Source organism: Mobula hypostoma, chromosome 2 (genome assembly GCF_963921235.1).
Source record: "Mobula hypostoma chromosome 2, sMobHyp1.1, whole genome shotgun sequence".
Lineage (NCBI taxonomy): Eukaryota > Metazoa > Chordata > Chondrichthyes > Myliobatiformes > Myliobatidae > Mobula > Mobula hypostoma.
The window spans coordinates 49,606,939-49,895,296 of NC_086098.1; the positions used below are offsets into that span (position 1 = coordinate 49,606,939).

The 288,358-nt window shown below is 41.8% G+C and overlaps 1 long non-coding RNA gene across 1 annotated transcript; it reads right to left on the reverse strand.

Annotated features, from left to right (window-relative positions):
• Positions 1-12,813: 12,813 nt before the first annotated feature.
• Positions 12,814-143,816, reverse strand: LOC134358673 (uncharacterized). Its single transcript, XR_010020919.1, has 3 exons — positions 143,742-143,816; positions 142,316-142,370; positions 12,814-12,833 (listed from the first exon to the last, which is right to left on the reverse strand). It is a non-coding gene; the product is annotated as an uncharacterized LOC134358673 (long non-coding RNA).
• Positions 143,817-288,358: the final 144,542 nt, after the last annotated feature.

Sequence of the window (288,358 nt, forward strand, 5' to 3'; positions counted from 1 at the left end):
CCCCCCCGAACAGAATCGCCAAAAACGATTTGAAGAAAAATATCGTACACGCATGCACAAGTTACGCATGCGCACTGGTGCCCGCGCAAGGCTTCATGGTCATTGTAGTCTTTCTCGGGGAAACCCAGCATATTTGACTGCTACTCTTGTCCGTTGACAACCCATACCACCCCCCCACCGCCCCCAGACGGCCGGTCCGCAAGAATATTGACAATATGAAACCGGTCCGCAGTGCGTAAAAGGTTGGGGACCCCTGCTCTAAATTAACCTTCTGGGAGTCTTACACAAGGACTGCTAAGTCACCTTACACCTCTGATGTTTGAACCTTCTCTTCTGCAGCTGTAGTCCACCCACTTCAGGATTCCACATGTTGTGTGTTCACAGATGCACTCCTGCACACCATGGTTGTAATACATGGTTATTTGAGTTAGTGTCAGCTTGAACAAGTTGGCCATTCTCCTGTAATAGTCCACAGTATTGTTCCTTTTACCAAAATGCATTATCATACATTTCCCAACACTGTAGTCCATCAGTCACTTTTTTGCTCATTCTTCAAATTTGTCTTGGTCCTCAGCACTACCTATCCCTCCAGCTATCTTCATATCATTTGCAAACTTTGCCACAAGCCATCAATTGGATCATCTAAATCATTGACAAACAATGTTAAAAACAGTTGTCCCAATACTGACCCCTGAAGAACACCACTAGTCACTGGCAGCCAACCAGAAGAGGCCCCCTTTATTCCCACTCGCCGCCTCCTGCCTGTCAGCCATTCCACTATCCATGCCAGTATCTTTCCTGTAATGCCATAGTATTTTATCTTGTTAAGCAGCCTCATGTATGGCACCTTATCAAAAGCCTTCTGAAGATCCAAGTAAATGACATCCACTACCTCTCTTTTGTCCACCCTGCTTGTTACTTCCTCAAAGAACTCTAACAGATTTTTCAGGCAAGATTTCCGTTTACAGAAATCATGCTGACTTTGACTCATTTTATCATTAGTCTCCAAATACCTTGAAACCTCATCCTTAAAAATAGACTCCACCACTTTCCCAACCTCTGAGCTTAAGCTAACTAGCCTATAATTTCCTTTCTTTTGCCTTCCTCCTTTCTTAAAGACTGGAATGACATTTGCAATCTTCCAGTCCTCCAGGACCTGGCCAGAATCAAGTGATTCTTGAAAGATCATGACCAATGGAATGGTTATCTCTTCATCAACCTCTCTCAGGACTCTGGGATGTAGTCCATCTGGTATGGGTGACATGTCCACCTCAAGACCTTTTAGCTTGCCTAGCGCTTTTTCCTTTGTAATAGCAATGGCTCTCACTCCTGTTCCCTGACACTCGGGAACCTCTGGCACACTGCTAGTGTCTTCCACATTGAAGACAGTTGCAACGTACCCATTAAGTTCATCTGCCATTTCTTTGTCCCCCATTACTACCTCACTTCACCATTTTCCAGTGCTCCAATATTAACTCTCACCTCCCTTTTACTCTTTATATAACTGAAAAAACTTTTGGTATCCTGCTTTATATTATTGGCTAGTCTGCCTCACATTTCATTTTTTCCCTTCTTATAGCTTTTTTAGTTGCCTTTTGTTTGAATTTAAAGACTTCTCAGTCATCCAACTTCCCACTCACTTTTGCTACCTTACATGCCCTTTCCTTTGAGTCCTAAACTTCTTTGTCAGCCACGGTTGCCTACACCTGCCACTTGAGAACCTCTTACTCTGTGGTACATATCTATCCTGCGCCTTGTGAACTATTCCCAGAAACTTCAGCCATCTCTGCTCTGCTGTCATCCCTACCAGTATCCTCCTCCGAACCACTGGGCAAGATTAATCTTTCATCTGAGGCTAAAGATAACTCTTGCATCACCAAGAGTTGAAGGCAGGAGCGCTCCGGACTGATAGATAAATCTGAGGAAGTCAGTGCTTCCTTGAAAAATTCTATCATCCTGCTGCAGCTGTCCTGCACCCAGCAGCCTGCTATATGGCAGACTGTATTACGGGTTCAAATATGAGAAGACCTGCAAATACATCCATGTACATCTTATTGGAGGACTTGTGTTAAGGTTGCCAGTTACCAGTGGAGTTCCACAGGGGTCGGTGTTGGGACCATTGATTTTTACAATGAATATCAATGATTTGGACTACAGTATTAATGGATTTGTGGCTAAATTTGCTGATGATACAAAGGAGGAGCGGGTAATGTTGAGGAATCAGAGAGCCTGCAGAGAGACTTAGATAGTTTAGGGGAATGGGCAAAGAAGTGGCAAGTGAAATACAACGTTGGAAAGTGTATGGTCATGCACTTTGATGGAAGAAATAAACGGGCAGACTATTATTTAGATGGGGAGAGAAATCAAAATGCAGAGATGCAAAGGGACTTGGGAGTCCATGTGCAGGATACCTTAAAGCTGAACCGCCAGGTGAGTCGGTTGTGAAGAAGGCGAATACAATGTTGGCATTCACTTCTAGAGGTATAGAATATAACAGCAGGGATATGATGTTGAAGCTCTATAAGGTACTCATGAGACCACACTTGGACAATTGTGTGCAGTTTTGGGCCCCTCATTTTAGAAAGGATATACTGACATTGGAGAGGGTTCAGAGAAGATTCACGAGAATGATTCCAGGAATGAAAGAGTTACCGTATGAAGAATGTTTGGCAGCTCTTGGGCTGTATTCCCTGGAGTTCAGGAGAATGAAAGGGGATCCCATAGAAACATTCCGAATGTTAAAAGGCCTTAACAGATTAGATATGGCAAAGTTATTTCCCATAGTAGGAGATTCTAGGACAAGTGGGCATGACTTCAGGATTGAAGGACATCCATTTAGAACAGAGGTGGGGAGAAATTACTTCAGTCAGAGGGTGGTAAACCTGTGGAATTTGTTGCCATGAGCTGCTGTGGAGACCAAGTCATTGAATGCATTTAAGGCAGAGATAGATAGGATCTTGATTAGCCAGGGAATCAAAGGATATGGGGAGAAGGCAGGGGAGTTGGGATGACTGGAAGAATTGGTTCAGCCATGATTGAATGGTGGAGCAGACTCAATGGGCCAAATGGCCTACTTCTGCTCCTATAACTTATGGTCTTATGGCCTTAAGGTGTGAGTTATAAATGAGGCTTTAGAAAACAATAAGAAATTCAATCAATAGTTCAATCAGAACTTCTGCTTTGAAACATTCCTCCATTCCATTTCCATAGGGATTCTTCAACTCTCCTACTTTGTTTTGGTGATAATCTTGGGGAAATAGAGCAAATCATTCTGATATGTCTATCCACGGCTTCCTCTACTGTAAAGATGAAGCCACACTCAGGTTGGAGGAACAACACCTTATATTCTGTCTGGGAAGCCTCCAACCTGATGGCATGAAAACTGACTTCTCAAACTTTCGCGAGTGCCCCACCTACCCCTCGTACCCGATCCATTATTTATTTATATACACACATTATTTTTCTCTCTCTCCTTTTTCTCCCTCTGTCCCTCTGACTATACCCCTTGCCCATCCTCTGGGTCCCCCCCCCTTTTCTTTCTCCCTGGGCCTCCTGTCCCATGATCCTCTCATATCCCTTTTGCCTATCACCTGTCCAGCTCTTGGCTCCATCCCTCCCCCTCCTGTCTTCTCCTATCATTTTGGATCTCCCCCTCCCCTTCCCACTTTCAAATCTCTTACTAGCTCTTCTTTCAGTTAGTCCTGATGAAGGGTCTCGGCCCGAAACGTCGACTGTACCTCTTCCTAGAGATGCTGCCTGGCCTGCTGCGATCATTTATATCAAATGTAAATCAGGAAATCAGAGAATTTGTTACAAAAGTATTTTCAGTACCCAAATCTTGAAATAACCTTGAAGTTATTCATTCAACATAATAATCCAAGGTGAATGTCTGAACTTGGAGAGCACACAGACAATTTGCTTGCAAAATTTGTTCCTAATCTGAAGTATTTCCCGTTGGAGACATCCTGAGGCTTTTGTACAAAATACAGTATATTATGCACAGTATAATATATTATGATGTAAAATTGATTCATATCTAAGTACGTCAATATCTATATTATTGTTATACTTGATGATATAACTGGAAGGTAAGACTTTCTGATCATCAGTTAAGAGAACGATGAATTAGTGGTAAAATGCTTTCTCTGCTTAAAAGATAGCAGTTGTATTTAGTGCCTATTCATGTCATTTTTCAGCAGATGGCTGCTCCAAGGGGAGTCCATTAACCATATGTATGAGATTCTGTTGCAAGAAATGCACAGCTTTCTACTTGCTTCAAAGCAAATCAGGATTTCTGGCCAATTTAGATTGAGTTCCTCATAACAGATGCTACAGTAGCATCTACGAAATCTTTTGTGATTTTTAAAGCAAAACCAAAACTGCAGTGTAGGAAATTTACAATGAAAACAGAATATTATAGAAATAATCAACAAACCAGGTAGCATTTATAAAGAGAGAAAAGTTATTGTATCTGCTTGATCACTTTCAGCAGGGTGGCTTGGCAGTCTGCCATAGGTTGGGCATTAGGTTTCAAGATGCCTTGCGATCCATACAGTCAATAGAATGAAGAGCAACACGATAACAACCCTTGAAACCATTACTAATATTGATGGGTAGCATTCGAATAGATACTAAGAAATAAACTGAGACTGTTAACCTTGTTTGAAACAGCAAGACTAATAAAGCTTGGATGATCACAGTGTCATCGTGGTTACAACATGGCAATCCTCAAGGAAATTACTCTCTGAACAGTGCTAGCTGAGCCAAGCCTATAACTCCACAACATCATCATCCTTCATTTCCTGTATTATAGTGTTTGGTTACTTGGCTTGCAAACACTTGCCAAGGCCTCTGAGTTTGCATTGGTCATAATAATACAGTTGTATGGGCTTGAGTTTTGATGTGGTTACATGGTGTTTAGTTTACTGAGGTAGTATCCAGTAGCCTGAAATATTCATGGAGAGGTGCGTGTTTTGAATCCTACTCCAGCAGCTGTGGTGTTTAATTGTCAGTAACTGAATTTTGAATGAAGAGTTGAGTGTCAGTGATAACATACTGTAACTGTAAAAACCCATCTGGTTAAATGTCCTTCAGGACAGAAATCCACTATTTTTACTATTCTAGCCTACATGCAATTCCGGTCCCAAAAAATGGGATTGATCCTTAAATGGAAACATCCTAATTCAGGGTTAGGACCCAAACCACACACAATTCCTCTCCCCTACAGATGCTGCTCGACCAATATGCAATATGCAGTCTTAGAAGTGGATCTCCGAGGAGTCCACCTTGTCTTCAGACTTCAATTGGCATTAAAGCTTTGGTTGTCTTTGGACTTATACATAATAACCAGCCCTATCATGCATAATTTTGGGGCAGATATTGCAGAAAATTTGGGTACTCACTGACGCATTTCTCAAAACCACTAAACTCTGTCAGCCTGTCAGTTTCCTTTGGTGGTGATGGATTTAATGCAGGGGTCCCCAACCTTTTTTGCACCATGGACCGGTCTAATATTGACAATATTCTTGCGGACCGGCTGACCAGTGGGGGTGGGGGATGTCCAAGCAGGGTTCAGCTCACCTCAACATATCTTTTAAAGTTAGGGTTGCCAACTTTCTCACTCTCAAATAAGGGACAAAAATATCAGTCAAATCCCAGGACAATTTACCCTGGGAAAGACTACCATGACCGTGAAGCCTTGCGTGGGCACCCGTGTGCGCACGCGTGACGTGCGCATGTGATGTGCGCATGCACGGACGTGCCAATTTTTTCCCCCACAAATCCGTTTTGCCTTCATCTTCCCGACTATACTGTACATACATTATTTCTACTTTATATAGGCTGTGTATTTATCATATCATTCCTGCTTTTACTATATGTTAGTGTTATTTATTTTCGGTTTTATGTGTTATTTGGTATGATTTGTTATTTGGGTCTGGGAACGCTCAAAAATTTTTCCCATATAAATTAATGGTAATTGCTTCTTCGCTTCACGCCATTTCAGCATGAAAGGTTTCATAAGAACGCTCTACCTTAGCAGGGGAAATACGGGAGAAGGGCGGTCCCGTATGGGACAAACCAGTTTAGTCCAGTATACGGGAAGTCTCGGCAAATACGGGACAGTTGGCAACCCTGTGTTCAAGTTCAACAGTGGGCGTGACAGGGAATGAGGAAAGGTGCAGCTGACTCATATCGTTTCCTCGCAGCCCGGTAGCACATGCTTTGCGGCCTGGTGGTTGGGGACCGCTGATTTAATGTATTGTACATTACATTTTCAAGACGTGGGATCTGTGAACTGTGGAAGGACTGATTCTTGCAAAGTTTTCTGGTGCTGCCTGGTTGGCCTGTGGCAGAAGCACTGAGCTCAGTTATCATACACAGCAATATTAGCAGGCTGATATAAGTCCTTGTTTTCAAAGATTGCACAATTTCATGCTGAATTGTACACATTCTTCCACAGGATGAAGTGGTTCTGTCATCTGTAGTAGACAGGCCACCTGCATTGTGTTGTATCCTGGTGATACTGCTGATATGGAGTCACATTTCTCTGGAATCTCATTTTTTTTTACTGCGCACTCTTTCTCCTCTTCATAATTGCATGCTGATTGCTCGTTGGTTGAATGTGAGCTGTTCCTATTTTGCTAAGTGGGAGGTATCTGTTGCTACTTCTGCTTTGAACCATTGAGAGTATTTACAGCCTCATTTAAACCGGTTAAAGTGACAGAAAAAGGACTAATGCCTGTTCAAAAGTACTCCTTCAAAAATAATTTTTATTACAGTATGATTGTTAAGTAGGTTTGTATAGAATTGAAAAGGGAGACATGATGTATATGCAGAACAGCACAGAAGCGATCTATGAGGAAAACGGCTTTCATATTTTTCTCTCTGCCCTGTAAAAGATGTTGCCCAAAATAGCTTGTATATCAAGTCATGGAGGACTACAGCACAGAAATGCTAGTCCGTGCCAAACTATTATTCTGCCGAGTCCTATCAACCTGCACCTTGACCATAACTCTACAAACTCCTCCCATCCATGTACTTATCCAGACTTCTCCTAAATTTTAACCTGTTTCCAGCTGGGGAAGGGAATTGCTCTCTGAATTGGCACTGACTTGAAGGGCTGAATGGCCTCCTGCTATGTCATAAGTAAAAATGGAATTATGGAAGTTTCCAAGTAGTACAGCTTGGAATCAGGCCCTTGACCCATTGAGTCCACATGGACCATGTTTGTTGCATTGAATTCTGTGCCCTCTTCCTGTTTTGTTCTTGTCTTGTTTTTATCTACCGCTTTATTTAATTGCCTGAGAGGAAGCCAAACAGAGTTTCATTGTACCTATGTACAATGACAATAAAGATCATTCAATTCAATTCAATTCAATTATGCAGGCAAAACAGGTTATATGTTTGAATACAGAGACAGAAATTGAGCATTGTGTTCTGATTGACAGATGTGATGTGTGGTGTTCTTCAGGATTCTGTACTGAAACCTCAGCATTTCATTGGGTACTCTAAAGTGGCGATGTTGTTGTTGTTCTTCTTCTTTTCCACACTTTGTGGCAGATCAGGCCGCAACTTTGCCATTTCTCTAGCATTTTTATGAAGCCGATTTGCTAGCTTGACGCTGAACCCAGCGTGCAGCTGGCTGGATCTGATCCCGGGACACTCACCTCTGTGTCCAGTGTGGATGCCACTACACCACTGGGTGGCTAAAGTAGTGATGGTGGAGTATATTGTCCTAAAGCGTGAGCTCATCTATCTTGAACCTAAGAAAGAAAAATCAGAAATAATTTCTTCCTGACAAAAGGCCAGAAGCAGCAATCACTAAAATCTCTTGCACATAATGGAATATAATTAAAAAGGCAAGTAGAATTTTGGCTCTGTCCCCAAGGACACTCGCCGGACCAGTCATCAGAGCCTTATGTACATCATGTGAACAGTCCATCATTCAGATCTGGACACTGCGGCTCAGGAAACGTAGTATGACATTGGAGACATAGAATACCGATTCACCAGAATGATACCAGGGCCACAAAAAAAGACCTTATTTTGCACACTATGTCCAATAACCTGTGTTTGCCTTCAGAAGCCACTCTTCTTAGTCTTCTCAATAGCAAACAGAGTACATTCATCTGGGATGCTAGCGTTCCTACCAAGTGCATGGATGTCCAGTTAAATTCCACACTGAGTACTGTCTCCAGAACACTGAAATCTATAATGCAATAGTTACCACTCTTAGCCAGCTTTGCTTCTCCAAGCAAGTGCCTTGACAGAGCTAGTCACAGAGAGCACTTTGATGAGTGGCACTGAAAACTCACCATGCTTGAAGATTTAAAGAACACTCCAGCTCACTGCCTGGTCTCTTGGGAGACATGGCCTTGGAGATAGTGACTGTAAAGAGGCTTTGAGGAAACCATAGGATTAATTCACCATACAGAATGAGTATCCCATTCCCAAATTAACTATAAAGCTCTTGACCTCCCACTAAAGTCTTAAAGGCTTACATTCAGATCCAAGTCATGACAGCATGGACAGTCAGAAGGACAGAAGGAAGTCTGTTACACACGATTATGGCAAATGCTGGTCAAACAGTGGATCAGTTATAAAAATTCTGCCCTCTTTACAAATTTGCTGGTCTCTATGCAACAACATGTTTCTTTTCCTCAAGAGAATTAGTCTAGTTAATTACCTATAGGTAGGACTCACTTTCATTCCTATAAGTAAGGCATTCTGCACACTCTTCATATGAAAATATACCCTTTACCATAGTTTTTATTCAATGGTTGAAACTGTAGACCTAAAATTTCCATTACTTGAAGAGATGTCCTGTTTTACTAAAAATGTAGTCACTCACCCTGACTCCACCAGATCAGAGGTGCTCACCATGTCTTGTTTAGAGAGGAAACTAGAGGAAAAGTCTGCAAACGATGAAACACTGGTCTATAGGAAACTAGATGGGGATGGAAAACAAGGGACATCACATATTAAATTGCTGCAGAAGAGTCAGATGTAAACTTCTATGATCCAAGTATGAAAACTTTTGGGCTATTAGATAGAAGCCAGGAACTTATAGGTGTACACTGCCTTGAAGCTTTTGCTAGTGGATCAGAAAATAAAGATGTCCAGTCCAGCTTGGATTAGATTTTGTACTGAACAGGGACTCCAGTCTCTATCAGTGAGCAAGAGGTCAGTTTAAGAGCATTGTAGTAGAGCACGTTATAATGGAAACATCTCATGTACATTATTGCTATAGAAACTCAGACTGGCATACACCTACAGCATTTTGTCCTTATGTCTGCTGAGGAGATGTACCATGAGGATAGTCCTAGCTCCATGGGAGAGACAACTACAGTCCCCATAACTGCCAGATAACCAACTGAGTTTGACTGCTTACAGAATTATTGTGGTCTGGAGCTAAATACAAAGAAAGAACATCCTGCATAGAAGTCAGTATAAATCTGAAACTCCCCTCCCCCAAAAGACGATGGTTAAATTTTCTAAACACAGTTTATTGTAGGATGAATTTATCAAAAGTGAGTAAATGTAATGAGGTACTGGTCAGTAAGAGATAAACAAATAACAAAACAGAATTGTGTTGGAGATGTAACAATTACAGATAAACAAACTCCATATTACTTTTGATTACTGATGCAGATTTGAGAGTCCTTCAATGAATTTCAGATCCGATTTTCCCCCAAAGTTGACTTTATTCATAATAATAAGAAAAAATTACAAAGAAATAAAATGTCATAGTTGATACATTTAGTAGTGTAAACATTTTTAAAGGAAAATACAAACATAACACCACGCCATTTATGTGGCCCTCTCTTCTCCCCCAAAATGATTTGCCCCTTTTCATTGTTCAAAGGGCTTCCACATCGAATTCCGGCCCTCCTCGTGTATTAGATTGCTCCTTACAGTGTTGTTGATAAGCCTGTTTCTGAAAGCTCATTCACAGTTTGCCTTAACTGTTGTAAATTGATGTCTTCAACCTTGCAAATATTGCAGTTTTAAATTCATCCACATAAACAAGTGACACTGTGCATGGGGCACTGAGCGTATTTAATTTTATGAAATCCGTTCCAAAAAGAAACAAGAGGACCCTGGCACCCATTCACAGTGTATCATAAATAATGATGTCATATTCCGGAAACGCTACATTACGTCTCCGTCTGAACGTGCAGTGTGCAAGTTATAGCAATTTGTAATAAATAGTCTGTACAGTAAGATATACAACAGGACAGTCAATATAGCTTAGAAATACAGTTGTTTTAGAATTAATCAGTCTGTTGGCCTGGTGGAAGAAGCTGTCCTGGAGCCTATTGGTCCTGGCTTTTATACTTTGGTACCATTTCCCAGATGGTAGCAGCTGGAACAGTTTGACGTTAGGGTGACTCGGGTCCCTAATGATTCCTTGGGAACTGTCTTTACACAACTGTCTTTGTAAATGTCCCGAATAGTTGGAAGTTCATATCCACAGATGTGCTCGGCTGTCCACACCACTCTCTGCAGAGACCTGCGATTGAGGGAAATACAGTTTCCATACCAGGCAGTGATACAGCCAGTCAGGATGCTCTCAATTGTGCCCCTGTAGAAAGTCCTTAGGATTTGGGGACTCATGCTAAACTTCTTCAAACATCTGAGGTTAAAGAGGTACTGTTGTGCTTTTTTCACCACACAGCTGGTATGTACAGACCAAGTGAGATCTTCATTGATGTGTATACCAAGGAACTTAAAGCTGTTCACCCTCTCAACCGCAGCTCCATTGATGTCAATAGGGATGAACCTGTCTCCGTTCTTCCTGTAGTTCACAACTACCTCCTTTGTTTCTGCAGTGTTGAGGGAGAGGTTGTTTTCTTGACACCACTATGTCAGGGTGATGACTTCTTCTCTGTAGGCTGCCTCGTTATTGTTTGAGATAAGGCCAATCAAATTTAATTAGCAGATTGGAGCTGTGTGTGGCAACACAGTCACGGGTATACAGAGAGTAAAAGAGGGGCTTAGTACACAGACCTGGGGGAGGGGGCTCCTGTATTGAGGGTCAGAGGGGCAGAGGTGAGGGAGCCCACTCTTACCACCTGCTGACGATCTGACAGGAAGTCCAGGATCCAGCTGCACAAGGTAGGCTGAAGGCTGAGGTCGCTGACTTTCTTGTCAAGCCTGGAGGGAATTATGGTGTTGAATGTTGAACTGTATTCCAAGAACAGCATTTTTACATAAGCATCCCTCTTCTCCAGATGTCTAAGGACGGTATGTAGAGCTGTGGCTATTGCATTATCTGTTGATCGGTTGTGTCAGTAGGCGAATTGTAGAGGTCCAGTGTGAGTGGTAGCAAGCTGCAGGTGTAGTCCTTGACCAGCCTCTCAAAGCATTTGCTTATTATTGAGGTGAGAGCGACAGGACATCAGTCATTCAGACATGTTACCTTGGTCTTTTTAGGAACAGGGACAATGGTAGATGTTTTGAAGCAGGAGGGCACTCTATACTGGGAGAGGGAGAGATTAAAAATGTCTGAAAACACATTAGTATTGAGACTAGTAATGAATATACCTCAAGGTTAGTAAAGGGACTGGTTTTTAGACAGAATTTTCATCATTTGCATTATTTTTTATAAGTTTTTATTTCCAACTAAATTTAGAAATCATTGTCGGCAATATAAACAATTCTACAATTGCTGCATTAATGATATTCCTCAATGGGAATTTAAAATCATGGTATAAAATATGATTCTTTCCTGCTTACATCCCGGTCGATGCAAATTACAACCACAAATCGAAATCTCTATTTGTCTTTGATGAGGTATTTAATTTCTGAATTCTCAACTTAACTAGTTTGCACAGGCTTGATCTTATCAAACTATGAAGAAGGCATGTCAAACTCAAGAGAGAACTTCATGGTGCAAAATTATTTAACAAATCTGCTCATTAGCCCAACACTTTTAATCCTGTTCAGTACACCTCACATCCCTTAAAAATGTAGCATTTATCAAACTGGAAATCAAAGCATGAGATCATCAGTATTCCAACTATTAAAGCATAAAACGAACTGTCCTGTATAATCATCCAATTATCAAGTATTTTTGCCATAGTGTTTTTATTATTCATTTTTCTTGGACGTGTATGTCATTGCCAAAATTAATTGACCGTTCCGGAGAAAGAAATTAAACTATTCCTACAATTTATCATTGTGAACTTGTACCACTTTTCTTTAGAATAAAATTATGTAGTCCAGTAGGTTTAATTTTTTTGTCGTTTTAGCCAAAACAGGGGGAAATATGAACAGTGAACACAGCACAGTGGAATGAGTTCTTCCCAAGATTTTCTTGTGGAAGTATATCAGTCACTCATTTAATTTTAACACGTAATGATATGCTACAGAGAAATACAAGAATAACACATACCAGATTCTGATTGAACTTGGCAGGTCGGGCAGGTCATGGAGAGGAATAAGCAGTCAACGTTCCAGGATGGGTTCCTTCATCAGGACTGAAAAGGAAAGGGGAAGAAGCCAGAATACAAAGGTGGAGGAAGGGAAGGAATACAAGCTGGCAAGTGTAGATTAAGCCAATTCAGAGGGAAGGTAGGTAGGTGGTGGATGGGAGTTGGGGTGAATGAACTGGAAAAGCTGGGAGGTGAGAGGTGGAAAAGGTAAAGGGCTGAAGAAGGAATCTCATAGGAGAGAAGAGTAGACTATGGGAGAAAGGGAATGGAGAGGGTGGTAAAGGGAAGAAATAGGCAGGGTAGGAGAAGAGAAGGGGTTAGAGGGGGGCCAGAAAGGGTAATGGAAAAATAGAGCAGGTGGGAAGAAATTACCAGGAATTTGAGAAATCGGTGTTCCTGCCAGAAGATACAAGATTGTTTTAAATTCCTTTTGTATTTGTGGTATTCTTGGAGATATAGCAAGAAATTTCCCATGTCTGTGCCCACTTACCACCATAAATGGTAAACAGAAGTATTAATAAACCATAGAAATATAAGATCAACACATGTGGAAAGCATTAGCATATTTCCACAAAAAGAGTCAAAATGACTTCCAAGAAAGCTTTACTAGTTCTAAGGACATACAGTTCCCTTTTTCAGAATTGGATTAACCTTGTGGTTATAATATATCTTCAGCTGCTTGAATGAAGCCTCATAACTCAGAAATACTATAGATCATCAGCTGTCGGTTTATTTTGCTGAAAGAAAACAGTTAATAAAAGTAGATCATTTATAACATTCGGACACCTGTGTTGATTGATGTAGTATTACATATCCTGTGATAGTATATATTCTATAAACCTAGACCCCTTACAACTGTACTGCAGCAAAATATAATTTCAAATTGGTTATTGGTTATCAATTTTTGAAATGGAAATTACCCAATACATAGTACTCTTTCGTCCATCATCGCTCTGTTCATTTTAGCCATCTATGCTGAGAATATCCAAAAGTATCCAAAAATCTGAGATGTAAAGGGACTTGGGACTCCTTGTGCAGAACACCCTAAAGTTTAACTTGCAGGCTGAGTCGGTGATGAGGAAGGCAAATGCAATGTTAGCATTTATTTCAAGAGGTCTAGAATACAAAAGCAGGGTACTGATTATGAGGCTTTATAAGGCACTGCTGAGGCCTCACCTTGAGTATTGTGAACAGTTTTGGGCTCCTCATCTAGTAAAAGATGTGCTGGCCTTGGAGAGGGTTCAGAGGAGGTTCACAAGGATAATTCCAGAAATGAAAGGGTTATCATACAAAGAATGTTTGATGGCTCTGGGTCTGTACGCACTGGAACTTAGAGGGATGAGGGGGGATTTCATTGAAACCTTTTGAATGTTGAAAGGCATAGATAGAGTAGATGTGGAAAGGATATTTCCCATGGTGTGGAAGTCTAGGACAAGAGGGCACAACCTCAGGATAGAGGGACGACCATTTAAAACAGAGATACAGAGATATTTCTTTAGCTAGATGGAGGTGAATTTGTGGAATTTACTACCACAAGCAGCTGTTGACTCCAGGTCATCTGATGTATTTAGGGCAGAAATTAATAGGTTCTTGGTTGGACATGGCTATGGGGAGAAGGCCGGGGAATGGGGCTGAGGAGGGAAAAAAAAGGATTAAACATGATTGAATGGTGGAACAGACTCAACGGGCAAAATGGCCTAATTCAGCCATTTCAGTCTAATTCAGTCTTAGGTCTTAGCCTAAACCCTCCTAACATATGGGGAAAGGTGTAGTTGGGAAAATAAGGTTGCAAACATTAAGCAGAGCATATTTGATTCTAACCAACTTCCATCTATGCCCTTAATAGTTTGTAGATTACCGCTTTTGTAAACACAATTGTAATCTATTAAAATGTAGTGAAGTCAGGAAGTAGTGCAAACAATTCATCTGGTGTTATGAACAAAGAATAGGATTATTTAGATATTTTGAATGGCACCCACAGTTTTCGTTTGCAGCATTGATGTTTTGTTAAAAAGATTTCACTTCTGTCACTATAATAACGTATAAATAAATGGAGAGATGGTTATCTGTCATCACTGTCAGGGCATGAAGGGAATGGGGGGGGGAGGGCAGGTGATTGACACTGAGAGGAAAATTGCATCAGCCATGATAAAATGGCCTAGCAGACTCAATGGGCCAAATGGCCTAATTCTGCTCCTATACTCTATGGTCTTATATCATTTTCATTAATTGACTTTAAATGTTCTTTCTTTTCAAAATGTTGTGGCATTGTTCTCTAAAATATAGTATATTAATATTTATTTAATATTCATTTATACAGAGAGTGCAGAGTCTGTTCCAGAGCTTGATGGGTTGGAAAGATCTTGTGTTCCGTAAATGTGAGTTTTTTCCCCCTTGTGATTACTCCAGTATTTAAGCTCACATGCATATAAAAATGTTATATTTTTAATACACAGTATGTTCTAAATATGCTGTTAAATTTATGGCAGTCAATGCCTCCATCTCAAATTGTTATAATGTTGTTAATTACTAGTTTAGGTGAATTCAAAAACAGTGAAAGAACTATTTGATATTCTTGCCAAAATAACAATACTGCTAAATCCCTGGACAGAAATAAGACTGCCATTATAGATGGAAGATATTTATCTGACCTATTGTATGCTAGATTTAAAAAGCCAGCCTGCTGATCTTTGATCACATATGCTTGTTTCCCAGATAATGTCTGCCTTTCCTGGCCATGATGTTTAAAATCCCCTTGGATTCCAGCAGAAGCATTATGGAACAATATCAATTCATCTCAAACCAACTTCATTTCAGCTGTAAGGTGTGAACAGCAAACTAATTCCTGAATCAATCTGAAACTGCTGACAAAATTTCATGCACCAAAACTAATAATAAAAAAGTGGATTCAAGTAGTTTATTATTTATTTACATTTCCTACATATTTAATATCATTTACACCCAGTGCTTTGCATCAAACATTATGCCTGTTCCTTTTATAAGAATTTAATTGAAGTGTCTTGCCTAAGCAATAGTTTTAAACTTATCAGGAGACTTACAGGAGAATGTCTGGTTTCAGAGGAACTAATTTGTTTGCCAATTTTTTGAAAGAGACAATAGTTTAGTTGTTTTAAGCCAACTACCTGACTTTCAGATTTCTGGCTGTGCTTTGCCAATGCCAATGGATAAATAGAAAAAAAGAATATAATGCTTTTACTTTTGCTGTATATTTCTGAATATAATTTATTTGCATTTTTAGAAGTTTTAATTATTGATGCAGTTATTTTAATTATTATTTTAATTAATAGTATATTCATTATGTGCTTATTTACCATATTCATTCAATGCAGAAAAGGCAAATTTTCCATAATTAATGAGGTTATTGCTCAACTAACTATGCAGCTGTTGCAACAACTATCCAAAAATGATGCCACATAAAAATTTAACCCTTGTCCTTGTTTTGGAGAAGTGCTTTATTTCTTAAACTCATCTTCTAATAGGTTCATGTGTTACATTGCTTTAGTCTGATAAACAAATAAGGCTATGAACACAGAGGTGCTAATGGTATACTAATAAGAGAAGCAATCTACGGAAGAAGCATATTCAGCTTTGAAGAATCTCTTGGATATCATCTGGATCTTCTGTCTCCAGAGTAAAGAATGTTTGTACTACCAGCTGGAAATGCTGCATATAACAAAGCTCATCATGAACAATGAAGAAAAGTTTGTTTTGAGTGAATTAAACTTTAACAGAAAAAAACCCTGGCCTAATTAAACAAAGCCAACAAAAGTAGGAAAAAACAAGCTTCATTTAAAATAAAAGAACTCTCTCTAAGAGAACAATGAGTTAAGAGCTTCAAAGTTTGCACAGCAGTGCATCACATTGATTGGGTTCTCACAGCATATACCAAACGCAAAGACACAATTTGGCAGGATAGCCTATTTGCATAGCCCAGCGGTCCCCAACCACCGGGCCGCAGACTGGTACCGGGCTGCAGAGCATGTGCTACCGGGCCGCGAGGAAACGATATGAGTCAGCTGCACCTTTCTTCATTCCCTGTCACGCACTGTTGAACTTGAACATAGGGTTGCCAACTGTCCCGTATTTGCTGGGACATCCCATATATTGGGCTAATTTGGTTTGTGCCGTATTTCCCTCGCTAAGATAAAGCATTCCTGTGAAACCTTTCGTGCCGAAATGGCGTGAAGCAAAGAAGCAATTACCATTAATTTATATGGGAAAAATTTTTGAGCGTTCCCAGACCCAAAAAATAACATAACAAATTATATCAAATAACACATAAAACCAAAAATAAATAACACTAACATATAGTAAAAGCAGGAATAATATGATAAATACACAGACAAAACCAATTTGTGGGGAAAAAAATCAGCATGTACGTGCATGCGCACATCGCCTGACATCTAATGAAACAATGATGTATTTAAGAAGAGAAGCCATATGATCCAAACTGGATAAAGCAAGGATGTACTGTTGAGGCCTTATTTAAGCACCAGTGAGGCCTCACTTGAAATATCGTGAGTAGTTTTGGACCCCACTTCTAAGAACAAATGTGCTGGCATTGGAGAGAGTTCAAAGGGGGTTCACAAAAGTGATTCTGGGATTGTTTGATGGCTCTGGGCCTGTTGTCACTGGAATTCAGAAGAACGAGGGGGGATCTCATTGAAACCTATCAAATGTTGAAAGGCCTCGATAGAGTGGTTGTGGAAAGGATGTATCCCATGGTGGGGGAGTAAAAGACCAGAAGGAATAGCCTTAGAATAAAGGGACATCCATTTAGAATCGTGATGAGGAGGAATTTCTTTAGCCAGAGGGTGGTGGATCTATGGAATTCATTGCTATAGGCGGCTGTAGAGGCCAAGTCATTAGGCAGAGCTTGATAGATTCTTGATTACTTAGGGCATAAAGGGTTATGGAGAGAAGGTAGGGTATTGGGTCTGAGAAGGAAACGGATCAGCCATGATGAAATTTCAGAACATACTTGATGGGCCAAATTACCTAATTCTGCTCCTATATCTTATGGTCTTATAGTCTTATGGATATTCTAGGGCTACTTCAATCATTGAAGCTGGTTCTGCTCTGTAAGTGAATTTCTGCCAGGATATTGGGGTGGAATCAGATAAATTCCAAGATAATTTTCTTTCTATCTTCAATTGCAATGACCCAATGATGCTCAGTGTCATTTCATAACTTGTACACTTTTCAGGCTCACAAAATTACCAGTATCTATCTCACACACATCTAATCACTCTGTCCCATCCCTCAGGAACCTTCAGAAGTAGTGTTCTACTTGCAAGTAGACTGGGAAAATCAGGTTGGTACTGGACCCCAAGAAAGGGAGTTTGTGGAGTGCCTCTGAGATAGATTCTTAGAGCAGCTTGTACTGGACCCTACCAGGAAGAAGGAAATTCTGGATCTAGTGTTGTGTAATGAACCAGATTTGATAAGGGAACTCAAGGTAAAGGAGCCATTTAGAGGTAATGACCATAATATGATAAGTTTTAATCTACAATTTGAGAGGGAGTAGGGAAAAACGGAAGTGTCAGTATTACAGTTGAGCAAAGGGGACTATGGAGCCATGAGGGAGGAGTTGGCCAAAGTTGACTGGAAAGATACCCTAGCAGGGATGACAGTGGAACAACAATGGCAGGTATTTCTGGGAATAATACAGAAGGTGCAGGATCAGTTCATTCCAAAGAGGAAGAAAGATTCTAAGGGGAGTAAGGGGCGACTGTGGCTGACAAGGGAAGTCAAGGACAGTATAAAAATAAAAGAGAAGTATAACATAGCAAAGATGAGTGGGAAGCCAGAGGACTGGGAAACTTTTAAAGAGCAACAGAAGATAACTAAAAAGGCAATATGGGGAGAAAAGATAAGGTACGAAGGTAAACTAGCCAAGAATATAAAGGAGGATAGTAAAAGCTTCTTTAGGTATGTGAAGAGGAAAACATTAGTTAAGACCAAAGTTGGGCCCTTGAAGACAGAAATGGGTGAATTTATTATGGGGAACAAAGAAATGGCAGATGAGTTAAACAGGTACTTTGGATCTGTCTTCACTAGGGAAGACACAAACAATCTCCCAGATGTAATAGTGGCCAGAGGACCTAGGGTAACAGGGGAACTGAAGGAAATTCACATTAGGCAGAAAATGGTGTTGGATAGACTGATGGGACTGAAGGCTGATAAATCCCCAGGGCCTGATGGTCTGCATCCCAGGGTATTAAGGAGGGTGCTATAGAAATCGTGGGTGCATTGGTAATCATTTTCCAATGTCCTATAGATTCAGGATCAGTTCCTGTGGATTGGAGGGTAGCTAACATTATCCCACTTTTTAAGAAAGGAGGGAGAGAGAAAACAGGGAATTATAGACCAGTTAGCCTGACATCAGTGGTGGGGAAGATGCTGGAGTCAATTATAAAAGATGAAATAGTGGCACATTTGGATAGCAGAAACAGGACCAGTCCGAGTCAGCATGGGTGTATGAAGGGGAAATCATGCTTGACTAATCTTCTGGAATTTCTTGAGGATGTAACTATGAAAATGGACAAGGGAGAGCCAGTGGATGTAGTGTACCTGAACTTTCAGAAAGCCTGTGATAAGGGCCCACATAGGAGATTAGTGAGCAAAATTGGAGCACATGGTATCGGGGGTAGGGTACTGACGGGATAGAAAATTGGTTGGCAGACAGGAAACAAAGAGTAGGGATTAACGGGTCCCTTTCAGAATGGTAGGCAGTGACTAGTGGGTTACCGCAAGGCTCGGTGCTGGGACCGCAGCTATTTACAATATACATTAATGATTTAAATGAAGGGGTTAAAAGTAACATTAGCAAATTTGCAGATGACACAAAGCTGGGTGACAGTGTGAAATGTGAGGAGGATGTTATAAGAATGCAGGGTGACTTGGACAGGCTGGGTGAATGGGCAGATGCATGGCAGGTGCAACGTAATGTGGATAAATGTGAGGTTATCCACTTTGGTGGCAAGAACAGGAAGGCAGATAACTATCTGAATGATGTCAAGTTAGGAAAAGGGGAAGTACAATGAGATCTAGGTGTCCTTGTTTTATCAGTCATTGAAAGTAAGCATGCAGGTACAGCAGGCAGTGAAGAAAGCTAATGGCATGTTGGCCTTCATAACAAGGGGAGTTGAGTAAAGGAGCAAAGAGATCCTTCTGCAGTTGTACAGGGCCCTGGTGAGACCACACCTGGAGTATTGTGTACAGTTTTGGTCTCCAAATTTGAGGAAGGATATTCTTGCTGTTGAGGGAGTGCAGCGTAGGTTCATGAGGTTAATTTCCGGGGTGGCAGGACTGTCATATGTTGAAAGATTTGAGCGACTGGGCTTGTATACACTGGAATTTAGAAGGATGAGAGGGGATCTGATTGAAACATATAAGATTATTAAGGGATTGGACATGTTAGAGGCAGGAAACATGTTCCTCATGTTGGGGGAGCCCAGAACTGGAGGCCACAGTTTAAGAATAAGGGGTAGGCCATTTAGAACGGAGTTGAGGAAAAACTTTTTCACCCAGAGAGTTGTGGATCTGTGGAATGCTCTGCCTCAGAAGGCAGTGGAGGCCAATTCTCTGGATGCTTTCAAGAAGGAGTTAGATAGACCTCTTAAAGATAGTGGAGTCAAGATATATGGGGCGAAGGCAGGAATGGGATACAGATTGTGGATAATCAGCCATGATCACAGTGAATGGCGGTGCTGGTTCAAAGGGCCGAATGGCTTACTCGTGCATCTATTGTCTATTGTCTACATCAAATATTATGGTCACCGTTACATTTTAACTGAACATTATCAGGCACACCCAACCCAAACTTTTCTCATTCCTAAACCACCCATGATCTGGGTTTCCCACAGGTCAGAAAAACTGTGCATGTGGAACACAGACCCTTTGACAAAGTGTCTTTATTCCATAGTTGGGAACATCCTACCATTATAGCTTCACTGTATTTCAACCCACAACAACAGGCAACATCTTTTATGATCTTGATTACACAAATGGTTTTGTGATGGATATTCATTGACCTGGGCCACGGAGGCCTTCTCTTTTTTGCCGAGCTTATCTTTCTAACTACTAGCAGCTGACACATCTGCAGATCAAAGTGTTGTTTTTCAATAAGTTGAACTTTCAACTAATATTCTTTGTTTAGCATCTGGTCATAAACGGGAGCCAGTCTTCAGTTCTTAGTGAAACTGGTAAGCAATAATTGGTTTGAAGTTCAAAAGACAGCTTTGCAAAACAAGCACTATCTAGAGTGCAAACAGCTGGTCCACAGTACCTGGGCTTATTGCTCAAGAAAGTGTAAAACAATCGGATTTTGTTAATTGGGCTTGTTTCAAACTAGATAACACCAGCTAAGTTATTTAGTTCAAGAAAGTTTGAAAACAAGATTGATGTTCTCACTTAGCATATCAAGTGGCTGATGTGTTAATAGTTGGAAGACTTATGTACTCAAAGAGTCAGCTTTTAAGCCTTAAATGTGGATCACACACACAATGCTGGAGGAACTCGGCAGGTCAGGCAGCATCTATGGAAATGAATAAACAGTTGAAGTATGAGGACTGGAAAGGAAGGGAGAAGATGCCAGAATGAAAAAGGTGTGGAGAGGATAGCTAGAGGGTCACGGGTGAAACCAGGTGGGTAGGAAAAGTATAGGGCTAGCAAGAAAGAAATCTGATAGGACAGAAGAGTGGACCGTAGGAGAAAATGAAGGAGGAGGGGACCCAGGGGAGGTGATAGCCAGGTCTTTGCTGAGTACATTTGAAGAGAAGATTTAAACTTCTTCAGGGTAGGCATCGCTCAAAGAGGTTTCACAGTGGAGCAACAAACTATAAGCACGCAAAGTTCTACTGATGCTGAAAATCCAAAGCAACGCATAAATTTCAGCAATGTGTGTGTTGCTTTGGATTTCCAGTATCTGTAGAATTTCTCGTGTTTATGATCTGCTGCTCCTCCTCTGTGATCTCTGCTGCACTCTGCCTCATCAACCAGACTTGCTACTGCAAACAACAGGAATTCTGCAGATGCTGGAAATTCAAGCAACACACATCAAAGTTGCTGGTGAACGCACTTGCTACTGACTCGGGCCGAATCATTTGGATTGATGCTGCTGAGTTCCTCCACCATTTTGTGTGTGTTGTTTTGGATTTCCAGCATCTGCAGAATTTCTTGTGTTTATTAATTGTGGATACCTGGGAACTCTGCCTTCGGAATCATTTAGACCAGTTGTGTTAAAAGGTATCTGAAAGAATATCACGTGTAGTCACCCTAGTGACAGAGAAACAGCTTAAATATAGAGAGCAGTTCAGGCTTTTTGAGAAAGGTTTAGAAACATCAAAAAGCATGACAAAAATATGAAGTAAATTACAATCTTTTCTTCTGCCTTTGATTTCTGCAAGGAATTGTTTGGTATGTCTTTTTAGCTATAGGAACTATACCTGCGTTTTGGAAAGGCTTTGTGTTTTAGAAATTGTTTCTAATTAGAAGTTTTTTTATAAGATAGAAATCCACTGTGAATTTTAAATGTGTTCTAAGAATGTTTGGATTTGGACATGTATCACTGAAAATAAATGAACTGCTCTGTTATCTGGAAGTATCTCTTTCTTGGTGCGGGTGGAACCCACCACTCAAAGAAAAAAAAATCAGACGAATGATCCAAAACATTCAATGTTGCTGAGGACATGCTGATTCCTGTGGAGGAGGAGTCAACAGACATAAGGTAAAAAAGTGCCTAGAGGTAATAGGAGGATAAATGTTTTTACACAGTAAACTTTTCTTTGATTTTTCCAACACCTCAGAAGTTGAAAGAGTTGTTGAAGGAAGTGAATTAGATAAATATTTGGAAGGGGAATGTTTGCCGGGCTATTTGTTTTGCGGAAGCAATTTAGTGGATTACAGAAATGGGGCAGAAGACACTGGTCGTGAGTAAGCACATTTACTAGTTATTTACAAACAGTATAACACTCAACCAAGCACTCAGGTCAAAGAAATACTTACTTAAGCCCCAATCCCATGTTCCAAAACCACAACACTAAACACTAAACGGGATCTCACCACTAAGCACATCTTTCTCTCCCCCATTTCTGCTTTCCACAGGGATCGCTCCCTACACGATTCCCTTGTCCATTCATTCCGCACCCCCCCATCCGTTCCCACCGATCTCCCTTCCGGCACTTATCCTTGTAAGCGGAACAAGTGCTACACATGCCCTTACACTTCCTCCCTCACCACCATTCAGGGCCCCAGACAGTCCTTCCAGGTGAGGCGACACTTCACCTGTGAGTTGGCTGGGGTGATATACTGCGTCCGGTGCTACCGATGCGGCCTTCTATATATTGGCGAGAGGCTGGGAGACCGTTACGTTGAACGCCTATGCTCTGTCCACCAGAGAAAGCAGGATTTCCCAGTGGCCATACATTTTAATTCCACATCCCATTCCCATTCTGATATGTCTATCCACAGCCTTCTCTACTGTCAAGATGAAGCCACACTCAGGTTGGAGGAACAACTCTTTATATTCCGTCTGGGTAGCCTCCAACCTGATGGCATGAACATTGACTTCTCTAACTTCAGTTAATGCCCCACCTCCCCTTCGTACCCCATCCCTTATTTATTTATTTATTCTTCTTTTCTCTCTCTCTCTCTCTCTTTTCTCCCTCTGTCCCTCTCACTATAACTCCTTGCCTTTCCTTTGGGCAGCCCTCCTCCTTTCTTTCTCCCTAGGCCTCCCATCCCATGATCCTTTCCCTTTTCCAGCCTCGTATCCCTTTTGCCAATTAACTGTCCAGCTATTATCTTTGTCCCTCCCCCTCCTGTCTTCTCCTATCATTTTAGATCTCCCCTCCCCCTCCCACTTTCAAATCTCTTACTATCTCTTCTTTCAGTTAGTCCTGACGAAGGGTCTCGGCCCGAAATGTTGACTGTACCTCTTCCTATAGATGCTGCCTAGCCTGCTGCATTCATCAGCATTTTTAGTGTGTGTTGCAAACATTTGCTAATACTTCTGACTTGAACAAGTACTTTGTTAAGTCCTAAGTTACGCAACTACAACAGTAAACATTCACAAACAGGCACTTATCCAAATGTGAGCCCAGGGCTTCATATCTACAGCACATTTTCCCAATGGTTCTTCAGGCATGATCACCACCCAGTCCGAAGGGAGCTGCTAGCAAAAAAGAGACAGAGCATTCTGCACACTCTATTATTATACCCTGGGGTGCCTGAATCCAGAAGCTGGTGCCGTGGCATGAAAGCCAGCCAATGGCAGAGAGATGACACAACCTTCAAACTGTCCCAATTAATGACTGGAATGGCAGAAGAGGCTATCGACTAGCAGGCAAGCTAACCTCTCACATTACATTTCACCCTTTGAAAGATGCAATACCATAATAATTTGACCCTTGAATGCCCCACTAACTACATATAAAATGCAAAACTACACATTCCAGTACTATAAGCACATTAGTTGCCACCCAGTGTACTATGGTAGTCCACCAACCTCCTAGTGCCCCAAAGAGCCACCAGCTTCCCCCACCTCCCAGTGTGCAATAGCTATGGAACTGGTCCCTACCTTTCTTAATTGTATTCATTAACTGCTGGATATGATTAGCCTGTTAAACACAGACACAAAGTGGTGTCTGATCATCTTCCTGTGGGAGTCTGACTTGTCTGACCTGACAGTAGGTTGGCGGGACTGCAGAACACAGCAATGTTGTCAGTCCACCCTGGGACTCAGTACTCCTCACACGAGGAGTTATCTCACTTGTTCTTACCCCTGAACATCTTAAACTCCTGTTACACTCACCAAATCCTGCCGACTGTGCCAAATGTTCCACAGAAACAGATTTGCAGATTTGGTAAGCAGGACAAAAGACACTGAGTGCAAGTAAGCATTTATTTAAAAGCAAACAGTGAAACACTCAACCAAGCATGTAAGTCAAACAAGTGCTTATCTATGCCCTGCCCTAAGTTACAAGAATTATGACCAGAATTACTAAACATTCAGTAAGACTTCTTATTCAAACAGACATTTGTTAAGCGCAAGTTACACAATTACAACACTAAATATTCAATAATCATGTACTTTATATGTGTGCAAGAGGGCTCTTCTATCTCCAGCATACTTTTCCAGTGATTCTTCATCTCTAGTCATGATCCATTCTGAAGTAAGCCATTAGTGAAAAAGAGACAGTGTCCCACGTGCACTATTCTTCTACCCCTGAGGTGCCTGGAACCAGAAGCCAGAGCCTTGGTGTGAAGTCCAGCCAGCAGGAGAGAGCTGCCACATCCTTCAAATGGACCAATCAGCAACCAGCAGGCAAGTTAACACTTCACTTTACACTATTGGTACAGCCCAAGAGAAAACCTTTAATTAGCCAGTTAACATAAAATTAAAAACAATCGCAACACACACAAAATGCTGGAGGAACTCAGCAGGTCAGGCAGCATCTATGGAAATGAGTACAGTCCATGTTTCGGGTTGAGACCCTTCAACAACTGTATTCTTCTCCTAGATGCTGCCTGGCCTGCTGAGTTCCTCCAGTATTTTGTGTGTGTTGCTCAGATTTCCAGCATCTGCAGATTTTCTCTTGTTTTTGATTGGATTGTAAATACTGAATAGTTTTATTCATTCTATGTTTTTTTTGATCATTGCAGTTCAGCAGATTGGAAAGGACTGGTGAGCATGTAACAGTAGGAATGATGTAAATGCTCATCTTATTTTCTCATTGAGTAGTGCTCTCTACAATAAGATGACAATTGCTTGGGCAACTAATGTCGCTGCACTACTTTCAGTAGAGAAATCGACAAGTTCTTGAACAAATGGCATCAGATAGTAACTTTACAGCTAGGACTTGTTCTCTGTGTGATCTCAGGCAGTAGTAAGTATTGCTCAAGGGGGATGGTGATGTATATTACAGAATATTATTTCAATAGTACTTTATATTCTTTTTACTTGCCATTACAACAGCTGTGGCAGCTGAAGAAATATCTAGTCACAATGATAGAGGACTAATTGAATGGGCCAACTGATCTGTTCACCAGTTCTGTATGTTTACAAGCTAATCTGTCATCTCCTTGCATCCTTAATAATGTTGCTAGACTTGTTCGGTTACACCTTATGGTTTTACATAAACCAGATGTCAGCAATGTGTTAGCTATTTGTTTTCAGGGCACAAAAAAAGCAACATCAAAGCTGGCTCCCAGTGTCATAACTAACTTCCTTGGATCCTGAAGAGTAAGAGATACAGTGTTTGTGGAAACAGAATTACCTTCCTGTTCTTATTTAAGTTTCAACAAGCACTCCATCCCTTACTCTTCACAAAATTTGCATTTTGTAACCATCTTTTTCTTTACATATCCAATTTATGATGCTCATAACTTCGTTTGCTAATCTCCAAAGATCATTATGAAAGAAAGCTAACAAAATCAAGTATTTTACTTCAGTTTATTTGAATGACAGCAACATTTAGACTCAAGAGCTAAACGGCCAATTCATCATCAAACTGACTTCTGCATTTTAACACAGCAAAAACAAATACCGATTTTCACACAGAGTAGGTTAAAGTTCTGCTTATTAGCTATTTGGTTTCCTGTGTAATATACAAGGCACAATTACATCAAATAGTAACTTGCTGAATGCTGAAATAAGGCCCGGCTGCTTTGATCTATCTATAATTATCAAGGGATGGAACAAAATGAACTCTAAACATTTAAGGCAGTTTTTTGAAGTGTATTGCATCCTGTAACCTGTGCAGAGTACTTCTAGTGGAGTCAGAGAGTCATCAATTCATTGATAGAAATTGCACCTTTGGCCCAACTGGCCTCTGCTGATCAAGATGACAATCTAATCTAGTCTCACTCACCAGCATTTGGCCCATAACCTTTTAAACCTTTCCTATCCATGTAACTATCCATGTCTTTTTAAATTGTTATTGTACTTGTCTTATTCCACATACCTGCCACCCTTTGCATAAAAATGTAACCCCTTTAAGTTCCGGCTAAGTCTTGTCCCTGTCACCTTAAATTTCTATGCTCTAGTGCTTCATTCCCCAACCCTGGGAAAAAGCTGAGTGCATTCACCCTGCTTAAGCCACATTATTTATAGACACTTCAGTAAGATCACCTCTTGCCCTCTCACACTCCAAGAAGTAAAGTCCTCGACTATCCAAACTCTCTCTGTAATTCAGTCTCTCAAATCCTGGTAACATTCATTTTCTTTCTGCACTCTTTCCAGATATGACACCTTTCCTATGGCAAGGTGAGCAAGACTGAACACAATACTCTAAATGCAGTCTCACCAGCATCTTGTACAACCGTGTCATGACCTTCCAACACAGAGCACACTCCCAAGTATACAGTGCACTTAATCAATTATGTGTACTTGAAATGTAATGGAGTAAAGTGGTGGATTTTTAAGGAATTGAATAAGGTATGTAAATTTATTGTAATGAACATGAAATGAGCACACATCAGAGTTGCCAATGACAGCAATATCTATAAATAAATGGGAAAAATAATGATAGCCTGTTTAAAAAATTCTCCGTCTTTTACAAAAGTCTGTTAACTTCTGTGACCAAGGCATGAAATGTGATTTAAAAGACGTCTTTTCATTTCCTCCCAAATGAAATTAAAGAAATAATTAGATAATTAAAAACTTTGTCACCTTGTCCTAATAAAGTAATTGCATCTGAGTTAAATTAAACTCTGAGTAATTCAAGTTAAAAAGTGAAAAAACAGTTTTAGTTTCTGAATTGTTGAAAGGAAAGAGGTGAAAATACAAGTAGTGAATTTCCTTCAGTTATTTGGGGCTGTACCATTAGATGAAGTGTGATTGGAAAAGAAAACGGGAAGTGACAAAGTGAGGGATATTAAGAACTTTGCTTCATCAGGTTTTTAGAGAATTTATTGTTATTTAAGTGGAAGTATCATCAATAAAATCACAAACTAGGTTTTAACTTTTAAGGAATTTCCATGTTTCTATTTGCTAAGGTTTGTCTCCAGGTCAAAGCTCACATCAAATTCTACTCATATCTTCATTCTCCAATACTGCAGAAGCAAAGTCAAATGATTGACATCATTGCTGCTTGGTTACTTGGCTAATGCTCTTTCTGTCTCGACAAGTCCTCAACGCAGATACACACGATTCAAAATTGTATTAAGCACTATCTGTGTTTGGAAGTGTTGATTACATATTGCAATTGATTTTACTCTTCAATACCATTGTATGGTACATAAGAAATATGTCACGTCAAACAAATTTCAATATGACACGTAAAGCCACTGTTTTCACTGCGCTTTTAATAGTAAAGTGCTTGTAAATCAATGTTTTCATTTCTTTAAAGACAAACTGTTAGCAGAATGAGTTGAAACTATCTAGCATTTTAATTTATACTTTTGCAATTATGTAGCAATGTGTCAATTTTCAGCTTTGTCTCTGGAGAAGAGCATTTATTCCAGTGTCACACATGATCACCCAATACAACCATTGGTCTGAAATCTCAGAAGTAGTTCAGTGAAAAATAATGTCCATAACCTCAGTGACAGGACACTACTCAAAGGGCCCCCACTGTGATATAAACAGTATTGTCAGCTGAACTCCTGTAAAAAATGTATTTTAGAGGAAGTGTTGTAATATTAGAATCTGGAACACCATTTTCCCTTGAGTTTAGTCATTTCTTCAGGCTGCTGCAACTAAATTCATTGCAGGATGTGAACACTAGAATTTGAAAAGTTATGAATAGCAGGAAAAATCAACAATATGGTTCTGAGATGAACTTGTCTCCAGGTAGAATTTGTCGACAAGACTGCTACTTACGTATTCCTGAAAGATTCCTGTCAAAGTGATGGTGGGATCATTGGTCTTAATGCTCAGCAATGCTGCTGTTGTATCAATCACCTTTGGTATTTCATATCAAGTTTGTCCTTAGTTACTTTCAAACTAGATTCTTTCTGATGTTGTTCCTGATTTACAAGTTAGTTGCTGCTGGCATTATCTCTTGTACAAAAGTAATACAAATAAGTACCACACTTTTACTCACAGAATGGAGCTTGACTCCAATTCCTGCCTCAATTATAATATGCTAATTAGCTCCCTCCTAAATAGTACATGGAATGGTGCATTGGGACTTAATTTTGTTTCTTAGATTTTTATTTGCAATTGTTAATTGAAAGGCCTGAGTCCTTTACTGCAAACAATTTAATTAAAATATTCAGCCACAATTCAGTTAGTAGAAGGGTTTAGATTCCGTGCATATTAAGTATTTAACTCTTGTTCCACCACAAGGTCATCAGGAATTGAACAGAAAGTATTTTTATTTCCAACTATTTCAATACCAACTGTTTTACTTCATTAAATGAGAACATGATCTTTACTTAAGAAGGTAAAGGAGGCAAATTACAAGTTAATAGGTAACACCACGTCCACACACAAAATGATTGAGGAACTTAGCAGGTAAGGAAGCATCTATGGAAATGAGTAGGCATTTTGGGCCGAGACCCTTCATCAGGACTGGAAAGAAAGATGCCAGAATAAGAAGGTGGGAGGGCAGTGGAAGGAGGACAAACTAGTAGGTGATAAGTGAAGCCAGGTGGGCAGTGATGATGTAAGAAGCTGGGAGATGATAGGTGGAAAGGCAAAGGGCAGCAGAAAAAGGAACTCGACAGAAGAGGAGAGTGGAGAAGGGGAATGGGGAGATGGTACCAGGGGAGGTGATAGGCACATGAGGAGAAGAGCAAAGAGGACAGAGGTGGGAGTTGAAGAAGAGGGAAGGGGGAGGGAGAAAAATTACCAGAAGTTGGAGAATTCGATGTTCATACGAGGCTATGTAGATGGAATATGAGGTGTTGTTCCTCCAGCCTAAGAGTAGCTTCATCATGGCAGAAGTGGAGGCCATGGACTGATATGTTGGAACAGGAATGGGCATTGGAATTAAATTGGTTGGCTGCTGGGAGATCTCTCAGATTGGGTGGAGGTGTTCAACAAAGTGGTTCCCCAATCTATGTCCAATCTCCTCAATGTAAAGGAGGCCGTTTCGGGAGCACCAGATACAGTAGAAGATCCCAACAGATTCACAGGTGAAGTGTTGCCTCACCTAGAAGGAGTGTTCGGGACACTGAATGGAGATGAGGGAGGAGCTCAATGGACAGGTGTAGTACTTCTGCTGCTTGCAAAGTAAGTGCCAGGAGGGAGATTCCCATTCACCTCCAACATTTTGTGTGCATTACTCTGGATTTCCAGCATCTGCAGAATCCCTTGTGTTTATGACATTATCCTTCTCCTGCTCAAATATAAGCAGAAGGTGTAACTATTAAAACATAAATTTGTTCTCTATTGTAAGCACCGAACTCACAATGTGTATGGAGCTTCAATTCTAAATCTCATCTCCACTGATGTTAATGAAGGCACTGACAATGGGCCCGAATTTGTTGCCTGTAGCAAGCTGCCAACCATTTTGTTCTAAGTAATGTTTATGAATTCAATACATTGAATTGCTGATAAGGAAAATCCAAATTCAAATTGACAAGTCCTGTGCTATAGCAAATCTTTCACATCATGTGAGTGAGGCAGAACATGTCCTGCCTTTGATTTGGCTAAACAAAGTTGTTGGCAGCTGACAAAACTGCACCCCCAGCTTGGCTAGCTGTCAACTGATTGCTACCAATTGTGCCTGACATCCACTGGGCAATCAGATAAAAGTAACTCCAGTATCACAGCTGTTTTGTCAGAACTTTTACAAGTTCTTCCATTGCTGTAAGAGGTCAGGAAAATCATGCTGGAATTCATCACATCATAGTTTCTTCTTTTAAATCAAACAATAGAAGGGTATTATGAAGCATTATATTTAGCACTAACTAAGACAGATGCAAAATTAGCTGCTGTTACCTCCTCTCATCATTGCTTTAATAACTCAAGTTGTTAGCCTCCAGTGTGTCATTTAAGTTGTAAGTGACTCGGTTTAACCCACCCTGAATTATTTATGAGTGCTCACTAAATGAGAAATGGTTACTGGTGTGATCATCTTGCCTCTTTTCCCGTGCTCTAGCGATAAGACATTACATAAGCATTTGGGTTGAAAAAATGAAATCAGATTATTTCTAGAGAGGTGATCATTTGAAGTTGAACTGTTGCTATATGAACAGAAATTAATATAGTTATAATTGAAATATATTTTGCTTAATAAAAATACTTAACATTCCATGATATCCCATGATTCTTATGTGACCCATAACAAGGATTAATTTCAAGTACGTATTTTGCACTTAATTATCTAGGTCGCCATTATGGAATACATTGCTTTGTGCATATGGTGCACAAATATCTATAGGCAATATTCAAGTTTTAGTTGAGATGAATCACATTGAAAGGAGAAAAAAAGAATCAGTAATTGGCAATTGGTTTATTCTCATCATAAATACTGTGATACAGTGAAAGTCTTTGTTTAGCATCCTGTTGTTGCAGCTTATTTCATCACATGTGTACATCAAGATAGTATCGTGCTACAATAACAAATGCAATGCAGACAGACAATAAAGGTGCAGGAACATGTTGAAATAGATTGTGAAGTCAGGAATCCACTTTATCATGACAGAAGTCTATTCAATATTGTTATCACAGAAGGATGGAAGCTGTCCTTCAGCTTTCAGATTTTTATATCTTCTCCAGACGGAAATAACTAAAATAACTTTTGTATTTAATTGACTTTTTGGCACAATTTTGAGTATTATGGAAAAATGGAGTATTAAGAAATTGCATAAAGAATAAAACTTTAGTTGAATAACTTGAAGAAGAGAGAAGCTTGGAATTTTTTATCGTATGTTTTATTTAATATTTTTGCCTCTTAGGTGGTTTTCCTAGAAAAATAGGCTCCATAGGTGTGTTCAATTTTGAACCTGATGTCAGTCCTGATGAAGAGTCTCGGCCCGAAACATCAACTGTTTACTCTTTTCCATAGATGCTGCCCGGCGTGCTGAGTTCCTCCAGCATTTTGAGTGTGTTACTTTGATTTCCAGCATCTGTAGATTTTCTCTTGTATGTGTTCAATTTGTTTTGTTACCCTGAAGCAGTATTAGTCATATTAATATTTCTACTTTGCTCTGTTATCCACACCGGTCACTGTCAAGAAACTTCTTTTTTCTTCAACTTCACAGCATTCCAGTAATTTGACTTGGCTTCCTGTTTATTATTTAATGCACACATACAATATGAAAAATGTATTTACCTCAATTCTGCCACAAAACCATTCTACCATTGATGGTAGTAAAAGAATAATATTTCAATTTTGGAATTCTATACAACAATCATCAAATCAATAGAAGCTTAGTTAATTATCATTACATTTATAATAATATATATTATAAAGTATATAATAACATTTTTTCTATGATTCCTTTTAACACGCTGGACAGAATAGTCTTTCAATTTTGGACTTTATTAAGTCCTATAAATAAGTTGCTTTTTGACTTAAATTAATAATACACTTATCTCCTTAACTTACTAGTTTTACTATCAATTAGCATTGCATTTTCTTCCTTAACTGTCCATGTAATTTGTGCATATCATCAATTAAATATACATCTAAGAAGAAAAGAAAACTATTGAGGTAATTATTCCTAATTGCTTTCAAAATGCATTCCACAGTAAATTTTTAAAAAAATTTCAATTGGACTGGATGTCTTGATTCTGGACAGAAAGGTGAAGCCAGCATCTAGCAAGCATGAATCTGTTTGTTACTTAAAAATATGAATCAATCATAACGTGTGATAATATCAAGTTCAAGCTGAAGCTTAATTGTCATTCAACCATACACATCAATACAGCCAAGAGAAGCAGCGTTCCACTGGTACCTAGACACAAATCACAGAATCAACACTCACGCATAGCACATATAATCATGATAGCAGAAAAACAAACAAAATAATAGTATCAAAGTTAATAATAGACCACAAGACCACAAGACAAAGGAGCAGAAGTAGGCCATTTGGCCCATCGAGTCTGCTCTGCCACTCCACCATGAGCTAAACTATTCTCCCATCCAGTTCCAATTTTCAGCTTTTTCCCCATATCCCTTGATACCCTGATTAATTAGATACCCATCAATCTCCTCCTTAAACACCCTCAATGATCGGGCCTCCACAGATGTATGTGGCAACAAATTCCATAAATCCACGACCCTCTGGTGAAAAAAATTTCTCCTCATCTCTATTTTAAATGGGTACCCTCTAATTCTAAGACTGTGGCCTCTTGTCTTGGACTCACCCACCAAGGGAAAGAGCCTTTCCACATCTACTCTGTCCAACCCTTTCAACATTTGAAATGTTTCTATGAGATCCCCTCTCATTCTTCTATACTCTATTGAATACAGTCCAAGAGCCGACAAACGCTCCTCATATGTTAGCCCCTGCATTCCAGGAATCATCCTCGTAAATCTTCTCTGTACTCTCTCCAACATCAGAACATCCCTTCTAAGATAGGGGGCCCAAAACTGCACACTGTATTCCAAATGAGATCTCACCATTGCCCCATTGACACCTCCTTACTCTTATATACTATTCCTCTTGAAATGAATGCCAACGTAGCATTCGCTTTCCTTACTGCCAAGCCAACCTGGTGGTTAACCTTTAGGGTATCCTGCACAAGGACCCCCAAGTCCCTTTGCACTTCCGATTCTTGAATTTTCTCCCCACCTAAATTATAATCTGCCCAATTATTTCTTCTTCCAAAATGTATAACTGTACATTTCTCAACATTGTATCTCATCTGCCATTTCTTTGCCTACTCTCCTAAACTGACCAAGTCTCTCTGCAATCTTTCCGTTTCTTCAACACTTCCTGCTCCTCCACCTATCATCCGCAAACTTAGCCATAAAACCATTTAATCCATAATCCAAATCATCCATATACATTGTAAAAAGAAATGGCCCCAACACCGACCCCCGCAGAACACCACTTGTAACAGGCAACCAATCAGAATAGGATCCCTTTATTCCCACCCTTTGCTTTCTGCCTATCAGCCAATGCTCTACCCATTCCAATATCTTTCCTATAATTCCATGGGCTCTCATCTTATTAAGCAGCCTCTTATGCCACACCTTCAACTTCCTCACAGACAGCAGCCAGGCTGTAAAAATAGGGGACAAGCTCTCCTCTACGATCACTCTGAGCACCGGTGCCCCACAAGGCTGTGTGCTCAGCCCCCTGCTGTACTCACTGTACACCCATGATTGTGTAGCCAAGTTTCCATCAAACTCAATATATAAGTTTGCTGATGACACAACAATTGTAGACCGTATCTTGGGTAATGATGAGTTTGAGTACAGAGAGGAAATTAAGAACCTGGTGGCATGGTGCGAAGATAGTAACCTATCCCTCAATGTCAGCAAGATGAAGGAATTGGTTGTGGACTTCAGAAGGAGTAGCGGACCGCACGACCTAATTTACATCGGTGGTGCGCAAGTGGAACAGGTCAAAAGCTTTAAGTTCCTCGGGGTCAATATCACAAATGACCTGACTTGGTCCAACCAAGCAGAGTTCACTGCCAAGAAGGCCCATGAGTGCCTTTACTTCCTGAGAAAACTAAAGAAATTTGGCCTGGCCCCTCAAATCCTCACTAATTTTTATAGATGCACCGTAGAAAGCATTCTTCTAGGGTGCATCACAACCTGCTATGGAAGTTGTCCTGTCCAAAACCAAAAGAAGCTGCAGAAGATCGTGAACACAGCGCAGCACATCACACAAACCAATCTTCCGTCCTTGGACTCACTTTACACCGCACGCTGTCAGAGCAGTGCTGCCAGGATAATCAAGGACACGACCCACCCAGCCAACACACTTTTCATCCCTCTTCCCTCCGGGAGAAGGCTCAGGAGCTTGAAGACTCGTACGGCCAGATTTGGGAACAGCTTCTTTCCAACAGTGATAAGACGGCTGAATGGATCCTGACCTGGATCTGGGCCGTACCCTCCAAATATCCAGACCTGCTTCTTAGTTTTTTTGCACTACCTTACTTTCCATTTTTTATTTTCTATTTATGATGTATAATTTAAATTTTTAATATTTACTAATTTTTACTATTTTTAATATTTAGTAATTCTAATCCAGGGAGTGGGAAGCTCAGAATCAAATATCGCTGTGATGATTGTACGTTCTAGTATCAATTGTTTTGGTGACAATAAAGTATAAAGTTTTGAAGGCCTTTTGGAAATCCAAATACACAACATCCACAGCCTCTCCCTTATCAATTTTATTTGAGATTACCTCAAAAAATTCCCATAGGTTGGTGAGGTAGGATCTTCCCTTCATGAAACCATGCTGGCTTGGGCCTATCTTGTTATGCACCTTGAGGTATTTCATAACTTGAGGATCGACTCTAATAATTTTCCAACTACTGATGTCAGACTAATAGGTCTGTAATTTTCTTTTTGCTGCCTCCCTCCTTTCTTAAACAGTGGAACTACATTTGCGACCTTCCAGTCCTCCGAAACCATGCCAGAGTCTATTGATTCCTGGAAGATCATTTCCAATGCCTCCACAATCTCCAAAGCCACCTCCTTCAGAACCCATGGGTGCACCTCATCCAGTCCGGGAGACTTATCTATTCTTAGTCCATTTAGCTTCCTAAAGCACTTTCTCTCCAGTAATCTTGACTATACCTAATTCTATTCCCTGAGACCTCTGGCTATCAGGTATGTTGCTAATGTCTTCCACTGTGAAGACTGATGCAAAATACTCATTTAGTTCCTTTGCCATCTCTTTGTTATCCATTATAATTTCTCCAGCATCATTTTCAATCGGTACTATATCTACCCATGTCACTCTTCTACTCTTCATATATTTAAAAAAAAACTCTTTGTATCCTTTTTTATGTTAATTGACAACTTCCTTTCATAATTCATCTTTTCTTTCCTAATGACTTTCTTAGTTCCCTTCTGTAAGTTTTTAGAAGTCGCCCAGTCCTCAGTTTTCCCACTAATTTTTGTACCCTTGAACGCCGTCTCTTTTGCTTTTATTTTAGCCTTAACCTCTCTCGTTAGCCACATTTGTGCCATTTTTCCATTCATGATTTCCTTTTTTCTTGGAATTTATTTTTCCTGCACTTTCCTTATTTCTTGTAGGAATTTCATCCAATTCTGCTCTACCGTCCCTCCACCTAGCTTACTTTCCCAATCGACTTGGGCCAGTTCCTCTCTCATACCACTGTGATTTCCTTTGTTCCACTGAAATATCGATACACCTGATACCAGCTTCTCCTTTTCAAATTTGAAACTGAACTCAATCATATTATGATCACTACTTCCAAGGGGTTCCTTTACCTCCAGCTCCCTAATCGCCTCAGGTTCATTACACAGCACCCAATCCAAAACAGCCGGTCCCCTGGTGGGCTTATGAGCAAGCTGCTCCAAAAAGCCATCCCATAGGCATTCTACAAACTCCCTCTCCTGAGATCCAGTACCTTCCTGATTTTCCCAATCCACTTTCATATTAAAATTCCCCATAATTATCTTGACATTTTCCTTTTGACACGCTTTTTCTATTTCCAGCTGTAACTTGTAGTACACATCCTGGCTGCTGTTTGGAGGCTTGTATATAACTGCTTATTAGTGTCTTTTTACCCTTGCCATTTTTCAACTCGACCCATAATAATTCTACTTCTTCTGATCCTACGTCCCTTCTTTCTAGTGATTTGATATCGTTGCTTACCATCAGGGCCACGCCACCACCTTTACCTATCTTTCCTATACACTGTGTATCCTTGGACATTCAGCTCCCAATCACATCCATCATTTAGCCATAACTCGGTGATGGCCACAATGTCATATCCTTTAACCTGTAGCTGTACAACAAGGTCATCCACTTTATTTCTAATGCTGTGTGCACTTAAGTACAATACATTTAGATCAGTATCTGTTACCGATTTTGCTATATTTCTATTGCACAGCAAATTCTCCTGTCTATTCACCTGCCTGTCCTTGCCATCTTTGCTGGCACCCGTTCAAACTGCCAAAGAAAGTTTCTGCATGTCATGGCCTATAAATTGATGAGGCATGGATGTTGCCCTGGATCCACATTTCTGTAAGAACAGCCTCAACATTTCCTCATAATGCACAGAGCAGCCGCAGATGAAGACAATTTTAATTGTCTTCACAGGAGTGGACACTGGAGGCAGCACCGACAGGAGGGGACAGCCTCCAACCCAACACAGGATCCAGTGCACAAGCCAGTTCGGGGATCTCCGTCCCTGGCGGTCACAACAGGTGACCCCAAGGCATGGCTGAGGCCTGGTCCACGCCACACGCAAGACCATAAAGCTCCCCCATCATCAGTCTTTCCAATGTTCCAGTGAATCAGACTCTCAAAATTCTACATTTGCAATGTCCAAAAGGATCTCACGATCACAACAAGAAGTCCCTCGCCACCTGTTGGACCATGCTCCACGGGCTACCACTGATGCCTTCTTCCCTGGGTGCCTGAAGCAGCCTATAAGATGGTGCGCACCAAGTCCGGCTGCACTGAAATCCAACAATTCACTCGTGATATAGACCTACAGTACCTGGTGTTACTAATATCCTGCAGTATCTTTCGATTTTGGAAAAGAAGCAATGAATGAACAATTGCACTTATGGATCCAGAGAGGCCACTGCGTTTGAGCGTGCCACAATCTGACACAATCTGACACACTTGCATCAGCTGAATTATTCATTAACACACTAAGTTTATGATTTTGTTGGTGCACTTTTTGGATCTGATTCACTATCAAAGTTGATCCAGTCACCTCCATTGCCACATGAACCTAATGTTCAGCAAATATCGAGTCTATTGCAACCAGTGAGAGTTTGAATTCATTTTCCAAATTGTGCTTATTTTAAAAAAGACCCACTTTACATAGTAGAACACCCTGCTGATAAATTAAGCATTATGTCGTACTTTGCAGTCAATTCAGATCATGACTGAAAGAAAATATGATGGAAAGAGATTTCACAGAGTCCTAGAATCACAGATTTGTATTGAAACAGGACCTTTAACCCAAACTCAAACACAAGAGATTCTGCAGATGCTGGAAATCCAGAGCAACACACACAAAATGCTGCAGAAACTCAGCAGGTTAGGCAGCATCTATGGAAAACAGTCGATGTTTTGGGCCAAGATACTTTTTCAGGATGGAGAAGGAAGGGGGAAGATGCCAGGATAAAAAAAGTGGGGGGGGAGGGGAAAAAGGCTAGATGGAAGATGATGAGTGAAGCCAGGTGGATATGGAAGGTCAAGGCTGAAGAAGAAAAAGTCCGCTCAAGGAGGAGAATGAACCATATGAGAAAGGGAAGGAGGAGGGGACCCGGGGGAAGTACTAGACAGGTGAGAAGAAGCAGAAGATCAGAGCGGTGAATAAGGGAAGGGGGAGGGGGGAATTCTGTTTACTGGAAGGAGAAATTGATATTCATGCCATCAGCTTGGAGTGTACCCAGTCAAAATCTAAGATGTTGCTCTTCTACCCTGAGGGTAGCCTTTTCTTGGCACAAGAGGAGGCCATGGATCGACACATTGGAAAGGGAATGGGAATTGAAATTAAAATGTTAGGCCGCTTGGAAGTCCCACTTGTAGCAGATGGTGCAGAGGTGCTCGACGAAGCGGTTCCCTGATTTATGACTGTTGTCGCCAATAGAAAGTAGACTGCATCTGTTAATGGTGACATAATTCCTATCTACGCGAATCCCATTTGCCTGCATTAGACTTGTATCTCTCTGTGCATTTCCTGTACAAATATCTATCCAAATGCTTTCTAATGCTGTCATTATACCTCTATCACCTGGTATGGCAGCTCATTCCATAAAACCACCACCTTCTTTGTGAAAAGTTTGCTCCTCATATTACCTTTCAATTTTTCCCTTGTCACTTTAAACTTATGTGCCCTAGTTGCAAACCCTTTTTTTAAATGGAATGGTATTGGAAAATGCAAAAACAAAGTTAATTGTTACCATAGTTAGGCGTTCATCTAGTGATCTGAAGGTCGCTACTTCGAGCCTCAGCTGTGGCAGCGTGTTTGTGTCCTTGAGCAAGGCACTTAACCACACATTGCTCTAGTGTCTGCGGAAGGAGTGGTGCCCCACACCGACTTCCAATCTGCGCCTTGTAAGGCATGAAAATGTCCGACGCAGGCCTCTCCTGGTCTGAGTCGATGATCCCTCCCTCCCTCCCTCCCTGTAGTTAGGGAATTTATCATTTTAAAAATCACAGCAGCCCACCAATTATTATTTCTAAATTAGGTTACTTTTGGATAGAATTATCATCAGCAGGGAAAAAAAATGAGCACAAAAGTCCTTGAAAGCACTTGTTTTCTTTGGTTCATGGGACTTTTCTTAAAATGAAACCATGAAGAGATTTACCTTGCAGGTTTATGCATAATTTTAGCATGTCATCAGTGATGGGAAGTGCTCAGAGATGAATAATGTTCCACTATGTAGGAGCTTGTCTCCTCAGTACTGTTCCCATACTTGCCTGTAATGATAACAATTTTTCAAATAAGTGCCTAGGAGGGTTGACTGAAGAGTTGATGGTGACAATGATGCTGGTGAGTGCCTGATGACAGCTGTACTGTCACATCAAAGAAAGTTTTAATAAATCTGGGACTAAAAGTGTTAACAGTTTTAATTTGTAGCCATTAATTGTGGAATAGACTAAGTGATGTTAACCGATTTTTTTGTTACATCCTCCTTGCCATTCTCTATGCCTTTCAAGGTTATTCCCTCACCTGCATGACTATCTTCCAGGCAGTTGTGTGCTAATGAAGCCCAGTCTCACGCGTCTGATATGCCTGCAGCAGAGCTCACTGTCAGAAATGTAAACTCCATAGAAGTAGCACACAAGGTCTATTAGGAGTGCTTGGAGCCTGCTGAAATATAGATGTGTAAGTACAGAACACATTTTATATTTAGGCATGATTTCAAACTAATCCTGGGTGGACCAAATGAAAGAAATCAAAAGCTTTGTCAGTTTGTTGAAGCTGAATGTCTTACTTCGAGGAGTTATATATATATATATATATATATATATATATATATGACAGTTTCCCATCAGTCATTTGATTTCCACTGCAGCAGCTTCCCAGCTCATTAATAGTCTAACTGAGCTGACCTACCCAATCCAGTCTAAGATTGTAGAAGTATTTTATTAATGTCGCTCATTCAGCTAAAATGTCGATGTTACAATGATATTGAAGTGACTTTTATGAACTGCAAAAACAGCAAATGTCCACACAAATTTAACCATGTGAGTTGCATTTATTTTTAAGATTGATACACATCAAAAAGGTCACTTTTTAAACTCGAACAATTGAATGTCACTCCAAATGTCAGGTGCACCTGCAATGAGATGAATGCTAACCATTAAGCGCTGGAAGTGCCAAACTTGTTCTTTGTTGAAAATCAATCCGTGACATTTAATTCTTTGTCACTGTTTTCAATCTCCATGTTGTGCTTTACTTGCCAAGAAGAATGGAGATTAGAACAGAGAGCACAGAACAGTACAGCACAGGAACAGGCGTTTTGGCCCATAATATCCATACCAAGCATAATTCCAGTCTAAATTAATCCCGTCTGCCAGCATGAGGTCCATATTCCTCCATTCCCTGTCTGTTTTAGTGCCTCTTGAACATTGCTTTCATGGGTGCTTCCACCATTTCCTCTGGCAGCATGTTTCACGTACCTAACACCCTATGTAAAAAAAACTTGCTTCCCTCTTTTTGTTTAAACTTTCTCCCTCTCATCTCTAGACTATCTCCTCTATTATATGACATTTCCACCCTTGGAAAAAGATTTTATTTATCTACCCTATTTATGCCTCTTACTATTTTACAAACCTCTATCATTTCATCCTTCAGCTTCCAAAATTCCAGGGAAAACAATTCAGGTTTGACTGGCCTCCTCTTATAACGGCTACTCTCTGATCCAGACAGCATCCTCGTGAACTTCTTCTGCATCCTCTCCAAAACCTCCATATCCTTCTTGTAATGCTACAACAAAAAATTACACACAATACTCCAAATGTGGCCAAACCAAAGTTTTAGACACAACACACCAACTTTTATACTCAGCATTGGGACTGATGTTGGCAAGCATGACTCATTTATTGTCTATCTACTCATGCGATTGTATTCAGAGAGCTCTCCACTTACACCCCAAGATTCTTCTGTACAACAATGCTCCTAATTGTCCTGCCATTTAGAGTATACTTCTTTCTGACATTTGATACCCCCCTCTCCCAAGTACTACAATGTAAACACACATCTGGATAAAACCCAATCTGCCATTTCTCTCTCCACATTTCCCACTGGTGCATATCCTTTTAAATACTTAGAGCAGGTCACAGCAGTCCTCAGAGAGGACATACTGGAGGGCTCATGTACAGAGGCAATTTGGGTGGAACTCAGAATTAGCTAATTTTGATGGGATTATACAATAGATCCCCCCCCCACAATAGCCTGTAAGAGGTGGAGGAAAAGTTAGGTAGAGAAGTTATGGGAAGGTGCATAAAAATCAAGATTGTAGTAGTGGGGGAATTTACCTGCACCTATGTTATTTGGAACTTCCTTAACACAAGAAGAATAGCGATGGTGGAATTTCTTTAATGTATCCAGGAGGGGCTCAAAGTACAAAAATCAAACAAAATTTAATATCAAAGCACTGTATATATACCATGTAAAATCTTGAGATTTATTTTCTTACAGGGACCAACAGGTAAAATAAAAGAAATACAATAGAATCCATGAAAAACCATACATAACAATAGGAGAGTCCTTGAAAGTGAATCTGCAGGCTGTGTAGCCAAGTTAACGCTGAGTCAAATGAAGCCATTCACACTAGTTCAGGAGCCCCATGGTTATAAGGCAACAAATGTTTCTGAATCTGTTGGCATGGGATCCAAACTCCAGGACTTCCGGCCTGATGGTAGTATTGAAAAGACAGGAAGATGGGTCAAACCCAGGCAGATAGGATGGGCTCAGGTAGCAGTATGAAACAATATGTAGCGCATCAAACTAGAAGCGAGAACATACTAAATCTAACTGTAGGAACCAGGCCAAATGACAATCTTGATAGTGGAGGAAGATTTTAGGAAAAGTGACCACATTGTTTTAAGATAGTTACAAGTATGGATTGGAAGTTGTGGAAAGATGCTAAGTTCGGGGTAGGGCAACTACAATAGGACAAGACAGGAGCTAAGGATGTTGAGTGGGAGCTTCTTATGTTGGACAAACCCATGTCTGACATGTGAGAGGGAGTTAGATATGGCCCTTGTGGCTACAGGGGTCAGGGGGTATGGAGGGAAGGCTGGGGCGGGGTTCTGAGTTGGATGATCAGCCATGATCATAATAAATGGCGGTGCAGGCTCGAAGGGCCGAATGGCCTACTCCTGCACCTATTTTCTATGTTTCTATGTTTTAAAGACCAGCTGAGCAGAGCTCAGGCTCAATAGGTTCTGGTGAGGAACAAGGACAAAGATGGTAAGGTAAGGGGACCTTGGATGACCCAAGTCATCTTAAATTTAGTCGGCAAAAGAAAAGTATATGCAAGGTAGGAAGCTAAAATTAGACTGAGTCCTGGAGAACATTAAGATAGCAGTAAAGTGCTGAAGTAGGCAATCTGGAAGACAAAAAGGGGTCATGAAATGTCCATTGCAAGCAGGATCAAGGAGAATCCCAAGGCATTTTACACTTAGCATAGCTAAGGAAAGGGTAGAGATGCTCAAGGATAAAGGAAAGAATTTGTGCTTGAACTCAGAGCAAGAGGCTGAAGTAATAAATGACTACTTTATGTCAGTAATCATTGTGTTAAAATGATTTGAAGGATAGTGAAAGAAGAGAGGGGTATGCTAATGTGATAGGACATTTTGAGATGTCATCGGGCCTTTGCTGACCGCAGGTGATTATTGGTGTTCCATAGGGGTCGTTGTTAGGACCTCTTCTTTTCATGTTATATGTCAATGATTTTGATGAGCAAATTCAGAAATCAGGGACGCAAAGGGGCTTGGGAGTGGTCGTGCAGGATTCCTTAAGGGTTAATTTACAGGTTGAGTCAGTGGTGAGGAAGGCAAATACAAAGTTAGCATTTATTTCAAGAAGACTAGTATACAAAAGCAAGGATATAATGCTGAGGCTTTATAAAGCATTGGTCAGATCACACTTGTAGTATTGTGAACAGTTTTGGGCTCCATATCAGAGAAAGGATTTGTTGGCATTGGGAAGGGTCCAAAGGAGGTTCAAGAAGATGATCCAGGGAATGAAAGGTTTAACGTATGAGGAGCATTTGATAGCTCTGTGCGTGTACTTGCTGGCTCATTGAAACCTATCAAATATTGAAAGGTCTGGACATGGAGAGGATGTGGCCACTGAATGTACATTCGAAGTCTTCTGCTGCTGTAGCCCATCTACTTCAAGTTTCAACGTGCTGTGTGTTCAGAGATAACTCATCTGCACACCACCATTGTTAGCATATCGTCATTTCAGTTACTCCCACCTTCCTGTCAGCTTGAACTAGTCTGGCCATTGTCCACTGACATCTTGCACCATTCTCTGTAAACGCTAGGGACCATTAAACGTGCAAATCTCAGGAGATCATCAGTTTCTGAGATACTCAATCCACCTTTTCTGGCACCAACAATCATGTTGACAATGTCTGCATGCTTTTCTGAACTGAGTTGCTGCCACATGAATGCCTGAATGGATATTTGAATTAACAAGCAGGACATGTGTACCTAATAAAGTGGCCACTGAGTGCCTATCAATCCTCTGGACAAATATAATAATACCTTACTTATAAAACACTTTCCATACAAATGATATAATTTAAAGTGCTTTACAACGGGATGAAGTACAAACAATTTTTTTTAAAAAACAGAACGATGTTAGTTAAAAGCAAGGTTAAATAAATAGGTTTTGAGCTGGTGTTTAAAAGTGTCAAATGAGTGTGCATCCCTTATGGATTCAGGTATTGAGATCCACAATTTAGGAATGTTTCTTAAAAAAGCTAACCAGCCAATTGAGAGAAATTGTTTAAATTTAGGAGACAGATATAAGACGACCTGACAGCCAGAGCAGAAGTATAAAACAAAAGCGATTCTGTGATACCCTCCGGTCCCAGGCATTGAGAGCTTTAAAAACAAGGAAGAGAACTTTAAATTTAATTCTAAAAATATGGCAAGCCAATGCAGAGTAGTTAGGATGGTTGTGAAAGACTCCTTCACCCTAGTTTTAGCTAAAAGTCTAGCAACAGTGTTCTGAATGAGTAAAAGTTTGTCAATAGATTGCTTTGGAAGGCCAGTAAAAAGAGTACTGTAGTAATCTGTTGATTTGATATAAATGCATGAATGAGTTTTTCAGCATCATTACGTGACAGTAACAGGTGCACCTTTGCAATATTTCTTAAGTGGGAAAAGTACTGCTTTGGTCTCTTTAAGTGGGATTTAAAATACAAACCTGAATCAGGTATGACACTCAGGGTCCATAGCCTGCCTCACAGTAAGCAATCAAGTTGCATCTCACCTGATACATGCATTTTCAATGGTTGCTGCCACTCCTCCTCAGCACTGCAGAATGCCTCTTTTCTGATTGGGATAAATTTCTGCTAAGCAACATGAATTAGTTGCTTAACTATATACCACTGACCTATCCCAGAGCCCACCCATGGATGTCCACATCGTTTATCTTCGAGCACAAAGTGGAGGACTAGACTGTAGCCTGACCTTAACTCCTCCACATTCCCTTTGTTGAGCTAATGCTATGAACTCTGCTAAAAGCCAAACATAATGTGAAAAAAATCTTCCAAGCATCTATCTTAAATTTGTCTTGAACCTTATCAGCCATTATGGTTTACCTTGAAATAGTTCTCCATATTATAACTTATGGACTATGTAGAAATTTTCAAAGTTAAAGAGCCACTTTTGTGTCCGTCTTCACTCTCCTTGTAGTATTCCAATACTGCAATCAACTCACTTTCATGCGGTGTTGAGAGTCTGAATAATTCCCAAATCTCAGTATTTCAAATGAGAACAATGCACCCAAGATAGAGTTTGACCAGAGGACTGTTTTTAATGTTAGCCTAAGCTCTGATATAAAATACTCATTGATTTAACAGTATAGTTTTCTGCTTACTCTTTCATTTTATTAAAACATGCTTAACCTCTTCAAAACTTTCGAATCTTACATACAGGCTTGCAACATAATTCTTAGCACATGCAAGTTGTTCATGTTTACTTCTAAGATGGAATTCCTTCATTACAATTTATCTGCTCACAGACCCTTATTTTGCTGGCCTTGATTGTTTAATCCAACTTGACTGCATCCCTCAGTCTAGTATCATCTGTGAACTTGATTCCTGAAGATTGTTATAGCCGGGGTTGGTAATGAGGAAAAGCTCCCACTGCCTATTAAATGTTCCCAAAGGCACGGACTCCAAATAGCCTCTGAAAACCAAGTCCAGGTCCTGGCCTTCATGTGTGGCTTAGCTACTAAGCCCAGCAGAACCATTCCTACTGACATGAGAAGGGGTAAAAGCAGGTTACTGGCTCCTTAAAACCAGTCACTTCATGCAGATGAGGCTTGTTAACCTGGTAGGCAGCTCATTTAGGAGAAGGAAGATTTTGAATTCAGACCTCCATGCCTTGCAGCTATACCCATGGTTTGCTAACAGTTCTCCATCTGAAGCTGCCATTGATAGTGGTGTTACATAACAAGCAGGTAGCCTTTGGGAGTAAACCCAGAGAGAAGGGTCCAGAACTGGAGTCCCCAAGGCAGACCTACATTGAGTTCAACACTGACTGGCAACTCCTGCAAAGTTGCTGGTTCCAAACTGTATCGGTCTTTGCCATTCCTTTGGGTTCAACAGATGCATGGCAAGGAGGAGCTCGCTACATGGGCAACAGCTTGCTCTCCATATCGTACTGCCCAGGCTTGCGTATCTAGACAGCTAACACTCAACATCCATGGCCAACCCTGACCAATGCAAACCTCCCTCATGAACTTGATTGACTTGCATTTTGGCGTTTAATTTCAAAACCCAAAAATATTAAGAGCCATAAAAATGAATCTTGAAGTCTTTTATTCACCTAAAAATCTCTTTCTCATATACTTTCTCATATGCTGTCTAGTTAAATTTCCACTGCATTGAACACCTGCAGTAGAGCAGTCCCTCACTGGTAGCTTTGTAGAAGGGTTTCTGGATATTCACATGCTTCTCCATTACAAAGCTTGATGCAATTAATTTGATGACAGGGATCCTCAAAATATCCAAGTAGGATGTTCTAATATAATATAATGTTCTAAAGATCAAGGTAAATATTTTTTATGGCCTCATCTCATAATTACTAATGGCAGAGACCAAGGCTACCTGCTTGTTATGTAATATTATCAATGGCAACTGTTAGTAAACCATGGGAATTAGCATTTTTACAAAATTTAAGAAAATTACACTGTATTGGGTTTGCTGAGTGCAAAATCCTAAATTCAAAGACCTTAAACCCTATTGGATATGAAGGATCAGAGATGAAGAGGGTCAGTGGCTTTAAATTCCATGGTATTTTCATTTTGGAGGTCCTGCTCTGGGCCCAGGATGTAAGTGCAATTATGAAGAAAGCACAGCAGCGAGGCACTTTATTTCTTTAAGAGTTTGTGAAGATTTGGCATGACTTCTAAAACTTTGACTCGCTTCTATAGATGTATGGAAAGGATAGTATGTTGACTGGCTATGTCACAGCCTGACATGGTAACACTAATGCCCTTGAATGGAAAATCTTACAAAAAGTAATGGATATGGGTAAAACCCTCCCCACCATTGAGGACATCTACATGAAGCTGGGTCGCAGGAAAGCAGCATCTATCATCAGGGGCTCCCGATACCAAGGTAATGCTCTCTTCTCATTGCTGCCATCAGGAAGGTGGTACAGGAACCTCAGGACTCACACCACTAGGTTCAGGATCAGTTATTACCCCTCAATGTCAAGCTCTTGACCCAAGGAGTTCACTCTACTTCATTTGCTCATCATTAAAGTATTCCCACAACCTATGGATTCACTTTCAATGACTCTTCACCTCATGATCTTGATATTTATTTATTATTATTTCTTTTTTCTTGTATTTCAACAGTTTGTTGTCTTTTGTACACTGGTTGAATACCCAAGTTGATGCCGTCTGTCATTGATTCTATTACAGATTTATTGAGTATGCCGGAAAGAAAATGAATCTCAGGGATTGAATATAGTGATATTTATGTACTTGGATAATAAATTTACTTGGAACTTTATATAAATAGCCATGAGTACTTTCACTAAAAAAGACGATACTGTAACTACTGAATCTTCAATGACTAGTTTACTTCACTGTTTATTCTCTGAGGTTAGCTTAGCTCCCAATACCCACTATTTGAATGGTGCATCTCCCGAACTGACCCCATTACCAAGGAGAAGAAAAATAGTTCCAGCTAACAAAAGTAGTTTAAATACAGTTCAGTGATTTATTTTCAGTGATACGCCTTTAAATCCAAACAACATCCTTAAAATACATTTAAAACTCGGGATTTATAGCTTATAAAACATTTCCAAATTGCAAACCATTTCTGAAACACAAAGGATTTCCAAAACACAGCCATAATTCCTATAAACTAAAAGGCCATGCCAATAATGCAGACGAACCAATCATCCATCACAAGAATCAAAGCCAGAGGAATGGATTATAGACACCTCATCTTCCTATCATTCTTCTTGATGTTCTTCAACCATCCTAAGAAGCCTGAACTGTGTGACTTGGGTGATTTCACACGTATATGATATTTCCTCAGGTACACTTTTAACACAAATAGTCTGAAAGTATTTTGAGATATTGATCTCAGCTGTTCACAATTAATTCTGTAAAGTTGACTTCCTTGAGTACATAAATCTGCCAACTATAATCACAACAGTTCTTTAATATGCTAAATAATATTATCCATTTGGTTCTGCAAGCTTCTGTGAACTAAGCAAATTAGAGTCAACTTCTCTGTTTAAAAGAAATCAAATTAAACTACCCATTGCCTTTTACCGCATCTCTAGTAACAATTAACCAGGTGTAATGAGCTAGACCTTACTTCTCACAAAGTGTCCACCATCTACAGAGCTTGATTGCAGAACAGTTCTATATACAGTACTTGTTTTAACTTCAAGCTGATAACTGCTTGCCATTTACGTTATAAGAACTGAAGACAGGTTTCTATTTACGAACCAGATGTAAAACAACTGTTTGTTGGAAATTTACTTACAATTGTTTGTGATCTTACAAGTCGTAGCTGTTGTGTTTAGAAAGCAAGATTAGCAGGCAACCAAGAGTCCTCCTGGTCAGGAGTAGTTTGTTAAGACAAGACAACATTTATTAAGGATTTATAATACTTTTCCACAAATTATTTGTACAGAAAATTCATTAGTAAATTTTCATGACCAGCGCAGTTCGTAGGTAGCGAAACAACCACAGTGTGACTAAGCTGCAAATCATGCAGAAGTAACATTATCAATAATATAATATCCTTGTTAAGTGGACACACAATTTAAAAAAAAACTAATTAACTTCTAGGCCATTAAAAGACTCTTCATTGACATTAGTAAAGCAAATAGGTGTAAATAAAGAAATGCTGCTTTTGTTTTCGGCCAAATGAATATTATCTATCACATCCAAAAATTGCCTTATTAATTTAAGATGAATAAAGTAGTGTGCATTACTGGAGTAGTTTAACAACATGTTAGTGTATTCCACAAAATGCTGGAGGAATTCAGCAGACCAGGCAGCATCTATGGAAAAAAACACAGTCAATGTTTCATGCCTAACCCTTTGGCAGGACTGGAGAAAAAAAAGCTGAGGAGTAGATTTGAAAGGTGGAGGGAGGGGAGAGAGAAACACTAGGCGGTAGGTGAAATGGAGGGGGAGGGATTAAGTAAAGAGCTGGGAAGTTGATTAGTGAAAGAGACAGAAGGCCATGAAAGAAAGAAAAAAGGTTGGGTAGAGGGGAGGAGCACCAGAGGGAGACGATGAGTAGGCAAGGAGATAACAAGAGAGAGGGAAAAGGGGATCGGAAATAGTGAAGGAGGGGGAGGCATTACTGGAAGTTTGAGGAATCAATGTTCATGCCATCAGGTTGGAGGCTACCCAATTGGAATATAAGATGTTGTTCCTCCAACCAAAGTATGGCCTTTTCCTGACAGTGAAGGAGGCCATGGATGGACATATCAGAAATGGAATAGGAAGTGGAATTAAAATGGGTGGCCACTAGAAGATCCCATTAGTTCTGGTGGATGGAGCGCAGATGCTCAGCGAAGCAGTCTCCCAATCTACATCGGGTCTCTCTGATGTACAGGAGACCACACCGGGAGCACGAACACAAACTCACAAGTGAAGTGTTGCTTCACCTAGAAGGACTGGTAGGGGCCCTGAATGATAATGAGTGAGGAGATGTAGGAGCAGGTGTAGCTCTTGTTCCAATCTCAAGGAAGTGAAACACAGAAGAAATCTAGAAAACCTACAGCACAATACAGACCCTTCGGCTCACAAAACTGTACCGAACATGTCCTTACCTTAGAACTACCTAGGCTTACCCATGGCCCTCTATTTTTCTAAGCTCCATGTATCCATCCAGGAGTCTCTTAAAAGACCCTATCATTTCCACCTCCACCACCACCACTGGCAGCCCATTCCATGCACTCACCACGCTGAGTGCAACTTACCCCTGACATCTCCTCTGTACCTACTTCCAAGCACCTTAAAACTATGCTCTCTCATGCTAGCCATTTCAGCCCTGGGAAAAAGCCAATGACTATCCGCACGATTATTGCCTCTCATTATCTTGTACACCTCTCATCCTCTGTTGCTCCAAGGAGAAAAGGCCGACTTCACTCAACCTATTCTCATAAGGCATGCTGCCCAATCCAGGCAACATCCTTGTAAATCTCCTCTGCACCCTTTCTATGGTTTCCACGTCCTTCCTGTATTGAGGCGACCAGAATTGACTACAGTACTCCAAGTGAGGTCTGACCAGGGTCCTATATAGCTGCAACATTACCTCTCGGCTCTTAAACTCAATCCCATGGTTGATGAAGGCCAAAGCACCATATGCCTTCTTAACTCAGAGTCAACCTGCTTTAAGTGTCCGATGGACTCGGACCCCATGATCCCGCTGATCGTTCACACTGCCAAAAGTCTTGCCAATAATTCTGTATTCTACCATCATACTTGACCTACCAAAATGAACCACCTCACACTTATCTGAGTTGAGCTCCATCTGCCACTTCTCAGCCTAGTTTTGTATCCCATCAATGTCCCGCTGTAACCTCTGACAGCCCTCCACACTATCTGTAACACCCCCAACATTTGTGTCATTAACAAACTTACTAACCCATCCCTCCACTTCCTCATCCAGGTCATTTATAAAAACCATGAAGAGTAGGGATCCCAGAACAGATCCCTGAATCACACCACTGGTCACCGTCTGCCATGCAGAATATGACCCATCTACAACCACTCTTTGCCTTCTGCGGGCAAGACAGCTCTGGATCCACAAAGCAAAGCCTCCTTGGATCCCATGCCTCCTTACTTTCTCAATAAGCCTTGCAACCTTATCAAATGCCTTGCACTACTGCTCTACCTTCAATGTGTTAAGTCACATCCTCAAAAAATTCAATCAGGCTCGGAAGGTATGACCTGCCTTTGAAAAAGCCATGCTATTCCTAATCATCTTATGCCTCTCTAAATGTTCATAAATCCTGCCTCTCAGGATCTGCTGCATCAGCTTACCAACCACTGAAGTAAGACTCACTGGTCTATAATTTCCTGGGCTATCCCTACTCCCTTCCTTGAATAAGGTAACAACATCTGCAATCCTCCAATCCTCCAGAACCTCTCCCCTCCTCATTGATGATGCAAAGACCATTTCCAGAGGCTCAGCAATCTCCTCGCTCATTTCCCACAGTAGCCTGGGGTACATCCCATTCAGTCCTGGTGACTTATCCAACTTGACGCTTTCCGAAAGCTTCAGCACGTCCTCTTCCTTAATATCTACATGCTCAAGCTTTTCAATCTGCTGCAAGTCATCCCTACAGTCGCCAAGATCCTTTTCCATAGTGAATACCGAAGCAAAGTATTCATTAAGTACCTCTGCTATCTCCTCCGCTTCCATACACACTTTTCCACAGTCACACTTGATTGGTCCTATTCTCTCGCGTCTTATCCTCTTGCTCTTCAAATACTTGCAGAATGCCTTGGGGTCATTATTAGTTTCAACTTGATCATGGACAAGGATAGATCTGGTCCTAGGGTTGAGGTTCTGAACTGGAAGAAGGCCAAATTTGAAGAAACAAGTGTAGCCCCCCCAGCCACCCTCAGGGTCGCTCGTCCGGGATCTGAACCTGGGACCTCTCGCATACAGTATCTTCAAATACACCAAAACCATAACAACTATCCCAATTGGTTAATAACACTCTCTTATCACACTCTAAAGCAAAACAAGCTGCTAGCGCAAACTTTCTCAGCGTTTAACACAACAAAGCCGCATTCCCCAGATTAACATAACAAAGACGCCATTTTAATTAGCCTCCACAGTAATATAAAAGTTGAAACCCCCTTACATGAGAAAGGATCTTAAAAGCGTGGATTGGGACAGGTTGTTCTCTGGCAAAGATGTGATTGGTAGGTGGGAAGCCTTCAAAGGAGAAATTTTGAGAGTGCAGAGTTTGTATGTTCCTGTCGCGATTAAAACCAAAGTGAATAGGAATAAGGAACAAGGGATATTGCAACTCTGATAAAGAAAAAGAGGCAGTTGTATGACATGTATAGGAAACAGGGAGTAAATAAGGTGCTTGAGGAGTATAAGAAGTGCAAGAAAATACTTAAGAAAGAAATTCAGGAGGGCTAAACGAAGACATGTGGTTGCCTTGGCAGTCAAAGTGAAGGATAATCCAAAGAGTTTTTACAGGTATATTAAGAGCAAAAGAATTGTAAGGGATAAAATTGGTCCTCTTGAAGATCAGAGTGGTCGCTATGTGCGGAACCAAAGGAAATGAGGGAGATCTTAAATAGGTTTTTTGCGTCTGTATTTACTAAGGAAACTGGCATGAAGTCTATGGAATTAAGGGAAACAAGTAGTGAGATCATGGAAACTGTACAGATTGAAAAGGAGGAGGTGCTTGCTGTCTTGAGGAAAATTAAAGTAGATAAATCCCCGGGACCTGACAGGGTGTTCCCTCGGACCTTGAAGGAGACTAGTGTTGAGATTGCAGGAGCCCTGGCAGAAATATTTAAAATGTTGCTGTCTACAGGTGAGGTGCCGGAGGATTGGAGAGTGGCTCATGTTGTTCCGTTGTTTAAAAAAGGATCGAAAAGTAATCCGGGAAATTTTAGGCCAGTAAGTTTAACGTCGGTAGCAGGTAAGTTATTGGAGGGAGTGCTAAGAGACAGAATCTACAAGCATTTGGATAGACTGGGACTTATTAGGGAGAGTCAACATGGCTTTGTGCGTGGTAGGTCATGTTTGACCAATCTATTGGAGCTTTTCGAGGAGGTTACCAGGAAAGTGGATGAAGGGAAGGCGGTGGATGTTGTCTACATGGACTTCAGCAAGGCCTTTGACAAGGTCCCGCATGGAAGGTTAGTTAGGAAAATTCAGTCACTAGGTATACATGGAGAGGTGGTAAATTGGATTGGACATTGGCTCAATGGAAGAAGCCAAAGAGTGGTAGTAGAGAATTGCTTTTCTGAGTGGAGGCCTGTGACTAGTGGTCTGCCACAGGGATCAGTGCTGGGTCCATTGTTAGTTGTCATCTATATCAATGATCTGGATGATAATGTGGTAAATTGGATCAGCAAGTTTGCTGATGATACAAAGATTGGAGGTGTAGTAGACAGTGAGGAAGGTTTTCAGAGCCTGCAGGGGGACTTGGACCAGCTGGAAAAATGGGCTGAAAAATGGCAGATGCAGTTTAATACAGACAAGTGTGAGGTATTGCACGTTGGAAGGACAAACCAAGGTAGAAAATATAGGGTTAATGGTAAGGCACTGAAGAGTGCAGTAGAACAGAGGGATCTGGGAATACAGGCACAAAATTCCCTAAAAGTGGCTTCACAGGTAGATAGGGTCGTAAAGAGAGCTTTTGGTACATTGGCCTTTATTAATCAAAGTATTGAGTATAAGAGCTGGAATGTTATGATGAGGTTGTATAAGGCATTGGTGAGGCCGAATCTGGAGTATTGTGTTCAGTTTTGGTCACCAAATTACAAGAAGGATATAAATAAGGTTGAAAGAGTGCAGAGAAGGTTTACAAGGATATTGCCGGGACTTGAGAACCTCAGTTACAGAGAAAGGTTGAATAGGTTAGGACTTTATCCCCCGGAGCGTAGAAGAATGAGGGGAGATTTGATAGAGGTATATAAAATTATGATGGGTATAGATAGAGTGAATGCAAGCAGGCTTTTTCCACTGAGGGAAGGGGAGAAAAAAAACAGAGGACATGGGTTAAGGGTGAGGGGGGAAAAATTTAAAGGGAAAAAATTTAAAGCGAACATTAGGGGGGGCTTCTTCACACAGAGAGTGGTGGGAGTATGGAATGAGCTGCCAGATGAGGTGGTAAATGTGGGTTCTTTTTTAACATTTAAGAATAAATTGGACAGATACATGGATGGGAGGTGTATGGAGGGATACGGTCCGTGTGCAGGTCAGTGGGTCTAGGCAGAAAATGGTTCAGCACAGCCAAGAAGGGCCAAAAGGCCTGTTTCTGCGCTGTAGTTTTTCTATGGTTTCTATGGTTTTTCTTAATCCTGTCCGCCAAGGGCTTCTCATGGCCTCTTCTGGTTCTCCTAATTTCATTCTTAAGCTCCTTCCTGCTAGCCTTATAATTTTCTAGACCTCTATCATTACTGAGTTTTCTTAACCTTTCGTAAGCTCTTTTCTTCTTGACTAGATTTATAACAGTTTTTGTACACCACGGTTCCTGTACGCTACCATCTTTTCCCTGTCTCATTGGAACATATCTACGCAGAACCCCACGCAAACATCCCCTGAACGTTTACCACACTTCTTCCGTACTTTTCCCTGAGAACATCTGTTCCCAATTTAAGCTTCCAATTTCCTGTCTGATAGCCTCATAATTCCCCTTACTCCAATTAAATACTCCAATCCAATTGAAGGAGATGGAATTGTGATCACTATCTCCAAAATGCTCTCCCACTGAGAGACCTGACACCTGACCAGGTTCATTTCCCAATACCAGATCAAGTACAGCCTCTCCTCTTGTAGACTTATCTACATGTTGTGTCAAGAAACCTTCCTGAACACACCTAGCAAACTCCACCAAATCTAAACCCCTCACTCTAGGGAGATGCCCATCAATATTTGGGAAATTAAAATCTCTCACCACAACAACCCTGTTATTATTACTCCTTTCCAGAATCTGTCTCCCTATCTGCTCCTTGATGTCCCTGTTACTATTGGGTGGTCTATAAAAAACACCCAGTATAGTTATTGACCCCTTTCTATTCCTAACTTTCACCCACAGAGACACCGTAGACAACCCCTCCTTTTCTGCAGCAGTGCCACACCTCCACCTCTTTTGCCTCCCTCCCTGTCCTTTCTGAAACATCTAAAACCTGGCATTTGCAGTACCCATTCCTGCCCCTGCATAAGTCTCTCTAATGGCCACAACATCATAGCTCCAAGTGCTGGTCCCCACTCTAAGCTCATCCGCTTTGTTCATAATACTCCTCGCATTAAAATAAACACATCTCAAACCATCGGTCTGAATGCATCCCTTCTCTATCACCTGCCTATCCTCCCTCACACACTATCTACAAGCTTTCTCTATTTGTGAGCCAACCTCCCTTTCCTCTGTCACATCTGTTCAGTTCCCACCCTTCAGCAATTCTAGTTTAAACTCTGCCCAATAGCCTTAGCAAACCTCCCCTCCAGGATATTGGTCCCCCTGGGATTCAAGTGCAACCTGTCCTTTTTGTACAGGTCACACCTGCCCCGGAAGAGGTCCCAATGATCCAGAAATCTGAATCCCTGCCCCCTGCTCCAATCCCTCAGCCACGCATTCATCCTCCACATCACTCTATTCCTATACTCACTGTCACATGGCACAGGCAGTAATCCTGAGATTACTACCTTTGAGGTCCTGCTTCTCAAGGTCCTTCCTAACTCCCATAGTCTGCTTTCAGGTCCTCCTCCCTTTCCCTACCTATGTTGGTGGTCCAACATGTACCACGACCTCTGGCTGTTCCCCTTCCCACTTCAAGATACCATGGACCCGATCAGAAACATCCCGGACCCTGACAACTGGGAGGCAAATTACCATTCGCATTTCTTTCCTGCGTCCACAGAATCACCTGTCTGACCCCCTAACTATAGAGTCCCCTATCACCGCTGCTATCCTCTTCCTTTCCCTACTTTTCTGAGCCACAGAACCAGACTCTGTGTCAGAAGCGCAACCACTGTTGCTTCCCCCAGGTAGGCCATCTCCTCCAACAGTACTCAAACATGAGTACTTAATATTAAGGGGGACAGCCGCTGGGGTACTCTCTAGCATCTGACTCTTTCCCTTCCCTCTCCTGACTGTTACCCACTTATCTGTCTCCCAAGGCCCCGGAGTGACTACCTGCCTAGAGCTCCTCTCTATCACCTCCTCACTCTCCCTGACCAGACGAAGGTCATTGAGCTGCATCTCCAGTTCCTCAAGTGGGGGGAAGGGAAAGATGTGTTTGCTGGTGGGATCCAGTTGGAGGTGATAGAAATTTAAGAGAATCTTGTGCTGGACACAAAGGCTGGTGGGGTGTAGGTGAGGACAAGAGGAACCCTATCCCTGGTAGTGTGGTGGGAGGATCAGGTAGAGATATGGTTGAAGGCAGAGTTGATGGTGGATGAAAGGAAGCCACTTTCTTTGAAAAAGGAAGACATCTCCTTCGTTCTAGAATGAGAAGCCTCATCCTGAGAGCAGTTGCAGTGGAGACGGAGGAATTCAGAGAAGGGGATGGCACTCTATAAGTAGCATGATGAAGCGAGGTATAGTCCAGGTAGCTGTGAGAATCCATTAGTTCATAATAGACATTGGTGGATAAGCTGTCTCCGGAGATAGAGGCAGTGAGATCGAGGAAGGGAAGGGGAATGGCAGAAATGGACCAGGTGAATTTGAGGGCAGGGTATTCTTTGCAGTTGAGGGCAGCATTGATGATAGAGGAAGAGAAGCTGCTTCTCTTCCATTTCACACATGGCTGCTCTTATCCTATCCTCCTGCCACCCTATCAAGGGTAGGGTTCCTCTTGTCCTCACCTACCACACCACCAGCCTGTGCGTCCATCACATAATTCTCTGAAACTTCTGTCACGACCAAACACCTCTTTCCCTAACCCTACTTCCTGCTTTCCACAGGGAACAATTCCTCCTTCCATGGCCTTCTGTCTCTTTCATCAATCAACTTCCTACTTGACTCCCTTATCCACTCGTCCCTCCTGGCGCTTATCATTGCAACCAGAACAAGTGTTACACTTGCCCCTACACCTCCTCGCTCACTACCATTTAGGGCCCCAAAAAGTCCTTCCAGGTGAGGCGACACTTCACCTGTGAGTCTATTGGAGGTAATATACTGTGCTCCTGGTGTGGCCTCCTGTGTATTGGTGAGACCCAACATAGATCGGGAGACTGCTTTGCTGAGCATCTACTCTCCGTCTTCCAGAACAAGAGGGATCTCCTCGTGGCCACCCATTTTAATTCCACTTCCCATTCCCATTTTTATATGTCCATCCATGGCCTCCTCCACTGTCTGGATGAGGCCACACTTGGGTTGAAGGAACAATACCTTATATTCCATCTGGGTAGCCTCCAACCTGATGGCATGAACATTGATTCCTCAAACTTCCAGTAATACCTCCCCTCCCTCAACATTTCCCATTCCCTTTTATCCCCCCTCTCTCATTTTAACCCCTTGCCCATCCATCGCCTCCCTCTGGTGCTCCTCCACCCCCACCCCCTTCTATGGCCTTCCGTCTCTTTCAGCAATCAGCTTCCTAGCTCTTTGCTTCATCCCTCCCTCTCCAAGTTTCACCTATCGCCTGGTGTTTCTCTCTCGTCTCCCTCCACCTTTCAAATCTACTTCTCAGCCTACACACATCAAAGTTGCTGGTGAACGCAGCAGGCCAAGCAGCATCTGTAGGAAGAGGTGCAGTCGACGTTTCAGGCCGAGACCCTTCGTCAGGACTGAAACGTCGACTGCACCTCTTCCTACAGATGCTGCCTGGCCTGCTGCGTTCACCAGCAACTTTGATGTGTGTTGCTTGAATTTCCAGCATCTGCAGAATTCCTGTTGTTTACTTCTCAGCCTTTTTTCTCCAGTCCTGCCAAAGGGTTTCAGCCCGAAACATCAACTGTGTTTTGTTCCATAGAAACATAGAAAACCTACAGCACAATACAGGCCCTTCGGCCTACAAAGCTGTGCTCAACATGTCCCTACCTTAGAGATTACTAGGGTTACCCATAGCCTTCTATTTTCCGAAGCTCCATGTACCTATCCAACAATCTTTTAAAAGACCCTATCGTATCCGCCTCCACCACCGTTGCCGGCAGCCAATTCCACACATTCACCAATTTCTGCATAAAAAACTTACCCCTGTCATCTCCTCTATACCTGTTCCCCAGCACCTTAAACCTGTGCCCTCTTGTGGCAGCCATTTCAGCCCTGGGAAAAAGCTTCTGACTACCCACACGATCAATGCCTCTCATTATCTTGTACACCTCTATCAGGTCACCTCTCATCCTCCGTTGCTCCAAGGAGAAAAGACCGAGATCACTCAACCTATTCTCATAAGGCATGTTCCCCAGTCTAGGCAACATCCTTGTAAATCTCCTCCACATCCTTCCTGTAGTGACGTGACCAGAACTGAGCACAGTACTCCAAGTGGGGTCTGACCAGGGTCCTATACAGTTGCAACATTACCTCTTGGCTCCTAAATTCAATTACATGATTGATGAAGGCCAATACACCGTACGCCTTCTTAACCACAGAGTCAACCTGCACAGCTGCTTTGAGCATACTATGGACTTGGACCCCAAGATCCCATTGATCCTCCACACTGCCAAGAGTCTTACCATTAATACTATATTCTGCCATCATATTTGACCTACCAAAATGAACCACTTCACACTTATCTGGGTTGAACTCTATCTGCCACCTCTCAGCCCAGTTTTGCATCCTATCAATGTCCTGCTGTAACCTCTGACAGCCCTCCACACTATCCACAACACCCCCAACCATTATATCATCAGCAAACTTACTAACCCATCCCTCCACTTCCTCATCCAGGTCATTTATAAAAATAACGAAGAGTAACAGATCCCTGAGGCACTCCACAGGTGACCGACCTCCATGCAGAATATGACCCATCTACAACCACTCTTTGCCTTCTGTGGGCAAACCAGTTCTGGATCCACAAAGCAATGTCCCCTCGGATCCCATGCCTCCTTACTTTCTCAATAAGCCTTGCATGGGGTACCTTATCAAATGCCTTGCTGAAATCCATATACACTGCACCTATGGTTCTTCCTTCATCAATATGTTTAGTCACATCCTCAAAATATTCAATCAGGCTCGTAAGGCACGACCTACCCTTGACAAAGCCATGCTGACTATTCCTAATCATATTATACCTCTCCAAATGTTCATAAATCCTACCTCTCAGGATCTTCTCCATCAACTTACCAACCACTGAAGTAAGTAAGACTCACTGGTCTATAATTTCTATCTCTATCTCTACTCCCTTTCTTAAATAAGGAAACAACATCCGCAACCCTCCAGTCCTCCGGAACCTCTCCCATCCCCATTGATGATGCAAAGATCATCACCAGCAGCTCAGCAATCTCCTCCCTCGCCTCCCACAGTAGCCTGTGGTACATCTCATCCAGTCCCGGCGACTTATCCAACTTGATGCTTTCCAAGAGATCCAGCATATCCTCTTTCTTAATATCTACATACTCAAGCTTTTCAGTCTGCTGCAAGTCATCCTACAATCACCAAGGTCCTTTTCCATAGTGAATACTGAAGTATTCATTAAGTACCTCAGCTATTTCCTGCAGTTCCATACACACTTTTCCACTGTCACACTTGATAGTTCCTATTCTTTCACGTCTTATCCTCTTGTTCTTCACATACTTGTAGAACGCCTTGAGGTTTTCCTTAATTCTGCTCACCAAGGCCTTCTCATGGCCCCTTCTGGCTCTCCTAATTTCCTTCTTAAACTCCTTCCTGTTAGCCTTATAATCTTCTAGATCTCGAACATTACCTAGCCCTCGGAACCTTTCATAAGCTTTTCTTTTCTTCTTGACTAGATTTACAACAGCCTTTGTACACCACGGTTCCTGTACCCTACCATAACTTACCTGTCCCATTGGAACGTACCTATACAGAACTCTACACCAATATCCCCTGAACATTTGCCACATTTCTTTCATACCTTTCCTTGAGAACGTCTGTTCCCAATTTAAGCTTCCAAGTTCCTGCCTTATAGCCTCATAATTTCCCTTACTCCAATTGAATGCTTTTCTAACTTGTCAGTTCCTATCTCTCTCCCTTTCTTAAATAAGGGAACAACATCCGCAACCCTCCAATCCTCCGGAACCTCTCTCATCCCCATTGATGATGCAAAGATCATCACCAGCGGCTCAGCAATCTCCTCCCTCGCCTCTTGTAAAGGAGATAGAATTATGATCCATAGACACTGCCTGGGCTGCTGAGTTCCTCCAGCATTTTGTGTGTGTTGCTCGGATTTCCAGCATCCTCAGATTTTCTCTCGTTAGTATATTCCATCTAGCTGTTAGGATAATAATATGAACTGTTGGTGAGAAGATAATCAACAATTGATAACATTAAACTCACATTATACATTGCAGCAGCTTCAGTGTATTAAAGTCAAATGAATGAATTTCTGGGATACATTTTAATTTTCACGTAGATCATTTAGCATTACCAACTAGGAATTATGCTCAAGCACCTTTAGTTACTTACATTGTTGGAGAACAGATAAAACAAATTATATAGTAATTTCAAAAGATCATAGATAAATAACAGATAATTTGTTAATTTGTTGTCAATTTCTTGCTTAACTCAACAAGCGGCACTCACAAGCCAAGTGTTTGGATTAATTGCTTTATTTATAATTTCTGCAATACATTACTGTTAATTATATATAAAAATATTTTGAATCGAGTTTCATAAACTGAGGCAAATTATACTAAAATATATATAAAAATATTTTGAATCGAGTTTCATAAACTGAGGCAAATTATACTAAAATGTGGAGGAAATATTGCCAAATTGCCCATTTAGATGCTGTATTCAATTCAAGAACACAACTCTGAGAAAAAAAAGATTAAAGGAACTACATCAAAGAGGCTGCATCTTGAAGGAGTGAGAGAAATCCAGTTCATCAGAACATTGGTTTCACCTACACAGACCTAACAATTCACACTTCAAAGTTCTTTTCAAAAGTCTCTTCCCACTGACTGGCTGATATTCTTTCATCCAGCATTTGTAGCTATTAGCGGAGTACAATAATCCAAGCAAAGTCACCAAGCTTTTATCAGTTAGATACAAATCTGAGTCACTAATTGACTGTAAATTGATTATTAATGGAACTAAATTTTGACCACTACAGCACTGACTATACTTATTAAATCTACTGATTCATTTCATTGATTTCAATGAATTGAATTTGTTAATACTGTTTCAGGGTATAATGTGTATATAGCTCGACTGATCCAGTCTGAACTTTTAGACAATTATGTGCATTAGCTTTTAATAGCCAAAATGCATGCAATATTCTTAGAACATTCTTCAAGGAAGTGTGGTAATGTGCACCAGTTTACTCACCTTAAATGAATAAGCCAATTATTGGATGTAATTGAGTTATTAAGTGACATACTCCTGTTTGAGTCTTTCAGTTAGATGGATCTCTTTTGTTCATTATTGACCCACACAGAGTATCTCTAAATTTATTCAATGGTTAAATACCACAAAGGGTTTGCACTTGTATATCAAATCTTTCAATATTGAAAATAACTTGAGCTGCAAAAGGAAAATATGAATTTGGTTAACTACACCGAGTCAGTGTTGTGTGATACAAATTCAGAAGGTTGTGTGATACAAATTCAGGAGGTAATTGAATCAATAAGTTTATATTGAACTGTGTGACATGTACCTTCATCCCATACAAAACTGGGCCTGAAGACATGCAACAAAAGTATAATTATACACCAGGTACAAAGTAACTGGTATTTATTTCCATAAGACCATAAGACAAAGGAGCAGAAGTAGGCCATTTGGCCCATTGAGTCTGCTCCGCCATTTTATCATGAGCTGATCCATTTTCTCCTATTTAGTCCCACTCCCCTGCCTTCTCACCATAACCTTTGATGCCCTGGCTACTCAGATACCTATCAATCTCTGCCTTAAATACACCCAATGCCTATTTCCGTGGTTTGTTGTTCTATGGCTCTAAAGTCAGCATTTTTAAAGAAGAGTCTACCATGTAAAAAGCAGAATCAGTGCTTTTAGAAATAATGCATTTCTATAATATTTAGGTTGTCCAAATTAATGTGTCCAGTCATCTCTTCCTTCACTACACACCGACTCACTAAATGTCACACTGTTGTGGTGCATTAGTAATTTGTTGAGACACTATGAATGTTACACATCATTCAACAGAATCATGTGAAAATACCTGACAACATGGTGATGGACTCTGCGAGTTCAAACTGCACCTGTGGCTGGAACACAATGGAGTCAGGGTGAACTGGTAACAGTCACAAGCTCGTCACTGAAATTCCTTCGGTAAAAAGAGGTGGAAGTGATTAATATGCATTATGTAAGTAGCTAAATTCAATTTACTTTTAATTTCATTGGCTTCAGAAGGAACCATATGATAAAGTTCAAATTTATATCTTTAGTATTAAATCATGTTCTTTAATATTATTTATATCTTTCATGTCAACACTGGAAGAAACTATTGATCTGCATTTGTTGTCAGAAGCATGATTAGAGCTTATATGGATTTTCATGAGTTTTTGTAACTGTAGATTTAATATACTTCCAATCACTTCTAAAGTAAGATGACAGAGTTTTACTTCCAACAAAATTTAGGCTCTGAGATAATGATATTCTCATACATGCACCTTTAGTTTGTAAGTTCTTTCTCTTGACAAACTTGTTGCCATTATGACTTTCTCAATATGCACAATCTGCACTAGAAGAAATGGGAAAGTGATTTGTTGTGGTTTAGTGTAGTGGCTCATTTATCTATCTAATACTCAATAGTGTTAAAATACTTAACAAATTGATGGTCATTGCAGAAAATTCTCAGTATGTTGTAAAAACTAATGAATATTCCGAAACTCGTGTTAAAAGATGAAATGAATGAGCACAATACTTTCAAACCTGCAGCTGCCATCTGACTTTATTGATTACAAGTGCATTCTGCAGAATATATTTTTGGTTCCAAGGGTTCTTCTGCCTAGCCAAGACTTAGAAATCAAATCATACTAAATGCTGCAAGAACTCAGTAGGTCAGGCAGCATCAATAGAAGGAAATGAACATTTGACAATTCCAGCCAAGACCTATTCATTTCCTTCATAAATGCTGCATGACCTTCTGAGTTACTCCAGCATTTTTTGTGTGTTGCTCAAGATTTCCAGCATCTGCAGAATCTCTTGTGTCTTAGAAATCAAATTATTGTCCAGATTTTAGATGGTCTTCAATCTCCATACATAATTTACAACTTCTCTTGTACCTCAGAGATGGCTCCTCTGAAAAAATTTCCATAGTTTCAACTAATTTAAAAAATATAACTAACCATGTTGTAGTTATTGGGATTAATTAATTTGATTATTCTTAGTAAATTATAACAGAAGTTCTATGAAAAGCTTTCATAAAGGATGTGCTGACTTTGGAGAGGGTTCAAAGGAAGTTCACAAAAAATGATTCCAGGGTTGAAAGGCTTATCAAATGAGGAGGAGCAACACACACAAAATGCTGGAGGAACTCAGCAGGTCAGGCAGGATCTATGAAAAAGAGTAAACAGTTGATGTTTCAGGCCGAGATCCTTCATCACGACTCGGCCCAAAACGTTGACTGCTTACTCTTCTTTTCATAGATGCTGCCTGGCCTATTAAATGCTGAAAGGCCTCAGTAGAATGGATTTGGAAGGGATGCTTCCTATGGTGAGTGAGTCTAGCACCAGAGAGCACATCCTCCAGCTAGAGGGACTTGCATTTTGAATGGAGATGATGAGGAGTTTCTTTAGCCAGAGAGAGGTGAATCCATGGAATTCTTTGCCACAGGCATCTGTGAAGGCCAAGTCTTTGGGTATATTTAAGGCAGTGGTTGATCGATTCTTGATTAATCAGGACATGAAGCGTTACAGGGAGAAGACAGCAGACCGGAGCTGAGAAGGAAATGGACCAGCCATGATGAAATGTCGGAACAGACTTGATGGGCCATATGGCCTAACTCTGCTCCTATATCTTATAGTCCAAACTTTCAGGTCTTGGTATCTAGTGCAAAGTTTTTTTTAATCTAGTGGCAAAGATGAGAGAAAGCTGTATTAAATGCAGATTATGTTTTAAATGTTATAATGTCATGCAACAACATCAGCACACTTAAAAATTTCAAGCCAAACTAATTCTCCTGTGTGACATACTAACTAAAAGTTATAGCATTGAACACACTTCAATATTCAGAATCAGAATCAGGTTTGTTATCACTCGCATATGTTGTGAAATTTGTGAACTTAGCAGCAGCCATTCAATGCAATACATAATATAGAAGAAAAAATAATACTAAATCAATTACAGTAAACGTATAATGAATAGATTAAAAGTGCAAAAACAGAAATACCGTATATTAAAAAAAAGTGAGTTAGTATACAAGGGTTCAATGTCCATTTAGGAATTGGATGACAGAGGGGAAGAAGCTGTTCCTGAATCATTGAGTGTGTGCCTTCAGGCTTCTGTACCTCCTACCTGATGGTAACAGTGAGAAAAGGGTATGCCCTGGGTACGGGAGATGGGGGGGGGTCCTTAATAATGGATGCTGCCTTTCTGAGACACCACTCCCGGAAGATGTCCTGAGTAGTTTGTAGTCTATTACCCAAGATGAAGCAAACTGAATTTACGACCCTCTGCAGCTTCTTTCGATCCTGTGTAGTAGCCCCGCTCCCGTCCCATACCAGACAGCGACACAGCCTGTCAGAATGCTCTCCACGGTTCAGCTATAGAAGTTTGAGTGTTTTTGTTGATGTGCCAAATCTCTTCAAACTGCTAATAAAGTATAGATGCTGTCTTGCCTTCTTTGTAGCTGCACCGATATGTTGGGACCAGGTTAGGTCCTCAGAGATCTTGACAGCCAGGAACTTGAAACTGCTCACTTCTGATCCCTCTATGAGGATTGGTATGTGCTCCTTCGTCTTACCCTTCCTGAAGTCCACAATCAGTGATTTTGTCTTACTGAAGTTGAATGCCGGGTTGTTGCTGTGACACCATCCACTAGTTGGCATATCTCACTCCTGTAAGCCCTCTCATCTCCATCTGAGATTCTGCAGATAATGGTTGTATCATCAGCAAATTTATAGATGGTATTTGAATTGTGCCCAGCCACAGAGTCATGGGTATAGAGAGAGTAGAGCAGTGGGCTAAGCACACACCCGAGGTGAAACAGTGTTGATCATCAGCGAGGAGGAGATATTATCACCAATCCACACAGACTGTAGTCTTCTGGTTTGGAAGTCAAGGATCCAATTCCAGAGGCAGGTACAGAGGTCCTGATTCTGTAAGTTCCCAATCAGGATTGTGGGCCTGATGGTGTTAAATGCTGAGCTATAGTCAATGAACAGCATCCTGACATTGATGACATAGAATATTTATCTTTTCTATGTAAATTGTGCCAAAGGATGTTTAATGATTTTTAACAGGAAAGTCATGGTAAGAGAACTCGGCATTTTCTCACACAAATTATACCATTATGTGTGGATGGCAATTGCAATTAATATCTTAAAAATGCAATCATACATAAAATACTTAATACGTGGTTCAGTCAAGATCTGCCTTAAACCGATGTCAGTGCTTTTGAACTGTAACTGCATTTGAAGGAGTATAATGCAGATACCGATTTATCACATACTGTAGTTAGTGCTGCTGATGTCACGCTTGCATATTGTACACCAGGACACAATTTACACCTACCAGCCTTCATCCTGTAAGTGTTCTATCACTCAGCCACCAGAGGAATCCAACTCATGATGTGCTGCTATTTAATCACATCCACAATGACACATGATTATCATATTATCATAACAATTGGAACTCTACTCTGATTGCAGGAGGAGATTGTTCATAACACAAGAGAACGAATATTCCAGGAAGGAAAAAATTATCGCATTGAACCTCTCACCTCACTTAAGAAAGAAGCCAGTTAAATACTACAATGTAAAATTTACTTACCACCAGTTACGCCTGTTGACATTTAGGGCAGCAATGAAGGTCCTCTATCAGCAGTGTTCAGGGCTTCCATCATCATGTCAGTAACTTGCTCTTGGTTTTCACAACTGTCAGCCATGCAAATCCTGGGTGGAGACTCAGGAATACTGTCGCACACAGATGTAGACAGATTCTTCGTTGCAGTTTCCATAACTTTTGTTTGACCATTCAGAGTTGTTAGCCCTGAACAGAACTCCTAAACCAGGAGGACCAGTAGAACACTCTTAGCCTGCTCTCTACCCTTTGACCTGCTTGGCATGGGTAACCCTACCAAGAGCTAAAGCATAAGGTCCTGCCTCCAGCCAGCAAATTTTCTGTGTTACTGATGCACAAAAGCCTCCAAACCATGACAAGATTGTGGTCCTCTTAGACAAGGATGTACAACTACTGAAGGTGAACTAAGAGGACGTCACCAGCTAATACTTTTGCAGGCATCTTTCCTCGAATTCTAGTCAATTATTCATTTATTAGCAACAAACTCTTATCATACAGAAATCTCTATTTACACTAACATATAGAACCCATGACAATATGAATATATAGACTGAGCAACATAACAACTGTAAATGTCCACACACGATGTTTATCTTTTATTCTTGTTCATGTTGTATCATGAATAAAGTTTATTTTTGAACAAAATAAATCCTTTCCTCTGACAGATGCTGCTTGACCCACCATATTCCACTAGCAGTTTGTTTTTATAATCGAAGGACTTCATAGATCTTTCCCTTGCAAACTCTATCCTTCCCAGAGCACCGGCTCAAAATAGCCCACCCCAATTATTTACACAACTGAAGCAGATTGCAAGTATCACTCAACCAAGGGAAATAATTTGCATGCATTTAGCAATGGAAGGTGAATGGGAAATCTCAGTATCCTTGCTGACCAGCATTGTCTGAGCTTCAGGAAATGAGTTTAGCAATTAAAGATTAAGAGACTTCTTGAAATCTCCCTTCAGCTGAACTGTGAGGTGCTTAAAGCATTCAGACATCTTTGGCCAGTATCTTTCTCCCAGGGCTGCAAATGCCTAATACTAGAGAACATGCATTTAATGTTGGGGGGGGGGTGGGGGGTGCACTGTCAGGCATGGTAGTAGAGGCAGAGTGACAAAGTTATGTAAGAGGCATATGAAAGTACAGAAGATGAAGCAAATATGGACCTCTTGTAGGCAAAGGGATTAGTTTAATTAGGCATTGTTAGCCTAATTTAGAACAACATTGGGAACCAAAGGGTGTGCTCTTGTGCTGACATTGCTTTATGTTCTATATGCCAGTGGGTTCTGTGAAAATTCCAAAAAACTGAGGCAGGCATCCAGTTTACCAGAATGCTCTCTCTCTGTCCAAAAACAATCTTGTTTCTGTTGGACTCAGCACAGATATTTGGTTCCCTATCATTATTCCTCCACTACTTTGAGTGTTGCTCATGTTACATATGGCTGTAGTTTCTGGGCCCATGGTTCACACTGTATAACCATTCTCAGTCCAGGAGATCCAATTCCCTTTGAAAAATAGTTCTGACTTCCGTAGGGTTACAGAATAATCTCTGGTCTTCCAGAAAACAGAATAGTACAGCACAGTACAAGCACTTCGGCCCACAATGTTCTGCCGACCCTCAAACCCTGCCACCCATATAACCCCACACCTTAATTTCCTCCATGTACCTGTCTAGTAGTCTCTTAAATTTCACTGGTGTATCTGCCTCTACCACTGACTCAGGCAGTGAATTCCACACACCAACCACTCTCTGAGTAAAAAACCTTCCTCTAATATCCCCCTTGAACTTCCCACCCCTTACCTTAAAGCCATGTCCTCTTGTATTGAGCAGTGGTGCCCTGGGGAAGAGGCGCTGGCTATCCACTCTATCTATTCCTCTTAATATCTTGTACACCTCTATCATGTCTCCTCTCATTCTCCTTCTCTCCAAAGAGTAAAGCCCTAGCTCCCTTAATCTCTGATCATAATCCATACTCTCTAAACCAGGCAGTATCCTGGTAAATCTCCTCTGTACCCTTTCCAATGCTTCCACATCCTTCCTATAGTGAGGTGACCAGAACTGGACACAGTACTCCAAGTGTGGCCTAACCAGAGTTTTATAGAGCTGCATCATTACCTCACGACTCTTAAACTCTATCCCTTTACTTATGAAGGCTAACACCCCATAAGCTTTCTTAACTACACTATCTACCTGTAAGGCAACTTTCAGGGATCTGTGGACATGTACCCCAAGATCCCTCTGCTCCTCCACATTACCAAGTATCATGCCATTTACTTTGTACTCTGCTTTGTCCTTCCAATGTGTATCACCTCACACTTCTCCAGGTTGAACTCCATCTGCCTCTTCTCAGCCCACTTCTGCATCCGATCAATGTCTCTCTGCAATCTTCAACAATCCTCTACACAATCTACAACACCACCAACCTTTGTGCCATCTGCAAACTTGCCAACCCACCCGTTTACCCCCACATCCAGGTCGTTAATAAAAATCTCAAAAATTAGAGGTCCCAGAACTGATCTCTGTGGGACGCCACTAGTCACAACCCTCCAATCCGAATGCACTCCCTCCACCACGACCCTTTGCTTTCTGCAGGCAAGGCAATTCTGAATCCACCTGGCCAAAACTCCCTGGATCCCATGCCTTCTGACTTTCTGAATAAACCTAGAAATCTGTGGAATCTTGTCAAATGCCTTACTAAAATCCATATAGATCACATCTACTGCACTACCCTCATCTATATGCCTGGTTACCTCCTGAAAGAACTCTATCAGGCTTGTTAGACATGATCTGCCCTTCACAAAGCCATGCTGACCATCCCTGATCAGACCACGATTCTCTAAATGCCCATTGATCTTATCTCCTAGAACCTATACCAACAGCTTTCCCATCACAGACGTAAGGCTCACTGGTCTATAATTATCCGGACTATCCCTACTACCTTTTTTGAACAAGGGGACAACATTCGCCTCCCTCCAATCCTCCAGTCCCATTCCCCGTAGACAACGAGGACATAAAGATCCTAGCCAGAGGCTCAGCAATCTCTTCCCTCACCTCGTGGAGCAGCCTGGGGAATATTCTGTCAGGCCCTGCGGAAAACAAGTGTGGAGTTTCTGTGTAAATGCAAGTTTTGTTTGTTTTTAATAGTCTTGTTTTAGGGTGGAACCTCTTCTCTTCCCACACAAAGTCACTGGCATGGAGAAAGTAGAGACAGGGAATGCTGTTTTGCAGCCTCTCAGTTCCTTGACATTAATTGAATTGATGAATACCAGTTGTCCAACTAAAGTGGGATAAGTGGGAATGGTTACAGAGCTTCCTACAGAAGAAAGTTAGTCTTACCTCAGGGAAGTGCATTCTTCCCTGACAGTTAAGGGGAAGCAAAGTGGTTACTCAGGGAAGGAACAGTAGTTCACCAGAAAACAGTCTCTGGCAAGACAGCTTGAATTGTGTTTCGCTGAATTGGTACAGGAAGTATCAGTGGACTTCATTCAGTGTCTGACAATGAGAACCAGTGAGGTGTTATAAAAATAACCTGTTCTTCTGTGCAGAGGCCGACTTATAAAAGCTCCTATCTATAGCTACCTTGCCCCACAATGTGGTCCTTGATCTGCATGCAGGTTTTGGCTGCAGTAGTGACATATTTCAGTGAGGAAGTACAGATACTTCACAGGCTCTTTCTCCCTGAGTCTCATATGGAACAGCTATTTTCTGAAAATTCTGGCTGGAATGGCTTACAGCTCAGAACCCTCTTCCTCCAACTTCTCCACCACTCCAGCTGTTTATTTTAACCTCAGCTCATTCTCTCAGTCACCCTGTGCTCCAAGGTAGAGGCTTGGGTTTCTGCAAGGCTTAGGTATAGACTCCGAGCCAGAGACTGGGCAAGGACCCAGAACCTGGGTCTTGACTCAGGCTTAGACTCCAGAACTAGACAAAGACTTGATGTGGCTACAGGACTGGACAAGGCTTGGATTCTTCGAGGCTTTCCTGGGCAGGACAAGGTACTCCTAGGCTGGGCAAGACACAAGGACAGGACAAGACCCCAAAGGCTTGATATGCTCTTAGGAGAACAGGAACATGGAACACAGGGCCTTGGTCTTGGGAGAACCAGAACAGAGCCATGGTCTTGGGACAGACAGGAATGCAGAGCCTAGAACCTTGGTAATCTTGAGAGACAGGAACATGGAACAGAGAGCCAGGATCCCTCCTTGGGAACAGAAGATAGGGCCAGGACTCATACACAGAACAGAGAGAGTTCGCAACACAAGGTAGCAGCAAACAGCCAGACCTACCTAGCAAAGGCATGGACACAGAGAGAGATCCCAACACTAGGTAGCAGCAAACAGCCAGACCTGCCTAGTGAAGACATGGTCACAGAGACAGTACAAAACAACAATAGACACTTCCTTAACTTGCTCCAGCAGTTAAACTTGACAGCAGTGCAGGCAAAGGTTACAGGCAAGGCTTCAGGAGGAAGTGGCAGAAAAGGGATTCAGACAGGGGGATTGAACAGGAACAATCCAGCAACTAAAGCACAACCAAGGAGCTATTTATGTAGCCAGCCCAAAATGTGAATCAGCTGCCTCAATTAGGGCACCCAACAGAATAAGGGAAAACCAGAAAACCTGGAATAAGGAACGACGGACCAGACCGTGAACCAGCATCCAGACTCTACGGACCGGACCATGACAGGATGTGGGGGTAGAGGGGTGGGTTGGCAAGTTTGGACGACACAAAAGTTGGTGGTATTGTGGATAGTGTAGAGGATTGTCGCAGATTGCAGAAAGACATTGATAAGATGCAGAAGTGGGCTGAGAAGTGGCAGATGGAGTTCAACCCGGAGAAGTGTGAGGTGGTACACTTTGGAAGGACAAACTCCAAGGCAGAGTACAAAGTAAATGGCAGGATACTTGGTAGTGCAGAGGAGCAGAGGGATCTGGGAGTACATATCCACAGATCCCTGAAAGTTGCCTCACAGGTAGATAAAGTAGTTAAGAAAGCTTATGGAGTGTTAGCTTTAATAAGTCGAGGGATAGAGTTTAAGAATCATGGGGTAATGATGCAGCTCAATAAAACTCTGGTTAGGTCACACTTGGAGTACTGTGTCCAGTTCTAGTCGCCTCACTATAGGAAGGATGTGGAAGCATTGGAAAGGGTACAGAGGAGATTTACCAGGATGCTGCCTGGTTTAGAGAGTATGCATTATGATCAGAGATTAAGGGAGCTAGGGCTTTACTCTCTGGAGAGAAGGAGAATGAGAGGAGACATGATAGAGGTATACAAGATATTAAGAGGAATAGATAGAGTGGACAGCCAGTGCCTCTTCCCCAGGGCACCACTACTCGATACAAGAGGACTTGGCTTTAAGGTAAGGGGTGGGAAGTTCAAGGGGGATATTAGAGGAAGGTTTTTTACCCAGAGAGTGGTTGGTGCGTGGAATGCACTGCCTGAGTCAGTGGTGGAGGCAGATACACTAGTGAAGTTTAAGAGACTACTAGACAGGTGTATGGAGGAATTTAAGGTGTGGGGTTAAATGGGAGGCCGGGTTTGAGGGTCGGCACAACATTGTGGGCCGAAGTGCCTGTACTGTGCTGTACTGTTCTATGTTCTATAATATTTATCTGAGGTATACACTTACAGAAAAGAGAGAAAAGAAAGAACAAGCAAAAGGAGAAAACTAAGTACAAGTCGGGAGTAATCTTTTTTTTACAACATATTCATTGATTTGTGAGAATAAAATCAGGCCCATAAGGTGTTATGTAGTTAAACCATTTTTCCCAGCATGAATTAAATTGTTCCAACTTATGATTAACAGATGCTGTTATCATCTCCTAATAGTCATTCCAATATTATGGCCACTACAACTCAAAAAGTAGAACTGTCTCTACAGTTAGGGAACCAATTCATTATTAAGAGTGGTCACCAACAACTGACTAAGAATTTGCAGCCAAGATACTTGACTGTTCAAGTTTGCATTTATAAATTCTTCTTTACACAGGGAAGAATTTAACTTGATTGAGTAGATAATGTTGTCATATTTAAGGCTTGCACAGGGAATCATTTAATGAGCTTCTTCAAGTAAGTATGCTGCTTTGATACACTATGTACTGTTCTTCATGGAATATTTCTATGATTATAATCTTCCTTTAGATTTGGAGATATATAACACATTGCGTAGAGCGTTAGCTTTGTGCTTGATTGGTTAATTGTTATGACAAACCCTGCATAATAAAATGCAAAACTGGGGAAAGAATTATTCAGTGGATAGTATTAAGAAAAATGGATAATTAAAGTTCTGGTAAGGTATGTGAACGAAGGACCATGGAATTTAAGTAGGTAATATTGTTTTGAGTATCTCAATAAACACATCATGTTAGTTGAGCTATTTGTAACACTGAAGAAGCTTTGCAACTTTTTTAATTGCATAGATTTTAGGTTCCCACTTACACTGCAGAGGTCAAGGTGCTTGCAGCACAGCACAGAATATCAAATTAATAGATGAAAAATTCTGTGAGACTCTCGATTTCTGTGGCTGAACTCACAATGTTCATTCCAGTCACACAGAGTGCTGGATCAGGAGGAGGAGGAGATGGCGGCGCGACAGCATCGCGCGCGGCCACTTCGGTGGTCATGTCTGATATCTGTCAAGTAGGGGACTGTGCACAATTCTGATTTGATGGAGACAGATGTGAAAGTACGGAGAAACATCTGGAAAACTTCTGAAATGCCCGCTTCGCTGCCGCTGCTACTGTGTGGTAACCAGAATCTCCGGAGCAGAAGGCCCCGAAATCCTCGGCTTTGCATATTTCAGCAGCCAGGGCGAGGTCGAGGGCACTCGGCAGGCTGTATCGGAGAGGCTGGTCAGAAGCACAAAGTTTTCAGACCAATGGACTCAGTGTTGGCTGTGGTCGGCTACTTCCAAGGCATTAGCAAGTTGACGGTGCCTGGAGGTTTATGGCAGGGAGTTCTTCCTTTCGCCGCCTGCTATCGGGGACTCGGGAGTCGATCGACTCAGGGACTTTTGAGACTTTATTTACCATGCCTATGCTTTGTTCTTCATCAAATTATGGTATTGCTTTGCACTGCTGTAACTATATATGTTATAATTATGTGTCAGTGTTAGTCTTTGGTTTGTCCTGTTTTCTGTGATTATCACTCCGGAGAAATATTGTATCATTTCTTAATGCATGTACGTATTTCTAAATGACAATAAAAGAGGACTGAGTGTTCTCATAATCTAAAAAAAACTTGTGATTGTTATTTTGGTTATTTGGATGTAGTGATTTAACTGGCCCCAGTAGTATCCAAACCAATCCTACTGTCTTCTCATAGCTCCAGTCATAAAATGCTCTGTGCTAACGATTGGTATTTTGGCCTAAAGTCAGCAGGATTCCTCTTTTAATATGCCGATTGGGTTCCATTGATGGCATGTGGGCCCAGTGCCATTTTAATTGGAGGCCAGCACAGGGAAATTGTTCCTTCAGGCATAAGTGGCGCAATGAGCTCTTAGCAGTCGTGGCTCAGAAAGACAAGCAGTTTAATCATTTTTTAAGTATTCAGAAATACATCTCCAATCCCATTTGGATGATTTCAATCACCCTTTCTTTCATGCTCTCAAGCACTGTAGTACTTCTGAAATCCTGTGTGATAGCCCTCTGTTGCCCAGCGTCTCTTCTCCCACTCATCAACTAATTGCTGGTTCTCACTCGGTTTGGGCCAGAGACTGATGCAGCCTCTGCCTTGTGACCCAGGATTTAATGTTTCTAGGCACTCATGCAATGGAGCTCCAGACCAATTGCTGTTCAACTTGAATCCTGTCTGCAAGACTTCCAGCCAAGTTAAAGTTGGCGTTAATGTTTTTCCTTGAGTGTTATAAATAATACCTGTCTTGTAGGATAGATTTCCTGGAAGTGTTGGCACTTGCAAGGTTAATAAAGCTGCAGAAAGGAACATATTTTTCATGATGACAAAGCAGTCTAATGTTTTGTTTTGACTGACAGTGGTTCAAAAGAATGCAACTAGCTTGTTAAAAATTCAGCTCAAAAGATCAGGAAGTTTTGATATTTCCATTAAAATAAGTATTTTAAACAGATGCCATTTTTCTCCATTCTTGCACGGACTGTTTTTCATAATAATAAACCAGGCTAATAGGTCAGAATTGCAAGAGTGCAGAATGAAAATGTCATCTGGTACCACGAAGACCATTTTCAAAGGTTGGACCAGATTACATTCATGAATTAATACAATAGATGCCTTGGTATGTCGCCAGACCTGGCCATTGTCAACTTAAGCATCTGGCACCAGATATTGTCCCAAAATGCTGAGAATATTATTGAACCTTGATCGAGGAGCACAGGAGAATCTCAAGAAAAACTTAAGGCTGTTGTCATGAATTACCATGACACAAGTACAGGATTGAATTTATTAAAAATTTCTACAGTTATGAAAGTTTTTTATGCTTCTTTATGGAACTTCAGTAAATATCCACTTATACTTGAGCATAAACCTTGCTCACCACTGAATAAGATGCTCTTCACTGGATGTTTTTTTTTCATTTATTACATGAATATTCACTTGTCTGGTCCTTAAAATGAATAGTATTAATAATCTGTAATACCATTAACCACCTCTGTTGTTGATTTTGCAAGAAAGTATGATGGTAATCATATACCATTGATTTGCTTGAGATAATCTGCCATTTTTTTTCTTTTCACCATTCCAGTTCAGTGCGCACAGCAATAATCATTATACTAGCATTAGGCAACAGTATTAAGTCCAATTAGTTCATCAGCAGGGGTCTAGTGTAGCGCCATGTAATGACATACAAACCCTGTGGAGCTAACTAAGTACAACATGTGCTTTAACAACTAAAATACACTACAGTCTCTATCCTCTTTTATGTAATATAATATGCAGTAGTGAGCAAACACAGGCATTCGACAAACTTTCTGTTTTCCAAGTCTGAGATTGGCCAAGAATCAAATATTCAGTGTTTTGCAAATGAAAAAACACAGTAAAATCACAAATTATTCAAAGCATTTTATTGAGAGAACATTTAAGCTGCTTATGAATTAAATAAACAACTTTTAGTAATGGAGGTTTAGATTCTGATTATTTAATCAAAAATGGTCCCTAATTGCGAAGTTTATTTTGCCTCTGTTGAAGCCCAGTACAGTATAGGCTCTATCTTGTCCAGATGAAGGGTCTTGGCCTGAAAGATCGACTGTTTACTCTTTTCAATAGTTGCTGCATGGCCTACTGAATTTTTCCAGCATTTTGTATGTGTTGTTGGTATAGGCTCTTAACTAGATGGTGGAAAGAGTTTGTGCTAATCTGATTAAATACAAATTTAATACATTTATTTTAAGGATTAAAATTTCATATACTGTATGTGAATAATTTACAATGTGACATAGGACAGTGCAGGATGTATGAGAGGAATTTTTTTTAACACACACCAAAAAAATCATGTCAGTTATTAAATTAGTTTGAAAAGAAAACATTATGAAGTCACTGAAAACAAAAGAACAACAGATTCTGCAGATGCCATATATCTTCAGCAACACACACAAAATGCTGGAGAAATCAGGACTGATGAGGAGTTTCAGTCGGAAACATCAATTGTTTATTTCACTCCATAGATGCTGCCTTACCATTTGAGTTCCTCCAGCATTATGTGTGTGTGTTAATGAAAATCAAGGCTATTTTTGCCATGTGGACATGGAGAGCAAATTGCAATGAAAGTAAACTGATTATTTCTTCTATTTGGTGTTCTAGTGATTAAACTATAGCAAGTTGCTCTTTAAAGGAGAATGCTTAAACTCTCTGTAATTTTGTTGAGGAGGGCAATAAAACGAAGACAGTAAATGTAAATAATATCAAATAATATCTATTTAGTTGCCGATAGTGAGTTAACATTCCAATTGTTAAAACACTCAGATTATGACCACAGAACGGGCAATGCCCACTACTGTCTGATGGTTTCAATGTAGAATGTAAGGATTTAAATACTTTCAGGAATAGGATTGATTAAAAACTGTTATTTTAAGGGAAGACAGTCTTTCTTTCTGAAGATTATATTCAGATTGTAGTGCATCAAAAATAAATATGTATTATTCATTCTCTTAATAGGAGGTATTGAGTGAATGGATAGTTTCTCCATTGTATCAAGCCAACTGGCACACTAGCGATTTCATCACAGCTGGAATAATGAAGTTTTAACATTTCTATGCGTCAAGTTGCTCATCAACTATGTGTGAAGCACTGCAGGTTCAGAACTGCGATATGATTGGCTGCTATTTTTTGATCTGAGTATCAATACATTTCACAGCCATGCATTCCTGCAGTTTTCCCAGCATCTGGTAAATTACCATGTGTAAAACCGATCTCGGTTGTTTTCAATGAAATGAAAAGGGAAAGGGAAAAGGTCACATCTGAAATATTTGCTTATTGTCAGCGATTAACAATTAACCACATTTTGTTTCAAGTATCTTATCACAGTGGAGGGAAGGCATTGGATGCAGAATAATGCAGATTAAAATCCCTTCTTTTACAAATTATTTTTATTGAATTTTATGCATTTTTGGACTTGAATAATGTTCCACTTAGAAGATCGAGAGCCAGCATGAGACATTCTCACACCAGTTATAGCACGTTCAGATTCAGACTTTACTCTGACCTAATCTTCTCCTCTTCTTTCAGGGCAAAACCTCTATTGTATCATGATGCACATTCTGCATTTTCCACAAGCCATTAAAAGCATTTCCTTTGATGCCTTGCCTATCTACAAACGTTTGTAAGTTATAATCTCTAAATGTGATTGCCCACACTTAGTATTACCAAATACTATTTTGCAAGTTTGCACTGTGGATCCACCTTCATAATTAATGATCAAATTTACATCAAATAGGTATCCTTAAGGTTTTCTGTATGTTTAAATAATTTTGGATGTCCAGTATTCATAGCGTTTCTTTTAAGTGAAGGACTCCCGGATAAGCTTTTGATTAGACAGGTCAGGATGCTCTCTTTGTATTATTCATATTGTGTGTTTTACTTTATTACAACTGTTATGACTATATGTGTCTCCCTTGCAAGCATCATTTAATCTTTCTATTTCACCTGAAAGTAATGTAATAGTTCATTAACTTCAACAAGTCTTCCCATATGGACTAACTATACCAATATTATCAATTTCTCCTTCATTGACTGACAGGCTATGTGCTGCTTGTACTAATTTAAGGTTTTACTTTTGATGTTTTTTTTCCATTAACATTGTAGAATAAATTATATCTATCATTATCCCTTTAACTGACAAGGTACTATAAAGGTAGACTTTGAAGTCATATCTTATTATGGAACTAGGATACAGCTCATGGCTCTTCCCATTGTCAGCAGCTGAGATGTAAAAATTGTTGCCACGATAACAGGTGAAGTGGAATCATACAGCAGAGTTTGTCTCTGGATATCCTGCCAATGGATCAAGACCTCATTCTGAATCCGGTGAGGTATCTAGCGAACAATAGTTATGCCAAAATATAATATCATCATATGTCCAACAATATGGAAGATCATCCAGCTATGTCATATAAAGCAGAAGAAATCCAACATGACTAAAATACCACCCAGTTATTCTGCTTTTAGTCATCATCTAAATGACAGAACTCAGAATCAGATTTATCATCACTGACATAGAGTATGTTGTGAAATTTGTTGTTTTGTGCCAACAGCACAGTGTAAGACATAAAAATTACTGTAAGCTACAATATAAACTAATAGTGCAAAAGATAAATAACAAGATAGTTTTCATGGGTTCATGGTCTGTTCATAATCTGATGAAAATGGGGAAGAAGCTCTTCTTAAAACATTGTGTGTAGCTCCTAAGGCTCCTGTACCTCATCCCCAATGGTAGTAATATGAAGAGGGCCTGTCCCTGATGGTGAAGGTCTTTAATGATGGATGCTGCCTTCTTGAAGCACCATCTCTTGAAGGTATCAGCGATGGCAAGGAGGATTATTTCCATGATGAAACTGGTTGAGTCTATAGCCTTCTGCAGCCTCTTGTAATGCTGTGGATTGGAAGCTGCATGTCAGATTTTGATGCAACCAATTCAGACTGCTCTCCACCATACATCTGCAGAAATTTCCATGAATGTTTGGTGACAGACTAATCTCCTCAGATGTCTAACAAAGCAGAGCAGCTGGCATGCCTTCTTCGTGGATATATTGGGCCTTGTGAGATGCTGATGGCCATGAACTTGCAGCTGCCTACCTCTTCCATTACTGCCCTCATGAAGTCCACAATCAATTTCTTGGTCTTACTGATGTGAGTGCTGTTACTTGCCATGCTAAAAAAAAAAGGATTATTCATGAATAATTTCATCTCCAAGTTTTTCACATGTCCACTCAGCTCCATTCTTCAGCCCAGACTTGGCCCAAATATTCCAATTATCAACAAATATCTCAATTCCAGAGATGAGGTGAGAGTGGCTGCCTTTGGGGACAAGGTAGCTTTGATTTGAGGGTGGCATCAAGGTGCCCTTCAAAATTTTACATCGATGAGCATCAGCGGAAAGTATCTCCAGTGATGAATTCAATCATTTTAAACTCAGCACAATTCTGGAAGTCCACCTTCAGCAACTTAGATGTTTACCTTTTGCAGCTTGTCAGAAAATGAAGTAGCCCATGTCTACACGCAACAGCATCTAAACAATATTCAGGCACTGACCAATAGGTGACATACAATTTCTGAATGATTGAAGTGCCATGTACTGCCCACTGCCAACAAGAGATAGTCTACCCGCTTATCCTTGACAGTCAGTGACATTACCAAGGCCACGACTATCAGTATCCTAAACAGTCAATCAGACCAGCCACTTAAACACCATAGCTTCAAGCACAGATTGGAGTCCAGGTATCCATTGATGAGTGATTTATTCCTGATAACCAAGGCTTTTCTCACCACCTACAAAGCATTTGTCAGGAGAATAATGGAATTCTTTCCACTTCTACCATCAGTACAAAACCCACTTGATTGGCATCCCTTCATCCATCTGAAGCATTCAATCCATCCACCTGAAGCTTTCAATCCATCCACGAGTGGTGCATTTTGATTGTACCATTTACAAAATACATTCCACTTACGCACTCAGGAAATTCCCACTACAACTTCCAAAGCTATGATTTCTAACACAGGGCAGCAGCCATTACTTCTGGATTTAAAACTGTAACTTCCTACCCAGTAGCACCATGGAGAACATTCACCACAAGGACAGCAGTGGTTCAAGATGACATGGCTTGATCACCTTCTCAAAGACAATCTGGAAATTGCCAAACAACACAAACAAAATGCTGGAGGAACTCAGCAGATCAGGCAGTATCTATGGAAAAGAGCACAGATGACGTTTTGGGCCAAGACCCTTCTGTAGAACTGGAGAAATAAAAAGATGAGGAGTAGATTAAAAGGTGGCGGGGGGGGGAGGGAGGAACACAAGGTGACAGGTGAAACCGTGAGGGGGAGGCGTGAAGTAAAGAGTGGGAAGCTGATTGGTGAAAGAGATACAGGGCTGGAGAAGGGGGGAACCTAATAGGAGAGGACAGGAGGCCATAGAAGAAAGAAAAAGGGGGGAGGAGCAGCAGAGATAGCCAAGGAGATAAGGTAAGAGAGGGAAAAGGGGAATGGTGAAGGGGGGGCATTAACAGAAACTGCCAATAAATGTTTGTACTGCTGAAGTCACGTAAGTGAATAAAACAAAATTAAATTATCCATCGCTCACTAAAAGCCACAAGATGGACAATCTCAGCAGTGTTGGGCCTGAATACATCTCTGCTATCATAGCTTGAGAACTCAGATGCTTTGGCATCAATAACATCACCTTGAGGGAGACACAGCAGGCTGGTGCACACCAAGAAAAAGAACCAGGCAGGAAGTACAACCTCCTCTGGAAAACATTTACCTCTTTCCCTACTTCAGAAACTACATCTTAGTAAAGACAGATATTGATTAAGCACTGCTTTCAACGTGTCAGTAAAGCCTTTGGTCAAATGATGGAAAGGACATTTAAAGATCAGGATCTCAGATCTGTCAGTCACAAATGGATTACAGGGCAGCACTAATCTTAACCCTGGTGAATGTTTCTGAGCCCTGCACTATCATCAGAAAATACTTCACTGCGCTAGTTTATCTCCACAAAATCCTTCATTCAGACGACTGGAAGGGCAAGGGACCAATACTGTCCTATCCCAGACCAATAGCCACGACACTGAAGTCTTAGTTATATTCAGCTGATAGGGCATATTGTTTATCTGCCTGACACTGGACTTCAGAAACCACCAGAGAAACAGAAAATATTGGAAACACTCAGAAGACCTGGGTTTCTGCGGAAGTTATGGTAGAACACGATCGCTTCAATTTGGAGAATCTCTGAGGAAATTTATTCTTGTCCTTTTGTTTAGATACAATGTTAGCAATGAAGGTGCGTGCATTAAAAATGCCAACTACATTGTACTTGCCTTCTTGCTGTACAATTACAGTGGAGTAACAGCTGTAAGCTCATTGCCTACTTGATGTTGAAGATGTTTGCTGATGGGCTTTATTGTCTGTTCCCACAAAAGCACTTCAGCTCAAGATCTCTCATTTCAGTCAGTCCAACCTTATTACTTCCCTTCTTAGTGGAACGGCTGTCATAAATACAAATGATTTTCGGCAAGTACAAGTTACCTTAATAGATTTAAGAATGAGCATAAATGAGCAATTGTAATACCTTTCACAGGAAGTTGTTGTTCAGGAAGTTTTCTCCATGACTTTTTCAAAGTTCAAAGTAAATTTATTATCAAAGTACATATATGTTACCTTATACCACCTTGAGATTAATGTTCTTGCAGACATTTACAGAAAAAAAAATAGAATTTACAAAATAAAACATACATAAGGATTGACAAACACCAATGTGCAAAAGAAGACAAACAGAGTAAATAAAAAAAATTTCTGCAAATGACATGAGTTGTCAAGAGTCCTTGAAAGTGAGTCGGTAGGTCATCGAAACATTTCAGAGTTGTGATGAGTTGTGATGGGAAGGTCACAGATTATGTGTTCAAGTCTTGCAGTTGGTATTAACGACTCAATGTCTCACCTTAACAGTAGGATGGTAGTAAACTGATAGTATGTATTCCTGGCAGGGACAAGGTAATGGGTGCCTATTCCCCTCCTAGCAGGGGAGAGAAAACATGTAACCACTTCCAGAGAGGTGACCTATATCTCTCAGGAGTGAAAAAGAGATAGACAACCAATCTATCTATAGGGTATTAGAGACTCGAGTTATGGAATCATGCGAATTACACAAGGCATTCATTCAAATGAGAAGAAACCTTCAGTTCTTACTGCGAATTACAGCAGTAATCATGTTGAAAGTAAAAGGACTCTTTGGAGCTCAGGCTACTGGCCTGCTGCTCAGGGAGTATGGTTTGAAAACTGGCATAAATATGAGATGTTCTTGAATGCACCAGATAAATGTAAGACAGTGGGGTATGTTGGTTGGCTTACATCAAACAATAGTTGTTTTTCACTATTGTGACTGAGATCAAGGAAACTTCCAGACAAAACTGGTTTTGTCACCTAGAACATCAAGCATGGTCAAAGACATATTTGTCCTAAAATAATTAGTGTATTTGTGTACTTTAGTATATAACATTAATATCGGGTGCCTGCATTCACTGTCCTTAGAAGCTGCTAGTCTATTGATACAAAATATTTTGTCCAGCAAAGATGTTTGAACATTCAGAGATGACCTGTCAGTAAAAGTCTGCTCCCAGTGTAGATATGTATTTCAGTGGAACCATTTGTCAGACAGAAAATATCAAAGCAAATGATGTAATTGTAGCTATTGAAACTGTATTGAATCACCTGCTTTACCTTTGTTTTTGAGAGTGAAAAAACTGATGTAGTTTGAGTTTGGGGGACTCTGCACAGAGGGTCTCCAAGATGATATCTGCTTGTCATAATGAATAAAGAACTTTTGTATCTACCAGGTTCATTGTCTCTCCAGTGACTCAGTTCAGTCACAATAGGGGACAGCTGAGCAGATGACCAATCATCCAAACCATTTTCAGCATAGATGATGGGAATGGGCAACTAAAGAGATAGATGTTTTTTATGAAATCCTTCACATTTTTAAAAATTCTGTTTTAACTAGTGTTAATTAGATTCCATATTCTCAGGAATTCAAGCAGGAAAACTGTGGAGAGAAGAGCTGTCACCAAATGGTTAGTGCTTTTACAGCATTGCCTGAGGGCCAAGATCACAATTGTGTTTGGAGAAGCTTACGGTCTGTATCCCTTCACTAAATCAATACCCCCTTGGCTCTGCAATTTCAGACCATCACCCTCACACCCAATCAGTACGTAGACATATCTTCCACCTACCTTCCCATCCCGTAGGCAGGCAACCTGTTGATCGTAGAACACAGAACACAGCAGGTACAGGCCCTTTGGCTCCATCTACTATGACACTCTTCCTTTTGTGGGCAAGTCAATTCTGAATCTATGCAACTGGGTTTCCTGGATCCCATGCCTCCTAACTTTCTGAATAAGTCTAACATGAGGAATCTTGTCAAAAACCTTTCTAAAATCCATAAACAGAACATCCACGACTATTTTCATCCATATGATTTGTCACTTCCTCAAAGAATTCCATCACGACCTGCCCCTCACAAAGCCATGTTAACTATCCCTAATCAGGCTACTCAGTCTCTAAGTACCCTTTCCAATAGCTTGCCCATCACCGATGTAAGCCTCACTGGTCTATAATTCACAAGATTAATCCTATTTTCTTTCTTGCACAAAGGAATAATGTTTGCAACCTCCAGAACTCTGGCACTACTCCTGTGGTCAGTGATGATGCATAGATTATTGCCAAAGGCACAGCAATCTCTTCCCTCACATCCCACAGTAACCTGAGTATATATCCCGCCTGGCTGTGGGAACTTATCTATCCTAATGTTTTTGAAAAGTTCCAGCGCACACCCTTTCTGAACGTGGACATGTTTTAGCATTTCAGCTTGTTCTCGACTGAGGTCACATTTGCCAAGGTTTCTCTCACTGGTGAAAACTGAAGTACAGTATTTGTGAAGAATCTCCCCTACCTCCTCCAACTCCAGGCACATTTCCTCTTTTATCCCATATCAGACCTAGTCATTCTCCTGTTCTTCACATGTGTGTAGAATGCCTCAGGGTTTTTTTCTTAATCTTATTCGCCAAGGCCTTCTCATGTCCTCTTCTAGCTCTCTTAAATTCATTGTTAAATTCATTCCTGGATTTCTTGTAACTCTAGAGCCCTGTCTGATCCTTGCTTCCTAACTCTTTCTTCCTCTTCTCAATTACAGTTCCTTCACCGTGCATCCTTTCTGTGCCTCAGTGAGACAAACCCCTACAAAACTTCACGCAAACTCCACGTTTCCATTTGCATTCCCCTGAGTACATCCAGTTCCACTTTCCACTCTCCACTCTCAGTAGCATCATATTTCATCCTCTCCCAGTTAAATAATTCCCCATACCATCTGCTGCTATACCCAAAGTGTTCACCCACTGGGAGATCTGTCACCTGACCAGGTTCATTGACTCATGTCAGAACCAGTGTGGCCCTTCCTCTTGTTGGCTAGCCATTCTAAACATCCTCCTGTTGTCAGGCTGCGAACAAAATAAAAATACTTAAAGTCATCCATTAAAAACTAACGATAGTCTGCCGTGGTCATCTTCTGTGCCTGGTGCTACTGGTGTGGCCTCCTCTACATTGATGAGCCCTAATGCAGGTTGGAAAACGGCTTCATCAAACACGTCTTCCTGCTGCAAAAGCAGGATTTATTGAGGACACCCATTTCAATTCGTCTTCCCATTCCCATTCTGACGTATCTGTTCCTTGCCTCTAACTTCTGATCATTTTTCCCCTTCCTTCCTTCTCTCTTTTTCTATTTCCTCCTTCTGATCAGTGAAAAGAGTAAATAAATGAACGGTGTAAGTATTTTCTCATGGGAGATCCATTGTAGGTTATTTTTATTATCATGAAAGATGTTATAGAAGGACAAATTAATGTCTTTAGCAATGTATCTTTACCTTCTCTTTCAGCTACCTACCAACTCCTTTTGGTTTCCCTCCTCCTTCCCTTTCTTCCATAGTCCTCTGTCCTTTCCTATTAAATTCCTTCTTCTTCAGTCCTTTACCCTTCCACTCCAAGCCTCTTACTTCAAACCTCCTCCTCACCCACTCACTTTCCCTCTCACTTGGTCTCACCTATTACCTGGTAGCTTGTTAATTAACCCCCTACCCCATCACACCTCTGATTCTGGCTTCTGACCTTTTCCTTTCCAGATCTGGCAGGAGACTCAGCCCAGATCATCGAGTGTTTATTCCACTCTATACATGCTTCCTGACTTGCCAAATTCCTTCAGCATTTTGTGAGTTGCTACACTTTCCTTTGCCCTTCCATAAAATCTTCCATGATAATAAGAAAATACAAAATTGATCTCCTATGAGGAAATACTTTTCACATTTGCTTGTTTATTCTTTTCACAGACCTGAGTAAGCATTTAACCCTGATTATCAACATTAGTTTTGTCTGCAGAATGACTCCCCACTTCAGCAGCCTAGCCATGTTCAGGCACAAACATAAAGTATGTTCACCTAAGTAAGCAATGACCTACATGTGGGATATCACTCCCAATGGGAACATATACAAGAGCCTTCTAACAACATCAGACAATATTAGTTTCAATCTTCCTTATTTTAGACATCAATATCAGAGTCGGTAATGGTAACTAGGAATTGCTGGACTTTAAAAAAAAGAATGGAATGAAGAAGCAAAAGCTTATAGAGTAGTTTTCATAATTTCTAGCCAAATAAGAACTGTTGTGATACTGTAAAGGATACATCAGCTAGGTTTCAGCTAGGAAATTACCACAAATGATGTTCAGTTTATCACTTTTAATAAGTTTGGCTAGTCACAATGAAAAGAAGAATCATTATTTTCAAGCAACACACATCAAAGTTGCTGGTGAACGCAGCAGGCCAGGCAGCATCTCTAGGAAGAGGTACAGTTGACATTTCGGGCCGAGACCCTTCGTCAGGACTGTTTTCATCTTTGTAGGGTCTTTCAGACTCACTGGGAGTGTATTTGGGTTTCAGGTTAACATGCTGTTGAGGTACCTGTGCTGGTATCCCTGACTTCAAAGTGGTATCAAAGTGCATATATGTCACCATATACAACCCTAAGATTTGTTTTCTTGTAGGCATACTCAGTAAGCCCATTAACCAATGGAAGAGTGCATCCACCAGGGTGAATAACCAGTCAACAAACTGTGCAAATACAAAAGAAAATAAGGAAATAATAATAATAACAATAAATAAATGAGCAATACATATACAGAACATGAGATGGAGGGTTCTTGAAAGTGACTTCATAGGTTGTGGGAACAGTTCAGTGTTGGAGCAAATAAAGTTATCCCCTCTGTCTCAAAAGCCTAATGGTTGAGGGGTAATGCTGTTCCTGAACCTGGTGGTGTGGTCCTGAGGTTCCTGTACCTTCTTCCTAATGGCAGCAATGATAAAAGAGCATGACCTGGGTGGTTTGGCTCACTGATGATGGATGCTGCTTTGCTGTGACAATGCTCCATGTAGATGTGTTCAGTGGTGGGAGGTCTTTATCCATAATGAACTGGGCCATATCCATTACTTTCAGGCAATTCCAAGCAGAAGCACCAATACCCTAAACCTTGTGATGGATGATTTCTCCATAGTAACTCGCAGAAGTTATTGAGAAGATTCTGAACAGCAAGTAGTGAGAGTCAGTGTCAAATCAATCTTCAGAAGGACCACCAGTACTGTCAATCCAATCAGTTTCCTGGGGAAATAATTTTGAGGAATAGAACAGAGATCTCTTTATAGTTACTTGGTCTTTCACCCTTCCTGAAAGTGAATTTGTCACCTGTTCCACTCAACTCTGTTGGCTATGCGTTGTCCTGACCATAGACCTCCTGACCACAGCACTCGTCCAGCCCGTCCTGACACCATACCTGTTCTGACCACAATATCTGTCATGGTTGTAGACCTTGTCCTGAGCTCACTTGCTGTCTGGCCTGTCCTGACTACAATCCTTGTCCTGATCAAAGCCCCTGACCAAATTACCCTCAGGATTAATAAAGTATATCTATCTATCTATCTGACCTAACCATGACCCTAATCCTGACAACTGGCCCTGTTCAATGGTTCACTGACAACAGTATTTAATTGTAAAATTTTACTTTCTTCATGATATATTCAGTAAATGCATTTAGTACACTTATTTTTCTACAGTTTTTGCACCATCAATTCAATATGTTTGCTAACATGTGTCAATGCCACTCATATTTCCTCCTTAAATATTATGCCCTACTGCCATCTTCCTTTCAAGAGTGATTAGTTTCCTTCTCCTCTACTGCAGTAAGTTTGTGATTGTAACTTCCAACTTCCACAATAGTTTTCCCTTTGATCTGGTACGGTTTACACACTGTCTTCCTCTCTCCACCCTTTGCCTAAGTAAACAATGTTTCAACTTTTTATATCCACTTTCCTACCTTAAAGTCATATTTTATATTACATGCTGTGTGATCAAATATAAGAAGACCACCTTGTAATGTTAAACATTTTTGTTGAAACAAACTAGTTCACATTGATATTCCAAAGAGTCATGAACAAGAGGACATAGATGCAAAATAAGGGATTTGTTACTCAGAAATGAGTTATGTAGAAATTTCTTCTCTCAGTAGACAGCAAATCTCTCAAATGTTCTCATCTCAAGGCAATGTAGACCATATCATTAAATAGAGTTAACATAGAAACATAGAAAATAGGTGCAGGAGTAGGCCATTCGGCCCTTCGAGCCTGCACTGCCATTTATTATGATCATGGCTGATCATCCAACTCAGAACCCCGCCCCAGCCTTCCCTCCATACCCCCTGACCCCCGTAGCCACAAGGGCCATATCTAACTCCCTCTTAAATATAGCCAATGAACTGGCCTCAACTGTTTCCTGTGGCAGAGAATTCCACAGATTCACCACTCTCTGTGTGAAGAAGTTTTTCCTAATCTCGGTCCTAAAAGGCTTCCCCTCTATCCTCAAACTGTGACCCCTCGTTCTGGACTTCCCCAACGTCGGGAACAATCTTCCTGCATCTAGCCTGTCCAATCCCTTTAGGATCTTATACGTTTCAATCAGATCCCCCCTCAATCTTCTAAATTCCAACGAGTACAAGCCCAGTTCATCCAGTCTTTCTTCATATGAAAGTCCTGCCATCCCAGGAATCAATCTGGTGAACCTTCTTTGTACTCCCTCTATGGCAAAGATGTCTTTCCTCAGATTAGGGGACCAAAACTGCACACAATACTCCAGGTGTGGTCTCACCAAGGCCTTGTACAACTGCAGTAGTACCTCCCTGCTCCTGTACTCGAATCCTCTCGCTATAAATGCCAGCATACCATTCGCCTTTTTCACCGCCTGCTGTACCTGCATGCCCACTTTCAATGACTGGTGTATAATGACACCCATGTCTCGTTGCACCTCCCCTTTTCCTAATCGGCCACCATTCAGATAATAATCTGTTTTCCTATTTTTGCCACCAAAGTGGATAACTTCACATTTATCCACATTAAATTGCATCTGCCATGAATTTGCCCACTCACCCAACCTATCCAAGTCACCCTGCATCCTCTTAGCATCCTCCTCACTGCTAACACTGCCACCCAGCTTCGTGTCATCCGCAAACTTGGAGATGCTGCATTTAATTCTCTCATCCAAGTCATCAATATATATTGTAAACAACTGGGGTCCCAGCACTGAGCCTTGCGGTACCCCACTAGTCACCGCCTGCCATTCTGAAAAGGTCCTGTTTATTCCCACTCTTTGCTTCCTGTCTGCTAACCAATTCTCCACCCACACCAATACTTTACCCCCAATACCGTGTGCTTTAAGTTTGCACACTAATCTCCTGTGTGGGACCTTGTCAAAAGCCTTTTGAAAATCCAAATATACCACATCCACTGGTTCTCCCCTATCTACTCTACTGGTTACATCCTCAAAAAATTCTATGAGATTCGTCAGACATGATTTTCCTTTCACAAATCCATGCTGACTTTGTCCGATCATTTCACCGCTTTCCAAATGTGCTGTTATCACATCGTTGATAACTGACTCCAGCAGTTTCCCCACCACCGACTTTAGGCTAACCGGTCTATAATTCCCCGGTTTCTCTCTCCCTCCTTTTTTAAAAAGTGGGGTTACATTAGCCACCCTCCAATCCTCAGGAACTAGTCCAGAATCTAACGAGTTTTGAAAAATTATCACTAATGCATCCACTATTTCTTGGCCTACTTCCTTAAGCACTCTAGGATGCTGACCATCTGGCCCTGGGGATTTATCTGCCTTCAATCCCTTCAATTTACCTAACACTACTTCCCTACTAACATGTATTTCGCTCAGTTCCTCCATCTCACTGGACCCTCTGTCCCTTACTATTTCTGGAAGATTATTTATGTCCTCCTTAGTGAAGACAGAACCAAAGTAATTATTCAATTGGTCTGCCATGTCCTTGCTCCCCATAATCAATTCACCTGTTTCTGTCTGTAGGGGACCTACATTTGTCTTTACCAGTCTTTTCCTTTTTACATATCTATAAAAGCGTTTACAGTCCGTTTTTATGTTCCCTGCCAGTGTTCTCTCATAATCTTTTTTCCCCTTCCTAATTAAGCCCTTTGTCCTCCTCTGCTGAACTCTGAATTTCTCCCAGTCCTCAGGTGAGCCACTTTCTCTGGCTAATTTGTATGCTTCTTCTTTGGAATTGATACTATCCCTAATTTCTCTTGTCAGCCACGGGTGCACTACCTTCCTTGATTTATTCTTTTGCCAAACTGGGATGAACAATTGTTGTAGTTCATCCATGCAACCTTTAAATGCTTGCCATTGCATATCCACCGTCAATCCTTTAAGTGTTATTTGCCAGTCTATCTTAGCTAATTCACGTCTCATACCTTCAAAGTTACCCCTCTTTAAGTTCAGAACCTTTGTTTCTGAATTAACTATGTCACTCTCCATCTTAATGAAGAATTCCACCATATTATGGTCACTCTTACCCAAGGGGCCTCTCATGACAAGATTGCTAATTAACCCTTCCTCATTGCTCAAAACCCAGTCCAGAATAGCCTGCTCTCTAGTTGGTTCCTCGACATGTTGGTTCAAAAAACCATCCCGCATACATTCCAAGAAATCCTCTTCCTCAGCACCTTTACCAATTTGGTTCACCCAGTCTACATGTAGATTGAAGTCACCCATTATAACTGCTGTTCCTTTATTGCACACATTTCTAATTTCCTGTTTAATATCATCTCCGACCTCACTACTACTGTTAGGTGGCCTGTACACAACTCCCACCAGCGTCTTCTGCCCCTTAGTGTTACGCAGCTCTACCCATATCGATTCCACATCTTCCCGGCTTATGTCCTTCTTTTCTATTGCGTTAATCTCTTCTTTAACCAGCAACGCCACCCCACCTCCCCTTCCTTCATGTCTATCCCTCCTGAATATTGAATATCCCTGAACGTTGACCTCCCATCCCTGGTCACCCTGGAGCCATGTCTCTGTGATCCCAACTATATCATAATCATTAATAACAATCTGCACTTTCAATTCATCCACCTTATTACGAATGCTCCTTGCATTGACACATAAAGCCTTCAGGCGCTCTTTTACAATTCTCTTAGCCCTTGTACAATTATGTTGAAAAGCGGCCCTTTTTAATGCTTGCCCTGGATTTGTCGGCCTGCCACTTTTACTTTTCTCCTTTGTACTTTTTGCTTCTACGCTCACTTTACACCCCTCTGTCTCTCTGCACTGGTTCCCATCCCTTTGTTGTGAACTAACCTCCTCACGCCTAGCCTCTTTAATTTGATTCCCACCCCCCAACCATTCTAGTTTAAAGTCACCTCAGTAGCCCCCGCTAATCTCCCTGCCAGGATATTGGTCCCCCTAGGATTCAAGTGTAACCCGTCCTTTTTGTACAGGTCATGCCTGCGCCAAAAGAGGTCCCAATGATCCAAAAACTTGAATCCCTGCCCCCTGCTCCAATCCCTCAGCCACGCATTTATCCTCCACCTCATCGCATTCCTACTCTCACTGTCGCGTGGCACAGGCAGTAATCCCGAGATTACTACCTTTGCGGTCCTTTTTCTCAACACCCTTCCTAGCTCCCTATATTCTCCTTTCAGGACCTCATCCCTTTTCCTACCTATGTCATTGGTACCTATATGTACCACGACCTCTGGCTCCTCACCCTCCCACTTCAGAATATCTTGGACACGATCAGAAATATCCCGGACCCTGGCACCAGGGAGGCAAACTACCATCCGGGTCTCTGGACTGCGTCCACAGAATCGCCTATCTGACCCCCTTACTATTGAGTCTCCTATCACAACTGCCCTCCTCTTCCTTGCCCTACCCTTCTGAGCTACAGGGCCAGACTCTGTGCCGGAGGCACGTCCACTGTCGCTTCCCCCGGGTAAGCTGTCCCCCCCAACAGTACTCAAACAGGAGTACCTGTTGTTAAGGGGCACAGCCACCGGGGTACTCCCCATCACCTGACTTTTCCCCTTCCTCCTCCTAACCGTGACCCACTTGTCTGCCTCCCGTGGCCCCGGCGTGACCACCTGCCTTCCACTCCTCTCTATCACCTCCTCACTCTCCCTGACCAGACGAAGGTCATCGAGCTGCAGCTCCAGTTCCGTAACGCGGTCCCTTAGGAGCTGCATCTCGATGCACTTGGCGCAGATGTAGACGGGAGGCTTGGAGACTCCAGGGCCTCCCACATCCGACACCGAGAACAGCAAACTGCCCTCACACTCATAATGCTTAATATAGAGATAGATAAATAGTTGAAATATCAATGAAATGAAGGTTATGGGAACTGACACAGAAGAGGAGTTGAAGCCAGCATAGATAGCAATGATCACACTGAATGATGAGGTAGGCTTGAAGGGCTCAGTAATTCTTCTACTCCTACTTTCTCGTGTTCTTGTGCTCCAAAAGCTTACGAGGACAAAATACAGGCATATGAGGGGATTCCGATTCATAACAGTATCATGAAGAACTCTTGTTGGATTTTTCACATTAATGGTTTTTAAACTCGATTATTTAGCATACTGGTGAAATGTGTTTTAAAGAATAGAGTCACCAAATTAATTGTTAGCCTTTGTTGGTTATTTGATCCAAAATCTAGTTAAATTACCTTTAATTTAATCATACTGCTCTTAGAATTTCTAAACTCTCACACTAGCTGCAGAATCATTCTGTTGCATTCAGAGCTGACGCAAGAGGATTTGATTTGTTCAACATAGGCCAAATATTAACTGACCAACAGGTATCTCTTCCCTTGTTCCTGCTAATTGTTGAGATATAGAAGTTCATTAATCATCTCTCTTGAAATATTCATTGAGAACATTTGTGGGATTTACTCTTGCTGAGGTGTTTTTCCCCCTTTATAAATTTTGCTTATTAAAATTCCAACAAACTCTGAGACCCTTTCTTAAATCAAATTCCCAAAACACAAACATACTGCCAATTACATTTCAAAAAAGGGAAACTTCGAGAGAAATACAGGCAATTTGACCTTCTGAAAGTTTAAATCAATATACATTTCATGTTCCCCATTTATTACATCAATTTTGCTGAATGCTTTCTTTCACATGGGATTCAAAAACAGTTCAGATACACTGAAGCACTTTCTGGTGGTAGACTAAAACCCCAGCTCTTCCAATTACTGTCCCACAACTCTTTATTAAATGTTCCACATTTCACAGTAGTATGCTAAGTCAAGGATTGTCTCCACAATTCTTTGAAACTAAACAGGTTCACCTTTGCACCTTGGATGATAAAATCTTGAGGTGAAGCCAAATATCACATTAAATAATGAAACACTGCAATAAATGTTTTAAAAGCTAAGGGACATGACTGAGATGATTGCAAATCTGTGAACAGCTGGGTCAATACATTCTACTTTTAAAATTCATTTTAAACTAATGACCCTGTGCTGCGCTACCTTCTGTTAGAGAAATACAATGTACAGGCAGCTAATGAAATTTCAGGAGCATGCCACATTGAATTGTATGGGTTTGCAGAATGTGGTTTCATTGTTGGGAGTGAAAAATAGACTACCAATTAAACTCAAGTCAGTGGAAAGCCAGCAGATTTTTATCACAAGCCGAATAAATTTTATGTCAACAATTCATATGGAACTTGGCAGAAGATCTTAATACAGGAGATGAAGAGGTTGGACATATAAAAAGTGAGATATTCAATATGAAATTGAAACCCTTATCTCTTGGATTTGGAAGGTATAATTACTCTTTGACCTCCAAGCTGGTATTGGTGGCGTGCACCTACTTTGGTGGCAGAGGGATGGGCTTGGGCTTTGTATAAACTGAAAGAGATGTAAAAGGGTCAAAGGAATCTACTTAAAACTGTTCATTTTATACTATTGACTCAATGCATTGATTTACAATGTTTTGCATTCAATTGTTCAAGTGCATTCAAATGATAACGGAATTCTTCAAGTCCATCTTTCCAGTGGTTTTTGATATTATACAAGAATCATTTGGCACTTTGCCAATTTTTATCAGGAGCCTAATGTCCTTTGGAGATCAAGCACATTTATATACAAAGAGCAGGATAGACCTGGTTCGATAGAGTTCTCCTGAGGACTCTATCACTGTCAATTATTTTCTTTCTGGTCTATTTTTCCAATTCCTTTCTGATTGCTCTCAAAGAGCTGTTGAGGATTGTGTTTCACTGAGCAATATTTGAGTATGGAAGGAAGTAATTAAAATTAGATGATCCAAAATAGACATTAAAACCCTACATCACATATTGACAGATTCCAGGTAATTGCGAAAGTCACAGGTAAAAGAAACCTGTTCTTCAGCCCATTAAGTTCACACTAACCCAAAACCACCCATTTACACCAACCAACAATAATCTTACAGTTTATTCTCTTTGTCTTCTCATCAATTTCGCCAAGATCCTACCAGTCATTTACACGACAGGAAGTTTACAAAGGCCAAGTACCTTACACAGTCACAGGGAGAATGTACAAATTTCACACAGACAGTGCCCAAGAGCAGGATTGAACCCGCATCTTTGTTGCTCTGAGGCAGGAGCTCAGCTAACTGCACTATATTACCACCAAGAATGATAGAGGGGGAGAAATGCATCATGGGAATCTTATTTTGAATCTGAAATCTATTACAGTAATTAAACAAAATATTTACAACAAGCACAACAGACATAAACACAGTATTTTAAAAGAAAAATTTGGCAGCAGACCAAATATGGGTGGTGTGGTACTGTAGCGGTTAGTGCAACGCTTTACAGTACAAGAGATCAACGCTCGGGGTTAAGTCCCACTGCTGTTGGTAAGGAATTTGTACATTCTCCCTGTAACTGTATGGCTTCCTCTAGGTACTTTGGTTACCTCTCGTATTCCAAAGAAATACAGGTTAGTAGTACTAAGTTGTGGCAATGCTATATCAGCATCAGAGGCATGGCAACCTATGGGCTGCTCCAGCACATTCATGGACTATGTCGTTTGTCAATGCAAAGACGCATTTCACTGTATGTTTTAATGCTTTGTTGTACATGTGGGATGAATTGGTTCCATTCCACTTTGAGAGGTCCTTTTAAATCTGAGATGAGATGGAAATTCTTTGAAGGGTGGGGAATCTATGAATTCTTTGCCACCAGAGCTGTAAAGACTAAGTCACTGGGTAAATTTAAGGCAGAGATTGATAGATTCTAGATGGGTAAACAGGTTAAGGGTTCAGCTATGGGTCAAATGGTTTAATTCTACTTCAATAGCTTAAGGGCTTAAAGTCTAAAATAATTAAATTGGAAACAAAGGAATAGTGAATCAAAGACATCCCATACCCTTATTTGAAATGGGTGATTTTTCAATCAGCCTTGCCAGCTTTCTCAGAAAGGTATTGTATCTTTATTAACATATGCAAAGAGCCACACATTTGTTTTAGAAACTATCCCGCAAATTAGTGCAACACACATCAAAGTTGCTGGTGAACGCAGCAGGCCAGGCAGCATCTCTAGGAGGAGGTACAGTCGACGTTTCGGACCGAGACCCTTCCTTCAGTTAGTCCTGACGAAGGGTCCCGGCCCGAAACGTTGACTGTAGCTCTTCCTAGAGAGGCTGCCTGGCCTGCTGCATTCACCAGCAACTATGATGTGTGTTACTTGAATTTGCAGCATCTGTAGAATTCCTTGTGTCTGCAAATTAGTCTTTCCTGAGTGCTGCCTGCTCAGCATTACTTGCTTAACATGTAACAAGGACCTCTGTAGTCACCACAACAAGTTATATTTCCAATATTCTTAAATCAATAAGAGCTAAAACATACAGAACTCCAATTGACACCTCAGTAATTGATCTCTTCCATTCTTTCACTAATTAATGAGGAAAGAAAAGCAGAATAAATGGTGTAAAGACAGTAAGGTAGAACGGCTGAGATGTGTGTACCTCAATGCAAGAAGCGTCAGGAACAAAGGTGATGAACTGAGAGCTTGAATACCTACACGGAATTATGATGTAGTGGCCATTACAGGGACTTGGCTGGCACCAGGGTAGGAATGGATTCTCAATATTCCTGGATTTCAGTGCTTTAAAAGGGACAGAGAGGGCGGGAAAAGGGAAGGAGGGGTGGCATTACTGGTCAGGGATACTATTACAGCTACAGAAAGGGTGGGTAATGGAGCAGGATCCTGTTTTGAGTCAGTATGGGTGGAAGTCAGGAACAGGAAGGGAGCAGTTCCTCTATTGAGAGTATTCTATAGGCCCCCTGGTAGCAGCAGAGATACCGAGGAGCAGGTTGGGAGGCAGATTTTGGAAAGGTGCAAAAATAACAGGGTTGTTATCATGGGTGATTTTAACTTCCCTAATATTGATTGGCACCTGATTAGTTCCAAAGGTTTAGATGAGGCAGAGTTTGTTAAGTGTGTCCAGGACGGATTCCTGTCACAGTATGTGGACAGGCCAACTAAGGGGAATGCTATACTAGATCTAGTACTAGGTAATGAACCAGGACAGGTCACAGATCTCTCAGTGGGTGAGCATCTGGGGGACAGTGACCACCACTCCCTGGCCTTTAGCATTATCATGGAAAAGGATAAAATCAGAGGACAGGAAAATTTTTAGTTAGGGAAGGGCAAATTATGAGGCTAAAAGGCTAGAACTTGCGGGTGTGAATTGGGATGATGTTTTTGCAGGGAAGTGTACTATGGACATGTGGTCGATGTTTAGAGATCTCTTGCAGGATGTTAGGGATAAATTTGTCCCGGTGAGGAAGATAAAGAATGGTAGGGTGAAGGAACCATGGGTGACAAGTGAGGCGGAAAATCTAGTCAGGTGGAAGAAGGCAGCATACATGAGGTTTAGGAAGCAAGGATCAGATAGGCCTATTGAGGAATATAGGGAAGCAAGAAAGGAGCTTAAGAAGGGGCTGAGAAGAGCAAGAAGGGGGCATGAGAAGGCCTTGGTGAGTAGGGTAAAGGAAAACCCCAAGACATTCTTCAATTATGTGAAGAAAAAAAGGATGACAGGAGTGAAGGTAGGACCGATTAGAGATAAAGCTGGAAAGATGTGCCTGGAGGCTGTGGAACTGATCGAGGTCCTCAATGAGTACTTCTCTTCGATATTCACCAATGAGAGGGAACTTGATGATGGTGAGGACAATATGAGTGAGGTTGATGTTCTGGAGCATGTTGATATTAAGGGAGAAGAGGTGTTGGAGTTGTTAAAATACATTAGGACAGATAAGTCCCCGAGGCCTGACGGCATATTCCCCAGGCTGCTCCATGAGGCGAGGGATGAGATTGCTGAGCCTCTGGCTAGGATATTTATGTCCTCGTTGTCCACGGGAATGGTACCGGAGGATTGGAAGGAGGCGAATGTTGTCCCCTTGTTCAAAAAAGGTAGTAGGGATAGTCCCGGTAATTATAGACCAGTGAGCCTTACGTCTGTTGTGGGAAAGCTGTTGGAAAAGATTCTTAGAGATAGGATTTATGGGCATTTAGAGAATCATGGTCCGATCAGGGACAGTCAGCATGGCTTTGTGAAGGGCAGATCGTGTCTAACAAGCCTGATAGAGTTCTTTGAGGAGGTGTCCAGGCATATAGATGAGGGTAGTGCAGTGGATGTGATCTATATGGATTTTAGTAAGACATTTGACAAGGTTCCACACAGTAGGCTTATTCGGAAAGTCAGAAGGCATGTGATCCAGGGAAGTTTGGCCAGGTGGATTCAGAATTGGCTTGCCTGCAGAAGGCAGAGGATTGTAGTGGAGGGAGTACATTCAGATTGGAGGATTGCGACTAGTGGTGTCCCACAAGGATCGGTTCTGGGACCTCTACTTTTCGTGAGTTTTATTAACGACCTGGATGTTGGAGTAGAAGGGTGGGTTGGCAAGTTTGCAGATGACACAAAGGTTGGTGGTGTTGTAGATAGTGTAGAGGATTGTCAAAGATTGCAGAGAGACATTGATAGGATGCAGAAGTGAGCTGAGAAGTGGCAGATGGAGTTCAACCAAGAGAAGTGTGAAGTGGTGCACTTTGGGAGGACAAACTCCAAGGCAGAGTACAAAGTAAATGGCAGGATACTTGGTAGTGTGGAGGAGCAGAGGGATCTGGGGGTACATGTCCACAGATCCCTGAAATTTGCCTCACAGGTGGATAGGGTAGTTAAGAAAGCTTATGGGGTGTTAGCTTTCATAAGTCGAGGGATAGAGTTTAAGAGTCGCGATGTAATGATGCAGCTCTATAAAACTCTGGTTAGGCCACACATGAAGTACTGGTCGCCTCACTATAGGAAGGATGTGGAAGCATTGGAAAGGGTACAGAGGAGATTTACCAGGATGCTGCCTGGTTTAGAGAGTATGGATTATAATCAGAGGTTAAGGGAGCTAGGGCTTTACTCTTTGGAGAGGAGGAGGATGAGAGGAGACATGATAGAGGTGTACAAGATAATAAGAGGAATAGATAGAGTGGATAGCCAGCGCCTCTCCCCCAGGGCACCACTGCTCAATACAAGAGGACATGGCTTTAAGGTAAGGGGTGGGAAGTTCAAGGGGGATATTAGAGGAAGGTTTCTAACTCAGAGAGTGGTTCGTGCGTGGAATGCACTGCCTGAGTCAGTGGTGGAGGCAGATACACTAGTGAAGTTTAAGAGACTACTGGACAAGTATATGGAGGAATTTAAGTTGGGGGCTTATATGGGAGGCAGGGTTTGAGTGTCGGCACAACATTGTGGGCCGAAGGGCCTGTACTGTGTTGTACTATTCTATGTTCTATTAAACATCACTGATTTGCTGCTGTTTTCTTGTACTGTTAAAGGATTCTTGTACTGTTGGGCAGTGTAACCTGGATTTGATTAGGAAGCTTAAGGTAGAGGAACCCTTAGGAGTAAGTGATCATAATATGACTATATTCACTCTTCAGTTTGAGAAGGAGAAGTTAAAATAAAATGTATCAGTACAGTGGAGTACTTTATACTTATACTTTATACTTTATTGTCGCCAAACAATTGGTACTAGGACATATAATCATCACAGCGATATTTGATTCTGCGCTTCACACTCCATGGATTACAAATATTAAATATTAAAAATAGTTAAAATTAGTAAATATTAAAAATTTAAATTATAAATCATAAATAGAAAATAGAAAAATGGGAAGTAAGGTAGTGCAAAAACACCGAGAGGCAGGTCCGGTTATTTGGAGGGTACGACCCAGATCCGGGTCGGGATCCGTTCAGCAGTCTTATCACAGTTGGAAAGAAGTTGTTCCCAAATCTGGCCGTACAAGTCTTCAAGCTCCTGAACCTTCTCCCGGAGGGAAGAGGGACGAAAAATGTGTTGGCTGGGTGGGTCGTGTCCCTGATTATCCTGGCAGCACTGCTCCGCCAGTGTGCAGTGTAAGGTGAGTCCATGGACGGAAGATTGGTTTGTGTGATGTGCTGCGCCGTGTTCACGATCTTCTGCATCTTCTTTCGGTCTTGGACAGGACAACTTCCATACCAGGTTGTGATGCACCCTAGAAGAATGCTTTCTACGGTGCATCTATAAAAATTAGTGAGGGTTTTAGGGGACAGGCCAAATTTCTTTAGTTTTCTCAGGAAGTAAAGGCGCTGGTGGGCCTTCTCGGCAGTGAACTCTGCTTGGTTGGACCAAGTCAGGTCATTTGTGATATTGACCCCGAGGAACTTAAAGCTTTTGACCTGTTCCACTTGCACACCACTGATGTAAGTTGGGTCGTGCAGTTCGCTACTCCTTCTGAAGTCAACAACCAATTCCTTCAGCTTGCTGACGTTGAGGGATAGGTTATTGTCTTTGCACCATGCCACCAGGTTCTTAATTTCCTCTCTGTACTCAAACTCATCATTACCCGAGATACGGCCTCCAATTGTTGTGTCATCAGCAAACTTATATATTGAGTTTGATGGAAACTTGGCTACACAATCATGGGTGTACAGTGAGTACAGCAGGGGGCTGAGTACACAGGCTTGTGGGGCACCGGTGCTCAGAGTGATTGTAAAGGAGAGCTTGTCCCTTATTTTTACAACCTGAGTCCTATTTGTGAGGAAGCTGAAGATCCAGCTGCAGATCTGAGTGCTAAGGCCCAGGTTCCGGAGCTTAGGAATCGGTTTATTGTATTAAAGGCAGAGCAGTAGTCAATGAAAAGGAGACTTATGTATGTGTCTTTATTCTCCAGGTGTTCTAAGGAGGAATGTAGGGCCAGAGAAATGGCATCTGCCGTTGACCAGTTGCTCCGGTTGGCGAATTGCAAAGCGTCGAGGTTGACCGGTAGGCTATGGTTGATGTGTGCCATAACCAATCTCTCGAAGCACTTCATAGCAATTGATGTCAGAGCCACAGGTCGATAGTCATACAGGCATGCCACTGCTCTTCTTAGGCACTGGGATTATCGTTATCTTCTTAAAACACGAGGGGATATTAGACTGAAGCAAGGAGCAGTTGAAGATGTCAGCAAACACTCCAGCTAGCTCGCTTGCACAGGCCTGGAGAACCCGTCCTGGGACACCATCTGGGCCCGTCGCCTTCCTTGGATTTATCTTCAGGAAGACCCTTCTAACGTCCTCCTCGGTGACGATGAATCTCGATGCCACCAGGTCCGGTTCATCCGGAGGGAGCGGGACACTCCTCTTCTGTTCGAATCTTGCGTAGAATACGTTAAGTTCGTCAGGAAGAGAAGCGCCACAGTTATTGATATTCCCAGCCTTTTCTTTGTGCCCAGTGATCTCATTTAGACCCTGCCATAGTCTACTGGCATCCCTTTCGTTAGCCTGGGCTTGCAACTTGGCTCGATATTGCCTCTTGGCACCCTTAATGGCTTTCCGTAGTTCACGCCTGGATTCCGTGTAGCGACTGGTATCCCCGGACCTAAAAGCCGCAGCTCTAACCTTTAAAAGGTACTTGACCTCATAATTCATCCAAGGGAATACCCGGATCGTCTTGCAAGACACACAGTCCTCCGTGCATTTCCAAATAAAGTCCGTGACAGCTGAGGCATATTCATTGAGGTTAGCTGCCGAGTCCTTGAATACTAACCAGTCCACCGATTCAAAGCAGTCACGGAGGACCTCACCCGTTTCCTCCGTCCAACGCGACACTACTTTTGAAACCGTGACCTCCCGCTTCAGTTTCTGTTTGTAAGCCGGGAGGAGGAGTACAGCCTGATGGTCCGATTTTCCGAAGTGAGGTCGTGGGACAGAACAGTAGGCATCCTTGACTGCTGTGTAGCAGTGGTCAAGTATATTCAGGCCTCTAGTGGGGCAGGAGACATGTTGGTATAACTTTGGCAGTGCCTTTCTGAGGTTGGCCTGGTTAAAATACACAGAATACACAGCAGTTCTGCATCTCCCTGCGGTAGGTGAGTCTCCCTTTAAGATCATCCATCTTGTTCTCTATGGCTTGCACATTAGCTAGTAGGATGGTGGGGATAGGGACCCTGAAGCCCCTCAGCTTCAATCTGACCGGCAGCCCAGATCTTTTCCCATGCTTCCTCGGTAAATAGTGCATCTTTCCAGGTTTCCATCGATGCAGTGTGTTGTTGTCAGCTCTTTGAGGTAGGTGGATGCGTCCCGTGGGAATCGATTGGTGGGTCGCGTCATCGTGCGCTCCAGGTCGGGCCGAGTAACGGGGGAGGCTCCGCTGCCAGGGGCCCGGGCTGTCGACTGGGTTAGGCCCCGAAGCCAACACTTAATCCCGGATGGCTGGGCTCCTGGCTGAAACAAGTCCGTAAACCGAGTCACGGTTGCGGAGGCCTCCGCTCCAGCCGAGCCTCGGACTCGATTTCCGAGGTCGGCGGGGGAGGCCTCACTTCCGACAGCTGCGGATGGTCACCAACGGGGCTTTACAGTGGTCGCTCCAGGAAAGCGTCTGGGGCACCTTGAGGTCTCCGCCGTCACTTCTGTGTGGTCGTCTGCTCCGGAGAGGTGCTGGTCGGAATGGGCCGTGTCTCCAAGCGCTCTGGCATGGTAGCAGACTGCGGGTCTCCGCGAACGTGGGCCTCGCTGGTCGGGTCCAGGTGCGGTCCGGAGTTTAAGAAGCAGTTCTGGCGCGGTGGTCTCCAGCTCGGTCAGTAGATTTGGCAGGGTGTTGTTGATCTTTATCTTGCTAAATTGGAGGTTTGGAAGGGTTTCTCAGGTATAGGATAGTGGAGAGGGCAGTTTGCTCAGGAGAGCACACAAAGTCGCCAGTTACTGGCGCCATCTTTAACGAGTAAGGGTAATTACAGAGAGGAGCTGGTCAAAATTGATTGGAAGGGGATATAAAAAGGGATGATAGCAGACAGTAATGGCTGGAGTTTCTGGGGGAAATTCGGAAGGCACAGGAAAGATACATTTCAAAAATGAAGAAGTATTCTAAAGGGTGTATGAGATAACCATAGCTGACAAAAAAAAGTCAAAGGCAGCTTATAAGCAAGAGAAAGGGCATATAATATAGCAAGAATTAGTGGGAAGGTAGAAGATTGGGAAGCTTTTAAAAACCACCAGAAGGCAACTACAAGCAAGAGAAAATCTGCTGAAGCTGGAAATCCAAGCAATACACGCAAAATGCTGGAGGAGCTCAACAGACCAGGCAACATCTATGGAAAAGAGTACAGACGACATTTTGGGCTGAGACCCTTTAGTAGGACTGGAGAAAAAGAGCTGAGGAGTAGAGTTAAAAGGTGGAGGGAGGGGAGGAAGAAACGCAAGGTGATAGGTGAAACCAGGAGGGGGAGGGGTGAAGTAAAGAACTGGGAATTTGATTGGTGAAAGAGATACAGGGCTGGAGAAGGGGAGTCTGATAGGAGAGAACAGAAGGCCATGTAGAAAGAAGGGGGGAGGAGCACCAGAGGGAGGCAATGGGCAGGCAAGGAGATAAGGTGAGAGAGGGAGAAGGGGATGGGGATTTATGAGGGAGAGGGTTGGTGGCATTACTGGAAATTCGAGAAATCAGTGTTCATGCCATAAGGTTGGAGGCTACCCAGACAGACTACAAGGGGTTGTTCCTCCAACCTGAGTGTGGCCTCATCACGACAGTGGAGGAGGCCATGGACATATTGGAATGGGAATGGGAAGTAGAATTAAAATGGGTGGTCTCTAGGAGATTCCACTTTTTCTGGCAGAGAAGGCAACTAAATAGCCATAAAGAGAGAAAAGATGAAATATGAAGGGAAGTTAGCCAATAATATACAAGGATACAAAATGGTTTTTTTTTGGATATATAAAGAGCAAAAGAGAAACGAGAGTGGATATTGGACCACTGGAGAGGTGGTAATGGGGGAACAAAGAAATGTCGGATGAAATTCATCAGTAAATTGCGTCAATCTTCACTGTGGAAGGCACTGGCAGAATGCCAGAAATGCGAGAGTGTTGGGAAGCAGAAGTGAGTGTTGTTGCTATTTCTGAGGAGAAGGTGCTTGGGAAGATGAAATGTGTGAAGGTAGATAAGTCATCTGAACCAGATGGACAACACCCATCTGAAAGAGGTAGCTGAAAATGTTGTGGAGCCTTCAGTAATGAACTTACAAGGATCACTCAATTCTGGAATGGTTCCTGAGGACGAGAAATTTGCAAATGTCACTCCAAAATTTAAGAAGGGAGGGAGGCAGAATAAAGGAAACTATTGGCCAGTTAGCATGACCTCAGTGATTGGAAAGATGTTGGAGTCTATCACTAAGGATGAGGTTTCGAGGAACATGATAAATATGCCAAAGTCAGCATGGTTTTCTAAAGGGGAAAACTTGCCTGACAAACCTGTTGGAATTCTTTGCGGAAGTAACAAGAAGGATAGACAAAGAAAAATCAGTGTTGCTGTTTACGTGGATTTTCAGAAGGCCTTTGACAAGGTGATGCACGTGAGGCTGCTTTACAAAGTAAGAGCCCATGATATTACAGGAAAAGCACTAGTACTGATAGAAGATTGGCTGACTGGAAGGAGGCAGAAAGTGGGAATAAAGGGAGCCTTTTCTGGCTGGCTGTCAGTAACCACTCAGGGGTCAGTGTTGGAACCACTTCTTTTCACATTATATGGTATGTCAATGATTTGGAAGAAGGAATTGTTGGCTTTGTGGCCAAGTTTGTGGGCAATACACAGACAGGTGGAGGATCAGGTAGTGTTACAGAAGCAGGGTGTCTGCAGAAGGACTTATACAAATTGGGGAATGGGCAAAGAAGTGGCAGACGGAATATAATGTAGGGAAGTGCATGGTCATGCACTTTGACACGAGGAATAAAGACATAGACTATTTTCTAAATGGGAAGAAAATTTAAAATCAGAGTTGCAGAAGAACTTGAGAGTCCTTGTGCAGGATTTCCTAATGGTTAACTTGCAGCTTGAGTTGACAATCATTATCATCATTATGTGCTGTGTTGTATTATGTGGGCGATCATGGTCTTGACTACGATAGTTCTTTGCAAATTTTTCTATAGAAGTGGTTTGCCATTGCCTTCTTTACAAGTCTAATGAGTCCAGCCATTATCAATGTCCTTCAGAGATTGTCTACCTGCGTCAGTGGTTGCATAATCTGGACTTGTGATATGCATCAGCTACTTATCCTCCACCTGCACCCATCATTTTATGTGACCCTGATCAAAGGCCTAAGCAGGTGTCTCAACGTTAGTGGAGGGAAGGAGCACCTTACACCTCCATTATAAGGCATTAGTCAGACTGCACTTAGAGTATTATTAACAGTTTTCGACCCCTTATCTAAGAAAAAATGTTCTGGCATTGGAGAGAGTTCAGAGGAGGGTCATGAAAATAAAATCAGTAATGAAAGGGTTAACGTGATGGTCCTGGTCCTGTATTCACTGGAGTTTAGAAGACAGAAGGGGGTCTCATTGAAACCTATTGAATATTAAAAGGTTTGGATAGAGTGGATGTGGAGAGGATGTTTCCTATGGTGGTGGAGTCTTGGACCAGAGGGCACAGCTTCAGAATGGAGAGATGTCCAGTTAGAACAGAGATGAGGAAAATTTTCTTTGGCCAGAGGGTGACAAATCTGTGGAATTCTTTGCCACAGATGGCTGCGCAAGCCTAGTCATTGGGAATATTTAAGGCAGATGTTGATAGGTTCTTGATTAATCATGGCATCATAAGTTACGGGGAGAAGGCAATAAAATAGGGTTGAGAGGGATGATGGAGTAGTGGTGCAGACTTGATGAACCAAATGGCCTAAGTCTGCTCCTATAACTTATGGATTCTGATGCATTTTCTCAGAATTTGTTATGTTTTTGGAAGAGAAGAACCAGCCAATGATTTGCAAGTTTAGGCATATTTTAAAGTGTTATGCTGTAAAGATTGTGCAAAGTAGAGGTATGTTTATTCCATAAAGATGGATTTTACTCAATACAGTAACATTGACTCCAGCAGAACATCACAGGATTAAAGTAAATAAGATTCATCATACTGAAAATATGTTGTATATATGAGGAACTTAGAACTCTAGGACCATGAAAATCTATTTGATTAACCTTCACTTGAGTCTTTTAAGTGCAGTTTAAGAGGAAGAGTATGACAGGAACATAGGATCAGCAATTCTATTTCAAAGCTTCACTCTAAAAACGAGGTGAGGCTCACCTCAGCTAATTACTCTATGGGGTAGAAATATATGGAAGTTTAATCCATATTTTGAGCAGGTTAGCACCAATCTTAAAATAGCAGAAATGAATGTGCTGAAAATGTCACATCATTGTAATTTGTAACTACACAGCATCATTTTTAAACTGACTCACCGTCTCAGTGCTGTCAAACAGTGTTCTTCAAACAGTGTTTTAATAAATGAAAATCAATTGTTACTTCGGATTATATTAATCACATAAAACACTTGGAAATAATAATAAATGTTAAACTAAAATAAAATAATTAAGAAAAATAACTTACTTTTTGCCTCTTAATAAAGTCTTAGAATGATAAAGCACAGAAACGGGCCCTTTGACACTACTAGATCATGCTAATCAAGATTTTCTAGTTCAGATGGTGCTACTGAATGCATGAAACAGCTTTCTAGTAGTCAGAAAATTAAGAAATCCTACCAAATCATCACTGAAAATACCTTTTCTGAGGTAAATTGCGTTAAAATATTGCTCAAACAGTGAAAGAGCGAGCAATGGCAAGGCGAGGTTTGGGGATGAGCCAAGATAGTGTGTTGCAGAATTGTTGCAGATGGAGTTCTGATGTCTGTACAACTGGCTCAGGTGCGGGGCTGGATTGCTCTGGGCACCAAAAGAAGAAATCAGAGGCCGGGCAGAGGGGATTTAGTGTCTCTACAACTGTTCAAGATGCGAGATTGGATCACTTTGGGCGTGAGCTGATTTGAAGAGCTTGAGTGCTGTTTCGGGCTGGGGTGCGAAACCTCAGCCTGGAGCAAGTTACTGGGTAGCGTGGTCTAGGCCCAGAGGCTTTTGCTGCAGTCGTGGCCAGGTCCTAGTGTGAGATACAATATACTGTTTAGACAATTTAAACACCAGCCCAGATTGGAGGTGAGAGCCGATTCCACTTGCTCTGCATGAATATTTACTCCTCCCTCCAGGGTGCTGGAGCCTTTCACTGTTCCATTGTTCGGTCAATTTAAACACCAGCCTAGACAGACTGAAAAGCCAGGGCATTGGGATCCAGAGCAAGAGCTGATTTTGCTCATTCTCTGCTATGGTCGCTCCTCTCTCTCTATGGTGCTAAGGCAATGAAGATTGCCCCAGTCATTGTGCTCTATTCCAGCTAATGTGATGAACTGATAAATGAGGCTTCATTACTACTCTAGGCTGCTCTGCAGTTCGGATCTGAGGACTCAGTTTTTGATTTGGAGTATTGTTGTTTGCTTAAATTGCTTGCATGATTTGTATTTGTTTTCTTTTTCTTGTGCATTGGGGGGGTTGGTCTTTTATTTTTATTTTTATTTTTTTCTTAAATTGGGTTCTTTTGGGTTGCTTGCTTTTTGGCTACCTGTGAGCAATCAAATCTCAAGGTTGTATAATTTATACATTCTTTGATAATAAATGTACTGTGAATCTTTGAGTCTTTGAAGATCTCCATCTACTGTAAGCCAGGGTTCCCAGCCTGGGCATCCACGGACCCCTCACTTAATGGTGTTGTTCCATGGCATAAAAAAGGTTGGGATACCCTGATCTAAGCTGATCCTTTTTGCCACCTGTAAACCTAGAATCTCCTTTGAAAGCTTTTGGTCTGCTGATCTTATGGCAAGTCTAACAGTGCAGAATCAAAGGTTCAACTCACCAGTATACTTTTAGGAAATCCTAGAAAGACTGGGCTCCACTTTCAAACTCCCATTTGGACGAAACATACCAACAATGTGGAAAAACATAATTTGCTCTGAAGTCTGATTGACTGAACAAAATTCACTTCACCTGAATTATTATTGTATCCTGTGGTAACTAACATAGCACCTATAGAAGATCAGCTTTGTAAGAACTGAAAACTATTTCCCCATCTTACTCTCAACATTGAATTCAAAACCTTTCATATATGACCATTATGCCTATCAGCTCAAGAAGCAAATCAAGCAATATATTTTCCATTTCTACCACCCCTTGACTCATCTTTTAGGGTTACTCATCCACCCATTAACCCTAAGTTCTCTGTTGTATTATTTTCCCCCTCACTTTGGGCAGCCTGAAAGCATTTACCAGCGGGCTCAAGGGCAGCTTCTAGTCTGCTGTTATAGGACTATGAATAGCTTCCTCATACAAAGAGATTGACTCTTGGCCTCACAATCTACCTCACCGCCTGCCGGCACTGCACTTTCTCTGGATCTGAAACATTTTATTCTGCATGCTGTTCTAGCTTTCATTTGTACTTCCTCAAGGCATTGTTGTAATTAAATCATCTGCATGGATGGAATGCAAAACAAAACTTTTCACCTTACTTCAGTATATGTAACAATAATAAGCCATAAGACCATAAGATGTACAAGCAGAATTAGGCCATTCAGCCCATTGGGCCTGCTCCACCATTTCATCATGGCTGATCCCAGATCCGGATCCCACTCAACTGCATTCACTTGTCTTCTCGCCATGTCCTTTGATGCCCTGACCAATCAGGAAACTATCGACTTCTGCCTTAAATAGATGCACGGACTTGGCCTCCACTGCAGTCTATGGCAGAGCATTCCACAGACTCACTACTCTCTGGCTGAAAAAATTCCTCCTTACCTCTGTTCTGAAAAGCCACCCCTCAATTTTGAGGTTGTGCCCTCTAGTTCTAGATACCCCCACCAGAGGAAACATCCTCTCCATATCCACCATATCTAGTCCTTTCAATATTCGGTAGGCTTCAATAAGATCCTCCCGCGTTCTTCCAAATTCCAGTTAGTACAGGCCCAAAGCTGCCAAACACTCCTCATAAGTTAACCCTTTCATTCTGGAATCATCCTTGTGAACCTCCTCTGGACTCTCTCCAATGACAACGCATTCTTTCTGAGATATGGTGCCCAAAATTTTGACAATACTCCAAATGCAGCCTGATTAGTGCTTTATAAAGCCCCAGCATTATCTCCTTACTTTTATATTCCATTCCCCTTGAAATAAGAGTCAACATTGTATTTGCCTTCTTTACCACAGACTCAACCTGTAAATTAACCACCTTACCAACTTGCCTTTCTTTGACCCTAACATCAACCTTTCCTTCTGTTTCATTCCACGGATGCTATCAAAATGAAGTGCTAAGTCTCTATCACTTCTGCCTGAAACACTTTTTCTTTCATAGATTTATTTGGATCATTTATTTGGTACAAAACCTATAAAGGTCTAATTCAGGCCCATTTTGAATTAGATTACTCTAGGTCAATATTCGGGCCACTAGCCTAGCACATTGTTGTATGCTGTTGGTTTACTGTAAACTACCAGACTAAATTGAAACCAGCATTGTAGTGAATCATAAACACAAGGAAGTCTGCAGATGCTGGTAATCCAAAGCAACACATACAAAATGCTGGAGGAACTGAGCAGGTCAGGTAGCAACAGTGGAAATCAATGAACATTGATGTTTCAGGCAAGATCCTTCTTTGGGACAGGAGGACAGAACAGGTCCTGAAGAAGGGTCTCAGCCCAAAACATTGACTGTTCATTCTTTTCTATAGATGCAGCCTGACCTGCTCAGTTCCTCCAGCATTTTGTGTGTGTAGCCTTGTAATAATCTTTCCTGTGTGGTGCTCTTCAAACTGCTGGCAATAACCTCTCATCATCAATCAAGACGTTTCACACCCATAATAAAGCCCAAGGCACAAAGGTCCGGGTAGCTGACATTTAGACACTCATCTGTCAGAGCCACTCCATACTACAACATAATGCAAGCACGTTGTTTTTTTAATTTAAATGCAGTATTTTTAACTATTCTTTTCTTTGTCCTACTTACTTTAAACTTAGATGCAAGAGATTCTGCAGATGCTGGAAATCTTAACTTGGTCCACCACAGATCCTGGTTTATTCTGATTTGTCATTGGTATAGGTCCTTTTTAATCTGCTTCCAATTACCTGCTTCAGTGTGTTAAAAAATACACTCACAGAAGACAGCCTTTACACTTTTGGATTCAGGGAGTTATGCTGTGGTAAGTGTCTTCACTTACCTCCCGTGCAGGAGGGCCGCAGATTTCTATGAACAGCATTCTGACTAATGATGCAAATTTAATGCATGCCCATCACCTTAATTAGTTTCTTAACAAATGCTAACATGTTAAATGCACTGCTAAATGCTTCTCTTTTTCAGAATTCTCTTGAGACTGGGATGATTTTCATTCCACTTCTAGAAGTTCTGAGAGTATTGGAGGCCAAACTGGAATGACCACACTGCCGTGCCTGACTCCTGGGAAGTTTCTTGGGAGTGCAGGAAAAAGGGGTCTGGTGAGTTTAAAGGAAACATAGGGACCAACGTATTAAAATGTTAAAGGGAAGTTGGATCCCAGTGGGTTAATGGAATTGTTGAAGAGGAGTCCTGGTCTGCTGATCAGAGCACCAGAATCAAGATCCCATCAGGAAAAAGGGAGTGTAGGAATCAACATTTAGTCAACCAGATGATAAACAATAGAATAGTGGATTACTGGAGTTTAATTGCACATATTTATAGCTGTGGAGGGGATGAGATGAAAGAATTTAAGGAGGCAGGAAAATAAAATACAGCTGCAGCATGATATAAAACATCTGGAGGCAGATGCTTTGCCCATTGCATGTACCAGCCTGTTTTCTGAATGACTTTATGTAGAGTTGCTTACCAGTACTATTTTTGTAAATCACAGCGAAATTGAGCCTTGTTGCAATTGCTTGAAGTCCAGTACTCCACATGAAGCCCAGCAACGGAGGTCTTGCTTGCTGAGGACCTCATCATCAAAGTGGGACAGCTATCTCTCTGACTTTGTGCTGACTTAGACATTACACATGATCTGAGAACTAATTGATTTCAATGGGAGTTGAAGGTTGTGGCCAAGGAAGCTAAAGGGGAAAGTAAGGTAGTTGATTAAATATCTTATCTTTGTTTAATAAATGTTGTTGTTTATAAATATATTTTAAATTAACTTTCATTTTTAAAAATAATCTTTACATGTTCTTTCAATCATAATAGTTTTTAATTTTCAGAATATCAGATTTGAACACTATTAAAAATCACACTGCTTTCATAGCCAGCAGAGCTGAGGATGGATTTTTGCCATTGCTATAGCTTTCAGGACAGTTTCAAAGGTAGAATCTCCTTCATGGGCCACCAGGACCCCTACTACGATGACACTGCTGGAGTCTAGGTTACCTTGCATTAGTGTTATTAGCCTTCCACGTTTAGACTAAGTAATTATTGGTGCGGGGAAGACCATGAACAGAGGACAGACCAGGTCAGCAAGAGCTTGCTCATTATGTTGTTCTCACATGGGTACTTTCCCATGTAGTTTGTTAGCAAACCTGAGTAAAATTCCCCTGCTTGTTTCCATTTTAGTTTAGAGTTACTTATTAATAATTTATTTATTTATTTTACCACTTAGAATTTACTTGCTTAGAAATTTAATCACCTTGTAGCACAGTTTTGAGAAGTAGATGATTCAGCTCCATTGAGTGAATTAAATTGGATTCCCTTAAGCCTGTGTTACATTCTGTGTTTTCCACATTTTATATGCTATTGAGCTTGGAGGAGCTTAATCACGAACATGGCATTCAACAGTACACAATGCATACCTGGATGTCACTCCCATACTTTTATTTGACACATCTATGGCCAGAGGATTAGGTGGATCATTCATGTAGAGATACGTGCTTCCCATGTTTCTGAAGGCTGCAATACTTATAAGAGTTCAGTATTGGGAACAAGCCTCTGATAGGTCCTCTTACAGTAACGTATTTATCTGTTGTGAAAGGTTTCCCTTGGGTCTTTCACTAAATCAGCACACCCTGGTCATGACTGTACCTTCCCTCAAGCAACTACTCTCTTTTGACATCTTTCAATCAAATAGCTGCCTAGCTGTTGCCTAATCAGCACACTGATGCCCAAGACCCTTATCATCAACTGATCTGCTGAATCACTTCCACTGATTTTGTTTGAAGCGCCATCACTACTTTTCAGTTGGTGTATCAGCCTAATCCCCATTTTCTTGCTTCCCACTCTCATCCAAAACTAGGCCAGGCTCCTCATTATCCATTTCTCATTCTTATCTCCCTACCATCTGATCACATACTCAAGACTCCTTCACCCCACAAACTCCTCTATCAATGATCCCACCTAACTATTAAGCATCAAGTCCCTAATGCCTCAACCCTTCTATCATCCTCTACCACCTATTGTCCTCCTCTTTGACTCAAACTTGAATGATTCTGGCAAGATGGTGGCCTGCTTGGTTGCAATGGCCTCTCCAGGTCCAACAAATGGTGAAAATATGTGTCTAAAATATTTTCCCGTGATTCCCATGATATCCCATGAAATATTTTTACCAAGCCAGGGGTTGGACGTTGGGAATATAAAATACTGTAAATCAAGAACATTGGTGAGAACAGCGGCGGGGGAGTTGCATGGCCTCAGTTGTAACGTGGACCAGGCCCTCATGGCTCAGTTTTGCCCGTTACAGCCACTCTGGTGCGGTGGTGTGGAAAGAGAAAAGAGGTGTGGAGGGCAAGCTGTAATCCGTGCTGGATAGGGGACTGTCCCCTCCCATCAGTACTGATCTCCACTGTTCACTCTGTGGAGGACAAGCTGGATTATTTGCGGCTGACCCAGCTCAATACCAGCTGTTTTTTCTTCGTCTGCTGAATCAGCATGAGATGGGGTACTTGTTCTTGCAGAAACTTGGCTCCAGGACGACATCCCACGCACCATCAATCTTCAAACCATACCACACAGAAACTGGTGCAGACACCTCTTTTGTGACTGTGTGCTATCATAACTGTATGTGCTGTACACTTTGCAGAACTCTGTGTGCGTCTTTTCCATCTTGGCCCTGCAGGAACATTGTTTCATTTAGCTATATAAATGTGTATAGTCGAATGACAATTAAACTTGAATTTGAAATACTGATTTGTATAATCTTTCATTTTGGGTTCAGCAGCTGATTGCACTTTAGATTCTATGCTACTGAATTTTGCTCTTTCAAGCTACTTCCTCTGGAATTTCTACACCAAAAGTGACTGAAAGCCTTTGTGGAGTACCATTCTTTGAAATGTTCTGGCAGGTGGCCTTTTAAATCCTAGAATTTATTTTTTCATAAATTTACAATTGACAATTAATAACCAGACTTGTTCTTCTATTGAATTCAGAGTACATGACTTTAGTTTCTATAACTGGATTAGACACAACAAAATGTATGGAAAGAGATACAATCTCTTGTTAATGATAATTTTTTGTATTTCAAGAAGTTATGTTGTTGCTTTTGCCGGTGCTGTATATCCAGACAACAAGTGTCCTTAAGAACTTGCAGAATTTTCTGCAGCAAGCCTTGAATTGTGAGGTTAGTCGGGAGTGATGTTCTTATTTAGAGCAATAGATTTTGGCAAATAAACATACTGAACTTCTGCTTCTGGGCGTTGTGCTTCATTGAGAAGCTCCTATGCTAGCTATTGCAAAGAGAGAAGCTAAATTAACCTACACATTGAACAATTTTTGTATTCCTCAGGACATACATTGAATTTGACACATGCCCAAGGTCATTGGACCATTAATCCTCTATTGGAAGTGTCACAAATCACATGTGATGCCTTTCCGAGTGGATTCATGACAACTTCTCTGCACGGTTGTGCAAATATCAGGTTGACATCTGATATATCTATTAACTCAATCCTTCAGTGAATGAAGTCAGTTTAACTCAATTTACAGGTAGTCATCTGTCAACAGTATCATTGCTTGCAAATATAACTTCATTCCAAGCTATTCTTGAAGAGAAGAGAAGTGACATCAATATAATGAAGGAAAAACTTGGATCAAGCTGTGTATTCATCACAGTCATCAACAGGCTCCTTAATATGTTTTACTTTCATATCACAAGCTGTTCTATCAGAGTAACTTTGCACAATTCCATATTTATTCATATACATATTTAAAATAATCAAAGCAATAACAGTTTAGATTAAGTTACCACGTTTCTTTTCCTTGTGGTTCTTTCACATTCATCATCTTTTAAGATTAATTTTAATGTTCTCTCATCTTGCACCTTTATTTCTTACAATAAATATGACTTCAAAATTCACATAAATTATCTGAGGCATTATGAAAATTAAATATTGATTGTATTGCAAGTACTACTTGATTATATAAGCGTAATCAAGTAGTACTTGCATAAGTGATGATTACATATATGCCAATTTAAGGAGCAGGATTTCACTGGAAATACAGTGGTGTCAGGACCACACATGGCATTATTAAAGTGTAAACCAGCCAACAATTTACAGAGAGGGAGATACCACCTTACTAGAATATATTTAATTTCCTACTGTGGCCAAGAAAGGATACCCTTTATTAATATGTTATTCTTTCTTTACCTATCTGGATGGGAGATCCTTTGCTATAGCTGTCAAATATATCTTATAGATTAATGAAGGAATCACTGCAGTGATGTCTTCAGATTTAGTTAATCCCACACTCTTAATCATTGAAAATATTATTGCAGATGAAAAGTAAAAGGATATTCTGAACTTAAGGTTATCTGGCTTGTATTAAAAACTGGTTAATATTATTTGTTCTGACACCATATTTTGAAGAGCATGTTCTTTACAGTGGCATTTCTGTGTGGACACTGTAATACCATCAAGGACTGATCACTGCTTCCCTCACAACAAACCATGGGTCACCAGTGATCTGAAGGCTCCTGTCAACCACAAAAAGAGAGCCTTTAGATCAGGAGACAGGGAGGAATTGAAAATGTGCAGAGGGAGCTAAAGGAGAAGATCAAAATGGTTAAAGAGGAATACAGGAGAGAACTGGAGAACAAGCTTTGGCAGAGTAGTACACGAGAGGTGTGGAGAGGCATGGAGAACATCACTGACTTCAATCAGCCTAGCTGTAGAGCCTTGGAATGCAGCCGTGAATGGGCTAATAGGATAAATTAATTTTTTAACAGGTTTGACATTAGTCCTACTGTTCCCACCCCCCTCAGCACACCAGTGCTGGTGCCGAGACACCCAATGCTCCCTCCCCCCCCCACCCCCCCCCCCCAGTCAACACGTGGATGAACAACACTGGCTACCACTGTCTACATCCCCTCCTTCCCCTGCACCTACCATCTACAGGTCCCCATACCAACTGCTATTGTCCCAATCTTCACCTCCCCCAATCCGCACCTTCCACCAACTCCCCAGTCATCATTGAGTCGCCTTCACTACTGAACAGATGAGAAAGGCTCTGGGGAAACTCAGACAGGACAAAACATTGGGATCGGATGGTGTGAGCCCCAGGGTCCTGAACGAGTGTGTGCTGAGCAGCTGTGTGGAGTTCTCCAGCACATTTTCAATCGGAGTCTTAGCCTGGAAAGAGTCCCGACTGTGTGGAAAACATTATGCATGGTCCCGCTACCCACGAGGGCTGACTGAAACTCTTGAATGGCTATCATCCAGTGGTCCTGACCTCACACATCATGAAGACCATAGCGAGGCTGGTCTTAGCTCTCCTCTGACCCCTTGTCAGATCAGCCCTCGATCCTCTGCAGTTTGCCTACCAGGAGCACATTGGTGTTGACGATGCTGTCACCTACCTGCGAACAGAGCCTACTCCCATTTGCATAAGCAGGGCAGCACTGTAAAGATCAAGCTTTTTGGTTTCTTAAAATACTGCAACACCATACAGCCTTCACTGCTGGGGGAAAACTCCATACAATGCAGGTTGGCACTTCCATTTTATCCTGAATAATGGACTACCTGACAGGCAGATTGCAATTAGTGCAGCTTCAGAGCTGTGTGTCAGACACACTGTGTGGGGACTGTATTGGCTCACCTTCCTATTTACCCTGTATACCTCGGACTTTAGATAAAACACTGAGTCTGCAGAAATTCTCTGATGACTCAGCAATAGTTGAGTGTATAAAGGGAGGACGGGAGTATGAATATAGGGCCCTGGTGGAGGACTTTGTCAAATGGTGCAAGCTGAATTATCTGCAGCTCAAAATCAATAAGACAAAGGAGTTGATGATGGACTTTAGGAAGACCAAGACTATACTGCTCCGTGATACAATTGATGGTGAGGATGTGGATGTGGTCAGGGCCCACAAGTACCTGGGGGTGCACCTGGATGACAAACGTGAGCGGAGCACCACTGTGTATAAGAAGGGGCAGAGTTGTTTCTACTTCCCAAGGAGGCTGAGGTCCTTTGGAGTACACAGGCCTCTCCTTCACATGTTCTACCCATCTGTTGTCACCAGTACAAACTTCTATGTGGTGGTGTCCAGGGGCACACGGGTGATGCCAACAGGCTCAATAAGCTGAGTAGAAAGGCTCGCTCTGTTATAGTGGGCAAACTGGACACACTGGAGGCTGTGGTAGAACAAAGGACCCTAGGGAAAATCTTGGCAATTTGAAACAATGTTTCTCACCTTCTGCATGCCTCCTTAGCTGAACAGAGGAGCATTTTTAGTAAGAGACTAAGATAACTGCGCTGCTCCAAAGGACTCTATAAGAGGTCATTCTTACTCTTGGTCATTAGGCTCTGTGTCGTCAACCTATATCAGGGGAAGTGATGGCTCCCACCTGTTAGACAATTTAAAAAAACTTACTTTTATTTATTTTTCTTACTTCTCTTCTAATATTGTATATCTGTGAACTTGTAATGTTGCTGTGACTGTAATTTCTTTTGCCATCAGTAAAGTAGTTATCTATCTTTAAGCTCTGAGTTATGAACTTATTGACTTAAGGAACCAGACTAAAAATTGCAAATTCAATTTATTTAAACAATTAGAACCAGCATCTAGAGTTTCTATGGGATTTTTGATTCTTAGAAGGAAAATGCATAGTCCTAAATGATTTATTTGATTCCATTTCTCCCCACTCCTCATTCTCTTATTTTGTCCTTGATGTGCTAACCCTAGGATTTCACTTTCATAATGCCAGTGCAGAACTGATGCTGGTATTTGGAGATCAGTGACACTGCTTAACACCTCATGCAAATTGTTTACGCAACTATCGTTGGAATACTTGTAATTTAAAACTATAAATCTTAGCAAAACTAATTAAGGATCCTTTATGTTTTGGAGTCCACAGTGTGATAGGTGGCATTAATGTAACTCTTTTCTTTAGCCTCTGTGTAATAAGTATCAGTAGAATAACGACAAACAAAAAGGTGAGAAGCACAAGGCAGTGAAGGTCAAACTGATATTCCTTCCAGTTAAATTAATATGAATAAAATAAGACAAATTGCATAACAAGGCTGCCATTCCACCTTCCCCCCACCCATCCCCCAGCTGATTATCATTTTAGGGCTTAAGGCACTAATTTGCTATATAGGAGCTGCCAAATGGTTCATGTATGGTCATCAAATGATTCCATATTGCATTATGCTTTGTAAGGTTGATTGGCTTAGACTGGAAAAGATTGTACAGACTGCTTGTCATTTCTACAGGTCATTCTTGATAATGAGTCTGGTAACGTTGTATCTCATTGGGTAAATAAGATGATACACCAGTCCTACACACTGATATCATGGCTAGAATCTAGCTTCATTTGGCAAATATGGAGTGTGGCAGCCACAAGAACTTCCAGTGTGAAAGTCCATTACACTTGCAGATCTCCCATTATTCTTTCAGGATTATTTCCAAAGTATTTCTGTTTGTAGATTTTTAACCTGGGTTGTGTGTTGTGAAGTCCTAGGGATTATCCACAGGTCTATGTCTGCAATAAACCGTCTGACTGTCAGTGTGAGGTGTGACAATGAAGGGGATAACTGCAAGATCTGAGTAATATTGCATTCATACATGGCATCACTGACATTATAAATTGATAATCATATGGGACCATAACTCCACTTGTATGTAAAAGAATGACAATAAAAATAGCTGAGGAAAGTAGGAAGTTTTATAATAGAGGACATGTTCCGCTGGAGTAACTAGGGAGGATGACCAGACTGAGGGGAGGACTGATCTGGGATGGTAGGGGAAAAATGTGGCTGGAGTCAAAGGAGGTAGGTGAGGTCCTTAATGAATGCTTTGCTTTGGATACTCAGTAGTGAGAGGGAACTTGACGATTGTGAGGAGAATGTACAACAAGCTGGTATGCTTGAACATGTTGATGTTCAGAAAGAAGATGTAATGGAACTTTTGGAAAGTATTCAAATAGATAATTTCCTGTGGCTGGATGGGTATAGCTCAGGTTATGATGGGAAGAAGGGAAGAGATCACTATGTCATCACTGTTCCCTCAGCACAGATACACCACAAGACTGTGTTTAGCAACCCCCCCCCCCCCCCACCGCTCTCCTCACTTTATACTTATGACTGTCAGGCTAAGCACAGCTCCAATGCCATATTTAAATTTGCCAGAGAGGCCATTGTGATTGGCCAAATCAAGGTTAGTAATGGATCAGCATATAGGAGGGAGATTGAAAATCTGACTGAGTGGTGCCACAGCAACAACCTCTCATTCAATTTTAGAAATACCAAGGAGCTGATTATTGACTTCAGGAGGAGGAAATCAGCGGTCCATGAGCCAGTCCTCATCAGGGGATCAGAGATGGAGAGGGTCAGCTACTTTAAATCCATCAGTGTTATCATTGAGTATTTGTTCTGGGCCCAGAAAAAAAGAATGGCAACACCTCTACTACCTTAGAAGTTTGCAAAGATCACCATCTCATCTAATATTTGACAGAATTCTATAGATGTATGGTGGAGAGTATATTGACTAGTTTCTTCATGACCTGGTATGGAAATATAAATGCCCTTGCAAGGAAAAGCCTACAAAAAAAATTGTGGTGGATATGGCCCAGTCAATCACAGGTAAAGCCCTCCCCACAACTGAGCATATCTACTTGGAGTGTTGTCACAGGAAAGCAGCATCCATCACCACAGACCCCCACCAGGTCATGCTCTCTTCCCATAGCTACCATTAAGAAGGTGGCACAGGAGCCCCAGGACTCACACCACCACACTCAGGAACAGTTATTAATCAGCTATCAGGCTCTTGAACCAGAGAGGGATAACTTCACTCACACATCACTGAATTGTTCCCACTGAACTGGGCACACTTCCAAGGACTCTTCATCTCATGTTCTTAATACATATTGCTTTTTTATTTTTTATTATTAGGGTCATAGAACATAAGGGCAGATCCTTCAACACATCTAGCCCATGCTGAACCATTAATCTAATTGTCCTCGAACCATAACCCTCCTACCTCTCATCCATGTACCTGTCCAAATTTCTCTTAAATGTTGAAATCATCCACCGCGTGCAGGCAGCTCATTCCACTCTCTCACCTCCCTCTGAGTGAAGTGGTTCACCCTCATATTCCCCTTAAACATTTCACCCTTCACCCTTAACCCATGACCTCTAATTGTAGTCTCACACAACCTCTGTGAAAAAGCCTGCTTACATTTATCCTATCTATACCCCTCATAATTTTGTATACCTCTATCAAATCTCCTCTCATTCTTCAATGGTCTAGGGAATAAAGTTCTAAACTATTCAGCCTTTCCCTATAACTTGGGTCCTCAAGTCTTAGCAACATCCTTGTGAATTTCCTTGCACTCTTTCAATCTTATTTGCATCTATCTTGTAGGAAGCTGACCAAAATTGGACTCAATAATCCAAATTAAGCCTAACCAACATTTTGTACAACTTCAGTATAACATCCAAACTCCTGTATTAAATACACTGACTTATGAAGGCCAATGTGCTCTATCTACTGTGATGCCACTTTCAAGGAATTATGGATTACTATTCCAAGATCTCTGGTCTACTGCACTCCTCAGTGCCCCATCTCTCACCATGTAAGACCTTTACTGGCTGGTTCTTCCAAAGTGTAACACCACACACTTTTCTGCGGTAAATTCCACTTGATCCAATGTTTCAGCCCATTTCATCACCTGATCCAATTCCCACTGCAAGCTTTTATAGTTTTCCTCACTGTCCACTTCAGCCTTTTTTAAACAACAAAGTAACATTTGCTATCTTCCAATCCTCTGGCACATCACCCATGGCCGAGGATGTTTTAAATGTTTCTGCTGGGGCTCCTGCAATTTCTGCACTTGTCCCCCACTGGGTCCAAGGGAGCACATTGTCAGGGCCTGGGGATTTACCCGCCTTAATTTGCCTCAAGATAGTAAGCACCTCCTTCTCTGAAATCTGTATGATCTCACTGCTGCATTGCCTTACATCTATAAACTGTGTCCATCTCTTGAATAAATACAGATGTACAATATCAATTTAAGAGCTCCCCCACTTCTTTTGGTTCCACACATAAATTACCGCTCTGTTCTTCTAGAGTAGGTCTTGCTGCAGCTAGGGTACCACATTACCATTCTGTACGTCAGTAAACTCTGTTGCACATCGATAAAAGTTGGCCAGCAATTTTTGGGGGAGATAGGCTCTGCTTAAGCATCCCAGATAGTATAGTCACTGTTCTGCCTTCTCTACTGTCGAGATTGTATTGACAGAACAAGAGATCTTCTTGCTGATGCTCATCCCCAAAGACAAAACTGAGACCCTTTCCACTACCTGACCATTCATGAATAGTGGGGCTTGTTTGGGACTCCTTTCCTTCCTGAGGTCAATTATCATTTCTTTTGTCCTCTTAATATTGAGTGACAGGTTGTGGTTCCTGCACCAGCTGGACAGATTCAATCATCTAATCCCAGCATATAGGCTAGTACTAAGGAAGGAGAAACCAACCTCCAGGACAGTGCTGTTGTGACCTGCAAGAGCCACCTCCAGTCTTCAAGATTGCATTGAGACTATTGATGGGAGTCTGTTTGCACAATTCATACATCGATTAGAGGACTACACAACTACCTCTGTGAACTACATCAAATTCTGTTTAGGCAATGTCATCACCACTTAAAATTTCTGGGTATTCCCAAATCAGAAGTCATAGATGAACAGCAAGGACTCTTCCACCCCCACCGATGACCCCTTCTCCCGTCTTCAACCCTCCTCTTCTTCATGGACACCCCGCTCTGGTCTTCTGCCTGCTCTGGATCTCTTTATTGCTAACTGCCGATGGGACATCAACCGTCTCGACTTCACCGCACCTTGTCCCCATTCCAACCTCACTCCTTCAGAACGCTCTGCTCTCCACTCCCTCCGCACTAATCCTAACCTTATTATTAAACCCGCTGATAAGGGGGGTGCTGTTGTAGTCTGGCGTACTGACCTCTACCTTGCCGAGGCACAGCGACAACTCGCGGATACCTCCTCTTATTTACCCCTCGATCGTGACCCCACTAAGGAGCACCAGGCCATTGTCTCCCACACTATCAACGACTTTATCCGCTCAGGGGATCTCCCATCCACTGTTACCAACCTTATAGTTCCCACACCCCGCACTTCCCGTTTCTACCTCCTACCCAAGATCCACAAACCTGCCTGTCCTGGTCGACCTATTGTCTCAGCTTGCTCCTGCCCCACCGAACTCGTTTCTGCATACCTCGACACTGTTTTATCACCCCTTGTTCAATCCCTTCCGACCTATGTTCGTGACACTTCTCACGCTCTTAAACTTTTCGATGATTTTAAGTTCCCTGGCCCCCACCGCTTTATTTTCACCATGGATGTCCAGTCCTTATATACTTCCATCCCCCATCAGGAAGGTCTCAAAGCTCTACGCTTCTTTTTGGATTCCAGACCTAATCAGTTCCCCTCTACCACCACTCTGCTCCGTCTAGCGGAATTAGTCCTTACTCTTAATAATTTCTCCTTTTGCTCCTCCCATTTCCTCCAAACTAAAGGTGTAGCTATGGGCACCCGTATGGGTCCTAGCTATGCCTGCCTTTTTGTTGGGTTTGTGGAACAATCTATGTTCCGTGCCTATTCTGGTATCTGTCCCCCACTTTTCCTTCGCTACATCGACGACTGCATTGGCGCTGCTTCCTGCACGCATGCAGAACTCGTTGACTTTATTAACTTTGCCTCCAACTTTCACCCTGCCCTCAAGTTTACCTGGTCCATTTCCGACACCTCCCTCCCCTTTCTAGATCTTTCTGTCTCTGTCTCTGGAGACAGCTTATCCACTGATGTCTACTATAAGCCTACTGACTCTCACAGCTATCTGGACTATTCCTCTTCTCACCCTGTCTCTTGCAAAAACGCCATCCCCTTCTCGCAATTCCTCCATCTCCGCCGCATCTGCTCTCAGGATGAGGCTTTTCATTCTAGGACGAGGGAGATGTCTTCATTTTTTAAAGAAAGGGGCTTCCCTTCCTCCACTACCAACTCTGCTCTTAAACGCATCTCCTCCATTTCACGTACATCTGCTCTCACTCCATCCTTCCACCACCCCACTAGGAATAGGGTTCCCCTGGTCCTCACCTACCACCCCACCAGCCTCCGGGTCCAACGTATTATTCTCCGTAACTTCCGCCACCTCCAACGGGATCCCACCACTAAGCACATCTTTCCCTCCCCCCCTCTCTCTGCATTCCGCAGGGATCGCTCCCTACACAACTCCCTTGTCCATTCGTCCCCCCCATCCCTCCCCACTGATCTCCCTCCTGGCACTTATCCGTGTAAGCGGAACAAGTGCTACACATGCCCTTACACTTCCTCCCTTACCACCATTCAGGGCCCCAAACAGTCCTTCCAGGTGAGGCATCACTTCACCTGTGAGTCGACTGGGGTGATATACTGCGTCCGGTGCTCCTGATGTGGCCTTTTATATATTGGTGAGACCCGACGCAGACTGGGAGACCGCTTTGCTGAACATCTACGCTCTGTCCGCCAGAGAAAGCAGGATCTCCCAGTGGCCACACATTTTAATTCCACATCCCATTCCCATTCTGACATGTCTATCCACGGCCTCCCCTACTGTAAAGATGAAGCCACACTCAGGTTGGAGGAACAACACCTTATATTCCGTCTGGGTAGCCTCCAACCTGATGGCATGAACATTGACTTCTCTAACTTCCGCTAGGCCCCACCTCCCCCTCGTACCCCATTTGTTACTCATTTTTATGCACACATTCTTTCTCTCACTCTCCTTTTTCTCCCTCTGTCCCTCTGAATATACCTCTTGCCCATCCTCTGTGTCACCCCCCCCCCGTCTTTCTTCCCGGACCTCCTGTCCCATGATCCTCTCGTATCCCCTTTTGCCTATCACCTGTCCAGCTCTCGGCTCTATCCCTCCCCCTCCTGTCTTCTCCTACCATTTTGCATCTCCCCCTCCCCCTCCAGCTTTCAAATCCCTTACTCACTCTTCCTTCAGTTAGTCCTGACGAAGGGTCTCGGCCTGAAACGTCGACTGCGCCTCTTCCTATAGATGCTGCTTGGCCTGCTGCGTTCACCAGCAACTTTGATGTATGTTGCTTGAATTTCCAGCATCTGCAGAATTCCTGTTGTTAGCAAGGTACGGAAGCTGCTTAAAGCTTGTGACACTGCTTACAGATACGGTGATGGCAAAGCATACAGTGAGGCCAGTTCGATTCTTAAAAGCGGTATCAAGACCACCAAGTATAGACATAAAGTACAGATTGAGGCATATTTATATAACACCATTGATCCCTGATGTGTTTGGGAAGGCATCAGATTACAAAGGTAAACTCTTCTGTTCTGCTCATGGTGGTGCCAAATTAGTTAGAGCTAAAAACACTTCCTTGCTCACTTTGACAATAAGGAATCAGTGATGAGGCCTTAACATGGAATGGAGGAATGCACAGAATGTACTTGAATGTACTTGATGTGAGACATGTATCCCATGCACGCAGAACAGTGGGACCAGACGGTGTACCCAGACATGTCCTCAGGAACTGTACTGACCCGCTGGCAGAGGTTCTAATGGGTATTTACAACCTCTTGCTGTCCAAGGCTATGTTTCCTGTGTACTTCAAAGCAGCAACCATCATACCAATTCCCAAGATATCAGCAGCAAAACGTCTTAATGACCACAGACTGGTGGCATCATGCCCATAGTTGCCAAGTACTTGGAAAGACTGGTCATGTCCCACATCAAGGATGTAATCCCAGCTACATTGGACCAGCACCAGTTTGGACCATTGGACCAGCACCAGGTTGGACCATTGGACCAGCACAAGGTGAATAGATCTACTGAAGAGGCCATTTCCATTGCCCTTCATACTGTTTTGGAACAGCTGGAGCACAAAGCCACCTACTTCTGTATGCTTTTCTTATTACAGCCACTGAACAAGCTGGATGACAAGCTCCACAAACTAGGTCTCGGCACATCAACTTGTAATTAGATCTTGGTCTTCCTTCCTAATCATATTCAGAAGGTGAATCTGGGCAAGAACACATAACTACCCCCCGCCCACCCCACCAATCCTAAACACCACCCCAAATCCATCCCTGAACACTGGGAGACATATTTATATAATGCCATCGATTCCCAACATGTTTGGGAAGGCATCAGATTACACCCCATGGGAGTGTGTACTGAGACCACTTCTCTACTCCCTCTTCACCTATGACTGCACTCCTGCTCATGCTACAAACTCAATCATCAAATGTGCAGATCATACAACTGTGATCGGCTTAATCACAAACAATAATGCATCTGCATCTAGAGAAGAAATGATGAAACTGTCCAGTTGATGTAGGAATCACAACCTATCACTCAACATCAAGACAAAAGAAACGATAATTGACTTCAAGAAGAAAAGTAGTCCTGAACAAGCCTTGCTATATATTAATGGTGAGATAATGGAAAAGCTCTCCAGTTGCAAATTTCTGGGAATGAACATCACCAAGGAGCTCTCCTGGTCCATCAATACAACCTTGTTATCAGGGAAGGCACTACAGCAACAACACTACCTGACATGCTTAAGGAGAGCTAATCTGACCCCAAAAATGTTGGCCAACTTTTACTGATCTGTAATAGAGAGTATACTGACATACGGAATGACGACGTTGTACTCTAGCTGCAGCAAGACAGATCACAAAGCACTCCATTGGGTGATTAGGACCACTCAGCACATCATTGGGACTCAATTATCGGACCTGGAGACAATCTGCAACTCTCTACACCTACGACACACTTCTAACATCAATAATGACCCATCCCATTCCAGACACTGTCTGTTCAATCTCCTGCCATCTGGTCGGAGATACAGAAACATCTTAGCAAAGACAGTAAGATGTAAAATAGCTTCTTCTTGAGGGCTTTTGCACAGCTGAATAATGTTGCATCCTAGCTAGCCAATGGCCTTTGAGTGGTAAGGACTATCAAAATCACTTGTTTGGATGTAAATATGGGAAATTTTTCTAATTAAGCCGTACATTTTAAATATCTGTTTTGTATGGACTGGAGTAGTACCACAATTTCGCTGTTTATGCAATGGCAATGAAGTTCTATTCTACTCTATTCCAGAGAGCCAATTTTGTCCCTCGATATCCTTCTGTTATTTTAATGCTAGGAGCATTGTAAGGAAGGTGGTTGATCTTAGAGCATGGATTGGTACATGGAAATATAATGTTGTAACTATTAATGAAACATGGATGCAGGAGGGGTGTGATTGACAACTAAGTATTCCTGGATTTTGACGATTCAGGTGTGATAGAATCGAAGGGACAAGAGGGGGAGGTGTTGCATTGCCTGTCGGAGAAAATATTACAGCAGTGCTCTGGCAGGATAGATTAGAGGGCTCGTCTAGGAAAGCTATTTGGGTGGAATTGAGGAATGGGAAAGGTGTAGTAACACTTATAGGGGTGTATTATAGACCACATAATGGGGAGTGAGAATTGGAGAAGCAAATTTGTAAGGAAATAGCAGATATTTGTAGTAAGCACAAGGTTGTGATTGTGGGAGATTTTAATTTTCCACACATAGACTGGGAAGCTCATACTGTAAAAGGGCTGGATGGTTTGGAGTTTGTAAAATGTGTGCAGGATAGTTTTTTGCAGCAATACATAGAAGTACCAACTCGAGAAGGGGTAGTGTTGGATCTCCTGTTAGGGAATGAGATCGGTCAGGTGACAGAGGTTTGTGTTGGGGAACACTTCGGGTCCAGTGATCACAATGCCATTAGTTTCAATATAATTATGAAGAAGGATAGGTCTGGGCCCATGGTTGAGATTTTTGATTAGAGAAAGGCTAACTTTAAGGGGAGATGAAAGGATTTAGAAGGAGTGGATTGGGACAAGTTGTTTTATGGGAAGGATGGTCATTTAAAGGTGAAATTTTGAGGGTACAGAATCTTTATGTTCCTGTTAGGTTGAAAGGAAAGGTTAAAAGTTTGAGACAGCCATGGTTTTCAAGGGATATTGGAAACTTGGTTCGGAAAAAGAGAGATATCTACAATAAATATAGGCAGCATGGAGTAAATGAGGTGCTTGAGGAGTATAAAGAATGTAAAAATAATTTTAAGAAAGAAGTTAGAAAAGCTAAAAAAAGACACGAGGTTGCTTTGGCAAGTAAGGTGAAAATAAATCCAAAGGGTTTCTACAGTTATGTAATAGCAAAAGGATAGTGAGGGATAAAATTGGTCCCTTAGAGAATCGGAGTGGACAGTTATGTGTGGAACCAAAAGAGATGGGGGAGATTTTGAACAATTTCTTTTCTTTGGTATTCACTAAGGAGAAGGATATTGAATCATGTAAGGTAAGGGAAACAGGTAGGGAAGTTATGGAAACTATGATGATTAAAGAAGAGGAAGTATTGGTGCTTTTAAGGAATATAAAAGTGGATAAGTCTCCGGGTCCTGACAGGATATTCCCTAGGACTTTGAGGGAAGTTAGTGTAGAAATAGCAGGGGCTCTGACAGAAATATTTCAGATGTCATTAGAAACGGGGATGGTGCCGGAGGATTGGCGTATTGCTCATGTTGTTCCGTTGTTTAAAAAGGGTTCTGAGAGTAAACCTAGCAATTATCGGCCTGTAAGTTTGACGTCAGTGGTGGGTAAATTGATGGAAAGTATTCTTAGAGATGGTATATATAGTTATCTGGATAGACAAGGTCTGATTAGGAACAGTCAACATGGATTTGTGTGTGGAAGGTCATGTTTGACAAATCTTATTGAATTGTTTGAAGAGGTTACTAGGAAAGTTGACAAGGGTAAAGTGGTGGATGTTGACTATATGGACTTCAGTAAGGCCTTTGACAAGGTTCCACACAGAAGGTTAGTTAGGAAGGTTCAATCGTTAGGTATTAATATCGAAGTAGTAAAATGGATTCAGCAGTGGCTGGATGGGAGATGCCAGAAAGTAGTGGTGGATAACTGTTTGTCTGATTGGAGGCCGGTGACTAGTGGTGTGCCTCAGGGATTTGTACTGGGTCCAACGTTGTTTGTCATATACATTGGTGATCTGGATAATGGGTTGGTAACTTGGATTAGTAAGTATACAGATGATACTAAGATAGGTGGAGTTGTGGATAATGAAGTAGGCTTTCAAAGCTTGCAGAGAGACTTAGGCCATTTAGTAGAGTGGGGGGAAAGATGGCAAATGGAGTTTAATGTTGATAAATGTGAGGTGCTACATTTTGGTAGGACTAATCAAGATAGGACATACATAGTAAATGGTAGGGCATTGAAGAATGCAGTAGAACAGAGTGATCTAGGAATAATGGTGCATAGTTCCCTGAAGGTGGAATCTCATGTGGATAGGGTGGTGAAGAAAGCTTTTGGTATGCTGGCCTTTATAAATCAGAGCCTTGAGTATAGGAGTTGGAATGTAATGTTAAAATTGTACAAGGAATTGGTAAGGCCAAATTTGGAGTATTGTGTACAGTTCTGGTCACCGAATTATAGGAAAGATGTCAACAAAAAAGAGAGAGTACAGAGAAGATTTACTAGAATGTTACCTGGGTTTCATCACCTAAGTTACAGAGAAAGGTTGAACAAGTTGGGTCTTTATTCTTTGGAGCATAGAAGGTTGAGGGAAGACTTGATAGAGGTCTTCAAAATTTTGAGGGGGATAGACAGAGTTAACATGGATAGGCTTTTTCCATTGAGAGTAGGGGATGTTCAAACAAGAGGGCATGAGTTGAGAGTTAGGGGGCAAAAGTTTAGGGGTAACACGAGGGGGAACTTCTTTACTCAGAAAGTGGCAGCTGTGTGGAACGAGCTTCCAGTAGAAGTTGTAGGGGCAGGCTCAATAGTGTCATTTAAAATAAAATTGGATAGATATATGAACAGGAAAGGAATGGAGGGTCATGGGCTGAATGCAGATCGGTGGGACTAGGTGAAAGTAAGCATTCGGCATGGACTAGAAGGGCCGAGATGGACTGTTTTCATGCTGTAATTGTTATTTGGTTATATGGTTAGATGGTTCTGCTCTTAATATATCCAGAAAAGCTATTAGGATTCTCCTTCACCTTGTCCGCTAGAGCAACCTCATGTCTTTTTACCCTCCTGATTTCCTTAAGTGTTCTCTTACATTTCTTAGACTCAAGTATCTCATTTGTTCCTGCTATGCACCTCTTTCATTTTTTTTTAAATTGAGCACGAATATCTCTCAGAAATAGTTACCCTTGCCTTTTATTCTTACAGAAACATACAACTCTGTACTTTCAAAATTTCACTTTTGAAAGCCTTCCATTTACCAAGTACACCTTTGCCTGAAAGCAAACTGTGTCACTTCACTTTTGCCAGATCCTTTCTGATATCATCAAAATTGGCCTTTCTCCAGTTTAGAGTTCCAACTTGAGGACCAGACCTATTCTTTTCCATAATTACATTGAAACTAACGGCACTATGATTGCTGTATCAGGCCCCAGTTTAAAATGATTAGATTAGATTAGATTAGATACTGTTGCAGACAGGTGACAGTTTACTGGCAGTTCATAAAGGAAGGAGTACAACTAAATACTTTCTGTGGAAATTTCTGGTAAGCAATCACTGTAAGCAAAGAAGAGGCAAGCAAAGGACTTGTGTGTTGAGGTGTGCAGGTGCGATGCAAATTCAGAGCGAGGTCAAATTGGAGTTGGAGTGAATGCAGCAGAGACAAGTTAGAGTGCAGGAGATTTGGATCCTGTCCACCTAATTCAAGAGCGAGGGTGGATCGATCTAAACACTGAGCTGATTTGGAAAGGTTGCATATGGGCTGAAACATGACGGTGAGATCCAGGTTCAGAGCATATTGAAGTGATAAGGCCCAGGTCCAAGTGCGTGGAACAACCCAGTGTTCAGATGGTTTAAATACCTTGCCAAATTAATTGAAAATGCAGTGTGTCATGAATGAAGGCAAGGGTACTGCTCATTGCTCTGCTCTTCGCTACACTCAAGCTGAGGCTGAGGGATTTCGTGTCTCTGGACTCACTTCCATTATGAATGTTGTTTGCTTTTATTGTTTGCGCAGTGTGAATTTTTCTCTCTTTTGCAAGGATCATTGTAAATGGAAGAAGAAGCACACCCGTCCCTTCACTACCAATCAGAGCCCTAAACAGTCCTTCCAGGTAAGGCAAAACTTCACCCGTGAGTCTTTTGGGGTCATTTACTGTATCCGCTGCACCCAGTGTGACCTCCTCTATATCGGTGAGGCACAACGTAGATTGGGAGACTAATTCACCAAATAACTACACTCCATCCGCCAGAAAAAAATGGGATCTACTCATGGCCACCCATTTCAATTCTATTTCCTATTCCAACATGTCAGTCCATAGCCTCCTCTACTGCCGTAATGAGGCCACACTCAGGTTGGAGGAGCAACACCTTATATTCCATTTGGGTAGCCTCCAACCTGATGGCATGAATATTGATTTCTCGAACCTCTGGTAATGGCCCACCATCTCTCCTTCACTATTCCCCATTTCCTTCTCTCACCTTATCTCCTTACCTGCCCATCACCTCCCTCTGTTGCTCCTCCTTCCTTTTCTTCCACGGCCTTCTGTCCTCTCCTATCAGATTCTCCCGTCTCCAGCCCTTTATCTCTTTTACCAATCTACATCCCAGCTCTTTACTTCACCCCCTCCCCATCTCCCATTTTCACCTATCACCGACGACCTTGAACTTCATCCTCTCCTCCCCCCACCTCTTCTTCTGACCCCTTTTTTCCCTAGTCTAGATGAAGTGTTTCAGCCCAAAATGTCGACTGTTTACTCTTTTCCATAGATACTGCCTGAACTGCTGAGTTCCTCTAGTACAGGGGTCTCCAGCCTTTTTTGCATTGCGGACCGGTTTAATATTGACAATATTCTTGAGGACCGGCCGACCCAGTCGGGGGGGGGGCGGGGGCGGTGGGTAGGGCTGCCAACGGACCAGAGTAGCAGTCAACTACATTGGGTTTACCCTGAGATAGACTACAATGACCATGAAGCTTTGCGCGGGCACCAGTGCGCACGCGTGTAGGTGCCGATATTTTTCTACAAATCAAAGTTGATGGTGAATGCAGTAGGCCAGGCAGCATCTCTAGGAAGAGGTACAGTCGACGTTTCGGGCCGAGACCCCTTGTCAGGACGAATTGAAGGAAGAGCTAGTAAGAGATTTGAAAATCACAACTGCATTGGCGCTGCTTCCTGCACGCATGCTGAGCTTGTTGACTTCATTAACTTTGCCTCCAACTTTCACCCTGCCCTCAAGTTTACCTGGTCCATTTCCGACACCTCCCTCCCCTTTCTAGATCTTTCTGTTTCTATCTCTCGAGACAGCTTATCTACTGAAGTCTACTATAAGCCTACTGACTCTCACAGCTATCTGGACTATTCCTCTTCTCACCTTGTCTCTTGCAAAAATGCCATCCCCTTCTCGCAATTCCTCCGTCTCTGCCGCATCTGCTCGCAGGATGAGGCTTTTCATTCCAGGACGAGGGACATGTCCTCCTTTTTTAAAGAAAGGGGCTTCCCTTCCTCCACTATCAACTCTGCTCTCAAACGCATCTCCCCCATTTCATGCACATCTGCTCTCACTCCATCCTCCCGCCACCTCACTAGGAATAGGGTTCCCCTGGTCCTCGCCTACCACCCCACCAGCCTCCGGGTCCAAAATATTATTCTCCGTAACTTCCGCCACCTCCAACGGGATCCCATCACTAAGCACATCTTTCCCTGCCCCCCTCTCTCTGCTTTCCACAGGGATCTCTCCCTACGCGACTCCCTTGTCCATTCGTTCCCCCCATCCCTCCCCACTGATCTCCCTCCTGACACTTATCCTTGTAAGCCGAACAAGTGCTACACATGCCCTTACACTTCCTCTCTTACCACCATTCAGGGCCCCAGACAGTCCTTCCAGGTGAGGTGACACTTCACCTGTGAGTCGGCTGGGGTGATATACTGCATCCGGTGCTCCCGATGTGGCCTTCTATACATTGGCGAGACCCGACGCAGACTGGGAGATTGTTTTGCTGAACACCTATGCTCTGCCGCCAGAGAAAGAAGGATCACCCAGTGGCCACACATTTTAATTCCACATCCCATTCCCATTCTGATATGTCGATCCACAGCCTCCTCTACTGTAAAGAAGCCACACTCAGGTTGGAAGAACAACACCTTATATTCTGTCTGGGTAGCCTCCAACCTGATGGCATGAACATTGACTTCTCTAACTTCCATTAATGCCCCACCTCCCCCTTGTACCCCATCCGTTATTTATTTATATACACACATTCTTTCTCTCTCTCTCCTTTTTCTCGCTCTGTCCCTCTGACTATACCCCTTGCCCATCCTCTGGGTTCTCCCCCCCCCCACCTACCTTTTCCTTCTCCCTGGGCCTCCTGTCCCATGATCCTCTCATATCCCTTTTGCCAATCACCTGTCCAGCTCTTGGCTCCATCCCTCCCCCTCCTGTCTTCGCCTATCATTTTGAATCTTTCCCTCCCCCTCCCACTTTCAGATCTCTTACTATCTCTTCTTTCAGTTAGTCCTGACGAAGGGTCTCGGCCCAAAACGTCGATTGTATGTCTTCCTAGAGATGCTGCCTGGCCTGCTGCATTCACCAGCAACTTTGATGTGTGTTGCTTGAACTTCCAGCATCTGCAGAATTCCTCATGTTTGCGTTTTTCTACAAATCTTTTTTAGCAATTCTGTTGGGGGGTGGGGGTGTTAATCATATAGGTGATAAGTGGCTGATACACTCAATTTCGTTTCTAAAAGGGTTTATCTAATGAATTTAATATTAAACACACAGCACATATTTTCCTCGCATGAATATAGTGATAAGTCAATTATCGGGTGATGACAGGAGAGCTTGAAGTAAGTGTTGAACGAACTTCCGGTAGAAGTGGCAGAGGCAGGTTCGATATTATCATTCAAAGAAAAATTGGATCGGTATATGGACAGGACAGGACAGGAACGGAGGGTTATGGGCTGAGTGCAGGTAGGTGGGACTAGGTGAGAGTAGCGTTCGGCACGGACTAGAAGGGCAGAGTTCGCCTGTTTCCATGCTGTAATTGTTATATAGTTATATAAGTCAATAGCATCATAACATTTTAAGTAACGTTTGGATATTAAACACACAGCACATATTTTCACCATATGAACATATAAAATCATTGCAACACACCAATATCGCTGAATCAGTGGGAGCCTTGGGCTTGTTTTCCTGCAACAAGACGGTGCCATCGAGGGGTGATGGGAGACAGCGATACTCGAAGGGGGTTCCTTATGTCCAATCTATTCCGCAATTTAGTTTTCGTTGCATTCATTGCAGAGATATGTTGGAAATGGAAGCAACGTTTTCAGTGCTTTTGTGGCTATCTCAGGATATTTAGCCTTGACTTTGATCCAGAATGCCGGCAGAGATGTTATGTCAAACATACTTTTCAACCCGCCATCATCTGCAAGCTCGAGGAGTTGATGTCCTTCCCGCGCTGACATGGATGACGCGTGCGTAATGACCTTGCGTGCGTTCAAGCTCAACAGTAGGCGTGACAGGGAATGAGGAAAGGTGCAGCTGACTCATAGCGTTTCCTCGCGGCCCGGTAGCGCATGCTTTGTGGCCCGGTACTGGTCCGTGGTCCAGTGGTTGGGGACCGATGTTCTAGCATTTTATGTGTATTACTTAGGTGTTCATTGGTACGTTTTTTAAATGTGTTCCTTCAGGTTTCTTATTATGTGGCTGTCAATAAGGAGACAAATCTCAAGGTTATATAATTTATATGTACTTTGATAATGAATGTACTTTGAACTTTAGATGCAAAGTGTTCCCCTACATAAACTTCTGTCACCTGCCCTTTCTCATTCCATAACAGGAGGTCGATCATCTCACTCTTTCTAGATGGGATTTCTATGAACTGATTAAGGAAACTTTCCTGAACACATTTGAGAAACTCTTTCCCATCCAGACCTTTTACAGTATAGGAGGAATATGTGTAAAGTTAAAAATCACCTACTACAACAACCTTATATTTCTTGCAACAGCCTGTGTTCTCTCTACAAATTTGTTCCTCTAAGTCCCATGGACTGTTTTAGGTAGTCTATTACATAACCCATTAACATGGTCATATCTTTCTTCGTCCTCAGTTCTACCCTGACTAGGCAAGCTCTCCAGTCTGTCCTGACAGCACTGCTGTGACATTTTCCCCGACTGGTAATGCAACTTCTCTCGCTTTAATCCTTCCCATTCTATCACATCTAAAACAATGGAACCTCAGAGCTCTGAGCTGACAATCCTGTCTATCCTGCAACCGTCTACCTAATGGCTACAATGTCATAATTCCATCTTTCCTTCAATACTCCTCAAATTGAAATAAACACAACTCAGAATATTCATCCCACCCTGCTCGAGCTTTTGATTCCAGACTTTGTATGGAGGCTTAGCAACATCTTTCTTCAAAACCACTCCACTATCAGTTCTGGTGCTGTGGTTCCCATCCCCTGCAATTCTAGATTAAACACTCTTGTCCAGCACTAGCAGACCTTCCCACTTGGATATTAGTCCCACTCTAGTTCAGGTGCAATCCATCCCTTCTGTACAGGTCCCATCTTCCCTGAAAGACAGCCCAATGATCCCAAAATCTGAAGGGCTCTCTCCTGCACCAGCTCCTTAGCCTCATGTTAAACTGCATGATCTTCCTATTTCTGGCCTCACTAGCATGTGGCATAGTTAACAATCCTGAGATCACAGCCCTTGAAGTCCAATCCTTTAACTGAGTACCCAACTCCTGAAATCACTTTGCAGAACCTTGTTACCTATGTTATTGGTACCAATGTGGACCATGACCTCTGGCTGCTCTCCATCCCACTTCGAATACTATGAATTAAATCTGAGAGATCCCTAACCCTGGGACCCAGGAGGCAACAAACCGTTTGGGAATCTCATTCTCGTCCACAGAGCCTCCTTTCTGTTCCCCTAACCATTGAATCCCCTATCACTACAGCTTGCCTCTTCTTCCTCTCCCTTCTGAGCCAGCAGAGCCAGACTCTGTGCCAGAGACCTCACCACTGTGGCTTCCTCTGGGAGGTTATTTCACCCCCAACGGTATCCAAGGTGGTATACCTGTTGTTGAGGGGAATGGCTACAGAGGTCTTCTGCACTGGCTGCCTATTCCCTTTCCCTCTCCTGATGGTCACCCAGTTACCTGTGTCTTCAAACTTGAGTTTAACTACCTCCCTGCATGTCCTATCAACCCTCGGCCTCCTGAATGATCCGGAGTTCATCCAGTTCCAACTCCAACTTAACAACATGGTCTGTTAGAAGCTGAACAGGATGCACTTCTTGCAGATGTAGTCATCAGGGACACCAGTGGTCTCCCTACACTCCACAATCCTGCAAGTGGAGCATCCCAGTATGCTGTCTGGTATCCCCACTGTTTTAAATGTGCAATAGGGAATAAAGAAAGAATAAATCACAAAAAAGTCTATCTTGGCCTAGCCTCGATGAACCAAAGCCTCAACTCCCCACTCTAAAACTGGCCCACTCACACAATGGCTGCTCCAATTTTACAATTTCTTTTGTTATTATTATTTCCTGTTGACTTTTTTTAAACTTCCCTTCCCTTTTGCATTTGCACAGATTGTGTTTTTTTTTGCACATTGGTTGTGATCTATCCTGCTGGGTGTGGCTTTTCATTAATTCTATCGTGTTTCTTGTACTTACTATGATTACTCACAAGAAAGTGAATCTCAAGGCTGTATATGGTAACATACATGCACCTTGATAAAAATTTACTTTGCTCTTTGAACTCTCTGACCAGAAGGTTAGAGGGTGGCAAATGTTATTTCTTTGTTCAAGAAAGGGAGTAGGAGTAACTCTAGGAACCACAGACCAGTGAGTCTAATGCCTACAGGGGAGGATTCTTAGATAATTTTCAAACATTTGGAGAAAGGAATTATTAGGGACAGTCAACATGGCTTTATAAAGGGCAGATTTTGTCTCACAGGCCCGATTGAATTCTTTGGGGAATTTGACAAAGCAAATTGATGAAGGGAGAGCAGTGTGCATGGTGTATATTGATGGTCAGAGAGAGGGTAAAACCTCTTAGTAAGGCACTTGAAAAGCTTCTTCATTCAGAAAGTCAGGAGGCATGGGACCAGGTAAATTTGGCTGCGTGAATTCGGAATTAGCTTCCTCACAGAAGAAATAAGAAGGTGGTAGCAGATGGAGCATATTCTGACAGGAGATCAGTTACCAGTCATATTCCACTGTGGTCTATTCTTGGGTTTCTGCTCTGTGATTTTTATAAACAACTTACGTGAGGAAGTGGAAGGGTGTGTTAGTAAGCTTGCAGGTGGCATGAGGGCTGGTTATGTGATGGGTAATGTAGAAGATTGTCCTAGGTTATAGTGGTGCAGAGCTGGGCTGAGATGTGGCTGAAGTAATTCACAATGGAAGGTCCACCTTGAAAGCAGAATACAGGGTTAATGACAGGATGGTTAACTGCTTGGAAGAACAGAGGGATCTTGGGGGTCCACATCCATAGATCCCTCAAAGTTGCAGCACATGTTGATAGTTTGGTTAAGCAGGAAACACATACAAAATTCTGGAAGAACTCCGCAGCCTAGGCAGCATCTATGGAAAACAGTACAGTCAACGTTTCGGGCCAAGACTCTTCATCAGCACCGGAGACAAAAAGATGAGGAGTAGATTTAAAAGACAGGGGAAAAGCAGAGAGAACCACCTGGTGATGGGTGAAAATAGGAGAGGGAGAGGTGAAGTAAAGAGCTGGGAGGTCGATTGGTGAAAGAGATACAGGGCTGGAGAAGAGGGAATCTGATCGGAGAGGACTGAAGGCCTTGGAAGGAAGAAAAGGGGAGAGGAAAAGCAGAGAGGCGGAAGGAAGAAAAGGGGAGAGGAAAAGCAGAGCGAGGTAATGGGCAGGCAAGGAGATACGGTGAGAGAGGGAAAAGGAGATTGGGAATGGTAAAAGAGAGGGGGGGGGCATTACCAGAAGTTTGAGAAATCAACGTTCATGCCATCAGGTTGGAGGCTATATAAATGGAGTATAAAGTGCTGTACTTCCAGCCTGAGTGTGGCCTCATTGCGACTGTAGAGGAGGCGATGAATAGACATATTGGAATGGGAATGGGAAGTAGAATTAAAATGGGTGGCCACTGGGAGATCCTACTTCTCCTGGTGGATGGAGTATAGGTGCTCAGCAAAGCGGTCTCCCAATCAGGATGCTGCCTGGATTAGCGAGAATGAAAGAATGAGAGGTGACTTGATAAAGGCATTCGACATAAGAGGCATAGGTAGAGTGGACAGCCAGAGATTTTTCCCAGAGCAGAAATGGGTAAGATGAGGGGGCATATTTTTACTTCGGAGGAAAGTATTGACATAACTTTAGAGATAGTTATTTTGTTTTTACAGGGAGTGGTAAGTATGTGAAACCTGCACTGCCATGGAAGGTGGTAAAATCAGGGACATTAGGGACATTTAAGAGTCTTTTAGATAGGTACATGGATGAAAGGAAAACGGAGGGCTATGTGGGAAGGAAGGGTTCCATTGACCATTTATCTTAGACAAGGTTAACAGGTCAGCACAATATTTTGGCCCAGAGGACCTGTACTTTGCTGTACTGTCTATGTAAGGAATTAGATATTTAAGCAAAAGATAATGAACATTTTGGTGCTGGAGAAAGACAACTGAAATATTTGGATTGACGTTTTGAAGACGCAATGCACAGGCACAGTGTGCTAGTGATACAGTATCTGATTCTGCAGAATAATTGCTGCCAGTCCAAAATTAGCATCTAAATATTAAAAAAATAAAAGCTAATCAATCATCAAATGATTCCATTAATAGAATGGTTTGCTGCTCGGTTTCAATGTATCTCATAAATTTCATAAAGTTAAATCTTTATTAACAGGCACCTCAATGTAACAGATTTGTCCTGTTATTTAATTGTATCAAATTGCTCGCTCTGCCATTGGAGAAAGAACACAAATTTGATGCTGGTGCCTGTGGATCAAAAATGTCAGGTTGTTTTTCTGGGCTTAAGTTATGAAACAGAATCTTTATTTATCCATTTTGGCAGTGACAAAGATGCCATTACATCACCCAAGTGTGTGTAGAAATACTTTCCCAATATTTTTCATTACTTATCATCTTTTTGCTATTTGTGGTATTTTACTGTGTTTAAAATCATTCACACATTCAACATTTATAAATACTCTTCAGTCAGTTTGCTTGGATATACTGATGGAGAAGCCAGTGACCCAGTAGATGAAAATAAGTGCTGGGCTTCAAGTATATTGTTTCCTGCAGTTCTGTCAAATCCACTGTCAGCTGCTTAATTGATTGAAGGTGTTGCTAGAGTGAAGCAGACCAGCTTATGATCTTCCCCTAGCACCACATTATTTTACAGTTTACAAGGTGCATAGAGATGTGGCAAGCCACTTGGTGAAATGACTCCAGCTTTTGATTAGCACTGCACAAAAATGCTTTTTATGAAAAGCAATTTTTGCAGATGTAGTTTTACGGTTTTAAGGAATATACCATATCTTTCCGTATTGGACTAGAAGTCTTGCATACCATTATTTGTAGTTTCTGTCTAAAGTGTATGCGTGTCTATCCTTCTCTCTGAAGTGAATCTCCATGTGACAGGATGTGACTAGCAGCTGCTTCCAGTTTATTCACTCAGTCACGAGGTGTGAACTTTGAACTTTGTCGGCAGGACCATCACTTGGCATCTATCCTTGATCTTTCAGATGCCAATTAAAAGCAATGGATATGGAGTCAGATGTAGTCCGGATTAGGTAAAAATGGCACCTTTTCTTTCCTGAGAGATATTAGTGAGTCAGGTGGTGTTTTTAATGACCCATGGCTAGAAAATTTAGCTTTTGATTTAATGACAAATCTAAATACCTCCTTTGGTGTGGGGTGACATTAGAATTCATGATGTTCAATCAAAACCGGAGGTCTCATCTTAACCACCGTGCTCATGTATCCTGCATGTTAATATACCCTACCAGTATAAATGTTTAAATTCTGAGTAACTCAAGGACTGCACAGGTGCATGTAGGTAGGGCTCCTATTACACTGACAGGATAATTAAACACCAGAATGGAAATACACTTACTCAGTGTATTACTCAGAAAATGTGAAAATACAAGAAGGAAAAATCAGATCTAGTGCTTTTAGGATTTTCTTTATGATGCTAAGAAAGTTAGGTGGAGTACTTTAGAATTACTTATAAGCATAAGACATAGGAGCAGAATTAGGCCATTTGGCCCATTGACCCTGCTCTGCCAGTCAACCACGGCTGATCCCTTTTTCCCCTCATCAGTCCTACTCCCCGGCCTTCTCCCCGTAACCTTTGATGCCGTGTCCAATCAAAAACCTATGAATCTCTGCTTTAAATACACCCAATGACCTGGCCCCTGCAGCTGCCTTTGGTAACAAATTCTACAAATTCACCATCATCTGGCTGAAGAAATTTCTCCACGTCTGTTTTAAATGGTCGTACCTCTATCCTGAGGCTGTGCCCTCATCCTAGACTCCCCCACCATGGGAAGCATCCTTTCCACATCTGCTTTGTCTAAGCCATTCAATATTCAGGAGGTTTCAATGAGACCCCCTCTCATGCTCCCAAATTCCAGCAAGTACAGTCCCAGAGCCATCAAACATTATTCATATTATAACACTTTCACTCCTGGAATCACTCCTGTGAACTTCCTCCGAACCCTCTCCAATGCCACACAACTCCTCTTAGATAAGGATCCCAAAACTGTTCACATTACTCAAGGTGAGGCCTCACCAGTGCCTTATAAAACATCAGTATCACTTCCCTGCTCTTGCATTCTAGACCTTTTGAAATAAGGGCTAACCTTGTATTTGCCTTCCTCACCATGAACTATATCTGCAAGTTAACATTTAGGGTATTCTGCACAAGGACTCCCAAGTCCCTTTGCTTCTCATTTTGGATTTCCTCCTCATTTTGAAAATAGTCTGCACATTTATTTCTTCCACCAAAGTGCATGACCATGCATCTTCCAACATTGTATTTCATTTGTCACTTTCTTGCCCATTCTCCTAATCTGTCCAAGTCCTTTTGCAGTCTTCCTGTTTCCTTAACACTACCTGCCCCCTCACCAATTTTCATATCATCTGCAAACCTGTCATCAAAGCCATCTATTAAATCATCTAAATCATTGATATACAGCATAACAAGCAGTCCCAACACCAACCCCTGTGGAACATCACTGGAGGCCAACAAGAAAAGGATCCTTTTATTCCCACTCACTGCCAGCTAATGCTCTGACCATCCTAGTAACTTTCCTGTTGCACCTTGGGCTCTCAACTTGGTAAGCCGCCTCATGTGTGGCCCCTTGTCAAAGATCTGAAAATCCAAATATACAATGTCTACTGCATCCCCTTCATCTATCCTACTTGTAACCTCCTCAAGGAATTCCATAAGACCATAAGATATAGAAGCAGAAGTAGGCCATTTGGCCCATCAAGTCTGCTCCACTATTCAATCATGGGCTGATCCAATTCTTCCAGTCATCCCCACCCCCTTACCTTCTCCCAATACCCTTTGATGCCTTGGATAATCAGGAATCTATCTAACTGTGCCTTAAACACACCCAGTGACTAGGCCTCCACAACCACTCATGGCAACAATTTCCACAGGTTTACCACCCTTTTGACTAAAGTAATTTTTCGCATCTTTGTTCTAAATGGACATCTTTCAATCCTGAAGTCGTGCCCTCTTGCCCTAGAATCCCCTACCATGGGATATAATTTTGTTATATCTAATCTGCTCAGGCCTTTTAACATTTGGGATGTTTCTATGAGATGCCCCCTCATTCTCCTGAACTCCAGGGAATACAGCCCAAGAGCTGTCAGACGTTCCTCATACGGTAACCCTTTCATTCCTGGAATCATTCTTGTGAATCTTTTCTGATCCCTCTCCAATGTCAGTATTTTCTTTCTGAAATAAGGAGCCCAAAACTGCACACAATACTTCAAGTGTGGTCTCACATGTGCCTTATAGAGCCTCAACATCATATCCCTGCTCTTATATTCTATACCTCTAGAAATGATTGCCAACATTGCATTTGCCTTCTTCACCACCGACTCAACCTGGAGGTTAACCTTCAGGGTATCTTGCACAAGGACTCCCAAGTCCCTTTGCATTTTGAATTCTCTCCCAATCTAAATATTGGTCTGCCCGTTTATTTCTTCCACCAAAGTGTATGACCATACACTTTCAAGCATTATATTTCATTTGCCACTTCTTTGCCCATTCCTCTAAACTATCTAATTCTCTCTGCAGGCCCTCTGTTTCCTCAACACTACCTGCTCCTCCGCCTACCTTTGTATCATTGGCAAATTTAGCCACAAATCCATTAATCCCATAGTTCACATCATTGACATACATCATAAAAAGCAGCGGTCCCAACACCGACTCCTGTGGAACTCCACTGGTAAGTGGGAGCCAGCCAGAATAGGATCCCTTTATTCCCACTCTCTGTTTTCTGCCCATCAGCCAATGCTCCACCCATGCTAGTAACTGCCCTGTAATTCCATGGGCTCCTATCTTGCTAAGCAGCGTCATGTGTGGCACCTTGTTAAAGGCCTTCTGAAAATCCAAGTAGACCACATCTACTGCATCTCCTTTGCCTACCCTGCATGTAATTTCCTCAAAAACTGCATTTGGTTTCTTAGGCAGGATCTTTCTTTCAGGAAATCATGGTGGCTTTGGCCTATCTTGTCAAGCGCCTCCAAGTACACCGTAATCTCATCCCTAACAATCGATTCCAAGAACTTCCCAAAAACTGATGCCAGGTTAACAGGTCTATAGTTTCCTTTCTGCTGCCTCCCGCCTTTCTTAAATAGCAGAGTAACATCTGCAATTTTCCAGTCATCAGGTACAATGCTAGAATCTATTGATTCTTGAAAGATCATTGTTAATGCCTGTGCAATCTCTCCAGCTACCTCCTTCAGAACCCGAGGGTGCATTCCATCAGGTCCATCCAGGAGATTTATCCACCCTCGGACCATTAAGCTTCCTGAGCACCTTCTGAGTCATAATTTTCATTGCACAAACTTCACTTCCCTGACAGTCGGTATACTGCATAAGTCTTCCACTGTGAAGACTGATGCAAAATACACATTCAGTTCCTCTGCTGTCTCTGCGTCTCTCCTTACAGTATCTCCAGCGTCATTTTCTATTAGTGCTATATCTACCCTCAACTCTCTTTTAATCTTTATATACTTAAAAAAGCTTTTAGTATCTTCTTTGATATTAGTCGCCAGATTCCTTCATAATTCATCTTTTCCTTCCTCATGTTCTTCTTAGTTTCCTTCTGAAAGTTTTTAAAAGATTCCCAATCCTCTATCTTCCCTCTAGCTCTGACTTCCCTGTATGCCCTCTCTTTTGCTTTTACTTTGGCTCTGACTGTAATTTCTATCTCCTACTGTAATTTGTAATCCACGTCCTGGCTGCTGTTTGGAGGCCTGTATACATCTGCCATTAGGGTCATTTTACCCTTGCTGTTTCTTAACTCAACCCATAGAGACGCTATACCTTCCGATCCTATGTCATCCCTTTCTAATGATTTAATATTATTTTTTATCCCCTGGGCCACACCACCCCTTCTGTCTACTAACCTATCTTTCCGATACACTGTATATCCTTGGATGTTCAGCTCCCAATGGCAACCATCCCTTAGCCAAGCTTCAGAGATGGCCACAACGTCATATTTGCCAATCTGTAGCTGAATTTCATGATCGTCCATTTTATTTCTTATGCTGCATTAAAACAAGTTCATCAGGCAAGACCTTCCCTTAAGGAAACCATACTGACTGTGTCTCATCTTGGGACACCTGGGGGACGATGAGCCGTCGCAACACCTGATCGTGAGGATCCATTATTGCCATGTATTTGAAGATATAATGCAGGAGGTGATAGGTACCAAGAATCTACAATATCAAAGACAAAGGATTCACATCTTCAGAGACCTCCCATCCACAGTGGCTAAACGACGTGCGGCTTTCACACCGGTCAGGAGGTTACTGCGGGATAGACCTGAAGTCAAGTTTGGCCTCATCTATCCCGCAAAGCTACGAGTGACAATTAATGGAACCGAGGTGGTGTTTACAGATCCAGAAGAAGCTCGCTGGTATGCTGAATGTCATTTGGGAAATGCAGAGAAGTGACTGTGCACAGTGAGCAGAAACCCCTTACAGAATGAAGATGCCCCAAGTAAAACTCCGCGGTAGGAAATTGTGAACATTTTGAACATTAATGAGGCCCTGCCTCTAATCCCTATAGAAAACAGAACTCTGAGTTATATTTGGATTGTACTATGTCGGATTAAGGCCCTATGAGTGCACAGATAGTAATAAGAGTTGGTCTAAACTGGTGTTGTATGAGGAGTATGTTGTTAATGGTGCTAGACTTTCTGGTGCTAGAGTAAGTTGTAGTTTTGAGAATCACTCTTTAACATCTTGATAATCTCTGTTTGCTAGTTTTTCTTGTTTTTTTTTTCATTCTGATGCCAGATTTGGCTTTGTGACCATCTCTATAACTGGGGAGCTACAAAATTGGTTCAGAGAAGTGTTAAAGCTCAAGAAGTTATTTCTAGAGTTTTGACTAGGTGTATTTGTGTATGGTGATATGGATTTTCTTGTTGGTTATTTCGAGCTTTCAAGGATGGTGGGGGTTGTGGGGGGAGGGAGGGATAGGGCTAAGGGAATGCTGTTTAGGGTCCATTCATTTCTAATGACCGATAGATTTACAAGGTCCAGAAAAGATCAAAAACATTATCATACAGATGTTAAATACTGAGATGGTAGGAGGTCAGGGGACAAGAAATTGCATTACTTTTTGTTCCTGGAATGTAAATGGGATTAATGAGCCAGTGAAAAGGGGTAAAGTGCTATCTCACCTATAATTGCTACAGGCCGACGAGATCTTCCTGCAGGAAACACATTTGAAGAATGAAGCTCACTGTAAAATTAGGGGCAAGTGGATAGGCCAAATATATTCCTCAAAGTTTCCAATGAAATCTAGGGGTGTGGCAATAATAATTTGCAGAAATATTCCATTTCGTCACCTAACAACAATAGCGGACAAGGACGGGAGATATGTTATAGTTACTGGGGAAATACAATCTATGCCAGTTACCTTACTGAGTATCTACAGACCAAACTGGGATGACCTGGAATTTTTTAGATGAGTTCTAGGATTGATACCAAAGGTCTCCAGCACTAACCTGATTATTGGAGGGGATTTTAAGTTTGTTCTGGATACATATTTAGACAGATCTTCCAATCAGAGGGCATTTACCATCAAAGGCAAGTAACCTGCTGAAAACATATAGACACTATGAATCTGTGTGAAATATGGAGACTATTCAACCCAACAGGGAGAGAGTATTCATTCCACTCTCTGAGTTCATAATATATATACTGTACTAGGATTGACTATTTCCTCCTTGATGGCAAAATACTGCCACAAGTCGATAACATAAGATATCATAATATTGTCATCTCAGACCACAGCATGCTACTTTTTCACTGGAGCTGGGTGAATCGATGCAAATACATAGAAATTGGAGGTTTAATCCTCAGCTACTTACAAATCCAAAATTTTGTGAATACTTAGAATCGCAAATTTTATTGTTTTTTGAGACAAATGATAATAGTGAAACACCCCCAGGACTATTATGGGAAACATTTAAAGCTTATGTTAGAGGATGTGTAATTTCCTTTCAGTCTTCCCTAAAGAAACGTAGTAGAGCAGAACAAATATAACAAGAAGAACAAATACGTAAACTAGACACGGAGAATGCGCAACAACCATCCGCAGAAAAATACAACAGAATTTCATCATTAAAATACAAACTTAGCCAAGTACTCTCAGGAAGGATGTGCAGAACGTTTATGTTTACAAACCAGGATTTCTTTGAACTTGGTGATAGACCGCACAAATTGCTGGCAAGACAGCTACGCAAATTGGAAAGTGATTGGGCCATTCATAAAATTAAATCAGACATGGGCACTCTGTTGGTGTAACACAAAGACATTAATCAAAGATTCCATCAGTATTATGAAAAATTATATGCATCTCAATCTAATGTACCAACAGGGAGCGTGCATACATTTCTGGACACTTGTTGGCTACCTTCACTCAATCTGATGGAGCGTCAGGCTTTGGAAGCAGAGATTACAAATGACAAAATAGTAAGAACAATAAGATCCCTGAAAAATGGCAAGAGTCCAGGTTCGGATGGAATAGGTAATAAGTTTTATGAGAAGTTTAGTGACTTGTTAGCACCTTGTATGGTAAGGATGTATAGAAAGTCGTTTGAAACTGGCAGGTTACCCCAAACCCTGAACAAGGCCATTATCACGCTTATTCCGAAAAAGGACGAAGACCCAGAGGAGGTAGGATCTTATAGGCCGATTTCACTGCTAGATTCGGATCAGAAAATTTTGGCTAAAATGCTGGCAAGGAGACTCAATCAGCAGATACATAAATTGGCACACTCAGATCAAACTGGGTTTATCCCTAAAAGAAATTCTTTCCATAACATCAGGCACCTTCTTAATATAATGCATTCCCCAAGATATCCTAAGGAAGACCTTATAATATTAAGTTTAGAACTGAGAAAGCATTCGACCAAGTGGAATGGCAATACCTCTATGAGATTTTGAAAAAATTTGGGATAGGAGATAAATTTATAACTTGGATTAAGCTACTGTACAGTAACCCTGGTGCTAAAATACTAACTAATCAGACCCTTTTGGAACCATTCAGTTTGCACAGGGGCACAAGACAGGGCTGTGCATTAAGTCCCTTACCGTGTGTGTTGGTCCTGGAACCACTTGCAGAGACTATACGTTCTCACCCTGAAATCTATGGGTACAATACAGAATATACTATCAACAAATTTTCCCTTTATGCGGACGACGTTTTATTGTTTGTAACGAAACCATATATTAATATTCCAGTTTTGCTGGAAATAGTCAATTTATTTGGCACTTTCTCAGGGTATAAGATTAATTGGGGTAAAAGTAAATTATTCCCTGTCCAAGTAGAAGAACAGGAGGGGCTTAAACAATTTCTATTCAAAATAACCCTTGAGAAGTTTACTTACCTTGGAATTGCAATAACCAAAAAGTATAGTTCTTTATTTGAAGCGAATTTTACCTCTCTAATTGAAAAGATTAAAAAGAAAATAGAATTTTGGAAGACACTCCCAATTTCTTTAGTGAGTAGAGTAAATGCAGTCAAGCTGATCTTCCTTCCCCAACTGCTCTGTCTATTTCAGAACCTACCCCTCTATCTTACCAAAACCTTTTTTAAAGGATTAGATTCGATAATCCTACCTTTCATATGGAATTATATAGCCCAGCGGTCCCCAACCACCAGGCCGCGAGGAAACGATATGATCTGGTGATAGGAGTCAGCTGCACCTTTCCTCATTCCCTGTCACGGCCACTGTTGAGCCATTATGCATTCGAGGTCATGACCCGCGTGTCATCCGTGTCAGCGCGGGAAGGAGATCAACTCCTCGAGTTTGTAAATGATGGCGGGCTGAGAAGTATGTTTGACATAACATCTCTGCCGGCATTCCGGATCAAAGTCAAGGCTGAATATCCTCAGATAGCTACGGAAGCACTGAAAACATTGCTTCCATTTCCAACATATCTCTGCGATGAATGCAACGAAAACTAAATTGTGGAATAGACTGGACATAAGGAACCCTGTTCGAATATCGCTGTCTCCCGTCACCCCTCGATGTTGCAGGGAAACAAGTATTCAGCCCAGGGCTCCCACTGATTCAGCGATATTGGTGCGTTGTAATGATTTTATATGTTCATACGAGGAAAATATGCGCTGTATGTTTGATATCCAAACGTTACTTAAAATGTTATGATGCTATTATAAGTGACATATAACCATATAACAATTACAGCACGGAAACAGGCGATCTCGGCCCTTCTAGTCCGTGCCGAAAGCTACTCTCACCTAGTCCCACCGACTTGCACTCAGCCCATAACCCTCCATTCCTTTCCTGTCCATATACCTATCCAATTTAACTTTAAATAATATCGAACCTGCCTCTACCACTTCTACTGGAAGTTCTTTCAACACTTCAAGCTCCCCTGTCTCCCCTGATGATCACTGTATTCATGCGAGGAAAATAAGCGCTGTGTGTTTAATATTAAATTCGTTAGATAAACCCTTTTAGAAACGAAATTGAGTGTATTATCCACTTATTACCAATATTCCGGTCGTGATTAACACCCACCGACCCACCGAACAGAATCGCCAAAAACGGTTTGCAGAGAATAATATCGGCGGGTACACGCATACGCGGGTTACGCATGTGCACTGGTGCCCGCGCAAGGCTTCATGGTCATTGTAGTCTTTCTCGGGATAAATGCTACTCTTGTCCGTTGGCAACCCTACCACCCGCCCGCCCCCCCCCCCCCGCGATCGGCCGGTCCGCAAGAATATTGTCAATATTAAACTGGTCCGCAGCGCAAAAAAGGTTGGGGATATAGCCCATCGAATTAGGAAAGAACATCTCTGCAAGAATAAGACTAGTGGGGGGCTGGCACTACCCAACTTTATTTTTTTATTACTGGGCTGCTAACGTCAGCCATTTAGCATACCGGATAGATGATACAGTTGTACTTCCTGGATGGTTGGAGATGGAGCGTGAAGATTGCCTACCATATTCCATAGGGGCAATCATTATGTCCCCTATTCGGTTAGATAAAGGCTATTATAGAGGCAATCCCATGATCTATAGCACCATACAGATGTGGAGACAAATGGGGAAGCATTTGAAACTCAGAACACTATCTTTTCTCATACCTATATCAGTGAACCCCTCCTTTATCCTCTCATGTATAGATGGGACCTTTGATGCATGGCGAGAATTGGGGATGCGCAGCATTGGAGACTTATACATACAAGGGATTTTTGCGTTTTGGCAGCTCCAGGCCAAATTCGGTTTGCAAAAGAGTCATCTTTTCAGGTATCTTCAGCTAAGACACTATATAAGATCACATATTTCTGGTTTTGAGACGGCAGAACATGATAAATTAGATAATCATTTAAGATCATGTTTAAGGACAGAACACATCATTGCCTACCTGTATGATGCCATACAAAACAATCGTCATACAACAATGGATAATATTAAAAAAGAGTGGGAAAAGGAGTTGGGTACAGAGATAGAGGAGGTTATATGGAATGAGGCTTTGGAGTATGTTAACTCCTATCAATGGCAGGCATTGTTTAATACAATTTAAAATCCTACATAGACTACATTATTCAAACGCAAGGATTCATAAAATATTCCCAGTTGGTGTCCCCAATGTGTGAGAAATGCAAGTTCTCAGAGGCAAATTTGTTACATGGTTATGCTTTACGTCCCAGGATACAAGTATTTGAGGTCCTATTGAAGGTACTAAAGGTTCAGATAATACCAGACCCCATTTTAATAATTTTTAGAACTTCTGCGAGGTTAAATAAATTCCAGGCTACCCAGCAACAACTCCTGACCTATGGCATACCAAATGGAAAGAAACTCACACTGATATTCTGGAAAAAGGAGGAAGCTCCATCACTCAGACAATGGCTGGCTGCATTAATGGTTACTCTGCATCTAGAGAGGGTAAGATACATTATCAAGGACAGACTCAAGGAATGTGAAAAAATCTGGCAGCCATTACTGTTGTATTTAGAAGAGACCAAAATCTGAACTGAGTGTGGGGGGCAGTAGGACCTAAACAGCACATATGGGAGGGGTGAGGGGAGGGTAGGGCTGGGAAGGGGAAAGGAGACCGGGTGGTAGGGTTTCCTTTGCCTTTTGCTATACATACATTCATTTGATTTTCATTGTGTTGTTATAAGAAAGAAAAGGAAAAAGAAGCATTGTACTTTAGGACATTGTCGGTTGTGGTTAAGCTGATGTTGCTTCACAATAAAAACATTTGAAACAATTGACCCCAACATCTTCCCCACCACTTAGTTCAGGCCAATTGGTCTATAATTTCCTCTCTGCTGCCTCCTTCCTTTTTAAAAGAGTGCAGTGACATTTGCAATTTTCCATTCCTCCAGAACCATACTAGAGGCCAGTGATTATTGAAAGATCAGTACTAAAGCCTCCACAATTTCTACCACTATCTCTTTCAGATCCCGAGGGTGCAGTTTATCTGGTCCCGGTGACTTACAAGCCCTTAGGTCTTACAGCTTTTTGAACACCTTCTTTCTTGTAATAGTAAATGCACTCACTTCTCTTCCCTCACATACTTCAACAACTGGCACACAGCTTGTGCTTTCCACAGTGAAGACTGGTGCAAAATATTCATTTGGTTCATCTGCCATCATTGTTATTAATTCTCTGGCCTCATTTTCCAGCAGTCCTATATCCACTCACCTCTCTTTTTTATATAATTGAAAAAGCTTTTTCTATCCACCTTAATATTGTTTGCTAGCTTGCTTTCATATTTCATCTTTTCCATCCTAATGATTCTTTTAGTTGTTTGTGTAGGTTTTTGAAAGTTCTCCTATGTTTTGTCTTCTGGCTAATTTTTTTCTTTGTTGTATGTATTCCCTTTTGCTTTCATATTAGATTTCCCTTGTCAGACATGGCTGTACTATTTTACCATTTTAGTATTTCTTTGATTTTGGAATACATCTATCCTGCGTTTTCCTCATTTTTCCCAGAAACACACCATTGCTTCTCTGCTGACAACCCTGCCATCATCGCCTTCCAATTTTCTTTTGCCAACTCCTCTCTCACACCACTGTAATTTCCTTTTCTCCACTGAAATACTGCTACATCAGTCTTTACTTTCTCCCCATCAAATTTCAAGTTGAACTCAATCATATTGTGATCACTTCCTCCTCAGGGTTCCCAGTCGCCTCCAGTTCATTACCTAACACTTAATCCAGTATAGATCCCCTAGTAGGCTCAACAACAAACTGCTTTAAAAAGCCATCTCGTAGGCATTCAACAAATTCACTCTCTTGAGATCCATTACGCACCTGATTTTCCCCAATCTACCTGCATGTTAAAATCTCCTATGGCTATCATAACATTGCCCTTTGACTAGCATTTTATGTTTCCCATTGCAATCTGTAGTCCAAATCCCAGCTACTGTTTGGAGGCCTGTATTTAATTGTCATTAAGGTCCTTTTACGCTTGTAGTTTCCTAACTCAACCCACAAGGATTCAACATCTTCTGATCCTATGTCACATCCTTCTACGGATTTGATGCCATTCTTTACCAGCAGAACCACGTGATTCCCTCTGCCTACCAATACAATATTCCTCCGATACAATGTGTAACCTTAGATATTCGACTCCCAATTACAACCATCCATCAGCCATGATTCCATGATGACCACAACATTAGATCCAGCAATCTGTAAAAGTGCAACAAGATCACCCACCTTATTTCTTATCCTCCGTGCATTGAGATATAACACTGATTACTGTATTTGCTACTCTTTTGGATTCTGCATCGCTCATGCACTGATACTCTCCCTGCTGGCTGAAAATTTGTCCTGTCATCTACCTGTCCTTCCTGATAGTCTGAATGCACACTACCTTTGTTTTTTTTTTACTGTCTGTCCTATCCTGAGTCCCTTCACTTCAGTCCCATTCCCTTGCCAAATTAGCTTAAACCCTCCCAAGCAGCTTTAATAGATTTGTCCGTGAGAATATTGGTCCCCCTCGGGTTCAGGTGCAACACACCACTCTGATGCAGGTCATCCCTTCCCCCAGAAGAGATCCCAATGATCCAAGAGTCCGAAGACCTGTCCCCTGCAGCAGCTTCTCAGCCACACATTTATCTGCCAGATCATCCTGTTTCTACCCTCACTGGCGCGTGACACAGGCAGCGATCCAGAAATCACATCCCCGGAGTTTCCGCTTCTCAGCTTTCTGCCTAGCACTCCAAATTCTCTCATCAGAACCTCTTTGCTTTTTCCTCCTATGTCGTTGGTACCAATATGTACCAAGACATCTGGCTGCTCTCCCTCCCCCTCCAAAGTGCTGTGGACGAATTCAGAGATGTCTCTAACCCTGGCATATGGGAGGCAACGTACCATCTGGGTGTCTCTTCACATTCACAGAATCTGTTGTTTGTTCCTCTGATCTATAGGGGTAGTGATAGTCCTGTATCACTCCCACTCCCCCTATCACCTGCTTTTCCTTTTGCACTACGAACCCATGCTCAGTCCCAGTATCCTGGTCTCTGTGTCATTTCCCTAGGAGGTCATCTCCCACAACAGTACACTTACCATTGAGTGGAATGGCCACAAGGGTCCTCTGCGCTAACTGCCTATACACTGACCTATTTCTTCTCCTGACAGTCATTCAGCTAGCTTCCTCCTGCAGCTTAGGGGTGACTACTTCCCTACAAATTCGATTGACAGTCTCCTCAATCTCCTGTACAAGCCGGAGGTCATCCAGCTGCTGCTCCAGATCCCTAATATGGCCTTCAAGGAGCTGCAGCGGGATGCACTTCACGCAGATGTAGTTCCCTGGGAGACTCTGTGTCTTCCAGGACTCCAACATCCGATATGAAAAACATGCAATGGCAATTCAAACTATCCCTGACATAGTAAGAAAAAAAGCAAAACTTAACCAAAACTTACCCAGAGCCAATGTCAAAGCCTCCAAGCCTGACACTCCCATTCTCACTACTGGCCCACTCCCAACAACGGCCGCTCCGCTTGTCTTGTCTTTCTTTCTTTCTTTCTTTCTTTATTGATCTTTTTTTGATTTAATAGGAACATAAATACAAACAAGAGAAGAATTATCTCAAATATATATATATATCAATAACAATACAAACCGAGATTAAGATAGACATCATCAAAATCATACATATTGCTAAGCTAGTATAAAATATATGATAAAAAAAAGAAAACAGCAATTCTCCTCTTATCAGTTCATGAAGAGGAAAGAAAAAGCTTTGAATTTTAAGTGAAGAAAAAAAAACTAAACTATATATAGAAAAAGTAACAAAAAAAGGGACTGGGCAGTCCAAGTTCTGTCTGCACTTTTATTTACTCCTCTCTGTGCTGCTCCAGCTATTGGAATGACACAGAAAGCCCATGAAGCGCTCCTTGTAAACAAAAGCCGCCGGCCTGCGAGAAACCTCCTCGCTGTTCTCTGCTCCCACCGCTGATCGGGCTGCCAGAATGACATTCTGTCCTGAGCACCCATTTCCAAAATACAGGCTTTCCCAAAAAACATGTACCTGTTATACCAGCTGACTGCCAGTGTGGTGATATTTGAACCATTTTATCCTAACAGGCTAAAAGCTGGCAAACTGCCTCTGGATGCACGATTTGAGTGGGTAGCTGAGTGGTGTAAGTACAATTGACCTTTAAAATGGACCGGAATTTCCTGTAATCCCATTGGCTCATCACTGGAAGTCTTGGATTTGACTCCTGAACAACCTCATTATAATTCATTCTTTGACCGAGTGTGTATAAATCTGTGCTCCTAACATAACTTTCTCAGCTTCAGTTGCATTCTGGCAAAACTGACCAAAATTTATTTCAAAACTAATACATCACTCCAGAGAGGATTTGTTCAAGTCTGCCTCCAGGTGGGATCTAATGACAGCATACACAACAGAAGCATTCTAGTCTTTTTGAAGTAAAAGCTGACATTTCGTTAGCCTTTCAATTCTTCCTCTCTACTATTTTCTTATGATGCCTTGTGTCTGCTCCTTCACATTTCGCAGCTTCTCAGCAATTGTACAGTATTTCCTTCGTTCCAAATCAGCAGACTTCATACCTCCCCCACATGAGCTCCATCTGTCACAATTCTGTCCACTCACTTTTACAGATTTCTGCTTCCACCTAAACTCCTTACTATGCAATTTGCATGTGACAGGGGCCACACCCTGGTACACTGCAGGCTTAACCAGGTGAGGGTAGCTGGTGGGCCTCATACACCTGTTAAATAGGGACATGCCTGTCCTAGCATGTGAAGTCAACTCTGGCGGACTAGAGAAAGAAAATAGCAGTGAGATCCAACCACCAGGAAATCAGTTCTGCAAGGCTTTGTAGAGAGCAAGGGATGTGCGTGACAAGGCACAGAGAAAGTCATGGTCATCCACTGCAACCAAGGAACGCCCCGGTTTGTGACAACTATTTGCACCAGTGGACCCAAACTTTGGAGATCAAGAGAGTGGAACTACCCCAGTGCAATAGCTTTTCCACTTTAAAACTCTCCTGTACAGGTCTCTTGTCAATGGACAATCAACAGATATATGACCTGCAGCTCCTTCGTCATAGTCATAAATCAGTAACCTGATATGACAAAAGAATGGAAAATGTATTTTTTCTGCTTGACAGTGTAATAAGGTTTAATACCTAAAAGTGCTGCTTCAGAAGGAGCAGTCAATGTCTGTAAATATCAATGTCACTAAGGACAAAGATTTGAAACCTCTTTTTGGGAGCACAGTGTAAGGGACAGGAAAGTTGAACTGGTTAGCACAAAGTTACATTAACAAAATGATTTGAAACAATATTAGGACACTGAGTACAGTTCAATATTTTCTTCAATTGAAACAAAATTAAGGTTAGGAACATTTTGTATCTCAAACTTATGAAAGAAAGTACAATATGTCCTCTGATCTGGGTTACATTGAGGTTTTGTACAATCCTTTGTAGGTTTCTGCATCACCAGCGACAGCTGAATATTTGATTTTGGAAGTGAAATCTGTTTTGAGCACAATTATACATTTTCTGCTATTAGTTTATAAACTGGATTTGAGTAAAGATTCATTTCTTCAAAATTCCCATCCATGACCTCCCCACTAGCTGATCAATGCAAACACAAAATATAGCATGATTTATATCAGCTTCTGTCTTGCTATGGACATGAATCTCTTGAAGCAATTGCTTACCTGAAGAGCACAAAGCTAACTTGACACAAGAGCCACTAAGCACGAGGAATTCTGCAGATGCTGGAAATTCAAGCAACACACAACAAAGTTGCTGGTGAACGCAGCAGGCCAGGCAGCATCTCGAGGAAGAGGTACAGTTGACGTTTCGGGCCGAGACCCTTCGTCAGGACTAACTGAAGGAAGAGATAGTAAGAGATTTGAAAGTGGGAGGGGGAGGGGGAATCCAAAATGATAAGAGAAGACAGGAGGGGGAGGGATGGAGCCAAGAGCTGGACAGGTGATTGGCAAAAGGGCTATGAGAGGATTATGGGACAGCAGGCCCAGGGAGAAGGAAAAGGTAGGTGGGGGGGGAACCCAGAGGATGGGCAAGGGGTATAGTTAGAGGGACAGAGGGAGAAAAAGGAGAGAGAGAGAAAGAATGTGCATATATAAATAAATAACGGATGGGGTACGAGGGGGAGGTGGGGCATTAACAGAAGTTAGAGAAGTCAATGTTCATGCCATCAGGTTGGAGGCTACCCAGACGGAATATAAGGTATTGTTCCTCCAACCTGAGTGTGGCTTCATCTTTACAGTAGAGGAGGCCGTGGATAGACATATCAGAATGGGAATGGGATGTGGAATTAAACACATTTTAATTCCACATCCCATTCCCATTCTGATATGTCTATCCACGGCCTCCTCTACTGTAAAGATGAAGCCACACTCAGGTTGGAGGAACAACACCTTATATTCTTTCTGGGTAGCCTCCAACCTGATGGCATGAAAACTGACTTCTCAAACTTCCACGAGTGCCCCACCTACCCCATCCATTATTTATTTATATACACACATTATTTTTCTCTCTCTCCTTTTTCTCCCTCTGTCTCTCTGACTATACCCCTTGCCCATCCTCTGGGTTCCCCCCCACCTTTTCCTTCTCCCTGGGCCTCCTGTCCCATGATCCTCTCATATCCCTTTTGCCAATCACTTGTCCAGCTCTTGGCTCCATCCCTCCCCCTCCTGTCTTCTCCTATCATTTTGGATCTCCCCTCCCCCTCCCACTTTCAAATCTCTTACTAGGTCTTCCTTCAGTTGGTCCTGATGAAGGGTCTCGGCCCGAAACATCGACTGTACCTCTTCCTAGAGAGGCTACATGGCCTACTGCATTCACCAGCAACTTTGATGTGTGTTACAAGAGCCATTAAGACTTGGTTCCATTCTTTATCTCTAGTGTTTGATGGTATTGGGTTTGTCTAAACTCAAGCGAAGATCTCAGACCCTATTGGATGCAAAGAGCCACAAGTACTCTCACTAGAGGGAGATTATAGATAACTACCCAAACTTCAAAAGACTAGTTCACTTCCCTATTTATTCTCTATGAAGACTTTAGCTATCAATACCCTCTATTCAAGTGGTGGGTCCATTCTCCCTACCAAGGAGAAGGTAGTTCCAGCTAACAATGTAGTTTAAGCACAGTTCATTTATTTTCAGTGATACTTGTTTAAATTCAAACAATATTCTTAAAACACATTTAAAACTTAGAGGATTTCTCTTATAAAACATTTCCAAATTACAAACCATTTCTAAAATGCTAAGCACTTCTAAAACACAAATGGTTTCCAAAAAAAACAGATGCAATTGCTATGAACAATAAAGACATAACAACAATGCGGATGAACAAATCATCCATCACAGAAATCAAAGTCAGAGGAATGGATTCTAATTTATCCCACGTTTCTTTCATACTTTTTGATGCTCCTTACCCCATTGCTAATAAGCATGAACTGCTCTTTGCATTTATACCCTTTGTCTGTTACTTGGGTGACTATGACACATATATATGATAGTTCCTCAGAACCCATTTGACACAAACTGTCTCAAAGCTATTAGGAAGCACAGTTTCAGCTACCTACCATTAGTACTGTAAAGCTAACGTCATTGAGTACATACACCTTCCAATGATGAACAAATCAGTTACTTGAAATGCCAAATGATATTATCCACCTGGTCTGAAGGCTTCCTTAAATTAAGCTGTTTTGTCAGTTTGTCTGTTTGAAACAAGCCAAATTAAATACCCGATTGTCTTGTACTCCACCTCTCAATCAGTTAGCTTCATGGTATGAACCACCAAGTCTGAGGCTTGTTTGCAAAGCTGTTCTATATACACTGCTTGTTTTAATTTCAAAAATGATTACTGTTTTTCATTTACATTTTAAGAACTGAAGATTGACTCCGATTTTTGATCAGAAGCTAATCAAGTGTTTGATCTTGACAAGTGCTAGCTGTTGTGTCTGGAAGCGAGCTTGGCACTTGACTCAAAAAGCTAATATCCACCACATAACTCCTGGCAGTTGTGGATAGTTAACTATCAAATACTGCTGCTACAGCAAGAATATGGTACTTTCCAGACCTTCTATAGGTGTTTTAATCAATGGGATTAAGGTGCCAGATGATTTAGTGCAAACCAAATCCTGTAGGATTTTGTGCAATATAACTGGCTTAGGATACATAGAGCAGAGCAAGCCAAAGTTAAAGAACCATACAGAATGGGAATGGGGCATTCGACCCATCACATTCACACTGACCAGTGGGTACTCATCTGTATTAATCCCTTTTTCCAACACTTGACCCATAGCAGACTAGGCCTAAGCAATACAAGTGCATATCTAGACTCTTCTTAAATACCGCCAGCAACTGTGCTTCACCACCTTCTCAGGCAGTGTATTACCGGTACTCACACTTCTCAGGCAGTGTATTACAAATACTCACCCTTCTCAGGCAGTGTATTACAGGTACTCACCCTTCTCAGGCAGTGTATTACAGGTACTCACCCTTCTCAGGCAGTGTATTACAGGTACTCACCCTTCTCAGGCAGAGTGTTACAGGTACCCACCATTCTCAGGCAGTGTATTACAGTTACTCACCCTTCTCAGGCAGTGTATTACAGGTACTCACACTTCTCAGGCAGAGTGTTACAGGTACCCACCATTCTCAGGCAGTGTATTACAGGTACTCACCCTTCTCAGGCGGTGTATTACAGGTACTCACCCTTCTCAGGCAGTGTATTACAGGTACTCACCCTTCTCAGGCAGAGTGTTACAGGTACCCACCATTCTCAGGCAGTGTATTACAGGTACTCACCCTTCTCAGGCAGTGTATTACAGGTACTCACCCTTCTCAGGCAGAGTGTTACAGGTACTCACCCTTCTCAGGCAGTGTATTACAGGTACTCACACTTCTCAGGCAGAGTGTTACAGGTACTCACCCTTCTCAGGCAGTGTATTACAGGTACTCACCCTTCTCAGGCAGAGTGTTACAGGTACTCACCCTTCTCGGGCAGTGTAATACAGGTACTCACCCTTCTCAGGCAGTGTATTACAGGTACTCACCCTTCTCAGGCAGTGTATTACAGGTACTCACCCTTCTCAGGCAGAGTGTTACAGGTACCCACCATTCTCAGGCAGTGTATTACAGGTACTCACCCTCCTCAGGCAGTGTTTTACAGGTACTCACCCTTCTCAGGCAGAGTGTTACAGGTACTCACCATTCTCGGGGTAAAAAACGACCCCCTCAGGCCCTATCTAAATCTCTTACTTCCTACTCTAATTTTATGCACTCTAATTTTATCTACCTTTGATATGGGGAAAAGTTCCCTACAGTTTCCCTTATCTATCCTTCTCATAATATTGAATACCTCAGCCATGTCCCCCCAAAGCTCCTCCTCTCAAGTCTCTCTTTATAACTAAAACAGACATCCTAGGCACAATCCGAGTGACTTTCCTCTGTATCCTCTCTCGCATTCTCACATCTTACCGAGAGGGCGGTGACCAGAATTACACACAAGTACCCCAGCTGAGGTCTGGCCAATGTTTTAGAAAATTGGAGCAAAAACCTCTCTGCTCTTGTATTCAATGCCCTGATTAATAAAGACCAATATCCCACATGCCTTCTTAACCATGTTTTATACCTACTCTGCCCCGTTCAAGGGTCTTAGAACTTGTACATCAATATTCCTTTGTTCCTCAATACTCCCTGGAACTCTACCATTTGTGGTGTATATGCAAATCTCATTATTATCTCATATTTATCTGGATTAAAATCCATCTGCCATGTCTGAGACGTTTCACTAGTGCATTGCTGCTAGAAGGATTCAAGATGCATTTATTATCAAAGTACGTATGCAGTGTACAACCCTGATATTTGTCTTCCCACAGACAGCCATGAAACAAAGAAAATCGTCAACCTCTCCCCCCCCGAAAAGCAAAGGAGAACAAGTTGTGCAAACGGCAACAAAAATAAAGAGAGAAAGCAGAGAATATAAACACAAAATCAAATGGCATCTCAGCTCAGTGTTCAATATCTGCAGGCCGCCCTGATTCAGAAATCGCCCAAAAATTACAACAACATAAAAAAGGAACAAACAGAAAATAGAACACATCATAACATTAATTAGAGTCCAATCTGCTAACTGCATCAATTAAATCTGCTCTGGCACCATCCACCAACAGCATCCAGGAAGATAGAGATCATTTGAATGAAAGGATGAGGGGTGGAGAAGGGGAGGGGGTAGTACAGGGGGGGCAGGATGAGGGGTGTTGGATGGGGGTGGTGCCTGACGGGGGGTGTAGGACAAGGAGATGTAGGACGGTGGGGGGGTAGGACAGGGGGGGCAGGACGGGGAGGGGCAGGATGAGGTGGGGGTGTAGGACAGGTGGGTGTTAGCCGGGGGACAGGATAAGGTGGGCATGTAGGACAAGGGGTGTTAGATGGGGGTTGTAGAGTGGGAGTGTAGGATGCGGGGTGTAGGACAGGGGAACAGGATGGGGATGCAGGATGAGGTGGGGGTGTAGGACAGGTGTTAGATGGGCTGGTGTAGGACGGGGAGTGTAGGATCAGGGTTTGGATGGGGGAGCAGGGCGGGGAGTGATTGTAGGACAGAAGAGTTGTAGGATGGCGGGGGGGGGGTGTTGTAGTATGGGGGGAGGGTAGAAGAAGGGGAAGAGGAATCCTTCTCCAGCACAATAAGTTAGAGGCTGGAAGACAGCAATGAACACACACCTATCTCCACTGCTAGAAAATGGAAGAGGAGGAGCAGAAAGGAGGCCTTTCAGCAGATTACCATATCATACCATAGGGTATTAATGGAGACCATAAAAATGTCAAAAAGTATCTGCAGTAAATCAAATTGCTATGCCTTTAAACAACTCCCGGAACTTATAAACTAGAAAGCTTCCCACCATGGATCAGAACTGAAGAAGCCTCTCGGATGAGTGATGTAACATCTTCTAGACAACACAGCAAGTCCAGTTGCCTTGATTTACTACTGCTTGACCCGGATGACTGAGAACCTTCAGAGACATACCTGCAGTAAGGGACACTTGGTCCCTTAAGGTTGACCTGCCACTGAATGTGATCATGACTGGTCTCCCCCAAGCATCTTTTCCTCTTCATTCCCAAAGCCCCACTGGCCTCAATTTCCTGGTCTTTCAATAATTGATGTACTTCCTTTTTGAATATCGTCAAGGATGTAGTCTTTGAATTCAGTAAGGGAGGTATCTGTGCTTCAGTAGAATGTTTCCTATTAGTAAATAATAACACAACTCAATAGTTTGTCATTTTCAGTGCCTGCAAAACTCTAATTGTAGGATGCTGGTTATCATTAGCTCCATAGTTTTTTCTCTGCGGATGCTGTTTGATTTGTTCAGTATTTCTGGATTACTTTTGATATTTCAAATGTCTACTGTTTTCTGCATCTTATGTTTCTAACATTGTGTCCCCACCCACTCTGCCTCTTCTCTCGGTCTACTTATGTCCCCTCAAGACAGATCAGCGATGATTTACAAGCATCCATTCGCCTCTCATAAATGACATCAAAAACAGTTGTGCCACCATGAAAACACAAATCTGCACCTTTTCACAGGTATTCCCTTACTGTCACAATAGTACAACCGTGGCTGACAAGTGAGGTCAAAGCTATTGTGAAAGAAAAAGCAAAAATTAGTGGGAAGATAGAGGATTGGGAAGTTTTTAAAAACCTACAGAGAGCAACTAAAAATGTCATTAGAAGGGGTAAGATGAAATATGAAAGCAAGCTAGCAAATAATATCAAAGTGGATTGTAAAAGTTTTTTCAAGTATGTTAAAAATAAAAGAGAAATGAGAGAAGATATAGGACTGCTAGAAAACGAGGCAGGATAAATAATAACAAGGGACAAGGAGATAGCTGATGAACTAAATGAGTATTTTGCCTCAGTCTTCACTGTGCATTATGCCTAATGTTGTAGTGTGTGAAGGAAGACGAGTGGGTGCAGTTACCCTTACAAGAGAGAAGGTGCTCAAAAAGCTGAAAGACCTAAGGGTACATCAGTCACCCAGATCAGAGGAACTGCACACTAGTGTTCTGGAAGAGGTAGTGTTAGAGATTGTGGTGGCATTAGAAGTGATCTTTCAAAAATCATTGGACTTTGGCATGGTGCCAGAGGACTGGGAAATAGCAAATGTTACTCCACTCTTTCAGAAAGGAGGAAGGCAACAGAAAGGAAATTATAGACCAGTTAGCTTGACCTCAGTGGGTGGGAAGATGTTAGAGTCAATTATCAGGGATAAGGTGTTAGAGTATTTGGTTACACAGGACAAGATAGTACAAAGCCAGCATAGTTTCCTTTAAGGAAAATCCTGCCTGACAAACTTGTTGGAATTCTTTGAGGAGATTACAAGTAGGATAGATAAAGGGGATGTAGTGGATGTTGTATATCTGGACTTTCAGACGGCCTTTAACAAGGTGCTGAGGCTCCTTACTAAGTTAAGAGCTCAGGGTATTACAGGAAAGGTACTAACATGCTTAGAGCATTGGCTGATTGGTAGGAGGCAGCAAATGGGAATAAAAGGGTCTTTTTCTGGTTGGCTGCCAGTGACTAGTGGTGTTCCACAGGGGTTGGTGTTGGGACCACTTCTTTTTATGCTCAATATAAATGATTTGGATGATGGAATAGATGGCTTTATTGCCAAGTTTGCAGATGATATGAAGATTGGTGGAGGGTCAGGTGGTTTTGAGGAAACAAGTGGGATGCAGAAGGACTTAGACAGATTAGGAGAAAGGGGCAAGAAAGTGGCAAATGAAACACAATGTTGGAAAATGCATGGTCATGCACTTTGTCGTAGAAATAAATGTGCGGACTATTTTCTAAAGGGGAGAAAATCCAGGAATCTGAGAAGCAGAGGGGCTTGGGAATCATTGTGCGGAACACCCTGAAGATTAACTTGCAGGTTGAGTCGGTGGTGAGGAAGGAAAATGGCATATTAGCATTCATTTCAAGAGGTCTAGAATACAAGAGCAGGGATGTGATGCTGAGGCTTTATAAGGCATTGGTGAGGCCTCACCTTGAGTATTGTGAACAGTTTTGGGTCCCTCATCTTAGAAAAGATGTGCTGGCATTAGAGAGGATCCAGAGGAGGTTCACAATGATGATTCTAGGAATGAAAGGGATTCTAGGAATGAGGAATTTGATGGCTCTGGGTCTGTACTCACTGGAATTCAGAATGATGAGTGGGGATCTCATTGAAACCTTTCGCATGTTGAAAGGCCTAGACAGAGTAGGTGTGGAAAGGATGTTTCCTTGGTGGGAGAGTCTAGGACAAGAGGGCGTAGCTTCAGAATAGAGAGGCACCCTTCCAAAACAGAGATGTGGAGAAATTTCTTTAGCCAAAGGGTGGTGAATTTGTGGAATTTGTTGCCACATGCAGCTGTAGAGGCCAGGTCGTTGGGTGTATCTAAGGCAAAGATTAATAGGATCTTGATTGGGTATGGCATCAAAGGTTATGGGGAGCAGTTCGGGAACTGGGGTGAGGAGGAGATAGAAAAAAGGATCAGCCATGATTGAATGGCAGAGCAGACTTGGTGGGCCAGAAGGCCTATTTCTGCTCCAATGTCTTATGGTCTTATGGTCACCTTTCTCTGCAACTTGGATTAAGCTAATTTTCTCTTTTTCTTCACTTGTTCTCAGGAAAGGTTATCTGCCCAAAACATTCCCCTCTACAAAGATGCTGCCTGACCTGCTGAGTTTCTCCAACATTTTCTGTCCTCATCCTTTCTAGTAGGTGAAGGCTAACTTTAAGCAGGTGGGTCATTCTCACAAAATGAATCTCTTAATTAGGCAATGAGATAAAAAAAATAAACAAAATAAACCATAAAAATAGACTAATATTGATAATGTACTAAAATCAATAATGACCTTCTGCTATGAAATTGCCACATTATATAGATTGATCAAAAGATGTGAGATTGAGATCTTTATTTCTAGTTTCAGAATTTATCCAATTTAGCCCAATCTCAGCAAGAAATTCTCAAATAAATATTTAATTCAAAAATTGACATATTTAATTAGAATGTAATTTAAAAGTATTATTTTAACACATAGAACATACTTTCTAATGAACAGAATCCATGACAGAATGCAAAGCTTATAATTGACTAAGGATGGTAAAAGTCTTCATAATACTTACAACCATGGGCTCACATACTCAGTTCTACTCAGGTTGATATAATAATTTTTAAAATATGGATATAGAACCCCAACTTCAAAGCAGCACTTGCCAATATTAATGAGCTGATCTGAAGCAAGAATTTATGACATTACTTTATTTTCAATTATAATAAAGATTCTAAGCCAGGAAAATAACATACAAAATATTTTGTAAACTTGTACAGCTCATGTCTAAAAAGAGTATTTCTGCATTTTAGAAATTTCTCAGTGGTTACTGGATACCATCGTGTGTATTTTTAAATGCACTTAATCAATAGAAAGCATCAAGTCACAGTTTTGTTTACAAATGAGCCTCATGACCCCTTCACCGTGAAACAATAACATTATTACCAAGCATAAGTTAATTAGAATTTTCCTTGCACCATACAATTTTTGTAGTAAGGAGAACTGAACTTTCGAGGCACAGGGGAACTGAAAAACAGTTGCATACTTCCATAACTAATTAGTCCAATGAAGCAAGAAACAACACAAAAACAAGTAAATATTGATTAGAGGGAAGGCGGGTGACAGGAGAGGTCGGGAACAGAATTGGTCTGAATCATTTTTTTTATTTTAAGAGAACACTAATTGGAGTAGATTAAAGTTAACTTTCTTTCCTGAGTAGTTTTTGTATCAATCACACAGATATCTTGCTCTCCAATTTATTCAATTGCAATTCAAACAGCAAGATGTAATTTTCACAAAGAAAACAACAGAGATGATATATTCAACATTAATCTGGACTTTTGAGTTTAACTATATTATTGCCCTGGCCCAAAAATGTGATATAATTTGCAAAAGAGCAACAGAGTTCACCATTAACTTCACTACTACTTCAAAAGCTGATTACAACCCATTGCCAGTATAGCTGTACCTGTCACCAATACATATGCATCCTTATCAAACTGCAGAACATCCAAAGGCAACACATACAAAATGCTGGAGGAACTCAGCAGTTCAGGCGGCATCTATGGAAAAGATGTTTCTGGTCAAGATCCTTCATCAGGACTTCCTTTGTGTTTCTGATCTAAAAGTGACAAATGACTTTAAGACTATTTCCATCTTTGAGGTAGATACTGTTGTTGTTAGTAATATTAGGGACATAGCTGGAATATTTTCCATGCTTAATTGTGATTCTGATATCAGTTACTTTTACGTGGCCTATTTCACCCAGTTAAATCTAAATCTGTGTGGTCACTGTTGAAGCCTGTCATACTAGATATATGTGACAAGACAGGCTTTCCACAAAGTAGTTAGTCTGAACATACCAGAAGGCAGGGAGCTTGAAATTGTCAGGTCAGATAGGGCAAGACAATTTTGGTTCATTTTTCACACCAGACACAGATACAATCCAAATGACACTTCTAAAACAGGGTCAGCATCTGGACAGTGGAGACAGCCATGATTAAACATCCGCCAAGTGGCAATGAGGATGTATGCTTTCTAAAGGGGTCAATTCTTGGCCAATTCTCATTGAGGATGACATAATCATCTCAAAGTCATGCAGTAGATTTACCATCTCATTTAAAACTATTAGTCCAGGGGAGGATTCTTATGAACAGGTCTCTTCTGAGCGCTGGAGTTGACTCTGGGTCTGGACGGTAAATTCTTTCAGTCCGCAAAGCAGAGTTCTATGACTGAGACCTTGTTCTACTTCGGCACAGAACTGAGTGGACCACTTCTTTATTTCCTCTTTAAAGGGCAGTATATAGACACTGCAGAAGGTGCAGCTGACATTCAGCTCCTCTAAAGCAGGTTAGCTTCCAACCTTCAGTGTTCTCTGTGTGGAGTTTGTACCTTCTCGCTCTGAATCAGTTGCATTCCCCACTGGCATGTTCAATTCCTCCCACGTCCCAAAGATATGAAGGTAGTTAGATGAACTTATCACTGTAAGATGTCTTTAATGAGAGGAGAAGTGGAGGTTGGGTTGTACAGTTAAAGGTGGAAACTGAGAAGTTGCTGCCAGTGGTAACTACTCCATCATTAGATACATTGCCACTCTCTTTGTGGATACCATTAACATCAAATTCATAACTTGATCTGAACTTCCATTTTTAATGTACTTATTCCTGTTGTGAAGAAGGTAGAATCTTTCCATGCTTCTTGAATTAGCTATTATTGAGAAAAGATTTATGATATAAAAGGAGGCTTTTTGAACTACCTTGAATATATTGCCATAGAAAAGAACTATTTAGGCTATTCCAGCTTCCAAGCTCCCATTCCACAGCTCTCTAGGTTATGCTGCAGTAGGTGTAATGAGAATTTATGGCCCTCTCTCCTTCAGGTGGTGAATTCCAGACCTCCATTAGATCTTAGATGACACTTTTTTCTCACAATCTCCTATCTGTTACATTAAGCTAATATCCCCTGCTAGAGATATCAATAGCTTAGGAAATTAGTCCAATGTTTTTCATAATCTTATACTCCTCAATAACTTATTTTTTCTCTTTTTTAAATGCAAGTCTTTAATAAATGAACTTTCTCTGCTGCAAAGATGAGATTTGAACTCAAGTTTCTGAACCTAGAAATCCGGTGTTACTTCAGTTAATTCCTGTAAGAAGTAGGAGTGTGAGGATTACATCCCTTGAAAGCAGTCCATATCGCAAGTTAATGTAGCACAAAGCCATGTTATCTGTGCATCTGTCAGGAAGCATGATTTGAAAATATAAACATGAGAAATTCTGCACATGCTGGAAATCAAAGCAACACAAACAAAATACTGGAGGATCTAAGCAGGCCAGGCAGCATCTATGGAAAAGATTAAACAATCAACGTTTCGGGCTGAGATCCTTCATCGGTCCTGATTAAGGGTCTTGGCCCGAAACATCAACTGTTTACTCTGTTCCATAGATGCTATCTGGCCTGCTGAGCTAAAAATATAATTGTGTTAGTTCATTTACCTTTTTCACAAGAATTCAATGGGAGAAATTTTTATACATAATTTTCACATTTTTGGAAGTAATCTGTGAGTCCTGTAAAGGCATATTTCTATTCACAAAACTGCTATAACTCAAGGGTTACCAGTAATTTAACCACTATGCCATCACAACTCCTCTTTCAATGTTCTAATTTTTGGATTAGTAACATGAGAAATTAACTGTTTTTTTCTTCATAGATGATGCTTGATAAGTTGAATATTTCCAGCACTTATTGTTTTATTTTAAATTGCATCAAATGTGTTATGTCCATCAAACCTTCCAGTTACCTTTCAAAAAGTTACCATTAATCAGATGTGACCTTCTCTTTAAAAAAATCCATGGCACTATTGATTAAACTATGACTTTAAAAAATGATGATTGATACAGTTGCTCATTTTTTTCCAATGATTTTCCCACCAACAATGTTATTTTACCAGTACTATTGTTACTCAGGCTGTCCCTTTCTCCCTTTTTAATCAGTAATTCCATGAATGCAACCTTCTAATTCTCTGGCACCATGCCTGTAACCAAGGTGTTGGAAAATAATATTCAAAGCCTCTGCTATTTCCTTTCCTCCTACTCTCATGAGCATGAGATACAATTTATCTGTAGTTAATTGTGATAGAATCATTTATCTGAGTAGGTAATCTAATTGGCTCTTAAAGTAACAAAGATTTCATGCTCCAGAGTGACATAGATCCTCCATAGATGGCAGCAAACAAGACACATTGGAACAAGGAACTATTGCTTCAGAACCTACTGAATCTGTATTGGCAGCTTTCTTTGAAGTCATATCTATGCTGTCCCTTTGCCACTGACTGCGCAATCAGGCCTATTGTATTTTTTTCGTTGTAGTTTCATGTCCTTCTCATGAGATGGAGAGAAAAACTGAAAAGACTTTTATAGATTAAGATCAGATGGAAGGCATCAGACTGGCTCAGGTTACAGAATGTAAAAGAACATGGACTACAGAGAATGTTCCACCCATAGAGTTAGATAATTATCTATAAAGTCTCCTTTATATGTTTTACTTTCATGACCATCCATACAACTACGTAACAAAAAAACATCAATCTCAGTTATGAAACCTTCAAGTGACCTCTGCTTCTTTGGGGAGAGAATTCAAAACTTCTACTACCTTTTATGTGTGGAAGTGCCATGTGACATAACCTCCTAATGGCTCAGCTCGGTTCCTGCGGAGCAAGGCAGGAATACACAGTATTGCAATCTAATCAAATCTCAGCCTGAGCTAAATCCCGAAAGTGCCTTCCAAAATTCTCCTTAAGAACAAAAGAAATGTGCTGTATTATCTCTATTTATAAGCTTATTGTATGTAGCGCTCTGACTTCTAATAACATTAGGCATTAAAATCAAGAGAATGCCCCTCATTTACAAAATGACATTTGCAACCGCAGAATACCCTAAAGTACCTACAACAATTGGACATTATGATAACATAGGAAATGCAGAAGCCATTTTGAATCAGTATATTTTCACAAATAGCATTGTAATAGAGAGTGATTAATCTGCTCTTAGTGTGGTTGATCAAGGGATGTATGTTGGGCAAGGCAAGAGGATGCTTCCCCCATTCTACTTCAAAATGGTACGATAAGGTCCTCTACGTTTGAAAGGGAAGATGTCTCTCCATAATCTGCTGGACTATCCGTCTATACTTCAGCACTTCTGCGCAAGTGGAACCAACAATCCTCTGATAGTGCAACTATCAAAAATCACTCTTGGGGTGGCAATTTTGAGGGTGTAACACCCTAGGAAAGCTTTCACTGCTAATGTAATGGTCATTCTATAGAAGCAGTGTTTGGGTTATGGTTAGAGATAACAGGTGCTTTGGAATGTGAGCCCTCCAAAGAGGGGAGTGTGTTGTCGTGCTGTGTGCCTGACACCGAAGTGATCTGGGTCTTTGTTTTTTGGCGGGAGATGGAGAGAGAAGACACCAGAAAGGAGAGGTCATCCACACCCGAAATAAATGGACTTGGAGTGGGGCTGGGAGTCGACGAAGCCCAGGGAAATTGATGGAGGATCGGTGAAAGGGGAACCGTGAGCTCCAACTTGTTCAAGTTAGACTGTTTCATTAAAATAGGCTTTTTGTTTTTTCTTTACTAACCCTTTAGTCAAGTTAAGAATTATGAAACTAAATTGTTTAATTGCATATGGTGTATTGTCTGTGGATTCGTGGTACTGATTTGTAACAGGGTAACAAATCACGCAGATTCCAAACAGGGGGGTTTTGCACCTCAATCTCATATGTTTGATGGGGCCAGAGATTGCCTTCCCTAGACTTACGCAGATGACAGAACCAAAGGGTTACAGTTGTGGGGGCTTGTCCAGGATTGATTTCATTGGATGCTGTGTGATTGCCCTGAGCATTGAACCAGTGGGTTGTGTGTTTAAGTCTGTGCTAAATTATTGTCCGGTAAAACGATTACAATACATGGTTATAGATGCTGCCAGGGTTGAACAGTGGTGTGAATCCACAGAGTTACAGGTAATGAATGCATGCATGCTGAGTGGAGTAGATATTTGTACTCTTGATGAATTGTTAATTCGACTTTTAAGCACTGTTAAAGCTGTAGGCAAAGTTATGATTGTGGAGCAGAGGTTTGATAAAGTGGCGGGCACAGACTTCATTTTAGTTCAGACTAGCGCTGACGTAATGACAGTGGAACTGCTAGATACTATTGGGGTCCTAGGAGATGGGGGGCTGTGGACTGTCCATACTTTCCGGGAGGAGGAGAGTGTAGGGGAGTGAAACGAATCGCAAGTCGAGTCGTCCGTAGCTGGGAGCAGAGACTTCAAAAACAGGGTTCTCTCATTTCTGCATAGCGAAGGGAAGGAGTGTTCAGATTAAAAATGTCTAATTAGCCCCCCAGCGAGGAGTAAGTTGGTGACAGCCCTTACCTCCCTGGTGAATAAATGGAAAAATGCCCAGGTTCAAAGTCCCAGCTGTGGTAGGCTGGTAGGCTCTGCCTATACTCCGGAACAAAGCCCACCCCTAAAGGGGAAGAGGAGTATGGGACTTGGCCGGAGCAGACCTCTCAGTTGTTAGCGAGTGACAGTGCTCTGATGACATAAGACAACAGCGATTGGTTGAAAGTTTGAGCGGGCAGGCTGCTGACATAGTGAGAGCCGTAACGGCTTACAATCCCCTTGCCACTTTTGCAGCCTACATGCAAGCACTAGAAGAGGTGTTTAGTGCAACAGGAAGCCCAATGGAGCTCATGACAGGGTCTCAGAACATGTGTCAGGAGAAAGGGGAGAAGTTTTCTACCTACATCTTTTGGCTAGAGAGGCAGCTAAGTTGCTTGTGGTGCCGAGGGGCCATTCAGATGGCTGAGGTGGATCAGTTAAGAATGGACCAAATAACGAAAGACACCCAGTCACAGAACCTGATCTCTTGGGGTCTCTGACTGTTTTGTAAGACACTCTTCCTTCCCTCATTTGTTGAGCTGATAAGAGAAGAACGAAAGGAGGAGAATGCGTCGGAGGCGCAGGAGGCCTCCGTCAGCAGGGTACAGTCCTCGGTAGTGGTTCCTCACGTTGAAGTGACCGCGGATAGCCTGCTTCAGAGAGTGGTAGAGGAGATTGTGGCAGAGTTGAGAACTGAGATGTCCCAGTTGTTATCAGTGGGTGTGGGTCCCCGTATGATGGAGCTGAAAGAACAGGCGGATCTTCTATGGAAACGGACTATGCAGAGGACTGCTAGCTCCCGTGAGAAGGGGAGCGGCCAATATTGTCTGTTATAACTGTGGTGAAGAGGGACTCTTCAGGTGAGAGTGTAAATGATGGGAAACCCCTCGGAGAGTGAGCCCTCCCAGGTATCTAACAGAGAGAGACATGGGGAAAATTTAAAAGAGACCCAGTGAGGGCACAGCCAGGTGTATCGGGGGACATATTCCCAGCAAGATATCAAAGAACACCCTAAAGCAAAAAACCATATTCCTGAAGGCTTAGTGGGCCAAGCTCCAGTGTATCGCTACAGACAGAGGGGATTTATACCAGAGCCATACTTGACACAGGGTCGCAGGTCATTTTGCTGTACCGTTCATTTTATAACCAATATTTGACACATTTACCATTGACGCTACTCAGTGCACTAGAGATCTAGGGTCTTAGTGTGGGTGATTATCTGTATGATGATCATTTGTCGGTGAAGCTGGAGTTTTTGGAGGCCGATGTGGGAGTGGCCGATGTCCTTGATACATTAGTGCTGGTTTATCCGGACCCAGTTGAGAAGGGCAGCATTTCAGTCCTGATGGGGACCAACACTCCTCTGTTGTGGAGGCTCATGGGGGCCTGCAAGGAGAAAGCTGGAGAGAGCTTTCTGAGAACATTGTCCATTCACCTGGTGTTTCAAGCTATTTTTGAAGAAGTGTGTGGCTGCATTGGGCAGGATAACAAGTTTAGACGAGTTACTGTGTGATTCACCCAGTCCAAGCCAATCGTGTTATGCCCTGGGGAAGTAGTGAGAGTAATGGGAAACCCCAAATTTCCCAGAATGCCTGAGGACGAGGCCCTCGGTGGGTGCTCCAAAAGACCACAAAGAGGAGTCAGGCTACGATGTACTGGTGAGGCCCGAACTGCAGAAGGCCTCGGTTGTACAGGCAAACAGGATGGCAGTGATTGTCAGGAACACTACGAAGAGGGAGGTTACCTTCAAGCGGGGGATGCCCCTGGCACATCTCTTCCCAGTGATAGTAATGACTAGTGGCCCTGTGAAACAATCCAGGGAGAAACTATCTGCAAAAGGGGAAAGTTGACTGAAAAGTTATTCAACTTTGGGGACTCCTGGTACCTGCAGGTTGGAAGAGGAGGTTGATAGAGAAGATGTTGAAACTGGAAGGTGTCTTTTCCACTGATGAGTTTGATGTGGGCTGTTCCAAGAGCACTCGTCACACTATCCGGGTGACTGAGGATAACCTGCTTAGAGAGAGGTCGCGGTGACTGGCCCCTGCAGAGGTGGAAGACATTGGGCAGCATTTGTGTAAGTTGAAGGAAGTTGGATCATCACTGAGTCCAGAAGCCCCTATGCGTCCCCAATAGTAGTGGCCCGGAAGAAGAATGAGAAGGTATGGATGTGTGTGGACTATAGGACTCTGAACAGGCGTACTGTCCCTGATCAGTATACGGTCCCAAGGATCGAAGATGTGCTGGCCTGTCTGAGTGGGGCGAAGTGGTTCAGTGTGTTGGACTTGCAGAGTGGATATTACCAGATCCCCATGAGTGAGGCTGAAAAATAAGATGGCGTTCATCTGTCTACTGGGATTCTTCCAGTTTGAGAGGATGCCCCAGGGCATATCGGGAGCCCCTGCAACCTTCCAGCGGGTCATGGAGAACACGATGGTGGATATGAACTTGCCTGAGGTATTGGTGGATCTGGATGACATCATACTCTGTGGGTCCACCTTGGAGGAACATGAAACTGGGCTGCCTGAAAGCTGAAGGGTCAAAAGTTCCCTGGACAAATGCCAGTTCTGTAAGACATCTGTCAGCTATGTTGGGGACATTGTCTCACAGGATCCGTCCAAGATAGAGGCGGTAACCACATGGCCAAGGCCTTAGACTGTGGGCGCTTTGCGCTCGTTCTTTTGGGTCTGTGGGTACTACGGGAGATTCGTGAAACATAGAAACATAGAAAATAGGTGCAGAAGTAGGCCATTCGGCCCTTCGAGCCTGCACCGCCATTCAGTATGATCATGGCTACGCGAAAGTGAGTCACCCTTTAAATCAGCTTGGGGAAGAAAGGGAGGAGGACAGAAGGAGAGGAGGGTAAAGAGTATCTTAGCCCTTTGGAGCCTTTTGGAGCAAAGTGGGATGCGAAATGTGAAGAGGCCTTTCAGTCGCTGAAGGAGCTGTTGACTCAGGCACACTGGCTATTTACTAACACTTCAGTCAAAATAAGAATTATAAAGCTAAATCGCTTAATTGCATATGGTGTATGCCTGTTGGTCGTGGTACAGATTTGTAACAGGATAACACATCACACAGCATCCACACAAACAGGAAGTTTTGCACCTCAATCTCATACGTTTGGTGTGGCCAGTGATTGTCTTCCCTAGACTTACACAGCCAATAGAATCCGAAGGTTACAAGGGAACGGTGGAGGGCTTGGCAATTTTGTTGGGAGTAACACAGAGACTGTTATTGCTAAATGGAGGTAGAGACTTTACTGAGAGGCTGGACATTGCATTCCAGCTCAGAGTGGCCTACAAGACCACTGTAATTGTTACTGATATAGGACTTCTAGAAAATGAGGCAGGAGAAATAATAACAGGGGACAAGGAGATGGCTGATGAACTAAATGAGAATTTTGCATTAGCCTTCACTGTGGAAGACACTAGCAATATGCCTAATGTTATAGTGTGTGAAGGACGAGAAATAGGTGCAGTTACTCTTACAAGAGAGAAAATGCTCAAAAATCTGAAAGACCTAAAGGTACTTAAGTCACCCGGGCCAGAGGAACTGCACCCTAGGGTTCTGAAAGAGGTAGCGTTAGAAATTGTGGTGGCATTAGAAATGATCTTTCAAAAATCATTGGATCCTGGCATGGTGCCAGAGGACTGGAAAATTGCAAATGTCACTCCATTCTTTAAGAAAGGAGGAAAGAAGCAGAAAGGAAATTATAGACCAGTTAGCCTGACCTCAGTGGTTGGGAAGATGTTAGAGCCAATTGTTAAGGATGAGTGATGGAATACTTGGTGACACAGGGCAAGATAGTACAAAGTCAGCATGGTTTTCTTCTGGGAAAAGTCTGGCTGACAAACCTGTTGGAATTCTTTGAGGAGAATACAAATGGCAAAGATAAAGGGATGCAGCGGATGCTGTTTATTTGGACATTTTTAGAAGGGCTTTGACAAGGTTCCGCACATGAGGCTGCTTACCAGTTAAGAGCTTGTGGTATTTTAGGAACGTTAATAACATGGTTAGAGCATTGGTTGATTGGTAGGAGGCAGTGAGTGGGAATAAAAGGATCTTTTTCTGGTTGGCTGTCAGTGAGTGGTGGTGCTCCACAGGGGTTGGTGTTGGGACCACTTCTTTTTATGCTGAATATATATGATTTGGATGATTGAATAAATGGCTTTGTTTCCAAGGTTGTGGATGATACGAAGATTGGTGGTGGGACAGGTAGTGTTGAGGAAACAGGTAGGATGCAGAAGGACTTCGACAGATTGGGAGAATGGGCAAGAAAGTAGCAAATGAAATACAATGTTGGAAAATGCATGGTCATGCACTTTGATAGTGGAAATAATTGTGTCAACTATTTTCTAAATGAGGAGAAAATTCAGAAATCTGAGTTGCAGAGGGACTTGGGAGTCCCTGAGCAGAACACCCGAAAGGTTAATTTGCAGGTTGAATTGGTGGTGAGAAAGGCAAATGGCATGTTAGCATTCATTTTAAGAGGTCTAGAATACAAGAGCAAGGATGTGATGCTGAGGCTTTATAAGGCACTAGTGAGGCCTTACCTTGAGTATTGTGAACAGTTTTGGGCTCCTTATCTTAGAAAAGATGTGCTGGCTTTGGAGAGGGTCCAAAGGAGGTTCACAAGGATGATTCTCGGTATGAAAGGTATCAGACATGGAAAGTTTGATGGCTCTGGTTCTGTACTTGCTGGAATTCAGAAGGATGAGGGGGGATTTCATTGAAACCTTTCAAATGCTGAATGGCCTGGACAGAGTAGATGTGGGAAGGATGTTTCCCGTGTTGGGAGAGTCCAGGACAAGAGGACACAGCCTCAGGATAGAGGGGCGGCCTTTCAAAATAGATATGCGGAGAAATTTCTTTATCCAGAGGGTGGTGAACTTGTGGAATTACAGCAGTGGAGGCCAGGATGTTGGGTGTATTTAAGGCAGGGACTGATAGCTTCTTGATTGGACATGGCATCAAGTGTTATGGTGAGAAGGCCAGAAATTGGGGTTAAGGAGGAGAAGAAAAAAAATCAGCCATGATTAAATGGTGGAGCAGACTCGATGGGCCAGATGGCCTAATTCTGCTCCTATATCTTATGGTCTTACAGTCTTATAGTCTTACCTTCCTGAGCAGTAACTTCCCACTGAAGGCAGCTACACCACAGAACTCATCTGAGAGCTACACTGTTCATTCTTAACTTCCTGCATGTTTGTAATCATGATGAGTAATTTAATATTAACTCGCTTTCTCATTCCATTGATGCTGCATTACCTGCTGAGTGCTTTTCAGCATTTTCTGTTCTTTCTACAGTTCTGTTTTAGGAGGTTACGGGGGAGAACATTCTGCAGATGTAAACCTCAGTAAATAGTGTAAACTGTGTGATTCAGCTGCACTTGGGCACCACTGTCTTCAGGTTCAAGTCTCATATCATCTACTGTACATTATTGTTCCTTTGTCAGTTCTGGGTAACAGTCCTGGAATTTCCATGCCAATAATTCTGTTGAAATTCTTTTTCCTGTGGTTCAAGAAATACCTTCTCTCACCACCATCTTCTCAAGGGTATTCAGAGAAGCCCTGATCCCAGTAAATTAACTTTAATATAAAAAAAATTAGGTATAGAGAAGCAAATTCCTGAGGCACATAACTGCTGTATAACAAGAGTGTGCCATTTCCTCAGCACTGCACACAATCCATTTCTCAACAAACTTCAGTACTCCTCCAAAAAACTTCCCTGCAGAATGGGTGTAATTTTCAGAACCGATGTTCTGAATCTTCAGTCTCTGCTGGCTGCACTCCAGAAATAAAATATTCTAGCCATCAAGCTGCTACATGCGGCCAATACTTTTACTTGAGCATGCTTGGAAGCTGATCTCTGTGACATCGTTAACTCTTTCTCTGAGACATACGAGGGAATGGATTCAAGACAAAGCTTAGTGGAGACATTGCTAAACTAAGATAAGGAATGCCTATCGTTCCATGCCCAGACCGCACAGAAAATCTGATTACTTGGCTGTCCTTCTCCTATCTGCATACAGGCAGGGGCTAAGGAGCAAAGCTCAAGAGATTAGTACAACAAAGAGGTGACTGCGGGAGGCAGAGGAGTGGGAAAGGGATTGCTTTGAGTGGGTGGACTGGGCCGTGTTCTGTGGGTCTGAATGAACTGGATGTCACGGACTTTATAAAAACAGTTGTAGATGAGTGAGTCCCCACAAAATCATTCAAAGTCTTCCCCGACATGAAGTCCTGTATGAATCATGAGATCTGCAATCTGCTGGGGGCCAGATCGGAGGCATTCAAGTCTGGCTACCAAGAAAATTACAAGAGGTCCAGGTACATTCTCTGGCCTACCATCTCATGGGCAAAGTGGCAATTCTAGACTAAACAAATCAATGAAGGATGCTCCACAGTTGTGGAAGGGCTTGAATGATGTTACCTCTTATAATTTTAAATCAAGCGACATAAGAAATAATAGGGCTTCATTTCCAGATGAACTCAATGTCTTCTATTCTCACTTTGATCATCAAAACATGGGGGAACCATCATGAACTCCCTGATGATCCTGTGATTTCAGTCTCTGAGGAGAATGTGTGAGCATCCTTCAGGAGGGCAAACCCACGGAAAGCATCTGGCTCAAAGGGGGTACCTAGCAGAGTAGTAAAGACCTGAGCTGATCAACTGGCTGGAGTGTTCACTGAGATCTTTAATCTCTCACTTAGGTAGTCTGAGGTACCCACCTGCAAGAAATATGACTAAAACATCATTAATAACACTTTTTGTGAGGTAAATTGTGGTATACTACCACTGCAAACAGTGAAGTGGCATGCGGAGGCAAAGCTGATTCGAGGGATGAGCTGTGCTGGTGCATTGCAAAGTCAGGGTGCAATATGTCAGAGACAGAGATGGAGTTGGAGGGAATGATTTGAAGAGGAGAGTAGGTGGAGAAGTTTTGGTGCCAGTCCACCTAAACCGGCTGTGAGGTTGGATTGCTCTAACCCCTGCGCCATGGCCTGGCAGGGCATGACCCAGTGTTTGGACGATTTAGACATTGGCCCAAATAGAGTGCAGAGGCAGGGAACCAGGACCAGAGGTCGGAGTCGGGCTGGTTTCGCTCACTCTCCTGTGATGTTTACTCCTCTCTCTGCAGTGCTGAGGCTGTGATTCTGCTCCTGTTCCTACGTGCTTTGTGTCTGCGGCAGGATAAAATTGTGATCGAGGCCTTGGGCCTACCTCGGCTGCCCCGGGGATTCAGGACTAGGGACTCATATTGGTTCAGAATGCTGTTGCTTGATTCTATTGTTTGCAGGATTTGTGTATTTTTGTCTTTCACTACACGTTAGGTATTGATCTTTTTTAAAAAATTGGGTTCTTTTGGGTTTCTTGCTGTGTGGCTACCTGTAAACAGATAAATCTCAAGGTTGTATAATTTATACATACTTTGATAATAAATGTATTTTGAATCTTTTGAATCTTTGCTTCAAGCAGGCTTCAGCTTTATGGATGCCCAGGAAGAGCATGGTGACCTGCCTCAATGATTATCATCCCAGTAGTACTTACATCCACAGTGATGAAGTGTTTTGAGAGGTGGTGATGAAACATATGAAACATATCGCCTGAGAAGCGACTTGGATCCACTCCAATTTGCCTACTAGCACAGCAAGTCCACAGCAGATGCCTTCTCATTGGCTCTTCACTCAACCCTGGAACATCTGGACAACAAAGGTGCATACATCAGGATGCTCTTGATCAACTATAGCTCAGCATTTAATACTATCATTCCCTAATAACTAATCAATAAGCTTCAAGACCTTGTCCTCAGTACCTCCTTGTGCAATTGGATCCTCAATTTCTTCACTTGCAAAGCCCAGTCAGCTTGGATTGGCAACAACATCTCCTTCACAATCTCCCTCAGCACAGGTACACCACAAGGCTGTGTGCTTCACCCCCTGTTCTACTTTATACTTATGACTGTGTGGTTAAGCACAGCTCCAATTCAAGGTTGCCGACAGCACCACTGTCACTGGCTGAGTCAAAGGTGATGATGAATCAGCATATAGGAGGAAGATGGAAAATTTGGCTGAGGAGGGCCACAACAACAACCTCTTATTCAATATCAGCAAGACCATGGGAATGATTATTGATTTCAGAAGGAGGAAACAGTCCTTATCGGGGATCAGAGGTGGATAAGGTCAGCAGTTTAAAATTCCTTGATGTTATCATTTCAGAGGACCTGTCCTGGACCCAGCAAGTAAACATAATTATGAAGAAAGCATGACAGCACTTCAACTGCCTTAGGAGGTTGCAAAGCCTGGTATGGAAACACCAATGCCCTTGAATGGAAGATCCTACAATAAATAGTGGATATGTTGAGTACATCACGGGTAAAACCCTTCCCACTGTTGAGCTTATCTTCATGGAGTAGTGTTGCAGGAAAGCAGCAACTGTAACTATGGACTCCCACCATCTCTCTTCTCACTGCTGCCATCAGGAAGAAGGTGCAGGAGCTTCAGGGGTTGCACCACCAGATTCAGGAACAGTAATTATCCCTCAGGATCTTGAACCAAAAGGGTCTTGAAGTTTAATCAACTTCACTTGCTTCATCACTGAAATGTTTCTAAAACCTATGAACTCCCTTTCAAGGATTCTTTATTAGATGTTTTTGATAGTTATTGCTTTATTTTTTTGTGTAACCCTCAGGTTTTGTTGACTGTGTAAATCTAGGGGAGACAATCTCTGGCCCCAGTGAACATATGAGATTGAGGGGCAAAACCTTTTGTGTGGATGCTGCGTGATGTATGACCCTGTTACAAAACATTTCCACAAAATAACAGAAAGTACACCACTTGAAATTAAAAGATTTAGCCCATTTTAATTAAATGGTTTCAGTTCTGCTGGTCCTCCATCGATTTCCCCAGGCTTCATCGACTCCTGGTCCCACTCCAAGTCCACTACCCCTTTCTGGTGTCTATGACCTCTTCATTTTGGCATCTTCTCTCTCCATCTTCCGCTGAACAAAAGACCCAGATCACCTCGGTCTCAGGCACACAACAAGAGAAAAACACTCCCTTCATTGGACGGCTCACATGCCAAAGCCCCTGTTATCTCTAGCCTTAACCCAAACACTGCTGCTACCAAAAACCATTATATTAGCAGTGCTTCTATAGAAAAGCCATTACATTAGCAGTGAAACCTTTCCCAGGGTATTACATTTGTGTTTGCACAATTTACTTTGAATTTTGTACTAAAGTCTACAGATCCTGTAATCTGGAGCAACACATAGAAATCCGAAAGATCTCAGCAGGTCAGGCAGCATCCATGGGGGGAAATGGACAGTTGAAATTTCAGATTGAGACCATTCTCTCTGTTAAAGTGCCCCTGCTGCAAACATACTTGTCGTACAACAAGAAGGATTCCCAATGAGAATATCGAGAATGTGGATACTTTCACATCTCTGGATCAACCTGCACAAAGAAAGGCATATTGTGATTAACTTCACATTATGAAGTTTGACCTATATCAGTTAAACAAGTTTTTGCCAATTCAATTGCCTTATAATAAGTATAACTAAATTTTTAGTTCTAAGTCTACCTGTATTTCTCAGTGAGAAATAACTCAAGCTCTGCAAAAGAATTTTGAAAGCATTTCAATGTCTATTTAATAAAATGGGAATTAGAATCATAGAAGTTATAGAACAGTGCAGCACGGGAATAGGCCCTTCAACCCATCCATCTCATCCATGCTTAACCATTAATCTTCACCCTCTGTACACCTCCCATTCATTTACCTATCCATATTTCTTTTAAATGTTGAAATCAAATTCACTTGCATTGTCACCTCATTCCAGACTCTTGACACCATCTGATTGAAAAAGTCGCCCCTCATGTTCCCATTAAACATTTCACCTTTCATCCTTAACCCATGACCTCCAGTTCAATTCTCACCCAACCTCAGTGGAAAAAGTCTGCATGCATTTACCCTATCTATACCCCTCATATAAATATATATAGTATACCACTATCAAATTTCCCCTTAAGCTTGTTCATTCTAGCAAATAAAGTCCTAACCTATTCAACCTTTCCCAATAACTCTGGTCCCCAAGTCCCGACAACATCCTGGTAAATTTTCTCTGCACTCTTTCATTCTTATTTACATCTTTCCTGTAGGTAGGTGACCAGAATTGGACACAACACTCCAAATTAGGCCTCAACAGCATCTTAGACAATTTCAACATAACATCCTATCTCCCGTACTCAATACATTGATTTATGAAGGCCAATGTGCCAAAAGTTTTCTTTACGACCCTATTTATCGGTGATTCCACTTTAAAGGAATTACGGATCTGTATTCCCAGATCCCTCTGTTCTATCACACCTCAGTGTCCTATTGTTCACCATGTAAGACCTACCCTGGCTGGAAGATGCAACTTGTCAGCATTAAGTTCCATCTGCCATTTTTCATCTCATATTTCCAGCTGGTCCAGATCCTGGTGCAACTTATGATAGTCTTCCTCGCAGTCCACTACACACCCGATCTTGGTGTCATCCGCAAATTTGCTGATCCAGTTAACCACATTATCATCCAGATCATTGATATAGATGACAGATAACAATGAACCGAACATTGATCTCTTTGGCACACCGCTAGTCACAGGCCTCCGGTCAGAGAGGCAATGATCAACAACCACTCTCTGACTTCTTCCATGAAGCCAATGCATAATCAAACTTACCTCACCTTGAATGCCAAGTGACTGAATCTTCTTGACCAACCTGCCATGTGGGATCTTGTCAAGCGCCTTGCTAAATTCCATGTAGACAACATCCACTGCCTTGCCTTCATCAACTTTCCTGACAACTTCCTTGAAAGTCTCTGTTAAGTTTGGTTAGATACAACATACCATGCACAAAGCCTTGTTAGTCTATGCCCAATCGATCCCCGTTTATCAAAATACTTATATATCCAATCCTTTAGAATGCGTTCCAATAACTTTTCCACTACTGATATCAGGCTCACTGGCCTAAAAATACCTGGCTTTTACTTAAAACGTTTCCTAAACAACAGAACAACATTAGCTATCCTCCAAACCTTCGCCAGCTCACCCGTGACTATGGATGATTTAAGTATCTTTGCTAGGGCCCCTACAATTTCTGCAGTAGGCTCCCACAGGAAACACTTTGTCAGGCCCTTGCTCATTTCTTTTAAACTCTCTCACCCTCTATGCAATCCGGTCTCTCCTCGGGAAGTGGCACTCAAAAATTGTTTCCAGGTCTGAGAGCTTGGACAGATTTCAGCACCTTACTTTACTCTTTACTTTTCAGATAACCCCAATTTGTGAATAAAATCAGGGAAAAAAAACTGCAGATGCTGGAAACCTGAAATAAAAACAGAAAATGAAGGGAGTGTACAGCAGGTCAGGCCACATTTGTGGAAAGAGAAACAGAATTAATATTTTGGATTAGAAATCCTTCACCAAAACTGTAAACAGATCTCATATTGAGACATTAACTCTGTTTCTCTTTCAACAGATGCAGCCAGAACTGCTGAGTGTTCCCAGCATTTTCCATCGATAGAGAACCTTGCCTAGCTTTTGAATTGCCTCTTGAAGTAATGTGAGATGTTATGGAATTCTTGCCTACTGCCCAGGAGTGATAAAACAATTTGTTTAACCCAAGAATATCATTCTGCTTCCATTTCAGTTCAAGGAAAGTAATACTTTTCATGCTGGCAGTCGTGGGGAAGCATTTCAGATCATATATGATGTACAGATTGTTCCTTATTACTTAAAGACAGTTTAAGAGTACAGTACACATTACTGGATAGAATTCCAGCAAAATCTCCCTTGTTTCTTATTCGAACTCTGATACAGTAAAATCTTTGGAGAAGTGATATGATTGCCTTCTACCATTTCTCCAGAGTTTCTGCTGATTTTCTTCTTAAGCAGCAGTACAGAATAGAGAAAATGTGAGCTTAATTTCCTGGCAAGGATTTCTTGCAGACTGTGGGCAACTTGGGGAACAGAGCTTGCAAGAAACTAATTACAGTGATTACCTTTCAAAGTAAAGCTCCCAAGTCCATCCTGGATTTAATTTGACATTGCAAGTCAGGAGAATATTAAGTCTCAAATAAATTAAATCCACTGCTGATAATAGATATATTAATATTTGCTATATATGCATGTTGTTACTTGAATTTAATATATCCACATTTATTAATTGTCTAGATATAACAAGTTCTACATTCTTCAATCAAATGGAAATCATATGATGTTTCTTGTATTCTTTTTTATATTCATTTTATACAAAGATGATAGTAATGCAATTCTATCTGTGTGTGGATGCTTGATGAAGTTAGTTTCTGTATCCATGAGAAATTGCAATGGATGGCTCCATAATTTCTGGTTAATTATTCAGTTGATTACAACTAAATCATGTTATTCCATGTGCACAATTAAAGTTTGAGGTGTTTCATTGGTAGACTGATTCTGTGCTGTATATATTAAAACAGAAACCTATTCCTGCAGATAGCTATAGGACTATGAATGTTTTTGAACAAGTGAAATTTGCTCATTAACCCTTGGTATTTTATACATAAGGTCAACTAGTGGAGAGGCCTAAGGAAGATGAGCTTGAAATTGCATTTAAGGAAGGGAGAGGATAAGAGGGGGTGTAGTTAGTTATTACAGACATGTCAGCCTAACATATGTAATTGGAAGATATTCTGTGTCCTAATTCTTATGCTGAAAGGTTTAGATTAATCAAGAACTGTTGTCATGAATTTCTTAAGGAAATCTTATCACACTTTCTTAAACGAATCTTATCAGACTGTTCTGAATGATTTTTTGAGGCACTAATGAATAAATAACTGGATGTGGTTTATGTGAATTTTACTAAGCTTTTTGACTAGATATTAAATGACAGACTAATCAGAAAAGTAAAGTCCATTAAAGTGCCATTGATAGATCCAAAATTCTTAGTGAATAATAGTTGATTGAAGTTCAATGAATAGAATGCTGTCTAGTCAGTTTCCATAGTATCAGCACTGGTTCCCTGGTCTTTCAAAATATACCAATGATTAGAGCTGATAAAAAAACTGACTACGTAGTGATTATGAAGAAGAAAGCTGTGGACTTCAAGAAAACATCTAGAAGAGCAAATTAAATTTGATCCAGAGAATTGAGAGCTCATGTATTTGGATTAAACAAATTAAACAGATAAGACCATAAGACATAGAAGCAGAATTAGGCCATTCAGCCCATCGAGTCTGCTCCGGCATTCCATCATGGCTGATCCCGGATTCCACTCAGCCTCGTACACCTGCCTTTTCACCATATACTGTACTTTGATGCCCTGAATGATCAGGAAACAATCAACTTCCACCTTAAATACATGCATGGCCTTGACCTCCACCGCAGTCTGTGGCAGAGCATTCCACAGATTTACTACTCTCCGGCTAAAAAAAATCCTCCTTCTAAAGGGTTGCCCCTCAGAACAGATATTGGATAAACAGAGTGACTATGTTGTGCATGTCGGCAGTCAGCAGGATAATTGGACGAGGTGGTTGGGAAGTCATGCGGGATACATTCCCTTACTATCTGAAGTACAGGGAACCCATGCTGGCGTGGTATATATCACCCATTCCTGAAGTACTACATGCACTCAGGGCACTTCACTACAGCAAGGGTCAATGAGGTCTAAAAAGGTTGCAATGGAGATCTACAGTAAATAGATCAATAACAAGGGCATTATGCAGTAATTTAAATGATTTTTATAATAATTTGTGGCTGAAGTTATTTACACGTAGTCTCCACTTTATTAGACACACCTAATAAAATGGCCACTGAGTGTATGTTTGTGGTCTTTTGCTGCTTTAGCCCATCCACTTCAACGTTCCATATGTTGTGAGTTCACAGATGCTCTTCTGCACACCTCTGTTGTAACTCGTGATTATGTGAGTTACTTTCGCCTTCTTGTCTGGCCATTCTCCTAAGAGCTCTCATTAACAAGGCTGTTTTCATCAGCAACTGGCACTCACTGGACATATTTTGTTTCTCACATGATTTTCTGTAAACCTCAGAGTCTATTGTGTGTGAAAATCCCAGAAAATCAGCAGCTTCATTGATAATTAAACCACCTCATCTGGCACCAACAATAATTCCATGGTCAACATCACTTAAATCATATTTCTTCCCCCATTCTGATGTTTGGTCTGAACAACAACTGGACCTCTTTATCATGTCTGCATTTGTTTATGCATTGAGTTGCTGCCACATGATTGGCTGATTAGATATTTGCATTCATGAGCAGGTATACAGGTGTATCTAATAAAATTGCCACTGAGTGTTAATCCACTTTGTTGAGTATTTGCTATGACTATGCATTAGAAGCAGGGAGATGTGATAAGCTCATTTTAGTTTGGACGTGATGAATCTCCATTCAATACTGTGCATTTTTTATGATGCATTGGGGGGAAAAAATCTATATTTCTTGGAAGATATACTGCAGAGCTCTCTGACAGGAAGATGGGAAAAGTAGCACAAAAAAAGTTTGCATTGGGTCTGGCCAGAATCGAGCAGAGACAACTACCTGGTGCTACCAGTTTACACTGTACCGAAGGGTGTAGTGGCACCTGAAAATATGTACAGTTCCCTCAGCAACAGCCAGTAGGATGGATTCGGTAGCCAAGTTGTACACCTGAAAATGGCTGGGACTGCCTCGGTGTTTCTTGGACACTGGCCGCTTCGGGAAGAACATATTGCAGCTGCTACTGAGATCCAACAGCCTGGGGTACAAGCAGGAGAAAACCGATTGGTCATTTAGCTGAGGGAGTCCACTGGCCCACTTGTGAGGATTGTCAATGCCCCAATCCATACCGGCCATAAATAGAGTACTAGCTGAAGTAGACAAGGCCATCAGCAGGCTGCAGTACCAAGAGGTTGTCAGCAGAGTTAGGCTGGACATGCAGGACTCGGCTGGGGGAAGGCAACACGTTTTTGGTCAAAGGCCTCGAAGAAAGAGAGGAAAGCCATGCTAGTGGGGGAGGTGACAAGGAGAGAGCATGAGCACTACGGGTGAAGACAGAGGCACAGAGCTGCCAGGGAAGCTGGACAACATGGGAGGGCTCCATCTTCATGTCATTCAGCTGGTCTAACCACAAGCCAGACTCTGCTACCTCATCAAGGCAACATGCGCTGCCCCCAATATCTTCACTGGTGGCGTTGTGTGATTCCACCAATGCCAACCTCCAACACATCCCAGCAGGATGCAAGACCGCACTGTCCCAAGGATGCTACAGATGGCGGCACAACCAGGTCTTAAAGAAGCTGGCGGAGATCCTAGAGACCTGCAGGCGGGAGGTGAGAAGCAGCCTTTCTACAGCAGGAGTGAGTGCCATTGCTATTACAAAGGAAAAAGTGCAAGGCAAACTCAAATGTCTTAAGGTGAATAAGTCACCTGGATCAGATGGACTATATCCCAGAGTCCTGAGAGAGGTTGCTGAAGAGATAATTAATGCATTGGTCATGATCTTTCAAGAATCACTTGATTCTGGCATGGTCCCGGAGGTCTGGAAAATTGCAAATGTCTCTTCGCTCTTTAAGGGAGGAAGGCAAAAGAAAGGAAATTATAGGTCAGTTAGCCTAACCTCAGTAGGTGGGAAAGAGTTGGAGTCCGTTATTAAGGACAATGTTTCAGGGTTCTTGGAGACTAATGATAAAATAAGTTAAAGTCAGCATTGTTTCTGTAAAGGGAAATCTAGTCTGACAAATCTTTTAGAATTCTTTGAGGAAGTAACAAGCAGGGTGGATAAAGGAGAGACGGTGGATGCCAATTACTTAAATTTTCAGAAGGTATTTGATAAGGAACCTCACATGAGGTTGCTTAACAAGATGAATTCCTATGGAAATATACTGGCATGGATAGAGGATTGGCTGACAGGCAGAAAACAGCGAGTGGGAATAAAGGGGACCTTATCTGGTTGGCTGCCAGTCACTACTGGTGTTCCTCAGGGATCAGTATTGGGACCGCTAGTTTTCACATTGTTTGTCAATGATTTAGATAGTGGAATTGATGGCTTTTTGGCAAAGTTTGAGGATGATACAAAGTTAGGTGGAAGGGTAGGTAGTACTGAGAAAGCGATGCAATTGCAGCAGAACTTAGACAAGTTGGATGACTGGGCAAAAAAGTGGCAGATGGAATACAGTGTTGGGAAATGTATGATAATACAGTTTGGTAAAAGGAACGATAGTGCAGACTATTATCTAAATGAGGAGAAAATTTAAACATCAGAAATGGTAAGAGACTTGTGAGTCCTTGTGCAAGACTCCCAGAAGGTTGATTTACAGTTGAGTCTCTGGTAAAGAAGGCAAATGCAATGTTCTCATTTATTTCAAGGGGTATAGAATATAAAAATAAAGAGATAATGCTGAAGCTTTATAAGACATTAGTCAGATCACACTTGGAGTATTGTCAACAGTTTTGGGTCCCTTTTCTCAGAAAGGATGCATTATCATTGGAGAGAGTCCAGAGAAGGATCAAGAGGATGATTCTGGAAATGAAGGGATTAACATATGCAGAGCATTTGGCAACTTTGGTCCTGTATTTACTGGAATTTAGAAGAAAACATGGGGACCTCATTGAAACCTACTGAATGCTGAAAGGATGAAATAACATGGATGTTTCCTCTGGTGGGATTATCTAGAACCAGAGGGCACAGCCTCAAAATTGAGGGGCAAGCTTTCAGAACGGAAGTAGGGTGGAACTTTTTTAGCCAAAGAGTGGTGAATCCGTGGAATGCTCTGCCACAGACTGCGGTTGAGGCCAAGTCCATGGGTATTTAAAGCAGAAGTTGATACATTCCTGATTGGTTAGGGCATCAAGGGATATGGTGAGAGGGAGGGTGTGCGGGATCTGGAATCAGCTATGGCGAAATGGTAGAGCAGACTCGATGGGCTGAATGGCCTAATTCTGCCCCAGTGTCTTATGGCCTTAAGGTCTAACCCCAAAGGAAACTGTAGTAGGTGGCTGGGAGATGCCGTGCTACTACTCTGCCTCAGGAGATATACCAGGGATAAAGAAGTGAAACATCAACGGGTGGTGGCCCCTGACTAATGACCCTGCAGGTGACCTAAGGTCACTGCTGGAGGTACGGCAGGCAGCAATGCCAAGCAGGAAATAAGATCCTCCTCTAAATCTCTTTGTACTCAGTTTCTTGTGCTCTATTTCTTCCCCTTTTACTTCTCTGTCTCTTTCAGGTCTTTTCCTACTTTGTTCAGTTATGTTTCAGAATTGTCTCAATTGTCCTACTTTCTGTGTTCGTGTTCTATTCCCTTGACTGTTTCCCTGAAGTACTCTCAAGTTGTTAGTTATGGAGGGGTCAGTAAAACAAACAGGGTCTGTTCCATTCATTTATTTTATCAATTCATTGACACTTTCATTCCTATAACCTTGGGTCCTGTTTTATATGAGGCGCAGTTTTACTGAATTTTTTCAATGGGCCATTGTTGCAATTGTTTACAGCATGCTTATAGCTGAATGAGAGTGGGAAATCTTAGCAGAGTAACTGAGTTTCTTTATCTAACTGTGTACACTGCACTGCAATCCTTCAATGAAAGTATCTGCTCTGCACGCACTCTTCCTTCTTTAAGTTACTAACAAACAGAACCCACAAAGTTGCTGAACTATTGGAGCATTTGACTCTGACTTGGCACCGCTACCCCAATATTTTCACAAAGTGGTGGACACAGACTGCCTGCCAGCTATAATTAACACCAGTGAAAGGAAGATGGAAGAAGGAGCCTTGTGTTCATAATAACATTCAGTCAACATGCTAAAAATACTTATTTTGTTTGGTATACCAGCTGGCTGCAGAACAGAGTTCTTTTATTGCTTTGATGATTGAAGTAAACTCAGAACATCAGCTGGAGAAAGCAACAGGAGGGAAGTTCACAAGTTCATGTTTTTTTTCTCCTATGTGAAAAGCCTTTAAACATTCAGGAGTTCTAAAAGCTTCTGTTCCATCATGAGTTTTCTAGGGTTCAATTCCAGTTAATCAAAACCAGCCTTCAGAACAGAGGATGCATGAATCTGTCTCTGCAGTACACTTCAACACACTTACCAAACTCTATTGACGAGAAAAATATAACAAGAGCTCTTTTGTACTGGAGGATCTCTATCTGTTCATCTTTTTTGTTGGAATGAGAGAAAGGGATATTTTTGTTACAATAGCAGCACCCTATACAGTTATACTTTCAAATAACATTAAAATACGTTTCGTATACAAAAGGAAAAAGGTTTGCCAAAGAATTTTTCATTATGTTTACGATTCAGTCTATTCAAGATGCTTAGTAAATACTGTGAAATAAACTATGGAAGTTTGACAATAAGTTATTTGATGCTTTTGCAGTTATGTTTCTGTGAATTAAGTAACAGTCAGAAATGTTAAGCGCTATCAAGAAGGCTCCAGCAAATACATGGAAAAGAATATGATGCAAATTGCGATTAAATTTTGAAAATTTATACCATATGCACCTATGTGAAGCTTCATGAGATATAGTGGTGTGTGTCTCATAATAATTTTCAAGTGAGGAACTGGCAATAAGTTAGTTCTTTTGCAACACACACATGTCCTTTTCTGTCCCTTTGCTGCTGTTTTATTACATGAGGTTCCATTTTGGAACATAGAACAGAAATTTGCAGCACATGACAGGTCTTTCGGCCCACAATGTTGTTCCGACCATGTAACCTACTCTAGAAACTGCCTAGAATTTCCCTAGTGCATAGCCCTCTATTTTTCTAAGCTCCATGTATCTATCTAAAAGGGTCTTAAAAGACCCTGTTGTATCCGCTTCCACCATCACCAAATGTATTCCACACGCCCACCACTCTCTGTGTGAATGTGCTTGCTTTAGTACAGGAAACATAGCATGGCGCAACATAATCTTCCCGGATGATTTTACCTCCTTAACTTCTTTTGTACATGAATCAATGTCACTGCATACCTTTTGGGCTTTCTCTCATTGAATCACTGAAGTCGTGGAACCCAGAAACTATTCCCTCCAATAAAAAAGCATAAACAATGTCTACACTTTCTTCAATGGATTTTTAAAATTCCATATTATGTCTTGATTGGGAATTGGGAATCCTTCCTGAGATCCTTGAAGACCTGCTAGCATTAGAGACACAACATTGACAAGAAAAACAAAAAACAAACATAAATTACACAAAAAATTATACAAGAAAAACAAAATCAGAACAAAAATGTCAATTGTAGTGCAAACCTATATAAAAACATATCTTAGAAAATCTATAGTGTTAATTTTCTTCTGGATATGTGATTTTCTATTCTTACACAGTTTTTGGGACTCGGGTGGTGCTCAGCAGTTATTAAGACTTAGTATAATGGCTAAAATAAACGTTCTCCACCTGAAATATTGACCGTTCATTTTCCTCCACAAATAGTCTGTTTATGTTTGAGCTGTAGATTACATTGTTGAAAGCTACATTACCACAGTCTTTTGATGAATAGGGCAATACTTATCAATTTCTGTCTGTAGTTTTTATGAAGCAGCAGGTTGAGGAATTTAAGAGTAATCAGCACCTCAGAATCTAGGGAGAATTAGTAGCATGGACACCATACGTTCTGCCCAAAAAAATTCTATGAAAGTCTCAAATACCAATTCAACTTCCTTTCACTACAATTATGTCATCCCACTTACCCCCTGTAGATATCTCTGTGGCTTTGGATTCCAGCAAAATATTTTTAAAAACACCATCTGGAAGACCAGTGGTTCAATAAAATATTCACTTCTATTATGATTTCCTGTATCTTTGTTTTCAGATTTTGTTAACTGAATTAGAAACTGCTAAATAGTATATTTTTATAGAAGACTCTGGCTTCTCATCTTTTTTCACCAGTCCTGATGAAGGGTCTCAGCCTGAAACATCGACAGTTTATTCTTTTCCATAGATGTTGCCTGACCTGCTGACTTCCTCCAGCATTTTGTTTGTGTCTCCAGTATATTTTTATTTTCCACTCTGTTTAACTTCATATGTAATTTAAATAATCAGAAATAATACAATAATGGGCATTATGTAGATGCCTAGCATTGAAAGCAAAAATGCACTGGCATAAATCCAGTTACATATATGATCTAGCAATTGAAAGGTTTGTGTAACTTTAGAGACAATTAACATATATTTGACCATTTTATCCAAGCTGCGTGAGGATGTCTCCATCCTTCAGTACAAATAATTCTGTCTATGCACAATGAGTGCATTTGCTGTACAATATTACAGTCACAATGCTCGGGATATACTTAGATTGATCAATGCATCTCAGGCTTTTAACATCTGCTGACAAAGTAAATGTCTGGGTGTTAAGCTGTCTTCTGCATGAAAGATAGTTTTTTGTTGTCTGATTTAGTTGGGCTCATTTCCATTCAGAGAAGTGTTTCAGTCAGCATCTACAATAGAAAGATTGATTGATATTTTACAGATTTCATGCTCTTTCATGTATGGTTCCTACCTGAAACATTAACATGCTCTGTTTCTCTGTTCACTTCTTGAAAACCTCTGTTTTTATTTTAAATTTCTAATCATTTCATTATTTCTTATATCTTTATTTCTAAGTATCTCTGTATGGCTTTCGTTTGTCTTGACAACATCATAAGCAAATTAGATGTAGTTGGAAGGAACATACTAAAAGAAGTGTGAAGTGAATTAGAGTATGGTTGAGATACAACAACAGGACAACATGTCATTTAACTTCCTAATAGATGCAACTGAATTTTCCTGTAGTGAAAAAATAATCCAGGTTCAGCATAATTTAGAACTACAAACCATCTGGACAGCTTGAACAGAAAAGAATAATCTGGGAAGGCTGTTTGAGAATGCTGACTTCTTTCTGGGAAATATCTAATAAGGATGATACAATCATTAAGTGTGCTGATAGATCCCTCATAGGATTTGACAGAGTTTGCCAAAGAACTGAGAAGCTTCACATATACAGATAAAAGAAAGCAAAAAAAAGACCAACAATCCTTCTGGATCTGTTTTTTATATAAACCAAATGAGAAATACTCATATCCATTGACAGGCTACTCATTTGCCTTTTCTTTTATCAATTTTAAATGTGGCATCCACAGTTATTGTACACTGGATTGATTTTCTATCAGCAAGTTGTCAACTGATTGCTTTAATGGACTCAGTCACATTTCCTATTGCTTTTTCTTCAGTTCAGATGGATGCACCAATAAAGTTAACTGAGAAAATATAAAGGGGAAAGCCCATCTGTCAGCCTCCCACCCAGGAGCTGAACAACATGGGTGAGATCATACAGCTGCAGACTGCACACTCCAAACCAATTCAAGGCTGCAGCTTTGATGGCAGGCTTTCCATTAATGGCTTGTATTAAACAAGGTTCTCTGTGGTAAACCTATGCTACAAATTGGCCCATGAAGAAGACTACATCAAGTTATAATTTAGTAACTAGAAGATGTCTGTTTGCATATGTTAAACATTCTGTTAAACATATGTTAACCAGGCAATAAATGTTCATCACTTTGGACTTCAGTAGCATGAAGAAGATCAAGAGCCCCCCATGACGTGAAGCATTCCATACACATTTAGTGACATGAAGGGGAAAGCAGGTATATTGATTGAAGGTCAAGGTTAAGAGTCACAAAGGGAAAAAAGATAAATGTTGGTTGGAAGGAAATAGATTGAGAAGAGAATGTGGGAGGATAAGGCTAATTATTAGGTAGAAAGGTTTGGGGCTGAGTTCTATAGAACATCCAGGACACAGAGTTAGTGGAGGAGTTGGGGCCAGACTTGGTCGGCAGTCATGAATAACAAAGATTGAACAGTGTAAGTGTGCCTATGGATGGAGGTTATCTCGGTTGTCCAACCAATGAGTGAAATGACAGTTACTATGTTGGTGGTTCTGGTGTAGGCTTGCTGCAGATAGTTTCTTGAAGGAGAGCCGAACGATTATATAACTTAAAGGGAACTTACCCTGGACAGATTTCTTACATCAGACAACAAGACTTAAAGCAAACTAAAACAGGCCCCACAGTCATCACAAAGGTCTGTTTCTGCACGTCTACTTCTGAATAGTGCAGTCTACACACCGATAGTCGGTAAGAATGAAATGGCATCCGGGTACATCATGCTGCATCTCAACAAGGATGTCCATTTCCCTCCACGCGCAGCCCTTGCGAGATGTGGACAACCAAGAGAAAAATAACAGATGCATGTATCTTGCGACAAGTTGAATTGAATTGGATGGACTTTATTAGTTACATCCTTCAATGCCTTTTGGATAGGAAAAGGAGAGCGGCGTGGGAGCTGAATTCTGAAGGAAGGCATTTTTTAAAAAAACTTCTTCGAGTGCAAGAAGGACGAGACTGCGCAGGCGCGTGACGTAGACAGGACAGTGCGGAGAGTTTAAAAAGGAAGGGTACTTCCAATGGCTGTCTTTTGGTTCGGGACAAGAAGAGTGGCGTGGGAGCTGAATTCTGAAGGAAGGCAGTTTTTTAAAAACTTCTTTGAGTGCAAGAAGGAGGACGAGACTGCACAGGTGCATGACATAGACAGGACAGCACGGAGAGTTTAAAAAGGAGGCCGCCCTATACAGCGGGCAGCGGAGTGAGTGGTAGCAGAGTGTAGGGCTTTGGCGGTAACGGGAAGAGGTGAGAGCGAGGCACCAACTCTTTTTTTCTCCCCTTGGTGAATCGGCCCAGACAGACAGGAACAGCAGGGCACACACAGCTAACGGTACAAGCTAATGGTCGTGTGTTTGGCAAGGTAAGTGGGTGAGTAGACTTATTTTTCCTGTTTCATTCCTGTAGAATTAGATAGCATGCCTGCAGGGTTAGTGCTTTATTCAGGGTGTCAGATGTGGGAATCTTGGGAGACCTCCAGCCTCCCTGATGGCCACATCTGCGCCAGGTGCACCGAGATGCAGCATCTCAGAGACCCAGTTAGGGATCTGGAGCTGCGGCTTGATGACCTAGTGCTTATTAGGGAAAGTGAAGAGGTGATAGACAGGAGCTACAGGGAGGTAGTCATCCCTAGGCTACAGGGGTCAGAAAACTGGGTCACTGTCAAGAGAGGGAAGGAAAATGCCCAGACTGTGGAGAGCACCCCTGTGGCTGTCTCCCTCAGCAACAAGTATCTTGTTCTGGATGCTGTTGAGGGGGATGGCCTGACAGGGGACGCCCACAGTGACCGGGTCTCTGGCACTGAGCCTGACGCTGTTGTGCAGGAGGGAAGAAGGGAGAAGAAGAATGCGGTAGTCGTAGGGGATTCCATAGTCAGGGGAACAGACAGGAGATTCTGTGACACTCACAACATGCTGGAGGAACTCAGCAGGTCAAGCAGCATCCGTGGAAACCATCAGTCAACGTTTCGGGCCGGAACCCTTTGTCAGGACTGAAAAGGGAACAGGCAGAAGCTCTATAAAGAAGGTGGTGGGGGGAGGGTGGGAAGGAGAACGCTGGTAGGTTCCAGGTGAAAAACCAGTAAGGGGAAAGATAAAGGGGTGGGGGAGGGGAAGCAGGGAAGTGATAGGCAGGAAAGGTGAAGAAGGAATATTCTTGGAATATTCATGGCAAAGTTGTTTCCCATGATGGGGGAGTCTAGTACGAGAGGGCATGAATTAAGGATTGAAGGGCACCCATTCAGAACAGAGATGGGAAGAGATTTTTTTAGCCAGAGGGTGGTGAATCTATGGAATTTGTTGCCATGGGCGGCATTGGAGGCCAAGTCATTGGGTGTATTTAAGGCCGTGATTGATTGGTATCTGAGTAGCCAGGGCAACAAAGGTTATGGTGAGAGGGTGGGGGAGTGGGACTAAATGGGAGAATGGATCAGCTCATGATAAAATGGTGGAGCAGACTCAATGGGCCGAATGGCTGGCTTCTGCTCCTTTGTCTTATGGTCTCATGGTCTTCATGTACATGAGGAGTAAAAATCTTTACATTACATCTCCATCTAAATGTGCAATATGCAATTTATAGTAATTTATAATAAATAGTATGGACAACAGGATAGTCAATATAACATAGAAATACAGTTACATCAGCATGAATTAAACAGTCTGATGTCCTGATGGAAGAAGCTGTCCCAGAGCCTGTTTGGTCCTGGCTTTTATGCTGCGGTACCATTTCCTGGATGGTAGCAGTTGGAACAGTTTGTGGTTAGGGTGACTCTGCAGATCCTTCAGGCCCTTTTTACACACCTATCTTTATAAATGTCCTGAATAGTGGGAAGTTCACATCTACAGATGCACTGGGCTGTCCACACCACTCTCTGCAGAGTCCTGCAATTGAGGGAAGTACGGTTCCCATACCAGGCAGTGATCCAGTCAGTCTGGATGCTCTCACTTGGGCCCCTGTAGAAATTTCTGAGGTTCTGGGGGCCCATACCAAACTTCTTCAACCATCTGAGGTGAAAGAGGTGCTGTTGTGCCTTCTTCACCACACAGCCAGTATGTACAGACTACGTGAGATCCTCGGTGATATTTATGCGGAGGAACTTAAAGCTGTTCATCCTTTCAATCCCAGACCCATTGATGTCAATAGTAGCTTAATTTAATCTTATCATTTAATTTTGTTCTTATAATAATGCAGAACTGTGGCACAATATGATCCAACTTCAAGGCAAAGGTTAGCATGCTGGATCTACCTGTTAACCTCTGTATATCCTGAATTAATTTAAAAGTATAATTTATTATTTCATGGCCTAAAGAATAAACTAATTTTTTTTATTTTTGTGTCTTTTTATAACCTTCAAGAATACAAACTGACATAAGTACTCACATATACACTGTGCAAAAGGGAATGTAAATGATTGCAAATAATAGTGCATGATTTTCTGCTGATTTAGAGTCTGACTGCTGTAAGCTAATGGTACCAAAAAAAAGGGAAACTTCTTTGTGTTATGAAGCACTCAAAAGTGCACTGATTATCCTATACAATTTCAAATATATATTCAACCAACATACATCAAAGTTGCTGGTGAACGCAGCAGGCCAAGCAGCATCTATAGGAAGAGGCGCAGTCGACGTTTCAGGCCGAGACCCTTCGTATGTTGCTTGAATTTCCAGCATCTGCAGAATTCCTGTTGTTTGCGTTCAAATATATATTCGTCAGGTTTATTGCTGTTTTTCATTCATTTTTATATATCATTTTTTTTTCTGCTACAAAAAGAACAGATTTTTTCAATAATAATAGCCAAGTTTCAGCAAAAATAGACAGCTGCAAATTCGGATGATATCTGTGATTCTCATTGCAAGGTGCAAAGCACTGCACATCTAGAGTTAAGATGTCTATGAGGGACAGGAAGGAGAATTCTATGGCCATAGAGCAAGGAGTAAAGCTCGGTAGATCAGATAGATCACCTACACCCACCATTTTGTCACATTCCACACCTAGAGGGTCAGCACAAGTAGGCTGGACAGCAGAAGTGCAGATTCCAAGTCAACCAGGTTTCCATAGTAGACTGTGCCACTCTGCTGCTTCCTCTGAAATTGCCCTGTCAGTGAAAGTCATATTCACAGCTGGCATTATCATTTCTGATTTCCACCACATGCCTGGGTTGTCTATCAGGTCGCTGTGCTACCTGAACAGATGATGCATGTCTCACTAAGACAGGAGCAGTATGTCCACAGGAAAGAACAAGAAGAGGAAGCTGATCAATGTTCACACTGACACATGATGCAGAGTAACTTTGAGGGCACCTGCGTCGCTTCTAGTGTTGTCATTACGATAAACAACAATGCACACATCGGCCGCTGAACCATTGTCAATTACTTGGACGCCTGGACTCCTGGTATCTCGCTAGATGATTATCTGCTGGTCTGCTGAGATCCTGAAAGCCACTTTGCACAGCTTAATTCACAGAACTGATGGCCATAAGCTGGTACATATCAACATGCAGATATCCTGCTGCAGCGTTCAGGCGCTGGGTGCAGCAGTAATAGAAGCTGTGGTATTAACGGTCAGACATCACATCACAGCTGGGTCAATATATGTGGATGAACTTGGCTAGCGACTCCAAACGGGCAATGGTATGCTCCAAGCTCTATTGATGCCTGTCTCCTCCGTATTCCTTGATATTGACAGACTCTTCTGCAAACTTGCCAATACTCCAAATATTACCCGACAGCTATTTTTTCTTCTGGAGACTGGTCCACCAAAACCATTATTCAAGTTTATTTTGCACCGAAAGTCATGATAATTTCAGTCTGGAGCCAGCTGCCACTAGTGCAGACTTTTATGCTCACCTTTTCCTGAGCTGCAGGTCACCTGTCTGTACACAGCCTCAGTGCTGTCTATGTCACTATCAGATTCAGAACTGATGGCTTTGAATGTGAAGCCTAATGACAACATCCCATCATCACCCACGTTCTGCAGTGACTGGCCAGATTAATGTGCTTGGGTCTCTGAAATGGAATAGGCAGAAATGTGGGGAGAGGGCTAGAGCAACAGGTTCGTTCTCTCTCTCTCTCTCTCTCTCTCTCTGTCTCTGTCTCTCCATCCCATAGGATGACGATGGTCCTGTTCAGTCAGTTTTTGGAGAACCCCACTCCTCAGAAAGGAACAGCGTGTGCGTGAGTGGATTTTAGGTGAGTAGGGCGTTGCACGGGTCCAGACCCACCCTCTCGACATCCCCTCCCAGATCCAGCGGCATGGTGGGGTCCAAGACGGCTGGGGGAAGTTCTGTTGCAGTGAATGGCCAGACCAAGCTTCGATGAAAGGGATGCCCTTTCTGCGCTTCACGGCATGTCTTTGCTAGATGGCCGTTGACCCTACGAGAGGGTTCATCCGCCCTTTGACAGGTCTTGTTTTTCATCCTGCAGGGTGTCTAGTCACTCTCCTCACCAGGCAAGCCTGGTGGGGGAGCTGGTTTAGTCACCGACCACCGGACCATGCGACAGGTAGTACTGGCTTACATGGTACCAGTAGCACTCAGACGACTGACCTGACCATACTTGCAGTGCCTGCAGAAAACAGTGACTGGGAAATAAAGTGAAGCATGAATTGTCCCCATGGTTTCAATCTTCCACCTATGGAAAAGGCTTCATGATGCCACCAGCATCATCTTCTCCATGGAGTCTAGGACATGGAGGTATCCAATCTTGTTCTTTAAGAGAATGGGAAACATATTGGTGAATGTGATTGAATACTTGACAATGTGTCCAGTGAGATGTGGATGTGAGCCTTGCAGGTAAAATTGTTAAGTAATTTTACATTAGCTATGAGAGCTGATTAATAGAAACCTTAGCAGAGAGGTTTGATGAACTGAGCAGCCTCCGACGCTGTGGTAGTTATTTGAATATATTCACTGACTTTGGTCTGTGGTACAATAAGGGTGAATCTCCTGTGCCAGGTTACACTTCTGGCAATGATATCCCTGATTGTTTCTACTGCTTCTGAGTATCCATCCATAGGGTCATCTAGCTCAGGGGTCCCCAACCTTTTTTGCGCTGCGGACCGGCCGACCCGTGGGTGAGGGGTGGTAGGGTTGCCAACGGACAAGAGTAGCAGTCAAAACATACGTTGTGTTTACCCCGATAAAGACTACAATGACCATGAAGCCTTGCGCGGGCACCAATGCGCATGCGTGACCTGCGCATGTGTGTACCTGCCGATATTATTCTCTGTAAATTCTTTTTGGCGATTCTGTTTGGGGGGGGGGGAGTGTTAATCACGACCGGAATATTGGTAATAAGGGGCTAATACACTCAATTTTGTTTCTAAGAGGGTTTATCTAACGAATTTAATATTAAACACACAGCGCATATTTTCCTCGCATGAATATAATGATACGTCAATCATCAGGGGAGGACGGGGAGCTTGAAGTAAGTGCTGAAAGAACTTCCAGTAGAAGTGGTAGAAGCAGGTTTGATATTATTTAAAGAAAAAATGGATAGATATATGGACAGGAAAGGAATGGAGGGTTATGGGCTGAGTGCAGGTCAGTGGGACTAGGTGAGAGTAGCTTTCGGCACGGACTAGAAGGGCCGAGATCGCCTATTTCCGTGCTGTAATTGTTATATGGTTATATAAGTCGCTTATCAGTCAATAGCAACATAACATTTTAAGTAATGTTTGGATATTAAACACACGGCACATATTTTCCCCGTATGAACATATAAGATCATTGCAACACACCAATATCGCTGAATCAGTGGGAGCCTTGGGCTTGTTTTCCTGCAACAAGACGGTCCTATCGAGGGGTGATGGGAGACAGCGATACTCGAAGGGGGTTCCTTATGTCCAGTCTATTCCGCAATTTAGTTTTCGTTGCATTCAGTGCAGAGATATGTTGGAAATGGAAGCAATGTTTTCAGTGCTTTCGTGGTTATCTCAGGATATACTTTGATCCAGAATGCCTGCAGAGATGTTATGTCAAACATACTTTTCAGCCCACCATCATTTGCAAGCTCGAGGAGTTGATCTTCTTCCCGCGCCCACATAGATGACGTGCGGGTAATGACCTCGCGTGTGTTCAAGCTCAACAGTGGGCGTGACAGGGGATGAGAAAAGGTGCAGCTGACTCATATCGCCAAATCATATCGTTTCCTCGCGGCCCGGTAGCAAATGCTCTGCGGCCCAGTACCGGTCCGCGGCCCGCTGGTTGGGGACCGCTGATCTAGCTGTTACATTTTCTTCTCAACTCCACCGCTGAGTTCTCAGTGCTTTCTCCAGAAAATATGAAGGAGCTCTCTGTCCCTTACAATTTGCCAAGTCACCTTCATCACAGGACATCTGCAAGAAGATGTTGCAGCCACAATATGCTGCCCATATAAAAGTCATGGCCTAACTTTAGGCAATGTCAGCTACTCATGTCATATCCTATCCACTGTCGACATTGAAGGGTCTAGGCAACGAACTACGCAGAATTTGCTGGCTAGTGCTGCAATCACTCTCATAACGTGCAGCATGAGAGTGAGAGGGTTTCTGCATTACAAAGGTGAAATCCAAATCCATAGTCTGTTTGAGAGGGGCTGTTGAGTTAAGCATTCATACTTAGATGGCTGAGGAGCAAGGAAACAAAAGATGAACATTGTTATTTATGATATTGACAATTCATTTTCCTTATCTGATTAGACATGAACCACCATAAATGTCTATCTTTTTTAATCTCTTTATTAATTTTCAAATTCATAAACATAGCAACAATACTAATACAAAGAGATTGGGATTACATTATTGGTAATTGACATATGCAAATAAAAACTACAGATAATGCAAGTATATTAGGCCTCCCAAACTCTTAACATAATTAAACATGATAAGAAGGAAAACGAAAAGATATCAAGAAAAGAAAAACACAAATTAGAAAAAAAAACACTAAATTAAACTGAACCAATAACTAAACAAAACTAAATAAAGCTGGGCTATTATATTACATCGAATACAATCATTAATGTCTTTAACTCTGTTCCTGTATAAATGTCTGTCTGTGCTTCGTGGAAAGTTTATATTCTGATCTCATGTCAGTAGAATTGTTTCTTACCATGTTGACTCTATAATTCTAAACTAGTCTCAACGCAAATGAATTTGATATGATTGATTGCTCTATTTTTTCACTTTAAAATAGAACTATATATGGTAGATCTTTGTGTTTTTCATTTCTGACAAAACAGAAAATAATTTGTAAGAAATAGCTATTTTACACAAAGATTTAATTATACTTTGGTCTGTTGTGTTTTGAATCAACTGCGGCATAGAATCCAGTCTACATAGCATTGCCACACATTCAATTATCCCCAATCATTAAAAAGTGGAGTTCTTGGACACCAAATGGGAAACAGAGCCTCCAAACTGACATGATAAGAAATCTTATGTTCACTACAAGTTGAAAGTTTGCTACCCACTTAATTGGTTTTGGGGAGAAAAGGAAGTTCACTGCTGTACCTGTGACACTTGTTGGTTGTTTGCATATTTAAATAAGGGTCAAATGCCTGATTACAGCTTCCTGTGAAACGTTCCATGGCTTAAAACACCACAGGTGCCAAAGTGTACCAATGGAAGCACGGGTAACAATTACCTGTATTTTGAAGAGATTACCTACATCACCACACGTTGCTTGGCAGATTAGATAGAGAAGTAATATTGTTTTATTTGAAACCAGTGAGGCTGTGGCGGGATAGATGGAGGAGGGGGAAACAATTATGAAGGCCTATACAGAGTAAATAGGAAAGTCATGCTGATTACCCCTAATCAATCCTATCTTTCCAGTTATAGATTAATCCTGTCACTCCGAATTTTTTCCAGTAACCACTGCTGTTAGATTCACAGGCCTTCAATTATTTGGATAATCCTTGCTGCCCTTCTTGGATAAAGATATCACATTTTTCGTCCTCCGATTATCTAGTACCTCGCCTGTGGGCAATAAAGATTTAAAGATTTTATCAGGGCCCCTGCAATCTCTTATATTGCTTCCCATAGCAGCCTGGAACACATGTCGTTAGGACCTCTGGTTACAGATATATCATTTTTTTATCCTACTAACACATCTATTCTCTCTTTAAGCAGAGGGGCAAATACGAGGTGGTGTAGATCTAACAGGATTAGAGGAGAGATGACGAGAAAAGATCACCAGAAGTATGGCCAGGATGTTGTGTTTATTGCCTGGAAGAGCAGTAGGTGCAGCATTTCTCATCACATTTAAAAAGCTTTGGGACATGTACTTCAAGAGTGGTGATCTGTAGAGCCATGAACCTTGTGTTGATTGGGCAGAATTAAGCTGGGTCTGGGCTGAATTTTATATAACTCAATCCTGTGGATATTCCTAGTATGCAGCCAGAGCAGGTTCAGAGTTGTGGATTTGATGAAGAAGCCTCTCGAACAATAAAAGCGTGTATCACCCCAAGGGTCCAGATGAATGGCATGGTGCTGTGTTTTTGTTCTTTTAAAATGTTTACACTACTGGATGTAATGATGAAAAGTGCAAAAGTTTTTCCTTTGTATATATTATTTTTGTGAATCAACTTTATTTTTTGAAAATTAAAAACAAAACAGTATTTTCAACCCTAAATGCATGGTTGCACATGCAAGATTGTAAAGTTACACACTTCACTTGGAAATTAAAAATAGGAAGGCAAATATCTGAATAGCTTGAAATCCCCTTAGAAAGAACAATAATAGCTCTATTTCAAATCTGTATTATTTGAGAGCTTTCAACATAAATGACAGGCCAACACATTTCCTTCTGTTTATTCAGTTTGTTGTGGAAGTTAGAAGTCAGTGCAGTCAGTGTCAACTGTCATATTTAAGAGACAAGAAAAGAGTAAAATACATTATAACCTTCAATTGTGCAGCCATTCGTATTGGTGAGAGAGAATGGGAAAATGATTTCCTAAAATAGGACAAGCTGACTGGTAAAGGAACAGTTAAATCAAACTAGTTAGCCGGAGATGCACAGTGCCACCAGAAGAGCAACAAGCACCTGTGATGAAAGGATTCTTCTGGTAAGTTTGCAGCACACTCAGATGCAGGTGGTCTCTCTGAGGGCCAACTGAGGGTGCTTTTGTCTTTCTTAAACATCTTTTATATGATTGCAAGACAATACTGGGTATTAGGAACTTCAGTACTGCAGGTCTGCCCTATCAGCAAGTTGCTCATTAGCAGAGGAGGTGGAGGAGATAGTCTTGTTTTTGCTGCCCGCTACAGAAAGGCAACAGAAGGTGGTATGTAGCCTAACAGCAAGTGATTGCCCTGAATGTTTTCCTTTCATGGGTAATGTAAAATACTGCAACTCCAGTTCACTGGTTTATTGGTGAGACCGACAACAGGGAAGCTGAGGGGATTCGGGTGGCAAGGATGAGGTCTCATTGCTGCGGGCTCGCCTGTTGCAGCTGTTCAGGAGAGGAGATGCAGGAGGCAGTGTGGGGGCCAGCCAAACTGGACCGGGGGCTGGCCTTTCGCACTGGTCCTCTTCTGCAATATTCACTTGGTGAAAGATGAGCTGAATTGTAAGTGTTTGTTAGTGGATTGCTAAGGGCTTGTTTTTGCTGAAAACACCAATGCACTATCAAATTACAGGACACGTTACTCAGGGGCTTGGTCTATACAGGTACATTTTTTGTGTGACTGTATGTTTACTGCTATCTTATATGTGTTATATGTACAATACCTTGTGCTGTGTGTGTCCATCCATACTGTGTTTTGCACATTGACCTTGGTTGAATGCTGTTTAGTTTGACTATATTCTTGATAATTCATATATAGTTGAGATTATAATTAATCTTAAACTTGAAACTTGACACACTGTTTGAAAAGTAACCTGCAATGTCGAAGAAGACATCCAGTTTTATTCTGTCTTTGCAAATAGTATAGCCTCTTTTGTTGGCATTTAATTGGCACAGTAGATAAATGCTGTTGATTAAATGCTGAAGATTATAAAAAAACATTAAAGCAATCCAAGTGCAAATGAAGGTTATTCAATCAGTCAGGTTAGACTTCTTGGTGCTCCAGGTTAACCAGACAAACATCTAGCTGCAACTTGGACAACCTAAATGGCCCTTCCTTCACAAACAAAATGTTTACATTGACTTAAGCATGGCAATTCTTACCTTATAAATTTTGCAGCATGATAGTCAACTGAACAATGAAAAACAACACAATTGTGAATAAGATCTGCATTCCAGAGAAAGTGAACATGGTTCCTCTTCAGCTTCCAAGTTTGAGGTAAATTACCTAGACAATTCATAGATAAATGGACATTTCAGTCCTTAAGAAATAAGGTCAACCTACAGCAAAAACATCTATAATGTCTATTTATTTAGTGCTTTTAATATGACTATATGTCACATGGTGCTCCACTAAAATATTATCATATCCTCCTGAGTTGTCATTTAACAGGCACAGTAAGTAAATGCAGTTGAATAAATGCTCAAGATTATAAAAGGGAATTAAAACAATCCAAGTGCAAATAAAGGTTATTCAGTCAGTTAGGGTTTTTAAGAGACAGAGTCATGGAGCCATGTATCACAGAAGCAGGCACTTCGGCCCAATTCGTCCATGCTGTCCAAGATGCCAACCCAAGGGAGTCCTATTGGCCAGCTGCTAGTGAAAATGCCTCCATTACTTCCTCTGGCAACTCATTCCAGAGGGTGCATTCACACTGCCTACGCCCTTTACAATGTCGTACACACGTATGCCTCTCAATTTTCTACACTCCAAGGCAAAAAGTTCTTGCCTGTCCAGCTTCTCCCGATAAAATCAGATCCTTGAGTCCTGGAAACACCCTTGTAAATCTTCTCTGTGTTCTTTTCAATGTAATATCTTTCCTACAGTGTGGTTGCTAACCCAGAATACTCCCAAGTGCAGCCTCACTAGGGTCTTGTACAACCACACCACGACCTCCCAGCTTCTGTACTCAGCGCTCGGATTGTAGAGGGTGAGCCTGCAAGAAGCCTTCTTAGTCACCTTGTATACCTACGACTACACTTTTGGGGAACCACACACCTGAATCCCAAGATCCACTCTCCAGGACCCTACCATTCACTGTGAGAGTCCTACCTTCATTTCTCTTCCTGAAATGCAATACATCACACTAATGTGAATTAAGGTTCATTTGCTATTTCCTGACCCAGATATTTAAGATGCCCCAATTATTTTTGATACTGTCTTTTCTGTCCATTATTTTAGTAACATCAGTTGACAGAATGCTTGACTAAATTGATAGGTTTTAAGGAATTTTTGAACAGAAGTCTCTGAACCATTTTATGCTGGGGAAACGTCTATAGTAAATACCAGGAAGACAAAACCAAATATTTTCAGTCTCTCTCCCTCTCTCAATTTTCCCACAAGCTTGGCATCTGTTCCTCCCTCTCTACTGTTAAATGCCAGGATGTTTCTCTACATTAAATGTTGTTATTGCGTAAAGCTAGAAGGCTTCCCACTGTTACTGTACATACAACAAACTCTAAACCTTGGCATCTGTTCCCTGCTGATAGCAAATGTTGCCAAAAGTCTGCAAAACATTTTTTATTTCACGTGCAGAGCAATGTGAGTTGAATTCTGCAAAGAGGAAAGTAAAGTGTGTACTTCCTGTTCGGTAAAGCTGATGAAGAATATCCCAAGTTATTATCATGAGTGTCTCTAATCCATTCAAGTCATTATTTCAATTGTTCCTATTACCAATATTTATTGTTTAAATCCACTCAATATTAAAATCAATTGGAATAGATATTGAGGAAAATCGTGGTGCACTGATGACAAGTAAATATGCCAGTGCCCCAGGATTGTGGAGTAGTAGGTTTTGTTTTAAAATAGCCTGATTAGAAACGTGCATCTGTCTTAGTAATACTCAACTAGAGCTATACCTAGAATTCATCTCCAGTCATGCTTTGGGGTAGGTTCAGTACATTGACATTAGTCTCTGAATTTATTTCCCTCGAAGCCAATGGAACTGAATCTCAGAGGCAGACCAGATCACACTACTGATAATACACACACCTTATTTAACAGTACTGACTGGGGCTGATCTGTGGACACTACTACTGAAGGTAAACTGCAGTTTAACACAGCTAACGACCTGCCGTCCAATCATAATGTTTCATTTTTGCAAACCTTATGTTTACTAGGTACCTTAATGCACTACAGATACATAAAAACTCACCTAAAATGAGTGGATCCATTAGTGCTCAGCTTTAGTGAGGGTCGAATGTGAGTGATTAAGGCATTGAGCCAAGAATTTCTACCTGCAGTTCACCTTTGTGTATCTGGGATTTACTTGGTTCTGGATGTATCAGTGCAACGGTAGGAAACTTTGTCACATGGTGTGAGCAGAATTATCTGCAGCTTAATGTGAAAAAGACTAATGAGCTGGTGGTAGACCTGAGGAGAGCTAAGGTACCAGTGACCCCTGTTTCCATCCGGGGGGTCAGTGTGGACATGGTGGAGGATTACAAATACCTGGGGATACGAATTAACAATAAACTGGACTGGTCAAAGAACACTGAGGCTGTCTACAAGAAGGGTCAGAGCCATCTCTATTTCCTGAGAAGACTGAGGTCCTTTAACATCTGCTGGACGATGCTGAGGATGTTCTATGAGTCTGTGGTGGCCAGTGCTAGCACGTTTGCTGTTGTGTGCTGGGGCAGCAGGCTGAGGGTGGCAGACACCAACAGAATCAACAAACTCATTCATAAGGCCAGTGATGTTGTGGGGATGGAACTGGACTCTCTCACGGTGGTGTATGAAAAGAGGATGCTGTCTAAGTTGCATGCCATCTTGGTCAATGTCTCCCATCCACTACATAATGTACTGGGTGGGCACAGGAGTACATTCAGCCAGAGACTCATTCCACTGAGATGCAGCACTGAGCGTCATAGGAAGACATTCCTGCCTGTGGCCATCAAACTTATACAACTCCTTCCTTGAAGGGTCAGACACCCTGAGCCAATAAGCTGGTCCTGGACTTATTTCATAATTTACTGGCATAACTTACATATTACTATTTAACTATTTATGGTTCTATTACTATTTATTATTTATGGAGCAACTGTAACGAAAACCAGTTTCCCCCGGGATTAATAAAGTATGACTATGACTATGGTTCATTTAGACAACTAATGATGCCACAACACACACAAAATGCTGGAGGAACTCAGCAGGCTAAGCAGCATCTATGGAAAAGCGTAAACTGTCGACGTTTCAAGCCGAGACCCTTCTCAGCTCGAAATGTCAACTGTCTATTCTTCCATAGATGCTGCATGGCCTGCTGAGTTCCTCCAGCATTTTGTGTGTGTTGCTTGGATTTCCACCATCTGTAAATTTCCTCTTGTTTGTAATGAAAGTCGTGAAATCCATGTAGTGAAAGTTTCCTCTTCGAGCAATTTCACTTGGAATTCAAAAGAATAAGAGATGATTTTACAGAAGCATATAAAATTATGAAAAGGATAGATAAGAAAGTTGTTTCCACTGGTAAGTGAGGCTAGAATTGGGGATATCGCCTCAAGATTTGGGGGAATGGATTTGGGACAAAGATCAGGAGAGACTGCTTTTCACAGCCTGGGGAACTATAAGACCATAGGAGCAGAAGTATGCCATTCGGCCCATCGAATCTGCTCCACCATTCAATCATGGGCTGATCCAATTCTTCCAGTCATCCCACTCCCCTGCCTTCTCCCCATACCCTTTTGATGCCCTGGCTAATCAGAACCTGTCTATCTCTGTCTTAAATGCACACAAATGACTTGATCTCCATAGCTGCTTGTGGCAACAAATTCCACAGATTTACTACCCTCTGACTAAAGTAATTTCTCTGCATTTCAGTTCTAAATGGATGTCCTTCACTCCTGCCCTCTTGTCCTAGAGTCCCCCACCATGGAGAAATAACTTTGCAAAATCTAATCTGTTCAAGCTTTTTAACATTTAGAATGTTTATATGAGATCCCCCCCCCCCCCCTCTTATTCTCCTGAACACCAGGGAATACAACCCAAGAGATGCCAGATGTTCCTGATCCAGTAATCCTTTCATTCCTGGAATCATTCTCATGAATCTTCTCTGAAGCCTCTCCAATGTCAGTATATCCTTTCTAAAATAAGGAGCCCAAAACTGCATACAGTACTCTAAGTGTGGTCTCAGGAGTGCCTTATAGAGCCTCAACATCACATCCCTGCTCTTATATTCTATACCTCTAGAAATGAACGCCATTTGCCTTCTTCACCACTGATTCAACCTGGAGGTTAACCTATAGGGTATCTTGCACAAGGACTCCCAAGTCGCTTTGCATCTCTGCATTTTGAATTCTGTCCCCAACTAAATAATAGTCTGCCCGTTTATTTCTTCCACCAAAGTGCATAACCATACACTTTCCAACATTGTATTTCATTTGCCACTTCTTTGCCCATTCCCCTAAACTACCTTAATTCTCTCTGCGGGCTCTCTTTTTCCTGAACACTACCCGCTCCTCCACCTATCTTTGTATCATCAGCAAATTTAGCCACAAATCCATTAATCCCATAGACCAAATCAATGACATACATCATAAAGAGCAGCAGACCCAACACTGACCCCTGTAGAACTCCACTGGTAACCGGCAGCCAGCCAGAATAGGATCCCTTTATTCGCACTCTCTGTTTTCTGCCAATCAGCCAGTTCTCCAACCATGCTTAACTCCCCTGTAATTCCATGGGTTCTTATCTTGCTAAGCAGACTCATGTGTGGCACCTTGTCAAAGGTCTTCTGAAAATTCAAGTACACCACATCTCTGCATCTCCTTTGTCTACCCTGCTTGTAATTTCCTCAAAAAATTGCAGTAGGTTAGTCAGGTAGGATTTTCCTTTCTGTTGGCCTCTACTGTCATGTACCTCCAGGTACACCGTAATCTCATCCCTAACAATCGATTCCAACAACTTCCCAACCAGGTCTATAGTTTCCTTTCTGCTGCCTCCCACCCTTTTTAAATAGTGGAGTAACATTTGCAATTTTCCAGTCATTCAGTACAATGCCAGAATCTATCTATTCTTGAAAGATCATTGTTAATGCCTCCAAAATCTCTCCAGCTACTTCCTTCAGAACCCAAGGGTGCATTCCATCAGGTCCGGGAGATTTATCCACCCTCAGACCATTAAGCTTCCTGAACTCCAACTCAGTCGTAATTTTCACTGAACATACTTCACTTCCCTGACACTCTTGAATGTCCGGTATACTGCAGAAGTCTTCCACTGTGAAGACTGATGCAAAATACGCATTCAGTTCCTCTGTCATCTCTGCATCTCTCATTACAGTATCTCCAGTGTCATTTTCTATTGGTCCTATATGTACCCTCAACTCACTTTTACCCCTTATATACTTAAAAAAGCTTTTAGTATCTTCTTTGATATTAGTTGCCAGCTTCGTTTCATAATTCATCTTTTCCTGTCTAATGACCTTCTTAGATTCATTCTGCAAGATTTTAAAAGCTTCCCAATCTTCTATCTTCCCACTAGCTTTGGCTTCCTTGTATGCCCTCTCTTTTGCTTTTACTTTGGCTCGGACTTTACTTGTCAGCCACGGTAATGTCCTCCTTCCATTCAAAAATTTCTTCTTACCTGGAATATATCTGTCTTGAACTTCCTTCACTTTTTGGAGAAACTCCAGCCATTGCTGCTCTGCTGTCCTTCCTGCTCGTGTCCATTTCCAGTCAACCTTGACCAGTTCCCCTCTCATGCCGTTGTAATTTCCTTTATTCCAATGAAGTACTGACACATTGGAATTGCCTTTCTCCTTCTCAAATTTCAATGTGAATTTGATCATATTGTGATCACTGTTCCCTAAGGGTTCCTTAACCTTAAACTCGCTTATCACCTCTGGATCATTGCATAACACCCAATCCAGCACAGCCAATCCCCTAATGGGCTCAACAACAAACTGTTCTAAAAAGCCATCCCTTGGACATTCTACGAATTCTCTCTCCTGAGGTCCAGTATTGGCCTGGTTTTCCCAATCCACCTTCATGTTAAAATCCCCAATGATTATCATGACATTGCCTTTCTGATGTGCCTTTTCTATCTCCTGCTGTAATATGTAATCCACATTTTGGAGGCCTGTATACAACTGCTATTAGGGTGCTCTTACCCTTGCTATTTCTTAACTCGACCCATGGAGACTCTACACTTTCTGATCCTATGTCATCCCTTTTTAATGATTTAATTATTAAACCAGTAGAGGTTACTTCATTAAATGTATTTAAGACATATTTAGATAGATTTTTGAATTTCAGAGGAATTAAAGGTTCTGGTGTCATGGTCTGGTCCGTTGATGCCTCATTTCAGTTAATTTCCTTTTCCCCATGCTCTGTGGGGCTCCTTGATTAGGGCACCTGATCCTCATCCAAACCAGCAGCATAAAAACTCCGGCTTACAGCTACTTGGGGCTGGACTGTCGCATGGCAGCCCGTGCGGCAATGCATTTTCCCGGGCTGCCAAGAATGGACCGTCACCTCAACCCTTGCAGCAATGCATGTTCCGGCCTGCTGAAAATGGTGGATTCTGAGTGGCTTCGGTGCCTGGGGTTGCTTCGAGAATTCTGTCTCTTCGTGTTCAGCTAAGTGATTGCTGGTCGTTTGCCGCTTCATGTGTTACCCCGTGTCAAGATACGAATTGTCTGTCGTTGTTGGGTTTCGTCGACTTGTGTCCGGCTGAGGATTGTAGGCTGTTTGCTGCTACTCCGAGCCAAGATACGAATTGACTGTCTTTGTTTGGTTTTGTTGTCCCGCGTTCAAGTCCGCATCCAGGTTCCGAGTCCAAGTCAAGTTCAAGTCCAGGCTCCGTGTCCGAGTCCAAATCCAAGTCCAGGCTCCGTGTCTGAGACCAGGTCCAAGTCCAGGTGCCGCGTCTGAGTCCAAGTCCGGGTTCCGCGTCCGAGTCCAAGTCCGGGTTCCGCGTCCGAGTCCAAGTCCGGGTTCCGCGTCCGAGTCCAGGCTCCGTGGTTAAGTCCAAGTCCAGGTTCCTCTGGTTAGTTGTCCAATGTTTACGTCCATGAAAACATCTATTCCTCGCTCTCCAGCCTTCCTGGCAACTATTGATAAAATACACTTCTGTAAATGTTACCTCCGTGTCTGTGTCCTGCACTTGGGTCCATTTTCAACGCCCCATTGCAACATCTGGAGAAAAGGCAGGTCAGCCATGATCCTAATGAATGGCAGAACATGCTTGCTGGGCAAGGTGGCCTACCCCTGCTGCTATTCATTGTGTTTTGAGTGTTTCTGATGTGAGCTGTTTATTTATTTCTGTCAATGATGTCCCCAAGCATACAGTACATCAACTAAATTGCGATTAAGAGATAGCTGGAGATTAGAACTGAGCAACTTTTCTGATCAACATTAAAATAATTCCCTTCTTTCCCAGCTTGTCAAAATTAACTGCAAAGACTTGTACAACAGGAATGTCATTAGATTTATCATTCATGGATTGATGAAGCCCAATGCACTGAATATTGAAAGGCAGCACTTGCCTTGAAGTCTTCTCAAACCAGCTTGTTAAAAAATACTTTTGGCAGCCTCCTTGAACCTAAGGGGTTGATTCATATAGATATGAAGTGACAGTATTCATTAATATCTTTTGATTTTCATCAGTGATGTATTTTTGAAATTATCCTTTGAAAATTGAATAATCATGTTATTTTTAAAATACATCTGCAATATTTGAAAGCAACAGAAGTTTTCAAGCCACACATATTATTAGATATTTCCTGTTGCTTTTCTTTACATATTATTTTGATGCTTCATAGCTTTTCAGGAGAAGGATAGAGAGGTAGAAATTGTTAACAGGTAAGCAATATTCATTTGAAAGTATTACTGACAATTTCCCATACAAATCTTGCGCATGTTATGTGGTACAATTTATAGAGGAACTAAGGATGCAACAGAGTTACATCATCATTGCAACAAACAATCTGCAGAAAGAACTTAATGGGTCAAGGAGCTTCGATGGTGGGGTGGGGTGGGGTGCTGTGGAGAAGGATTTGTTGATGTTTAGAGTTGAAACTCTGCATCCAGCCTCTGCAGTCTCTTGTGTCTTCACTTTACAACATCATTGCTTGATGTGCAAAGTTCAAAGTAAGATTATTATCAAAGTACAGATATGTTAACATATACTACCTTGACATTCATTTTCCTGCAGGCATTTACAGGAAAAAATAAAGAAGTACATTAGAATTTATGAAAAACTCTATACAAACAATGACTGATAAACAACTGTAGCCTCACGGGCTTGTATGGAAGCTTGGCCCATTGATGGCCTTGCTAACTGCCACGGGACACAGTAGTGAGAAGGTTACCTTTCATAAATAATAGGTGTCTGGGGTTGGTATGGTTTGGGCTCAACCAAACAGGAATGTTGTGATATTCCAATTAAAGAAACCTCGACTTGACTGAATGCTTTGTAACTACTGCCCATACACAGTCAGCAAGAGATAGTAAATTGTACACCACTTAAAATTATAAAGAAAGTATATTTATAAATTTCAGTTTTATCAAACTGCTAGTAGGAAAAAGAAAAGGGAAAATGTGCACATCGTTGGAGCTTATCTTGAAGATGTATTTTTACTCACATGCTGGACCCACAGTCTACGTGAAAGCACGCATCACATTCTGAACTTCGTTCAAAATCCATCTCAAATGAACAGGCTCTCGAGAAAGAGTATTAACCCTTCCTCCTTGGAGCCATTCATCTGCACAAAGGACTTTGTGCAACAGGGACGCTCCTGCCCATGGCATCACCAGCCAGCATCTGTCCTATCCTCTCCACACTCCCACCAAAAACAATACCCCAAACCACATCAGTGTCAGTCACAAATCTTACTCTGACCAGTTTTCTCCTTATTTCACCATCCTAACTGACTGACTCAACATTCTAAAGTTGAACATTACAGCCCTTAGCTTTAGCAGAAAACTCAAACATGCCAAAAGCAGAAACCACTGCTCTTGCAGAACTGCTAAAATGGAATAACTACAGCATAGCAGTAAAAATCTTAACCAGGACATTGCACTCTCTCTCCACCAAAAATATTCATGTCCTCATGACTTTGGAACAACTTAAATCATTTTTAATAACACAGCATTCAAATAAATTTCATGATTTCAGGACCCCCAATCCATTTGTAAATGGAAGTAGCATAACTCACCATGGGAATGGACATAGCACTATTTCCCAGGTGCATCTTCTGCTAGCCTCGCTCGGGGTTTCCTGACTCTCTGAGACCTCCTTATCTCATCTTCATCTTCTCCAGCTTCAACCACTCCTTGTGACACTTCCTGCCTACTAGAGGGCGTCTCCCCCATCTATCACTCATATCTTCCTGTGGCTCAGGACCCTCTGCTCCATGACTGAACTTAGCTTCCTTCAATTAAGCAGGTGCTGCGGAACATCTTCAACCTCCACTGGTGCTAACTGCTGAGACCTCTCTCGGAAAGGGGTGTCCTTGGTTGCTCTAATAGTAATCTTGGAGCAATCAACATCAGACTCGCCAGTAGAAAAGGCATCTTCGTGTTCCAACAACTTCTCAGTTAATCTCCTTTTCGATTCCTCGGGCATCGGTGAGTCACCAAAGTTGCATGACTTCAATGTCAACTTTGTCGATCCAAGAAACTATTTCTCTTCCATTTCCCCAGGAAAGATAGATACTACCACCACAAGGAAAAGAGGAGCAGTTGGCACCCCATGTCTGAGGTACACTTTCTCCCTGAAGTGTTCTTGATAATCATTGTCATCCTGTTTGCGTAGACATCTGAAGGTTTCCGCAGTTCAGGGTTCACCAGCACTGCTGCTGGTAAGCATAAGTTTTCTTCCTGATCATCAGGAGCATCCACCTGGATGACTGAGACATTGGGCCTTCTGACAAATTTGGGGGGTCCTGACAAGCTAGCCATGCCTCCAAGATGTCACATGACAGGTTTAGACTGGGTGTACCTTGTTCCTTGTTTCTGCACATTATCCTGCTTAAAAGGAACTTGCACCTTCTCAAAAGCACCTCTGAACACATACTGAATGGACAAGGTTTTCAAAAAGTGCTCTCTATTTAGGGGGTCAGACAGGCGATTCTATGGACGCAGGAAAGAAACTCGAATGGTAGTTTGCCTCCCAGGTGCCAGGGTCCGGGATGTTTCAAATCGTGTCCAAGATATCCTGCAATGGGAGGGAGAACAGCCAGAGGTCGTGGTACATATTAGTACCAATAACATAGGTAGGAAAAGGGAAGAGGTCCTGAAAAAAAAAGTACAGAGAGTTAGGGAGCAAGTTGAGAAGCAGGACCACAAAGGTAGTAATCTCGGGATTACTGCCTGTGCCACGCGACAGTGAGTATAAGAACAAAATGAGGTGGAGGATAAATGCATGGCTGAGGGATTGGAGCAGGGGCAGGGATTCAGATTTCTGGATCACTGGGACCTCTTTTGGGGCAGGTGTGACCTGTACAAAAAGGACAGGTTGCACTTGAATCCCAGGGAGACCAATATCCTGGCGAGAAGGTTTGCTAAGGCTACTGGGGAGACTTTAAACTAGAATTGTTGGGGGGTGGAGCTTGGAGAAAGTGTGTGAGGGAGGATAGGCAGGTGATAGAGAAGGGACGCATTCAGACGGACAGTTTGAGATGTGTTTATTTTAACACAAGGAGTATTGTGAACAAAGCAGATGAGCTTAGAGCATGGATTGGAACTTGGAGCTATAATGTGGTGGCCATTACAGAGACGAGGATGGCTCAGGGACAGGAATGATTACTTCAAGTGCTGGGTTTTAGATGTTTCAGAAAGGACAGGGAGGGAGGCAAAAGAGGTGGGGACGTGGCACTGATGATCAGAGATAGTGTCACAGCTGCAGAAAAGGTGGACGCCATGGAGGGATTGTCTACAGAGTCTCTATGGGTGGAGGTTAGGAACAGGAAGGAGTCAATAACACTACTGGGTGTTTTTTATAGGCCGCCCAAAAGTAACAGGGATATCGAGGAGCAGATAAGGAAACAGATCCTGGAAAGGTGTAATAGTAACAGAGTTGTCATGATGGGAGATTTTAATTTCCCAAATATCGATTGGCATCTCCCTAGAGCAAGGGGTTTAGATGGGGTGGAGTTTGTTAGGTGTGTTCAGGAAGGTTTCTTGACACAATATGTTCCAAGCACTCACCTCTCGCTGCGTAAAAACTTACCCCTGACATCTTCTTTGTACCTACTTCCAAACACCTTAAAACTATGCCCTCTCATACTAGCCATTTCAGCCCTGGGAAAAAGCCTCTGGCTATCCACATGATCAATGCCTCTCATTATCTCATACACCTCTATCAGGTCACCTCTCATCCTCTATCGCTCCAAGGAGAAAAGGCTGAGTTCACTCAAATTGTTCTCATAAGGCATGCTCCCCAGTCCATGCAGCATCCTTGTAAATCTCCTCTGCACCCTTTCTATGGTTTCCACATCCTTCCTGTAGTGAAGCGAACAGAATTGAGCACAGTACTCCAACTGGGGCCTGACCAGGGTCCTATATAGCTGCAAAATTACCTCTTGGCTCTTAAACTCAATCCCACGGTTGATGAGGCCAATGCACCATATGCCTTCTTAACCACAGAGTCAACCTGCGCAGCTCCTTTGAGCGTCCTATGGACTGAGAACCCAAGATCCCTCTGATCCTCCACACTGCCAAGAGTCTTACCGTTAATGCTATATTCTGCCATCATATTTGACCAACCAAAATGAAAAACCTCACACTTATCTAGGTTGACCTGCATCTGTCACTTCTCAGCCCAGTTTTGCATCCTATCAACGTCCCGCCGTAACCTCTGACAGCCCTCCACACTATCACAACACACCCAGCCTTTGTGTCATCAGAAAATTTACTAACCAATCCCCTTTACTTCCACATCCAGGTCATTTATAAAAATTACAGAGATTAGGGGTCCCAGAACAGATCCCTGAGGTACACCACTGGTCACTGACCTCCATGCAGAATATGACCCATCTGCAAACACTCTTTGCCTTCTGTGGGCAAGCCATTTCTGAATCCACAAAGCAATGTCCCCTTGGATTCCATGCCTCCTTACTTTCTCAATAAGCCTTGCATGGGGTAGCTTATTAAATGCCTTGCTGAAATCCATATACACCACATCTACTGCTCTTTCTTCATCAATGTGTTTAGTCACATCCTCAAAAAATTCAATCAGGCTCGTAAGGCACGACCTGCCTTTGACTCAGGATCTTCTCCATCAACTTACCAACCACTGAAGTAAGACTCACTGTTCTATCATTTCCTGGGCTACCTCTATTCCCTTTCCTGAATAAGGGAACAGCATCCGCAACCCTCTGATCCTCCGGAACCTCTCCTGTCCTCATTGATGATGCAAAGATCATCACCAGAGGCTCAGCAATCTCCTTCCTCACTTCCCACAGTAACCTGAGGTATATCCTGTCCGGTCCTGGTGACTTATCCAACTTGATGCTTTCCAAAAGCTCCAGCGCATCCTCTTCCTTAATATCTACATGCTCAAGCTTTTCAGTCCACTGCAAGTCATCCCTACAATCACCAAGATCCTTTTCCATAGTGAATACTGAAGCAAAGTATTCATTAAATCCTCTGCTATTGCCTTTGGTTCCATAAACACTTTCCCACTGTCACACTTGATTGGTCCGATTCTCTCATGTCTTATCCTCTTGCTCTTCACATAATTTGTAGAATGCCTTGAGGTTTTCCTTAATCCTGTCCACCAAGGCCTCCTCATGGCCCCTTCTGGCTCTCCTAATTTCATTCTTAAGCTCCTTCTTGCTAGCCTTATAATCTTCTAGATCTCTATCATTACCTGGGTTTTTGAACCTTTCGTAAGCTCTTCTTTTCTTCTTGACTAGATTTACAACAGCCTTTGTACACCACAGTTCCTGTTCCCTACCATCCTCTTCCTGTCTCATTGGAACGTACCTATGCAGAACCCCACGCAAATATCCCCTGAACATTTGCCACATTTCTTCCATATGTTTCCCTGAGAACATCTGTTTCCAATTTATGCTTCCAAGTTCCTGCCTGATAGCCTCATATTTCCCCTTACTCCAATTAAACGTTTCCCTAACTTGTCTGTTCCTATCCCTCTCCAATCCTATGGTAAGGGAGATAGAATTGTGATCACTATCTCCAAAATGCTCTCCCACTGAGACCTGACACCTGACCAGGTTCATTTCCCAATACAAGTCAAGTACAGCCTCTCCTCTTGTAGGCTTATCTACATATTGTGTCAAGAACCCTTTCTGAACACACCTAGCAAACTCCACCAAATCTAAACCCCTCACTCTAAGGAAATGCCAATCAATATTTGGGAAATTAAAATCTCCCACCACAACAACCCTGTTATCATTACACCTTTGTAGAATCTGCCTCCCTATCTGCTCCTGGATGTCCCCGTTGCTATTGGGTGGTCTATAAAAAAACATCCAGTAGATTTATTGACCCCTTCCTATTCCTAACTTCTACCCACAGAGACTCTGTAGATAACCCCTCCATGACTTTCTCCTTTTCTGCAGCCGTGACACTATCCCTAACCAACAGTGCCATGTCCCCACCTCTTTTGCCTCCCTCCTTGTTCTTTCTGAAACATCTAAAGCCTGGCACTTGAAGTAGCCATTCCTGACCCTGCACCATCCAAGTCTCTGTAATGGACATAACATCATGGCTCCAAGTACTGATCCACACTCTAAGCTCATCCACTTTGTTCATAATACGCCTCAATAGACATATCTCAAACCATTGGTCTGAGCGTGTCCCTTCTCTGTCACCTGCCTATCCTCCCTTTCGCAGTCTCCAAGATTTCTCTATTTGTGAGCCAGCCTCCCTTTCCTCCGTCACTTCAGTTCAGTTCCCACCTCCCAGCAATTCTAGTTTAAACTCTCAATAGCCTTAGCAAACCTTCCCTCCAGGATATTGGTCCCCCTGGGATTCAAGTGCAACCTGTCCTTTTCGTACAGGTGACACCTGCCCCAAAAGAGGTCCCAATGATCAAAAAATCTGAATCCCTGCCCCCTGCTCCAATCCCTCAGCCATGCATTTATCCTCCCCCTTATTCTATTCCTATACTCACTGTCAAGTGGCACAGGCAGTAATCCCAAGATTACTACCTTTGAAGTCCTGCTTCTCAACTTCCTTCCTAACTCCCTGTAGTCTACTTTCAGGACCTCCTCCCTTTTCCTGCCCATATTGTTGGTACCGATATGTACCACGACCTCTGGCTGTTTTCCTTCCCACTTCAAGATGCTGTGGACTCAATCAGAAACATTCTGGACTCTGGCACCTGGGAGACAAACTACCATCCATACTTCTTTCCTGCATCCACAGAATCACCTGTCTGACCCCCTAACTATAGAGTCCCCTATCACTACTGCCATCCTCTTCCTTTCCCTACCCTTCTGAGCCATAGGGCCAGACTCTGTTGCTTCCCCCCAGTTAGGCTGTCTCCCCCAACAGTACTCAAATATGAGTACCTATTGTTAAGGGGGACAGCCACTGGGGTACTCTCTAGCATCTGCCTCTTGCCCTTCCCTCTCCTGACTATTACCCACTTATCTGTCTCTGCAGGCCCCGGAGTGACTACCTGCCTATAGCTCCTCTCTATTACTTCCTCACTCTTCCTGACCAGATGAAGGTCATCGAGCTGCATCTCCAGTTCCCTAACACTGACCCTAAGGAGCTGCAGCTTGGCGCATCTGGTGCAGATGTGGCAGTCCGAGAGGCTGGGAGTCTCCGGGACCTCCCATATCTGACGTAGAGCACAGAAACCCGGCCTCACACACATATTTTCTGTCTGTATTCTACACAGATAACTTTCCTCGCTTCGACCCTTTATCGCCAAAGCCCCGTTGAGCCAAAGCCTTCCTATTCTGTCTCCCTCTACTTTATTGCCCGCTTCTCCGATGTCTGCTGTATAAATCTGTCTGCTTTTTAAACTCTTCTCGCTGTTCTCACTGGTTGACCTTCATGCGCTTGTGCAGTTGTGCCCCGTTCAAACCACTGTAGAAATAAGCCTAAATTCTATTTGATTGCAGGATAGCGCACCAGCATGTGATAAAGAAGGGGTAGGGTAGATTAATAGTTAAGGTACTGGCTAGCAGCTGGAGTTTGGACATTGCTTCCTCTCTTAAGGATGGACAATAAATGCTAGCATTGCTTGTAATGACCAGGTAAGCATCCATTAGTCTCGTGAGACCATGGATTTGTGCCATGGAATGTTTCCAGGGCGCTGGCCTGGGCAAGGTTGTATGGAAGACCAGAAGCTGCCCATGCTGCAAGTCTCCCCTCTCCAGTCACTGATGCTGTCCAAAGGAATGGCACTAGGAAGGGCCGATACAGCTTGCCGATGACCGCTACAGCGGTGTGGTCGCAGAGCAATGTGTGGTTAAGTGCCTTGCTGAAGGACGCAACACGCTGCCTCAGCTGAGGCTCGAACTAGTAACCTTCAGATCACTAGACCGATACCTTAACCACTTGGCCATGCACCAACACAATGACCAGATATTGTGAAAGAATATACTTCTCATATGCTGATTTCCTATTTACAGAGGTACCTGTGAGGTCTAACTCATTCCGATCTGGAAGTTGTTCAGAGACTTTGATCCACACCAAAAAGATTTAAAGCATCTCCAAAAGAGCATGGATATCTGGGTACAAGTGTCCAGATCCTTGGGTGATCTACCTCAGTTAATATTGTGCCATCTTTTGCAGCCTGAACTTAGTAACCTCAAGATTATTCTATTCAATATATAAGACCATAAGATATAGGAGCAGAAGTAGGTCGTTCGGCCCATCAAATCTGCTCCACCATTCAATTATGGGCTGATCCAATTCTTCCAGTCATCCCCACTCCCCTGCTTTCACCCCATACCCTCTGAAGCCCTGGCTAATCAAGAACCTATCTATCTCTGCCTTAAATACACCCAATGACTTGGCCTCCACAATTGCTCGTGGCAACAAATTCCACAGATTTACCACCCTCTGACTAAAGTAATTTCTCCGCATCTCTGTTCTAAAAGGACGTCCTTTCATCCTGAAATCATGCCCTCTTGTCCTAGAATCCCCTACCATGGGAAATAACTTTGCCATATCTCATCTGTTCAGGCCTTTTAACATTTGGAATGTTTCTATGAGATCCCCCCTCATTCTCCTGAATTCCAGGGAATACAACCAAAGAGCTGCCAAACGTTCCTCATATAGTAATCCTTTCATTCCTGGAATCATTCTCAGGAATTTTCTCTGAACCCTCTTCAATATCAGTATATCCTTTCTAAAATAAGGAGCCCAAAATGGCACACAATACTCCACGAGTGCCTTATAGAGCCTCAACATCACATCACAGCTCTTCTGTTCTATACCTCTAGAAATGAATACCAACATTGCATTCACCTTCTTCACAACTGACTCAACCTGCGTGATAACCTTTAGGGTATCTTGCACAAGGACTCCCAAATCCTTTTGCATCTCTGCATTTTGAATTCTCTCCCCATCTAAATTATAGTCTGCCCGTTTATTTCTTCCACCAAAGTGCCTGACCATATACATCTATACATGGTAATAAGATTTAGTTTCTCTATTATTTTGATAATTATTATAATTTCATTTTAGTTATTTAAATGTCTTATTAAGCTTGCTGATATGTGTTAATGTTTTAGGGACAATACAGGGCTGGAATTGAAGGTGTAGTGGAAACATAGAAGAGGGAACTACTGCTATTCACAATTTTGTTGTCCGAGTGATGTTTGTGCTCTTATTCGTCATGGATAAAGACAACAAAATGGGCAGGGAGACAGGAAGAGCTGAGGTCATTACAATGTATTATTTATGGATATTTCCTTATCTCAAATTTGTAATAACCATATTCAATTCCTTTGATTCTTCGGCGTTTGCATGTCCTCTATATTCCTACAGTCAAACATTTCATGTACAAAAGAATCTTCATGCAGAAAATTCATACAGTAAATGTGCTTCCAAACTGTGTACATATTGTGACAACTATTTAAATGGAATGTCCTCACACTGTCAACAGGTCTTTCAGTTTTTTTGTAAGTGCAGTGGGAGCATCCCATCATCATCATTCCATCAATGATATCATTGTTCCTTTCATCAGCTGATTAAGAGTACAACTTTTCCATTGGTTTTACTCTCTACTAGTGAGGTGGCAGGACTGGGAGGGGCAAAGTTCACAGTCCTGTGGCAGAGTCTCAACCCAAAACCGAAACAACTCCTTTCCCACTGCAGATGCAGCTCAGCCATTGAGTTCATTTTAGCAGATTGTTGGTTGCTTCAGATTCAAGTATCTGCGGCCTCTCGTGCCTATAACTTGAAGCCAATTTGATTCCTGATAATAATGTGGAAAAATAATTAATGTGCCCTTCTTAATTCTGCTTCAAAGTCCAAAGTCCAAACTTAATATTGTTACAATGTATAGATATACTTAATAGAATAAGGCTGTACCTCCACAGCGATGTGAGGTATCTTTTGAAACAACTATATACAGGGTATAAAAACATACATGACAGACATTAGAAGTAGCAATTTCTGATTAACATAGTAATTGCTGTTCTGTGTCTCTTTTTCATTAACTTCAATGCCCTGAATCACAGCATTAAAAACACCACCTTATTCTGTTCCATTTTCCAATGAAAAAGACATAGAAAGTCCACGAACAGGCACTTGCTAATAACTTGTGCCCCAGCTCAGGTAGCTTATTGGTAACTCAGTTCTTGATATTTGCTTCATGCTGAAATTCTAACCCTGAATTCCAAGGTAGTTGCAGATATTAAAGGCATATAACAGGTTAAGGCAAATATTCTAGACTGGATGTGATATTAATGCTATTATTGCAGTTGAACAACATTCTGAAAGAATAACCCACTTAGATTAAGCTAATGTTTGGACATGAACATTTAGGATGCCGATATAAATCATACTATCATATTTAGCACTTATCTGTTAATATCACAAAGCTTTTCATTTGGTGCTTTCAAATCCAAATGCTCGGGTCCAATGAAGTAGTCTGAAATGGATTCATAGCTATAATGTAAGGAAATACAGGTGCCAATGAACACCACAAACCTTGCTGAGGTAAATGAAAAAATTATGATGATGTTGCTTGAGGCCATGAATTTGGCAGTCCGCCAAGAGAACGCTCCTGATTTTCTTTGAGTAATGCCATGGAGAATAGATAGGGCCTCTTTTTAATATTTGATCTGAAAGATTCCAACATCCTTCCAGTGTTACTTTGGCACAGTAGCCTAGAGTTTATTCTCAAATTTCTGGATTGAAACTTGATTTGACAGGTGAATTTTATATTAGACACATGTAATGTTGTTAGATTAGGCCATAGGCAACTTCTCTATTAAAGATCTACTGTAAATTGAAAGAAATCTGTTATAAGTGCCTTTACATGTGCACTGACCAGATTGTTTTCATGAGGGAACAACAGACTGCCCTGTTTGGTAGAATATTTTGATTTCTATTTTTACATTTCTTACAGTGCTAAAGCAGAACAAAATAGCTCAGCTTCTGCTTTATCTACTTTTTTTCATTCCCTCAACAAAATGAAGAATAGTTATCTGGACAAGAAAAAAATATATAGGGAAAAGACTGTAGAAAACATTTTACATCAGTTTCTGATAAGTGCTTCAAATGTAGTCACTCATATCTATCCAAATCTCTTTATTTCCCTCTCCCTGTTATAACCTGGTATCAAAGCAAATGTTCCAAGTAATTTTCAAAACCATGCAGTGAACATTATATTAAAGTAAGGACTTCAGTCTGTTCTGTATTGCTTTCCGTGCTCTTTGTCCACTCCACTTCAACTTGGGATCTAATTGCATACATCCATTCTCAGATGGAACACCCCTTAACTCTCCCAATCTTTTTTTTTCACCCGACAGCTTGCATTAAAAAATCTGAAGATCACATTAACAAGTCATTGATATCCAACAATTGTAGTATTGTCAGCCTTATTAGTCCTCTAATTCTACTTTTCTGTCCACAAAGGATGAGGGTTTCCAATATTTTCAGGGTTTTATTTCAGATTTCCTGCATCTACTTTTTCATATCAAGAGGAGGCGGGAGGAGAAGATGGTGGCATGACGCAGCGCGCGCAGCTCTCTGGTGAAATGATATCGTATTTGTAAGTAGGCTGCTGTGCACAATTCTGATTTGATGGAGACAGATGTGAGAAAGCACAGAGGAACATCTGGAGAAATTTCTGAAATGCCCGGTTTGCTGCCGCTGTTACTGTGCGATCAAGAATCTCTGGAGGGAAGGCCCCAAAATCCCCGGCTTTGCCTGCTGCTGGCGACTGAGGTGAGGGTTGAAGCGTTCGGCAGAGATGGTGCTCAGTACTCGGTGTCGGAGGGCTGATCGGAGCTCGAAGTTTTCGGACAATTCAGAGTCGGACTGTGGTTGGGCATGACAGGGAGAGTTTTTCTTCCTTCTCCCGTCTGCGTGAGGTGTGGGACTTTCGAAAGACTTTGAACTTTTTTTACTGTGCCCATGGCCTGTTTCTTCATCAAGTTATGGTATCGTTGCGCTGTTGTAACTATATATTATAACTAAATGGTTTTTGTTAGTTTTTCAGCCTTGGTCTGTCCTGTGTTTCTGTGAAATCACACCGGAGGAATATTGTATCATTTCTTAATGCATGCATTACCAAATGACAATAAAAGAGGACTGCGTGTCCTCGTAATCTAATCTAATCTTTTCATTTTTAAGACCATAGGACATTTGAACCATTTGAAGACATAAGTACAGAATGTTGTTGAGTCAGTTCTGTAAGTCAATCATAGTTGATTTATTACCCCCATTCTCCTGCCTTCTTGCCATAACCTTTGTCGCTCTTAATGATCAAGAATCTATCAGCCTTCACCTTAAATATACCCAATGACTTTGCCTCCACAGTTGTTTGTGGCAATAAATTCTACATTTTCATCACCCTCTGACTAAAGAAGTTCCTCTTCATTACTGTTCGAAAGGGGCTTGCTTGCATTATCAGGCTGTACCCTCTGGTCCTAGAATCCACCTTCCTATTAAATAATTCATTCAGAGGTAATAACAAAAACTTGATTAAGAATGAAGTTATTCTGATCAATGTCCAGACTCGTATCGCCTGACAATGACAAAGTACACCCGTTGAATGAATGATTGATTGCAAAAGTGAGGAAGGTGAGAAGCAGAGGTTTGCACAGCAGTACAATGGGAACGTTTGCTGTCCTTCAGAACGAGCAACTCATATTAAAACAAACCTGTCACTATGTTAATGGAAAAACAGGTTCAGACAAGCTGGAAGAGAGCTCCAATAATACAGTGCATTTCCTTCAGAGTGAGTTATTGTTAGACCAAACAAATTAGAATAATTATTTTCTACATGATTTGATTTTTATCCTATGCCTTCACAAAAAAGGGAGAGCTTCCTTTGAACTGAATATCTTTCAGGGAAAATTAAGATCTTAGTACAGTACGTGCTCAGGAAATGGCAAAACTCGTGTTCTAGAAGATGCTAATGCACTATGAGGGGTGATTGATAAGTTCATGGCCTGTAGTAGAAGGAGTCAATTTTAGAAAAGCTAGCACATTTATATTTCAACATTGTCCCCTCCTACATTTACATACTTAGTCCAGTGGTTGTAGAGCATACGGATCCCTTCTTTGTAGAAGTCGGCGTCTTGGACCTCCAAAAAGTGGTCTGCTGCGGGAATGATTGATAAGTTCGTGGTCTAAGGTAGAAGGAGATAAGTTATTAACTGCAAATTTTCTGCATAATCCCTCAAAGAGTTGAACTGCAAGTGCGTGTAACGAGAACAGTATAACTCATCTCCTTCTACCTTAGGCCACGAAGTTATCAATCACCCCTGCTGTGGACCACTTTCTGGAGGTCCAAGACGCCAACTTCTACAAAGAAGAGATCCATATGCTCCATGACCGCTGGACTAAGTGTGTAAATATAGGAGCGGATTATGTTGAAAAATAAATGTGTTAGGATTTCTAAAATTGATTCCTTCTACCTTAGGCTATGAACTTATCAATCACCCCTCGTATACTGGGAGAAATTGAGTGAGTGAAAGCAGCAATGTTCTATTACCATACTTTTCTTGTTGCAGATTTTGTGATTGACCTTTTCTAACTGGCTGTTAATAAAGAGGAGATCCAGAAGAATGTGTTTTATACACGAAGCTGGGCGGCAGTGTTAGCTGTGAGGAGGATGCAGGGTGACTTGGATAGGTTGGGTAAGTGGGAAAATTCATGGCAGATACAATTTAGTGTGGATAAATGTGAGGTTATTCACTTTGGTAGCAAAAACAGGAAAACAGATTATTATTTGAATGGTGGCCGATTAGGAAAAGGGGAGGTGCAACGAGACCTGGGTGTCATTATACATCAGTCATTGAAAGTGGGCATGCAGGTACAGCAGGCAGTGAAAAAGGCAAATGGTATGCTGGCACTTATAGCGAGAGGATTCGAGTACAGGAGCAGGGAGGTACTACTGCAGTTGTACAAGACCTTGGTGAGACCACACTTGGAGTATTGTGTGCAGTTTTGGTCCCCTACTCTGAGGAAAGACATCCTTGCCATGGAGGGAGTACAAAGAAGGTTCACCAGATTGATTCCTGGGATGGCAGGACTTTCATATGATGAAAGACTGGATCAACTAGGCTTATGCTCGTTGGAATTTAGAAGATTGAGGGGGAATCTGATTGAAACGTATAAAATCCTAAAGGGATCGGACAGGCTAGATGCAGGAAGATTGTTCCCGATGTTGGGGAAATCCAGAACGAGGGGCCACAGTTTGAGGATAAAGGGGAAGCCTTTTAGGACCGAGATTAGGAAAAACTTCTTCACACGGAGAGTGGTGAATCTGTGGAATTCTCTGCCACAGGAAACAGTTGAGGCCAGTTCATTGGCTATGTTTAAGAGCGAGTTAGATATGGCCCTCGTGGCTAAAGGGATCAGGGGGTATGGAGGGAAGGCTGGTACAGGGTTCTGAGTTGAATGATCAGCCATGATCATACTGAATGGCGGTGCAGGCTCAAAGGGCTGAATGTCCTACTCCTGCACCTATTTTCTATGTTTCTATGTTTCTACAAATGCAATCACACTAATGGGAACCCTTTCAATCCAGCTGCTATATAAAAAATTACAAATCAGCAAATAAGAGTATAAAGAAAACTCCTAGTGGTCTAATTTTGCCCTAAAAGGTTGTAAACCTTAGAACTGTCATTACCAGGAAACCCATTCACCAATCCTTCAAGATGTTGTTTTGTTCAAACCTACAATCCTATATTGAACAGTTCATGCACTTACAGAAAGGAAGTATGATAAAGTTTGCAAAAATCAAATTGCCAAGAGTGTGATTTTCGTTTTATAAAACAAAAAGTGCTTAAGACACATAGCCACGGACAAAGTTGATTACCTGTACAGAATCTGAGTGAGTAATGTTTAGAGAGGATGAAGATAGAGTTAAACTACAATGTCATAGAGATGTTTATATGAGGAAACCTCAGATCACAGACAAGGTTAAAGCTGTGTGCAAGAGTTCATGTTAGTGAACACCACTATGCAGCATTTTATGTGGTGTAGTCCAAGAACTTTCATTTGGTGTATTAGGCCACATTATGTAATTCTTGTATATATATTTTATCTGTGTAATTTGTCCATCTTTAGTGAGCTTCTAAAATAATGGCGTGAGGCTTGATTGGCTTTACCCCTTTGAGGAGCTTAGATCAAACATGGAGGGGAGATGCAAACATGAGAAAATCTGCAGATACTGGAAATCCAAGCAACACACACTGATGAAGGGTGTCAGCCCGAAACTTCAAATGTGTACTCTTTTCCATAGATGCTGCCTGACCAGCTGAATTCCTCCAGGATTTTGTGTGTGTTGCATTGAGGGGAGATGCCTCTGTTTAAAATAGATGGTAACCACTGAAATATTGAAATGAATAGAATGAGAGGTTGGGCACATTATGTCACTCATCTCTTGGTGCTGCAGTAAAGAGCTGGTGCTCAAGAAAAGGCCATGCAGATTAAGTTCATGCCCATTAAAAGTTTGAGAAGTTTTCTGTGAAAGGAGGAAGTTAAAGAAGGTTCAAACGGAAAGTATTGGCAAACTAGAGCAGAGATCACGATCTGTAAACATAGAAACATAGAAGTCTACAGCACATTAAAGGACCCTTGGCCCTCAATGTTGTGCTGACTATGTAACCTACTCTAGATGCTGCCTAGAATTCCCTAGCCACATAGCCCTTTATTTTGCTAACCTCCATGTACCTATCTGAATCTCTTAAAGACCCCATTGTATCTGCCACTTTTGCTGGCAGTGCATTCCACACACCCACCACTCTGTGTGAAAAACTTACCTCTGACATCCCCCTTGTACCTACTTCCAAGCACCTTAAAACTATGCCCTCTCATCTTAGCTATTTCAGCCCCGGGAAAAAGCCTCTGGCTATCCACACAATTTATGCCTCTCACCATCTTACACACCTCTATCAGGTCACCTCTCATCCTCCATCGCTTCAGGGAGAAAAGGCCAAGTTCACTCAACCTAATCTCATACAGCATACTCTCGAATCCAGGCGACATTCTTGTAAATCCCCTCTGCACTCTCTCTATAGTATCCACATCCTTCCTGTGATGAGGTGACCGGAAATGAACATAGTACTTCAACAGGGGTCTGTAATTAGCCTTCATCCCAGTGTAATGCTTTGTCCAAAATCCTTGACATTTGCATGAGACCAGGGATCAACTAATATTATCTCCTGCTGTTGCTAGTCTTATTGACAAAACCATGAGTTTGATTATGCAGTTGACTAGCATCAGTTTAAATTAAGCAGTAATACAGTAATTGACCTGCACCACCTTGTAAATTTGTGGTTGCAAATAACAGTGTAAGTCTTTCCACAGTTAGTAGAATAATATGGAAAATAACCACCCACGTCCTCTGTCTGGATGCTGAGGTGAAGAGTGAGAAATTTTCTAACACAAGAGTGGCAGGATGGCCACCAACTGCTTTCTAGTGTCAGAGGGATCTACTGAGGAACTCCTTTTGTCACAACAAATTTAAATATCTTATACATATAAAATGCTGGAGAAACTTAGGTCAGGCAGCATCTATGGAGAGGAATAAGCAGTCGATGTTTTGGACCAAGACCCCTTACCAGGACTGAAAAGGAAAGGGGAGGAAGCCAGAATAAGAGGTGGGGAGAGGGGAAGGAGTACACACTGTACTGAGATAGTGAAGCCAGGTCAAGGTGGAAGGTGTGTGGGTGGGGAAGGGGGATGAAGTGAGAAGCTGGGAGGTGAAAGGTGGAAAAGGTAAAGGGTTGAAGAAGAAAGAATTTGATAGGTTAAGAATTTGATCTGGTTTCATCTCTCTTCCTTTCCAGTCCTGATGAAGGGTTTCTATAGATGTGGCCTGACCTATACCTTCAAGTTAGACATTTTTTACAAAAATATTTAAGTAATTTTCCTTACATATTGGAGGCTGACCGGTGAGATACTATTATGAGTACGAATCCTTCGATCAAGGGTTCTATTGAAAGAATTTATAATTTATTATTACAATGGGATAAGCGTCCTTTATCTAAGATTAAACAGGATTGGGAAAAGGAACTCAATTTGACTTTTATGATGGAGGATTGGATGCGGATTTTGAAGTTGGTTAACCCTTCTTCAATTTGTGCTAGCCATTCATTGATTAAATTTAAAATTGTACATCGTTATCATTTGACGAAGGAGAGACTTTCTATAATCTTTTCTAATGTTGATAGTCATTGTGATAGGTGTAAAACTGAGTTAGCTACACTGACACATATGTTTTGGTCTTGTTCTATATTGGAACAGTTCTGGAAGTTGGTTTTTTCAACAATTTCTAAAGCACTTAAAATTAATCTACAACCTAATAAATTAACTGTGCTTTTGGAATAATTCCTCAAAATATTCATGGTATTTCTGTGTCTGAACAACATGTTATTGCATTTGTTACATTGATAGCTAGGACGGCCATTTTGTTGAAGTGGAAGGGTATATCAGTTCCCACTTTGTCACAATGGTTCTCGCAAGTGATGTTATGTCTTAGTTTGGAGAAAATTAGAAGTCGAACCTTTGAACCTTTATTTAATTTTGAGAAAAGGTTGGGCTTATTTGCTCGTTATTATCATTTGAGCTAATTGATAGATTTTTTCCATGATCTAATTGTAACTTTTTTGGTATATTTTCTTTTCTTGCTGGCAGTTTGATGTTTATGTTTAGAAGCTGTTTGAATAATGCATGGTTCCAGGGTTGTACACCTAATGGGTTCTTTTTTTCCCTCACTTTTCTGCTTAGTAGGTTTTTTTTGTTATCACAATTTTTTTTCAATCATTAAGATAATGTCTTTTTTGAGACATTGTAAGTGTTATTACTTCATTGTACTGGTGTTACTTCTTTTGTATGCTGTGTACATACATCTATTGATGCTTCTGGACACATCTTCAGTGATGTTCCTGGAATCATCAGGTGTTTCGGATCTTTCAACATCATACAACCTCCTCCAGGTGACCCAGCCGGGGCTGATCAGACCCCAGCTTGTGTCCAGATGGCTAGCTACTTATGACTCCATGGCTCCCCATCTTGAGGCCCTTCCTGCCATGTCGGTGGTACTGCGGATGGCTCTCCTCTTCCTCTCTCCCTCAATGCCCAAAATGCTGAAGGCTCTAACTAAGGAATGGGCTACGAATCCCCTACAACCAACCTCCACTGGGAATTGTTGTCATGGCTTGCAGCTTCCTATCAACTTCCTATCAACCAGCTTCCTATCAACCCCTCCTTTCGCCATTGCCTCCAGAATTTGGTTAACATCTTCATCAAACTGCTTCCGCAGTGAAGTCATGTTAGCTGCAGGCCATTTGATCTGCCTCCTGTTAGACTTCATGTTAGAGGGATTGGTTTGCAACATTTGGAGGTTCCGGGCACGATGGGGTGACTCTGGGCCTGGCCCCTCCTTCGTCTCACCAGGTTGGACACCTGTGCGTTGTGCTGCTCCTGCTCCCGCCAAACACCTCATGCTCGCTTGGTGGATCTTCAAGCCGCGATCGTTCTTGCAGATTTTGCCACATGCACACTGCTTCCTCATCGTCGTTTGTTCATTGCCTGGGTCTGATGTCGTTGTGTCCATCCGACTGGGGTGCTCAACCTCCCACCCTCTCAGGCACCCCTGGGGGTATCTCTCCCTTAGATTCATTGTAGCTTTTCTGGGGGTCCTCCTCTCAGAGGACACGGATTGTGTTGCCAGCCTGTTCTGCCCCGGTTGCCATCTCTCCAGGCTGTCACTGACTCTCCAGTCGTCACCACTCTTTTCGCGGTTGTCACCCAGTCTTTCCTGGTTGTCACTGATGAACTCAGGGTGTAAGCTGTATACATACATCTATTGACGTATAATATAACAATAAAAAGATTTGAAAAGAAAGATGTGGCTGACCTGCTGAGTTCCTCCAGCATTTTGTATGTGTTGCTCTAGTTGTCCAGTAACTGCAGAATCTTTAGTTTTTATGAACACTTATTCAAATGCGGAGACTTATGAGAATGTTACCAGGATTCAAGGGCCTTGCCTATAGGGAGAGGTTGGATAGTCTAGAACTGAATTTATAAAGGTATATAAAATCATAAGGGGCATAGGTAGGGTGAATGTACACAGTTTTTTTTCTTAGAGAAACAGAATCAAGAACTATAGGGCAGAGGTTTAAGGAGAGATGGGAAAGATTTTATAGGAAAATGGGGGCAACCTCTTCATGAAAAGGTGTGCATATATAGAACAAGCTGCCAGATGAGGCAGGAACAATAGCAACAATTGAAAGACTCCTTGACAGGTACATGGATAGGAACTATTTAGAGTGATAAGGGCCAAACGCAAGCAAATAGGTGCTAGCTTAGATGGGCAATTTGGTCAGCACAGTCATGTTGGGCCGAAGGGCCAGATTCTGTTTCGTATTGCTTGATGACTCAATTACTCAGAATGGACAAGGCCAATGAAACATCTTCAAAATGTATTTTATACCGAGAGCCCTTGCTTCAAACATTGCACATTTCTCCAAAGAGCCAATAGTTTTTAGCTACACTCTTAGTCTATAGGCACTCAGAAATAGTCATCACTTACTCCAACTTACATTCAGTTATCATTAAATTAAGACAAACAGCAACATCTCCCACCTTGAACATACCTCTGCATTTCCTGCAGTTACAACGATGATTACAAGCAGCACTGTGCTAATCCTATTACTTCCATTCTTTGGACATTCCAGATTCATTTGCACTCACTGGAGAAGTTAACGGAGTTAGTGATAATTCTATAAAATTTATAGGAGAAGCCAAAGAAACTGGCTTCTTTGCACAATATGAAAATCAGCAAAGTCTGCATCATGTCAAATTTAATTAACAGCTGTCCCAGCAAACAAGTATTGAGGCACCTTCAATGCCAGAAAGTCAACTGCCCACAGATGAATTTGAGAGGTGAGAGATAAATTCAGCAAGGCAAAATCTTTCTCCTTTCTTGATACTGAGTAACAAAGGTAACTTGAGAATGCAACACAATTCTCCAGATCCTCTTTGTTCCTAGAATTTAGAGTCATCAAAGGTAACTAAATTGGGTTTCAGGCTTTTGGGAAACAAGATGTCCTGAGTTGTTATATAAATCAAATAATATTGGGAATAGAGAATTAAGCAGATCAATGATTCTTCCCCAAAAACATGCAATGACTTCTCTTCAAGGCAATCAATTGTGAAGTTATTATCTGAAGGAAGACTGGCACCAGCAGTATCAGAGTTGGTCAATGCAATCGAGGTGGAAAATATTAACATTTTAGTTACAAATGACACAGAGCAAAAACACAACATAGCTCCTGAATAATATTTGTTGTGTCCAAACTAACCATAAATACATTAAAAGTTGCCTTCAAAAGACTTCCCCATTGTTGTAATTAATATGAAGGTGTATCAATACAACTCTATTTTGTAAAAGAAAAAAAAATCATCTGGTAAATAGTGGTGCACAACTTACCTTAAACTGTATTAGAAGAATTCCTTCTTTATCGATACCATTTTGCATTGGGTTCCTACTATATTTGAACACAAATTATAGAAATATATTAAAATTAATTTTTGAATTAAAAGAAAGTTGTAAAGATTTTAAATTGATATCATCCCTCATGGAGCCATAAAGTCAGAGAAAAGTACAGCACAGAAACAACCCTTTGGGCCTACCTGGTCATTTAAACTGCCTCATCCCATCAACCTCCACCGCAACCATAGCCCTCCACACCCTTACCATCCATGTACCCATCCAAACTTCTCTAAACATTCAAATTGAGCTTGAATGCACCACTTGCGCTGACAATTCATTCCACACTTTCATCGTCTTCTGAGTGAAGATGTTTCCCCTTAAACTTTTCACCTTTCACCCTTAACTCATGACCTCTAGCTTTAGCCTCACCCAACCTCAATGGAAAAAGCCTGCTTGCATTTACCCTATCTACACCCCTTATAATTTTGTATACCTCTATCAAATTTCCCCTCAATCTTCTATGTTCCATGGAATAAAGTCTTAACCTATTTAATCTTTCCTTATAACTCAGCTATTCCAGTCCTGGTAATGACCTTGTAAATTTTTTCAACACTCTTTCAAGTCAGAAGATTATGGACCTACGTAAGAACATAAGAAATAGGAGCAGGAGTAGGCCATCTGGACTGTCGAGCCTGCTCCACCATTCAATAAGATCATAGTTGATCTGGATGTGGACTCAACTCCATCTGCCTACCTTTTCCCCATAACCCTTAATTCCCCTACTATCCAAATACCTATTGGCAAATGACACTAAAAGGATTGACCGTGGATATGCAATGGCAAGCATTTAAAGGTTGCATGGATGAACTACAACAATTGTTCATCCCAGTTTGGCAAAAGAATAAATCAAGGAAGGTAGTGCACCCGTGGCTGACAAGAGAAATTAGGGATAGTATCAATTCCAAAGAAGAAGCATACAAATTAGCCAGAGAAAGTGGCTCACCTGAGGACTGGGAGAAATTCAGAGTTCGGCAGAGGAGGACAAAGGGCTTAATTAGGAAGGGGAAAAAAGATTATGAGAGAAAACTGGCAGGGAACATAAAAACGGACTGTAAAAGCTTTTATAGATATGTAAAAAGGAAAAGACTGGTAAAGACAAATGTAGGTCCCCTGCAGACAGAAACAGGTGAATTGATTATGGGGAGCAAGGACATGGCAGACCAATTGAATAGTTACTTTGGTTCTGTCTTCACTAAGGAGGACATAAATAATCTTCCAGAAATAGTAAGGGACAGAGGGTCCAGTGGGATGGAGGAACTGAGCAAAATACATGTTAGTAGGGAAGTGGTGTTACATAAATTGAAGGGATTGAAGGCAGATAAATCCCCAGGGCCAGATGGTCTGCATCCTAGAGTGCTTAAAGAAGTAGCCCAAGAAATAGTGGATGCATTAGTGATAATTTTTCAAAACTCATTAGGTTCTGGACTAGTTCCTGAGGATTGGAGGGTGGCTAATGTAACCCCACTTTTTAAAAAAGGAGGGAGAGAGAAACCGGGGAATTATAGACTGGTTAGCCTAATGTCGGTGGTGGGGAAACTGCTGGAGTCAGTTATCAAGGATGTGATAACAGCACATTTGGAAAGCGGTGAAATGATCGGACAAAGTCAGCATGGATTTGTGAAAGGAAAATCATGTCTGACGAATCTCATCGAATTTTTTGAGGATGTAACTGGTCGAGTGGATAGGGGAGAACCAGTGGATGTGGTATATTTGGATTTTCAAAAGGCTTTTGACAAGGTCCCACACAGGAGATTAGTGTGCAAACTTAAAGCACACGGTATTGGGGGTAAGGTATTGGTGTGGGTGGAGAATTGGTTAGCAGACAGGAAGCAAAGAGTGGGAATAAACGGGACCTTTTCAGAATGGCAGGCGGTGACTAGTGGGGTACCGCAAGGCTCAGTGCTGGGACCCCAGTTGTTTACAATATATATTAATGACTTGGATGAGGGAATTAAATGCAGCATCTCCAAGTTTGCGGATGACACGAAGCTGGGTGGCAGTGTTAGCAGTGAGGAGGATGCTAAGAGGATGCAGGGTGACTTGGATAGGTTGGGTGAGTGGGCAAATTCATGGCAGATGCAATTTAATGTGGATAAATGTAAAGTTATCCACTTTGGTTGCAAAAATAGGAAAACAGATTATTATCTGAATGGTGGCCGATTAGGAAAAGGGGAGGTGCAATGAGACCTGGGAGTCATTATACACCAGTCATTGAAAGTGGGCATGCAGGTACAGCAGGCGGTAAAAAAGGCAAATGGTATGCTGGCATTTATAGCGAGAGGATTCAAGTACAGGAGCAGGGAGGTACTACTGCAGTTGTACAAGGCCTTGGTGAGACCACACCTGGAGTATTGTGTGCAGTTTTGGTCCCCTAATCTGAGGAAAGACATCTTTGCCATAGAGGGAGTACAAAGAAGGTTCACCAGATTGATTCCTGGGATGGCGGGACTTTCATATGAAGAAAGACTGGATGAATTGGGCTTGTACTCGTTGGAATTTAGAAGATTGAGGGGGGATCTGATTGAAACGTATAAGATCCAAAAGGGACAGGCTAGATGCAGGAAGATTGTTCCCGATGTTGGGGAAGTCCAGAACGAGGGGTCACAGTTTGAGGATAGAGGGGAAGCCTTTTAGGACCAAGATTAGGAAAAACTTCTTCACACAGAGAGTGGTGAATCTGTGGAATTCTCTGCCACAGGAAACAGTTGAGGCCAGTTCATTGGCTATATTTAAGAGGGAGTTAGATATGGCCCTTGTGGCTACGGGGGTCAGGGGGTATGGAGGGAAGGCTGGGGCGGGGTTCTGAGTTGGATGATCAGCCATGATCATAATAAATGGCGGTGCAGGCTCGAAGGGCCGAATGGCCTACTCCTGCACCTATTTTCTATGTTTCTATGTTTCTATTCAACCTTGTCTTAAATATATTTACTGAGGTAGCCTCTATTGCTTCATTGAGCAGAGAATTTCACAGATTCACCACTCTCTGGGAAAAGCAGTTTCTCCTCATCTCATGCCTAAATCTACTGCCCAAATCTTGAAGCTACATCCCTTAGTTCTAGTCTCACCTACAAATGGAAACAACTTACCTGCCTCTATCTTATCTATCCCTTTCATAATTTTATATGTTTCTATAAGATCTTCTCTCATTGTTCTGAATTCCAGTGAGTACAGTCCGAGCCGAGTCAATATCTCCTCATAGCCTAACCCCCTCATCTCTGGAATCGACCTGGTGAATCGCCTCTGCACCACCTCCAAAGCCAGTATATCCTTCCTTGAGTAAGGAGACCAGAACTGCACATAGTACTCCAGGTTCAGCCTCACCAGTACTGTACATACTGCAACCTCCTAACTTTTAAATTTAAACCCTCTAGCAATGAAGATCATCATCCCATTTGCCTCTTGATAGCCTGCTGCACCTGCAAAACAACCTTTTGTGATTCATGCACTACCAAGTTCCGCTGCATAGCGGCATGCTGATTTTTTTTTACCATTTAAATAATAATCTTATCTTCCATGTTTTCTTTCAAAATGGATGACCTCACATTTACCAACATTATACTCCATCTGCAAGACCCTTACTCATTCACTTAACTTATCTATATCTCTCTGCAGACCCTCTGTATCTTCTTCACAATTTGCTTTTCCACTCATTTTAGTGTCATCAGCAAACTTAGATACAATACAATCGACCCCCTCTTCTAGACTGTTAATGTGTATTATTGTATTCCCAGATCCCTTTGTTCTACAGTTCTCCTCAGTGCCTTACCATCCACTGTGTAAGACCTACCTGGTTGGTCCTACTGAAATGTAGCACCTCACGCTTGTCCGCATTAAAGTCCATCTGCCATTTTCAGCCCATTCCTCCAGCTGATCCAGATTCCACTGTATGCTTTGATAGTCTTTGCAAAGTTTAATAAATTACTTTATTTCCAGCTTGATTGCAATATCCAGCTCAAGTACTAGAATGCTCGGAAGTATGAGGTAATATGTAGGCTGGGTTTTTGCTTTAGTGCAGAGTAATAATCATAAAAAAAACTATATGGAAATCATGCAGGATAGACTAGTGACATTATTTTTGCAACGTTAGGTTGTTGTTCAACCGTCCCTTAATTAGGGTAAAGAGAGAGAGAATCAAAAACCACAGAAACCCTTAGCCCATCAGATGCAATCCAACCACCAAATACTTACGTATACTAACCCCATTTCCTGGCATGGTAGTACATTGCTGATTTATACTATAAGTGTACTTTGCTTCTTTTTGTTAATTGGCTGAACTTTCAGACAACAAGCTTACTAGTTTATATTCCTGAAATAATCCTGCAACTTCTTGGAACCAAGTGGAGCAGATTTTGACCCAAAATATGACTAAATTTATTAAACATTTTTGTAAGGAGTGTGATTTGCTACACAGGTGTAAATAGTTTTTTCTTAATCCAGTAGTAGAAATCCTGCTGGAAGAGGTCCTTCAAAGGAGAATTATCCTGTTTGGTACTATAATAGTTCGGTAAGAGTTAAACTCACCAGTATTTTCTTCTGACTCTGGCTGAATAAAAATGCATTCAGTGCTTAATGCACATTCTTGTTGTAGTGGATCATTCAAAACAATTTCTAACATTTTTTGATAAATAGGCAGATTTCTCACTTGGATGGTGAATAATGGAAACATTTTCCTCTGAACACTGGTAATTTGAAAGCAGGTCCAGAAATGTGTATGCATCATCTGTTTTGAATCATGTTGTATACTGTCTGTATCATATTGATTTTATCATTCAGAAATACATGTGCATTTATGAACCTTATTTTCACCAAAGATGAAATTAAAGTTGTCATTTTGCTTTCTTTTTAATCAAGCTTAGTCTTTCTTTCGATACGTTATATGCCAATGATTTGGATGACAGAATTGATGGATTTGTGGCCAAGTTTGTGGACGATACAAAGAAAGATAGAGGGGCAGGTTATTTTGACGGAGTAGAGAGACTACAGAAGGACAGACAGATCAGGAGAATCGGTAAAGTCAGATGGAATATAGGGCTGGGAGGTGTATAGTCATGCACTTCAGTAGAAGAAATAACTAAACAGAGAGAAAATTTTAAAATCTGAGGTGCAAAGGGACCTTGGGAGTCCTTGTGCAGGATTCCCTAAAGGTTAATTGGCAGGTTGAGTCGGTGGTGAGGACGGCAAATGTAATGTTAGCATTCATTTTAAGAGGACTAGGATATAAAATCAAGGATGTAATATTCAGGCTTTATAAAGCACAGGTGAGGCCTCACTTCGAGTATTGTGAGCAGTTTTGGGCCCCTTTTCTAAGGAAGGATGTGCTGATATTGGAGAGGGTTCAAAGGAGGTTCAAAAAATGATCCTGGGTTTGAAAGACTAGTCATATGAGAAGTATTTGACGGCTCTGGGTCTCTGCTGTCTGGAATTCAGAAGAATGAAAGGTGACCTCATTGAAAACTATAGAATGTTGAAAGGTCTTGATAGAGTGTATGTGGAGAGGGTGTATCCTATAGTGGAAGAGTCTAAGACCAGAGGACACAACCTCAGAAAACAGGGGCGTCCTTTTAGGACAGAGATGAGGATGAATTTCTTTAGCCAGAGAGTGGTGAATCTGTGGAATTTGTTGCCCAAGTGGCTGTGGAGGCCAAGTCATTAGGTACATTTCAGGCAGAGTTTGATAGATTTTTGGTTATTCAGGACATATAGAGATATGAGGAGAAGGAAAGAGTTTGGGGCTGAGAGGAAAAACGGATCAGCCATGATGAAATGGTGGAGCAGGTGCGATGGGCCAAATGGCCTAATTCTGCTCCTGCATCTTATGGTCTTATGGTCTTTTAATTATGTGAAGATAATGCTTTTTAAAATTCTTGCTATTTTCTAACACTGCTAGTTAGATAATGAAGTAAAGATAGCAATGTATTGACATGATTACATACAGTTATAACAGCCAAAGATGAAAGTCATTAATCAAGCCATGAAATGGGCAAGACATTTTGTGAACGGTATCTTGATATAAGTTTGCAAGTTCCTTTATTGTATCTACTAATATTTATTTTTTGACAGGTAAATAGTGAAATAGAAAGATTAAATTAAAGAGCTCAAAAATTCTAGTCTTGATGCAATGCTCTGCTATGAAGTAGAGAACAGATGTTTCTTCTTCATGCTCCTGCAGTTGGTGATACTCATGAGTGAATGTCGAAGTCCACCAATGTGCAGTATTTTCCAGGCACAACTTGATAGGATAATGTTCCATCAGAAGTATGACTGAAGAATCCCAGATTTCAGAATAGATTTAAAAGAAAAGAGTGAACTATCTTTCCTAAAAGGAAGAATGGTTATTGTTACGTACCCCGTAACTGGGTTGCCAAACCAGCAGAAATGGATCACTCAGTTGGAGTCTGGATTACTAGAACTAAGGAAGTTTTATTAAAGAAACAAGCAACACAGTAATCGAAAGGATAATAAATGCAACAGTTCAGCAATGATAAACACACATGTGCACAGAATTAAGATAACAGCATCAATCAAGCTCTATCGTTGTCTAGGGGTAAATGACCAAATTTCAAAGTGACACAAAAGTTCAGTCCATTTAGTTCAGTTCGCAGTAATCGTTGCCATGGCGATGGACAACGTGGGGGGAGAGAGAGAGAGAGAACGGGAACGACTGATCATTCAGAAACGGCTTCCACTCACAGACCGGCGATATTGCTCACAAGCAGCTTTCCGGGCGGGTCCTTTGTGATGTCACCTGAGGTCACCGACTGTGACCCCTCCTCCAGATGCAGTCGATCCTCTGCAGTGAACCCAGCACCCAAGCGAGGGTGGACACACACCGGGTTCCCGCTGATCGTACCTTTCCACCCTGTGCGTTTAAGGTCCGATACTTCCCACCGACTCGTGAGAGGCTCACCGCTTCCAGGGTCTCGTTACCTCAGGTGTCGTGTGTGCCCTGCCTTAGCGAACCTGTCCCTTTTTATCCCCCTGCTGGGGTATCGCCTGTCCATCACTTCAAACAGTTCAGGGTTCAAAGGGGGAGCCGCTCCAGACTGCTCTCTCTCCCGTCCCTTCATTGCACATCTCCAGACGCTGCTCCATTGTTCCTTATCTCTCCTTGTGCAGTATTTTCCAGGCACAACTTGATAGGATAATGTTCCATCAGAAGTATGACTGAAGAATCCCAGAGTTCAGAATAGATTTAAAAGAAAAGAGTGAACTATCTTTCCTAAAAGGAAGAATGGTTATATAAAAAAGGAGGAATGGGCTTGATGCATATTGGACCATTTGAAGACCCAGCAGCATCATATCTTTGATTGAACGGAACATTTCATCCATTGAATATAATCCTGTAAGGCATAATTGCATTGTTCTGCTGTTACTATTCCACTGCAGAAGTGATAAAGGTGCTCAGCCAATAGAACGCATCACCAGTGAATGAGTTGACTTATCCAAGCACAGTGTATCTATTGATGTTAGAGGTGCTCTCCATGACAGCTTGCAAGGAGATAAAGGCATAAAATTTTAAAGCATTAATGACCATTGACAATCCCTGTAGCTTTGGTACAAATCTATCACTGCAGTTCTGTTAAAGCTCAGCCTCTCAAGGAAAACTATGAAATTCTCTTAAGAGATATGTTTATTCTTGTTTATAATTGGAGGGAATGAAGAATTGATTGTGAGGATTCCATGGCTCATATTCCTGGTTTGCTTTCTTTCACTTTCTTCTATCTGTTCTAAATTGGAGTAGAGAGGAAAACCATGCATTATTTAGTTTAATAACTTATGATGCAGACAAAGAAATGCCACCAAAATGCACGAGTCAATTTCCCTGTACTATTCAAGGCTGTATTTAAATTCCAAATAGATATCATACTTTTAAATTCTAATAGCTCTACAAGATTGCATCCTTGGCCCCCTGCTCTATTCTGTGGACACTCACGACTGTGTGGCCAGATTCTGCTCTAAATCCATCTCCTAGTTTGCAGATTATACCCTCAATAGTGTAATAATGAATCAGAGTACATGAAGGAGATAGAGAGCTTAGTAACATGGTGTTATGACAATCTTTCCCTCTATGTCAGAAAAACAAAAGTGCCGGTCATCGACTTCAGGAAGCGGAGGGGTCAGTGCACATGCTCCTGTCTTCATCAATGGTGATGAGTTTGAAAGATAGACAGATTCAGGTTCCTAGGACAGAACATTATGCCTGCCCTGGTCCAACCATGCCATGACCAAGAAGGAGGCTAAGGAAGAGGTTAAGGAAGTCTGACATGTTCTTGTCGATCCTTAACAATTTTTAATCAATGCACCAAAGAAATCATCCTCCCTGGATGGATCACAGTTTGGTATGGCAATTGTTCCGCCAGTGACTGCATAAGACTGCAAAGAGTTGTGGACAGCTCAGCACATCACCAAAACAGCCTCCCCTCCACTGTCTCTCTATATACAGTACTTCACGTTGCCTCAGCAAAGCAGTCAGCATAATCAAAGACACCGCTCACCATGGAAATTTTCTCTTCTCCTCTCTGCCAGTGGGCAGAAGTCTGAAAGCACATACCACTAGATTTATCCCACTTTTATAAGACTATAAAATGGCTCTTTAGTATGATAAGATAGACTCTTGAACTCACAATCTACCTCAGGATGATCTTGCTCCTTATTGTCTATTTGCATTGCATCTTCTCTGTAGCTGTTGCACTTTATTCTGCATTCTATTACTGTTTACCTTGCACTACCTCAATGCACTATGGAATGATTTGACATGTATTAATAGTAAGCAAGGCAACCTTTGCCTATACCTCGGTACATGTGACAATATCAAATTCAGAGGCAATGTGCTGAATAAGGCTTCAGATCAAACCATGGTGCCCGAATGGAGGATTTTGAGACATCAAGAAATCAAGAAATTTGCTATGCATTTAGCTGAGCAGAAAATAGAAACATTAAAATATGTGCTACAGCCTTAACATTAAGCAAATGCTCTGACAGGTCCTTTAAAGTCGATTAGATCTTATAATTATGTAATTAACATATGTTGCACTTTCAACTGTGGTTGAATTTAATGAAGAATGTGGGGGTCCATTTATGGAGGGTAGGGGTGGATACGAGCAATGACTGGGAGATATGGTGGCAAAATATTTGTTGCATAGCATTCAGATTAGTGGTCATGTCACAAGAATGGGCTTGCTTGAGACATGAGCAGAACGAAACCTGCCTTTTGTTTGTTAATGCCTGATTAAAGGCCATTCATTACTGCTCTTTCTAAAGCAGCTGTGACAGGTTCAGCTACCTCACTGCCAGTTTCAGCCCAATTTACAGACTTCGATCCAATGACAGCGATGGGGCACCTGTTTGGAACACTGCAGCTTGCTTGAAGGATTTAAATGCGGTCAGAGCCTGAAAATCACAAAGTCTTCTTTGTCACCAGATCATGTCAGTCACTAGGTCAAAATCAGTAAGCTTAAATCGTATCACCTCATTGTGATGCACATACGCCCAGAGCCCATCAGCAGAACTCACACAGATGCATCCTGGTGTGTGCATAATCAGGCCCATAATGCATGCTAATGTCTTGTTTAATTATCCAGCACTACTTCATTGCTGTTTTTTTGTGTGTTGTACTGCATTGATAGCTATAAATATACAGATACGTGTCAGATTTTACTGTGTCTGTCCACCCAAGAGACTGCAGTTTTCTTTATACTCTGAATAAGATGACAAACTAGCTGAACAAATGTTTTGAAAAGCTAACTGCTGTACTGTGTAAATCATTAACTTTTAGTTCTGATGCAAAACTCATTAACAAAGCAATCATGAGGTACAATAAATTGAATCAAATAATCAGTGAAGGGATCTTGAATTACACTTATTTGAGATTGGTAACTAGATAAAATTTGGTGACACAATTGAAAGTCGTGATATTGTTTACTGTGATGAAGAATGGAGATAATTCTGAGAGCTGACAAAAATCAGAATCACATCCTATCTGTGCAAGGAGGCGAGGGCACATGAGCTTTTCCCACTACTTCACAATCAGAATCAGGTTTAATATCACTGGCATATGTCGTGACATTTGTTGTTATGCAGCAGCACTGCACTGCAATATAATACATAATAATAAATTATAGTAAGTATATATATGCAAAGTTAATTTAAATAAGTAGTGCAAAAAGAGAAAAAAAAGGTAGCGAGGTAGTGTCCATAGGTTCAATGTGCATTCAGAAATCAGATGACAGAGAGAAAGAAGCTATTCCTGAATGGTCAAGTGTGTGTCTTCAAGCTCCTGTACCTGATGGTAGCAATGAGAAGAAGACATGTCATGGGTGATGGTGGTCCTCAATGACGGATGCCGCATTTTTGAGGCATCACTCCTTGAAGATTTCCTGGATCCTGGAGAGGCTCAAGCCCATAATGGAGCTGGCTGAGTTTGCAGCTTAGTTCAGTCCTGTGCAGTGCTCTGTCCCCCACCCCCACCATACCAGACGGTGATGCAGCCGGTTAGAATGCTCTCCACCGTGCACATGCAGAACTTTGCGAGTGCTTTAGGTAACATATCAATTCTCCTCAAATTCCTAATGAAGTAGGAATAGGAACTGCTGCCGTGCTTTCTTTGTAACTGTATCAATACCTTGGGCCCAGAATAGACCCTCAGAGATGTTGACACCCAAGAACTTGAAATTGCTCACCTTTTCCACTGCTGATCCTTTGATGAGGATTGGTGAGTGTTCCCTCGACTTACCCTTTCTGAAGTCCAAAATCAAATCTTTGATCATACTGACGCTGAGTGCAAGATTGTTGCTGCAGCACCACTCAACCAGCTGATCTATGTTGCTCACGTCTGCCTTCTTGTCACCACCTGAATTTCTGCCAACAATTGCTGTGTCATCAGCAAATTTATAGCTAGCACTTGAGCTGTGTCTAGCCACACAGTCATGAGTGTAGGGAGAGTAGAGCAGTGGGTTAAGCACACATCCTTGAGGTGTGCCTGTGTAGATTATTAGCATGGTGGAGATGTTATTTCCAATCCGCACAGACCGTTGTCTACTAGTGAGAAAGTTTAGCTAACTCTAAGTGCAATATTCATTGGCTGAGCATGGCAGCGAGGAATGAAAAACAGCTACAACCAGTAAAGCCTATCTGCAACTTTTCATGTTGGGGATGCATTTGTGGCTGGAGAGGATGCTGACAGCTATTCTACAGCTGAAGCTAATCTGTGAGGAAATGAAGAGTGGCACAAAATGACCTTTGGATCCTGTACTGGAGGCTTTGGTCAAAGAAGTGGAAAGGGGGAGAAGTGTTTAATAGATGTAGGGAGCCTTCAGAAGGTAAAATATTGGGATAAATATTGTGATCAATGCTAGGAATATTACCTAAGGAGCATAAACCTAGATTCTGCAAGAAGCTTCTGACTTCTCACATGTTATCAAGGTCAGAGAATTCATTATTATATGCCAGACTTCACTGTAGCCTCAGAGATTGCTCAATTCATCACACTACATTAAACACTCACTAACAATATTAGTTATTGTGGACTTTTACCCAAACTGACTGAACTCCTTTGTGCCCTTTAGTGAACATGATTGTAAACTCAGATCATCTGCTGAGACTAGATTGCTGAAATGCACTTCTTACTAAACTTGCAAAGTAATCTATTGACAAACTTTAACTCATTCAGAATGCTGCTGCTGGGCTTTTGACTAAAACTAGGATGAGGGAGCATATCATTCCCATCCTAGCTACTCTGCATTGGCTTCCTGTGTCTTTTAAAATTGATTTTAAAGTTCTCTTACTTGTTAAAACTCTTCATAGTCTAGGACCAGAGTGCATCACAGAATTATTTTCATTTTATAATCCTGCTTGAGCTCTCAGGTCTTAAATTGAAACAATCTCCCTCAAAAGATCAGCTTTTTTGAACTGTGCTCCTAAACTGTGGAATTCAATACCAAAAACTATAAGGGATGCAGACTCACTTAATACTTTTAAATGTCAACTCAAAATCTATTTAGTTAACCTTGTTTTTTTATTTAAATATTTTTATTTTTATTTATAACAAACAAACAAAAAAACACAAAAATACCGCACATCCACAAAAACCACAACCATAACAAAATCAAATTAAATATTGAGCAGCAAAAGGGAGAAAAATATAAAGGCAAAAGTAAACATACACAGCAGAGGTGCACCACACCAAAACACCTCAGTCCTCACCCCGTAAGAAAGTCCAATACAGGGCCCCATATCCTTTCAAAGATGTCCCCTCTGTCCTCATTATATATTCTCAGTCTCTCCAAATATAAAGTATTTGCCAGTTCTCTCAGTCACAGATGGTACGTTGGCACAGAGTGCATTTTCCATATTTGCAGGATTAACTTCTTAGCAATCACCATTCCAAACAATACAGCCATTTTTTCATACATATTGGCTAAAGATAGGGAGCTTGTTGCTCCAAGGATGGCTGTGAGCGGGTCTGGTTCCCACTGCTTCCCAAAAGCCTCAGAGAAACAGTGAAAAGTACTTTTCCAGTATGCATAAAGCTTACAACATGACCAGAATGAATGTGACAAGTTACTGTTCACAAATTTTCATCTATTACAAACTGGTGAAACATCAGGGTAGAAATTGTGCAACTTTTCTTTGGAATAATGGAGTCTATGTATTGTTCTAAACTGTATAAGTCTGTGTCTGACTTTGACCAAACAATCACATATACTCTTTAAACACTCATCTCAGACCTCCTCTGTCAGTTCTATACCCAATTCATCCACCCACGCCTGTTTAAAACCTGCAGTATTTACCCGAGCTCCATTATGTAGGATCTGATAAAAATAGGATACCGCACTACGAGTATCAGGGTCAAATTTATTTATTACCTCCAGGGACTCGTGCTTGTCTAAAACTTTGGTTAGGTATATATTTCCTAACATAATCTCAAATTTGTAAATATTTAAAAAAACTAGATGCAGGGATATTGTAACCTGCTTGTAACTGCACAAATGAAGCAAAGTTTCCATTAATATATAGGTCACCTATACTACAGATGCCTCTCTGTTTCCAGGTCGAAAAAACAGCATCATTCAGGCCAGGCAAAAAGGAATGATTGTCACAAATCAGAGTGTCAGTTTTCGGGGCCTTAATGAATCTGATTCCATATTTTTATAGTGCTCCCAACTACGAAGCTGTTACTAAAATGTGTCTTATTAACTGCAGTGGGGCTATTAAGGAGAGCTGGTAAGGAAGTCTTCTTACAAAGCATTCGCTCGACGAGTAACCATGCTGGGCACAAGTCTGAGGTAGAGGGTGGGCCTTTTTTCCACCATGCAGGAATGGATAGGTGGGCAGCCCGGTAATATATTTTAACATTTGGTAGGGCAAAACCACCTATTTCCTTGGGCTTTGACAAATATTTTTCAGTAATTCTGGTGGCTTTATAATTCCAAATGAAGGGTATAATAATTGAATCCAATTGCTTAAAATATACAGAGGAATAAAACATGGAATTGACTGGAAGAGATGAAGAAATCGTGGCAGTACAATTATCTTGTTTGCGTTAACTAACCTTCCCCACCAAAGAGATTGGAATGGTTTTCCAAAAGTCAATATTGCGTTTAACCTGCTCAACTTTGTTTCGCCAATTCACTTGCAAAAGGTCATCTGGGTTTTTTGTAATAGTAACACCAAGATAGGAAAAATTATCATAAGTTATCTTAAAGGGAATGGACTGTAAATATGCTGTATTAACCACTGCAGTGACTGGCATTAGTTCACTCTTATCCCAAATAATAGAGAAGCCTGAGAAACTACCAAAATTATTAATTAGAGTCAGAAGGGCGGGTATTGATGTTTGTGGGCTGGAGATATATAAAAGGACATTGTCAGCGTATAACGAAAGATGATGTTTATGTCCATGCATATCAATGGGAGATATCAAAGGGTCCTGTCTGATGCTAACAGCCAGTGGCTCAATGACAACTGCAAACAAAAATGGAGAAAGGGAGCAGCCTTGACGAGTCTCACAATGAATTGCAAAAGGGTGTCATGATACAGTCCGTGAAGTCCGTATTCTGGTTCACGGTCCGGTCCATTGACCTTTGCTCCAGGTTTTCCTGTCTACCCTGTTTCTGTTATTTTTGAGCTCTAACTGAGGCAGCTGATGCTTGTTGGGGCTAGCAGCATAAAAACCTTCAGAGACCAGGGCTTGGCTGCTGGATTGTTCTTGTCCTTACTCCTTGTATCCCTTCCTCTGCCTTCTGTTTCCTCGCCTGAAGCCTTGCCGATAACTCTCACCTCGCCTGAAGTTCTCGTTTCACCTTGCAATGCCTGAAGCCCTGCCTTGTCTTGCCGGTAACTCTCGCCTCGCCTGAAGTTCTGTCTTGCCTTGCAATGCCTGAAGCCCTGCCTTGTCTTGCCGATAACTCTCGCCTCGCCTGAAGTTCTGTCTTGCCTTGCATTGCCTGAAGCCTTGTCTTGTCTTGCTGTCTTGTCCTGAAGCCACTCCGTACCTAGCTCCCTTCCTGTCCCTTGCCTCCTTCGGGTAAGCCAGGCCATCTTGCCGTTACCTGCGGTTGGTTCTGTCCCTTCCTGTCCCTTGCCTCCATCGGGTAAGCCAGGCCGTCTTGTTGTTACCTGAGGTTGGTTCTGTTCCTTCCTGTTCCTTGCCTCCGTCGGGTAAGCCAGGCCGTCTTGCCGTTGCCTGCAGTTGGTTCTGTCCCTTCCTGTCCCCTGCCTCCGTCGGGTAAGCCAGGCCGTATTATCATTACCTACAGCTGGTTCTGTCCCTTCCTGTCCCTTGCCTCCACCGGGTAAGCCAGTCTGTATTGCTGCTACCTACGGTTGGTTCTGTCCCTTCCTGTCCCTTGCCTCCGTCGGGTGGAGATCCGCGCCCTCCCAGGGGATCCGCGCCCTGCCCAGGAGCCTTGCCTCAAGTCTCCTGCCTCCTGCCAAGCCTCGCCTCAAGTCTCAAGTTTCCAGCTTCCTGCCTAGCCTCAAGCCTGAAGACTCCAGCCTCGTCTTGCCTGCCAGCCAAGCCTCATCCTTGCCTAGTTCTGGGGTCCGAGCCAGAGGCAAGACCCAGGTACTGGGTCCTCGTCCAGTCTCTGGCTCGGAGTCCAAGCCCAGGCTTCTAGCTCTCTTGTCCAGTCCTGTTCCAGATTCCGGGTTTTCCTGTCCATGTCCTTGCCCTCGCCCTGTATCCTAGTCCTGTCCCTAGTACTTCAGTGTCTGTGTCTTGCACTTGGTTCCGTTCCCAGCCACCTCCCTATGACAAAGGGGAGGAAATATTCTGATCAGTGATAATGGAAGCAGATGGGTGTGAATAAATTATCTCAATCCATTTAATGAAAGATGGTCCAAATCCAAATTTCTTAAGTGCAGACGTCATATATGGCCATTCCACTTGGTCAAACGCATGCTGCGCATCTAAGGAAATGACTACAGCCTCTTCTGCATGTTTTGTATATAAAATATTGAAAAGACGACACAAAATAAAATACGTATGTCTACCTGGCATAAAGCCAGTTTGATCTGGATGAATAATAGAACAAATGTATTCTTTTAACCTATTGGCCAGGACTTTCCCAAGAATTTTGGTTTCAATGGGCAGCAGTGAAATGGGGAGGTATGATGAAACCACTTCAGGATCACGGCCTGGTTTTGGAATCAAAGGAACATTAGCTTTACATAAAGTGGGTGGCAATCTGGAAGCTATCCTAGGGTGATTCAACATTTGTAAGAGCAGAGGTGACAATTTTGGACCAAATACTTTGAAGAATTCCATGCTAAAAGCATCTGGACCCACTGCCTTATTATTGGAGAGGGAAGAGGTGACCTTCTTGATCTCATCTAGGCTTATATCAGCATCAAGTGTATTTACTAAATCTGTTGACAGCGTGGGCAGATTCAGATGATCAAAATATGCTTCCATAGCTTCAACATCCAGACCACCTTGTGATTGGTAAACATTAGCATAGAACTCTGCAAAACACTTATTAATTTTTTCCGGGTCCGTCAATAAAAAGCCATCTTCCGCCTTTATATAATGTATGGCCCTGGAGGCCTGCCTCTGTCTTAACTGCCGGGCTAATAACTTATGGGGCTTTTCACCAAACTCAAAATACCTCTGTCTGACTTGTGTCAGTAGTTTTGAAACACTCTTGGACATAACCAACATCTTTCATTCATTTCTTTTTATGTTTGCACTTTATCCCATTGTTAAACACTTTGAACGACATTATATGTATGAAAAGTGCTCTATAGATAAACTATATTGTTATCATTTTCTTGTGGATCACACGTACAATGAACTATTCAATTATGGCTGCCCTAATACACAAAATAAATGTACAACCACTAATAATGTACACATGCTTGTATACGTGCAGCAACATTAAAATGGCAGGGGAACAGGCCTGCATGCAGGCCCTACCTTCCATGGACAGAAGGCTTCTAATTACTGCTGAAATATCTGGTGACTAGGTTACAGCTAGCATTAAATCAAAACAGTAGCTTCCTAATCCTCTACCTTTGTTCCAAAATCTCTCTTAATCTCTACAAGTTACAAATGGTGTGCAGTTTATATGTTCCTCTTTTCTCTTCTCCGCAATCTTACCATTATCACTACAGAAGCTGAGAAAAATAACACCAGAAGAAACCAGACATATAAAGGTCCACCTGCAAGTTGCATCAAAGTAGCAATTCATCCCTTGGAAAGCAAATGAGTACTTACGATAAATGTATGAGCCATGCCATTCAAGCAAACAAATCTTGTGTGATTTTATTATGCTTCTGTACTAATTATTTAGTTTCATCACTTACATGTCAATCACTTTTACTAAAGTAAAAATATATGGAAAGACATGAAGGATAAAAACTCAAAACATAGAAAGCAATATCTTTCAAGTTGGGCAAAATCACAAATAGAGCAGAAAATAAACATGGCACTTATATATTTGACAGCTGAGGTCTACTACTTCTGATTAATATTGTATTTCAGTATGTCAATGTTTTTCTCATGACACCTTTGTTGCTTTACCATAGGAGAGTCATTTAAATAGCTTCTTTCCTTGCTCTGCAATGCTCCTGCAGTCAGAATTGGTTTCACATTCATGACATTCATTGAGAGTTCATGCCAGTGATCACAAATACAGCAAATGGATTTACTGGCACCTCTCTTCAACAGTACTGCAACTACAGCTCAGTGAATTAAACTGCTCCATTTGTGCTAACCTGTACCATTCTTAGACATGTTAATGTTAGCAAATTGCATTTATAACAATAAGAACTCAAATTTTCTCGGGGATTTTGATTTGTTCTGGAAAGGATAGGGAACACCCCTAACAAACACCAATCTGTTGCCAATTCCATTATATCGGTGCCATACACCAATCCTACTCCAAATTGGCACTATCCCCACCCCACATTAATGGCATGATCCTATCCTTTACCAACCCCACATTTCCACTCTGTCCAGTTGATGCTGAACATCCATCACTTGCCCATCCCACTTCACTGGCACCAGGTACCCATTTTTTGCCCATTCCATCACATTGATGCCAGATTCCCTGTTGTTTTCCAAACCTATCGCGTAAATGACACAAGTGGATGTAGTACATGGAAAATCTTCTGACTCCGTGATCTCTCAACTAAATCCCACTGATATACAGCAACAGAAGCATTGGCAGCTCTAGGAAGGACAAATGAAAGATGCATCAACTGCCAGTCCTTCTTTATCCCTTTCACTCTTTCTCTCTTTTCCAGATCTGAATCAACAGCTTGAGGGATGGGCATGGTATCCTGAAGGAAAAGAGCTCAGTATTTAAATTAAAGTTGGCTTACTGAGCCCAGTTGCTGGACTATTAAAATTATGCTGATATAAAGAAAGTAAGTCCTTTGAGATATCTTGAGATGGATTTGCTTCATAACCATGCAGATATCCTTGACAATTTTCCAAAGTAGTGCTGTGAGCTGAATAAGGTCACTAGGTACACACTTGCAACATTCCCTCTAATTTTTTTTACAGCTGCACGGAATAACCATTGCTCTGAGCAAGAAATTTTTATATGGCCTAAAAACTGCATAGCACTTTAAATGTTTTATTTGTAATATGCATACTATGAATATTTAGAATAAAAATTGAAGAATCATATTCATTTGATTTTATTAATTCATTGAAGGGCAGAATGAAATATAGTACAATGAAGGAAATCCTTCATGTTTCATCAACATTTTCTTGTCTGCCTTTATTCCAGCTGTGTGGTAACAAAGGCTATGTATAGCCACACTCCCGCGCAGATTAAGGGAACAGCGCACACTTGGCAAGGAAAATGCATCATCAGTACAAGTGCATTTCATAATTGGATGTGCCCAGTCAAACTTGTGAAATGATGCTATTCAACCAGAGGCTGTGTTCCACAACAGAAAAAAGTTATGCATCTGCCAGTGAAAAAAACTGGAATCAGAATCAGGTTTAATATCACTGGCAAATGTTGTGAAATTTGTTGCTTTAAGGCAGCAGTATATTGCAATACATAATCATAATTAAAAACTATAAAATTACTATATATATATGTTAAATTAGATAAATAGTGCATAAAGAGAGGATAGTTGAGGTTGTTTTGATGGGTTCGCTGTCCATTTAGAAATTTGATGGTGGAGAGGAAGATGCTGTTCCTGAAACACTGGGTGTGTGTCTTCAGGCTCCTGTACCTCATCCTTGATGGTAGCAATGTCCTGGGGATGGGGATCCTTAAGGATGGATGCCGCCTTTTTGAAACATCACCTTTTGAAGGCATCCTGAAGGTGCTTGGGAGGCTTGTGACCACGATGGAGCTGGCTGAGTTTACTACTTTCTGCAGCTTATTTCAAACCGGTGCAGTGCCCCTCCATACCGGATGGTGATGCAGCCAGTTAGAATGCTATCCACTGTACATCTCTAGAAACTTGCGAGTGACTAGTGACATATCAAATCTCCTCAAGCTCTAAATGAAATATAGCTGCTGTTAAGCCTTCTTTGTAACTGCATTGGTATGTTGGGTCCAGGATAGATCCTCAGAGATGTTGACACACAGGAACTTAAAATTGCTCACCCTTTCCATTTCTGATCTCTTTATGAACACTGGTGTATGTTCCTTTAACTCCCCCTTCCTGAAGTCCACAATCAATTCCATGGTCTTATTGACATTAAGTGCAAGGTTGTTGGACAGCACTCAACCAGCTGATCTACCTCACTTCTGTACGCCTCCTTGCATTCATTTGAAATTCTGTCAATAGTAGTTGTGTTTTGGATCTTTTTGATTAGAACTGAGAGTACGATGGTGTTGAACGCTGAGCCGTAATCAATAAACAGCAGCTCGATGTAGGTAATAATATTAACCTGGTGATCTAAGGCCAAGTGGAGAGCCAGTAAGATTGCACCTAAAGTGGCAATAGGCAAACTGCAGCAGTTCCAGGTCCTGATTCAAAGATTCAAAGTTCAAAGTATATACACTATATACAACCTTGTGATTCGTCTTCTTATGGGCAGCCACAAAACAATGAACCCAATAGAATCCATTAAAAAAGAAGTCAGTCTAACACCCAATGTTCATATAAAGAAACAATCTTGCAAACGTAAAAGTAAGCAAATATTTCATGCAAGTGAGTCTGCAGCCACGAAGCCAGTCACAGCCATTCAAGGAGTTCAATTGTTGCTGGCCACAGTCTTAGTTCAGTGCAGAGATGAGTAAACTTCAACAGCAGCAAGCGGAACGCTGGCCTGTTCCTCTCCTCTAGCCCTGACACCCTGACCTTTTCAATCTGGCCCGGCACTTAAATCAGCTAAACCTCGGGTCATTCTGTGCGTTTGGTCCCGGAACCTGCCACCTCAGTTCGGCCCATATCCTGCCTTTCCAATCAGTCCAGGCACATAAATTGGTTAGACATTGGCTTGTTCCTCCCTCTTGTGCCTGGACCCCACCACCATGACTCTGCTTCACCATTCTGCCCCTTTGAATCAGCTCCAAGTCTGCTCCAGCAATGGCCATACTTTGGCGCATTCTTCACTGTCGAGCCTGGGCCCTGCTGCCTTGGATAGGCCCATACACGTTTCACTGCAACTCTCCTGCACCTTCGAGACTTCAGTCTACACAGCAAAAGTGCCTGGTCATACAAGTGGTTCAAAAGCTCATATCGGAAAGAAAAGTTACAGGCTATTGATTGCAGTGAAAAAGTGTGATTACTAAGGTAGATAGTAGTGTAGTTTGCTGCCAGCAAGTCATCGCTGTGCTTCAGCAATGGACTCTATGGGTCTGTTTCCTTTAGATCAATCATCCTCCCCTTAGCACTGTTGTCTATGCACGCGCATTGTTCTCATTCTCTCTCTCTCCCTCCCTCCCTCTCTCACTGCAATGTAAACCCACCTGTTAAAGCCAATGCTTGCATGCATGCTTTTATTTAATTGATATGTAGTTGTGCACAGACACAATAAATTGTTGATGAGTACGAATCTGAATGTCACAAAATATCATAGAAACATAGAAAATAGGTGCAGGAGTAGGCCATTCGGCCCTTCGAGCCTGCACCGCCATTTATTATGATCATGGCTGATCATCCAACTCAGAACCCCGCCCCAGCCTTCCCTCCATACCCCCTGATCCCTGTAGCCACAAGGGCCATATCTAACTCCCTCTTAAATATAGCCAATAAACTGGCCTCAACAGTTTCCTGTGGCAGAGAATTCCACAGATTCACCACTCTCTGTGTGAAGAAGTTTTTCCTAATCTCGGTCCTAAAAGGCTTCCCCTCTATCTTCAAACTGTGACCCCTTGTTCTGGACTTCCCCAACATCGGGAACAATCTTCCTGCATCTAGCCTGTCCAATCCCTTTAGGATCTTATACGTTTCAATCAGATCCCCCCTCAATCTTCTAAATTCCAACAAGTACAAGCCCAATTCATCCAGTCTTTCTTTATATGAAAGTCCTGCCATCCCAGGAATCAATCTGGTGAACCTTCTTTGTACTCCCTCTATGGTAAAGATGTCTTTCCTCAGATTAGGGGACCAAAACTGCACACAATACTCCAGGTGTGGTCTCACCAAGGCCTTGTACAACTGCAGTAGTACCTCCCTGCTCCTGTACTCGAATCCTCTCGCTATAAATGCCAGCATACCGTTCGCCTTTTTCACCCCCTGCTGTACCTGCATGCCCACTTTCAATGACTGGTGTATAATGACACCCAGGTCTCGTTGCACCTCCCCTTTTCCTAATTGGCCACCATTCAGATAATAATCTGTTTTCCTATTTTTGCCACCAAAGTGGATAACTTCACATTTATCCACATTAACTTGCATCTGCCATGAATTTGCCCACTCACCCAACCTATCCAAGTCACCCTGCATCCTCTTAGCATCCTCCTCACTGCTAACACTGCCACCCAGCTTCGTGTCATCCGCAAACTTGGAGATGCTGCATTTAATTCCCTCATCCAAGTCATTAATATATATTGTAAACAACTGGAGTCCCAGCACTGAGCCTTGCGGTACCCCACTAGTCACTGCCTGCCATTCTGAAAAGGTCCCGTTTATTCCCACTCTTTGCTTCCTGTCTGCTAACCAATTCTCCACCCATATCAATACCTTACCCCCAATACCATGTGCTTTAAGTTTGTACACTAATCTCCTGTGTGGGACCTTGTCAAAAGCCTTTTGAAAATCCAAATATACCACATCCACTGGTTCTCCCCTATCCACTCTACTAGTTACATCCTCAAAAAATTCTATGAGATTCGTCAGACATGATTTTCCTTTCACAAATCCATGCTGACTTTGTCCGATCATTTCACCGCTTTCCAAATGTGCTGTTATCACATCGTTGATAACTGACTCCAGCAGTTTCCCCACCACCGACGTTAGGCTAACCGGTCTATAGTTCCCCGGTTTCTCTCTCCCTCCTTTTTTAAAAAGTGGGGTTACATTAGCCACCCTCCAATCCTCAGGAACTAGTCCAGAATCTAACGAGTTTTGAAAAATTATCACTAATGCATCCACTATTTCTTGGGCTACTTCTTTAAGCACTCTAGGATGCAGACCATCTGGCCCTGGGGATTTATCTGCCTTCAATCCCTTCAATTTACCTAACACCACTTCCCTACTAACATGTATTTCGCTCAGTTCCTCCATCCCACTGGACCCTCTGTCCCTTACTATTTCTGGAAGATTATTTATGTCCTCCTTAGTGAAGACAGAACCAAAGTAACTATTCAATTGGTCTGCCATGTCCTTGCTCCCCATAATCAATTCACCTGTTTCTGTCTGCAGGGGACCTACATTTGTCTTTACCAGTCTTTTCCTTTTTACATATCTATAAAAGCTTTTACAGTCCGTTTTTATGTTCCCTGCCAGTTTTCTCTCATAATCTTTTTTCCCCTTCCTAATTAAGCCCTTTGTCCTCCTCTGCCGAACTCTGAATTTCTCCCAGTCCTCAGGTGAGCCACTTTCTCTGGCTAATTTGTATGCTTCTTCTTTGGAATTGATACTATCCCTAATTTCTCTTGTCAGCCACGGGTGCACTACCTTCCTCGATTTATTCTTTTGCCAAACTGGGATGAACAATTGTTGTAGTTCATCCATGCAACCTTTAAATGCTTGCCATTGCATATCCACCGTCAATCCTTTAAGTGTCATTTGCCAGTCTATCTTAGCTAATTCACGTCTCATACCTTCAAAGTTACCCCTCTTTAAGTTCAGAACCTTTGTTTCTGAATTAACTGTGTCACTCTCCATCTTAATGAAGAATTCCACCATATTATGGTCACTCTTACCCAAGGGGCCTCTCACGACAAGATCGCTAATTAACCCTTCCTCATTGCTCAAAACCCAGTCCAGAATAGCCTGCTCTCTAGTTGGTTCCTCGACATGTTGAGAGCAGGCTATTCTGGACTGGGTTTTGAGCTGCATGAACTGCACTAACAATTATACGATGAAATAGCGAGAGCTAAGCAGCATGAGAACCAGTAGGTAACAATGAAAGCAACACACATAGAAGTTGCTGGTGAACGCAGCAGGCCAGGCAGCATCTACAGGAAGAGGTACAGTCGATGTTTCGGGCCAAGACCCTTCGTCAGGACTAACTGAAAGAAGAGATAGTAAGAGATTTGAAAGTGGGAGGGGGAGGGGGAGATCTGAAATGATAGGAGAAGGCAGGAGGGGGAGTGATGGAGCTAGGAGCTGGAAAGTTGATTGGCAAAAGGGATATGAAAGGATCATGGGACGGGAGGCCCAGGGAGAAAGAAAGAGGGAGGGGGGAAGTCCAGAGGATGGGCAAGCAGTATAGTGAGAGGGACAGAGGGAGAAAAAGGAGAGAGGGAGAGAGAGAGAGAGAGAGAGAGAGAGAGAGAGAGAGAGAGAGAGAGAGAGAGAGAGAGAGAAAATAAATAAATAAACAAACAAACAAATAAATAAATAGATAACTGATGGGGTACGAAGGGGAAGTGGGGCATTATTGTATGCACTGTTACAGACAGGAGCAAAGTAGGAATGGTCAGAAAGATGTGAAAAAGCATTCAAGGAAACAAAGAGACTAATAACATCCAATGAACAACTTCCCCATTAGGACCCATCCCTGCCCATCAGACTGGTGTGTGATGTGTCCCCTTAAGACATTGTAGCCATTTTGTAACATATTGTGAAAGATGGATCTGAATGCGTGATTGTGTTTGCTTCAAGGTCGCTGATGAGCACAGAATACAACTACAGACAGATCGACCGAGAGGCACTTGGTCCAGTATGGGGAATAAAGAAGTTCCATCACTACCTCTATGGATAAAAATTTACACTAGTGACATATTACCAGCCCGTTGTGTCCATTTTCAATCCCAGAAAAGGAATTCCAGTGATAACTGCTAGCAGGTTACAGCGTTGGGCACTATTCCCGGGAGCCCACTCTTTTGACAGAGTTCAAGAGTATCAGACAACACAGCAACACTGATCACTTGTCATGTCTTCCACTATTAGCTTCATTCTGTAGCCCAGCAGAAGTTTTCCACAGCTTATTGGTGGACCAGTTGCCAGTAACAATTCCGAAATACAAATGAACAAGGAATATCCTGACATTGTCAAAAGTCTATGAAATCACCATGCAAGAATGGCCAGCTCATGGTAACCAGAGTTCTCAACGAGAAGAGACCAACTGTCGTAATATCAAAGTATGCGGGTGTGTGGATTTCGTGTTGTGGTTTCCTCTAAACTATGCACCAGTGTGTTAGAAAACCTGCATGAAAAACACCTGGATACAGTAAAGAAGAAGAGACTCACCCAGAGCTATGTGTGGTGACCAGGAATAGATATACAGATTGAAGACTTGGCCAAAAGCAGTTCAGGATTCCAAAGAGTTCAAAATGCACCCCCACAGGCACAGTTACACATGCGTGAATGGCTGTCATCACCATGACAAAGAGTACTTATTGACTTTGCTGGGCCATTCATGGACTCTATGTTTCTGTTTGCTGTGGATGCTCATTCGAAGTGGCTGGAGGTCATACCAATCAAGTCAACCATGTCAGCAAAGACTGTCTTCACTCTGAGGACTATCTTCACCAGAAATGGCTTACCAGTACAAATTGTTTGTTGCAACGGACCAAAATATATGTCAGAAAAATTCCGACTGTTCATAAAGAAAAATAGCATCAGACATTTTAAGTCATCTCCTCACCACCCAGCAACAAATAGGTTAGCTGAAAGGTTTCCAAGCATTCAAGAAGTCCATTCAAGCAATGGAAAAGGAGGAAATTTCTCTACAGCACAAAGTGGACAATTTCCTTTTTGTATATTGGAACACTGTTCATGCGACAACAAATCAAACACCTGCAATGCTGTTCATGAACAGGAATCTGAGATCTTGCACAGACCTCTTGAAACCAGATCTACGGAGGGAAGTGCAGGGTAAACAGTTCAGCCGTTTGCCAATTGAAGCAGCAAGGACCTTTGAGATCGGACAGGAAATCCTAGAGCGGGATTACTGTGAAGACAAGTGGACACCCAATAGGATAGCTACAAGAAATGGACGACTGATGTATACAGTGGATGTTGGATATGAGACATGGAAGCATCCTGTAGACCAGATACTGGGTGCTCAACTGAAAAACACACCTGAGTCGACTGCATCCAACAAGACAGACACATTACAGTCACTGGACGTACCTCTCAGAGGCAGCAACCTGACACCGGAAACCGAGAACGTTATCTTAGACAAGACATCTACCAAATCTGGTGCAACTCCACAGGTCCAGAAGTGTGATGAGAATCTTATCTTTGACAGGTCACCTGCCAAACCTGATGCCACTCCACAGGTCTAGTGGCACTATCCTGAAAGAAACAGAGTGTCTCCCAAAAGACTGATTCTTTAGAATTGTGAAGTTAGTTATGGGCTGTCATTGTGAAAGCAAGTTTATTTGGAATATGGGTTTATGAAAGGGGTATTGAATGTTTTGTACATATACATCTCTCTCTCTCTCTCTCTCTCTCTCATGATTACACCAGTTAAAGCCATCACCCATATGTGTGCTTTCATTTAATTGATATGTAGTTGTGCACAGACACAAGAACCAGTGCCATCTTAAATGTGTGGCCATGACGAACCTCTCAAAGCACTTCCTAACAATATCAGTGAGAGCCACTGGGCGATAGTCATTGAGGTAGCTCACCATGCTCTTCTGTCAAAGGATTTTCACTGTCTTGAAGGCAAGTGGGAATTTTGGATTACAGCAGTGAGAGATTGAAGATGTCCTTGAACATTTTTACTATTTGGTTGGCATCAATTTTCAGAGCACTACTTGGTACAGTAACATGGTCTGATGTCTTGGGTTCACCCTTTTTGAAATATGTCCTGATATCAGCCTCCAAGACAGAGATCCCAGGGTCACCAGATGCTACAGGAATTCACACAGATGTAGTTTTATTCTCCCTTTCAAAGTGTGCATAAAAGTCTTTGAGCTCATCTGGGAGCAAAGCATCACAACTATTCATCATGTTAGGTTTTACTTCGTAGGAAGTAATGGGTACAAATCCTGACGTGCATCCAATTCTGTCTCTAACCTGGTTGGAATTGTTTTTTTGCTCTTAAAATAGCCTTCTGTGGGTTGCATCTGGACTTTTTGTGTAGTTCTGGATCACTAATCTTGAATGCTACAGATCTAGCCATCAGCAGTCTATGAATCTCCTGGTTCATCAATGCCTCTTAGTTTGGATATGTCAGGTATATTCTTGAAGACATGAGATATGAGTCAAATTTTGATGAATGCTGAGATCTAATAAGATATACCCAGGACCTGAGGAACGCTTAAGATCATATTTCTGCTGGTGCTCATTGCTGAAGCTCACACAATGCATTTAGCAATATATTACTTTGGTCTATGGAGCAGTGTTCAATAGAATAGTTTAGTTTTGCAAAGTTTCTGGAAAACACTGTGAGGCACCAATGTTGAAAGTTTGTTTGTGCAGTAAGAAGGGCAGATTGCCCTTGAAGATTTCCTATAATCAGGAATCACATCTTAGTCACTGGTTTCCTACTGAGCCCACTCATGTTCTGCTCTTCCATCAAAGCTGACTGTTACAGTGAACCTACTGTCTAATTACTGCCTTCTGTGAGTTATGTACCTCTGATACCCTCTGTGCTTCTAGATCACTTTGACCTCTTGCTTTTGCTGCATTGAAAAGTATCCAACAGTGCCTATTAAACGGAATGAAACAAAACATCCTCTCTCCTTTTCATAAAAGTACTTCAAACCCACTCCTTTTCAGATTAGCTATTCCAAACCTACTCAAGTGTTAATGGCATTCATCTTGTTTATCTAAAACTCTACTCATTTTCAATCTTACAATCTTGACCATTCTTAAAGATTGGTGTTTATCAATCTTTGACAGATAAAATGTTTTTTCTTCTGATTTTACTGTCACTGGTATTCGTAACACAACTTACAGATAAAAAAAAAATTATCAGTGAAATACTAAATCTGTATGGAGTTAGGTAAGTTATGAACTATTGTAAATTTTCATTTGTCTTAAATAAACTAGTATATCGCGTGCAATGTGCAATATGAGAAGCCTCAGTAATGGATAGAATTTCATTAGAAAAAGACAATTCTCATTATTTGGCTCCCTCTCATTAAGTTTAGAAGTGTAATACTTAAATACACACACTGATTGTATTTCTTTCAGTTACATAACCACAACTGGTTTGTTTAGTTGTATTAAAGCATCCTACAAGAAAACAAACTAATTTATTCCTCAGAAAAATATGTTCAGTACTAGTCAGTTACTGAGCATCTCATCATGCACATTGTATGTCAGTTAATAACAGTTTATTTTCATTGTCCCTTTACTGAGCTTCTTGGATGCAATCTTCAGATCTATGCCTTCTCTATTAGAAAATCTAATCATTTTCTCATTATACAAAAACACATTCAAACATGTTCTGCATTCAGATCAAATTGAAATGATTTCTGCTTGGAAGATGCCCTGTGGTGAAGCAATATGCATGAGTGAAAAACTATGCAGCTTCAGTAGTAATATTTTTTTAATCCTTTTGCTTCAAAAATAGTTATTCAGTTCATATAACTGAAGTTTGAGTTTAGTGATGCTGAATATTGAAGCAACAATTTTAATATCATGAGGAAAGGATCTGATATATTGAAAGGGGATCTAACTGGTATATTAGTCTTTTTAGACCAAATATAACAATGAACACCAAAGATTTGTGGGTCTGTTTAATCTGTTAAATTTCCCGGTGAAGAACTGCATGCAAAAGGAGCTACAGGCAATGGCAGACTCATACATCTGTTGCGCTTGTAATTTTTTAAAGATAGAGGTCATGAGTTTGAGAGATGTTGTCGAAGTAGATCAGTTAAATAATAAGAAGATGACACATGCTGCAATCATGATGTGGAACTGTTGGATGGAGTGATTGTTTAGGATGGTTGAAAAGGGTGCTAATCAGTTGATAACACTCTCATCGACATCTTCCATTACCTTGCTGATGACTGAGAGTAGACTGATTGATAGGGTAGAAATTACTGGATTGGAAATTTCTGTTCTGCTTTTGTGAACAGAATGTATCTGGGTAATTTTTCACATTGTTGGGTAGATATCACCATGGAAACTGGATGCAGGTGCAGCTTCTTCAGGAGTGAAGGTCCCCCATTCCTTGACTGGACTACTGCCTGGCCACTCAGGCTTTGCAGTGACAAGTGCTCCCAGCTGTTTAATATCACATGGAGTGAATCAAACTGGCAGGAGACTGCCTTCTATGATGGTAAGGATCTCAGAAGGAGGCTGAAATAGATCATTGATTCAGCCTTTCTGTCTGAATATGATTGTGATTTTTTTCAGCCTTATCATTAGCACTATCTGGCTGGCACAGCAACACAGCCAGTGGGGTGAATCTGTTTCATTCCTGACCTCCGATGCTTCACATGTGGAGCTTTCAGCTCTGATGTCCTCCCAGTGACTACATAGGTTTCTTCCAGGTGCTCTGCATTTTTACCCCCAAATCCTAAAGACGTACTGGGTTAATAGGCTTATTGGCCACGGTGGTTGGTCGGTGGAACCTTAATTTGAGTCATTGGCTATGAGATTACATGTTTCACCTGATGCCCTGAGTTGTCATGAGATCTGAAGACAATGTTGGGCACACTCAAGGTTATTCCCTCCCACTTCTATAAAGCTGAACTACTGTCTCTGTTGCTAGAACATACCAAGGAATTGTGCTAAAAGAATCTGCCATGTTGACTGTACAATAGCTATGTTTTTGGGTATTATCTGTCAGATTCATGTTGGTCTGTGGGAAAGATGACACGATATAGACATAACTCCTCAGATGTTTACAGGAGGACTGTGTGGAGCCAACTAGTCTAAGAGTCAGTTTCCCTTGTATGAACTGAATGACTAAGCTGATGACAAGTGATCCATCCACTTTTAATTTTTCTTTGTTTTAAATGTTGTGCCTGGCCAAGCTATTTCAGTTGGGGGTCTGGATTCATATGTATGAAAAAGTGGGTAAGAACATAGAATAGTACAGCACAGTACAGGCCCTTCAGCCCACAACGTTGTGCTGACCCTCAAACCCTGCCTCCCATATAAGCCCCCACCTTAAATTCCTCCATATACCTGTCTAGTGGTCTCTTAAGCTTCACTAGTGTATCTGCCTCCACCACTGACTCAGGCAGTGCATTCCATGCACCAACCACTCTCTGAGTAAAAAACCTTCCCCTAATATCCTCCTTGAACTTCCCACCCCTTACTTGCGTGAAGTTGGGCAGTGTTCTAGCCATGGTAACTTGGTTGAAGTCACCCGAGATGGTAATGAGGGCAGTCGGGTGCTGGGTTTGTAATCTGGCTATGACGGTGTAAATGATGTTACACGCTGATGTCGGGTTGGTAGAGGGAGGGATGTACACAACCACAATTGCATTCGAGATTTCCCTTGGCAAATAATATGGCCGGAGTCCAACAGCAAAAAGTTCAATATCCGGGCTACAGACACGTTCCTTGATCATAATATGCCCAGGATTGCATCATCTGTTATTTACCAGAACCGCCAGCCCCCCTCCTTTGCGCTTACTGCTCTCTGTGCAATTCCAGTCAGCTCGAACGGTCTGGAAGCCCTCTATGGAAACTCTTTGGTCGGGTATGTCCTCATGCAGCCACGTCTCAGTGAAGCACATGACATTGCTCTCCCGAAATAAGAGAAAGGCCAGTTTTAATGGTATTAGTAATGATCTGGCAAGTGCAAATTGGGACAGGTTTTCTGGCAAAGGTGAACTTGGTAAGTGAGAAGCCTTCCAGAGTGAAATTTTGAGAATACAAAGCTTGTATGTGCCTGTCAGAATAAAAGGTAAAGATAAGAAGTGTAGTGAACCTTGGTTTTCAAGAGATATTGGTGCGCTGGTTAACAAAAAAAGGATATGCGTAGCAGGTATAGGCAGGCTGGAACAAAAGAGGTGCTTAAGGAGTATAAGAAATGCAACAGAACACTAAAAGAAAGCAGGAGGGCTAAAACAATGCAAGAGATTGCCCAAGCAGACAATATGAAGGTGAATCCTAAGAGATTCTATAGATATGTTAAGAGCAAAAGGATTGCAAAGGATAAAGTTGGTCCACTGGAAGATCAGAATGGTAATCTATGTATGGAGCTAAAAGAATGGGGGAGATCTGAAATACATGTTTTGTATCTGTATTTACTCAGGAAACAGGCACAAAGTCTATAGAAGTGAAACAAAGTGGATTCAACTTCGTGGAACCTCTACAAATTACAGAGGAGGAGGTGTTTGCTGTCCTGAGGCAAATAGGTAAGTCCCCAGGGTCTGACGAAGTGTTCCTACAGACCCTATGAGAGGCAAGTGTAGAAATTGCTCAGGCCCTAGCAGAGATATCTAAATCATCCTTAGCATAGGAGAGGTACCAGACGATTGGAAGATAGCCAATATTGGTCTGCTGTTTGAAAAAGGCTCTAAAGATAAACCAGGAAATTATAGGCCGGTAAATCTGAAGATTATAAGTATTTGAACAGACATGGATATATCAGTATTTGAATAGACATGGACTGACTAAACATATTCAGCATGGCTTAGTACATGGTACGTCATGTCAAACCAATCTTAGAGTTTTTTTAGGTAAATGACCAGGAATGTGGATGAAAGCAAGGCAGTGGATGGTGTCTATATGGACTTTAACAAGGTCATTATAGAGGTCCTGCACGGGAGGTTGGTCAAGACGGGCAGTTGCTTGGCATTCAAGTTGAGATGGTAAATTGAATTAAACATTGTCTTTGTGGGAGGAGCCAGAGAGTGGTAGGAGCAGATGGTTGCCTCTCTGACTGGAAGTCCCTGACTAGTAGAGTGCCGTAGGGATCGGTGCTGGGTCCATTGTTGTTTGTCATCTATACCAATGGACTGGATGATAATGTGGTTAACTGGATCAGCATATTTGCAGATGACACCAAGACTCGGGGTGTAGTGGGCAGAGAAGAAGGTGATCGTGGCTTGCAGGGGGATCTATACCAGCTGGAAAAATGGGCTGAAAAATAGCAGATGGAACTTAATGCAGACAAGTGTGAAGTGATGCGCGTCGGTAGGAACAACCAGGGTAGATCTTATACAGTTACCGGTAGGGTACTGAGGAGTGTGGTAGAACAAACAGATCTGGGAAAACAGGTTCATAATTCATTGAAAGTGACGTCACAGGTAGTTAGGGTCATAAAGAAAGCGTTTGGCACATTGGCCTTCATAAATTTAAGTATTGAATGCAGGAGATAGAATATTGTGTTGAAATTGTGTAAGATGTTGGTGAGGTCTAATTTGGAGTATTATGTACAGATTTGGTATGGAAGACAATGGTCCTGGTGCAGATCAATGGAAATAGGCAGCTTAAATAGTTTTGACATGGCCTAGATGGACTGAAGGCCTGTTTCTATGTGGTACTTCTCTACGACTCTATCACTCTATAAGTATATTATCCAAAACAGCTCCAAGATGCAGGGAGACCTTTTGCTAGAGCAAGTAATTTGCAAAACTAATAGTATATTATCATTAATTACAAGAGAAATTGAATACAAATGTAAAATAGATGTGCTACAATAGAGTTGACCATTGATGGGATCATATCTGAAGTTTTGTGTACAAGAGGCATTGATTGTATAGATAGTCAGAGGCTTTTTCCCAGGGCTGAAATGGCTAACACAAGAGGGCACAGTATTATGGTGCTTGGAAGTAGGTACAGAGGAGACATCGGGGTAAGTTTTTTTTATGCAAAGAGTTGAGTGCATGGAATGGGCTGCTGGCAATGGTGGTGGAGGCGAATACGATAGGGTCTTTTAAGAGACTTCTGCATAGGTATATGAAGCTTACAAAAATAGAGGGCTATGGGGAACCCTAGGTAATTTCTAAAGTAAGTACATGTTTGGCACAGCATTGTAGGCCAAAGGCCTGTATTGTGCTGTAGGTTTTCTATGTTTCTAATGTTGGTCTATTTGATTAGCCAAGACAATGCATCGGAAACTGTTCGGAGAAGGTTTATACTAATATTTGAAATAGGTTGGTTCCCCAATGAGGAAAAGATAGTTCAGTTTATGTTTGTATTGGGTAGAGTTTAAAAAAGTGGAAATATACAATATTTCAAGTGGTCTTGATAGAGTAGATGAGCAGAAAATGTTTCTTTACAAGACTATAAGACCACAAGATATAGGAGCAGGATTAGGCATTTGGCCATCAAGTCTGCTCCTCCAGTTCATCATTGCTGATCCAATTTGCCTCACAGCCCTAATCTCTCCCTTCTTCCTGAATCCCTTCATGCCCTGACCAATCAAGAATCTATCAACCTCTGCCTTAAATACACATAACTGCCTGTGGCAAAGAATTCCACAGATTTGCCACCTTCTGGTTAAAGACATTCTTCCTCATGCCTGTTCTAAAAGGACAGCCCTCTATTATGATACTGTCTCCTCTGGTCTCAGACTCTCCTACAGCCCCTTCACATCCACTCTATCAAGGCTTTTCACCATTCAATTACGGTCAACATTCAATCTTCTGAAATCTGGTGAATATAGGCCCAAAGCCATCAAAATGCTCTTCATGTAACAAGCTGTTCCATCCTGGAATCATTTTCGCAGATGTCCTTTGAACCCTCTCCAGTTTCTGTACAATCTTTCCAAGATAAGGAAAGCAAAACTGCTCACAATACTCCAAGAGTACTTACCAGTACTTTATGAAGTCTCAACATTACATCTTTGCTTTTATATTCTAGTCCTCTTGAAATGAATGCTAACATAGCATTTGTCTTCCTCACCACAGACTCAACTTTAGTGAATCCTGCACAAGGACCCTGTCACAGTGGGTGCTGGGAACGGACCCAAATGTGAGGCACAGACACTGAAGTACAAGGAACAGGACTTGACTAGAGTAGGGACGTGACAGGATTCAGGCAAGGAGCAGGGACAAGAACGCAGAGTTGGGCTAAGGAAAGCAGGACTAGGACTAGGAACCATGGACTAGGAGACAAGGCTTGGACTCCGAGCCCGAGACTGGACAAGGACCCAAAACCTGGGTCTTGCCTCGGGCTCAGACCCCAGAACCAGGCAAGTACATGACATGGCTTCAGGATAGCTTGGCTGCGGGATCCTCGAGGCTTGGGTTCTTGGAACTTGGCTGCGGGATCGTTGAGGCTTGGGTTCTTGAGTCTTGAGCTTGGCTGCCAGATCGTCGAGGCTAGGGTTCTTTAGTCTTGAGCTTACCTACAGGATCGTCGAAGCTTGGCTTGTTGGAGCTTGGCTTGGCTTGGGATCCTTGAGGCTTGGGGTCTTCATCTTGAAATGCGGAGACTGATAACTCAGAGGCTGGAGCTGAGAGACAGACTGGGAACTGAACATCAACATAGAGCCAGGACTTATCCTTCGACAAGCCAGGACTCATCCTTGACACAACACAAACATGAGACAGAACAGAACATAGACATAGAGCCAGGACTCAACTTCATCTCTACACCAAGGTGGGACAGGTCTCTCCGTCAGGTAAAGGCAGAACGGCCAGACTTACCCAGCAGAGGCAAGGACAAGACAAGACAAGACAGGTCCCCCCACAGGGCAATGGCAAAACAGCCTGGCTTACTCCAGGGAGGCGAGGACAAGACAAGACAGATCCCCCTGCAGGGCAACAGAAAAATGGCCTAGCTTACCCCACAGAGGCAAAGACAAGAAGAGACAAACACCAAAGAACAACAGACAGTTCCATCTCTGCTCCAGGGAACCTCCAAGTCTCAGTTCAGCCAGCAACCTCAGCTGGCTACAGAAACAGCCAGATCCCTACCTAGCTTGGGGTGGCTGGCAGCCACTCAGCTGGCCCAGGAAACAGCCAAATCCATACCACAAAGGCCACACCAACAAGTGGCAACAAGGCTTCATGAAGCAGTGGTCCTCCAACCAGGCCTAGAGATCACAAATAGTTTCACTAGCCTTCCATCAGCAGGTTGCTCCAAGAAGGACTGACAAGACAAACCAGCAGCCCATACTCAATCCCAAGGCTACTTACATTGCAAGCCCAAAGATGGGAATCAGGTGCCTATGATTAATTCAAACAAGGGACAGCTGGAAGACCCGGAGTCCTGAGTCCACGGACCGGACCGTGAACCGGAATGCAGCCTTCACGGACCGGACCATGACACTCTCAAGTCCCTTTGCACCTTAATGTTTTTGTACTTTCTCTCCATTTACTAAGTAGTCAACCATGATAATTTTTTTCTTTCCTTTTCAACCCCAGTTCCCGGCCTTCTCCCCGTAACCTTTGATGCCACGTCCAACCAAGAACCTATCAATCTCTGCCTTATATACACACAACAACCTGGCCTCTATAGCTGCATATGGCAACAAATTCCACAAATTCACCACCCTTTGGCTAAAGAAATTTCTCCGCATCTCTGTTTTGAAAGGGCACTCCTCTATCCTGAAGCTATGCCCTCTTGTCCTAGACTCTCCCACCATGGGAAACACACCTGAAGAGTAGACTATCTGTTGGATGGAAGTGACCAACAACTCTGATAGAGGAAGATGCCAAGTTTTTAAGCTCACCAGTGGGAGGTGGTGCTTTAGCACTGCTGGTCCACCACCTCGAGGGAGTCTTGATCATAAGTAGGCCGAAACTCCTGAAGACAGGTGGCAGATCAACTGATGATCCCACTGGTGATAGCACAGGACAGTTAACATCTTAGTCCACGTGTATTTTGTAACTCTGTCTAGGCCTATCAACATTCGAAAGGTTTCAATGAGATCCACCCCCCCCATCCTTCTGAATTCCAGTGAGTACAGACCCAGAGCCATCAAACATTCCTCGTATGATAACCTTTTCATTCCTGGAATCATCCTTGTGAACTTTTTTTGCATCCTCTCCAATGCCTGTACCTCTTTTCTAAGATGAGGGGCCCAAAACTGTTCACAACACTCAAGGTGAGGCCTCACCAATGCCCTATAAAGCCTCAGCATTACATCCTTGCGCTTGTATTCTAGATTTCTTGAAATGAATGCTAACATGGCATTTGCTTTCCTCACCGCCACCTTGACCTCCAAGTTAACTTTCAAGATGTTCTGCACAAGGACTCCCAAGACCCATTACATCTCAGGTTCTTGGATTTTCTCCCCGTTTAGAAAATAATCGGCACATTTATTTCTACAACCAAAGTGCACGAACATGCATTTTCCAACATTGTATTTCACTTGCTACTTCCTTGCCCATTCTCCTAATCTGTCTAAGTCTTTCTGTATCTTTCCTGTTTCTTCAACACAACCTGCCCCTTCACCAATCTTTGTATTATCTGCAAACTTGGCAACAAAGCTATCTATTCCATCATCTAAATCATTTATATACAGTAGAAAAAGAAGTGGTCCCAACACCGAACCCTGCGGAACACCACCAGTCACTGGCAGCCAACCAGAAACATATCCTTTTATTCTCACTCGCTGCCTCCTACCATTCAGCCAATGCTGTAACCATGTTAGTAATTTTCCTGTAATACCGTGGGCTCTAAACTTAGTAAGCAGCCTCATGAGTGGCAATTATCAAAGGCCTTCTGAAAGTCCAAATATCCAACAGCCACTGAACCCCCTTTATTTATCCTACTTGTAATCTCCTCAAAGAATTCCAACGGGTTTATCAGGCAGGATTTTCTCTGAAGGAAACCATGCTGACTTTGTACTATCTTGTCCTGTGTTACCAGGTACTCTATCACCTCATCCCTAATAATTGACTCTAACATCTTCCCAATCACTGAGGTCAGGCTAACTGGCCTATAATTTCCTTCCTGTTGCCTTCCTCCTTTCTTAAAGAGTGAAGTGACATTTGCAATTTTCCAGTCCTCTGGCACCATTCCAGAGTCAAATGAGTTTTGAAAGATCATTTCTAATGCCACCACAATCTCTAATGCTCCCTCTTTCAGAACCCTAGGGTGCAGTTCCTCTGGTCCGGGTGACTTATGTACCTTTAGGTCTTTCAGCTTTTTGAGCACCTTCTCTCTTGTAGTTGTAACTGCACCCACCTCACTTCATTCACACACCACAACGTCAGGCATACTGCTAGAGTCTTCCACAGTGAAGACTGATGTAAAATGCTCAATTAGTTCATCAGCCATTGCCTTGTCCCCCGTCATTTTTTCTCCTGCCTCATTTTCTAGTGGTCCTATGTCCATTCTCATTTCTCTTTTATTTTTAACATACTTGAAATAACTTTTACTATCCACTTTGATATTATTTGTTAGCTTGCTTTCATATTTCATCTTTTCCCTTCTAATGATTTTTTAGTTGCTCTCTGCAGGATTTTAAAACTTCCCAGTCCTCTATCTTCCCACTAATGATTGCATTGTTCTCTGCCCTTTCTTTTGCTTTTACAATAGCTTTACTTCCCTTGTCAGTCACAGTTGTACCATTTTACCATTGAGTATTTCTTCATTTTTGGAATACATATGTCCTGCACCTTCCTCATTTTTCCCAGAAATGCACGCTATTACTGCTCTGCTGACATCCCTGCCAGCAGCTCCTTCCAACTTACTTTGGCCGTCTCCTCTCTCGTACCACTGTAATTTCCCTTATTCCACTGAAATACTGCTACATCAGACTTTACTTTCTCCCTATCAAATTTCTGGTTGAACTCAATCATATTGTGATTACTGGTTCTTAAGGGTTCTTTTACTTTAAGCTCCCTAATTGCCTCTGGTTCATTACATAATACCCATTTCAGTATAGCTAATCTCCTAGTAGGCTCAATGACAATCTGCTCTAAGAGGCCATCTCTTAGGCATTCAACAAACTCACTCTCTTGCGATTCATTACCAACCTAATTTTCCCAATTGTTAAAATGTTAAAATCTCCCATGACTACAATGACATTGCCCTTTTGACTTTCCTTTCATATTTCCTGTTGTAATCTGTGGTCCACCTCCCAGTCACTGTTGGGAGGCCTGTATATAACTGCCATTAACGTCCTTTTACCCTTGCAGTTTCTTAGCTCAACCCAGAAGGATTCAACATCTTCTGATCCTATGTCACATCCTTCTACTGATTTGATACCCTTCAGAGGGGGTCGTGCAGTAGAGCCACACGACCCCCTCTGCCTACCTTCTTATCCCTCCGATATAACGTGTAACCTTGGACATTCAGCTCCCACCCACAACCATCTTTCAGCCATGATTCAGTGATGGCCACAACATCATACCTGGCAATCTGTAATAATGCAACAAGATCATCCACCTTATTTCTTATACTATGCATATTTAGATACAACACCTTGAGTGCCATATTTGCTATCCTTCCTGATTCTGCATCCTTAATGTTTTGCTACTCAGCCTGTTGGCTGCAACTAAGTCCCATCACCTGCCTGCCCTTTCTGACAGTCTGACTGCAGGCTATTTCTTTTACCAAAGTGCATGGCCATAACTTCCCGACATTGTATGACATCTGAAACTTTTTTGACCATTCTCCTAAGCTGTCTTATTCCTTCTGTAACCTCTCTACTTCCTCAAAACCACCTGTCCCTCCACTTATCTTCATATCATCTGCAAACTTTACAACAAGCCATTAATTCCATCATCCAACTCATTGACATGTAACGTAAAAAGCATCAGTCCCAACACAGACGTTTGTGGAACACCACTTGTCACCAGCAGCCAACCAGAAAAGGCTCCCTTTATTCACGATTTTTGCCTCCTGCCAATCAGCCACTGCCTTACCCATGCTAGAATCTTTCCTGTAATACCATGGGCTCATAGCTTGTTAAGCAGCCTCTTGTGTGGCTCCTTGTCAATAGCCTTCTGAAAATCCAAGTACACAACTTCAACGAATTCTCCTTTGTCCATCGCACTTACTATTTCTTTAAAGTATTCCACAGATTTGTCAGGCAAAATTTTCCCTTGATGAAACTATGCTGACTATGATCTATTTTATCACCTGCCTCCAAGTACCCTGAGACCTCATCCTTAACAATCGACTCCAACATCTTCCCAACTTCTGAGGACAGATTAACTGGACTATAATTTCCTTTCTTCTGCCTCTTTCCCTTCTTGAAGAGTGGAGTGATATTTGCAATATTCCATACTTCCAGAATCTAATGATTCTTGAAGGATCATTACTAATGCCTCCACTATCTCTTCAGCCACCTCTCTCTGAAGCCTGGGGTGTACACCATCAAGTCCAGCTGACATCTACCTTTAGACCTTCCAGTTCCCCAAGAACCTTCTCTCTAATAAGGATAAGTTCACCCACTTCATACCCTTGACAGCTAGAACTTCACCCATACTGCTTGTGTCTTCCAAATTGAAGACTGAGGCAAAATACTTATTTCAGTTTGTTCACCATTTTCTCATACCCTGCTACTACCTCTCCAGCATCATTTTCCAACATTCACTCTCGCCTCTCTTTTCGTCTTTATGTATCTGTAGGCTAGCTTTCTATCATATTCCATCCTGACCCTCTTGATGGCCTTTTAGTTGCCTTCTGTTGGTTTGTAAAAATTCTTCCCACTAATTTTTGCTCTATCATATACCTTCTCTTTGTCTTTTATGTTGGCTTTGACTTCTCTTGGTAGCCATGGTGGTGTCATCTTTCCTTTATTTGGGACAATCTTCAGCATTGGATCACAGTTTAAAAATGAGGGGTTACTCATTAAAAGAGAAGGTGAGGAAAGATGTTTTCACTCAGATAGTCATGCAGCTTTATATCTTCCTTCCTCAAAGGGCAGTTGAAGTAGAGACATCGAATATTTTTAATGCAGCGGTAGATTATTAATAAGAAAGAGGATGCAATTTTCCATGGCCAGAAAATACAGAGTTGTGTTTCTGATCAGATCATCTGTGACCTTAGTGAAGAGTGGAGCAGGCTTGTACAGCCATGGGGTTCACTCCTGCTCCTTCATACATTCGTGTGTGAAAGCATAGGGAATATATGCAGGAGAAAGGGCATAAAATCTATTAAGGATGCTCTGTTAATACAGATCTGGTAGTACGTCTATGATCTTTCATCTTGATCAGGTTTAATGCAATTAAACTGCTGGTAAAATCATGACATTATTGTCCATATTTTGTATTGAAGTTTTCATTTGTTATATATGTTAAATATTTATTATAATAGGAAATATATATTGACATATACCATATAAAATATAAAATATTAAAGTATTTTCTATTTTGTATTTAATTGAGATGCTGTGCTTAAGATGTGGCAACACAATGAAATAAAAAAGAGCATGGCAGTTTTTATATCACCATCACCATCCTTCTGTATGCACATAACTTCTTCCTTATTGTGAGCCTGTTCACTAAAAGCAAGTACCATTTTAAAGAAGTTAATTATGATTTTATATTTTATGAAAACTGCAATTAATATGTTTTGAAGGTATTTGAGTTTGCAAGTATGTGGCCCTTGTTCATAATTTGCAAGGCATTAGAGGTAATTAATCCCTATACCCATGATATTGTGATATTTCTGGGACCTGCTGTGTATCAGATAGTTAACTGGGGGTAAAGTGTTGCTCATTATTTTTAGTCACATCGTGTTAATCAAATACACATCTGAAAGGCAGTTTTTAAGTTGTCAGTCAAAAGAGAACATATTGTCAGAAATAATTGCGACTTAAGTACGGACTCATAAATTTGTGGATAATTTTAACTTTCCATGTACATATATAATTGTGTATAAAGAAAGCTATAATAAAAATCTGTTTAAAATAATGGTTGGAACATTGAGACATAATGCGGTGTGATTAGCACACTTCTCTACTTACTTTATACTTATGATTCCGAGGCTACTCACAGCTCCAACGCCATATTTAAGTTTGCTGACAACACTACTGTTCTTGGCCAAATCAAAGGTGGCTGCAAACCAAAGGAAAATTGAAAATTTGGCTGAGTGTTGGCACAACAATAATCTCTTGCTCAACGTCAGCAAGAACAAGGAACTGATTATTGACTTCAGGAGGAGGAAACTGGATGTCCATGAGCCAGTCCTTATCAGGGAATCAGAGGTGGACAGGATCAGCAAATTTAAAGTCCTCAGTTTTATCATTTTAGAAGACCTGTCTTGGGCCCAGCATGCAAGAGCAATTACAAAGAAAGCGTGGCAGCACCTCTAATTCCTTAGAAGTTTGCGAAGATTTGGCTTGACATCTAAAACTTTGAAAATCCTCTATAGATGTGTGATGCAGTGTTTATCAATTGGTTGCACCATGACCTGGTACGGAAACACCAATGCCCTTGTGTAAAATCCTTCAAAAGTAGGGGATACAGCCCAGTCCATCGCTGCTAAAGCCCTTCCCACAATTGAGCACATCTACATGGAGCATTGTCACAGGAAAGCAGCATCCATCATCAGGGATACCAACAAGCCAGGTCATGCCCTCTTCCCACTGCTGCCATCATGGAGGTGGTACAGCAGACTCAGGACCCACACCACCAGGTTTACAAACAGTTCTTCCCCAACATCCATTAGGCTCTTTAACTAGAGGGATAACTTCACTCAATCTCATTTGCCCCATCACTGAACAGTTCCCACAACCTCTGGATTCATTTTGAAAGACTCATCAGCCTATGTTCTTCATAGTTATTGCTTTTTTTGTTGTTTTGTATTTGCAGTTTGTTGTCCTTTGCACTTCGGTTATTTGTCCATCCTGCTGGGTGTGGTCTTTCATTGATTCTGTTGTGTTATTTGGATTTACTATGTATGCCCCAAGAAAACAAAACTTAGGATTGTGTATGGAAACATATCTGTACTTTGATTATACATTTACTTCAAACTTTGAACTTGAACTTCAGTTCTCCCCATCTGATATTTTATATAAGTTTCAACTAAGTGGAACAGGAAGAGCTATACTGAATGTTTATAAAAAATACTAACAAAAGTTCTGGATCATCAATTTTTTTTCTGATTTTCTTTGCACAAGTTATGGGCTCAGAATTATCTCTGTTACTATTCATTATTTGAATATTAGACAGTTTTTTGTTTTTGCATTCACAAAAAGTAGCTGAAGAGGCAACGCAGTGTGGCAGTTGGTAGAGCTCCAGTCTTCAGGTTCAGATCTGACTTGCAGTGCTCCCTGTGTGGAGTCTTTATGTCCTCCGGAGTCTACACAGATTTGCTCCTGATGCTCTGGTATCTTTCCACATCTGACAGACATCTAGGTTAGTAGGTTAATCAGCCATCAGCGCATAGATAAGTGATAAAATCCAGTGTGAATTGATAGATATATGGGAAGAATAAAAAATTCTATAGGATTACCATAAAGGGGTTCTTGTTGGCCAGAGCAGACTTGGTGAGCTGGAGGATCTGCTTCCACGCTGTATGAATTGAAGACATGGTCTTACTAGCTGATAAGTCTAGTATTTATTGGTCATCCCTAATGTCCCTTGAATTAAATGAATTGCTTGATTAGTTTTAGAATCTATATTGCACTGTTTAGGATGATAAATTTCCTTCCATAAAGGACAACGGTGAAACGGTATTTTTGTTTTGCAACAGTCTAGTAGTTTCATAGTCACAATTACTAACTCATCCTTTCAGATATACAGTATTTAATTAACAGGATTATTGAATTTAAATTCCCCAGTTCTCTTGAACTCATGTCTCCTGTTCATTAATATAAGCTTCTGGATTACTGCCTCGGTAGCATAATCACAATGATAGAGGAGTGTGACAGAGAATGAGAGAGAGCAGCAGGTGAAAAATCTTCCATATGTTCCTACGTCTGAAAGTTGAAAATATTTATTCAGAGAAATTTGATTGGTTGATTCTTGATTGCTACTACACATAATCAAAGACAATTAGTGAGGTCAGGAGAGGTAAAAAAATTTATTAACCTTCAAAGTTCCAGCAGAAGGTGGGAGGTGGCACATTTTAGGAATTTGGAATGACTAAATTGGTAAAACCATCCTCCCTCTCTTCTTCTTCATCAAAAAAGCAAAGAAAGCAAAGAATCTTCCAACCCTTGTTTTCAATGATGCTGGAAACTTCCCCACATTCATACAGCGCATAAAAATTTCCTTTAGATCATTGTGTTCATACCAGCCATTAAGTATCTATCTGCACTATATCTATTTATCAATATTTGCCATGCAGCCTACAATGGTAAGGCAATTCAAGTTCTAATCCAAATGTTTTTTTAAATATTGTGAGAGTACCTGTCTCCACCACCCTTTCAGGCAGTGTTTTTCAGATTACAACCAATTTCTGGATGAAAAAATAACCTTTCCTCAATTTCGCTCCACAGTGGCATTTTCTCCATATTAGATAAAATACACAATTGAATTCTACTATCCTTTAATAATCATTTTACATTCATTCCACGTGGAATGATAGTTTCTATGCAATAATTTATCATTATTATGAATTTTCCCAGAATAAGTCCATTTCATATTTTAAGAAGTTATTGTATTTTCCATGTTCCCCAGTACAGGAAAATAGGATAACCGAAGGACAGAGAGAGTGATCAGCTTAATCCTATTTTGAGCAACTTCATCAACAAAGCCACCCCTTAGAGAACCCTAGTCTCTGTGGTCTAATCTCACCTTTTTGTTGTTTGTTTATGGGATGTGGATATTGGCAAAGCTGGCAAAGTATGCATTTATTGGCCCTGTTATATTGTATTCTTAATGTTGTGACTTTCTGGAAGGGTTGTTAATATATATCTACAATCCTGGGTCTGCACATGCTTTATTCCCTTTTACTATTTTTCTTTTTCAATTAATAATCTAATATTCCATAAAGCACTTTGCTTCAAAAAGAGCTTACGGAAGCCAATTTGACCTTTTGATCACATTTTTCTGACTTTAATTCCTTTTGGTAATGATAGTAAAATTTGAACTCTTTCTACTCTATGGAATTTGTTGCCACGGGCAGCAGTGGAGGCCAAGTCATTGGGTGTCTTTAAGGCAGAGATTGATAGGTATCTGAGTAGCCAGAGCATCAAAGGTTATGGTGAGAAGGCGGGGTAGTGGGACTAAATAGGATAAAATGGATCAGCTCATGATAAAATGGCAGAGCAGACTCGATGGGCCAAATGGCCTACTTCTGCTCCTTTGTCTTATGGTCTTATGGTCTACTCTCTTGACAATTTGTGGAGACAATAACTTTCATAACAATGATAATGGCCTGTCAGTCCAGGTATTTATATACTTATTTAGTGGTACAGCACTGAGTAGGCTCTTCTGGTCCTATGAGCCACGCTCCTTTAAAGTCAAATGACCAGTGCCCAAGTTACATAGAACATAGAAGCATAGAAATCTACAGCACAATACAGGCCCTCCAGCCCAAAATGTTGTGCCAACCATATAACCTATTCTAGAAATTGCCTAGAAATTCCCTACCACATAGCCTTCCATTTTTCTAAGCTCCATGTACCTACCTAAGAGGTTCTTAAAAACCCTATTTTATTCACTTCTACCACCTTTGCTGGCAGTGCATTCCATGCAGCCATCACTCTCTGTGTGAAAAACTTACCGCTGGCATCCCCCTTGCACCTACATCCAAGCACCTTAACAGGAGACTAGTGATGAAATTGCAGGGGCCCTGGCAGATATATTTAAAATGTCGGTGTCTATGGGTGAGGTGCCGGAAGATTGGAGAATGGCTCATATTGTTCCGTTGTTTAAAAAAGGATCAAAAAGCAATCCGGGAAATGATAGGCCGGTAAGTTTGACGTCGGTAGTGGGTAAGTTATTGGAGGGAGTACTAAGAGACAGAATCTACAAGCATTCGGATAGACAGGGACTTATTAGGGAGAGTCAACATGGCTTTGTGCGTGGTAGGTCATGTTTGACCAATCTATTGGAGTTTTTCGAGGAGGTTACCAGGAAAGTGGATGAAGGGAAGGCAGTGGATTTGTCTACATGGACTTCAGCAAGGCCTTTGACAAGGTCCCGCATGGGAGGTTAGTTAGGAAAATTCAGTTGCTAGGAATACATGGAGATGTGGTAAATTGGATTAGACATTGGCTCAATGGAAGAAGCCAAAGAGTGGTAGTAGAGAATTGCTTCTTAGAGTGGAGGCCTGTGACTAGTGGTGTGCCACAGGGATCAGTGCTGGGACCATTGTTATTTGTCATCTATATCAATGATCTGGATGATAATGTGGTAAATTGGATCATAAAATTTGCTGATGATACAACGATTGGAGGTTTAGTGGACAGTGAGGAAGGTTTTCAAAGCTTTCAGAGGGATTTGGACCAGCTGGAAAAATAGTCTGAAAAATGGCAGATGGAGTTTAATACAGACAAGTGTGAGGTATTGCACGTTGGAAGGACAAGCCAAGGTAGGACATACAGGGTTAATGGTAAGGCACTGAGGGGTGCAGTAGAACAGAGGGATCTGGGAATACAGATACAAAATTCCCTAAAAGTGGCGTCACAGGTAAATAGGGTCGTAAAGAGAGCTTTTGGTACATTGGCCTTCATTAATCAAAGTATTGAGTATAAGAGCTGGAATGTTATAATGAGGTTGTATAAAGGATTGGTGAGGCCAAATCTCGAGTATTGTGTTCAGTTTTGGTCACCAAATTACAGGAAGGATATTAATAAGTTTGAAAGAGTGCAGAGAAGGTTTACAAGGATGTTGCCGGGACTTGAAAACCTCAGTTACTGAGAAAGGTTGAATAGGTTAGGACTTTATTCCCTGGAGCGTAGAAGAATGAGGGGAGATTTGATAGAGGTATATAAAATTATGATGGGTATCGATAGAGTGAATGCAAGCAGGCTTTTTCCACTGAGGCAAGGGGAGAAAAAAAACAGAGGACATGGGTTAAGGGTGAGGGGGGAAATGTTTAAAGGGAACATTAGTGGGGGCTTCTTCACACAGAGAGTGGCGGGAGTATGAAATGAGCTGCCAGACGAGGTGGTAAATGCGGGTTCTTTTTTAACATTTAAGAATAAATTGGACAGATACATGGATGGGAGGTGTATGGAGGGATATGGTCCATGTGCAGGTCAGTGGGACTAGGCAGAAAATGGTTCAGCACAGCCAAGAAGGGCCAAAGGGCCTGTTTCTGTGCTGTAGTTTTTCTATGGCTTCTAACACTATGCCTCCTCATGTTAGCCAATTCAACCCTGGGAAAAAGCCTCTGACTATCCACACAATCAATGCTTCTCATCATCTCATCATCTGGTCACCTTTCATCCTCCGTCGCTCTGAGTAGAAAAGGCCAAGTTCACTCAAACTATTCTCATAAGGCATGCTCTCCAATCCAGGCAACATCCTTGTAAATATCCTCTGCACTCTCTCTATAGTATCCACATCCTTTAGTAAGGTGATCAGAACTGAACTCAGTACTCCAAGTGGGGTCTAACTAAGGTCTTATTTAGCTGTAACATTACCTCACAGCTTTTGCTGATGAATGCCAACACACTCTACACCTTTTTAACAACACTGTCAAACTACACAGCAGCCTTGAGTTTCCAGTGTATACGGAACCCAAGATCTCGCTGATCCTCCACACTGCCAAGACTCTTACCATTAATATTATATTCTGTCCTCAGATTTCACCAACCAAAATGAACCACTTCACACTTACCTTGGTTGAACTCCATCTGCCACTTCTCAGCCCAGTTCCGCATCCTATTGATGTCACACTGTAACCTCTTACAAGCATCCAGACTATCTACAGCACCTTCAACTTTTGTGTCATCAGCAAACTTACTAACCCACCCTTCTACTTCCTCATCCAGGTCATTTATAAAAATGACAAGGAGGAGGGGTCCCAGAACAGATCCCTGTAGAACAGCACTGGTCACCAACCTCCAAGCAGAATATGAACCATCTACAACCACATATTACCTTCTGTGGGCAAGCCAATCCTGGATCCACCAAATCATGGTCTCATTGGATCCTATGCCTCATTACTTTCTGAATGAGCCTCTCATGGGGAACCTTATCAAATGCCTTACTGAAATCCATATACACTACATCCACTGCTCTACCTTCAACAATGTGTTTTGTTGCAACCTCAAAGAATTCAAGAAGGTTTGTAAAACATGACCTGCCCTTGAGAAAGCCATGCTGACTATTCCTAATCAGATTATGTCTCTCCAAATGTTCATAAATCCTGCCTCTTAGGATCTTCTCCAACAATTTGCTCACCACTGAAGTAAGACTCACTGGTCTATAATTTCCTGGGTTATCTCTACTCCCTATCTTGAACAAGGAATCAACATTTACAACCTTCCAGTCCTCTGGTACTTCTCCTGTCCCTATTGATGATGCAAAGATCATCACGAGAGGCTTAGCAATCTCCTCCCTTGCTTCCGACAGTAGCCTGGGGTATGTCTCATCTAGTACTGGTGACTTACCTAACTTTCAAAAGCTCTAGCACATCCCCTTTCTTAATGTCTAAACACTCAAGCATTTCAGTCCGCTGTAAGTCGTTCACACAATTGCCAAGGTCTTTTTCACTGGAACAAAGTACTTATTTATCTCCACTACCTCCTCGAGCTCTATGCCCACGTTTCCACTCTTGCTCCAAATTGTTACATAGAGTGTGCTGATGATTTCGGGCTATACAGACAGCAGTATTTAGAAGAAAGGCAAAGAAGTGAATTCAAAACTATCCAAGACTTGATGGAATACTGTATTTGGATTTTGGATTTTAAAACAATGGAAGATCTATGGAAAATTGAGAGCGTGGATAAAAAAATGTTAGCAGTAGTAATTTGATAAGCTTTGGTCTTTGTTGATTAAAGTGTTACATTTTGTAATTCCAAAACTAATTGAAAGAACAACACAGGGAACCTAAGGATAAACATGTGCACTCCATTCTTAGTTTTAGTGAGGTGAACACATATAATGTAGTGGCATAATAACATATACCTTTCAAGTACTTTTACATATCACCCATAATGAAATTTGTAAACAACAAAGAATGTTTAATCAAACAATATATTTACAATCAAATGTTGCTGAAATATTAAATACACAACTCTCCTCTCCGCTTAACTATAAACTCCAACTCAAAACAGAATATACATTACGTACATTGACAAGGGAAGTCGCTCTGCTTGGCTGTAAAACAATCACAGATTCTGAGGCCTCCTCTGTGATGTTTGTAGGAGTTGATTCTGGGACCGGGAAGTAGTTCTGACAGTCCTGGTCACCTTTCTTCTCTAAAATTGACTTTGCTCTCCTTAACTGATCAATGCGGCATCTCCAGATGACAGCAGATACAATCTCCATTGTGTAGGAGAGTAGTCCAGTTCTGTCTTTATCTTTCTAAATACCTACTTTTGATCTTCTCTGTAGTCCCTCGGTAGGACTGTTTATCCAGGAGTAAAATATCAAATCTCTTGTTGAGGAGGCTTCATATTGGCTCAGCTGTTTGTCCTGCATTCTCCTTCTGAGATTGGGCTTGAGGAAATTCAACTGTGAGTGCAAGGGACTACACAAGCAATCTTCACTGGATGATGTACTGTGTGAGTACAATGTCAGCTGTTAGCAATTCCTTTGCCTTTTGGAAAGCCACCTCAGACTGCTTTATCCATTGCCATTTCTTCCCAATCTGTAGTAATGAGTTTAAGGGTGGAGCACAGTAACCAGGTTTAACAGGAAAATCCTAAAAAGTACTGTAGCTGTGACACATCCTTTGGCCTTGGTCATCCACTACTCTTGGATTTTCTCAGTACACTTGAGTAAGCCTTATGTGTCAATGGTGTGACTGCAGTAAGTGATGCATGGTTTAAATAATTCACACTTGTTGCATTGTGCTCTGAGCCCATAATCTTCTAGCCCTTTTTAGCACTGTTTTGATGTTTTGGAGATGTTTTGTGTCATTCTGACCAATAACAATGATGTCATCCAGGTAACACTGAGTGCCTGGGCAGCCTCGCAGCATCTGGTCCATAGCTTTCTGCCAGAATGCAGGTGTAGATGCTACTCTAAAAAAAAGCTTATTATAGAGATAAGGCTCTTTCTGAGTGTCCATGGTGAGAAACACTTTGGACTCTTCTTCCATCTCCATCTGTAGGCAGGCCTCAGTTCAATCTACTTTGCTGATGTGTTTCCCTCTAGAAATGTTTGCAAAGATATCCTCTATCCTGGACAAAGTGTACAAACGTATTTATGTGTTTTCAATACTGGGTTGATGATAACCTTAAAAACACCACAGATCCTGAGAGACCCATCCTTCTTGGCTACTGGGACCATTGATGTTGCCCATGGATTCCACTCAGACTTGGAAAGAATTCCTTCAGACTCTGTGTGATGTAGCTCACTAGTTACTTTATCGTGGATGGTATAAGGAACTGGACGTGCTTTGTAAAACTTGGAACAAATCAGTGAGCAAGATTGAAAATCTGGTTAAATGATGCCATAAGAATTTCTTTCTCAACATCAGCAAAACCAAAGAGCTGACTATTGACTACAGGCAGAGGAAATCGGAGGTCCATGAGGCAGTTCTCATTGGGGGAATCAGAGGTGGAGAGGGTCAACAACCTTAAATTCCTCAGAATTGTCATTTTAGAAGATCTGTCCTGGGTCCAGCACATGAGTCATTATAAAGAAGGCACAGCAGTGCTTCTATTTTCTTAGAAGTTTGCGAAGACTTGACCTGTCATCTAGAACTTTGATGAACTTCTATAGAAGCACAGTGGACAGTTATGCTGACTGGTTGCATCACAGCTTGTATAGAAACACCAATGTCCTTGTATGGAAACACCTACAAAAAGCAGTAGATACAGCGCAGTCCATCACAGATAAAGCCTTCCACATCATTGAGCACATCTACAAGGACCCCTGTCACAGGAATGCAGCACTGATCATCAAGGAAACACCACTATCCAGACCATGATCTTGTCTCGTTGCTGCAATCAGAAAGGAAGCACAGGATCTTTAGATCCCACACAACAGTTATTAGTTATTAGTTATCAGTTATTAGCTCTCAACCATCAGATTCCTGAACCAAAGTGGATAACTTCACTCATGCCAACACTAAACTGATTCCTCAAACTATAGATGCTACAATTTATTTTCTCACTATTACTTATGACTTATTTGTTATCATTATTTGTTTTTCTTTTTGTATTTGCAGAATTTGCCTTATTTTGCACATTGGCTGTAGTTTTTCATTGTTTCTATTGTGTTCCTTTGTATCTATTCCGAATGCCTGCAAGAAAATGAATCTCAGAGTAGTATATGGTGACATACATGCAGCTCCATAATAAATTTACTTCGAACTTTGAAATGTAATCGTTAAAAATGAAATTGAAAATGCTGGCATCTCCTAGAAAGGTGGAGATAAGTAAGTTCATGCCAGCGAATGATACTGTCAAAACACGCCTCATTCCTGGATATTTTTTTTCACTGCATGAGACTCCTTGAGAAAAAAAAAATGTATGTTGTTCCCCAATCCTCTTTCAATTGCTTCCCTTTGTATTTGTTGTTTATTTCTTATGGCTTTCAAAATATATTGCAATCAGCTAAATTGAGTTGTGCCAAGGACAATTGTATTATAAGTAAAGATAAATCAATTTCTCGTTTAATTGTCGGTCAACCATACATCTGTATACAGCAAAACTGTGTTCCTTTGGGGCTGAGGTGCAAAACACTGTACATTCAGTCACACACAGCACACAGCACATATCAACACAAAATAATATTGGCTCAAGTTGCTCATCTCCTGCAGCCACAGATGAAGGCAATCTAGCTTGCCTTCAAGGGAGCAAGTACTGGAGAGCAGCACGGACAGTAGAGCCAGCCTGCAGGGGCGAGCTCCCAACCCAGTACTGACTCCAGCACACCCACCATGCCTCTGTTCACTCCGACAGTGCCTCTGGTACCTCCTCCCCTGGGTGGTTGTAGCACGAAGGCTTGGTTTATGCAACAGTTGATGTCACTGTTGGTCTTGTCAATGAACCAATGAACTGGACTTACAATATTTGATATTTCCAATGTCCATTAGGATTTTGCAATCACAGGAAAAACACTGAATAAAACACTTGCACCTTTTGTTGGACCCGGAGAGGCCACTGCAACCAAGGACACTGTCATGTTACCCAAAGGGGCAGAAGAGTTAAACGGTAAACACAAGAGATTCTCCAGAGTAACACAAAATGCTGGAGGAACTGTCAGGCAACATCTATGGAGAGTAGTAAACAGTTGACATTTCAGGCCAAGACCCTTCATCAGGACGGGAAAGGAAGCTGGAAGAAGACAGAAGACAGGTGAGTTAGGGGAAGGGGGACAAGCTGGCAAGTGATAGGTAAAGCCAGGTGAGGAGGAAGGTAGGTGTGTGGAGGAGGGGTGAGAAAGTGAGAAGCTGCGAGGTGATAAGTAGCAAAGTTAAAGTGCTGAAGAAGAAGGAATGGACCATGGTATAACGGGAAAGAGACTGGGCACCAGATAGGCAGCTGAGGAAAAGAGAAGGGGTAAGAGGGGAACCAGAATGGGAATGGAAGCAGAGAGATGGGGGAGGTGGAGAAATTACCCAAAGTAGAGAAATTGATTTTCATGCCATTAGGTTGAAAGCTACCCAGACTGAATATGAAATGTTGCTCCTCCAATCCATGAGTGACCTCACTGTGGCAGTAGAAGAGGCCGTGGACTGACATGCCAGAATGGATATGGGAAGTAGAATTAAAATGGTTAGCCACTGTGAAATCCTGCATTTTGTGGATGGAGCAAAGAAGCTTGCCAAGTAAATGATATCTCTTCCCTTAGAATATAATAGGACCAGGAAATAGTTGTGCAGGTAGAATCAAATGCTCACTGCTGATATTTCAACCTAAAATTGATCTATCGAGCTGCAATTGTGAGTAAACAGCACAAATAATAATACATTTCATAGTGAAAAACTCTAATGTAGTAACTACAAGCCAAGTCAAGTCAAGTCACTTTTTATTGTCATTTCGACCATAACTGGTTTTTCAGGGCCATGGTGCTACATGAACAATACAAAAACTACATGGAACTACGTAAAACAACACAAAACTACACTAGACTACAGACCTACCCAGGACTGCATAAAGTGCACAAAACAGTGCAGGCACTACAATAAATAAGAAACAAGACAATATGCACAGTAGAGGGCAGTAGGGTGGTGTCAGTCCAGGCTCTCGGTATTCAGGAGTCTGATGGCTTGGGGGAAGAATCGGGTCATGAGAGCCCGAACACTTCGGTGCCTTTTGCCAGATGGCAGGAGGGAGAAGAGTTTGTATGAGGGGTGCGTGGGGTCCTTCATAATGCTGTTTGCTTTACGGATGTAGCGTGTGGTGTAAATGTCTGTAATGGCGGGAAGAGAGACCCCGATGATCTTCTCAGCTGACTTCACTATCCACTGCAGGGTCTTGCGATCCGAGATGGTGCAATTTCTGAACCAGGCAGTGATGCAGCTGCTCAGGATGCTCTCAATACATCCTCTGTAGAATGTGGTGAGGATGGGGGGGTGGGAGATGGACTTTTCTCAGCCTTCGCAGAAAGTAGAGACACTGCTGGGCTTTCTTTGCTATGGAGCTGGTGTTGAGGGACCAGGTGAGATTCTCCGCCAGGTGAACACCAAGAAATTTGGTGCTCTTAATGATCTCTACGGAGGAGTCGTCGATGCAACAGCTTCTCATTGGGCGACTGAAGGGCAGGGAAGGAACTCTGGCTGCAATGATTTCTATAAAGCTTTACAGACCTCCGAAATTATGGAGGACCCTGTGCTTGACACCAGTTTGTAGCTAGCTGCTACAGTCTGTTGACTTCCACCTGAAGCTAAAACTCGAATGGTGATTGCCAGTCTCTGAGTATACTGTGTGTACACTGATGCGAAATAAATAGTTGGAGACGATGAACCAAATCGTCAAATCTACCTGCCGACATCCGAAAATATTTGAAATGCATTTCCTCATCCATGTCTCAGTGGCCAGACAAGCACAGGAAATTCACCCTCCTTCAGTTTTAGTCGCCATTGTTTGAAGTTTGAGTTTCTTCGTGTTGAGTTTCAACATGAAGAAACTCAACACAGTGGCATAGAAACCCCACCGCCAACTAGCGTTTTGGTGGTGAATTGCAGCATGACACAGATAGACCAACGCACAAGTGTAAATGCTCACAACAGCATAGCCCACTTGCGTAGGCTACGGCGCAAACTAGTACACACAAGTATAAATCAGCCTTAACAGTCACAAACTCCACTTCCTGGCAATAGTGCTTTAGGCAAAAATATTTTGATTGCATTCCATACTTTTTATTGACACGGAAGTTAGAAGCATCTCCTGAGTCCCTTTTTAAAGTCCTCAACCCTTAAATAATTATTTTATCTAAATATTCCTTAAAAATAATATAATCTAGCTGCATAAAGTTAAAAGTAGAATAATAAAGCTATTATCACTACTTTCCCCATCTATGCCCTGGAGAGTAGGAATGTGTTAACTCCCCACTGGGGTGTTGGCATCTGTTCTCTGGCCAATTGGCTACTTATTCATGTGTGAGCCTTGACAGTATATTCTTGGCACTCACAGCTGAGCCTAGTATGTCCACACTTGACATCAACATAACACATAACACTCAAGACTGGAAAACATTGATGCAATTTGCCAAGCTATTTGTGTATTCCTGACAAGTGACTAGTTTATTACTGTAATATAGGGGGTTATTTGGATCCAATAGAACTGGCAATGCGAACTAGCAATTTTTTAGAAAGGCTAATTTGAGAGACCAGTGTTCCTTCTTAGATTTCAGTGATCAAAGGATAACTTACTGTTGGCTAGTTCACATCTAACTTCAGTCAGCAGTCTCTCAGTCAGTAAAGTCAGTACAGCAGATCAATGAATGCACCTCACCTAATTACTGTGGACTCTGATAAGTATGGAGCACCTTCGTCCTTTAGCTTTAGAATGGAAGATCTACTCTTTAAGTAGATCAGAGGGCTAGCTTAAGATAACAATTGATGGCAAGGTGCACGGTATTACAGTAAATGTTACCACCATACATTTCCGTTACCAGTGACAACAGATTTTCCTTTTCACTGTTGCAATAAGGATATAGAAAATTACACTTGTGGTTTGGTAGTTCTCCAACTATAATTGTTACAACAATCAATCCCAGCAAGGTAGGATCAGGTACCAGGTGAAATCTCTGAAGCTAACAGCAGATTTCAGATTCTGAAGCTTCCATTGCAAAGTTATTCAGTATCATTCAGTGTCTTAACAAAGAAGAGTAATAGTGCAACATAATTTTGTGTTGAAACAGGAAATTGAAAAACTGAAGAGGAACTGGCTCTACTAGACATTCACTTTCACAGAGAGTGATTCTTTGGCTTCTGCTAAATGTTAATCGTCAATTGATCCAATGAATTCTAGCAGGTGAGGGCTTTTGAAACAATGATGAAAAATTGATTTTGTGCCTAGTGGAAGTGAGTTTTATCAACTCTCCCTTATATTATTATTCAGTCTTGTATTGCAATGGTAGTTTGAATTGCTTTTTTTTAACAGACCTTTTGTATACAGCAAATAAAATGTCATATATTCTTATGGACCTGGTTTATTCCAAATGATACAAAGCAAGGAAGGAGCTCTATAACACATGGCTTATGGTAAATGTCAAAGATATCATGTCTTTTCAATCCATGTGGGCCAAGACATAGGCAGTATGAGCAAATGAGTTTACTTACCTATTTTTATTTTTAATATTGTCATAAATCACTGGTTTCTTGACCATTAACTGTGAACAATTTACGTGAGAGCTCCTCTGTATTAGTTCTCATGGGTACTTAAAAGTTTGTGATCTCTTTTCCAAAGCAGTTATTGAAGAACTATAAACTAAGAATGTAGATCCAGATGAGATGTTCTTCCAGTAATGGATAGACTAATGCATGAAGCATTAGAACAGCTCTTCTGTTCATTGACTCAAAGGTAGTAGTTTGGCCAAAACCAGCAACAACTCCTAACATAATCAAGTTCTGAACAGTGGCATTCAGTTCAGCTCACCATGTACAATATTAAATTAGATGCCAATCATTTGTATCAAAGGAGCCTTGATTATTTTCTGGTAATTATCAACCTGTCAATTCACAGAATTACAGTAACTCATCCACAAATATAACATGGGCCTTGTCATTCAATACTTGTGTTGCTGCAGAGAGGTCTGGACTAATCATCCAGTGACATGAGTTCAACTTCCACTATGCCAGCTTTAGAATCTAAGTTCAAATTGTAACGTGGAGCTTTGGTGTAGCTAATGATGTTAATGAAACTACCCAATGGCTGTAAAAAACTATTCAATTAATAATGTGCTTCAGGGGAGGCATCTGCCAGTGGAAAGCGGCCAGCGAGTGAGTGGGCCAGTGAAGGAGTGGAGCTTTGAGGCTTTGACTCGAGAGGCTTCGACGAGGAGAGGTGGAGGACGCTAGCGCGCAGTTAGTTTTTACAATGTCTCCTGAGACGGTGATGTGCCTCTCATGTGAGATGTGGCAGTCTTGGGGGAACTCCCCTCTCCCGCAGAGTCACATCTGCCAGAAGTGCATACGGCTGGGCGATCTGGAAGATCGTGTAAGGAATCTGGAGCAGCAGCTGGATGACCTTCGACTCATAAGGGAGAATGAGGCAGTCATAGATGAGAGCTACAGGGAGGTAGTTACACCTAGGGTGTCAGAAGCAGATCGCTGGGTGACAGTCAGAGGGGGGAAAGCGAAGGTGAGCAGACAGGTAGTGCAGAGCACCCCTGTAGCCATTCCCCTGAATAATAAGTTTACCGTCCTAGATACTGTTGGCGGGGACAACCGACCAGGTGTGAGCCATGGTGGCAGGGCCCCCAGCACTGAGTCTGACCCTGTGGTGCAGAAGGGTGGGACAGAGAAGAGGAGAGCTGTCATCATTGGAGACTCTATAGTCAGGGGAGCAGACAGGAGATTTTGTGGACGTGAGAAGGACACCCGCATGGTTTGTTGCCTCCTGGGTGCCAAGGTCTGGAATGTCTCTGACATCCTGGTACGAGAGGGAAAGCAACCAGAAGTCGTGATACATGTTGGGACCAACGACATAGGCAGGAAGAGGGATAAGGTCCCGAAGTGTGAGTTTCGGGAACTAGACGGAAGAACAGGACCTCAAGGGTGGCATTCTCAGGATTGCTACCAGTGCTACGTGAATTGGAGGAGATGGCAGTTGAATGCGTGGCTGAGGAGTTGGTGCAGGGAGCAGGGTTTTAGATTTTCAGACCATTGGGATCTCTTCTGGGGAAGGTGGGACCTGTACAGATTGGATGGGTTGCACCTGAACTCGAGGGGGAGCAATATCCTTGCAGGTAGGTTTGCTAGCATGGGTCGGGAGGGTTTAAACTAATTTGCGAGGGGGATGGGACCCAGAGCGATAGAGCAGTGAAAGAAGTACATGGAGTAAAGCCAGATTAAACATACAGAGAGGCTTTGAGGAAAGAGAAGCAGAATAAACGGTGTAAAGACAGTAAGGTAGAAGGGCTGAAATGTGTGTACCTCAAAGCAAGAAGCATCAGGAACAAAGGTGATGAACTGAGAGTTTGGATACATACATGGAATTATGATGTAGTGGCCATTACAGAGACTTGGCTGGCACTAGGGCAGGAATGGATTCTCAATATTCCTGGATTTCAGTGCTATAAAAGGGATAGAGAGGGCGGAAAAAGGGGAGGAGGGGTGACATTACTGGTCAGGGATACTATTACAGCTACAGAAAGGTGGGTAATGTAACAGGATCCTCTTTTGAGTCAATATGGGTGGAAATCAGGAACAGGAAGGGAGCAGCTACTCTATTGGGGGTATTCTATAGACCCCCTGATAGCAGCAGAGATACAGAGGAGCAGATTGGGAGGCAGATTTTGGAAAGGTGCAAAAATAACAGGGTTGTTATCATGGGTGACTTTAACTTCCCGAACATTGATTGGCACCTGATTAGTTCCAAGGGTTTAGATGGGGCAGAGTTTGTTAAGTGTGTCCAGGATGGATTCCTGTCACAGTATGTTGACAGGCCGACCGGGGGAATGCCATACTAGATCTAGTACTAGGTAGCGAACCGGGTCAGGTCACAGATCTCTCAGTGGGTGAGCATCTGGGGGACAGTGACCACCGCTCCTTGGCCTTTAGCATTATCATGGAAAAGGATAGAATCAGAGAGGATAGGAAAATTTTTAATTGGGGAAAGGCAAATTATGAGGCTATAAGGCTAGAACTTGCGGGTGTGAATTGGGCTGATGTTTTTGCAGGAAAATGTACTATGGACAGGTGGTCGATGTTTAGAGTTCTCTTGCGGGATGTTAGAGATAAATTTGTCCCAGTGAGGAAGATAAAGAATGGTAGGGTGAAGGAACCATGGGTGACAAGTGAGGTGGAAAATCTAGTCAGGTGATGAAGGCAGCATACATGAGGTTTAGGAAGCAAGGATCAGATGGGTCTATTGAGGAATATAGGGAAGCAAGAAAGGAGCTTAAGAAGGGGCTGAAAAGAGCAAGAAGGGGGCATGAGAAGGCCTTGGCGAGTAGGGTAAAGGAAAAACCCCAAGGCATTCTTCAATTATGTGAAGAAAAAAAGGATGACAGGAGTGAAGGTAAGACCGATTAGAGATAAAGGTGGGAAGATGTGCCTGGAGGCTGTGGAAGTGAGCGAGGGATACCAGCCCCGACTAGGAGCTGAGGATGCCATTGTCTACCTGCTGAACTGTGTCTACGCCCACCTGGACAAGCCAGCGAGCACTGTGAGGGTCGTGTTTTTTTACTTCTCCTGTGTGTTCAACACCATCCGCCCTGCTCTGCTGGGGGAGAAGCTGACAGCGATGCAGGTGGATGCTTCCCTGGTATCATCGATTCTTGATTACCTGACTGGCAGACCACAGTACGTGTGCTTGCAACACTGTGTGTTCCAACAGAGTGATCAGCAGCACTGGGGCTCCACAGGGGACTGTCTTGTCTCCTTTTCTCTTCACCATTTACACCTCGGACTTCAACTACTGCACAGAGTCTTGTCATCTTCAGAAGTTTTCGGATGACTCTACCATAGTTGGATGCATCAGCAAGGGAGATGAGGTTGAGTACAGGGCTACGGTTGGAAACTTTGTCACATGGTGTGAGCAGAATTATCTGCAGCTTAATGTGAAAAAGACTAAGGAGCTGGTGGTAGACCTAAGGAGAGCTAAGGTACCGGTGACCCCTGTTTCCATCCAGGGGGTCAGTGTGGACATGATGGAGGATTACAAATACCCGAGGATACAAATTGACAATAAACTGGACTGGTTTAAGAACACTGAGGCTGTCTACAAGAAGGGTCAGAGCCGTCTCTATTTCCTGAGGAGACTGAAGTCCTTTAACATCTGCTGAACGATGCTGAGGATGTTCTACGAGTCTGTGGTGGCCAGTGCTATCATGTTTGCTGTTACGTGCTGGGGCAGCAGGCTGAGGGTAGCAGACACCAACAGAATCAACAAACTCATTCGTAAGGCCAGTGATGTTGTAGGGATGAAACTGGACTCTCTCATGGTGGTGTGTCTGAAAAGAGGATGCTGTCTAAGTTGCATACCATCATGGTCAATGCCTCCCATCCACTACATAATGTACTGGGTGGGCACAGGAGTACGTTCAGCCAGAGACTCATTCCTCCAAGGTGCAGCACTGAGCGTCATAGGAAGTAATTCCTGACTGTGGCCATCAAACTTTACAACTCCTCCCTTGAAGGGTCAGACACCCTGAGCTGATAGGCTGGTCCTGGACTTATTTCATAATTTACTGGTATAATTTACATATTACTATTTAACTATTTATGGTTCTATTACTATTTATTGTTTATGGTGCAACTGTAACGAAAACCAATCTCCCCCGGGATCAGTGAAATAGGACTATGACTATGACTATGACTATTTAGGATCCTAATCCATGGGCCAGGCCTATCTTTTTGCATATTTACTTTGAAACTACACAAACCTCAGTTACATGCCCTCCCTCATTTCCTAATAGCAGATCAATTATCACACAGTCTCTCATTGGGACTTCTATGTACTGATTAAGGAAACTTTCTTGAACACATTTGACAAACTCTATCCCATCTAGTCCTTTTACAGCGTGGGAATCCCAGTCAATATATGGAAAGTTAAAAGTACCTACTATAACAACCTCACTTAATATCAGCAAGTTCAGATACAATATCTTTAAGGTTTTCATAAGACTCATTTCCAGAAACTGTAAAAAGCTGAGGCCCTAGGACCAACTTCACTTTGTTTTCTGTTAGCAGGCAATATTCTATCCATAATTATATTCTCTGTCATGATCTTTACTTTTTGCAGTATCCTTTGATATACCTTGTCATATTCCTTCTGCATATCTAAGTGTTGTATATCCACTGTAAAACTGATATTCATTGGCAACCTCTATTGTCATTGCCATTCAGGAATTCCTTTTGATATTGTTTTGCATTCTATTTGAGGTCTTCATACTTTCTGTCCCCTCGACAAAATAAGAGCTGCCTACATTCAAATAATAGCAATGTGTAAGTGGTTATTTTAGTGGATTACCACTGCAGCAAACACTCAGCTCACCATTCACAACTAGGGAAAGATTTGCAAGGACACTGGGATATTGATACACAGCTCGGAATGTGTTCATAAAATGTAGGATAAACTTTTGCCGTTGGGAATTAGTGTGAAGTGAAATGCTGCAAGGTGACAAAATAACAGCATTAGCTATAATATAATGAACTTCAAGTGATAATCTTGTACCAGTGGAGAAATTCTGGATACAAGCAAGTTATATAGATCAAACTGTTAGCAAAGGAAAAATGTAAAGACTGGACTTAGTTGCCATTAACTTGGAGCAAAACTAAGGATCTCACCTATGAACAGGGCCTACACTTGCTTAGCAGCTGCCACAGTTCCGTTTTTTTAGTGGGGGACATGTTGCCTTTTGAAACGTTGCCAAGAAGAACTGCCTGGGTCTACCAGAAGGAGAATGTGAATGCGAGCTGGCAGGGACCAATGGTTGTTGAGAGGTACCTGAGTGATCGTATTTCTGCAGTGATCTATTTGATTCTGTTCCTCCACATTTTAGATCTAAGGGAATATATCATTAGTTTTCAGAGTCCCATTCTGCAGTTCAAAACCCAAACTGGAAATTTGGCAATTTGACGTTCATTTGAGACAGAACACATGAAATCCTTTTTTACTCTGTTGGGATGAATGACACTGAAACTAGCCAGTCACAAAATGAATAATGTAGACTAGATCTTCCAATCAATAGGTTTATATTTTGCTCTGGTATCTTTCACACAGCTTTCCCATGAGAAATTGGAATTCATTCATGACAAATCCTCTCATTCCATGATTTCTTCTGAATGACTGCACCCACTGCATTTTCAGCCTTCCATCTTGTTTTGAGAGTGCAAGACACAGGTTTCGCTCAGGACAGCAATCTAACTATGTTGCAAATATATTATCTGAAGGTATACAATATGTTCTCAGTTGCAAACCAAACGCAATTTTATTTAGCATGTAAATATGATTCTTACTATACCATAGTTGATTATCATGTCTTTTCCATCTATTTGGAAGAACCCACTGGCTAGTTACTCAGCATCTTCTGTTGTCCATTTGTAATGTCCTGGTTCATATCTTTACAGATACGCTGTGGGTGTTTAATTTGGAAGCTCTGTGGGAGCAGTCTGTTCTGCTTTCAGCCTGTTTGGGTTATAGTTGAAGATGAGGGATGATATGGAATTTGTGCCATCCAATTAGCAGAAGGTTTTCATGGTGAGGGACAATAAAGTTGGTCTTGAGATCTTGTTCGGCGGGAGATGAAAAGAAAAGATGCTGGGGAGAACGAGTCTAGCATACGATGCGGGTATGAGACCCCATTTGTTCGAGATGGATTGTGAGTGACTTTTAGAAGGTGGGCTAGGCGTTCATGCTGACCGAGGGCCCAGCGTGTGAGTGACAAAGAAGTTCACGATGAGCTCCAACTTGTGCACATTTGACTGTTTAATTAGAATGGGCCTTTTTCTTTTTGTTATTCTTTATTAACCATTTAGTTAAGTTAAGATTCATAAATATAATTCCTTTAATTGTATGTAGTATACTGTCGGTTATTTCATGGCACCAATTTGTTACAGGGTAGCAAATTACACAGAATTAACACAAACAGGGGTTTGGGGTGGGAGAGCATCTCAATCTCATGAGTGTGGCAGGGTCGGAGGTTATCTTCCCTAGACTTACACAGCCAAAGAAGCCAGTGGATTTCAAATATATATAGATAGATACCCACACTTTATAACTTATGACATGTTATAGCAAATTAAGATAAGATGTGGAAAAGGAAGAAGAAGTCATACATTTATATGATGCCTTTCATACCTTTTTCAAGAAACCACAAAGCTCATTATGCTAAACAAATGTAGTTAATGTGTGCTCATTTTTATACGGTAAGAAAAATGGAAGGCTACATGCAGACAACAAACTCCCGAAACCAGCAATGTGATAATGACCAGGTAATTTATTTTTAATGTCAATAGATGTTGCTTGTACTGGGACTAGAGTAAAAGCTAATGCCTTATTTTGTTTAGCAACAGTGGTCCAATCCAATTTATAGATGCTTCATTTAAGTGATAGGCAAATGAAGTAGCCGCTTCTTTCCAAGTGTTGTTCGTGGCATAACACTCTAATCTCATTTTGCCTTGTTTAAATTAACAAGCTACTCTTTCCTGTTAGAAAAGAAATGTGGTGCAGTCCTCACAAGTAGCATGAGTGGGAATTTAAACTGATATATTCTGTTTACTGCTTGAGTCCCACATGATTGCATTCTGAGAAAATTAGGATGAACCAAACTAAGTCTGATTTCTCTAGGGTTTACACTGCCCCAGTCAGTTAACGGGTTAGAGGAGGCTAAATTGCCTGTCCATTTCCTGAGCCAACATTGTGTCTCTGATAAATACAATCTGAAACTCACATTAGGTCTGTATGTCGGCCCATGTCCATATCAAAACCTGTGGGTGGGAGTTTTTGGTCTGATATGCTACCAAAATAAATTATTTCACACTGCTTAGATTGGGAGTTGGAACTTCTTCCCTTCTTATTTTGAGGATTTGTCAATAATGATGATTTACAAAAAACAAACTGTTTATTATTGAAGACAGTTTTTGTAATATAATAACAGACTTTTTAAAACACACAATGGAGTTTAGATATCTTGCTTTCATTGCAGACAAATGGGGATAAAGATTCAATAAGAGTTCTGAGATTCAAGATGAGCAGATTCTGAAAATGGCAGTCCATAACTTGCACTTTGAAGCTCTTCAGCCCATCGGATTATTAGACCAGTTCTCCTACACTCTTTGGCCCATTTGCTCCGATAGTATAATCTTTCTCACACATGTGTGCCACCTTATATTTTACTCTTTTTGCCAGTAGGCTACACAAAGAGGCAATTTACTGCTGGTAATTTATCTCCCAGCATGCCTTTGGAACTGAGGGTGAAATTATGTGAATGCATCTACACAGTCTATTTGTAGAAATTGTGAGATTGAGGATACAGTCATGAATCTGGCAATTTAGAAGAGATACTGATGATTAGGATTCCAAAAATCCACAAAAACACACCATTAATGACCTATGCCACTGACCTACGAGATTTTTGATGTCAATGATAGAATGCATGTAGTTACGGGCAATTTGGAGAATATAGGTTCTAAGCAATGGAACAATAGATATGGCAGAGTTGGAAGAGTTTGTAGAGGGTTCCAGATCTTAATCAGGATATAGCTTGATACCACACAGAAATAATTCTATACCTATTAGAAATCCATACCTCAATAGCAAAGTGGATACTGGCCTGATTGGATATATCTTTGCTGCTCTATATAGATCAATGGAAATGCAAAGCCCTATTTCCCCAAACAGCCCAGTTAATTAAACAAGTCAAAGCAAAGCTTAATAGATTTTCATTAGGCAAAATTTTAAAAGATCCCATATAATATTTCAGTAATATTTGAGGAATGTTAGAAATATATTGTTTGATTAAGCATTCTTTTTTGTTTACATAATTCATTATGGGTTACATGTAAACAGTATGTGAATGGCATGTGCCATTATGCCATCATGTCTTATATGTGCGCCTCACTAAAAAAAAAACAGCGTCCTGGCTCCTGTGCTTTTTTTTTGATTAGTTTCGGGAGTATCTTGGTTTACCTGGCAGAGGATTCATGTGGATTATATCAGACCATCCCTGGGCTGAAATTTCTTGGCAGTAGTGGATGCAGCCACAAAGTGGCCAGATGTGTTCCCAATAGCCTCCACTACACCCTCGCACACTGTTGATGTGTTGTGAAGCCTCTTCTCAAGGACTGGTTTTCCAGAACACTTAGTCAGTGACAATGGACCACAGTTTGTTCTGGGGCAGTTTCAGTCAATTTTGAAAATGAGTGGAATAAGATATATTACATCTGCCCCATTCCAGCGAGCTACAAGTGGCTAGGAGGAAAAGTTTGTTTAGAGTCCAGAGAATGCACTGCAAGTGATATCAGCGGAACACACTACACTGAATCAGAAGCTCACCAGTTTCCTTCTTGCTATGTTGATCCTCGGTCATCCCTTGTGCTCATGCTTGGAGCTCCTCAAACCTAATCTCAGAAAGAGAATGCAGATCAAACAACTGAGAAAAATTTGAGGGCTCCTCCAACAAAGAGGCTAGATGTTTCACTCCTGGACAAGCAGTCCTCATGAGGGACTACAGCAAAGACCAAAAGTGGGTGTTTAGAAAGATAAGGACAGAACTGGACTACTCTCCTACATAATGGAAATTGTATCTGATGTTGTTTGGAGATGACACACTGATTAGTTGAGGAAAGCAAAGTCAATTGTTGGAGAAGAAAGGTATCCAGAGTTGTCAGAACCACTTCCTGCAGTCCCAGAGTCAACTTCTACAAACACCACAGAGGAGGCGGCAGAACCTGAAATTGTTTCACAGCCACAAGTCTCAGCTGCCAAGTAAAGTGATCATCCTTGTCAGGAAAGGTGTTATCCTACAAGAATAAGAAACCCTCCTCAGCAATTAAGTCTAACCTTAAATGGAACAATGCAAAATGTACTATGTAGTGGATAA